Raw genomic sequence first — 285,381 nt, 5'->3', positions numbered from 1 at the left:
ACCATGAAGATCAAGGTGAGCTGACTTGCCTTCTAGTGGCATTCATAAGGGTTCAGTTAATGCGCTTTTTAAAAATTATTAAGCATCCCAATGACACTCTGCCTCATTGTCCTGCAGATCATCGCCCCACCTGAGCGTAAATACTCCGTCTGGATCGGAGGCTCCATCCTGGCCTCCCTGTCCACCTTCCAGCAGATGTGGATCAGCAAGCAGGAGTACGATGAGTCCGGCCCCTCCATCGTCCACCGCAAATGCTTCTAAACAGACTGTTCCTTCTCCCCTTCCCCAACCAAACGCCCAACAACTTCAGCTCTGTGCAAAACAACCACACACCACACATTTCTCATACACAACTCAGGCGCAGAGAATAGATGACCAACTCATTGGCATGGCTTCAGTTATTTTTGGCGCTTGACTCAGGATTTAAAAAAAACTGGAACGATGAAGGAGACAGTAATGTTTTTGGCTAGGTTTTAAAAAAGACACCCCAGGGTTCTGCAGTCTCATCTGGGGCTTAAAAAAAATGTACATTTTGTTTTTCTTTAGGTCATTCCAAATGTTTGTTAACTGCATTGTTCAGACACATGATTCCAAATGTTAACTTGCATTGTTCAGATACGTATTTGCCTCTGTGAAGGCTGCCCAGTGGTTGGCGCATACTTAACATGGTTGTAGTATCGCTTGTATGTAAGTTATGTCTGGGTTTTTTGTACTTTCAGCCTTAAACGAAAATCTTGGTCCTGTTTAATTTTTGTTTTTGTTATGCAAACCCTCATCCTGACCTCACTTCTTCTCCCCCCATGTTGGAGGTTTCATCCCTGGGGTGGTGGGGCAAGGGGGTGTCTCGGAATGATGGGGTAAACATGGGGTGCCAGACCGGTGGGGCCAACCTGTACACTGACTAAACAATCCCAATAAAGTGCACATGTGTTCCGAAGTGATGTCTGACTTTTGTGTTTTTTATGACTTTAACATTTCTACAGCTTAGTCGTCTTTTAGTAATGCTGAAATTATTACAGTGAGTGTTAAAGTAGACTTAAAATGCCAGTTATACAGCAGTAAAAACCAGACCAATGCTTTATTCATGGAGCAAAGTCATGCTAGTGTGCAGCTCTATTATAGCTCATTTGCTCATAGTTTTTGGTCTTTGAGCTGGTATCTGTAAAAGCTTAAAGCTAAAATGGCAAACAAACTGAATGTAGATCTACATTTTGATACACTTAAAGGCAAAGCTGAAACATCCTGTCTTAAACGCAAGCAGTTTCCAGCGCTCTCTGTGCTCAGCCCTTGGGCCTTTTCGAGCTGTTACAGCAGTGATGTATTTTCTTGCCAGAGCTAAAACTAGAAATTTAATCACCAATGGGTTCAATTAACTCCCTTTTAAACAAGCTGTGCTTGCAAGTGTAGGATAACTTCATAACTGCTATAATAGCAATGCACCTCTAAGCAGCTTTTGCTGGTCTGCATTTTTATGAAGTAGTGCTCCTGTTAAAGCCAAGTTGCTAGATGGCAGATAAATCAATTACCACTTACCATTTATTGTGAGTGATTCATTAACATGAAGCTTTAAAGTGCCATAAGTGCTATTTGTATATATTAGGTTAGAGGGTGGGTGCACCGTGGCTTCTCCCATTAAAAGCGCCTTTCCAGTAATTCCCTTCCATTTGACTGTTGCTGAGAACCGGCGAAGCCTCGATCTCATTTAATGTTAGAAGATTCTGAAAATACTGCCCGAGTTAAACTTAATGCACAGTACATGCAGACTGTAACAGGATGCTTTTGCGTCTCGGAGTATGTTTAAATGCATCAGTATCTCTGCTTTTTGGTGCTTCAGGGGTTTACGCTTACCTGTTTTTGTTTTTAGTATTACGTGAGCTCACTGTGTGTAAAGTAACGTGACTAAAGTTCAGTCAGTCTCTAAATGTCACATGAAAGGGTCTTTTCGCTGCCCTTGTGTGTTTCTTAATGACTTCACTTCTTTCCTCATGATGAGCTGTTTATTGGCTATAAAAAGCTTTGACAGTAATCTTTTTGTTTTTAGACTTTGGTTTTATGATGTGAGTGACAAGAGGTTAAATCTCTCCATAAAAGAAAAAAGATTCTTTCAGGCAGTTGCGTTGTTTAGACAGCAGGTGGCGACAGAGGCTGATTTATCACAAACTAAGGCGTGACTCTCCTGCCTGTTCTCACGTTGTCGTTTTTCTCTGCACAAATGCACGGTTGACCAGGTGCTTTGAGTCACTGCATGTGCAAGGTATACATATGTATTTTTTCATATATATATATATATATATATATATATATATATATATATATATATACAATACTGTGCAAAAGCTTTATGCAGGTGAGGAAAAAATGCTGTAAACAAAGAATGCTTTCAAAAATGGAAGTATTAGTCATTTATTTTCATCAATCAACAAAATGCAATGAATGAACAAAAGAGAAATTTAACTCAAATCAATATTTAGTGTGACCACCCTTTGCCTTCAAAACAACATCAATTCTTCTTGGTACACTTGCACACAGTTTTTGAGTGAACTCAGCTGGTAGGTTGTTCCAAACATCATCTGTGGTTATCATGTAATCCCAGACACACTTGATGATGTTGACATCAGGGCTCCGTGGGGGCCATACCATCACTTCCAGTACTTCTTGATCTTCTTTACGCTGGTTCTCAGTGACTTTGGCTGTATGTTTGGGGCTGTTGTCCTGCTGCAGAATACATTTGGGGCCAATAAACAATAATTTATATTTATGAAAGCATTCTTTGTTTACAGCATTTTTTGACACCTGCGTAAAACTTTTGCACGCTACTGTATATATATTAGAACCCAAAGGGTTTGGGGAGAAACTGTGAGACAGCAGTTAAAAGCTGCCATTGAAGCTGTGGTTTCATGCCAGCTTTCCTAGAATGGTGGGAAAATAAGATCCCGTGCTGATACAGGCCCATTTCCTGTGCACTTCTAAAAGCGGATCTTCCACATTTGTATATCAGAGAGATGAAAGAGGATAAGATGGATAGACCAGCCCCACCCTCAAGTTCAATGCATCATATCCTGTTTCTGTGTGTGCGTGCGTGTGTGAGAGAGAGAGGGACAGCACAGATCTAGTGCGGCCCAAAGTCATGATGCTCCCATTAATCAGGCTGCCCTAGATTCATGCTGTATCCTGAGCTGAATGCAGGCCTGTTAGAGAGGACATGCAGGTCCGTGCATATGCATAAAGACGTGTGCACTTGCCCTGATAGAAATTCATATATGCATGCTTCTAGAAAGGCTACGCACACACACACGCCGAGGATCGAGTGTGTTTGGTATTGAAAATGTATTCCATCTCACTGCAGCTCCCGCCCCAGCGCACCCCTGTGATTCTGCTGAGACTGCTTCCCTCTGATATCCTTTTACTGCCACGCCAGCAAAACACGCACTGCCAGAGAAACAGCGCTTAGTGTGTGTGTTTGTAGTGTACTACATTTTATTTTCCCGGTCTTTGTCAGGGTTGTGTGTGTGTGTTGTCTGTGGACTGCAGGTGTTTGTGAATGAAGCACTCCTAGATCAAAAGTGTCTGTGAGAAACGACACAGTGGGGTGGGGGGTGAGGCGTTTTCTCATTTTTAAAAAAAGAGACTTAGTGTCTCCTTCCTTTTTTCTTCTTCTTTCTTTTTCTACTACAGGCGTGAGGCTCTAGAGCAAGCAAATCCACTGGTCAGGGACCTTTTTCACCTGCAGTTTTCACCTCTCTCCAACAGGTGGGGCTGCTGCACTACATGAGTCTTCTTCGACCTGTGAACTGGGTGAAAGGCAAACACGAGAAAGAGAGGGCTACAACTGCTGACAGGAGGAGGCCAGAGGAGAATAATCAACTCAAATACATTAGATCCTCCATTTGCAGGGCTTGGAGTGATTTCAATGCTACAGTGGATGACATGCTCACAGGGTTAATACATCTCTGCATCGCCCGCCCCCCCATCCTTCAAAGGACATTACAGTATCTTGTCTGATTGACTGACAGCAGCTTTAAAGTGATGTTTTGTGTCTGTTTCACACACTCTGCAGTGCAGACCATCCCTCTGTTCTACAGTAACCGAATAAAGACGCATGATCGGTAGCAGCGTTTGCAGCAGCAGGAGCAGCAAGCCTTCGGAGGACTCAGTGACCCTGACACATCACCACTGAGCATTTACTCAGCAGGATATATGAGTCTGTTGCATCACTGTTTCCTTACATTTGTGGAAAGCCTGTGGATGTGCTGTTTGTTTTTTTTTTAATTTCTAGAGAAAAGAAAAAATTTCTCAGAGATCTGACCACACAAGTCAGGAAGAGGAACAAGTACCAAAAATATACAACCCTGCAAGCTGCAAGCTTGCTTGAGCACTGTACAGAGCACAGCTGACAGACACAACCACTGCCTCCTCATTTGCCATCCCCCACGTTGGTTTAAAGCAGGAGGGGCAGATGGAAATTTCTGTGCTGTGACCGCTCTGTGCATGTCTTTGTCATGGTGCTATTTCCAGGAGCAAAAAGAAAGAAGTTTAAAGATTAAGACAAAAAAGCAACACCACAAGCTTTTGGCCATCTCAGTTATGGTAGACTGACTTATTTAGCACCTTCACATCTGATTACAAGCTCAGACTATAAGTCAGACAGGGTTTGGTAGAAGACTGTCGCCTGTTTTCTTTCTTTATAAAAAATCCAAATAACGCGTTTGGTGCCCTATTAGTCACCTGATGTATGCTTAAGCTGACTAATTTGCCTGCTGGCTCATGTCATGGTGTACACCCTGACATTACATTTACCTACAACTAAGGACAATCAAAAGCAAATTTGTCCCTCATTGCATACAGCAGACCGACAACCAAATGTGCTGTATCCCATAGCATATCTGGGTCACATCATCAGGAATGATCGCTGTGGTCACCCAGGCAAATAAACCAGAATGCAAACTGCACAATGTGCACAGACGATGTCAAAACAGTACCTTTCACAAGCTACTGTACTTCAATGCATGCAGCACATTTGTAAAGGAAAAACAAACACACACATAGAAAAAAAAAAAGCTTCAGGTGGCACATGATAACACATTCAGGATTTTGCTCAAGCTTCCAACTTACACAAGCTCAAGCCAAATGTTTGCAGCTAGTATTGTTCCCACCTTTCACGCTGTGAGTGTAAAAATGGAGTTATGCTGATCTCAACTAAGCGTGCTCTAAGTGACGCAAAATATTCCTCATCTTTCTGGGAGCACTGGAACAAATGCCAATGCTTGTTTTGATATTTACTGCTTCCTTTTTTTCTTTGTGTATTGAGATGTGTTGGATGTAAAAGTATCTCCTCGCACCATCTCATGTACTTCTTCCAGCTGGTGTGTTGTATGTGTGTGTTGTTTTTGCTGTGTGCATTTGGCTATTTCCTAAACCTGAACACACCGCCCCCCCAAGAAAGGAAGAAAAACGCAACGAGAGACAAACCAGAAATCACTTTACACATTCTGGAAATTGGTGGACCTACTTTTTCCTCTGTCTTGTGCACACATGTCTTCTGATGTGAAGTAAGTGGCCAGCTGTGCGTTCTCAAGTGGCCCAATCAAATCAAAAACAAAACAAAAACCCTTCAAGGCTCTGTCTGATGATTGGCAGTTACCCCATGAGAGCTCTGGGTCTGTATGGGCCTACAGCTCTGAAGTGGAGGGGGGGTTGGTCTGTGTTTGTGTGTGTGGTGTCAGTCATCTAAGCCTCGGTGGCATTTTTATTGCATGCGTGTGTGCGTTGCCTGTGCGTGTACATTTGCTTCGCTCCAGCAGGAAACATGACACTGCTATTAGGTTTCTTCATTAACATATTTCTGCATGTATCTTGCTGCAGTGCAGTAGCACCAGCTTCAGTAACAATACAGAGCTTGTGTCGAGCATGAGATGCAGTTTGATGAATGATTTAGCCCTCTGGGCATGCAGGCTCACTGCTCTGTGTGTGAGGGAGGGGTGTTAGTATTTCTTTGGACTTATTGTTTTGTTTTATGGAATACAGTAGAAAATATACTTAACTGAGAATACAACCATGGCTCATGGTTTTATTAGCCCATTACTGTGTGTGTTTTATGGTTATGCAGGAGGACATGCTTCTGTATTTATGTAGGGCTATGCGTCTCCTCTCCACAGAGGTGTGAACCCCTAGCTGAATGAATCAATGCCGCCTCCTCACTCTGTCCCCCGTGGGTTAATGTAGCCACAGGCCTTGGAGAAAATCAGATAGTCTGTCCAGCAAATCAAATCATTTACCTGATCCTTCAGCTGATAGGACAGAATTAACCCAAGCCTTAGAAAAGATAGTATTTGGACAGCCACACAGCTAGAGGTTGATGTGAGATAGGGCGCTGAGGGGGGAAGATAAGGGGCGAACAAGAAGAAGAAAAACACTAGCAGCCTGGATGAGAGTCAAGGATAACAAATGTTCTCCCTCTATAATATCTGCTGGGTGGAATAAAAAAAAACCCAACAACGACAACAACACAAAAAAAACAGCGTTAGTAAGATAAAAAAAATGACTGTGGTATTATATTGACTCAGCAGCGTTTTTAGGTCATAAATCATGGTTTTCAGTACTTTTTCCAAAAGCCTGGAACATACAGTTGGATCATCCTCAAAGAACACAGTTGGTGTATATGCTATAAAAAAACAAAAAAACATAATCTACCAAATGGTCCCATCTGTTCCTATCCATGTGACAAGCCTAACCTAGAAATAAACAGATATGTCTCTGAACCTGGACACATTGTTCTGCACATTAGCTGCTTGTTGTGCTGTAGTTGGAGAGTGCAATGAGGAATGCTGAATTAGCCTTTATTGGGTTATTTGGCTGAACTGGAGGGTTTCATTACATAGAAATTCAGTGTGATGTTTGTATAAAAATAAGTCACCTTATTATTATCATTTTATTACAGTGAATAAACACACATTATGTTATGGATGTGGATTAAACCCGTGTGTAAAAAACTAAAAAAAAAACCCCAAACAAACAAAAAACAGGCGTAAAATGCTGCAAGTAATAAGCTGTGCTCTTGATTATGCTGTTTGGTAAATTTGCTACGAATCATCCATACCCACCTCAAAGTGGGGATAACTCCCACGGAAGCCACGGTGTTATTGACAAGACAAACCCAACACAGTGAAGGTGAACCCTGCCTCTCGCTCGCAGGTTGAAAAGAGGGCAACAACAGGACACTAATTAGAAAGAATTGTCTGAATTCCCAGTCGGGAGCGATTTGGAGAACAAAGGACCGACTCGGTCCCCTCGGACAGTCCGGGACATGACTCTGATCTCCGCCTGGTAATTCCCTCCCCGAGTCCCGTCAGGGATGGCAGGCGCATCGTAGCAGCGAGGTCAGCGGGGTGAGATCCGCCGCTGAGCAGCCTGGTGTTTTTGCTCAGCTCGCTAGCGGTGTGGTGGTCCGATTGGACAAAAACAAAGAAGCCACCGAGCCGTGACCACCGGGAAAGTCGGGCACCGAGTGTCCCCACGAGCGGGTACATAACGTCCACGTCTGCTGTTCAGATGAGCCCTTGCTGCTCTCCTTCTTCTCCTTTGGCGATTCGGTCTGTTGAAGCGCTCGCTGTGCCCCTACACCGAAGGGTCGCCTTGAAACCGGCGCAGTGAGGAGGGAGGGGCTGGAGGAATGGAGGAAGGAGGGGGGCACGGGCAGTTTGAAACCGCCTCTAATTTTTTTAATCAACATTTTTGCAACTGTGTAAAGCGGGGCGGTGTACTTCAAAGGAAACTTATGGATAATAAAAACCCGCCAGGGTCCGACAGTGCTGTCCGCACGGAAGAACAGGGGGGGTCACATCGGGGATGAGGAAGGGGAGGCGTGTGTGTGTCTGTGCGTGGGGAGGGACTTTACACCAAAGGTCGATTGCCCCCACTCCCCCTTTATGAGTCTTAACACAATGGTACTAAATTAGTACGCCACTTTTTCTCCCCCTTTTAATGCAAATGTGTGTGTCCCTCCTCCTGTTCAGTCTGTAGAGATTATGCACAAGCAGACACCCCAGTCTTGTTTTCACCTACGGCCCGATTTGCATACCGAAAGCGGTGAATTCCAGTCGCAGCCCTTATGATGCCTTTATGCCCTTATGATACAAGTCCTCAGTGGGTCTTCAGGAGGTCTCTGACCAGTGAAATAGTGCTGTAGATCACAGCGCCCAGTCGATTGTAGACCACAGATATGGCCTATCGTGGCCCAATGATGCTGTCTTAAACAATGCTTTTGATGGCTCCCATATCGTCAGTTGCCAGGCCTAAACCATAAACTAGTCTGTGTTTCTGGCTTGTGACACGTTTCCCATTTCCACTCATGTGTTTTCACAAACCATATACCTGATCTACTGTTTCTAAAGCCCTAGCCCAAATGAAACGAATTAATTGCTATCGCGAGTTTTTATGCTCGAATTCTCGGTTTTACTCCCCTTTGTAGCAAATAGTGGAGAGTGGGATTTTTCTGTGACTTAATTGGGCTTATTCGCTGCTTCCTGGTGAGAAAAAAAGTAAACGTGAGTACCACACTACCTAAAAAAAAACACAAACACAAAACGCCTCCAAACGCCTGGGATACTTGATTTTTTTAGCGTCTATTATAATCAGCGTGGAAACTGGTGGGTTGGTGAGTAAGTGGGGGGCATCGCTTTGACCCCCTTCCTCTCTCTCTCTTTCTCGAGCACACATGGTGGGGGAAAAAAGAGAAAGCCCACTGCTTGTTTTGATCACTCGGTCTTGATGGAAGAGGGGACCTTGAAACTGCTCAACCTTTCCTCGCTCCATAATTGGTTTTATAGTGCTGGCGAGAGGCCACGGTGTGTGTTTTTTTAATACACTCGGGAGCTTTGATTGACATTCTTAACAGCCAATCAGAGAGGAGCAGTGTGCAAAGTCCTGGGTTGGATGGTGGTAAAGGAGGTGGGTGGGGCTTACAAAACAATGCTGTGTTTCATTGCTAGACGCGTCATGGGCTTTCTCTCTCCCCCCGAGTTATTCCCCAGTTTACCTTCGGACGAGCCTGTAATGGACTACTCCAGTTCTCCCAGCAACCTGGACGGATTTTAAGAAGCGCTGGCATTTTTTTAAGCCCCCTTCAAGACATTTTACCCTTTCAAGTAAGCGCTAGGCATGTTTTCCCCCGTCTTCTCTACGTACCATGGCCCTTTCTTAATAAAATAGTCGTATTTTTGTTGTTTTAAAAGCTATTTTGGTCCGCGAGTGCGATTTGAAAAGGGCGCGGAGGTTAGTGCACGCGACGTGTTGTTAATTTTTTTTTATCGGGATGAAAAAGCAACTTTCGAGACGTTTCTTCCGACAGAGTTTTGCGTGGCTTTTAGTGGAACCGTGAAAAAGTTTGAAACGTGGCTGAAATGCCGAGCCTCCTGCGCTGCCGTGCCGCATGGGTCACACCGAGAGGGGGAAAAGCTTTCGGTCTAGCTTATCTTCTAATTTAACTGTCCTGAACTCATTTTATTAATAAGGAAAAAATACAGGTACTTTCTCTTTGGCTCCCGTGTTTCTCTAAAGTGGTATAAGGGCGTTATTGTAATTTCTAAGCGAGCCCTTCTTTTCAGAGCCCGCCCGCTTGGATATCACGAGTCATTGCTGTGATGTGTTTGTTTGCAGCCTTTGAAGGTGAACTCGGCTTTAGCCTTTTTCTTTTTAAGAAAAAATCATGACTAATAATGTGAGCCGTATTTAATTTGGGGGGCAATCTGTAAATAAATAAAAATAGTATATTGAAGCTACAAGCTACCGTGTTTATACCGTCTTGGATGCCGTTTGTAAAAGTCGCATTTGCTTGTTATTTTCCCCTAAACTTTTGTTCTGTATCTCTTTGGAATTTAAACATAACACCGATATCTGCGAGGTTTTAATAAAGAGCTGCTCTAAATTCATTTCAATCGACCTTATTTATCTCTTCTCTTCTTGTCCAGAATCAAGACGCATACTTTACTGGCTATGCGTCGGTTTATAGTCTGTGCTGTAAAACCCACTATTATGTGTTTAAACGAGTTCAAACTTGCAGCAAAGCGTCGATAAAGTGGATATCATTCTAGGTTTTTACACGGTGTTTGCGGCTTGGGTTCAGATTTCGCTCCTTGGGCAGCACCAACGTCCAGTTGCGAAGTAACCCGGACTAAATCTGCATGTGCAGGCAACAAAACACCGCTCACCCCGCTGATAAATGATGCATGCTTTTGCGAGCTTATTTATTTTTAACCCGTTCGAAATTTATATTTGATGCGCCTCTAGTATTTACTGTGTATTGGTTTACATTGCGACTCGGCCTGAGCCTAGATTGCAAGGTTTACGGATTAGGGGGGCTGTTAATCAAGTGAAGGAAAAAGGTGGGATAGTTTTCTAAAATCCGACGGGTTCTTGGTTTCCAGATCGGGATCGCGAGATGCTTTCACAGTCGGGGGAAGAGCAGCAGCCGCTGGCCGCTCCTCCTGCTCGTTTCCCCGGGAAGCGGAGCGGCTGCCTGCTCGCTGTGCAGCGTGGGTGTAGTATCGCTCAGATGTCACATCATAATATTGTAGATAAGTTAAAATCGTATTAAAATCTTCATTTAGAGCACGACGGCAGTGCCTCACACGGTCTCATCGGCGATTAGCTGCTATTCGAGGTTTAGTTTTTGAAGTGCTTTTCCAAACTGCGTCATTGCACATATGGGCCGCCTGTTCGCTGGAAAGAAGAGAAATCCTAAAACTACCAGTTCCCAACAGTTTGCTCCGACATCGCAGTCTGTTGTAGATTATATGCCAAGCTCTTATTTTATTGTTTTTGTTTTCATTTATTTTAATTTTTCATGTATTTTATAGGTCAGAAGGATGGCTGAAAAGGAGCCCGAATCGCCTGGAAAATTAAAGACATTATTATAGCCAGAACTGGCTTTTTCGGAATAGAGGGCCTATTCGAACGGACTATTTCCTTTCACAACTTTCCCCGCTGTGGATAATGGATGGCAGAGATTTTGGTCCTCCCCGATCCGTCCACGTACCACCTTCGTTGTTGGCGGGGCTCGCGATGGACTCTCACTCCATCCGGCTCGGAGCAGCTGCTGCAGCCGGGAGGATCCCTCCCTCCTCCGGTCACTTGCTGGGGAGTCAGCCGCAGCCTCTCCACTCCGGAAAATTCTTGCCATCGGCCATTAACCTACATCCACACCACAGTAAGTGAGCCACGCTTCATTGCTCAGCTTGATTCTGTAATATGAGTGTCCCCCCACCCAAAAACAACAAGAAGATTAAATATTAACTTGAAATAAAAACTGCGCACGGTTTGTGGCTATCCGTGGCAGCCCGCGCGGTCACCGCCTGGATGTGCGGTGTGATGTGGGCAAAGACAGGCGGCTGTTATAAGGCTGTGACAAGTTTCAGATGTAACAGATCGTGTTCAGGATCCTCGGCCCCTGTAATGTGCAGCGCATTAGCGGAAAATTACTTGGCAGTTTCCGATACACATTTCTTCGGATTGAAAGGACAAACAGGGCTGCGGTGTAGATGTTCATGCAGTAGCTTGGAGGTCAGGGTGCAGCGGTCTAGGATTGCATGCGGACCATTACACTGTCATTGCTGCTCCAGGGCCGATGCAGTGTGTTTATCTGTGTTTGACACGGCGGGGTAGTAAAGTTTTCACCTTAAAGGTATCACAGACCCGTGCTCGACCCGTTTCTGAGCAATAGCTGGAGTGGTTGTGTATTTGGAGTAAAAGTCACTCAGCTGGAGCATTTGGCAAATGGCTGATGTTTTTTTTCTTTCTTTTTTTCATGAATTTGTAGCAGTTCTGTTAAACAGCCCTTGTTCTGCTGCAAGTACACTGGAGAATCTGTGTAATGGAGAGAAACTGTGTGTACTGGAAGCAAACTGCTGGGGTATTACACAACCATTCTCCTACAAGTGAACGCCCATGTGTTTGTTTACATCACATCGTGTGTGTCTGTGCATTATAAGCAGAATCATATATGCAGTATATGTCATTCCCTGTTGAGCTGATGATTTTTTTCCATTTACATTCAGTGCCTGCACAGTAATGTCTTGCGTTTTTTATTGGCATAGAGAGCCTTGAAATAACAAGAAAAGGAGATAACATTGCATGTTTGCATATGGTTTTGTGGTCGGTCACAGAGGAAGTTGGAGTCATCTATGTTCAAACCATATGTTCTGTGTGTGTGTGTGTGTGTGTGTGTGTGTGTGGAAAGGGATGTCTGCTGTTTCTTTCGGGAAAATGGAAAGTCTGACAAATGCTCTCACTGAGTTACTCTGAAGTCATGTAGCTGCAGACAGAGATACAATTACAGGTTTTCTGGTTTCTTTTAACCCCAAAGGTGATAATATTCCCTTTTAGATGTGTTCCCTTGTCCTTATCTGTGAGCGTGAGTTCATTGCAGTACTTAGGGTTCCAGTAAAGTGAGGGCAGGGGCTCCGATGAAGCGTTAATTTGACACCGTGGCAGAACCCACACATTCAACTCTCACACACAAACATGAAAAGGTGTCAGAGATGAAATCAGTGCACAGCAGGGAGTGTTGGCTTGATTGATGGGTGCATTGTGGCAAAGAAATGTACCAGGGCACAGTTTATTGAACCAATTTTGCGACTCCTGACAGTTGTGGGTATTACGACCTTAAATTTCTATCAGCATTATATATATATATATATATATATATATATATATATATATATATATATATATATATATATATATATATATATATATATATATATATATATATATATATATATATATATATATATATATATATGAGGACAATATTTTTATTACCAGCTTACAAAACTAAAGGCATAACCCACTCACAACCCCACCTCTCTTCACACTACTGGAGATGTCAATTAATATATCTTGCAGATTAATAGTAATTAAAAGGATGCGTTCCATGTGTGTTTTGGGAAAGAGTTGTATGTGCGTAGGCTGTGATGGGATTCATGTAAACTCTGTTAGTAAACTGCATTGCTTAAAGAAATAAAGACTATACGAGGATTTGGAGGAAAGTGCTGTTTTTTCATATGTTTTGAAACAAAGTCGCCACACTAATTAAGATCGGCCACATCACAAATCTACCAGCCAGCCTGGGAAATTCCCAACACATCTAAGAGTATTTCTAAATCATGTTTCTTTTAGTTCACTGAAAGTAGCCTGTAGTTAGCCCGTGGGAATGAGGTGGGTTATCGTGTGTTGTTAAATTCTCTGGAGGTGGAGCGGTTTGTCCGCTGCTTGGCAGACTGGTGGTTTGATTCCTGACTGTAAAGTCCACGTATCAAAGTGCCCTTGAGCTGAACTTTACATACCTCGTGTATATGCTAAAGCCACACATTTTTCACTGTCATGGTGGTATTGCAAAAATATATGCTTGTTGACAAAAACATTGTCCCCCCCACCCCTATGTCCTAAATACCATGGAATATTTTCCCTTTGGAGTTAATCGACGTGTGGTTTTTACTAGTTTTTACTCTTCCCAAATACCATTCTGGCTCATTCTTTCCCGGTTATGACGGTTAACTAAAACTAAGTGTGAAAAAACATTAAAGTTAAGTGAAATAAAAGCGGGAAGTAGACAAATTAAAGCAATTTTCTTTGGTTTTGGTTTTAGTTTGGTCAGATTTGTCAACACAAGGAGCCTGTGTTTGTGTCAGGCGACTGTGTGTGAAGTTTTTGCTGTGTGTTGTTTTTCTTTGAGCTTCTTAAAGAATGCCACTCATATCGTAACAGAAACTAATAATAGCTAAACTAAAACAAGACATTTCTGCTCTATAGAAACTGAAGTGAAATGAGCAAACTTTCCCAGGAAACTAAGTGAAACGCAGCTCAACTGAGAGGAAAATTGTTTAACAGTAATAACTTTAGTTAGGATGACGTGACGCCCCTGCATCTCCCCTCCCGTGGCTCAGAAACGAGCCGAAAACTGCTTGTGTGCAGACGGGTTTGTAAACTTGACGTTTAGCCAGAGGGGTTGTGGGACGGGGTGTGGTTGTGTTGTTGTGAAGCAGAATTGACCCAGCTGCTGTCCCAGCCCAGATTGGCAGTTGAAAGGCTCCTTTTAAAACAGGATACATTTTACCCCGACCTTCCAAAACTGTGTGACTCATCTCCCCTGTTGCACACTCTCACAGCCTCTGCCCACCACAGTGCGACACAGGTCATTTAGCTTTATGGCACTCCTCCATATCAAATCCCCACACATTACATTTAACCAACCCCGAATGAGATTGCAGTCCTGTGCTTGTAATAACACTATACAACCCTATTACATAATAATTACCCAGTAATTGTGAATGTTCATAATGTTCCTCTTTAATTGCAATAAACCACATGAATCCAGTTCTCAAGGACCCGCTGTGCAGTCAGAGGAGCCAGGGTCGCCCTGCTACTGTTTCTGTTTACACATGTTTCAAGGAATTCAAAGCTTTTTTTTGCACAGTTGTTTCTGGCTGAGCTCTTGATAGCAGGGTTGACTGTTTATAGCTGCCAGTGCAGCCTTATTTCCCAGGAGTCTGCCTTATTAGTTTTTGTTTAGTTTAGTTTTAATAGGGTTTCCACCTGACTTAATAGAGTAGAGTGTCCTCCCTTATTTTAAGCTGCCAAATGTGGAAGGCAGCTTAACACTTAGTTTGCAATGCATTGTGAAACTGCAAATAGTTTGACATTTGTGCTGCTGGTGCAGCAAAAAGGGCATCTGTAAAGACATAATTTTCCATCAGCCAATCCTTTCTATGCAGCAGCTCCTCTATCAGCCCGCTATTCACCCAGGTTGTATCTAAACAAGATCAGCTTCAGTCACTGTTTATAGATGTAAAATGGCTGTAAAAGGTCCGCAGTCTGCTGGAGGTCTGCCGGTGCCTCCATCACATGATTGAAGCCATCTGTCCTCTCCTTCTACGTCCCTCACTTTTGTGCCTGAGTGCTGCAGAGGCAGGACCTGCTGAAATGTAACTGCACTGAGGAGACAAGCACACCCATACCTTTTATTTCTGCAAACTGTAAAAAGGTTCTAGTGGATGTCATAGGAGAGGTTTAAAGGTAATTTCACTTTGCTTTTAACTAATTACCATCTTACACGTTTGAGATATATTTAGCACACTTGAAAGAATGAACTTGTATCACCAGTAAAACTAAAACTTCCTTTATCTGCTGTAGTTTTGTCGTTATTTCACTAGACGGCAAATCCAGCTTGTTACCTAAGTTATGTGCCCAAGCCTTCCACTTTTGGCCTTGTGGGTAACCTGTGTGTTAGATGGGGCCAACGGGCTTTTGTTGTGGGCACTCTCAGGTGTGTGAGAGAGAAAGAAGTAACGTTGCTGACACGTAGCCACAGCTCATGTTAAGTATGTGCCAAGAAATGGTAGAATACGGCATACTGTATCACTTGATCTTTATTGTTGTTGTTCAGTGTTGTTTTTATTGCAACTTTGTATGCACTCTACATGGAGCTCGGCGCTAGTTTTACTTGCCAGAGTCACTTCTTCATGACTTTTATGCTGTTGCTTATGAAATCATCAAGGCTAAACAGAAGTTCACTCATTTGCAGAAGTAGAACTTGCAGAACTTGTAGAAGAAGAAACTGCAAGGGGAAATGACATACAGGGAAGAAAAAGCAAATGAGACAGTTAATGATTACACGGACACATTATTAAGATTAAAGGGGGATAATGCACAGAGACAGACTATTATGCAATGAATAAAAATGTAATTAGTGGTTTTTGCCTTATTTGGTGTACTCATGCCTGCTGTGTTGTGCTTATTTATTTCTGGGACTGATCGGGTTAATATAATGCAACGCAATGTGTCCAGAAAGACCAAACCTTGAGTTTAACAGTTCGTACAGTCTCTCCTCTTTACTCTTCACTCTGCACAGCAAAGGTTAATTACCAGCTACCGGTAAAGACACTGTGCTTAGCAGCAGAGGTTTCCGTCCACTGCAGGGCTGCAGAGGTAGACTCAGAAATCTATTGCCCTGCAGAATTTGAAGCTGCTGTCACACCTCAAACACAAACACTGTTTACAAGATTGGCAGCTCGTTCCTGCTGCTGGCTGTGATCAACCAGCTCTCCTTTTTTTTTTTCTTGTCATTGTTCATATTCTTTCTATTGTATCACCTGTCATGCCTTTTTTGCATTCATTAAGCTTAAGGTGGATCACCTCTGCACGTGAGCAAAAACCCAGGCTGCACATTCAGTGGTGTGTATCAGGAACTCAGTTATGCAGTTAGTGGTTGAAGTGAAATGTAAACTATTTTTTCTTTCTTTCTTCCTTTTTTAGTGTCACTTTTGGTCCCAAGTTCTTATGTTCCCACAGTAGTACTCAGAGATCACTTGGTGGTCTAACACACTGTGGCATCAGACTTTTTCACTGGATTTTGAGCATTTAACTTCTGTTTTCCTCCTAACAAATAGAACAAAAGTCACAACAGCTCGTCCCCCATCCTTTCCCACATTTTTAACAAAACCAGATGTAGGTTAATATGCTGTGTTGTGATATTTGCTAGCGAATGTCACAAATGCTTGTTTAATGAGATGAAACTGTATTGCTCATTTCGTGAGACTTGAGGTAAAACAGCATTACTTTTCACTTTTAACTGCCTTCGGTACACATATTTCAGCCTCCCCCATTCGGAGAAAGGCCAATAGCTGTTGACACAAACAGCCTGAGATGAATGGAAAAGGAGAACTAAATGAGTGGAAATCGGCATTTTATTTTCAGAGGATAAGAGCTGAGGTTTTGCTGGTTGTGTGTGTGTATTTGAGTGTCTGTGTAGATGAGAGGACTGAAGTCTGGTGTATAAGAATGGGAGCATGTGATTGTGCTTAGTACAGTTGGGGCTGGGGCTTCCCCCTGAGACTCTGCAGAGAGAAGAGATTTATACTGACCACAACACATTCATACACGGTTAGATAAATGTGCTCGCCCTTCAGTTGTTCTGTCTCTTTCAGTCTCGCACACACTCACAGGGCACACGAGTGGAAGGCTAATAATTCATGCGGCTTGCAGGGGCAGGCCAGGGATGTCTTGGCTGATACCAATTTGTCTTCCGCGCCGCTTGGCTAGTGTGTCTGTTTGCACTTAAATTAATGTGGTGTGTGTGTGTGTGTGTGTGTGTGTGTGTGTGTGTGTGTGTGTATAAATATATATTCAAGACACACACACCTAAGTATGTGTGAGAAGATGTGGTTCAGACACATCCCCCTCTCAGATTAATTGAATCCTTCAGGAGAGAAAACGGGCTCCTTAAGAGAAAGCACAAGGCTCTGCTGCCCTGCTACAATAAACCTGTCAGTGGCAGAAAAAACGACACACATATACAGCACTCACACACAGCTGTCAAACATGAGAGTGATAGGTAGGCGTGTGTGTGTGTGTGTGTGTGTGTGTGTGTGTGCGCGTACAAGCGCGTACAAGCGTGCTGTGGCATGTTGAAATACCTAAAACATTAGCTAAGTCGTTCTCTGTGCCAGATCCCTCCCTTTAACACAAACAACAGCCTCCAGCACACAAAGGTCACACACTGTGCTGTGTCTGTCTGTTTGGCTGCGTGTTGAGTCTCTACGTGTCCCATTACATAAGCCTGATAATATTCTTCCCAAGGCACTTAGGTAAAAGCTCAAAATGTGTAACAACACGAAGGAGATGCACACAGCAATTTTGACACGTGAATAGTCAGTTCTAGCTGATTGTTAGTTATGTGGAATATGTTTTAACCAGTGGAGACGCCCATACCTGCAGCATGTTTCATGGTTTGGCTTACATATGCTATTAAAGCTGAGCTAAACCTTTTTATTATTGTATTATTTAGTGTTACTAGTGGTTGTTCCTATTAAACAATCAGTATATGTACTTTTCTGTGATGTCAGTGAGAGATGTTTATGCTCATCTCAAGCACCTGCCTACCGTTTGAATCCTCTGTAAAGGGCAGCCAGTCATACACACAACTATCTTAATATGAAAGGGGCTAAACTGGCTTAATCTATAGAGGAGTTCTTAATTTAGGGGCTCAGTGTAACATAAATAAGGATCATTTTTGAAATGTGACTCATGCCAAGCCACTCTAGTAGAGTGCAAAGATAAAAATATGGAGCTGGAAATCAGCCCTTGAGTTTGCAGTCATCCTTAGATTGACTTAAAGGTACTTGACTGTGCATTAAATGAGAGAGTGTTTCTAAAAATCGGGTTGTTTCCTGTCACTACATATGTGGTTTTGTGATTACACCACTTTGTAGTTTCTGACTTTTTGGTCTGCAGCTGTGAATACAGCTTTGTGGTGTTGCATGATCTTAAACGCATATGTGTGTTTCTGTGCACACACTACCATCCTTGCCATTTCGTCTGCCTGTCTGTGACACATGTTGGACTCACGTTTGCCGATTTTCGAGGTGTGCGTCAAAGTAACACCTGCCATCGTCACAGGAGATTTGAGTGCAACTGCGTGGGACGGTGTGGATGTTGGTGTACTCGATTAATGTTTGCTCAAAGTTTGGTTTTGGTTTTGTTTTTTTGTAAATTTGAGCAACATGGATTAAAACATCAACTTTTTTTAAAAGAAATTGTTTAATCTGGGAGAGTTAATCATCCTGTGTGTGGTTTCAATTGAGATGGCTCAGTCCCACTGGTCTCCCTCTGGTGTTGTGCATACTGGTGACCTTTCACAACTTTGTAATGTCCTTTAACTACTTCCTACTACTGCTATATATATACACTATGTACAACTATATATCCCAAATCGTCATTTTATTCAGCAGGTTTCTGCTTGTTTTAATAGCTTCATATTGTTCCCAACCTTTTCTTAACCCATGAGTGCTAAAATCTAAATTCTTATTATTCATACTGTATTGAATGTACTTTTTAGTGCTAAATAATGCAAAAGTAATCTGCCTTTAATGTCTGATTAAAAGCCATAAACTGGGGTTAAAACCTCAGTAAATAAAGAAAATGTGAACTACAATTTACAATTCACCAAATACAACTGTGCCTAGGGCTGTTCGATATAACGATATATATCGGATGACGATATAAAAACATCTATCGTTTCATTTTACGCTATCGTTTGTTTCGTGGTGTCGCAAAATAAACTGTTTACGGCAATATTTTTTCATCGTTTTGATGGTCACTGTAGTGGCTATATTCATTTCTTAAAGTTCTCTCTTTCTCTTATATGTAATATAACCACACTACGGACGGACAAGCGCCTGTTTTTATGCGTTTTATGCGGGTGCAACAACGACGGTAACGCCATCGCGTGTCCGCTTGTTTATGTTCCACATAAACCTTTCACAATAAAGCTCAAGATCCTGTTGAGAGTTTTTAAAATAATCTGAATCACGTGAAAGAGCAGATTATTTACGGATGAGAAGTAAAAAAGAGCCGCCAGGTGCTAAAAAATAAACCTTAGACTCAAACTCAAAGAATTTACAGAAAATGTTACATTTTTGTGATTTATATCGTTATCAGGACGATAGAATTCTTATATCGGGATATGAGATTTTGGTCATATCGCACAGCCCTAACTGTGCCTTTTTTTTTTTTTTTTTTTTTTTTTGGCATAATGTGGTTTTAAAGTCATTATAAACTAAAATTTAATTCCAACCTATTAAATAAATAATGGAAGTGGAATTGGTCAGTGAATGATGTGTTTTACAACCAAGAACTGCAACAAATCCATTTAATCTATTATCTATTGTTCACAGAGTCCAGATGGCAGCTCAGTTTGGGTCTCCATCTGATTTGACATTTCAGAGCTCATGTAATGTAATTTTCCCTTCATTTTTCTTCCGCTTAGAGATTTTCCTTTAAAAAGAAAAAAAATTACGAGTCTCCATTCTTTTGTTGTGCGTACCACCTCCCACCATTTCCTCCCACTTACTTTTTAAGTTGCCATTAATAATATTTTTTTAATCAAATGTCTGTCTCTTTGGGGTTGCTCATCTGGTACTCACATCCAGTACACCAGAGACACATTAGCCCTCACTGCACACTGCCTGTTTCTTTAAAGTTTCATAAAGACAAAAGGCCCCCAAAATAAAACATAGTGAGATTACGGGTGTTTATCACTATAACACTTTAGAGAAATCACGACAGTACTGTGCAGCTCATCTTGTTTCCTAAAATTTGTTGTAGCACAGGAGTTATTTTCAGATGTGAAATTTTAGCCCAGAATAAATGCATGATCTAAGATAAATAATTAACATTCTGTCTTTCTTTTTCTTCTTCTTCTGCTGTGTGGTAAACAAACTACTCCAACCCTTCCCTGCATGTGTATTCAGAGTATCATCAGATGGAAGGAGAGCTTGAGCAGAGGAAGCAGCTGTGCAAGTGATTCTGTTTGTTTAAAAATGAATTTCTTTTTGCAAACTTATTTCATTTTTCTTTATTCAATCAAACGACAAAGAGAGAAACCAGTCAGATGCCACCTTGTTGCAGTTCGGTTTGCCAAACCGAGAGCTGACGTGTCAGAACTCGAACTTGACATTTTTAATTAAAGTTGAGAAACGGTTTGTATTCAGCTCAGCTGCGCAAACAACACAAACAAAACCTGTTTCCTGTAAACGGCTCCCAGCAGAGGAGAACCAGACATCTCCATTTTGAAATAATTAACACACTTTAAACCGCATGGCTGAATGAATTCAGGGACGCACATGCAAATTCCCGCACATCCCTTGCCTGTGTGTGAGTGTGAATGAGGGTTTCTTACAGTTGGGTTTAATGGTTACCAGTGTGTCAGTTAACTTTGGGATGTATAGCACTGCAGAGTTTTACTGTTTCAGTGTTTTTCTTGCAGGGAATAAAAACCAGAGATCAATAGAGATCTCCCCCAGCTAACCCTGCTCTGAGTGCCACTGATAGATAACAGATAGTGTGTGTGTGTGTGTGTGTGTGTGTGTGTCTCAGGCTTTTATACCAGAGATTTTCTTTCATTTCGTCTTTTTTCCTTTTGCACATTTTCCAGTATTGTTAAATTTTGTGTGTGTGTTTCAGAGAATTTGGATCAATTTGTGATCAACACTGACTTGTTAGTTTCTCTGATTTTTATTTTATATTTTTTCTTTGGATGTGTGCGCCTTTGTGCCAGATTTGCAGTGAGTCTGACAGAATTGATCTCCTTCCTATCTCTGACATCAAGATATATTTCTTATACTGATCTGAAAATGGAGGCTCAGAAACGCGTTGGGAGTCAGAGAGCGTGTTTCTTGGCAACTCGTTTCTCCCAATATGGCAAACTAACTGTCTTGTGAACTGAGAGCCAAATGCTGTGTGTGGTGGGGGGGGGTGGAGTTGTGAAGGGAGAGAGGAAGGAAAAGGTTAAAAGAGGGAGAGGGTGAGAGAGAGACGAAGCTAATGAAAGAGTAATTCCAAAACATTTAAGGAAACATTTCCCTCTCAGCTACCATTTGGATGTTGTTTCTGGAACAAGGACTGCAAATGTTTTTCCTCTTTCGACCCCTCCCACTTTTTCCTGCTTTTGACTGTTCAGGAGGGGCAAAGGGACTTTGGGATTGTATTTTTTTTTCCCTGCTCACTGGCACAAAGCAAAACTGTAGACTGTGTGTACATGTGTGCGTGTGTACTCAGACACATGGAATAAATGGCCTGTAGGCGGCTACAATGCCGAGATTGATCCATACTCCAGTGAGGCATCTGTGCCTCTTGACGTGTCTGTGTATGTGTATTAGAGAGACCCTGGTGTTTGGCCTGAAGAAATGGAAACTGCTGACATCCTACCAGGACTTCAACAACCTTGACAGGTGGTGGTGGTGGTTGGAAATGTAGTGTGTGTGTGTGTGTGTGTGTGTGTGTGTGTGTGTGTGTGTGTGTGTGTGTGTGTGTGTGTGTGTGTGTTCATCGAGGGTGCATCTATGTTTTGCACGTCTTACACATGAGGTAATGATTAAAAAGTGGCTTAAAGGTGAGGATAATTTGTTAAAACAACATGGCTGCCACCTAGTGCGACACACATGGACACTCGCCGATGTGTTTAAAAGTGGCAGTAATTTAAAAAAAAAAAAAAAATAGTGAAAGTGCTAGAAACAATTCGGGCTTTGTGTCAAGAGTTGAACTAATGCCAAATAATTTCATCGAAACAGTGCGGTTATTCCTAAAAAGTAGGAACTGTAAAATGTCCAAGTCAGGAAATGTTGCAAAATATGCTTTATGTTCGTAGATGAGCAACTTTGCCTTTTTTTGATTTACAGTGGTGAATTTAGCAACAGCATTTCAGCTCACCTTTTATGTAAAGTGATTGCAGGAAACATTGCAGCTAACAGTTGTTGTTGTTGTTGTTGTTTGTTTGTTTTTAAATACTGTATCAAACCTTCATTGTGTTACTGCTGATGTAGACCGAGCTTCCTCTTTATATATAAACCGGTCGCAGAGCACTGACTGTGACAATTCATCCAATTTGAGTTTACAAAACAAGACGTGGTCCTTTTTTTATTTTTGTTGTTTTTGTTTTGTTTTATTCTAGCAGATCAGTTTTGAAGTTTGTAGAGGATGAATGGAAGCACCACTGTTTTAGTCAGCTGAAGGACAAAATCGCACTACTATCTTTGAAAACAACATGATCAAGATAAAATGACGCCGCTGGTTTCCATTCCAGGGATTCTCTTTTTTGTCATAAATCAAGGACACACCTTTCCAAGAAAGCAGTGACTTCCCCTCCTTAAAAGCCAAACTCATCCCTTTCTTAAACCGCGGTTTATGATTATTAAGACCTATTTTAAATTGTAAATTATGTTTGATTACATAATTTGTGCTGTTTCCAAAGTCGATGAATAATCATGTTTTAATAATGTTAGTGTTGACCCCAAAATTGGATTTATGCATTTGGTCATAATTGAGTAAACCCAAATCAAATCAATGTCTTGGGTAAAGAGTGTAAAAGTACTCAGCATTATTTACAGCATTTCAGGCCCCTTCTGTTCATGACTTGCTGAATAAAGGCTGTGTTGTTTGAGGGCTTGGCTCCACTTTACACACATGCAGCAGTTGCTCCTCTATTAGTATTTCATAAAAAAGTTGGTGGCATGTTTGCTGTAGTGTTAAACTGCAGTTGCCTTTACCATCAGTTACCATGGGGAGAGCAGGGCTTTAATCGTGAACATCACAACTTCAAGGAAAGAAAGCGCACACCTAAAATATTGTGAATTATAAACACAGTTGAAAGCAGAAGGAAAGTGAGGTTTGTGTTGTTGTTTAATATTGACATCAGTGCATAGATGATACTGCAAAACTGCACAGATGGAAAATTGTGCCATTTTCTGGGTAAAACCTCATTGCTGCTTTTCAGAGTTAACGTGTGTGTATGTGTGGGTGGGTTTGGTGTGCATGTGTGAATTTGTAAATGCAGGTCTACGGCAGTCTTTGTGTGTGTGTGTGTGTGTGTGTGTGTGTGTGTGTGTGTGTGTACAGCTTGTGCAGTGTTTTTGAATCAAAAGCGCATTCACTGCAAACCCACACATAACTGTTTGCACATGTTGGTGATCATACGGCAAAGAGGTGCAGGGACTCTAAGCACACGTGCACACACACGTTTAAATGCGAGTGTTAATAAAAACTGTGTCTAATAAGGCAGAGTGTGGAAGAATCCACCTACACAGTGTTATCACAGTGAGAGAATAAAGGCACAGTGCATTACTTCTGTATGTATTGTGTTTGCATGCACGCCTTTGCGATAGATTGGAAAGCTGCATTTGGTATTGATTTAAAATGGTGTGTGTGTGTGTGTGTGGCTGCTGACGGACTGCAGTTTTAATGTACTGATTTAGATGCAGGGGAAACTCGGCAAGCACAGCATGTCTCTTGGATTCCCACAGGACTAATACAGAAACACACACGTTCATTCCCTCCCCCCTCCTGCCCGTATACAGGCAGCACCCTTTCCCCTACACACATGGTTAGTTTTATCAGGGTAATGGCCGTGGAGTGTGTTCAGTAATGGTTCAGGAGGGGGGGGATCTGGGGGTCCTCGGCTAAACATGAAACCTTTTCCAGCTCTTCAGAAGGTTGCGCTTGGAAGAAGCTGTAATGGTTCAAAGTTTGCCGGTGGACAGATTGCACATGTGATGAGGGTGGAGTCTAATAAAAACGATCGATAACCGTATCGTGTTAAGATATGAAGTGATTTACGGGGATTCGCGCTCTCCATGGAACTGGATGCAGTGGTGTGTAGTGGTTGAATATTACTTATATTGAGGTTTTATTAATAACACCTTTATAAATGTATGGGGAAAACTCTAAACATAAACTGTTATATATTATATTATGCAGCAGGCATTTTTCTGATAAACGCTCCTGTGACCTCTTGATTTATGTCAGAGTCTAATGCACAGTGGCCAGTGCAGGAATAATCTGGTCAGCTAAAAAGTCATCTTCAGCTATTTTATTATGTTATGTCTCATAGTGAAGCGAAGATTTAAAAAAACAAAAAAGGTACACATTATCAGTTTGATTCTTTCCAACATTAGTTTTTGCTGCCTTATCTTTGTAAAGTGAAGCGCTTTCAGTTTTGTGATGACACAAAATGTGACTTGTTACCAGGAACGGTACATCGGGTGCAAAGCTACTGCAAATTTAAAAGAAAATACGTCAAGAAAAACTGAATATGTGCGCTTTTTTTTTCTTCTTCTATATTTGTGTTTCTGAAAACACATTTCAGGTTTCAGTAATCGTCAGCATATTTCTAAAAATATTTCACTGTTGTTATGTGTTACTACCCTTTTTTTTTTTTTAATATTTATAGCATTGTGTAATCAAGCTAACTGTTCATTTCCATGAATCGTTGTTGTGATTAACAGGTTGAGCTCAAGCTGTAACAAACATTTAATGTGTTGGGTATTTTTGCAGTGTGTGTGTGTAATTTATATTACATATACATCTTTGGCCTAATGCTGAAATACATTTGCTTTTAATTATATTTTTTAAATAATGGAAAACATTTTGTCTGTGAGTTGTTTATAAGGTTGAGTACATTTTTACTTGGTCAGATTTGTCTTATAAAAGCTGTCAGCATGTAATCCAGAGCTCTATCTGACAGACAGTTGAGTTTGAGGTAAATCCCTGTCCCACCCTGAACAGAGACGCACTCCTCCTCGTGCCCCACATGGCTGCATTCCTCTTGTGACGATTGTGGCTTTCGGTTGGTGGTTACATTAACTTCCCTCCTTTCTGAGTGAAGTCTGTCTGTGGTCTGTCTTGTTGAAATGGAGTGCATGGCTGCTCAGTAATAATGTGATTACAGCAGACTGCTCGGGCACAGTAGCATCAGCACATATTGATTTAGCTCCCCTCGCCCAAAAACACACACAGGAAGGAATGACATCACGTACAGAATAAAAAAACATTGACTGTTTGTGTTGTTTGGCCTCGCGGTTACAAGGGTGACTGACAGTCTTCGTTCTTTTTCCTATAGGCGATGCCTTCCCGGCAGGCTCCAGCCCCTTCCTGTCAGGCTATCCAGGCCCCTCCTCTCTGACCTCTGACCCTGCATACAGATCCGCAAATCCCAGCAGTCTGCAGATGGCTCAGCTGTGGGCATCGCATGCTCATGATGGTAAATCACCTACATTTGCATTTCTGTTTCTATCCTCCTTTTCTGTCCCAGTACATAATTCAAAGGCAGAGTGGCATTATATTTTCATGGCATTTTTCACAATCCTGTCCTGACCAATGCCCAGGAGGCCTGTTCCTCATTGCTTACTCCGCTGGGATCCTGTTCCATTTCTGTCTCACGGCTGGTAGCTCTGCTGCTGGCTCTGTCCTGAATGTGCCTTGGTTCCTCTGTCCTCGACCAGTCCTTTACTTTCGCCTGTCATCTGTTTCTGTAATCGGTCTTCCTCTCTCTTGTTCTTTTTTGAGCCTTCTGTCCAGTACGCACTTTGTCTCTGTCGGCGTCTCTCTAGTTCTCCTGCCCTACTTTTCATACACCATCCTGCCCCAACACACTTTTAGACACACAGAGGATTGTCTCCTTGGACTCCTCGTTTCCTTAACTTGCCTGTGACTTTCCTCAAGGCTTGTTCATTAAGTGATTGAATCTCGGTCCCCTCCTCATTCCCTTGTGTCCTTTTGCAACTCCTTATCAAATCTCACTGGAGTAGGTCAGATAGGGTAGAAAACAAACCCCACAGTGCATTTCAGCAAGGTAAGAGAAGGACAAATGGATTTCATTTAAGATGCCTTTTAAAAGTGATTGCGTTGCCTTGTGTGACACACGGCTTGCTCAGTGCTTTTCAAACATTGTAAATCAAATTATGTGGTTAGTTTATTTATTTTAAGACTTTAACCCTTTACAGCCGATCGGAGCGGGCACGCTCTGTTTTGCGTAACTATTTTTAAATCCCGGTAGCTCTGCAACCAAGTAAGCTAGCGCAATAATTTTTTTTGCATATGAAACTGGAGGAGTTGTACTTACATCTTATGCCATCAGCTTGTCCTAGGTCACAGTTTCCTTCCACATATAGCTTTGCAAAAACTGCATAAAAATCACTTGCAGCAACAAAAACATGATATTCCAGAAACACGCTTCGCCGATCCATCAGCTGTTTGTAACACTTCCTACGTCCATCAGCGCGAACTATCACATGACCGCATGACCTGCCCGAAACCGGAAGTGACGTCATTTTGCGGAAATGTAGTTTTTTACGATCGGGGCCTTATGAGCTTGTGTTTTACTTGTTATGTGTTTTAAAAAGTTATGTTTGACTTTATGACTTTCTGTGTCGTTTCTGGGATGCTTAAGACTCATATTGCACTGCTGGAAATAGTTTATTTTGATGCATATGCTGTTATTTTGCAAATTTGCACTATAATATTTATTTTCGTTTTTCCTGCAGTATATAAAAATTGGTGTATTTCAAAAATAAAACTATGAAGACACTCAAAATAAATTTCCTGTGGTGGGAAACTAGTTTGTGTAACTTTTTTGTATTAACCAATTTTGAGGGATAAGCCTCTTAAATTTCTCTAACTAGAAATATATGTTAAAAAAACAAAAACGATTTTCAATTTTTTTGTAGTTTATTGCACTTTTTTGCAATTTATGTAATTACTATGCACCTAATGCAGACATATTATTAAAGTTTGGGCTATAATGGTTGTATTGATGTATAGCAACTTGAAATGCTCCCAAAAATGGCTCAACAGCATGTAAAAATATAATATAAGCTCTGGCGAACTTGGTTCTATGGTAGGTCTTAAAGGGTTAAGACTCTGCTTGTTTCCTTCTAATGGTCAAGTGTCATTTCCTATCAAAAACAAATGGGGAAAAAAAGCTGTTTTTACAGTAGACCTCTTGTGCTTTTCCTTTTTCCATATGCTATTACAGTAGTGGATGCTCACATTAAACATGGCCACAGTTTAAAATAATGAGGTTGGTGTATGTGCAAGTAATCCTTGTGGGTCAAAAGCTCAGGCTTTAGACTAAACACTGTATGATGTCAGTGAGAGTGGATATGAGAGCACTAATATAAGTAGTCTTAGAGGTGCCCAGTGTGCAAATGTGAGGTAAAATGGAGCTTGCTGGCTGTATGTGAAACTCTTCCTTCAGGGTTGTGATTAGATCTCCTGTGTGGGAATAGTGCCACTAATTGGTCATTGTAAATGTCTAATTATAAATCTAAATTTAAAAGATGTAACCTGTTTCACTTTATATTCAGCCAGAGAAGGAAATATAAAGGGTGGATAAACTTTGACATTTGACTTAGGTTTGACTGGATTTAAGGTTGAAGTCTCTAAAGCTAAAAAAGCTAAACCCCCTGCTTGGTGAAGAAGACTCCTGAACAGAATCCTTCACGGGCTAAGAGAGATTCCTAATACCTGGTGGCTGGCTTTGATAGCAGCTAAAGTTACTCTAAGCTGGAGACAATTCTGGGCAGCAGCTAAGAGGCAGACTTTGGATATGCCTGGGATGCACCGTACTGCTACAGCTGAACCACAAATCAAAGCTGTTAAAGATCAAGGCTAGCTGTTAACTGTGGTTAAAGGGAGCTTTGCAAGAAACCCATCCTGCATGCTGTTACTCTCATTCCATCATGCCTCTTATATTTCTGTCTCCCAGTGCCTTCTTCTAATGCTGACACCCCTTAACACCCACCTCCTCGGCTTCTCCGTTTCTGCATCTCAGAACGAGGGGAGACCCATTTATACCTCTGCGCTGCCGCCGTTGCTTTTGGGCTGGAATGGCAACTGCGTCTTTAATACTTCTTGGAATGGCTGGAGTGTGAGAACAAGGAATGCCTCACCCTCCTTTTTTTCTTCTTCTTTCTCCTCTGCTTATGGCCTAACGTGGTGACACCAGCCAGCTCAGTCCTAACACAGAAATCCAAACACAAACCTTTGTCTATATTAAGATCTGGTCTCTGAGAGCAGCAGTTGGCTGTCGGGAGACTCTTGCCCAGCAACCCAGGCTGACCCACAAACAGTGATTTGTGACATGAGGTCAGCTGTAAATGTTTTATAAAGAAAAAAAAGAAACTGAGTCACAATTGATAGTGTGGTTAAATCTCTTGGAGCTGAAGTTGATTATTTAATTCAGTGGACAAAAAGAAAACTGATCAGCCACTTAACTGAGTGTCCAAATAAATACACGCACGTGTAGTTGAATTTCACCCTCTCATGTGTACGTTCTGATTTCATTTTCTCTAAAAGTCAGCAGATATTAAAGGAATCACTTTGAAAAGTTGGAGCATTAGAAAACGAAGGTATCTCCAGTCCTTATGTCAGCTGATTACTGATTATAAGTTAAGTGGATAAAATTGTAGAAACTGCTCTCATTACACAGTAACTCAATCATTACAAGTTAAACAAACACCAGTTTAAACAGTCTGAAATGTTTAAACATCAAAGCAAGAGTCATTGAATGCATGACTAAGAGGAAGAAAGAATGATGTAATGATCTGAAATGCCTCCTTGTGATTTCCTCATACATGGTATTGCTTCAGACCAGCTGACTGTAACGTCTCAGAGTCCAGGGCGACAGTCCAAAACCCAAAGGTCTCAGATTTTACAATAAAATGACTGTAACTGTTAACGAATTATCAAACAGTCAAAGACTGATTATCTCCAGGTCAACTAATAGATTCAAAGTTGACTAATCAGAGCAGTCAGCATGTAAGTGTTGAGAAATTTCTACCTGATGGGTTAGAATGAGAATTTGGCCAATCATTGACCCTAAAAATCTTCATTGTAAAGAAGATAAATGCCATTACTGAACATTTAGCCGGTGCAAAGTGGAAGTGACACAACAGATAAATATCAGCATGAGTCAACAGGACTGACGTTCAGAGGATAAGCTAACAAAATTACCTTTTATATTTATACACTAATTAACTGAACTTTTCTGGTGTTTTCAGTATCATTTCTATAACCTGCATTCTGTGTCTTCAGGCTACCCCCCTCTTCCAAGCAGCCTGTACTCCAGCCCTTACCTGGGGCACCTGGGGCACCTTGAGCCTCCCTCGCTCTCCCAGCACCCTCTCTATGATTCTCATAAAGGTCAGTATCTGTCGCCGACAACATTCACAAAGACCAGTTGCCTGAATTTATTGTACATATTCTGCCTTATCCTGTGATACATCAGCAGCAGTAGGTTTTGTGCTAAACCTTTTTATTATAGTGTGAAAGCCTATTTAGTTGTGGGCCCTGGCCAGAAATACAACACCAGATTTAGCCCTGATTCCTTTGTCATTTTCACACTATAATGTATGTCTCTTCTGTCATTCGGCTGTTGCCGATCTACTATAAGCCTGTTGCATTGTTACGTTTTCTTGGCAAGTTGACACATAAATATTTATTATTATTTTTCACCTCTGCTTGAGTGCTGCAGGATGCTGCTGTACTCTGCCTTCATCATCTGTTTCATCATCTGTCAGCATGCTGTGTGGTTGTTTGTGTTGTCTGACTTGTGTGTTATGTTGTGTTTCTAGAGGGATATTACCTGCCATCCTCCCTGAGGCAGTCACCTCTCCACCCCCCGTCTGCTGCCTCCAATACCCCGTCCAGCTCCACACCCCCACAGAGGACATCCCGGGAAGGGGTGAGGGAAAGGTCTTATCGGGGAGAGAGGGATAGAGACAGGGAAAGGGAGCGGGAACGTTCAAGAGAGGAGCAGCGGCCGCAGAGCGTGGTGGACTTGACACAGGACGGGAGAGGTGAGGAGGACCGCAGGGTAGGCAGGGAACGGGAACGAGAGAAGGAAAAGGACCGGGACGCAGAAAGAGACAGAGATGGTTGGTCCTTCCATCTACACCAGCAAAAGTCACACTCCCAGCCTTCCACAGTGGAGCCCAGATCCAGGCTGTCATCTCCACAGACCTCCTTCCCTCCTGGTGGGGGTGGAGGAACAGGCAGGTTTCATGGACCAGAACCAGACAGAGGGAGTCGGGACGAGGATAGCGGCTCTCGACTCCACCATAACTCTAATGCGAATAACTCAAACCCTCATTCAGAGAGACATAGGAGGAATGACTCTGTAGCCACGTCAGCTGGAACCCTCCACATATCCTATGTCCTTCCTCCTGCTCTCCAGTCCTCAGCAGCTGGAGCACCCCACCTTTCCACAACCAGAGAGTCTGTCAGGGAGCAACGCATAAGCGCACCTACGTATGTGCCTTCTGTGGAGGTTTATGATGAGCAGGCGGGGCCGATCCAGATAGCATCACAAGCGCGCGACAACAAACACAGAGACAGAGAACGGGAGCGTGACAGAGACGTGGAGCATGAACGGGACAGAGAGAGGGAGAGCTACAGGTTTCATGAGAAGATCCTCATGGAGCATCCTCGGCTCTCCCACTCAGGCGATTTAAGCAATCAAAGAGAGGAAGGTTCTGTGATTTGTTCCAATGGTTCCGTTGGTAAACGAAGCCAGGACACATCCCTCTCCTCCATCCAATCAAGGTTCAGCCCAGAAACCAGGGACATCTCTAAACACTCAAACAGATTAGGCATAGAGCGATCTGCGGCAGAGCCCAAGTGGAATCCTATCAGTCCGGTGACCAAATACGCTACAAGTCACATGGCTGCTCTGGCAGCCCAACACACGCTTTCTTCTCCCCACAGCCAGCAGACACACACGCGAATGTCACAGTCCCCTCACACATCCCATCGACACAACAGCAACACACAATCGACCCACAGCCATTCCCCCCAAACACACTCCTCCCAGCACGGACACGGGCGTGCAAGCGAAGAGGGTAGTCAGAGACGCTACCTGGACCCATCGGCACTCTACCGACCAGGGGGTTCCAGCGGTGGAGAGCGTGGTGGGGGATTGGGTTCGGATTCTAAAGAGGTTTCGGCCATGCAGAGCCTGATCAAATACAGTGGAAACTTTGCTGCTGAAGGCCCTGGTTCCTCCAGGAACATCACGGACGGCAGAGGGCCCTTTGGTGGATTGGGGAACATTGGGATGGAAATCGAGAGGGAAAAGGAGAGGGAGAAAGAGAGAGAGCGAGAAAGGGAGAGGGATAGGATAGCAGTTGGCTCCGGTGGTTCAGGAGCATTAAGGATGCCTCAGCTGAAGAGAGAACAGGAGCGACCCGACAGTGCCCGCTCCTTTGGTCGGGAAGGTGAGGGCGAGGTGCGCCACCCTCCGGTTGGGATTGCTGTTGCTGTGGCTCGGCAGAGAGACAGCGGGGCCACCAGTAAACAGACGAGTGGGAGCTCAGACACACAGAGACCCCTGCTGCAAACCGCTATTAAAGGTCAGTACTTCTTTGGTCTTCTTCAGCTAAAAACTCCTTTTTTTTTTTTTTCCTGGTGACTGATAGACGTACAAATCTGAGTGCAAATTGCACTCAGTGTGGGTTTTAAAATACTTCCAGGAGTCACATTCACTGAACTGATAACACAATATTTTAAAGTTACTGGCAAGTTAAATCAAGTGTACTTAGAACATTGTTCAAATGTATTTGCTTGTGCTTGTGCTTTCAACTCTCCACTGTGGCTTCTCTCTGAATTGTTCTGCAGGGAACACAGATCCCTTCAGTTAAATGAACCAAGAGCAAATGATTCCTCATTTTGGTTTCTATGAATAATAGACGATTCATTTTCTCCCGCCTCAAAGTCATATTTCCTCAGCCCCCTGTTTGACACTGAGGTGTTCATGCGTGCAACATGATTTGAATGGTTAAAAACAACTCCCCCCCCCCCACAATTTGACTAATTATGTCATAGGGTGTATTTTGTTGAATGGCTCTCTGCTGGCTGCATTGCAATTCCTGCCATATTACACTCCATTCTTGGACGTCAAGGTCATTCAGCTCCAGTGCTCCCGCTCCATCTCCTTGTTTCTGTTTCTTTCTCATCACCGTGTGTCATTGAGCTCTTTCTATCTTCCCACAGCTCGGCCTCACTCTCTCTCTTGCTCTTTTCATTGAGTTGAATATCTCTCTGCCTCCCCACCCTTCTTTCCTTTCAGAAAAGGGTTTTGTAGAGGTACTCCCCCCTTGTCCCACCTCTGGGCCCTCTACTCTTTCTCCACTCGTTCCCCCCCCTCTGCATTAAACATGTCATTACAGAGCGCAGCTAAAAGCTACAAACAAGCCTTGAATTACAATAAGACCATGGCTGCGTTGCTAAGCAATGGATCAGTCTTGAGTGACTGTGTGTATATTAGGAATTGTGTGTATTTATGAGCTACTGTAGATGCACATGCAGTGCATCCCTGTTTGCGATTGGAGGGGGGGGGAGTTAGTCATTTCCTTCCTTGAGCAGATTGATTTGCTAATAGCCTCAGTCCCTCATGCTAGGAGGAGCTCTAAATAAACAGCAGAAGAATTACACTGGAAATAGATGGATGTGTAAATGGAAGGAAGCACGAAGTGGTCTAATGATAGGAGAGACCATCTATCAATAGGTTGATGGACCGGAGGAGAAAAGTGTGTCAGGAAAGTAAGAAGAGTATGAGACAGATGGAAGCACAGCAATGAGGAATGTGGGGGAAGAAGAGGGGGCACGCAGTGTTTATCCCTGATACAGAAAGGATAGCATGTGGGGCCGGCTCCTTGTAACCTTGGTAACAGTGTAGAACCCTTTCCTGTGGAGCATGTCAGGGATTGTTAAAGTCTCTTGTCCTTTTATAGGCTACACACACACACACACACACACACACACACACTCTCTCTCATGACTGAAAGGTTTGGCACACATGTATAAAACCTTCTGCTGCTTGGGGACCCTCAGTCAGCGTTGATGAGATGGAAAAGGGTTAATGGGAGAGAGGAGGAGACCCTCATGTTTATTCTGGGTTGCCCGCTTGAGTGCTGCTCCCCTTCCTCCTCTTTTCTTCCTCCTCAGTCTTTTGCCGTTGGCTCTCATAGTAAGCAGGATGGGTTTAAGGCCCTGTGTATGCAGTAGTAAGGCAGCGATGGCAGGTTCACGTGTCTCCTGCGGCACTAGACTAATAATTGATGCGAGCTGGCAGCTGGAGTGAGAGCCGTCGCTCCATTTCTGTGTGTGTTTGTACAGTTTGTGTGCACACACACTCTGTTTGGAGAATGAAGCTTAACATAATGATTTTTTTGTAGCCTCTCTGCTCATTATGACATGCTGTGCCACCTTTAGTCGCTGTCACCTTGTATTTTTCCCCTTCTGTTCTCTGTTGTCACCCATCGTGCTCAACTTTATAACCTGCCAGAGTTTCCTTTTTCATCCCTACTATAGACCAGAGAGATGTCCAATAGTAGAGTGCACTGTAGCAGGTAGCATAATATGGCTGTTATAGCCCATCATATTTTCTTCTATGGTGTAGTATCGAAGAAAATGTGATGATGAATCCTTTTCTCTCTTCCCGTCTTCCTGAATGTGTAGATGAAGAACGTGGAGAGGACCGTGCTCGCCACCACAATGACAGACTGCTGGCTGGCCGGCTCGAACGTGAGCAGGAGAAAGTGCTCAGGTGGGGAAGTAATTCAGCTATTGATTTTTTTTATTTTATTATTTTTTTTTATTGTTAGTAACCCAGTTACTCATTAGTCATGAATCATGTTTAAACAAGTCTATTGGGCCACCTGCAGGTCTCTTCTTTAAACAATATTAAATTAAAATCGTAGCCTGTATATAAAGGGTGGAAGAATCAACTGTGTCACCTGTTGCTTTGTGACTTAAACTCTGTGGTTTTCACCACTTTGTGAGTTTGGTGCTACATGTGACCATATTTGCAGTGCAGAGTTCAAACTTATGAGCAAGCTCAGCTAACGAGCTGTATCCCGAACAGTCGACACAGACTCCTGCTAATTCCTGTGAAGGAACAAATAAGGGACTAGAATTTTTACTCACCAAAACTGGAGCACAGATTTAATTCCAGTAAAAATGCTAGTGAAGAGGTCCAGTTCAGCCACTCAGATTCGCTGATACAGCACAGAGCAGGTAGCCAGTTTGCATCCACCTGTCTGTCAAAGAAGTCATGTTCCTGTTAATGCAAAATTTTAAGCCTGAACAAAATCAAAATCTTACTGTGTACCGTTGTTATGAACGTGGTTAAAAATGTTTATGTAGCACACTGTAAACTGGTTTCTTTCTGCTGTAAAGTCGAATGCATTATGGGAGTCCACTGGGATTGACTCCTTTGGAGCTGTCCTTGAAACTGAAGTTTTTGGCATTTCCACTCTGCCTTCATTTCTCAGGGGTTGTCCCTTTATTAAACGGATTTTGTTTCCTTTTAGAGAGTCCAAGGAACTTGCAGAGTTTACTCAGATGCACCCTGCCCCACTATCTAGCGGCTTGACACCCAGTATGATGACATCCAGCCTCATGACCCCAAACCTTGTGGTCACTGGAGGGGCCGCTCTGGCAGGGGCAGGACGATGGCCTCCTGACCCCTCAACTTTGACCTCTCACTCGTGGATACCCCGGTCTGGAGCTCCCCCAGTCTGGCTCTCTGGCTCTCCATACAGTATGTAGATGTGCTTTTGTCTCACACTTTAGATTTTTCCTCAAACCCCTCGTAACATCGTTGAGGAACTCAGTTGTGTAACTGGCGATTTTAATAATTTTGTGCTTTATGTCAAGAGAAAAGTCAACAAAAGCTGAAATAATGAATCTTTTATTCAAGCTGCAGAAAATTAATAAAGACACATTGTTGATTGTGCTGCTTTTATTTTGACTGTTGTTTCAACATTTATTTATTTGTTTAGAGTAAACAATTATTTAACGGATTATTTGGAAGTAATCATACAGAAAGCCCTAGTTTACTTATTGTTTGCATTAAAAACAAAGTGGTAAACACATGTTACGTGTGTTACAGTCGCTTTGTTTGATGGAAACCTTACATGTTGGAGTTTTAAATAAGCTCCTTGAGCACTGAAGGAGACACCCAGATGTGGGACAGATAGCACAGCACGCCGTTAAAGGAATTAGCGGTTTTAACTCTGTATGCTTTTGCACTTTCAGAATCATTTCTATCTTACTGTCTGTCAGCGTTATAACACCTGGTGCTAAACGTAGAGCACACATGCTTTGTCTAGCTTTTCACACGTGGCTTTTCCTGATTGGTGTTGTCTGTCCGTCGAGCGGTTCAATCAGCAGCAGCCCCGTTGAGTCAAGTGCCGCAGACATTCCTGGTCTCTCCAGGACATTCCAGACCTTCTTCTTCCAACGCACACTGTCCAGAAATAACAGCACAGAGATGCAAACTCACTCACTCACGTGTATGCTTGCATAAGCATGTAAGGTTTAAAAACATGCAACACTGAGACACATGGTCATGCAAAGCTCCCAAAGGGCCTTCTCTGTCTAGACACGGAGGACAAAAAACCCCCAAAAACAAAATACTCTCTCAAGCAGCTAAATTCAGTGCACGCTCCCACATGTGATTCCATTATGCTTTCACTGCAAGTATAAATACTGAATGAAGAATAGCACTGGGTAAATGTTGGATTCAGTTTGGCTTCTGTTGACTTTCTCTTCTTTTCATCTGACGTTTTTCGCACTTCTGCCTCCATTTTTTTTCACCCTTTTATTCTCCCCCCCTCCTATTCAGGCCTGGGTCCCTCTTCACTCCACCAGACCCTCCCCCCAGGCTACCCACCCTCTCTGCCAGGCTCGATGCCCCCTCCCTACCAGTTTGCCAGAGATCCGCAGTCTGGACAGCTAATCGTCATCCCATCCGAACACCTGCCACACTATGGTAGGAAAGCTGTTGTCTTTGTAAAAGTGTCAGTGCAAGTTGGCTTCCGCCTTGCTCGAGCGAAAACAAAGGAGTACCACTTTTATACAGACAGATGTTACTGTTTGTACTTTCTGTAAACAAATGAAAATGGAAAATCACTCATGTTTCTCTGGCTTCATTTTATAATTTGCCATCAGCTGAGGCTATTCTTTGACCATAAGCCACCCTAAACCCTGTATCTGTGATCCTGTAGCAGTGCATTGTACTTCTTTTCCCCTTGTACATACTCAACTCAGTTTCAGTCGTTTTCCTTTACAGTTGAGTAACACCTAATGTGCATGGGGTAGTTATAGCAATGCAACAAGGCAACAGTTTTTATATTAAAACTACATCAGCTGGTTTCCTCAGTGCCCAAAAGCTACAAAAAGGACGTGGAGTATCACAGTAGTAAACAAACCCAAGTTCCAATAATTCTTTATCAAATTAAGAATATCCAAAAAAATCTTTTTGTAAGTGGGGAAAAAACTGCTTTGTAAAAAGCAGAAACTTTGAATGGACATTTAATTTTACTTTCTCCTCATGGCTCTGGCTGCTGTTCTGCAGGTGGTGATGTACTGGAGCGTGGAGCCCCAGTGTGGTCGGGTGTGTACGGTACAACCAGCACTTTGCAGCATGCGGCCCAGCTGCAGCTCCTCTCTCAGCAGCAAATCCTCCGACAACACGAGCTACTCATGATTCAGCAGCACACAGCGCAGGTCCTGGAGCTACAGAGGAATGCACAGATAGCTGTGAGTGAACTTTGTGCTGTTAAGCACCTTCATGTCAACAAACACCATATTTAAAGACATTTCCATGAATATTACACATTGTACAATCCAGCTGTATGTAGACATAAAGGCATAAACACAGCAAAACAATATTAGATTGGCTTGCAGTAGGGTTTTAGTTCCCTGCTTTGATTGCGCTTCCAAAAAGTAAAGATCAGTAAACAGCCATATCCTGCAGCTGCAAAAGAATACAGCCAGGAAAGTCTAAACAAAGCACATCCCACAATTCATATCCTGAGTCTGTCACATCATACACACACGGTGCGTGCGTCTGTCAGAAATATCTCCTCTCCTGTGTTGTAGGAGCGCCTAAAGGCCAGTGAGCACCGGCCAGAGATGGAAGACAAAGCAGACAAGCGTAACACTGACTCAAAGCCCAGACCCTCCTCAATTTCATCCCCGTCTCCCTCACCGGTGCTGCATCCCCGCAAACCTCCTCCTTCCTCTCGATCTCCAACCCCGTCGACATCGTCCCTAACCCCGCTGCCTCGGCTCCCCTCTCCAGTGACCACACTGAAGTCAGAGGAAGGTGGGCAGAGAGTACTGTCTCCGCCGAAGCCCCTGCCTCACCCGCCTTCACCCCGTTCAGCGTCTCCCCCCCCTTCCTCGCCACGGCGGCCTAAACAAGAGATGTCTGAAGAGGGGGAGGTGGGACAGAGGGAACAGAGAGAGGGGCAGAAACCGACCTCTGCACCCTTTCAAAGCATGTACGCCGGTGAGTCTGGAGCAACCTAACAAGTGTATAATGCAGCCATCTTTGCTTTTCATCATCATGTCAGTTAGAGTGGATACATAAGACTTTTATTTCACGGTAGTCCAAACATAAAGTGTCTTAAGCAATGAATTAATCAGACCTACCTCCTGATATCAGACAAATTTGCAGTTCTAACTTATATTTTTGTTTGCCTTTGTGACAGATCTCCCTCCAGGTTATCCTTACCAGTCCATCACGGCCCCATTTGGCTCACCTTTTCCTCCTTATCACATCCCAACACCCACAGGGGAAAATGCAGAAGCTGTCCCACCCCGTCGTGTCTGCTCTCCTGCTTTAGCTGCCCCTTTGCCCTCAGCCCATCTCCATTCAAGGCTTTTGGACACAGATATCATGCCTCAAAAGCTAGAGCAGTCAAAGTCGGCATCTTTCCTCAAACAGGAACCTGATGTGGAGCAGGGAAAGCTTGACATAACACCAGAGCCACTCGGACCTCTTCAGCAAAGCTGTAGTCCTGCCCAAGTCACCCAGGACAATGAAGACGACAGGGAACCCCCAAAGCCACAGCCTCAACCGTTACCTCTGCATGTCCCTAGTCCTCCACCACAACGAGCCAGAGGGCTGGAAATCAGGGAGGAAGAGAAGGAAGAAGGTCAAATCAAAATAGAAGTTTCAGCTTACTCATGTCTGACAGCATATTCTGAGCCTCCTACACTCACAGAAGCTGAACCTAAATCCAAGGTCATAAAGGATCCAGACCAAACACATTATGCAGAGTGCATCAGCACAGATTCAGACAGACAAGAACTGTCTCAGACATGTGCATCACTAGATCAAACCACCAGCGCTTCATGTGAACAGGAACAGCCAGACAGTCCAGTCATCTTGGATGCTCCGAGTCCAAAAGAAAGTCTGGTTGATCCTCCTCTCTATCCACTTCCTGCCCCTACCTCTCCACTTCCACTTGTCATCAGTTCAGAAGATCCCATGGCAGGGATGCTCGCCTTATTGACAGCTAGTGAGATCGTCCATCCTCTATCCATCACCCCACCTGCCCCAACACTCATACCACAGATTGAAAGCTGCAGCACTGCAGGACCTATGGAGATGGTGGCGCTGGAGGGGATGGCCCTGCTTAGCCAAATGGCTCAGCAAGAGTTAGAAAACAGCCATAAGGAGCAAGGTAAGCAGTTTCTAACAGATGTAATAAACAGCTATTTATATTTATGAACTCCTCTAATTTTAGTTTTTTCTGCATCCCATCCAGATGTGACATTAGAGGGTCTAGACTGTCTTCTTGAAGCAAGCAAACAAATCCTTCTGGAGGCCATAGAGAAACAATCCCACATTGATCTGCCCAGAACGCTGGACCCCAACAAGAAGTACAGCTGGCGGCAGAGGAAAGAGGAGCCGGTAAGATCAAGAAACGTGTGGCCCACAATTGAAAATGAGCCGGTTTAGGAAATGTTTCTCACCTCGTTGCCTCTCTTTGCAGCTGTACAGTAAACTGCCTCTGGATGTGTTGGACACAATGGAAGTGGAACTCCGTGTCCGCTTGGCTGAGCTGCAGAAGACTTATAAAGAGAAGCAGAGAGAGCTCAGCAAGCTCCAGAGACGCAGAGACAAGCGGTAATTTTTTTTTAACACTGCTTGCACACTTGCTGTAAGAGTCACTACTACGCGAAATAATCACAAAAGTGCGAAAAATGCTTCCATGCCTCCGCTCCTGGACTAACACACGCTTAAAATTGTTTTGTTGTGTCAGTGAGCGCCAGCTGCAGGAAGATGAGAGGCGCAGTCTGACCAGACGGGGTAGGGGGCGACCTAGAAAGAGGAAACACTTGGCCACACCTACCAAACTGGACAGCAGGCCTGGAAAGTGAGTGAACCCACAAATGTAATCTGCTGCTGGCTTTTGCCGTTTGTTCTCCTTTATGCATGCTTTTCTATATGCATATTCAGCAAAGGTGGATATTTCTGTCCCAGGGTGGGTAGGGCGGTGCAATACTCGGAGGATTCTGAAGCAGGGGAAGGACAAAGGAAGAAGTTCCGGGTGTCCAGAGAAGAAGAGGAGACAGAGGCAGGAAGTGGAGGCTTGAAAGTGAAAAAGAAGAAAAAGAAGAAGAGCTGGAATGACACGGAGCCATCTACCAGTCATCCGCTGGAGGTAGGCTACCTGGAAGTGTATTTTTTTTGGCAGTAGGGTAATGAGACTGGTCTCGTATAATTAATGATGAGTCTATGGTGATGGTCTTAGGTGCTAAAGGCAAAGCGCGGCCTCCTATGTGAGCAGGAGCAGCTGGCGTCAGACCTCGACAGAGCGCTCTCTCTCTCGCAGCTCGGCTCTCTCGGCGCATCACGCAAATTCACCTCCAGCACGAAATCGGAGAAGTCGAAGAGCAAGTCTGTGGAAAGTCGACTCAAGGAGAGAGGAATCCACTCCTCGGTCAAAGCAGGAAAACACAAGATGGCTTCCGAGGCTTCTGCTTCAGACGCTGCCCGGAAAGTGAAAGGTCAGAAGAAGACAGCTTTGTTCTCTCCCATGAGATCAGAGCTCAGCAGCTGCTCTAACAGTGAGTACCTGGAGACAAAAAGTAGCTTCATGTGTCTTTTCCCCAACTGTCAACACAGCCTGAGTTATAGAGTGACCTACTTTTAGCTAATGCTGATACAGTGTCACTTTTTATATAATTCATGGTTAGACTTGGAAAATTAAAAGTGCAGCACATACTCATGTTTTATGCCACTTACGTCATTTTACATTTGTCAGTCACTGGCTTCAGCACACAGAAAAGTGCTGTAGAGATGGGAGTTGGGTCTGAAGTGGTGGGAATTAGATTTGCATGTGCAAGACTTCCACAGATAAAGTGCATCAGAACCACTGAGAGCAATTTAAAGGTGCACATGTGGATCAGTTTCTGGGTGACCTGCTTGGTCACTCACTAATCTTGTCTTTTTTTGTCTGGCAATGATTTGCTTTCTTGCATTTTCCCCCATTTTCTTGACACATGCTCGTTGGTTAGATGGTGTAGAAAGTTAGATTATCTGCGGCTGACTAGTTCCAGATATGCTGGGCTTTGCTGCATTAGTTTAGAAAATAAAACATTAATCTCTGTGAGGCTGTGATATTGAAACCAAGCGGAAACTCTCTTTGTGTCTGAGTCTTTGTTTCCATCCTCATGACCTCATGAATGATTAACCGCACTCTCTCCACACCAGACTCCGATTCAGAGGAGCACACTTCTGCTCGAGGGGGCTGGCCCCCTCTCTCAGGGACGCGCTCCCACGGCAGCCTGCCCAGGAAGAGGCGGTCTACTTCATCGCCGACATCCCTGCTATCCAGTGAGAAATCTCTGAAGAAGAAACACAAGCACTTATCCCTACTGCTGGAGGAAGCGGGCCTCAGCTCCTCTGACGACTCCTTCGACCAAGGTTACTGACCAAATCTTAGAGCTATTCGCCGCTTGCTGTCGAGTCAGACATCACTGTGTCTTAGAGCTTGTGTCTTAGTTTGGTCTTCACTAAGGCAGCTTTTTTTGGTTTTTTTTTATTAAGACTGTGCTTTTGCTTGACGATCTCTACCTCTCTCGCTGCTGGCCTCTCTGCAGAGTTGCCATATTTTTTTAAAACAAATGTTTACTTATTTCTACGGTGTTTTTTAATGCCTGGATTGCAAACTGTTTTGTAGCATTTGTACATTGAACATTTTGTGAATTGTGAATTTTTCGCCCCCTCATAAAATTGTATTGCAGTTTGACATCTATAAGCTTTATTAAAGGTGTTGATTTGATTGCTACAGAATGCAAAGCGCCGTGGTCCTTGTGTCTGCTTCATCTGTCTGTCCGTCTCTGTCAGTACGTCCAGCTGCCCAAGTGCACCTCACACATCCTTTGAAGTGCTTTGTTCGTCAAATATCCCTGTGGATAGCTGGAAAATGGCTGTTCTGCTTAAGGGTTCACACTTGGAAAGCTAGAAGATGAATTCAGAGCACACAGAGCCCAGTCTGTTTGGACAGATAATTTCCTTGCTGCGCTTTTAAACGGTCATAAAATAGATGTGTAATGCTAGTGTTAGTTGTCGTGCTTCACTTTTGTTTTTAGACTAACGCTTCTTGAGCATGTGGCCTGGTGTTTGACGTTTTTGGGGGAAAAATGACCCAAGAGTGATTTTGGGATATTTGGACAATAGAGCTCCTCCTGTGTGTCTACTAAACCTTCAAATAACCCTTTTCCCTTTACGTTGCTGTCTCCGACACCTTGCTCTGTCCTCTCACCTTTGACCCCCACCCCCATCCCCTTCCTGCCCTACTCATGATGCTTTTAAGTGTCTCAGCCTGTTCCATGTGCTTGTGCTGCTGCTACTGCGACATTACAGAAGCTTGGCGAGGACTAGCGCAGCCTTGAGCCTACACTACCGCGCCATGGCCATTCTGCGCTGTGGCTAAAGCTTTGCTTAAGCTATACTGGGCTAAGGCCAGGCTACGTTACGGCTAGGCTCTCGCCGCTGCGCTGCCCTGCCCCACCCTGTCTGAGGCCACACCCCTGTCACCTGCTCTGTAAGTAGGATGTGCCCCTCCCTCAATTTTATTATTGACTAACATGGACTATGCTGAAATTGAAATGCCTACAGAGAATATTAACTTTTTGGGGGGGAGGGGTTTGTTTTTTTTTTGTTTTGTTTTTTTTATTGTTCACACAATTTGGAGCTCTAGCGGTAGCCATGGTTACCCCCACCTACCAAGTTAATGTCTACTGATGGCTTGTAAAAGTTTAAAGAGACACATTTGGTGTTGGTTTGGAACAGAGGATATAACCATGGATAATTAAACCACATAAGGGGCCTCACAGGGCTGTCCTCTCAGTGCCTGCTTGTCCTAACGTCTGTCTGCTACTGTTAACGCACCGTGGATTCACAGTACAACATGTGCACCAGATTTGGTTCCTAAAAGTAACTGTTAGAGCCTCGAAACAAGTCTTTAAATGTTTTCATTCTTGTCTCGAGCTGCAGTGAAAGTAAACTGTACAATTAATTGGGGTTAAAGCCTAAAAACCCTGCAGTGACCGGCAGGTATGCTCCAGGGAAACCTGACAGCACAGTCACCTCTGATTCTTCTTAGAACTGAGGCTTTGAACACAAAAATCCAGAACCACTTGATTTTCAGCCTAGTGATGAGTTTCCTTTCCCTAACATTTTTTTTATAGTTCTGTGCTTTAGCATCACTTAAATCCCAAAGTTATAGCCTTTTAATAATTTTACAGCTCTTAAATGTACTGTGTATCCACCCTCCATGTTAACACTAACCCCCTCTGTTCATGAACTGCTAACTGCCAGCTACATGCAGCTAACAGCTACTATGCTACACTCTGAGTGTGTGTGTCTCTTTGTGTGCTCTTCTGGCTTGTCAGAGGAGGAGGAGCAGCTTTTATTTTATTTCCATGATGTTTTTGAGTGTTTTTATTTTTCCAATAATAAATAATATCCCAGTCAGCTCACGCGGGTCTTACTGACTTTGTGGGGACCTTAATCTGTTTCACCACTTACATTATGGGGACATAACTACTTAATGGGACCTCATGATGCAATGAATACATTTGAAAGTAAAGTGATGTTTTCAGGATAGGTTTAGGTTGGGATTAGGTTCAGGCAAGCTACAGCTAAGGTTATACGAGATTTCCAGTGTAAGTCAATATAACGTCCTCTGAAATCAGCTGTGGTGTGTGTGTGTGTGTGGGGCTCAGATGCATGTTTATGGTTGATTTTTCTTGCTGTTGCTTTCTCGTGCAGCTTTACATAAAGGCGGGCTGCGGCAGTTCAGACAGTGGATCTCCTCTCTCTCCACTGTTGTTTCTCTCCCGCCTACACGTGTGTGTGTTTATGTGTACTTGTGTAGACACATAGTTAAAGATCCGGGCTGCTGCAATAGCGGTGTTATTTCTTTTGTTAATTAGCCCTCTCTGTGGTGCACTCTCTCTGCAACAGTAGGAAGCGATCTGACCTTTGGTCCAGACCTCCTGCCGTGAACACATTTGTCTCTGAGCTGGAAATCTTTTCTCTGATGCAGAAACCTCCGAGGACGAGGAAGAGTCGGATTCAGACAACGACCCCGGTTGTGAGGAGAGCGGGCTGGGTCTGCTGGCCAGGTTTGCGGCGAGTGCGCTCCCTGTCAGCTCGGCCTCTTTGAGCCTCCACCACGACAGCAAACACTGCAGCAGGCAAAGCACTCTGGGTAAAAGATCTTACACACAAATGAGCTGTGAACTGATGTGCCTTCTCTCTCCTTTTGTTTTAATGCAGACAGACCCGGTTCACTCTGCTTAAACTGATTTCACACATTCCCCCGATGGCCTTTAACTCTATTGTGGTTTTTTTGTGGTTGAGCAGATTCACCACCTGAGCATTCGTTCAGGATTTTCTTATTGATTGAAGGTTAAATTTTAATTCATTTCTAATTGTCACAGCAAGGGTGTGTGTAACGATTCACCCTTGAATTATGTATTAGTTTCAAACTGATCAATACTCCTATTCACAGAGTTATTGATTTCAGGCAATCTACCACTTCAGTTCGTTAATGACTGGATGTTTATGGGAGGAGTCTAGTTTTATGCATGTGCGAGAGATACATAGGAAGAGTTTTTACCATCATATGACCCTCTCCTCACCTCCTACAGGTTCAACAGAGTGCGAGTGGTCAGACTCTGGCTCGGACGTGCGGTTAAGGAAGTTCCCTTCTCTGCTGCACGGAAAACGCTCCGCCCCCGAGCTCCCCCTTTTGCCACCAGCGACCCGCCGCGTTGACCAGAGTAGCCCCACCAAGCGAGACGAGGCGCTGCAAGTCAAACGCAAACCTCTGCCCAAATTACGCCCTACGCCTCGCTCACCCCGGAGATTTAGTTTAGACCTCGCCAGCAGCTCTGGGTTCGGAGGTTTCAGCGAGGATGAGGGCTGGAACCGCCGACGCAGCGAGAGGATTTTTCTCCACGATGCCACGGTTTCAGCCTCCACCCCTTCCACCAGTCAGAGCTCCTCGTCCTCCTCCACCAGCTCAGCCCCACCGCTCACACCGAAGGCCGTCTCCAGACCGAAGCCCACTCAGCCCAGCAGAGACGGGAAAGACGTGGTGAAAGTATGTCAAGAAGTCACTGAGCTGTTACCGGCTCAGACTGAACAGCAAAATCACACCTTTTCCCCCTCTCTTCTCACTCCACATCTTTTCTACTATCTTTTCGCCCCCTTGTTCAGACTCCTGCTCCCTCGCATCCTTTTTTCTATTGCAATGTTTGCTAGTGTGTGTGTTTAGGAGTGTATGTCAGAGCGCCAGCAGGGTTTCCTTTACTTCAGTCATTGCAGCACTCCCCTGCTGTCTGTGGCGTGTTGCTGACAAGAAAGGACGACTGCAGGCGGCTTGGATGCACCCCTCCCCCCCGTGTGTGTGTGTGTGTGTGTGTGTGTGTGTGTGTGTGTGTGTGTGTGTGTGTGTGTGTGTGTGTACACAATGTGATTCTGCCCAACAGAGCCTCGGTGACATAATTTATTCATATGCATGTTTTTAACTGTGTTGTAAAAACAGAAAAAGAAGCTGAAGGACTCTCCTCTGCCTGTGAGCCCGTCCACTCTGTGCAGTCCAGTCACAGACAGCCCTGCACCGCTGAGCCTCAGCCTGGCACGTAAGAGTCAACCAAAACCCAAGACCAAAGCCAGAGAGGTCAGTATGATGATAAATTTGCTGCAAAGATGCAAACTTAATTATGCTGACAAGGACAAAGCCAGATCTTTAAAGTTATTGGACCTAATAGTGCAAAAGGTACTTTGAGGCTTGGCGTGTGTGTGTGTGTGTGTGTGTGTGTGTGTGTGTACAGTATCAAAAGGTCTTCAGAAACAAACTAATAGCTTGTGTTGGATTTAACACTTTTGTTTTGTTACTGAGGGGAAAGAGTAAACCTAATTGTGTGATTTCTGCCAAAGTGTTGTATTTCTCACCATCTGCCGCCAGACAAAACTTGAGTTTGCCTTGGAAAAGGAAGCAGAAGTGTGTGCAGGGCTCTTTGTGCTGGTGGAGATCGTTTATCCGACAGCATAAGTGTTGTAATATGCTACTGTTTGTGTGTGAAAAGTTCATTTGTGGTGTGTCAGCCTGGTGATTTGGTGGAGTGCCACAAGTCAACATTAAGTAGAAAAGCCACTGTGTCGCAGGGGGAATCACTCTTGTTCCACAATAATTTGATTGTAAGGAAAATAACATCATCACGGTTTTTTGGGAATCTAATCAAATCTGCTTGTTTGTGTTGCAGCCTTCCAGGGGTGCGGTGAGCCGGCTGATGGAGAGCATGGCGGCAGACGAAGACTTCGAACACAACCAAGACAGCAGCTTCAGCGAGGACGAACTCCTCCCAGCACGAAGCAGCAGTGTGTCAGAGAGTGCCTCGACTCCCGGTCAGTGCCCGCAGACTCGAACCTCAGATTGTCACACATGCTAAAATGATAGCATGTATATTTATTACTGTTTGGGGTGGTGTTGTGTTCAGCTCCAGTGCAGTGTGTGCTAGATAAGGACTCTCTGGTGGACGGACTCAGAGTATTGATCCCGATGGACGACCAGCTACTGTATGCAGGACATGTGAACACTGTACACTCCCCTGACATGTGAGTACGCATTAGCAGACTTGTAAGTAGAGGGAAAAACATGTGACACGTTTGAACACCTTCTTAGCTTAGCATAAAAGTTTGAAGCGAGCTTTCTCAGTAAAAGTTGTAAACACAAGAAAAGCCTAAAAGTTCATGCTGTCCATCACGTTTTCCAAAGTCGTCCAGTGGCCCGAATTGGGATCTTTACCAGGCCAATTTTTGCCCTCAGGCCTTATGTTTGACAGCCCCTGCTTTAACCACACACATGCATTCACACAAACATGGAAAAAGGAAAACATTAAACATGACATTTCACTGATGAGTTTTTGACCCACTCCCACTGTCGACATGAAATTTCACATCTGTGTTAATTTGGATCCTGTATGGTTATGTTAGACAGATATTTCTGACCCTGTGGTTGTTCTTGCTACAAATAAGTACCACCAAAACCACATTTTGCCACAATGACACTCACACAAAGTGAAAACAATAGTAAAGAGAGTGGGTTCCTCTATCTGCTACACTTCAAGCTCTATCAAGATATGGCCTAAGCTCTGGTTCTGACAAAGAGACCACTCACACTACCAAGAATGCTGCTGTGGCTCAGGAGACTGTCTGACAGTGTTGTTTAAAGCAATGACCCTTGCTCGATGACCCCAAGCTTTTGACCAACTCCCCTTTTCCCACAGATACAGTGTGGTGGTGGAGGGGGAGCGAGGAAACCGACCGCACATCTACTGCTTGGAACAACTACTCCAGGAGGCTGTGAGTATCTATGTGAAATATGTGAGGTGTAAAGAGTAGCAAAAATAAAAGTATTGTGTTCATATGCAAAGGGAAGTATGAAATAGTTTGATGCTTTAGCTTGCCATATAAGAGTTCCTACTTCTGTGTGTACAGATCATTGATGTGAAGCCTCCATCCGTGCGCTATCTCCCTGAGGGCACCCGCATCGCTGCCTACTGGAGCCAGCAGTACCGCTGTCTTTACCCCGGCACTGTTGTCAACGGTGCGACAAGAGCACAAACAGCCACCACTTCAATGATAGGATTCATAAGCAAGTTACATTGTTGCCAGCAGCACAAACAAATGCAAACGATCTTAGCAGAGCTGCACTTTCATTGTAGGGATGTTACTGTCTTGGAGATTGTAAAGGAAACGTAACTGGTCTGGATTCTGTTCTTGACTTCAGATCGAAACATGCTACATCAGCCCTTTTTAATCTAATCTAACCAGATACAATCGTTCCTGCTGACCTGCGCATTTTCGTTTCTTCCAAACAGGAAGTTCAGACATCGATGAGAATGACGATCTCATCACGGTGGAGTTTGACGATGGCGACACGGGCCGCATCCCTCTCTCACACATCAGACTGCTGCCGCCAGACTACAAGATCCACTGTGAGCACGAAATATGCACACAACACAGTGTGAAAGGTTTAGCACCAGAGACACTCAGATTAGTCTTGGAGAATGAGAAGGGGGAGTAAAGGGGAGCAGTGAGAAAAACGGGGACCATGAAGCACATTGCTCCCTAAAAAAACTGAACATATTTAATGATCACTGAGTCCTAATCCCCGTGTTTCTCTTTGGGAACTTGTAATAAGCAAGGTGCTTCCAACACTTCCTGAGGGGATGAAGACAGTAGAGTGTATGCTCATACATAACAGTATCCTAAACATCTTAGCCCAGTTTGCACATTGCAGACAACCAACATGAGCCCCCAGCCCCCTGAAATCTCCTGCATTCATTATTAAAAGTGTGAAAAGCACAAACTTTAAACCCTTGTCTTCTTCTGTAAAGGTGCCGAACCATCCCCGGCTCTGCTCGTGGCCAGCTGTTCCAGGAGGAGGGTCCGCAAATGCAGCAAAGAGGGTAAAGAGGCGGGAGCAAAGCCAGAGGAGACCACACCCAAGATCAAGGGAAAACCTGGTCGCAAACCCAAACCCAAACCAGGTGAGCCAAACAAAGTACTAATACCATCACATTGTCTCGAACTCCTCAACTTTCTGCTTTACTCTGATAGAAAACTTTTATTCCCAAAGCTGAATGTCTCTGCGTACATTTTTACATGCTTGAGACTTTTTGTTTATCAGAGATAATAACAGAAACACTTCTGTGTGGTTTCTTTCTGCATTTATGAGAGAGGCCACTTTCGATGAGTCACGTTTTTAAAACAACAGAACCAGCAAAAATAGCTTGAGGTTCAGAAGTGTCAGACATCTCTAGTTTGACCATGTGTGTCATCTCTGATGTCAGTTTAATGAATTTACTCAAACTGCTGCTGTGCTGTTCTGTGAAGCTCGCAGCCCATAGCTTTAACTGTAATAAAAAGCACACCGCTTGTCCGATTTGCTGACGCTGCCACGTTTTGACTGGGTAAGCAGTTCTTAGATGTAATATTTTCATTTTAGAAACGTTTGCTTGCTGATCTGTCTACTCTGCTCAGCATGACGAGCTGCAGACCACAAAAGTCACGAAGCCACACAATGGAAATGTCAGCAAATGCGGAGTAAAGCAGGAAATAAAATTACATTTGTATTGTTTTTCCTCTTTTCCCCACAGAGAGCTCCATGAACTCAGACGGTCGGGAGAAAGCTGATCCTCCACCTTCCTCCACCCAGCCAGTTGAAAGACCCCAGGCTCCAGCCAAGCCCGCCCAGGAGCGACCCTCCTCTGTCCAGAAACCAGCTCAGGAGAAACCCCGCCCTGCATCCCGGCCAACACTGGGAACCCAAACAAAACCAGGCCGAAAGAGCTCCGCTACATCCCCAACAAGCAGCCCTACGCTTTCTAGTCCAGTGCCCAGGAAGAGCAGTCCGGCGCAGCCTCCAGCTTCTAAAGCAGCTCGTTCTCTCCCTCCCTCGCTCTACCCCTCCACCTACGGTAAGGTCCTGACTGTGGATCTGTACAGCGAGCCAAACCTCAGCTCGTACAACAGCCAGCGCAGAGAGAGGGAGAATAACAGCAATGTCAGTCCTACTGCAAACAGGCCAATGTCTAGGCCCAGTATAACTGCTTCGTCTACTGCATCCAAGCCTGCTGCGTCATCCACACCCAGACCTACTTCTAGTTCCTCGCCTAAAACCAAACCCTCCTCAGACCATCACAGCAGCTCTAGACCCAGCCTAAGCTCGGGACTCATGCCCAGCCCCATTTCTAGGCTGTCAGCAGGCAAAACCAGCTCTTCTCTGACTCCCAGACCTTCATCATCATCTTCAATATCGTCATCCTCGGCTCCCAGACCTAAAATCAAGATGCCGTCCGACCAGCTGTCGTCCAGGCCGAGCTCCATCTCCAGGCCCAAGACCAGCTCTGGGCAGGGTGATGTGAGGCGGAAGTCTCTCTCCGCAGAGCCCCTCGTGAAGCTTGACCACGAAGGAGTCACCTCCCCTAAAACTAAGAAGACGAAGGCTCTGATGTTGCTGGAAGGTCGTGAAGTTAGGCGAGACCACACCCCCATTAGCACAGCCACAGCCAATCAAAAGCTACTAAAGCCTAAAGTGAGAGCTCCGGGTAGTGAGACTGGTGTGCCAGACAAGGACTCAACCTACAAAGCTCCAATGATGGCTAAGGAGAAGGCAGACAGTCGTGGAGGTAGAGGACAGGAGGTGGACACAAGAGAGGAGAAAGGTAAAAAGGAGGAGAAAAAGGAGGTGGAGAAGAGGGAGGGAAGAAAGATGAAAGAGGAATCTCAGAGCAGCAGCAGCTCAGACTCGGAGGAAGAAGGAGAGAAAGGGAAAATCAAGAAGAAGAAGAAGAAATGCACCTCAAGCTGCTCTTCATCGTCTTCATCCTGCTCTGGTTCTTCCTCATCTTCTTCCTCATCGTCATCTTCATCATCATCTTCGTCGACTGACGACTCCTCCTGCAGCTCAGATGAAGAGAGGACTCCTACACCTCCACCAGCCTCAGTCCAGAAGCCTCCAGAACAAGATAAACCTAAAGAAGAAGCAAAAGAAGAAGAAGAGGAGGAAGAGGAGGTGAAGAAAGAGGTTGAGGTGAAAATGGAGGAGGAAGAACTGTCTCCACCACCGCAGTCTCCCTCCCCTTCAACCTCTCCAACAGCTGCTGCTCCTGCTCCCTCTAAACCGGCTAAGCCAGCCACCGGAAAGGGCTCCGGACAAAGGGGTCGTCCTCCAAAACCAAAGCCCAGTGGAGGAGAGGGGAAAGCGGGGAGGCCAAAGAGGAGAGAGGGGGTCCACCTTCCCACGACTAAGGAGCTGGCTAAACGTCAGAGGCTTCCAAGTGTGGAGAACAGGCCCAAAATTTCAGCTTTCCTTCCTGCACGACAGCTCTGGAAGTGGTTTGGGAAACCCACTCAGGTGAGGAGAAAAATCTTTTTCTATCATGTAGGAAAAAAATTAATGAAATGTAGATATCGCTCTTTTCACTCTGTGACCAACATGTCCTTTGTGGCCCCTCCAGAGACGCGGTATGAAGGGCAAGGCAAAGAAGCTCTTCTACAAAGCCATTGTGCGTGGCAGAGAAATGATCCGCATCGGGGACTGTGCAGTGTTCCTGTCCGCCGGCCGCCCCAACCTGCCCTTCATCGGTCGCATCCAGAGCATGTGGGAGTCCTGGGGCAGCAACATGGTGGTCAGGGTCAACTGGTTCTATCATCCAGAGGAGACGAACCCCGGCAAGAAACTCACAGACAAGAAGGTAGAAGTTTGTGCTCAACACTGATCAAAGGTTTATAAAGAAAGACAGCGTTAATGTACTACACTTTTTTTCTTTTCTTTTTTATATAGAGGTTTATAAAAATGTGTAAGTGTTTGAGGAGCTTCCAGCTTTGTGTCCTAAGTGTAAGATTGCTTCCTCTGCAGAACTGGGATCAGATATGCGGTCAGTCTTTACCAGCAGCTCTGCACTCTTCCATCCAGAGGAAAGACTTTATGGAGGTGAGGAAAAGTTTTATCTCTGAACTTCAGACTTCATATTCTACTGCTGCTTATTCCAGTATGGGCAAACTGACAAAGTGTACTTAAATGGATTCACAACCAGGAAAAATACAACTGAATACAGCCATAAATAATCCTGTTGGTTGGAAAAGGAAAACTTCATACAGTGTTCTTTCTTATTTGTAATAAAATAACTTTCTATAAAAAAAAATTCACTACTATTTGGTCTTGCTACATGTTTTGCATGCCTAGTCTTGAGCCACTGCCGATCTGTATTAGCCAGAACACAATGTTTAACACCAGCTGTAATCCCAAAGCTAGTCCATTTTAGCTAGCATGCTAACACTAACTTTCTTTGCTACCGCACTGTAACTGAGAGATCAATAATAATCGTTTTTTTAGGACAAAATAAAATGGCACTAGAAAGAAAAGACAAGTTATATAATAACTCACCGTCACGGCAGATGGCTCCCCCTCCCTGAGCTGGGTCCTCTAGCAGGCTTCTTCCTGTCAAAAGGGAGTTTCTCCTTCCCGCTGTCACAAAATACTTGCTCAAACGGTCTGATTGTTAAGGTTTTCTCTCTATTATTGTAGAGTCTTAACCCTTAAGTCTAGCATGAGCCACTGCTGAACTCAATAACGGACAAGTATTTGATTCTTGGGCTCTTAGCTGTAGAAGTAGTGGCTCGTTTTCTTCAGTCAGGGTGATGAGCCTTTGTTGTTATTTACCATTTATGTGTTAGTGTTGACTTGTCTGATGAATGTGGGCTACAAAAGCAGTAAACACAGCCTGTGTCTGTCGCAGCGCGCCCTCTACCAGTCGTCTCACAGCGACGAGAACGACGTGCAGACGGTCAGCCACAAGTGCCTGGTGGTGAGCGTGGAGGAGTACGAGCAGATGACCCACACTCGCCGCTACGCCGACAGCGAGGACCTCTACTACTTGGCCGGCACCTACGAACCCACCACGGGGATGATCTTCAACACCGATGGAGTTCCAGTCATCTGCTAAAAAAAAAAGAAAAGAGAAACTCACTACGAGTTGATAAAACCAAATTGTGACCCGGCTTACTTTGGACCTCACTGGGAAGGAGTCAGTACCCAACCTGTCAAATCACTGATTTTCACTGGCGGTGGATCTTTTCACAGACTCCATGAACAGAACTGCTCTGAAACACTTTAAGTAAAACAAAAAAAAGCAAAAAATTAAGAAGACAGTCATGAACAGCTACTACTACAGAAACTGGAGACACTATGTAGACAGTATTAGAAGAAACGCGTCTCTTGAAACATTTGCACACACGAACGTCATGAACACGCTTCTGTTTTCCTTGTTGTGTTCATGGGAAAGCTTTTCGAACACGCATGAACACTTCGGTCTCCTTTTACAAGTAAATGCACCCTGTCTAAAGAGACACACGTACGCTCACACGTGCACAAAAGCAATGTAAATACAGACGCCATGTGACACAGTTATATAGAGGACAATAATGAGTGTTTTTATTTTCATCTAATAGATTTATGTCCGAGTACTTTTTTTCTAAAGAGGTAAACAGTCAAGAAGCTTTAATGAACTGTGAATGAAGATGCAGGAGATGCAGGCCTGTGTCAGTCTGTCCACCCCCAAACCTGCCCCCCACCCACCCACACACGCTCCGGCTAAACGGACAGACGGACCCCGCTGGTGTGATGTTGTGATTATGTTGCTGTGGTGATGTTACAGTCATGTTACAGTTATATAAATGTATCTACAGAACAGCAGGAGCGACAGACAAAGAGAGAAGGAGATGCACAGAGAGAGGTAGACTCCTCCTTACCAGAGAGCACCTAAAAAAAAAAAAACACTTAAAAATCTATCTGTCTTTAATTTAAACGCCCCTCCTCCTTCCACACAATCCCCCTTGACAATCCTAACTTGGGCAGACAAAACTGCCCGTGTGCTTCTAAAAACTTCCTGCTCCCTCAGAGACTCAGGCTAAAGAGAGAGGAAGGATCTTGTACTATTAAAAGCACTTCTCATTTTCATCTTTGAGCTCCTTGTTTTTAAAGAGGGGGGGAGACGAAAAATCCACCCCGAAAACACGCAAACACTAGAAAACAAAAGCAGCTGCTGTGGAAGTGTGCTGCATTTTGTTGTTTGCCCGCTTTGTTTCAACGCTTGGAGAAGTGGACCCCAAAGGAGGCGCAGACATGAGATGTGGTGCCTTAAAGGCCTGTCTGGATATTATTTTTTTTAAATAAAAGCATCCTGGGAAATGTAGGCCACCTCTCTTTTTACTTTACAAACAAAACGGGTAACCAAGAAAAAAATAAACCACAACACTTGATGAAAAAGGAGATCTGTGAATGTACTGCACGATATAAGCTAATGTATCAGCAGTGCAGGATTCCCAATGGGTGGATTTTTTTCCCTCCTCCTCCTTTGTTTTTTTTTGGTTTTGTTTTTTTATTTAGGGTTGTGAGCGCTGCAGCCGGTCTGAGAAGCATCAAGGTCATGCCTCTGATATTCGCCACGGAGCTGCCAGCACTCGTTAGATCAACATAATTCAGTTTTAACACTCCTCTTCCGCAGTCTGCAGCGTTTGCAACCTCCAAATGTCCTGCGCTTGGATGCATCTTATTTTATTTTTTACTTTTGCTTCCGCTGTTTTATGGATGTTCATCGTTTTAGCCTCTTTAATCACATTTTGCCCTCCAAGCAATCATCTTTAACAAGAGTGCACTTTGAATGAGCTCCGCTGCAGAGGAGAGTCTTGTATGTTTTCTTAAAGTATTTACTACCCCCCCCCCCCCCCCCAAAAAAAAAAACTCCCACCGCTGTCACCGTCTCTTCTCTGCACGCCACCGTTCCCCCGTCAGAAACAAGCAGCGACACATTCGTCTTGTTTTGACGTTGTTGTTTTTTTTTGTTGTCAATTCTGTGTGCCTCGTTTCACCGTTTTTTAGTGGGAGACTGTTGAATGTCGTGCTCAGGATTGTGAGCATTTTGAGAGGCCTTACTCTCCCAGGCCTTATGATGATGATGATGATAATTCGCCAAATCTTTTACACCCCCCCCCCCCCTCCCCCCCAAGTCCTGCACCTTCAGGAGGAATAATCAGATATGCTCCCAGTCTGCTGGGAAAACGCCTTCTTTATGATCGTGTTTTGGTTTTGCAACCTATCCAACCGACCCGGAGCTCTTAACAGACTTACTTTGTTGTGTATAATTTGTATTGGATATAACCGTATCTTCTGCATACAGTATATCAGTGTATGTATACATGCAGTGTATGGTAGCTGTATGCTGTATAAACATGTAGGTTTTAAACATGTTGCCCTCTCTGCTTTGCTGCAGAGTTTAAAAATTGTCTTGTTGATATTCAATAGGTTTAATATTTTCTACTCTTGTTGAGCTCTTATGTCTAGATTTGTCTAATTTTTATCGTACCCTATATATCATGTTTTAAGTCACTCTGGAGGACAACCCCACATGTCCCCGTTGTTAATGTGGCAGCAGTGCCAGCACAGTAACAATTCCATATGCATTTATATATATATATATATATATATATATATGTATATATATATATATATATATATATATATATATATATATATATATAATCCAGATGTGATAGCCACAGAGTAAAAGAGAAAGTTTGATAATGTGCTGCTAGTTTATTGGTATTTTAAAAAAAAATGAATCTGGTACAGAGTGAGTCCATGTGCCACTTTCTGAGATTGCTAACATCTTATCTGCTAAAGCCCCACCTGCTCCTGTCGGTTCATTTCAGACTAAAACTCGATGCATTTCCGCAGATAAACGTTTTTAAATGACAGGCAGGCCGAAAGTGTCTCGGCTCGTTGGCGTTTGGATGTGTGGGAGCATCGTGGATACACAGGTCGCACCGGTGTTTGCAGAGTGAACAAGCTCCGTATTAAAGTGCCCGTTATGAATGTTTGTTTACCCCTGGAGCTGCTCAAGCACTTTTTTCTGTGTGTGTGTGTCTGTGTGTGCGTGTGTGTGTGTGTGTGTGTGAAGGACAGAGGTAAGGAGACTGATAAGACATCAAGCTCTTATCTCCTGCTGTCACCACACACACACACTCTTACACACCCTTGTAACCCTTAAAGGTGTGTTTTATTGCCTTCCAATCTCTATTTGCCCCCCCCCCCAAAATCTCCATCCAAAGCCCAGCCTTAGGCCTTCATACAGGGTCCAACACAAACACAGACACACACTTATTCCCCGTTTCGCCTTCAATTTTTCTTTTTGTTTTTATTTTTTTGGTCATACATTTTAAGGGTCTGACTTTGTATATGTTCTGTTTATCATCGTTTGTCTTATTTCAGCTTTGTACTTGATTATTTGCTGTGATTGCTTTTTTGCATCCCCCTCCACACCCCCACACCATTTTTTTTTTTTTTTTTTTTTTTTTTTTTTTTTTTTGCACGTTTCTGTCCCCCCCCGGCTTCCCCTCTCTGAACAATCGTCCACGCCTCTCAAGCAATACTGCTGACTGGCACTGGGAGCTAGCTGCTAGAGAGAGAGAGGAATGGGAGAGAGCGAGCAAAAGAGAGAATGAGAGAGAGAGAGAGAGAGAGAGAGGTGGACTGGAGGCTGGTTCTTCGTCTGCTGTTCCTTCAGTATCGTTATCGTCCTGTTACAGAAAAGATTATTTTGAAAATAAATAGAAAAATCATCTAAGTTTTGTAAATGATCCTTCACTGTCGGGGGGAGAAAAAGCTATCAGAATATACTTTGTACACATGTCTAATCTTGTAAAAAATGCAAAAAGAATACATTTTAGAGAGAAACCTGATATATTCTGTCACCCTATACTGTATGTGTAAGGAACTGTTCTTTTTTTCTCTTTTTTTACAGACAGCAACCACGTTTATCAGTGTTTCTTTGAAATTGTTTTAGTAACTCAATATTTTATAGGCAATCAATAAACAGATGGAACTGTATGTCTCTGACTCTCTGATTTGAAAACAGTGTTTTTCATTTGACTAAAGGTGCAGACGCTCGTGTTCTGGAGCTGTTTAATGTTTTCCGACAAATTGATTCATTTTTAGAAACTTAGTTCATTTACAAAGCATAGCAACAGGCACTGCTTCGTGGAAGCTGCCATGTTGTCCCGCCATCTTGAATACGGTGGCCAAAAGGGACATCACAGTTCAGGTTAGGCTCGAGTGATTTGATTACATTCTCACATCAAGTATTTTTTGCTAACATCCACTTTAAAGAAAGTTTTACTAACAGCGGCATTTACTCACAGAAACATTCAGGATGTCCTCAACAACTCACCTCTGTACCTCTTTCACCACCATCGATACCAGTTCAGTATCAGTATTGGAGTCCTTTCCCATAGTTTTACAGCCTCCTCTGTGGTAAATAGACATGAATGCTTTTTACCTGGCATATTGACACCTGAGGTAAACGGTGGGCTGATGGCCTACCCAGATAGCAAAATAATCCAGGACAGATCTGATGCAGAGTCACGTTTCTCCAGAGTGCACTCCCTACAGATAAACAGTGGCCTGAGTTTTTAATAAAAACTAATAATAAAAATATTTAATTTTTTAAATTTCTGCTTATCTGCTGAGTGCTGATATTATTGAAATACTGTTTTTTTTGTTTTTTGTTTTTTACACAAACAGTAATAGAAACACGACGGCAACCCGTGGTAATTATGCGATACAATCTAAATGTAATATTGTGACTAAACCATGTTTGTCCTACAGTGGCCACCTTAGATAGGATTATGCACTTAAATTAGAGGGGTAAGAAAACAAAACTTAGTTGACTGCAATCTGCAATCTACTGACATCTAGTAGTGAGATTTTATACACTGTACCTTTAACATTTTTTCCCTCTAATTCTGCTGCTTTTTGATTGCACATATTTGGAAACACCACTGAAAACAAAAACAAAAAAAAAAGCAATTCATGTTCCACTTGCTGCCCATCACATGCTGGCAGGTTAGTTAGTTGCCAAGGTTCCCCCATTATGTGTTCCCCACCTATATTCTCCACTTCCATCTCGTTGCTTTTAATCTCTTGCACACACATTGAGACTGAGTAATGCATGAGTTATACTTCTGCAACGAATCCATAGAGCCTACAGTGTAGCCCATGCAAGAGTTTGAGCTCCTTGTTTTTAAAGAGGGGGGGAGACGAAAAATCCACCCCGAAAACACTCAAACACTGGTGCAGTTTGATTGCTCTGTGGAGTTCAAGTGGATCATTTGAAAAAATGGAAGAACTGTCAGAGAATGGATGGATGTAGAGCTCAATTTGGTTGCCAGCCATCTGAATGTCGCAGTAGAAATGGAGACTCAGCCAATCTTCTACTGTCCAACTTTGCTATATGAACTATAGACTCAGTTTGCTGTTCGTGGCTTGCAGGAGCATCATCCGGTGTTGGTTTTCTGCGGTTGTAGTTAATCAGCTTTAGCGTTTGATGTGTTGTGTATTCAGAGATGCTCTTCTGCAAACTGTGGTTGTAACAAATAGTTATTTGAGTTACTGTTCTTTCCTATTGGCTCAAAGCGGTTTGGCTGTTCTCCTTTGATCTCTGACGTCAACCAGAGAATATTTCCTCTTTTTTTTAGACCATCATCTGTAGATCCCAGTAGATCAGCAGTTTCTGAGATACTCAGATAAACTTGTCTGGCGCCAACAACCAGGCCACATTAAAAATCCCAAAACTCACCTTTCTTCCCCATTCTGCTTTGCACTGATTTGCTGCCATGTGACTGGCTGATTAGACATTTGTGTTAACAAGCAGGTGAACAGGTGTAGCTAATAAGTGGCTGGTGACAGTATATATGAGTTCTTTTCTGGTTTTTCAGACTGTAGGTTAAGATAGAAATGGCTGAAGGGCTGCATGTATGCTTAAGTCCTACTCTGCCTTCACCCAATCTGCAGTTGTATGTCAATCAGCAAGGATCTTCAGGCATGCTCTGTTTTCTTTTTTCTTCTTCTCTCTTTTTGTTGTTCTTTTTTCCTGTGCCTGTTTAGTGTGTGTGCGTGTGCACGCTGCTCCTTTAGTCAATAGTGGACTCAATCAGGACTCCATTTTGGCAGCCCAGTAATGAAGCTGTTGGTTGTGATAAAATGGAGGAAAAGTCCAGCTTCCTCCACTGAGCTGCAGAGACGACCACAGGAGACACATTTTCCACCGCTGACCGTTCATGACTGTGCTTTCAAAGAGCTGGTAAAGGTGTGTGTGTGTGTGTTTTGAATTCCTGTGTGTCAGCGTGTAATTAAATCTTTGCTGACATGAAGTGAGTGTGTGTCCCTGCTTCATGGTGAGAGCAGCAGTCAGAGGGGTTCAGACGCCTCTCTGCTTTCCCTTAAGGACCAGCATCAGCATAACACACACACACACATACACACACACACACACACACACACACACACACACACACACACAGGGCAAGACAGAGAGGTACCAGGCATCCTTAAATACACACTGCATTGCCATACACACCTTCCTGTGGGTGTGTCAGCATGTAGCGCTCTGATTGGACAACAGCACACAAATGGAAACATTCTATTGGCCGAGGCTTCATTGCAGCTTGTGCAGGGGGCAGAAGCGTGTGCGTGTATCTGTGTATGTGAGCGTTTTGAACTCATTACTTCTGAACCTGCTCCCTCTCACCCACCTCCCTCAGCTTCAGGCAGCCTTGCATTTATGTGTGTGTGCGCGTGTCGCACAGTTTCCCAGGAGACAGGTATCTGAGTGAGGGGGCGTTCAAATGCACGCTGAGCACAACAGTTTGAAAGGCTTGTTATTCAGACTGGAGTCTGCCCACAGACTTTCAGAACTCTGTGTTTGTCCTTCAGCTCTCTTTGGTGAAAGAGAAAAGGACATTTCTGCCTTCAGTTCCAGCTCTAACAAAGCGCTTCGCCTCCTTACCTCCACCCCTCTCTTAGTTGTGCTTTTTTCCCTTCCATCTCAAAATGTCTTGCGTCTCTGTGCCGTCGTCGCTCTGCTTCATGGCCGCAAACGGAAAAGGAACAGCTTCACTTTTTTTAACACCTGCCACTGAGTTTCTTACATTTGCGTGGCATTAAAGTGGCTACAATAATCATTTTCATCAAGGCAGCGCATTAAATAGCCACACAGGGATGGACCTGTAGAGCGCTATCACGTGCCTGCTTTGGTTCTTCAGCCTCGCTCTCACCGCTTTCAGCTGCAAAAATCTCCCAAGCTCCACTACGTACATTTCAGCTCTGCACAGCTGACAGATACAGTCAGCCAGCTGGTTTTAGCATTTTAAATAAATAAATCTGGTATTAATCTCAGAAGTTGATGGAGACGAAAAACAGAGGAAAGCAGAGTAAACCTCTGACTTCTGTGCAGTCATCAGGTGGCCCCAAACCCTCCTGAATCACAATGTTTCCCTCATATCAGCTCGACGAGTTTACCAAATATGTAACGACTTGATTACACATGTATATATTACTCCCGATCAGATTCATTGTGCTTCAGGTGACTCCGTGTTTCACGCTTTTGCAAAGCTGCAGAGCTCCAACAGCGTGGAAGTCCTGCTGAGCTGCAGGGTGGTGCAGATTTACCTGACATGTCTGTGAGTGCGCATTCTTTGCTTTCTCTGGCGTTTGATCTCCTCTCACTGCGTCTCTCGTTCTTCTCCCTCTTGTGGTAAATCTGAATGTGAAAAGACAAATATTAGTTCAGAGCGCGAAGCCACGTAGCAGAGTGTGTGCGCGCGCGCCGTGCGTGCACGTGCGTGGTCTACTGCATATCAATTAGCTATCTATTATTCATGCTGACAGTGTAATGAATGAAACATCACAGGCTTTGTATTTCAGGCATGTTTACTTGTCTCTCACTCTCTCACACACACGCAGCTGCCGTTGTGCGTATTTATACAGGAGAAGCAGTGTGAGCTCAGTCCCATTGTAGCCGCGAGGGCGAGGTGGCGCCCGCTGATGATGTGACAGCTGAATCCAGCCAAAGACAACCAGCTCCTCGTAATTAGGAGGGAAGGACATCATTTGGAGGGAGAATGAGGGAGGGATGATTTAGTTTGCAGAATCTCTCTCAGCAGCGTCCTCCAAATGGTCCAGGTGCCAAAATCCAGAGAAGAGTTGAGTTCATAAAAATGTCCATGTGCTGGTCTGCCCTCATTTGTTATCGTGGGCTCAAAGCAATCAGAGTGGATGCTGTGGGCGTTTTCCCCCCGGGTTTTGCCTCTTAGGCGACATTCTGTTCAGGCTGCCCTCACCCTCATGATGGGTGGAGGTTGTTAGGGCCCACGTGAGAGATCGTACAGACACAGAAATGGCAGTTTTAAAGGCGGGGGGGGGGGGGGGGGGGGGACTCGACGTGCAGTTTGTTCTTTACGTAGCAAACCATGAGGATGATTTAAACACAAAGAGGCATGACACATTCTTGGCAAGACCAGAAGTTGCCTAACAAAAAAATGCACGTGTGGTTTTGAGTGACATTAATAGTGTATGTTTACTTGGTGTCAAGCTCTTCCTTTTCTTTGTTTGTTTTTATTACCAGGCAACAAAAAGAAGTACACTGTAATTACTCATTTCTAAATAAAGGAGTGTATTTTTCTAGCGAAGGGAGCGTGTTTTGTGTTTTGTGTGTTCATTATTATATTTAATCGTGTAATGACGTGTTCCTTTTTCGCCACGTTTCCCTTGAAAAAATCATTTTAATCTCAACGGACTTCCTTTTTAAATAAAGTTTTAATTAAAATAAAGCAAATAGAAATAATTAACTAAATAGATTTTTTTCCATTAACCCAGTTCAGGGTTGCAGGATCGTTGGTGCCTGTCCCAGCTGCCATAGGGCGAGAGGTGGGGTACCCCCTGGACAAATCTCCAATCTGTCGGAGAGCTCACACAGAGAGCAGACAGCAACTCACACTCACACCTACGGCCAGTTTATTTATAATCATAACAGCAGTCATATATTGAGCAAGCACTTGTCGACAGTGGGTAAGAAGAACTTCCTTTAAAAAGGAAGAAACCTCCAGCAGAACCAGGCTCAGGACAGGACAAAGACACGGCGTGGAAGAGAGACAGAAATTAATATAATTTTTTTTACTATTTGTTATATTATTTTATGTATTTATTATATTATTTTTAATAAAACAATCGAAGAACCACAGTGGTCCTATAGATACACTGAAGCCTGTTAGGATTTTTATTACTGCTATTAATTTAATGTTTATAAACTCTATCTCATCACGTTCAATAACATTGCATTTAGTTTTAAAATAAATGAAATGAATATGTACAAAAAAATCTATTTAGTTAGCTCTCATGTTGAAGCAGCTCTGGTATAACTGTGGCGTAATGCAAAATTACCATTTTTGGAGCAGGATCACAGGAAGGGAGGACTGAAAATGAAAACCATTTTTTCTGGCTTGGTTTGCTCTGTGGACTGTTTAAGGACACGGTGTTAAAAACCAGAGAAAAATTGAACAAGAAGAAAAGATTAGTCAGAAAGAAACCCAGATAGTTTTTCAGTATATCCAACATTTGTCTTCCCTGTTCTGATAATTAAATATCTTTAAACATCTTTAAAGAAAAAGCATTTTTATACACAGCTAAACAAAATCTAGAAGGTTCCAGATGTTTAAGAAGCCCAAGCTAGCTTTGGCTGTAAAATGTAAGGAAAAAAAACATGTTGTGGTCTCAAGAGCTGAATTTGTTTTCAGGATAACTGTGGGCATGACTCACCTACTTAAGCTGTATTTATGGCTCAGTGTTGAGTTGCACTAAAAGATGCTTTAAAAAGATATAGCTTTAGCTTTTGTGGAAAGTACCTTATATTTAAAGCTTGTTTTTTTTTTAGCAAACTAAAAGCATCCCAGTGAATATCACAGTAAATTAGCTATGGACCATGCTGCTGAACTAGCCAGCCCTTGCCAGTGTTGGTCAAGTTACTTGAAAAAAGTAATCAGTAACTAATTACTGATTACTTTCCCAAAAAGTAATCCCGTTACTTTACTGATTACTTATTTTCAAAAGTAATTAATTACTTAGTTACTTTTTAAAAACACGATTTACAACCTGAATAGGTGATAAAGCGATAGATCTTTCAGCCCAATTCTACTTTTTCTACATAATCCATCATACAAAATGTAATCAAATGGAAAAGTCTCTTTTTAAAACTTGTTTTATTAGTTTTAATCTTTTAACTTTATGCATCAAGCAAAAATGTAATTATATGCAACATTCTCTGACTGGAAGAAATTTGTTTATTATTTAAACCTATTTTCTGCACATTCCAGCACATAAAATAATAATTTTTTTGTGTGTTTACACTCACTCTTTCAAATAGATGCAAGTAAAACACAGCAGAAAATAAATAAAATCAAAGACTCAGCGGTCCTGTTGCTCTATTTTCACCTGCAAAGCAGGAGTGGGGTAGGCGGAGGTTTACCCTGGTGCAGGTGTGCCTCAGCGGGCAGTGGAAGAATCCACGAGTTTCTCTGTGAATTTCCCATTACGGCGTAATGCACTCGGTGCTTGCTCAGGGTGCGGTGTTTAGGGGTTTTTTTCACTGTAAAAATAAGTTTTCTTTCCACGCACAACGGACACTAATGTTTTTGTCACTTTTTATGGAATCAAACTCAAAATGAGGTCAGTATTTCCACGCTTTAAACGCTGCACGCTCATACTCTCTCCTGCACTCGATATATGATCCATTGTTGATCTGCACACAGCTGTTGTCACCAATGTCGCACTTGCTTACGTCATTGTCATGAGACATTCTGGCAAAAAAACCCCACGGTTTTAGTAACGCAGTAACGCAGCGTTCCTACGGGAAAGTAACGGTAGGCCTAATCTAATTACGATTTTTGCAATAGTAATCCCTTACTTTACTCGTTACTTGAAAAAAGTAATCAGATTACAGTAGCACGTTACTTGTGACGAGTAACGCGTTACTTGTGACAAGGACCAGAGATGGTCCTTGCTGCCTGATAACTCCCAGCTATGCTCACTCCTCCAAATATAGCCACAAAAAAGGCAAACCAACGGATGGAGAGACATTGGGTGCTTCTATCTTTTATTTACAGTCTATGGTGAGATTATTACATTTTTTATATTAATTCAAAGTTGATTATCGATATCTTAGAGGTTGGTATCTGAATAAAAAACCTACAGGAGAATGTCAGAAAATAATGCTGAAATATCTTAAAGTCCCTTTGGGAATACAATCTCACGCTTGTTTGTTATAAATAACTTGCTTTTTAAGTCTTACAACCTGTTTGGATTCATTCAACTTCATAGTCATGACATTAAATTTGAGTTTTATTATTTAAAGTAGCAGAGGGCTGAAGCGTTCACCAGCTCAATGCTGCCACCGGTAGGCCAGAGCTCACATTCATATCCTGAAAAGTTTACTGTCATATTTCATCTTTTATATGACAGATTTGTATTATTGTTTTCTATCCATCTCAGATATGAGACAATTCAGAGCATTGTGTCTCTTATCAGGAGGCCTCCATCTGTCCCTGTAACCAATCCACCGCCACTCAGCCATCGCCTCTCCTTCCTCCTCCTCATTCCTCCATACCTTCACGCTGTAGCCATTGTTCTTTATCGTGTCTTTCTCTTTTGCTCTCTTCTATTTCTTTCATCTTCATTAAGTCAGAAGTCGTAATGCTACTTTTTCTGCCATTTTTCCTTTGGCTGAACAACAATTTAAAAAAAAAAGACTTGATAGCAAATAGCAGCCTGGCTGCATGGCAATTATTTCGAACCCCTGCTGTCTCTTTATCAGCATAGATAGCACGTATTAGTTTGTGTTTGTCTTCCTTGCTTTAAGCATTGAGTTTGTTTAGTCAAATCTGTGGTCCATTAATAAGCAACCCTAGAATGGAAATGAAGGATGAACCGTAGCATAGAGAAAAAGACGAGTGATCCCTGCTCAGGGAGGCATGGAGATACAGCAGATGTGCAAGGAGGAAGCAAGCGTATGAACGAGCATAGTTTACATGTTCTGATGCTCAGATAGGATGCTGCAGATTGTTACAGATAATTGCATACTCATGGTGCTTATTTCCTACATTCCTCTCATAGCCTCTGATGATGTTCTTGCAACATTTTAAATTTAGCTGTGACCATGAAATGCTGAACTACAACAGAAAGACTAAAAGTAGGACATCGACAGTCACATGCAAATAGCTCGTTAGGTGCATACAGAGACATTATTATCTCTCTGTGTATCTGTTCAGCCAGAAAAACGAGAACAGCCGACTGGAAAAGGTTGATCTGTTATGTCTTCATGTAATGTTTTCTGGAATGCAATTGTTGTACTTTATATACCAGCATCCAGTAATGATGACATGTCTGTAGTACTGTATCAGTTACTGTATTTAATATTTCACATCTCTCTGTCTCATGTTTTTTTTAACCAAAGTTTTAAAAACTGCCTGAACCCTACAACAAGCACACCGTTCAAGCCAAAAGTGAAAAAACGTACGTGTCAGATATCCAAGAGGTTTATGGAGGGAATACAGGATGATCTGATCTATCAGATGCTCTTATGGATGTTTTGTACAGAAAGGATGTGCATCTGGAAAGATCCAAAAGTACACAAGTTCACAGATCTGTCAGGAGTCCATGATGTTTACTGGGGCCCCTTCACGGAGTTCTGATCTTCCACAGATGGTTGTGTTGTATTGTCCTGATGTGATGTGACTGCAATTCATCAGTTAGAATACAAGATTCGTACATCGCAAAGCTCTTATGTCTAGCATAATGGAATCAAAGGGTTTTTCAGGAAACTGCGTACAGTTAATGGAAAGTTACAGAAAGACTAAAAGAGGATGTGACTGTGTCATTTTCACTGCTTTATAAATTGAAGGATTCTGTTGTGCACACATGCACAGTCCTTCATACTGGTTGGTTAGCTGAAATAGAGAAGCCTTACAAATCAAGTGTTCAGTTTGTCATTCAAAATGAACATCAGGTACTGTTTTTGTCTATTTTTCTTTTTTCTTGAACTTTAATCTCATTTTAATGACAAAACTGTAAACACACACGTCTCTTAAACCATCTGCAGTTACTCCAAACTTCCCCAAGTTGTATTCAGTGAAAACCAGGGCTTGCACATGACTCTGGAGTGACAGAGTGACAAACACATTCTGCTGTGACAAATAGTGTGTCTGATGTGATGTCCCTGACTTCAGCCCTAGTTAACTGGTGTTTGGGACGAGGTTAAACAGTCCTCCAGAAATCCTGCTTATCAGCAAATACACTTAACTTTCATACACAGGATGCCCTATAGGCACCACTGGCACCTTATATGGTGTAGTATGTGAATGCACTGGAGTCTCCACTTTTTTGCAGAGTGGTTGGAGATATTACTTATCCGCTGTCTCCATCTATCCTGCATCAGCTGCCATTGCACAAAACCCAGAAGCACGTTTTTGCCGACGTGACAGCTGCTTCAAAGATGGTTTGCTTAATCATCATCAGAGCGAACATTTATCGATGTTGCTTATCACTCTCTTCGTCTATGTTGCTCCATTCCTCTATTTCTGGTTCCTGTGGTTTTGTCATTTGCTTAATCTTTCTCTGTGGTTTTAGTGAATGTGTGACAATTTTTGTTCAAATGGCGATAAAAATGAGATCAAAAAAAAAGAAAAAAGAACAGCATCTAAGCGTGCCAGCTAGTTAGGTTTACACAGATTCCTGGAAGCAGCAGGTTCTCCAGACGGCTCGGTCGACTTATCTACCTCAGCAAAAAACAAAACATCCATCCTCAGGTCCCTGAGAAGTGACTTGGGTACCACCTTGAATCTGCCTTACCTTGGGGACCAATCATCAAGGACTGGTCAGATATTTTGACCACATATGGACAGCTACTGTGAACACATGTTTCTACTGCTTTATTTGACCTAAAGGTGTCCAACAGTAAAGCTTTGAGAACCTGCACACACATCAACAGAAATGAATGAGCCTCACAGACTGGACAGTCTGTACTCCGGCCTCCACTGTGCACTACTGCTAGCGCACTAATGAACCCCTTAAATCTGTCTGTGTCCTCACTGCAGTGATTAATCTTTTCTTGCTGGAACATATGGAGTGTAGACTTCCACCGAGTGGACAGGGGAGCCATCGGGACATTTACTCCTGGAGTTCAGCCAGCAGCCTGTTTGAGTCACCAAGGCTGCTTCAGAGTTCAACATCTTCACAAATCTGCTGTTTCTGTCTCTTGAATACGAAAGCACTTTGAAAGCTTAATGGAAATCCAGATTCCACACCAGCCTGTTGGCTTTCCCTAACCAAGAACAGTCACCTGACCAGGTGTGTGAGACGTGGGGAAAAACCCTGATACAAGGGTCATTATTTAGTCTTTCAACTGCGTATCTGAAAATCTGAAAATACAACACCACAAATAAAATCCATAACTATATTTTAACAGTTTTCCACAGTTAGTTGCTGTGTTATAGGAAACAGACAGACTGACTCCAACTTATTGCAACATTTATGGTAGTCTTTTCTGACCTGTTGGTTTTCTTGACAGTCTCATTGTTAACCCAACGTGGCATGACTTCATCTTATTGGATAAAACAGATGCTGACAAAGTTTAAGTTTGAGGACGTAATTTGCAGTTGACAAAGGTGATAAATTGCGCTATATGTTACTGAAATACTGGGGTAGGGCTTGGTTTCTGTGGACTCACACAGAAACCAACTTCCACAACAGTTTTGTTTTGTATCCTATCAGATTTTATTGTAATTAAAAAACATTATTCTCCTATTCCTCATTTATGTACAACCCTGGCAATAAAAGTGATTCTGATTCTGGTTACAGGGAATAGATGTAAGTTGCACAAAAGTGAGTGGTCAGCTCAGCAGTTTTGCATGTCTAGTGCTGGTTCCTCCTTCTCTGTTTGGGGTTTGATTCACACCACAGAGAGAGTAAAGAAGAACAATTTTTAACGATGCAAAAACAGCGCTTGTTGCAATTTCACATCAGTAAAAATAAAGGATGCAAAAATAAGCGCCCCGTGACACAGAATCACACTCTTTCTTGCAAGTTTCCTGCAACATGTGACGGATGTGATAGATAACGTTTCAAAGGAAGCAGTGGGATGATGATGCACATGTTTAGAGAAACAAATGAGCTGACGCGAGGCTTCTCATTATGTGTTTAACTTCAGACTTTAAATTGCAGCATCCACCCAACAACACTTTCACTCTCTTTCCACCTTTCTGTATCTCCTCCATCTTCCTCCCTCTCCTCCACTCTTCCTCGCTACGGTATGTGGAGCAGAGTGACTAATGATCAGTGACTCTGTCACACACGGGAGACTTGCTTTCCCTGCAGCCACATCCAAAATTAGCACACACAGACACCTATGAGAACACAGGCGTACACAAGTCTGCGTGCAGACGTTTCCAACCAAAAACCAGAAAGGTGCATGCACGCACTTGCAGATGAGCAGCTCCACAAGAGCGCTCTGACCTCTGTAGCACAGCACACAGACGGAGGTGTCATTTGTCTCAGTGAAACATTTCTGTGCCACAAAGAGAACTTTTTCTTTCCTTGCAGAGAATAAGATTGGTTGTTTGGAGCCCCTGATCTGCTGTAGATATTGAAGTCCTGTGAAGTCCCGATACTGCACGGGACTAAATGCTGTGCTCTGATATTGTGCTCTCTCTGCTGGATGGAAGCAGCAAATACAAATCAGCTTTCAAAAGCTGTTTTCTTTTCAGGAGCACTTTAAGAGTATTGCACTTGCTGGAATGAAATGAATAAAACCACAGTTTCTTGTCTCTTCAGTTTCTTTCCTGCAGCAGGCTGCTAACTGACCCCAGATCACACAGCAACCAACCCACACCTGAAGAACAGAGCAGCTCCGGCATCAAACCTCCCTCTAGTGTTTCGTGTTGTGCACAATTCCAGATAATTCGGTGTTCAAACACTCGTAATCGTGGCTGGATTTGTGCGAGCTCAAACGAAAGGAAAAAAAGATTTCGCGAGATTCGAGCTTTTGTGGTGCAGATCGGTGCTGCTCACAGCTGTTTAAACATGAGAAAAAAGGGGGGGAAAGAGCCATATCCTAGCGACTGAATGTGGTTGCAATGTTCTTCCTGTTTTCACAGACACAAATTATCTCTGATCTAAACCATAGCATGCGAAAGAGTCTTATCTCCATTTCCATAACTGCAAAAATAGCAACACAAACAGCAGATGTTTGCTGAGGATATGGGCAGACGGATCCTAAACCAAAAAGAGAACAGTTCATATAAAAGCACTTTTAGTTTAAGCCATTTTATTTTATTTTTTAATTTTTGCACATTTGCTCAGTTCCTACAATAATATCAGTCATGTTTTGACAGGTGAAGTACTACATATCATTTTTAAAGGGTATCCTGTCCTTATTTACTTCAACACCCTATAAATTGTAGTCAGGAGAATGATCTCTGTTGAATCCTTCGCTAATGCAAAAGGATTTTGCATCAAAAAGCTGATTAGAGACCCAAAGCTCACACAATAATTTAGCCAAAAGAAGCTCGCGGCACCTCTTTGCAGAACAGGTCTTTACAGAGGACGTGCAAAGCCCTTAAACTCTTCTTTGTTTCTTCTGTTTCACAAATTAACTGTGAAATATCATCACGTTACAGTGTGTGCGTGCATGTCTGTGTATGCTCCATCCTTTTACACCATCACAGCGTGCAGTCACATGTTGAAGCCTAAAATAGTCAGCGTGACGTAGTTCTAAAATATATCATAGTTCAATAAAAGTGTTATGGAACAGTGTGGCTGAATTTATAAACAGAAACAGGAAGTCACATGCTGGGTGGAAGATATCGGCCCCAATGGGTGAGATAAAATGTAGAATGAAAAGAGTTCCCGTGCTTCTGTTTCTGTTCTAACCAGATCCCTGTTTTCATGATGCTGAAAGTGAAAGTCGTTGCAAAGCTGTGGCGTAACCTTCAAACTCCTTCACTTTCCATCACAGGCACAAACCTCCCCCTTGGGGATCTTTTGCCCACTGCTCCAAGGCTCACTCTAATTGTCATCCAACTATTCCTTCTGCCTCTTTTGCCCCTTTTTATGTGATTTCTTGACACGCTTTCTCTTTGAGGATCTTTCTGCTGTCATGTGTGATTTTGTCAGAGCTCTCTGAAATTTTCAGAGATTCATTTTTTCATGAAGCTCGTTCTTCTGTGAAGCCCATCATGTGTCACTTTGGATAATCCGAGAAAAGTCTATGACATGATGAAAGTCCGACATCACCAGTGGAAAAATTCCCGGAGTGTACATGCAATTCTTCTTGTAGTAGATTATTAATATCAATTTTGCTGGATTCATGTTCTCAGCTGCTCCTATGAGCTGTGACAGCATGGCTGTCTTCATCCTGTTCTGATCCTGGAGACAACTTTTATTTTTCATTTTTTGGCACGTGGCTACAGTTAGGTCTAATTTGTCGGACAAGACACAATATTTCACAATTTGTATAGTGTTGCCTCTTCATACTGCCTCCATGGATTCATTCAGACTGGTATTGCATTAATTGTTTAGGAATATCAGACATGTTTACACAAAATCCTCAAATTTCTAAAAGTTTTGCTTTGGTTTATTGTCCATTTGCACTTTAAATCATTGTCCAGATAGTTTTGGAGCATTTGTCTGAATCTGAGCAGAGACTATAACCCTGTACACTTCACAAGCCATCCTGCTGCTTCTTTGCAGTCACATCATCAGTAAACACTGATGAACTATTATCAGCCACACATCTGCATAACATCCTTCACCATGTTTGACAGATGATGCAGTCCGCTTTAGATCCCGAGCAGTTTCATCAAGGTTATCTTGGTTTCATCAGTCAAATGTTTTTTCCAGAACTGTGCAGGCTCCTTTAGATGCTTTCGTAAAGCTGTTTCGGTCTATTTATTCATTTTTTGTGGTCTTACTGCAGCAGGAATGATCACAAAGTTGCATTCGCTGGTGCAACTGAAATCATTATTAAGAGTTTAGGTGTGGTGTGTGATCGTACACCACATGGTCTCTAAGTATTCACTCTTCCTGAAGTTTAAATATGTACAAGTATGACGTCCTTTGAGGTTGTTTCTTCCACAATGGGCGTCTTGAGGACCATATTTTGCAGTGGTGAGACAGAAAAGAGCGAAATCAACATAAAAAAAACCCCCATCATCCCATCATCAAAGTAAAAATGGGGAGTTGGTTAGTTAGATAGCTGCTAGTTTCTTGTTTACCCTTCTTGAAAACCCTACAGAAAAATAATTTCCATAAAAACCAGACTGCTTTACGAATCCTCACAATGAATGTGCGAGTTCATCGTGAGGAATGGTTAAAAAAAGCATTCCTGGGAAAGTTGGATTCCCCCCTCTCTCAAAATGTCTGCAGGAGAGAAAGAAAGAGAAGGAGAGAGACTTTTCATGTCCTTTAATGACACAATTGACCAAAAATAACTAAAAACACCTTCAAACCCAGCAGCTCGCTGAGAGGCCGCAGGAAGCAGGACATACATACAGTAATGAGGTTAGCTCCCAAATGGCATCCCACCGTATTTCAAACAGTGCCAACATTCTCCATCCAAGCCATCACTTACAGTGGGGCAAAAAAGTATTTAGTCAGCCACCGATTGTGCAAGTTCCCCCACCTAAAATGATGACAGAGGTCAGTAATTTGCACCAGAGGTACACTTCAACTGTGAGAGACAGAATGTGAAAAAAATATCCATGAATTCACATGGTAGGATTTGTAAAGAATTTATTCGTAAATCAGGGTGGAAAATAAGTATTTGGTCACCTCAAACATGGAAAATCTCTGGCTCTCACAGACCTGTAACGTCTTCTGTAAGAAGCTTTTCTGTCCCCCACTCGTTACCTGTATGAATGGCACCTGTTTGAACTCATCATCTGTATAAAAGACACCTGTCCACAGCCTCAAACAGTCAGACTCCAAACTCCGCCATGGCCAAGACCAAAGAGCTTTCGTAGGACACCAGGAAAAGTATTGTAGACCTGCACCAGACTGGGAAGAGTGAATCTACAATAGGCAAGCAGCTTGGTGTGGAAAAAACCAACTGTGTGAGCAATCATCAGAAAATGGAAGACATACAAGACCACTGATAATCTCCCACGATCTGGGGCTCCACGCAAGATCTCATCCCGTGGGGTCAAAATGATCATGAGAACGGTGAGCAAAGATCCCAGAACCACACGGGGGGACCTGGTGAATGACCTGCAGAGAGCTGGGACCAAAGTAACAAAGGTCACCATCAGTAACACACTACAACGGCAGGGAATCAAATCCCGCAGTGCCAGACGTGTTCCGCTGCTGAAGCCAGTGCATGTCCAGGCCCGTCTGAAGTTTGCCAGAGAGCACATGGATGATACAGCAGAGGATTGGGAGAATGTCATGTGGTCAGATGAAACCAAAGTAGAACTTTTTGGTATAAACTCAACTCGTCGTGTTTGGAGGAAGAAGAATACTGAGTTGCATCCCAAGAACACCATACCTACTGTGAAGCATGGGGGTGGAAACATCATGCTATGGGGCTGTTTTTCTGCCAAGGGGACAGGACGACTGATCCGTGTTAAGGACAGAATGAATGGGGCCATGTATCGTGAGATTTTGAGCCAAAACCTCCTTCCATCAGTGAGAACTTTGAAGATGAAACGAGGCTGTGTCTTCCAACATGACAATGATCCAAAACACACCGCCCGGGCAACAAAGGAGTGGCTCCGTAAGAAGCATTTGAAAGTCCTGGAGTGGCCTAGCCAGTCTCCAGACCTCAACCCCATAGAAAATCTGTGGCGGGAGTTGAAAGTCCGTGTTGCTCGGCGACAGCCCCAAAACATCACTGCTCTCGAGAAGATCTGCATGGAGGAATGGGCCAAAATACCAGCTACTGTGTGTGCAAACCTGGTAAAGACCTATAGTAAACGTTTGACCTCTGTTATTGCCAACAAAGGTTATGTTACAAAGTATTGAGTTGTATTTTTGTTATTGACCAAATACTTATTTTCCACCCTGATTTACGAATAAATTCTTTACTAATCCTACCATGTGGATTCATGGATTTTTTTTTTTTCACATTCTGTCTCTCACAGTTGAAGTGTACCTCTGGTGCAAATTACTGACCTCTGTCATCATTTTAGGTGGGGGAACTTGCACAATCGGTGGCTGACTAAATACTTTTTTGCCCCACTGTACATAATGCAGTGCACATTTGCAGCTTTTTACATTGAGGTCTGTTATTTATTTATTTATTTTTAAATATAATATATAAACTGTGAACTCGGCTGCTTCTCTTATCGCTGAAAAATTAATCAAGTCCAACAGGAAACATGAGGGAACGGAGACGCTGCTGTGCGTCAGCTGGAAAAAAGAAAGAGATAAATAAAGGTGGGGATCCAGGGGTCACTTCAACTAAATAAAGCTACAAAAGATATGAATCTGATTCTTTCTACAGGCTTTGCAGTAGTGAAAATAAATGCCTTTCATTGCCTTGAATGCATTTTATTCTATTTACAACTTTACATTCACTTTTTTCTCCCTCCCCCAATCGCATCTGTCATAAACACAGACTGTTTGGCACTAATTATTTTGTCCCCTTATATCCCACATCATCACATAGACATTTAATACAGACACCATTCAAAGGAGGTGCAAAGCATTTCAGATAAACCAACAAAGACTAGCGTGATAGGACTGCAATACCTCCTCTGGTAAATAAATACTTTTTTCAGCCATCAGGGGGCGCAAGAAGTGACGTGAAATCTCTCCTTTTACACGATTTCTTTCTTTCTTTCTTTTTTTACCCTACAGCTGGTATTGTTTGTGTGTCATGATGACAATTGCGTGGTCCTGGAGACCCTCTGCTGTAGTAGGAAATACCACACCGACAGGTTCGAGTACTTTGTGGACAGATTCTTTCAACACAGTTTCACAAACATGCAAGATGCAGTCACAAAATGTTACAAGTGTTTAGAGATTGAAAAAAAAAAAGAAAGAAGGTGAGTTTAGAGAGGAGCGTGGTCCGCTCACGTGAAACCAAGCGGTCACCCCGAGGTTGAGGGTGTTGTCTGCTCCAAGGTACGAAGCAATCAGACTGATGGGTGAATTTTTGCTGATAATCATTGTTTAGTTGACTTTATAAATGGAGACAGATCATCAACATGTTGCACTCAGTCTATAGTAGTCTGCATCGAAGAGTACAACTTGTCTGCAAAGTGTCTCGTTGTAGTAAGGGGTTTGGATCAACTGGTTGCAAACTATTATTCTCCTGTTAGAATGCAAGGTTGTTGAGCAATCCTGCAGCAACTACGTCACTATTGAAACAGAGGGAGTTCTCTTTCAAATCTGTGAGGTTCTGGATGGATTCCGAATTTGAAGTAGTTCTTGTGAATTTCAGTGCTTGTTATCACAAACAGACTGCCAACTTGACTCCATTTAGTCTTTTTGTTCCTTTATCGTCATCTCGATGCAACAAATTCGCTTTGAAGACAACGACTGACTGCAAGTTGTTGCAGATCCGATTTACGTTGTCAAAGCAACCATTTCAAAGGCAATGACATTAAAATTTAATTGCACACAGTTGCAATAATTGCCTCCAACCATTATTTCCCCCAGTCTGGTTGCAGCATTAGATATCTAACACAGTGCTCTCAGGGTCAAAAAAATGTCTTTGAGTCTTAGGCAGAAAAGACACTGATTGTTTAACCCTTGTGAGGTCTGAGTTGTTATTGGTAACAGCTCATAGCCCCAAGCCCTAACCCAAGATGTAAGTTTTTTTCAGTTAGAATGATTATTTGTTTGAAAAATGACTTATTCTGATAGCACAGGGTTAGGGTCATCCTCAATGAGGGCTGAGATCTCATAAGGTTAAACTGGTTTTAATAACAGGGTCCGAATAAAATGAGCATTTACGGAACTCATCGTCTAAAAACGCTGATCATATTTTTCCGTGAGTCTGAACACCATCTCGCTTCTATGATGGGCGACAGCTCTGAGAATTCATAAAACATAACATCAAATATAATGCAAGGTCTCCTCTAAAACCACAAGCCATTAGCTCCCCGCAACAAAATATCACTTGACTTTGCACTGTACAAATGTCAGATGATGTGTTCGCACATATGCAGACAGTAATTTCACTGTGTGATACTCTGAGGGTTAATGTCTGCCTGCTGGCAGACGCACAGCTCCACTTCTCTTCCTCCGGGGAAGTTCATCGGAGCAGATGCTTGAAGGTCAGTGGATCACCGGGAGATGAGCGAGTGGAGAAATCTGCACTTTTTTCACTTAATCCCTTTCAACACTAAAAGCCACTGCTTGTCTTTTCTTTTGTTATTGTTGAGTTATTCTGCAGCTGGAGTGTAGTACATCAGTTTATGCTGCTGAAAGGGCAAACGTCCTGTCCTTACGCAGCATGTGTGTACATGTAAATGTATACAGATGGATGAGTGAGTGCGTGTCAAACCTACGGACATTCAATACACGGTAGTGTTGGCAGGTGTGTGTATGTTGAGCGTGGAGGAGTGTATTCCTGTTGGTGGAGCAGTGAAGCTATAAGCTGCATACGCTACAGCGGAGCCAACCATCAGGCCTGTCATGTAGGAGACAGTCATAGTATTCCCTGGCGAGAGAGAGCAGAGAGTAACTGTAGAGCTGATCATACTGCCTAATCCGGGGGGAATGCCATTTTTAAATAAAGAATACTGCTCGGCGTGAACAAGTAAGCAAGAAACATGTTAGATAGTGAGTAACAAGTCTAAGAAAGTACATCTTTGCTATCCACTCTTTGATGTTGTTGCATGTTAGCATCTGCAGGGATAGCATGTGCCATTATAACCATCCTAATTTAGCATGCTAATTTAGCAAGCTAACATTAATAGGAGCGCAAGACACCAAGCACAGGTCACTCAGAGGAAAATTATAATAAAATCTATAATTATAATCTAAATGTAACTTTAGTATTTCTTCACAAAATCCCAGCCTGAAAACAATGTCAGACTGCTAGCTAAAAAAAACTCTTGAAATATGCACTACTTTTGAGTGTTAAAGATAAAATTTAAAAAGCATCTCACAGGTAATAATGTTTAATATTATAGCGCACATAACAGTGTTGAGTTTGTTTGATATCTTATATGTAATCCTTCTCTGAAGGCTTAAGCTAACATAAAATTACATCTAATATAGGCTATATTTGCCTTGTTGCTACTAGCTAAGCTAAGCTAGCTGTCAGGCCAAAAAAAACCTCATTCATTCTAAAGAAAGGCAACTTTATTAAGTTGATAAAATAATTAAGTTACAGTTACAGTGCTAAGGTCAGTGTTATGCTGCTAAGAAGAATATAATGATCTAATTTACAACCATTTAATGGTATTCTTATGACATACAACAACTTATATAGCTAAAATTAAGCTAATTGGGTCTAATCAACTGGCTTCAGTTCAATTATTGATGCTTTTTATTTAACAATAAATCAGACAAAAGAAGTCAAAAATCACCTGCAAGCTCCCGCTGTTCAGGCGGCACTTTGCCCGCAGCCTGGATCATCGGTACAGACCCAAAATATCCGTTGGTGACTCCCATGAGGAGAGAAAAGAGACAGGGCCAGGCAGGATGGGATAGGGTGGGTTCATTGGCCGGATACACACACATGACAAACAGAGGGATGAAGACCACCCTCAGGCAAGAGAAGAAGAGCAGACGACCCCCAGACCAGTCATATGGCAGCGCTGCCAGGATCTGAGGGGACAGCAGGAGTGTTTCAGTCAGGCTGTGTATTACACTTTGGAAAAACAAGGAAAAATATTCCAATAATATATGAAATATATGAGCATTTGCAGTTTTGAACTTAAGACCGTTATGTTCAGTAATTCTCCATTGCTTGGAACAATTTCTAAGGAAAGCACTTGTCAGGGAAAATAAATAAGAACAATAACAGTATTAGTGCAAAACAAAGTGAACCGTGAGAGAAATGCAAAAGAAAAATCCTCTTTACACTTTTCCAGTCTCTTATCGTGACATTTTTCTTTCTCTCTCTCTTTTTTATACCTCTAAGCTACCTTAATTTTTCCTTTTTCAATTTAATTCCTCGTCTAATCTCTTTCCCTTTTCATTTGAAGAAAAAACTCAATTTGCCGCGAGGACAAAGCCAAAGCCTACATAACAACTTTCACTAAACCAATGTTGGTGCCTTCAAAGTCAAAATTATGACCCAAGGAAACCAGATAAGTTTCAGAGTGTTCGGATGAAGCCTCCGAGCTATAGTAAGTGCAATTATCCCACAATACACCAGACGTTTTACCAGCCTTACGTTAAATTAATGGGTCGACGACTTTAATGGTTTCAAGAGGTTAACTCTGCCTTTCTGTCTTTCTTGTTCCTTTAATGCCAAGATGCCTGTAAATGGAAATTTAAATCCCAAAATCTCAGTAAGTGTAGCGTGAGAAGGGCAATAGCATTTAATATTGATGTTAAACCAGTGAATTTTATACATTGGCAGTAAGTTAATACAGGCCCAGTTCCAAAAATGATGGGATTCACAACAGAACAAACCTAAAACTTAATTTAAAAAGAGCATCTTAGAGAGGCAGACTTTCAGCAATCTGCAAAAAAACTGCATTTTTGGAACAATTTCAGTAATATTCCTCATCATCTGTTATACATATAGATCAAAAGATTCTGATAATTTTGGAGAAATCTCTGTGCACAAGGGACAAGGCTGAAAGACACATCAGACAGCACTGCATTAAAAACTACGGAAGCCTGTTTCCGCCACAAAAAAAAGTATCCATAACTTGAAATTTTGAATTATTTTCTTGATATTTCGACTTATTAACTCGACATATTGCGTTAGCGCTGCCAATCAGTAATCTACGTGAATGAAGTCATTTCCTTGTTACCCGGAAGCTGAAGCCCTCAGCTACAAATGCTACAGCTAAACTAACAGTATTATAGCCAGTCATGAACGCACAAATTGCTGATTATTTTCTTCACAAATGATGAAATCCTTGTGTTATTAGCTGAATCATGTGGCGTTACTATCAGCAAACGTACTATAAAAAGCGCCAATTTGTTGCGATCCGGTTTTGAGTGCGTATTTCTCTGTGCCGTATCCTTCCAGGTTGCAAGAAAATGACGCCATTCATGTAGATTACTGATTGGCAGAGCTAAATCGAAATGTCGAGTTATTAACTCGAAATTCTGAGAAAAGTAAATTGAAATTTCAAGTTAATAAGTCAAAATTTTGAGCTATATCATATGGATACCCTTTTTTTTGTGGTGGAAACAGGCTTCCATAAAAAACAGACATGACTCTGTCATAGAAATCACTGTGGGCTCAGGAGTGCCTCCAAAAATCACTGTGTGTGACCACACTGTGCTATCCACATATGAAGATACAGCTCCATCGTGCAAAGAAGAAACCATATTCATCCAAAGAACATGGATCATGTTCTTTGGATGAATAAAGAACATGGATCAGCCAAAGGAAAGGCTTTGGATTTTCTTTTTTCATTCACATTTTACACGGTGTCACAAAAGTTTTGGAACTGGGGTTGTTCTCTTCCAAGTTCTCTCCAAAAACTTAAATCCCTGGAATCAAAGGTTAAAAGTCACCACCGTGAAATATATGAATATATGATTCTAATCTCTCCGATTTTATAAAAAGTATCATGTGTGAAGTATTCATGTAAAAGTCACCACCCACAATGTTTAAATTCAAACTTGTGAAGTTAATATATGGCTCACCTTGCCAACAAAGTCCGACATGTTGAAGGTGGCCATGATGAGGATGGGGAGCCATTCACCTAAGGTGGAGTTTCGTATCTCTGACTCCAGCCCGGGAAACAGACAGAGAGTGATGCTGTAGGTCACAGCTATTGACAGCATGTAGGCCCAGATCACGCGGGACACCACGTAACGATGCAAGATCATGTCTGGTTTGAGAACACACACACATGACCGTATTAAAAATTCAAATGATTCACTCGAGCAGTCATTTCATTGAGATCGCTCCTCTACCTAAATAAAAATCACCAGGGGATGCATTTAAATTTCAGATCCATCTGTTGGAGTCAGAGGGTAATTGAGAAGTGATTAGACAAGATTTTGAAAGAGACTACCTCGGAGCCCGGGCCAGCTCCTTCTCATCTTGGCTTTTGGGGCATCAAATCGAACATAGGTACCGCCCGCAATGTCCTCGACGCCTTCCTCCACAGAAGACGCTCCTGTACCACCGTTTCCCTGAAGAGAGACAGACGAGATGTTTACTGTAATCTTCTAAACTGAATAGACACACGAGACTTTATGTTAATGCTTTCAAATCTTAATTGTAACATATCTCTCTCTCTATATATATTGATAGACATATATGAATGAAATGAAAAGAATGTAAAATAGTCAGATATATCAAATCATTCAGACATTTATTTCTCTTTACACGTAGTGGGTGTGCAACAGAAAACACGAACATTTAATATCAATGTGCTGAACGACCCTAGCTTCAGGAACTCATCTGTGTTGGATCCAATGACGTATTTAAAAATAATCCGAAGGTTAATCCTTCAACACTGTGGGAAAGATGTCCTAAGGGAGAATTTTCTAGTCAGAACATACTTGTAAAAACTACAAGATTAAGATTGTTATTAAAGATCACTACATTACAACCCCAATGTGAAAAAATCAACACGAAATAGACCCGATAATGACAATGAGTGAAGATGTGGAAAAAAATAAGAGTCACAAAGCAAGAACATTATGTCGCGGGCCCTAAAGCGACAAACTTGTTAGTTTGCAGACTGTGAAAACAACAATCAGAAAGCACTTTTCATGAGATCAGAGCTCCAGCTACTCATATAATTACTTACAGTTTGGGTGGTATCCAAAAAAACTGATTAGAGGGAGAGAGGAAGAAAAAGACTGCTTTCTCTCTAAGTGATCATTTTAGATCTTAGCCGCTGCTTTAAACTTATATTCACGATCGTTTCAAGATTTTTAGAGGTGAGTGAAAACGGTCTTGTAAGTTAATGGGCTACATTTCCCTGTTTCACACTCTCATCTCTGTGTGATGGCAGAAACAAATATGTAAATGAGAACAGCGTTTTGAGGATATTTGCTGTACCACAGAATAAATACAGGGAGTGCAGAATTATTAGGCAAATGAGTATTTTGTCCACATCATCCTCTTCATGCATGTTGTCTTACTCCAAGCTGTATAGGCTTGAAAGCCTACTACCAATTAAGCATATTAGGTGATGTGCATCTCTGTAATGAGAAGGGGTGTGGTCTAATGACATCAACACCCTATATCAGGTGTGCATAATTATTAGGCAACTTCCTTTCCTTTGGCAAAATGGGTCAAAAGAAGGACTTGACAGGCTCAGAAAAGTCAAAAATAGTGAGATATCTTGCAGAGGGATGCAGCAGTCTCAAAATTGCAAAGCTTCTGAAGCGTGATCATCGAACAATCAAGCGTTTCATTCAAAATAGTCAACAGGGTCGCAAGAAGCGTGTGGAAAAACCAAGGCGCAAAATAACTGCCCATGAACTGAGAAAAGTCAAGCGTGCAGCTGCCAAGATGCCACTTGCCACCAGTTTGGCCATATTTCAGAGCTGCAACATCACTGGAGTGCCCAAAAGCACAAGGTGTGCAATACTCAGAGACATGGCCAAGGTAAGAAAGGCTGAAAGACGACCACCACTGAACAAGACACACAAGCTGAAACGTCAAGACTGGGCCAAGAAATATCTCAAGACTGGTTTTTCCAAGGTTTTATGGACTGATGAAATGAGAGTGAGTCTTGATGGGCCAGATGGATGGGCCCGTGGCTGGATTGGTAAAGGGCAGAGAGCTCCAGTCCGACTCAGACGCCAGCAAGGTGGAGGTGGAGTACTGGTTTGGGCTGGTATCATCAAAGATGAGCTTGTGGGGCCTTTTCGGGTTGAGGATGGAGTCAAGCTCAACTCCCAGTCCTACTGCCAGTTTCTGGAAGACACCTTCTTCAAGCAGTGGTACAGGAAGAAGTCTGCATCCTTCAAGAAAAACATGATTTTCATGCAGGACAATGCTCCATCACATGCGTCCAAGTACTCCACAGCGTGGCTGGCAAGAAAGGGTATAAAAGAAGAAAAACTAATGACATGGCCTCCTTGTTCACCTGATCTGAACCCCATTGAGAACCTGTGGTCCATCATCAAATGTGAGATTTACAAGGAGGGAAAACAGTACACCTCTCTGAACAGTGTCTGGGAGGCTGTGGTTGCTGCTGCACGCAATGTTGATGGTGAACAGATCAAAACACTGACAGAATCCATGGATGGCAGGCTTTTGAGTGTCCTTGCAAAGAAAGGTGGCTATATTGGTCGCTGATTTGTTTTTGTTTTGTTTTTGAATGTCAGAAATGTATATTTGTGAATGTGGAGATGTTATATTGGTTTCACTGGTAAAAATAAATAATTGAAATGGGTATATATTTGTTTTTTGTTAAGTTGCCTAATAATTCTGCACAGTAATAGTCACCTGCACACACAGATATCCCCCTAAAATAGCTAAAACTAAAAACAAACTAAAAACTACTTCCAAAAACATTCAGCTTTGATATTAATGAGTTTTTTGGGTTCATTCAGAACATGGTTGTTGTTCAATAATAAAATTATTCCTCAAAAATACAACTTGCCTAATAATTCTGCACTCCCTGTATATTACATAAGTGTACAGAAATTAGGCGAGCAGCATAGAGGTGGTGATGTTAGCTGCATTAGCTGCAAGATGCAAACTTTGTTTTGGAGGTTTTGGAGTTTTATGTTTGCAGGTGATATAGTTTTGGAGTTAAAGTAAGCAAACGGTGACTCCACAAAAGAGCAAAAACCCAGCTGGTTATTATATTAGGAATGCAGATCCATTCTGCAGGTGTGGGCAGTACTTATCATCTTTTGAAGTCACAGCCTCCCTCGTATACTCATCCTTATCTTTGGGATAAAAAAAAAGGGTCCTTTGTCCTCAAAAACACTAAAACATGTGATTCTGTCCCCTTTTAATTCCCTATGCTAGAAAATACTGAACTGTATTCATTTTTAAACATAGTTCTGAGTGGGAAAATTAAGACTTTGTTGCTCATTTCTGAAAACTTTTTTAAAGCATTTGAAGGTTCTTTAAGGAAACACTAGAGGTAGCCATCACACAATAAATAAACACATTCACTTTTACTGCTTTGACCTTTACATGTTTTAGTTTCTTTCATTAGTAATGGCTTCTGGGATACATGACATCCCCTTTTTATGACAGTGACTATTAGAGAGGATGGCTGTGACCGGCTGAAGGTTGACTTAATGATGTCCACCACCACCACACACAGACATCTTTTTGGGGTATGGGCACATCCCTTTATGCTGAGGTCTTTCCAAATACACACTAATTCACTGAGCCAGGTGACTGCACGTACACACACACACACACACACACACACACACACACACACACACACACAGATAGATCCATTAGTTGATTAGAGGGGCTGCCGGGCCAGAAGGCACTCCTATTCTTGATTATCGCATAATAGGAAGAGCTGCATTCATTTCCCATGGCAACCAGAACAAAGAACTGCCAGAATCAACCCCAGACACACACATGTGCACATACACACACTCACACGTGCACACACACACACAGAGCTGTAAAACACCGCGGGACGTCCATCACACACTTGTATGTAATGGCGCACATACAAATATGAACATGCACACATTAAGCGATGATAGCCTCAGGTGCAGTTTCTTCCTTTGAAGGCTCTGAATGCACACACAGACACACACACAGACACACACACAGACACACACACAGACACACACACAGAGCAGGATGAGCAGTACTAGCTTCATGTCTTCAGGCTACAAAATGCTGCTCAAAGCACAGCTACAAAGTGGGTTTCAATTCAAAGTCGTTTTCTTTCCCTCTTTTCCTCTCGTTGTCATGGCCGGTGTCCTGCTCTCTTTCCCTTCTCTTCCTTTAATTTGTTTTGTCTTATGTTTTCTCTACAATTTTTATGAGCTCTTCCCCACTCTCTGCACTGCCTCTCTCACTTGTCTCGCATTAGTAGCTTCCCGTAAACTTTTTTTTCTCTCTCAGCATCGTGACTCTCTTTCTCTCTGGGTTCAAAGGAGGCGTCGTCAACTCTCCGTCTTTCTCCTGCACCACTCCCTATATTCCTCAACCCTAAAGAACAACTTCCAATATCTTTTGCTCTTCCTCTCTTTTAGCATCTTTCTGACCAGCAGCCAAGAAACAGCTCATAGCTACTAAGTGATTGCATTTTTAAGCACAACCAGCCCTCAATACTTGTGTGCGTGCTCGCTCTGGATGACATTACAGTTTAGAGGCCTGGCATTTCCTCCCTGTCTGAGTCCAGAAACTATTTGTCATTACAATATTTATAAATGATTTAATGAATAAAACATGTAGCGGAAGCTTTAATGAGGGAGCCTGTTGGTCTGTGTAGAGTCAGTATCCTAATCTAACTTGAAAAGCAACGTGAGAAAAATATCAAAGACGCTGAAGATACAACGCTGACTGCAAAATATCAAGTCCAAGCACTTTAGCAGTTCACTGTATAGTGTATGGCATATTTATGACTTTTGGTACCAAATGCACTACAGGAGATATGCATAGCTTTCTTGTCATTTCTTCAAGTAGTCTTCAGGAATAGTTCTCCAGGCTTTCATTCAAAGCTCTTCTTTGGATGTTTGCTGCCTTTTATTCTGTTCTCTGTCAAGATGATCCCACACTGCTTCAATAATGCTGAAGTCTGGGCTCTGGAGAGGCCAATCCATGACCGAAGTTCCACTGTGTGTCCTTCTAGCCAGCTATGCTTTTACTGCATTGGCAGTGTGTTTGGGATCATGCTGAAAAATGAAGCCAATCAGATGCTTTTCAGTTGTTACTGCATATCGAATTAAAATCTGATGGTATTTTTCTGCATTCATAATTCCATCAGTTTTAAAAACACCAACAACACTGACTGAAATGCAGCTCCAAGCCATGACAGAGCCTCCACCGTGTTTTACAGATGGCTGTAGACACTGTTGTACCTCTCCTGACCTTTTCCAAACATACTGATGAACAGTTAAACCAGAAATGTCAAAACTGGATTCATCACTCCATCAGACATGTTCCCGCCTATTTTCAGTACAGTACAGTCTTTCTTCTTTCCCTTCTTGAGAGCCATCCTTCCACCATCTTTAGTGAACAGTAGATGGATCGACTAAAGGGCCAGATACATCTCTCTGATCGTATGTCAGGTCTTTGCTGGATTTCTTTTTCTTATTTCTTAAGACCATGACTTTCAAATACTCTTCATCTGCTGTAGATACTTGTTTAGTTCTTTTGTTTGCTACTTACAATTTCATTCATTTTTTAAGAATATGCTGCACAGCATGCTGAGATATAAGTTTTCTACTGATAGTGCTTTGGGAACGTTAGTGTAAAACATTTTCTGCCTGTTAAACTCTGTTATCTTTGACACTTTTCATAGATTTAGCTCAAGAAATGGGAAGAAATTTTGTGTCTTTGTCACAGCTGTTAACGGTACACCTAAGACAACACTGATCCATCTGCTAAGTTAGCTTATTAATGTTTGAATGATTCATAGGTTAGTGTTAATGGCATAATAAACAAAAAACACTCCTTTGAAATGATCGGCTACTAGGACTGTAATATAAAAGAGTGAAAACCAGCCAATATCTAAAGGCAATAGTTTAAGAGCACTTTAAACACTTTAAAGAAAGCCTGGCTCTTTGCGATATATAGTATATATGTTAAGATGTGTGTTCTGTGCCAGAGTAATTGAGCCTGCTGCTGGCATGGCTAACAATACTTAGTATTCGCAGTGAACAGACATAAAACACATGTGAGTCAATAAGCTGTCCATAAACTTACAAATCTTACTTCCTCTGCAGTGACATCGTGGTGAACCCTGTACCCGGTCCCGTTGTCTCTCGGATCGTGACATTTGCCCGGACCTTTACCCTGGGCGTGGCTGGTGTAATACCGGACAAATCGTGAGCGGCGGACCAGCAGGTGAAGCAGGAAGCACAGCATTTCCATGCTGATGGAGACGAGGAAGAAGATCAGCGTGTTCTTCTTGTCATCTTTGATCAGCAGCTTGGTGAAGATGCGGGACAGCGAGATGATCACCCCCGCCGTACCTGAGGAGGGTACGTAAATGATGAAGGAGATGAAGAAGGTGAGGAGGATGACAAAGTCTGGCAGCAAGAGCTAACGAAAACGTGTGTGCTAATCGTTGAGTGTACTTACTCTCTCCAGTCATTACCCCCTGTGTGTACCTCTTGGGCAGCATCCCCATGTAACCATAGAAACTGGACTGCTGCACTGAAGAGGGAGGAGGGAGGCAGTTATCAGTGTAAATAGAGGCCCAACAGTCAACATTGTAACAACACGATTTATTTAGAGGGGAACTTAATGAACCACCACACACCACTTGAGAGAAGCTGCTCTGACCCTCAGACCTCCACTAATTAAACTGATATTACAGCAGGCAGAAACTGAGTTCTCACTGACAAACACAGAGGAAAACGACTCTATGTATTAAAGTCGGCAGCACCTGAAGACCAAAACCTCTATTGGGTTTGTGTTTATCCCAACAGGGGGAGCTCTGACACATATTTAGTTATAATTTATTATCCTTTTAATAAAAGCAATTGTCCTCATAGCTCTATATTGTTTTCCACAAACTCATGAGGGAACTGTCTGGTTATTAAGGAGCTAAATGTTCCACTTTTTCTGCCTTCTTTTACAGGCTGAATCGGTGATGTACAGGCTTTAGCAGAGTGTTGTTGTCTGCTAGCTGCCTGCAGACAAAACTGTACATTGTCTGTAAGCTTTTTGCTACGAGCCACACTTTTCACATAGTCATATACAACCAGCAGCTCCAGGACTAAACCCAATGCAGGTCCTCTAATCTCCACTTGAGGCACAATTGAGACAATTTCAGAGTCCCTGAAATCAACCTCATTAAGGTGATTGTGTTGTTAGCGCCTTTTGGAGGGTTTTTTTAATGGAATTATCAGGCAGCCCTCCAAATACGTTTGTGCAACAGTTATGGCGATTCAAATTCTAGTATTTGAATTGCTTTAGGTAACAGTAGTCTGTTACCTAAAGCTATTATTACACATGTGTTTGTGTTGCATCGGTATATTTCAAAAATGTAGCTTGCTAACCAAGCTAATTTGTGCCATCTGATATCTGAGCTGTGCACCCTTCATCCACAAATGGTCTTTAATGGTTAAAAAAACTCACATGAGAGCCATCATTTACATACAGCCTGGACAGTAAAACTAGCTAACATCTCTATAGCCTGGGACAGAAAAAGAGAGTATTTGTCTCGAAAGCTCATTTCTCCCTTCATTAAAAAAATCTGCAGCGGTGAATTTTTAAACATTTTTCAAAGATGTTAAGCCTTAAAGCTTATAAGCATTGTTACTGCGTTGATTTACACGGGAGACAAGACACAGGTGGCTGTAATAGCGGCTAATGATTGCTAGGCTTTTGAAAGGCTAGCAAACATTTCTCAAAGGCTGCTAGTTTCAGTTAAGTCCGAAATTACATGCAACCTGTTTGTGGCAATTGTGTGTGATAAACTGATAAACTGGCATGTAGATGGAAAATTTTTTGCCATCTACATACATAGAAATTCATATTAAGTGCTCATTGCACAGCCAGAACCCAATGGATATGAAACTGAAATTCTGAAATTTCTCCACAAAAAGTGACATAATTGCTGCGTCTCTGTAATTTAACTGCAAAATGCAAGAAGTGCTTGACCACCTCGATTTTATATAGACTACAACCAGAATGCAACCAGGTGCCAGGTAGCTGAGCCGAGTTCCCTACTGCAAAGAGCCACATCGCAGACAAGTTGCGCTAATTGGTGCAGATGGACTGATTGTAACATGTTGGCAATCTGTCTTTCTAGCCTTTCATCCAATTATAGTTCATCTAGTTCCAAAAAGTCAAGGCTGCAAGGATGTAGTCAAGAGTGGCTCTTCTGCCTTTTAACTGTAGTCTGTCATTCAGTTCGTTTAACCATTATTAGGGTAAAAGAACATCAAAGTACCTGTACATCCAAAGGCCACCACTCCCACTGATACCAGGTTGATGACATAAGCCTGCTTGGTGGTGAACTTTTCCAGCCAAACATCGAACACGCTGACAAAGATCAGGGGCCCCAAAGCTAAGATGTAACCTGCAGAGAGAGTGACAGGCTGAGTCAGTGATCCAGGTAATGTTGTGACTGCAGGACTGAACACATATTTGATAAGAGTGAGGAAACTATATGTGAGGCAGTTCATTAACTCTTTAACCTGGGGATATGCTCTCAAGCTGACGTCAAACTTCAAAAGACCTTTAACCAAAAATACAAGCACAGCTATTTTAAGCAGCAGAGGCTATTGCGGTGAAACCCCGTTCTGAAATTTAGCATGTATGTGCAGTGATCTCAAACTTCCGGGGAACATGCATATTTAAAGAACTTTTTATCATGATTTTTTTTAAGGGTGAGCTTGAAGGGCTTTAATATTTCTAGGTTCATCTCCAATATCACAGTTTGAGAATAATTTCTGCAAAGATTAATATTTTCGGCCACATCTCTCCAGTATCTCCAGCTAAGACTTTAACAAACATGATTTTAAATCAGCCTCTATGTGCTCGCCTGTTACCGAACAGCTTATTCAAAGAGCATAGCAAATCACCTTTAATGATGTTTTTGAAATATGAAAGCAATCTGAGGAAGATGCAGATGAATCCTGAAACCGCTTCTTGTCAATTCAGTTTTCGGCAAAAGCCAAAAACGGATCTCCTGTGGTGTTTATGAATAAAGACCACAAGAGATCCATGGAAAAGTGGATTTTTATTTATCTTTATAACATTTTCCCATTTTTGCACACTCTGATAAGCTTTGAGCTTCCTGCTGTTTTTTGACAGTTGTTACTACTGCTGGAAGTAGTGCACCGTTTTATGTGTCCACACGTGAAGGACAGCTTGTAAGGTTAGGCTTAAGAATTAAAAATACAACTGATTTTAACCAGCAGTGAAGTTTTTGGCTTTATGCTTCATGTGTGTGGGAGTAAAATATGATTTTTGACTCATTAAAATGAAATATAAATCTTGGCATATCTTGATCAGCACTTCACTTTCAGCATGCTATAAGGCAGAAATTATACACCAAAGCCATTAAGACAACATGAAGAAGCTTAACTAGGATTACAAAATGATCAAAGACCATAATAAGAGTTATGCTCCATTACCAACCACAAGCCAAGTCTTGTGTCATTCTTGTGCAAATTCTCCACAAGGTCAGACGTGCAACGCTCAGAGAAACTTCATCTTGGACTCTACAGGCCTCAGCCAGCACGTCAAATGTTAATGTTCATCACAGTACAGTGTATGGCTCTTTCAAAAGGTTTGAAGTGAAAGCCTCGTCTCTCTAAAAGAAACATGACAGCACAGATTTGCAAAGATAGAACTGAAAAAAAAAAAGACTTCTGGAACAATGGTCTTCTCAGTCCAAAGGACAGAGTGAAGATGTTTGGCTATAAAACACTATTTGTCAAAAACCAAACACAGCACATCAGCGCAAACAGCTCATACCAACTTCCAAGCACGGTGGGGGACGTTGGATGATTTGGGCCCTGCAGCCACTGAGTTGACCATGAAATCCTCAGCTCATTCTCACTCCGGAGGCATAACATCCTGATGATTTGTTACATCTGGCAGCGTTCCTGAGGAACGTGGAAGGCGACCTTCGGCGTTCTTAAGGTAGCGCCGGGTTATGGGTGAAATACAGTAGAATGACGATCCCGTGGCAAAACATGTTCCAGCCATGTATTCCAGCCTTAACCATAACCTTATACCTAACCTTAACCAGCACTTTAATGACGTGAAATAGTGTTTTCCAAAGTGATTTGAGGAAAATGAACGAATATGTGTGGATTAATTCCAAACAGTTCTCATATTTCCTTATTTTTCCGATCTCGTCATTTAGGAACGTGTTGGGTGCCCGGAAGCGTAACATGTTGACGATTTGTCACCTAAAATATTGAGCCTCGGGAGAGAGAACGTGTTTAAATTCTCCAGAGTATTCTAGAGTCATATGTGAGGCCATCTGTCTGACAGCTTGGCCCAGGCTGGTCTTTCAACAGGACCATGATTGCAAGAACATCAGCAAACCTACAACAGAATGGCTGAAAAAGAAAAAAATCAAAGTGTTGCAATAGCCCAGGCTCAACCTGACTGAAATGCTGTGCATAAACAAATGCCCACAAGGTGCACTGACATTTTTGCAATACGATAATGTGAGAGACTGAAGTCATACAGAAAACAGCTTCTTCAATTATTGCTATCAAATGTGGTTCTCCAAGCTGCTGAATCATAGGGTGCACACACTCTACCGTTCATTTTGCCTTAGTGTTTGTAAAATAAAGTGGCATGGTGTAAAAATATATCTGAGGTTATATTTAAATAGTCTGAAGGCCAAGATGATTTTTTTACACCCTGATCTGTGAAAGAATTGAAAGGGAATGTGCTTTCTTTTTCATGACTGTAGTTCTCAGTGAAGCTCCCCTGTGGGTAGATCTCTTCGGGACTGTGTGGTCCCAAAGTATTTAATAAGTAACAGGGTAAGTTTTAATGGAACAGTTTTTAATTTTCCACTCGATCTGTGCTCTTGGCGCCTCTCTGACTTACCCACAGTGATCCTGGTGTGCATGCTGAGTCGCTCCACCAGCACATTGTTGAGGATGACGGCCAACAAAGCCACTAAGATGTACGTCAGACTCATGTCAAACACTATCGATGTCCCTGAAACACAAGGGAGAGATGTGACAGCGTAGCCTCGAGCCGTAACCGCAAACGTGACTTTGTGCACACTCATCCATATTTATACCTTTAAACTTCTGATGCAGGTAATCCACATCTGTGATGAAGCTGTTGTAGGGAAGCAGGAAACCCACTCCAGCCAGTAGCATTGCAAAGTAGATGCCATGGTAACGGTCGTCAGGGATCGGTTCCTCAAAGTCTGAGCAGCAAAATGGGAGTCATAGGTTAGAGAATTAAAGCAGCATGAAATCAGACGGCGGGATATGATTAACATCTGAATTAGTACTGAAGCCAGAACACTCTGTCTTCAGAGAAGCTAATCAGGAGGAAGAAAGGTGCAGCGGCAGCAGGAACGCCTCTGTTCCACTTGATGGAGCAGCTGATGGTGGAGCAGACTGTTGCGCTTGTGTTAGTGAAAGATTAATCATGGGGATCTCAGATCATGGTCTAGCTGTCGAAATAGCTTCAGTTAAAACTCGTACATTTCTGTTTTGCAGCCGGATCGGTTACATGGAGAAAGTGTGATGTGCAGGTTTTTTATATAACTGTTCTTAATCCTTTCCTAATCCCGTAAGCCTAATATTAATGGCCCAAATCATTCATCATGAGAATTTAGGCTTTACTGCAGACTGAGTGGGAAAATGTCCTTCTCACTGACTCATGTCACTACTTTATTACTATAGAAACAAAATTTTTTTTTACTGATACATCTGTTGATACAAATGGATTTTCACCCTTTTAGAATTAATTTGGCCGCTGAAAATAAAAATCAGTGTACACCTTCATAAAACCTGTTGTCCTCTGCTCAGAAACACAGTTGTTGTGCAGCTGCAGAACTGAAATAGCATCTTAAGGTTAACTCATTCTCGGAGGCTGCTTTGCCACATCTCCATCTTTTATTTTCTTCTAGGAGAAGGCAGACTCTGTGGAGATTGCATCCCCTGTCTGTTTTGTTGCATACTGAAATATGAAGACTGGCAGCTTCAGGAAAGAAAGGGAAGCAGGAAAAAAGAGCAAAATATAAATAAGAAACACATGAAGAGAGCAGGGAAAAAGGCTTCTGCCTGCAAGGCCGTCATTATGCGTCACTGGTCACTTATGACCTGATTAACATGGCCTTTGTGTAACCCGTGTAACCAGGCAACACAGCAGTTTTTTGTTATCAAGACCACCGTCTGTGTCTAACATGCACTGCCCATACAAATCTTCAAGACGGTTATTAAATCCATTCTGACTTATTATTTACAAAAATCTAAGGGCCCTTTGATGGACTGGCAACCTGTCCAGGGTGCACCTCACCTCCTGCCCAAACACAGCTGGGAAAACCAATCGGTTTTCTACATTTGGAAGAACTTATCCAGAGGTTAAGTGGGCTGGAATAATCTAGCAGCACGACCATGTTTAACCTTTGATTTAAAAAATCTGATGTCACTTTCAACATTGTTCATTTTTGAAATAAAGTTTGCATATTAGTTATCTGTTGTGGTAGCTGTTGGTATAGAAGCTTAGCTGAAGTTTGATAGTCTCATTGTTAGAAATGGTAAAAAGGGGAGGGGGAAGAGACTTAAAGCTTAATATAACTAAAAATTTTATTTCAGATTTTTTAAAACATTTTTTTTCTGGTTAGCTGCTGTTGTAAAGTGTATTTGACAATAAATCAAATGACAATACAGCGCTGTGAAAAAGTCTTGAGCCACTTCTCAATTCTGCTTCTAAAGAGCCAGACTTTCTAGAAAGTTCTTCAGACTTTCTGAAGAACTTTAATAGTTTTGTCTCTCTCTCTTTTTTTTTCTTTTTCTTTGTTTTACATTGGCTACCTTTTTACTCACTTTCAGTCCGGTATTGGCTCTTTTCAGAGGAACATTCAAATATAAAAAGGCACCTAACTTAAGGGACGAACCACTGTAGTGTAATCCACGTAACAGACAAAGAAGAAGAACAGCAAAGAATCAACTTTAAATTGTATCTTCAGCCACTTTGTTGCAAAAACCTTTGTTAAAATTCCTTTAGTATAATCTATAAAAAATCCCACAGACAACACAGTTTGACAGGAATAACTTAGTATTTTTGTACCATTGAGGTGATTCCCAAAAAGGTGTTAACTGAAAACGGCTCATTAGTATGTAGAGATGAGGTCATTAGAGAAGTACAACAGTGGGTGTGTACAGCCATCTGTAAAACATGGTGGAGGCTCTGTCATGGTTTGGGGCTGAATTTCAGCCAATGTTGTTGGAGATCTTGTCAAAATTGATGGAATTATGAACACAGGAAAGTATCATCACAGTTAGATACACCGAGCAATACATCGGGCAACAGCTTCATTTTTCAGCTTGACAATGATCCCAAACACACTGCCAAACAGCAAAAGCATACCTAGATAGAAAAACACACAGTGGAACACTATTAGTCATGGATTGGCCTCCCCAGAACCCAGACCTCAACATTATTGAAGCAGTGTGGGATCATCTTGACAGAGAACAGAACAAAAGGCAGCAACATCCAAAGAAGAGTTTGTGTCCTTCAAGAAGCCTGGAGAACTATTCCTGAAGACTACTTAAAGAAATGACAAGAAAGCTGCCTAAGAGAGATCAGACTGTGCTGAAGAATAAAGGTGGTCGTACCAAATCTTGACTTTCAAGCTGATTAGAATTATACAAACTCTGTTTTGTATTATATACTGTATTTACATGTATGTTTGCACATGTTTCAATAAATCTCTGCACCCATTTTCCTAATTAAATATAAAGAAATTATGAGTGACTCAAGGCTTCTGCACAGTGTTGTGTTTTGTTGTTAAACAAACAACAATAAAAAACACTGCAGTTTAAACCAGAACAAAGTTGATTTGGATAGATGCAGTGAAGGTGAGTTATCCACACTCACTGACAGCTCGGGTTCGCAGTCATGCAGTTTGAGTCTCTCCACCTCTCTCTTGTCAAATCCCACATAATGTTGTGGCGTATGTGCTTGTTTCAGGTCAAATCAACACGGGTGAGCAGATTACAGCCCGTCCATACAGATACAATTTCAGCAGGTCTTAAAAGATAAGACAGTTTGGGTAGTTAATCTGCGGTATCAGTAGCAGTGTTATAAAAGATCTTGGGATTCTTCGATCTATACAACTGTGCAAACTCTGAAAACTTCCAGCTGAAAAACCTATAACCTATAAGCATCTTTTTCACTGCTTCTTACAATCTCAAATATATTTTAAAAACATCCAGAGCAGAGGTTTACTGCCCTCTGAATACATATCTAACAGTTAATCAGTAAATATGTAAACAGCACATGTAAATGCTATTCTGTCTAAATTCTTTATATATAGAATATAATGTGAAAGTGTGGTAAACAATGAAGAAGGTGCATTTTAAATTTTCTGGTGGAAAATCATTGGCAAACACTTTTCTCTCTGTCCACGTATCTAAACACTTTGTTCCTGGTGTTTAGGAGTAGAAGGATATTAATGTGCCTTTTTTCACTTTGACAAATTGCTGTTTGTTGGTACACCTACCCCTTTCCTTCCTTCCATGTTCCTCGCCTCTCTCTTTATAAATAGTAGATTACACACACTCATGCACAGATAGAACAAAAACTCCCTCACCGGGCTCGGACAAAGCCAGCACTCCTCGCTCCGGGGCGTCTTTACTGATCTCCTCCTCCTCCAGCTGGTATGAATCGAAGCTGTAGCTCTGCACAATGCCGCTCTCTCTTCCCTCTCTCCAGCCCTCTCTCCAAACAGATCTTCCTCCATCCCTCCACACGTCCCTCTCCTCGGGTGTCTGGGCCGGCGTGGGCCTGCGGCGCTCCGCGCCCACCGAACCCATTCCTGCACTTGACGTACGCTCGCGAAGAAACACGCACTGTGGTTGATTAGACAAGCTGTGCGCTCTCGTGAGCGTGCATGCTAGACGCAATCACAGAGGCACGCCCTGGAAGAGATGCAGGAGACCTTCCGATGATGGAGGATCTGCAGGGCATGAAAGAACAGGAAACAGAAATAAATATAAGAAAAGACAGAAGAAGACTAGAAAAAACGCAAGCTGTGCTTTCCGGAAAATAACAAAACTCAAGGTTAGACAGCAAAAGAAATGTGGCCCCCCTGTTTGTGTATGTGTGTCGGTGTGAGAAGCATATTAACAGAGAGAAACAGAATGACAAAGGATGCATGAATGAGTGACAGACAAGGTGAGCATAAATGCATCTCTGCATTCAGTAAAGAGGCGCCGAGAGAGCTGAAGCTGTGCAGTGTAGAAGAGAGGAAGAGGTCCAAGTGGAAATCAATTAGCTGACTAACAGAAATATCCGTCATCTACAATTCAAGTCATTGATTACTAGTTTGCATTTTTGCAGCTTTACAATTCAACAGAGAAGCCCACTGTATTCTTTCACCTGTTGAATCGTTTTCTCTACAAAGATCAGAAAACAGAGCACGATGCTCATCACAGTTGCAGCATGCAATACCAAAAACACCTCAACACTCGCTTGGAATCTCTTGTTGTCACCACTACCCTGATTTTTATTTGTAGCCAACAGTCCAAATCTAGTCAGTTTGCAGGCTTATAAATGAGATAAGCACTGACCTTTGCTACCGAGCAATTATTGAGAAACTTGATTAGCAGTCAGAACACACGCCAATAAATTCTCTGCACTATGACTGAAAGTGTAGCCTGCTGAGGAGCGGAGGAACCCCTGCTCACTTTTAAATGTAAGTTAGTCCCTTCTGTCATCAGAGCAGCTGAGCTGCGGTTCAATACGTGTTTGCATTTACTTCAGTCAACATTGTTACAAGCTGGATCAATATTAATGGCCGCTGATGTTGTTCCATACTGGCGTAGAAAGAGAGCACAAAAGCGCTTCTATTCTGCGCACCTGGCTGGATTGTGCAAACACAAGGAGGACATGCAAAGAGGAGGCAACAATTCAACCCTGCGGCCTCGCTGCCAGTCTCCCTGCTCACCTCTGGTGCCCTGCAAGTGCTATTTCACTCCAGGCCAACAGCACGAAGCTCCCGAGTGCGGAACAAGCCGGCTTTATTTCTTTTTATGTTCTATTTTAATCCTCTGCTGTCTGGAAACTGGTAGGATCGGATGATGTAAGAAGGTTATCATCTGTGTAACATCACGGGCCCCGGTGGCCCCCTCAGAGGAACAGGTGATTATTAAATACAAAGCAGTGACAGCTCTGTTTATGAAGTAAAGCCGGGCTGCTGTTCTAGATCAGATATGATCCCAGTTTACGCTCTGTACAGATTCCACGTCCAGACTTCGGGCGGCGCTCGCAGCCCTTCTCCTTTTAAATCAAAAGGCTCCAGCCAGCTGCTGTAATTGAATTGCAGTCTGATGTGCTGCAGTTTCTATTGTTGACTTAAATGAGCAAAGAAAATTATAAAAGAAAGGAAAGAAAAGGAATAAATAAAACTAACATCTCGTTTTACGCCTTCTGAAGAGCGTACGCCTGCAGAAATGGCAAATGAACACATTAACTCACAATCATTTGCTTTTGATAGAAAACGCGTGATTTTCATAAAATCTAATGAAAAAATAAATACATACATAGAAAATAAACATGAGCAGGACGTTAGAGCGGAGGGCGAAACAGAGATAATAATGCCAGTTCCTCTTTTAGAAATCCAGCCCAGTCAGTCCAGCACGGCTAACGTGTCGCTCTCACGTCGCTCATTCGGCTCTCCTCTTTATGAACGACAAACAAAAACACACCAACAACAGGTTATTAACGGCCCGTTACCTCCCGAGTCTCTCCTCTCGCTCCTCTCCCCCTCTCTCTCGCCTTCCTACAGCAGCAGCGAAGTCCTTCCTGCAGGATCCTCGAGGTGGTCTCCGCCGACCGGACTCGCTCCTTTCCTCAGCGCCGTCTCCATCAGACAGAGGGGGAAAGCTCCGGGTTTCCTCCTCCGTGGGGTCCTAAAAACGCACCATCCAGCGGCAGAGGCAGAGGGAAGCGCGGATGGATGGATGAGGAAAGCGAAGGGGGGAGGAGGGAGGAGGAGGAGGAGGGAGGAGGAGGAGGGGGGCACCCGCCTGTGGCTGTTCATCTTTTGCAATCAGCCTTTTGAAAGGCACCGATAGAGCAGAGAATTCATCCCAGTGCGTCTCCAACAACTTTCCAGTTTAATCACCTGCTTTATATATTTGAAAGTGCTGCTTTGTTTTTTAATGATTTATAAGCCATGGTGTAAGTCATCAAACTACAACTAAAAATTATATTTCAGTGGAAGAAAGGGGAGAAAATGCAGACATTATGCACTTACTTCACACACCACAGTCCTCTGTGCGTCACAGGCCCATATATAAATGTGTTTAACAGTCCCTCCATCCCCCCCCACTTGTTTTCAACATTTACTGGCCTGATGTGATAACCTGCATACACATGTGTCGCCAGAGCACGTGGATGAGACACACGGTGGTAGGAAATGGGGATAAATTGTGCACACCTCCACAGTAACCACAATGCTGGCAGTGGGGCCTCCAAGTGATTGACAAGTTTATCAGTTCAGTTCAATATGCTAATGCTTTATTACTGGCAAGCTCTCCGTCATGCTGCACACCCCCACTGCTGCCATAAAGGAGCCAAGCCAGGCGGGAATTAACTAAATGGGATAGCAGCCTTGTTAGGTGTGGGCCTGCTGTCAGTGTCACAGCAACAGCCTCAGGAGCTGCTGCTGCTGCTGTTATTGTTTCTGCTGCTGTTGCAGTGCATGATGTGAGGTCCTTGGTTTGAATGCCACTCTGAAGCTTGCTAGTTTAAGTGTTGATTTCACTCGTGCAGAGTTCAGCTCACTCATCTCCAAGCTTAAAATCACTGGTCACAGAAAAGCTCCAATGCTGTAAAGCATCAAACAAAAAGTTGATCTAATTCGAATGCTGAATTTGTCCTTTGGTGAATTTTATTAATCGCCACGTTTGCACATAGCTGTTTGCTGATCTCTTAAAGATTATGTGCAGAGAGCAAACCTTTGATAGTCTGGATTTCTATTTCTGATTTCTTCCTGGCACACGCTGTGTATGGCAGACTAATTCAGAGAAGACACGCAAATTAAAAAGACGCAGGGCGAGAACACAAGTAGAAATATTTTTTTTTAAAGTGAAGCAGCGGGAGCTGTGCTAAAGCATGTTTTACAGAAAAGAAAATCACAGCTGCATAGCAAGTACTTTTTGATGCTGCTGATTTCGTATGTCTGTCTTTTTCATAATGGCATCACTCAGACCTTTACTTTATACCTGAAATGAGTCCAAATTACAGCCCTGTGCTACATCATCAGTGCAAAGAGTGCATTCGCTGACTCACAGCACAGCAAGGTGTATTTTTTGTTTTTTTAAACCGATTTCTGAGAAATGAACAATTTGAAGTCATGAAAAAGACAAGTGCACCCATCATTGTGTGTCTCCACACCAGTGTTACTCTGCATGTACAAAAAAGAAAAGCATTAAAATATCCCAAAGAAGATGCACTTGTCATTAAATTTCAAGCTTCGGTGTTCTCTGTACATTTAATTCTTTTCAAAGCAAAGCTGCACAGTGCTAGAAAAATTGCACACACTTTATACACAGACCTGTGTGTTGACAGGGGATTATGAGCAAAACGAATCACACTGTGGGTGTAATTTTGGAGCCATAATTACAGTATGTACGCTTTACTGTAGATGCCCCACAGCAGAACATATGTCTGACAGATGTAAAGGACTGGCCTTTACATCTGGGACTTATTGGTTTTCTTGCAGAGTTAGATTAAAAGATCAATACCTCTGTCACAGCTGTGCCTAAAAATGCAAAGCTCACTAACAACACATTTTCCCTTGTATCTTTAAACCATTCAAAGAAGAAAAACAAAATCAAAAAACAGAGCTGGCTGCTCCAGTTTGGCACTCTTTCCCCTCACTGACAGCTTTTTTCTCATTGGCTGCCCCTCCTAAAGAAAAAGCTGGTGCTGCAGATTGATAGGGCAGCTGTGTTTACAGCCTGAGCCGCCTGTCCTGTTTGATGTCATAAAGAGCCAGGAGCAGAGAAGAAGTTTGAAACGGAAAAATGCAGTGCAGTCTGTACCATTTGTAACAGTATGTACTGTATCTGACACAAACGTAAGGGAAAAGACAACAGGTTCACTTTAAGAGGGGCTCTTAGGAGGCTTTTATCCCCTGTGGACCCATCCAGGCAACTTTTTTCTTAACTTCATGCCAAACTAATTATAAAAAATGTTGGGTTTCCCTGATTGCATCCTTTACTGCTTGGAGAATTTAAAAAGCTGAACTTTCATCTCTGAATTCCTTTCAGTTCTTAGGTTGCTACTCAGAGAAAGGAAAGAAAGTCAGTGGTTACAGCTACAGGGGAAGACGGAGACATGCAAAAAGATCTTGTGGCCGAGGTGCAGGCATTCTGACGGTGGTCCAGAAACGCTTCCTTAAGATGAATTTAATCTGTGTGAAATACCCTGGATCTGGTGCCTGCTTTATCTCTTTAGCTGGCTGTTTTGTTTGTGCACCTGTCTTCCTCTCACCCGTCTGCCTGTCTGCCTGGGTTATAACTGAGTCTCCAGCCTGCCCGTCTCACCGGCTCTCTCGTTTTGGCTGCGCGCCTGCCTCCCTCTGCTCAGCTCGTAGGAAGGCTCACATCTCTGGATTTATGCTGCATGTTGAATAGTAATGGCTCGCCGTGTTGTTTTAGCCCACAGCAATATGTCCAAAAAAAAAGACTTCCTGTAGATTTGTTGGCATCCACGTCTCACTTATGTTGTGGAAGACCTAAATGTGTTTGCACAGTTACATTATGACTTCCCTCTTCTTGCTATAAATCTTTAAATTTGAAAGCTAATAGCTTTTTTTGTTAAAAGAAAGTTGTGGTGGGGGTTCAGGTGAGACTAGATCTCCAGGAAGTAAATGTCAGTGTGATATCCTCCGAAATCATGGATGCAACACTTTGTGAGTGAGTGTGTGTGTCCCGTAAATATTTTCCTCAGTAGCTCTCTGTCATGAATGTGTAAAAAGGTCAGAGTATGTTATGCCTCCTTTGCTCAGATGGAGTTAGTTTTCTTCCCAACAATAGCCCGAGGTGCTGCACTGACAGTAGCATCTATGTGTGGTACTAGTTTATTATCTGTATCCAATATTTATCCTGCTCTTTACCACACTGCCTTAGAGCAATGTGTGTGTGTGTGTGTGTGTGTGTGTGTGTGTGTGTGTGTGTGTGTGTGTGTGTGTGTGTGTGTGTGTGTGTGTGTGTGTGTGTCCCTCCATCCGCTCATCCATCCCTCCTTCCAGCCTGGTACAGATGCTGAGCCTCTGCTGTGTCTATATTTAGCTCCTGGTTCAATCAATGACGGCAGAGCCACAGCGCCATGACTCTGCATGCTGATAGTACTCCTGCCTATCACCACCTCCGCTCACCTCCGAAGAACGAGATGGAGAAAGGCAGCAGGCGGAACGGAGGGAGACAAAAGCAGGAGGATCAGCGAATGAGAGAAAACGATGACAAGAAGATGAGAGCAAAACAGGCAAAAAGACCCAAAAAAACCCACAATCAAAGACAGATGGAGGCCTTCATCCTATCACACGGGAAAGAGTACGAGAAATATGAAGAAAAGGAGGTGACGGCGACATGCGAGGCAGGCAGGTGAAGGAGAGAGATGAAAGGAGAGAGCAGGTGTGGAAGCAAAAAAAAAAGAGGCAGAGGCATCGGGAGATGGAGACAGATGGAGCGAGGAGGGGGAAAAGAGAGAGCTGAAGCGGGAAGAGGAGGTGGGGAGTTCACACGAGCAGAGATGAAGACACACGAATCGAAGGGTGAGAGAGCAGGGGAGAATAGCTGTTGTGTCTGAGGAAGGAGAGAGCGTGGAAGAGGGAGTGAAAAGTAAAGGATAGTTCAATCAAAAATAAAAGTGCATGTACAGGAAGTGGAGGCTACAGGCTTTTCTGTAGCAAACAGAGGAGAGGCGCTCAGTTGATGTGAGTTTGGAGGGAAAATGAAAAGTAGCGAGGCAGGAACAGGTGCAGGAGGGAGAAAGAGGCAGAGGGAGTGTATTGACTCTGCAGAGGCTCCAGTGAGATCTGACAAAGAGAGAAAAGAGAGGAAAATTGAAGGATTTTCAACAGACATCATGCATCATGGACTAGAGAGAGAGAGAGAGAGTGAGGTCGGCACTGACTCACTGCTCGCTCCTGGTAATACCAAATTCAGAAGCTGTGACCTGATTAGGAATTTTAACTTCACAACACCGCTCTTTTTTTTCATGTTAATTATCTAAAGCTTCACGGCCAAAGCTAGCCACCCAAATCTGTAGAAAGTGTGAGAAACTGGAAGGAAATCAAAGCACTGCAGGTGAGTTCAGCTGAACAGCCTCACAGAACAGGCTCAGTGCAACCCAGCCTGACATCTGTACAGACCATGTGTTGATTCCTTGGACGATCACAGACTGTGTAAATGCTCCAACAGTCGAATGTGTGTGAATAATGCCAGATAAATATTTGCTTTGCTTGTGGGCGCTGAGGCCGGGGGGTAAATTTGCCGGGAACTTAACACTTGCTCCAGAACATCTGCTTTTATAGAGGTGCTCATACTTCCTGGTGATCAATCAGTCAAGTGCATTTGGTTATCAGCGCCTGCTGCTATTTATCCTCTTAATTCCAATGGAAGCAGTGAGGTCTTTACAGGACTGTGAAAATGTTTGAATCACACAGTTCCTAACTACCAAGCTTTTGTTTCACCTGGGAACGTAAACAGAATGTCATACATAGATTCCTACGACATTTATCAGCAGGAATCATTTGCTGCACAGGCTGTCCTTCAGTCCTTCAGTATGAGAAGACGATGTCTTTGTGTAAGAGCAAGAACTTCACTGTACAACACTCAAAGTTATTTTAACAGTGGTCACTTTGTCCACAGGAGTATTTTGTGCATATGATCCTGAGCACAAGAATATCATATTTGTGTCCGAGATGACATGTTTTAGAAGTGCCTGCTACTTTCAACCACACTTTAGAATTTAATGTTTCAGGATTAAAAAAGACTTAAAAATGGCTATGAATGAAAATTAAAAGTTGGTGCCAGATTTTTTTTTTTTGATTATCAAAACACAACAAAACAACAGGCGCACCATAACAAGGCTGTAATAAAAAGAGGAGCTTCAGCAAATATTTTCTGCACGCAGAGACGCTCACACAGTGAAAAACCCACTATGGTTAATGAGAAGAACATGATTCAGGCCTTCAGCGTAAAATAAAACGGTTTCCTGTATGTTGTAGGAATCAAATGTTGTCTCAGGAGCCTGGTTGTGGCTATTGCACATACACACCTAAGAAACGGAAACATGAGCTCCTAATCTTTACTGTTCTCACACATGCAAACATTATCTCAGTGTCTTTATTGTCTCGCGGGGCATATACAAGGAAAACACATTCAGACAGAATACACACACACACACACTCTAGGAAGCTGTGAAGACTGGAGAGTGCCTTGAGCACTTGGAAAGCACTTGCTGTAAATCCACACTATTGTTATGTTTGGCAGTGATCAGTGCTGGGACGGAATTACACGACAACACAGGCAAATCCCAGCAAGTCTCTGCTTTCCTTCTTTTTTTCCTTTATGTAACACAAAAATGCACACAAACACACAGACACAATGCATAAGCATTCAAATTACACACACACACACACACACTGATTTAACCTTCTTAGTGTGTGTGTGTGTGTGTGTGTGAACATGCAAACATCGTGCTCTGTATCGCTGACACTGGGAGGGTCAGAGTTCAGCACTGCCTCCCTCTTGTGTGTATTAAAGGCTGATATGTAACGAGGAGCTTCTTCACCACTTCCCTTACTTTGCTCGCGGCTTTAACACATCATGCGTGTTTTATTGTGTGCCTTTCAATGTGTGGCTTGTGGTTTTATGTTTCTTTGCCCCCCGCTGCAGTATTTTACGGCCAAACAATTGGACCAATCTGTGTTTAATCTCCGGCACAGGGCGGCCATGGTTCTCTGATACTCTGTTGTTTCAGCTCTCATAAGATGGTTTTCAGACACAGTCTGTAGTTGATCTCAGTGAAAAGCTCTATCAATACTTGCTCAGCGTCAAACGACACACAGACAAAGTTAGCGACTGAGCACTTCCTGCTAACAGAGGATTTCTGTCAGGAGGTAGTGAAGATGAAAACAGGTCTAAAAGCTGGAATTGTTATGGTCCCTGTGTCTGCCCAGCTATGCATCGCCTGGGCGGAGCTCGTTGCGGGCTCCCCGGCCCTGGCCCTCACACCTGTAAGTTATAATGCACCTGTGATTCATTACCTCACCAGCATCCACTACTTAAGGCAGTGGCTGAGAACATCTCACCTCTGGACTATTGAGTTCCCTCGTTAGTAAAGCCACTCGTTCGCATGTTTCTAGTTTTCTCTTCGTGTTTCACTGGATTAACCTCTTGTTCTTGTGCATAGGTCTCCCGCTCCTTGGAGCTCTGGGCGAGCAAAGTGACTTGTGTGTGGCGTTTGTTTTCTGTGAGTGGAGCTGTGTGAAGACCCCTTGTTCCTGGACTTCCCCTGTGCCCGCCTCTGGATTCCCCTCTCTCACCTGTACAAGCACCTGGTGTTGTGTGTTAATAAAAGGAACTGAATTGTGCTTTTCAGTCTGCGCTTGAGTCCATCCTGCCTCGTGACAGGAATAGTGGACGTACATTAAACAGATAAATGTGAGTCCAGTCCAAAATACCCACAGTGGCATGTAAAGTCTAAATAAAACAGAATGCAATGATTTACAAATCTCATACACAGTGAGGCACAGAATACATATCAGGTGTTTAGAACTTGATGGAGCCATCATGTTTCAAAAAAGGTTGGCACTATGGCATCAAAAGCCAGGAAACATTTTGCAACTACTTGTGTTAACTGGTAACAGGTCAGTAACATGACTGAATACTTAATATAAAAGAGCACCTCAGAGAGGTAGAGGTTCACCAATCTACATAAAACTTTATCCACAAAGTTGGAAAGAAATGTAAATGAAAACTGTGAAATTGTGAAGCCTTGAATATCTCGTTATCTACAGTAAAAAGCATCAAAATATTCAGAGAATCTGGAGAAACCTCTGTGTACAGGAGTCAGGGCGCTTCACCGTACCATCTACAAATGCACGTGAGAACAGGCCATATGTTAACATGATCCAGAAACACAACTGTTTACTTTGAGTCAAAGCTCATTTTAAATGGGCCGACGCAAAGTGCAAAACTGCTCCGTGGTCATTTTTTGTCATTCTTTTTGGAAAACATGGACATTGTGTCCTCTGGACCAGCGGTCCCCAACCTTTTTTGCACCACGGACCGGTTTATGCCCAACAATTTTTTCATGGACCGGCCTTTAAGGTGTCGCGGATAAATGCAACAATACAAATAAAACTAGTACCGATACCGAAAAAAAGAAAATTTATTCATAACACACGTGAAAAGACCCAGGAAAACCGAGTAAACGATAAAAACGATAACAAAATAACGCTGAAAACCGATAAAAACCCTGAAAACTATACATTTCACACCTGAGCCTCAACTCTCACGGACCGTACCGGTCCGAGGCCCGGGGGTTGGGGGCCACTGCTCTGGACTAAAGAGGAGAGAAAACATCCAGCTTGTTACCAGCGCTCGGTTTAAAAGTCTCTGATGGTACGGGGGTCCATCAGTGCCTGCAGAATTGGCAGTTTGCACATCTGGAAAGGCACCATAACTGGTATATTCAGGTTTTAGTGCAATATACAGGGAGTGCAGAATTATTAGGCAAATGAGTATTTTGTCCACATCATCCTCTTCATGCATGTTGTCTTACTCCAAGCTGTATAGGCTTGAAAGCCTACTACCAATTAAGCATATTAGGTGATGTGCATCTCTGTAATGAGAAGGGGTGTGGTCTAATGACATCAACACCCTATATCAGGTGTGCATAATTATTAGGCAACGTCCTTTCCTTTGGCAAAATGGGTCAAAAGAAGGACTTGACAGGCTCAGAAAAGTCAAAAATAGTGAGATATCTTGCAGAGGGATGCAGCAGTCTCAAAATTGCAAAGCTTCTGAAGCGTGATCATCGAACAATCAAGCGTTTCATTCAAAATAGTCAACAGGGTCGCAAGAAGCGTGTGGAAAAACCAAGGTGCAAAATAACTGCCCATGAACTGAGAAAAGTCAAGCGTGCAGCTGCCAAGATGCCACTTGCCACCAGTTTGGCCATATTTCAGAGCTGCAACATCACTGGAGTGCCCAAAAGCACAAGGTGTGCAATACTCAGAGACATGGCCAAGGTAAGAAAGGCTGAAAGACGACCACCACTGAACAAGACACACAAGCTGAAACGTCAAGACTGGGCCAAGAAATATCTTGAGACTGATTTTTCTAAGGTTTTATGGACTGATGAAATGAGAGTGAGTCTTGATGGGCCAGATGGATGGGCCCGTGGCTGGATTGGTAAAGGGCAGAGAGCTCCAGTCCGACTCAGACGCCAGCAAGGTGGAGGTGGAGTACTGGTTTGGGCTGGTATCATCAAAGATGAGCTTGTGGGGCCTTTTCGGGTTGAGGATGGAGTCAAGCTCAACTCCCAGTCCTACTGCCAGTTTCTGGAAGACACCTTCTTCAAGCAGTGGTACAGGAAGAAGTCTGCATCCTTCAAGAAAAACATGATTTTCATGCAGGACAATGCTCCATCACACGTGTCCAAGTACTCCACAGCGTGGCTGGCAAGAAAGGGTATAAAAGAAGAAAATCTAATGACATGGCCTCCTTGTTCACCTGATCTGAACCCCATTGAGAACCTGTGGTCCATCATCAAATGTGAGATTTACAAGGAGGGAAAACAGTACACCTCTCTGAACAGTGTCTGGGAGGCTGTGGTTGCTGCTGCACGCAATGTTGATGGTGAACAGATCAAAACACTGACAGAATCCATGGATGGCAGGCTTTTGAGTGTCCTTGCAAAGAAAGGTGGCTATATTGGTCGCTGATTTGTTTTTGTTTTGTTTTTGAATGTCAGAAATGTATATTTGTGAATGTGGAGATGTTATATTGGTTTCACTGGTAAAAATAAATGATTGAAATGGGTATATATTTGTTTTTTGTTAAGTTGCCTAATAATTATGCACAGTAATAGTCACCTGCACACACAGATATCCCCCTAAAATAACTAAAACTAAAAACAAACTAAAAACTACTTCCAAAAACATTCAGCTTTGATATTAATGAGTTTTTTGGGTTCATTGAGAACATGGTTGTTGTTCAATAATAAAATTATTCCTCAAAAATACAACTTGCCTAATAATTCTGCACTCCCTGTACATCCAGATGAAGTCTTCTTCATTTTACAGCAAGATAGTGCTAAACTGCATCTATTACAGTGGCGTAGCTTCTTGTAGAAGACTGAACTAGGAGGTATATATCTCCCAAATGAGACTGGACTGTTCCCAGATGTTTACTGACTGTTGATGCTACACAGTGGTAAACTGCCATCACATTCACAATTTCATTTCATCGCCTCGCTTTACAACATTTGATATGTTTTCCATGTTCTATCGTGAATAAAATGTGGATTCAAATCACTGCTTTCTGTCTTTATTTCCATTTTACACAGCACAACAACTTTACTGGAATTCGAGTTGTAAGTAAAAATGCATTTCTTTCTTATCAGTTCAGGATATCAAACTAAGTATGATAGAGATTGTAATATTACTGCAAAGTTTGCAGCAGAACGATGCAGTTGAACATGGTTCCGGTACAGAGAGTCAAACTGATCTTATAGCTTTTGTTAATTCCCAGCCCTTGAGACTAGCCGCGTGTTTACATCCACAACACACAAAATGCAATTTTACAGGGTTCAGTCACATAAAGCACAGCAAACCACAGATACAAGCCTAAATAAACAGTAACTGTGGAGAAAAACATGGACGCAGAATAAAATATATACTGAATTGTTTCTCGACTAAACATAGATTGTGATGAAATTCAGAGGCGTCGTGCTTTCCAACCATGAATTATTCTTCAAGGTTAAATGAGCAGTCAGCTGGGTGCTGTCCTAAATAAATGAAAACAAGCAATGCTGACAAGCATTCGGGATCCACGTTGTAAATAAAGCAGCCAATTAATTTGACAGTAAACTGAAAGCCGGTTTTTAGCTCTCTTAAAAAATGTATAACATGCTCATCTGTGATCGAGGTCATCCACAAGTGTGCCTTTGATTAGTCCGCTTTCCATTAGCACCTCTTACAATTAAGGTTGTGATTGGATTTGAATGAGAAAGTTTGATTTAGGGGATGAAGCCATTATCACTGCAATGAATAATATATTCCCTGTGGAGCATTTCTGTGCATGTAGCATCCATCCCCCCCCCCACCCTGCTGGCTCACCTACTCTCTAACGCACGCACACACCCACCAGTTTCCTGTGGGACCTTCATCAGGCTTGTGATCTCCTTTTAGTTTCTCCCCTGATGATCTACATATCTCTAATGACACTACTGTAGTAACAGAAAATCTTTTAAATCTATTGCTCACTAACCGTCCCACCTTTGTTGCATTTCAGGGCGTCCGGAAGGGGAAAAAAAGCATCCGGGTCACCGGAAGCAGGAGAACGATGAGAAAAGGACATCTGTAACAATGTGGAGAAGAACAGGTCGATGTGAAAAGACAAGAAAGAGAGGAAATGAGCAAAAAAGTGAGTGACACTTACAAATGGGGGAAGGGAGGAAATTTCTTGCAAGGCCGAGAGGAGGAAAAAAAGTGGCAGTTTTAAGTAAAACATGGATAAAAGTCTGAAAAAACCTAAAAGGATGTGCCCGGTGAGGGATGGATGAACAGGCAGAGAGTGGCAGCGTGGCTGTTTAAAGGTCATGTGTATTACAGAGCCGTGTGCAGAGACACGGGGCTCCATCCTCTCCTCTTTTCTCTTTTTTATCCTTCATCTCCCTCCATCATTTTCTTTCTGCTGCCAGTTTCTCCTTTTGTAATATCTCTGTTCTAGCCCCTCGTCCTCGCTCGCTCCTGTCTGCCTGCCTACTCTTCACCCTCACACAAACCAGCCCCCCTCCCTCCATCTCCCATTCTTTCTCCCTCTATCTCCCTCCATCAGCTTCAAAGAGCTGTCTCTGTGGCAGACCTCGAGGGCACCTGCCTCTTGAGGTGGAATTAAATCATACGTCCCCTAGCGCCTGTGTGTGTGTGTGTGTGTGTGTGTGTGTGTGTGTGTGTGTGTGTGTGTGTGTGTGTGTGTGTGTGTGTGTGTGTAGCTAGTGCAGACTCCTCTGAAGTGCACTGAGGCCGCTGGGCAGCAGCGCTGCACCAAACAAGCAAAACTAATAAACAAGCAGGTGAAGCTCGGCCGCGGGGTCACTTCTGCCTCTGGGTTCATTCTCTAAATGAGATTACGTTACAGTTTCGCTGGTAACCCTCAGAGCCCAAATGAAATTTGAGTGCAATAGACATGTGGGTTTGTGCTGCACCGTTGCTCAGTGTGCCAGTCTGCCATTGTACATATGCGTGAATCAGTGTGTGTGTGTGTGTGTGTAGGCGTTTTGATGACAGCATTTGGGAAAATGCCACTCTGGAGGTTGGTGCCGGCTTCTCGGTGACAAAGGATGACATTGGATTAGAGGTTCTGGCCCACACTGTGTGTGAAACGCACACAGGTGTTGGTTCCACAGAGTGTGTGACTGAATCTGACCTTCATTCGGAGAAGAGAAGAGCAACGTGGATAGACTGAGCCGTTTTCTGCAGGCTTACATCACAGGTAATTGACTTTTTGTGTAGTATAGTAGACACATTTAATTAAAGTAGACGCTCAATTCTATTTTATTTATATAGCAATAGATCAAAACAGCGGCATTTATATTGTAAGACAAAGAGCCTACAATAACCCAAATTGTAGAAACTTTACCAAAACAATGTCCTTTAACTGTCACATTAATCCACTGTCTAGTTCCAAAAGCTCACAGGGACTTGGGACTAGAAAAATCCATCATATTGCTCCTGTTTTAGCTTGTCTTTATTGACTCAAAGGCCTGAACGATCAGGCCTCATCATATCTTTCTGACTTATTTGTCATTCCTAGACTTTCTATAAAGTTTCTACAGGTCGTATGGGAGCCTTCAGCTCTCAGGCCACTCTCCTGTGGAACCAGCTCCCAGTTTGGATTCAGGAGACAGCATATTTCCGTTACTGACTACCTCCACCAAGACGGTGGCAGCGTTTTTGGCAGCGTGTGCATGTGTCATCATTCTGTCTATAAACACAATAGCTCAAAACTTTCTGAATCAATTGTGATGAAACTTTGTAGAGGTGTGGAGTGGGGTCAGGTTAACAATAAGCAAAAACCTCGTGACTGAGAAACTATGATTCTCATATGTGCGGTGTGTATTGTCAACATATTGAAAGTATCATATAAAGATTTAAAATATCATCCCACTTTTGAACACCGACTTCTCTTTCAAGATCAACAGACCAATCTGAAGGTCATTGATGATAATTCTACACAGAGCTATTTAAATCTTTCTTACTTCAGTTGTTTGTATCGACAACATATAGGCATACAGGGAACAATAAATAGGGATGTAAGTTACTCTAACCTCTTCAAGCTCAGATAAGGTCAAAATCTCAAAAAAAGTCTTATCTTTAAAACAATGCATCAATTTCTGCTGCCTTTTTGTCCTGACATCATTTATTTTATTAAGACTTTTTTTTGTACAGAATAGTAACAGGTTATAACTGTTTAAATACATGCACAATGTTCATGAATACTTTTTTATACAAAATATGAAGTGATCTCAAAAACTCTTTACACTTGATATTTATTTCTACACATTTAAATTTTAATAAACAAAGAAATCAGTGCTACACATGTACTAAATCCACACAATTGTTTTAAAGTGATTGTACTCAAAATTATGTTAAGTATATTAAAATTGGTTCAACAGGGTAAATAACAAAAGGCTCCACTTTGTATGTTACGTCCCCACATGAAAGCTAGGCGAAGAGTGTGGGGGACAGTAACAGTTGGATCCAGGTTGAAATGAAAAGAACGCCAGGCAGAGATATTTAACACAAAATATATCTTTATTATAATCAATTAACTCAATATTCATATACACAGTGTTATGATATTTTGATACCATAGTAGCATTTACAGGATATTGTTTTATACAGGAAAACTGTTACTCAATAAGGCCGATCTACTAGTTGTTTTTCTCTTTCTCTGTGACCCAAGAATTAATGTGTAAGACTCACAAGCTGGTACCTGAAGGTCGAAAACACCACAGAGATGAGACCACTTCCTTACTCCCATCCTCCCTTTTTCTTTATCTCCTGGAAAAGGCTCGTTAAAGGCTAGGTGGTTTGTTTCAGAATTCACTGATGAAAGAACTCTGTATTCTATGTCTAGGAGTGTATTTTGCTGGGATGATCATAAATTGTAGCTGAACTGATAAACTACACACAGGATACTTCTTGGCTCACAAGGCAGGAAGACGTTTCCTTATTTGGTCTGTACCGGTTTGAACTGGGAAAGCTGACACACGAACCTTTTTTCATCTATATAAACTGCTGTGTATCAAATAAACCTTTGAGTCGATTGGGAAGGCAACCTAAAGCAGTCTCTGTTTTCTTGTTCTCCCAAGCTGCTCCCGAGCTCGTACTAACACGCTGAATGGCATACCTGAGTGTTACTTTAAATAATTAGGAATCTTAGAAGGAAAGGACAGAACTCTGCTTATCGCTCACGCCACGGAGGAAACCCGGGAAGGCAATTTCCTTCAATTTTGGTGTCAGAAGTGGGATGCTGACAGAAGGTAAATATGCGTCTTTCATATTTATATAAAGACCTATTATACCTCTCTCAGTGATCGATCCATAAAAAAACGGGATATGCTGACGAAGTTTCACTTAGTGATCCAGAGAGATACACTGACTGACTTCCTCAGTCCCCGAATAAAGTAAATTAACCCTTGTGTGGTGTTGGTGGACACAGGAAGTTGCCTGTTGTCTTGAATATTTTAATTTTGTTTAAGTTGCTCACTCAGAAAGAGTGACACAGGAAGTTGCCTGTTGTCTTAAATACTTCTCGTTAAGTGAGAAGTTGCTCACCAAAGAGTGACACAGGAAGTTGCCTGTTGTCTTAAATACTTCTCGTTAAGTGAGAAGTTGCTCACCAAAGAGTGACACAGGGAGAAGTTGAACGGGTCTCACAGACCCGATTACCATACAAGGGTTAAAAGCAGTAAATTAAAAGCAGAAAGACACAGGAAGTTGCCTGTTGTTTTACGAGAAGTTGCTCGTTAAGCGAGAAGTTGCTCGCTAAGTGAGAGTTGCTCACACAAACAAAAAATTGCTAGCAATAAATTTAAAGTGACCTCAGCTGTGCCGCAGCGAAAATACTAACCTAAATCCTCCTAGCGTGTAAACCCCTCTGGAAATCACTGAACATGGGTCAGAATTATTCAAAGACCACAGACAGGTCCGATAAAAAATCTAAAGTACCTGTAAAACCAAAAATTAATAAAATACAAAATAAAGTCTCAAATAACGGCTCAGTACAACTCCCATTTCCGGTTACGTGTAACCTACGTCCGCGAATCGGTGAAGACGTCCATGATCACGTATCCAGAACATGCGGAAGTGCTTATGTGACTGACTTTGTTTACAACTTAAGAAGTTCAATGCATTCTAATTTCTTTTCGGAGCCTTATCCCGAACGATTATCGCCAGAAAACAGGTCAGTAGAAATGTTGAATATCATTTGTGATAAGAAAAGTAGTCTGCTTAAAAAGTCCTGTAGAAAATATATGATAGAATGCCGCGACGTGATACATCAAATGTTACCACTATGGAAAAAGGGACCGGAACCAGGTGTAGATGCTTTAACATCAAATAAAACTAGTGCAGGCTCTAGCAAAGAAAATAAATCTACTGCGGGAAAAGCTAGTCTTCCATGCTCAGCCATTCAGCCCACAGCCCCGCCGCCTTACGAAGATGAGACCGAATTAATAGTTGCTGCAGCAGCTGCACGCAAACAATGTCAGCATTCTGATCCAACCAGCTTAAAAGACAGTGACAAAAAATCTGAATCACATGCAACGGATCTTAGCCATCTCTTTAAACAAGATCAGGAAAAACAATATATACGCCGCGAGGAAGAATTAGCAGAACATAAAAAAAAAAGAGAAAAACTTTTGAAAGAAGAATGTGAGGAACTTATGAAAAACAATTTAGACGACTATGAAGAAAAACTTTTGCATCAGGCAGTGTCCACAATAGACACCCACATGACAAAGTCGCCGATTTCTTTAAGAATCTAAAGAAATTCCTGCTAACAATGTCCAGAGACAAAATTGACTTAAATGCAGTAACTATGTGTAAACAGAAGCCTGATGAATCTATCCTAGTATTCATAAAACGCTTTATGCACTGTTGGACAAGCTAGAGGTGCAAATTTAGCTCAGTTTTCCAGCAGCCGCAGACACCCAAAGCAAAAATGAATTTGTGTATTTCATTTAACATAAAGGGTGAAATGTTTGCTGACACTGATAACAGCTTATGTTTTCTCTGCCCTATGTACCGACATGATGGAGAAGGAACATCCTCTGTGTCAGCTGGACCCTCAGCAGAGAATGAACTCAACTTCCTTTTTGTCCGGTACTCTATGTCACACACTGTGCCAAAAAAAAAAAAAACGTGTACAGACGCCACTAACAGGTAATCCCATGACTGGGAGCCACACTTTTGTTTCTCTCACACTGTTCAACAACATGATAACTGCTCACACAAGTGAAGGTCAAACAGTGATTTTGTCACATAACTCAGACATAGTTTATGACATAACTACACCATGTCGTCACATAGATCTAACCTACCCTATCCACTGTACTATTTCTGCAGTTACATTGCCAGCTGAATACCAGAATATGACATTGTGGTCTAAAAGTGAGAATGATATAGGATTTATTGACTGTACACTTTATCACGTACACCTATTAAAACACAACAAGCCAGTATATGTCAGGCAACATCCCATTTCTGCCGAAAAAGCCGCAGCCCTAGATGTCATGATAGGAGATTTATTGACTACAGGAGTAATAAAGCCCACACTCCTGTCAATCCTGTGCCAAAGCCTAACAAACCTGGCGTATGGCGTTTCATACAAGACTTAAGGCAAATTAATGCAGTCAACATTCCTCTGCCACCTCTCGTTTCAGATGTTCACAGCATATTGACATGCATTGCATACACATTTTACCGTGGTGGATTTATGCTCCGCTCCTTTTTCTCAGTACCTGTGACACACAGCCGTTATTTGCATTCACACATAGAAATAAGCAGTACACTTGGACTCGTTTGCCCCAAGGCATGATAGACGGCTCTGCTGCTTTCTCAATGGTGCTTCACTCCTCCAGGGCTGCACCCTGATCCACATGTGGATGACCTCCTCCTCTGTGCTGAAAGTGAAAAACTATGTCGAACTGCTACACACATGCTTCTCCAGCACCTCCAAAAGACTGGCCACAAAGCATATGCAAAGAAAATGCAGTACTGTCAGACTTCTGTTCAATATTTGGGATTCACACTGTCTCACGGAAAACGTTCCATGACTGCAGACAGGGTCAAAGCTGTGACCTCCGTCCCTCGTCCCACTAAACAGAAGGAAATGTTGTCCTTCCTGAGCATGGTGAACTATTGCAGACAGTGGATACCAGACTGTTCTTTTCATGACCACATTCTGCGTGACTGTTGTAAAAAAGACAAGCCTCCTCGAATACTGTGGTCCACAGAAATGACTGCCTCTTTCAATGCATTACAGGGAGTGCTGACCTCCGCCACTCAAAGGTGCTGCCTGAATTGTTCGGGAATGCCGGCCTGCCTGAGGGCAGTAGCAGCTTGCTCTATCATGATAAGGGACTGCGGGAAGCTCACACTCTCACATGACACTATTCTACACACCAATCACCAGGTCACGACCATTGTAGCAAACATAACTAAACAACATATGCAAATCTCACTATAAAAGCGAGCAGCACACCTGATTCGCCAGCACATTTATTGATCCTATGCTGTGTTCTTCTGACCGACAGGATGGCTCAGACAGGCTTGACCTTCATGACTGCATGACACGTATACAGGAATCCACAGCACCACGTCCAGATTTAGAGCAAACACCTATCCCAGACTCAGCCACGGTTTATGTGGACGGGTCCTGTTCAAGGCCGAATGACAACTCATTTCTTTGTGGCTATTCAGTGGTAACAGTGCCTGACATCATACTAGAGGCTCACTCATTACCATTTCACTCAGCACAAAAAGCAGAGCTCATGGCTTTAATACGCGCCTGTGAGCTACATTTGGATAAGCATGTGACGATTTACGCACACAGCCGCTATGCATTTGGCGTTGTGCATGACTTTGGCACATTGTGGAGACAGAGAGGATTTAGATCTGCTGATGGAAAATAAATTGCTAAATTGTGATTTTGTTCAAAGACTTTTTCAGGCTATACAGCTACCATCGGCCGTTGCAGTTGTAAAAACGAAAGGACACAGTACAGCTGACACAGACGAAGCAACAGGTAATGCCTTAGCAGACGTGACAGCCAAGGCTGCAGCTGCATCACAGCTCCCACCGCCGCAGGAAGTATTATCTGTGCCCCTACAGCTGCCACTTGTTACACTCCCAGACTATTTAGACACAAATGTTGATTTAAAATTCATACAAGAGCAAGCCTCTGCATAGAATAATGACTGTACCTTAGATGACAGAGATGGCTTATACAAAATCTTAAGGGTTTGATTGCCCTCCCATATTCCCTGATGCCAGTCCTTGCCCGACATTTTCACTGTGTGAGTCATGTCGGACAAAGAGGGGTAATAGGGGCAATAAAATCAAGATTTGTAATTGAGAAAACATCACATGCAGTAAAAAGCATATTAGCAACCTGTCTAACATGTGCGCGAACTAATGTAGGTAGCTCAAAAGCAAAACATCAGCATTTACCACAACCAGATTTTCCATTTCATACATTACAAATTGATTTTACACATATGCCAGCACAAGGAAGCATCAAGTACTTACTGGTAATAGTGGATCAATTTAGTAAATGAGTAGAAGCTTATCCAACCTCAAAAGAAACTGCAGAAGTAGTCTGTCAAAAGTTGAGCAATGAAATAATACCCAGATTCGGAATACCTCACCAAATTAACAGTGATAGAGGACCTTCATTCACATGAGAAGTAATTAAAAAATGTGCTAAAACTTTAATGACCTGGGTCAAATTACTTACTCAAGTCCTCTGTGAGATTGGAATGACTCAATCTGCAGTAACCAAATTATCTCCATTTGAAATAAGACCATTTCCAAGACCATGGTCAGCTTCCAGAGGGGCACCGCTAGTAGAAGGTGATGTATATTGCATTGTCCACTGATGTTCACAACCTGGTAGAAAAACTGAATAATAACTATCAGAAAGTTTGTCTCTCTCAGCTTTTCCCCTCCACAGTTCCACCAGTGGAGACAAGGAGACGCATGTTGGAGAAGCCACTAAAACCAAGGACACTCTGGGAGGCCGCGTGTTCCAGCCCCCAGGCTTTACTGGCAGTGACGAAGAACCAGCATCCTGACAGACGGACAACCTCAGTGGATTCATGCCAGCAGGGTTAAGACCAGCCCAATCGGACCATCTCAGGCGTCGGATCAAGCAGACGACATCTCCGGCGAGCCAGCGCCCGGAACTAGAGCAAATAAACACACACGGGTAGATGACATCTCAGGCGAGCCAGCGCCCGGATCCAAAAGTTACATACACACACACAATCACTGATTAACACACAACGTCTGAAAGAACAACGACAAGGTACTCAAACATCCAGCAGGAACAGAAAGCCAAAAGTACCACATGATGTCTAACCTGATAAAGCCAGACTCATTCCATCCTGATAATGGAGAAAATGAAATGCCCATTGTCATCATACGACGCTTATTCAATGTCTCTCGAACCTGGGACCAGGCCAGGAGACGACTGAAGAACTGTTTTTCTTATATACTTTCTTATATATTTAGGTTATTTATCATATCTATCGCATTAACCTTAGGATTTCTCTTTGCTATTTTGTATTGTAAACTGCAACCATGTTCACATTTCTGCAGGTCATATTTTGCTGACTATACCTCATGCTCCATTTTGCAAGACACCTACTTAATGCACTCCTCACGCTCCCTAAAATCAGTAAATGGCAACATAGACGCCACTAATAAACCATTTTATGCACCCCATAGAGCAGGAGCTAACGCCTGGTATGAAAATGCCAGAACAGCCGCTCGTGATTTAGGAAACAGTAACTGTTATGTCTGTTCAAAGGCTAATCCAGAACAGGTAATAGTAGGATACCCCATATCCGGTTTCCCCCTAACTGAGGGACTAGAGAAAATCAGCGGAGATAATGCTCTCTTTAAAGACGCTTTACAGTTGACTCTGAGCCCTCTCGACTGCTTACTTAGACACACACACACACACCAACTAACCCTGAGACTCCATTAGGCGAATTATTGAAGTTATCTAATGACACCGCAGGGACCTGCGCCCCAATGAAACGCCCTAAGAATAGGTTGAAGCCCTCACTGCCCTTAGGACAGATCCCTCTCCATTTTAATACTAGTATGATATGTCTGCGCAGACTAAAGTTAACTGGCCCAGACACACACATAGATTATACAAAGGATAACTACACATTCTTCTCTGACTCCCCAGGTGCACGCTGTAATGAGACATGGCTAGCTGTCTCTGTGGCTGAAGTTGTATCATATCTGGAGGAACACACACACAGTTCAAGTTCGAGCAGAGAATCGATCATTGTTCCCCCAGACGGTGTATTAAATGACACTGACTGGGGGGAGTTAGTTAAATCACACATGGTCACGCGCCTAACTAGACCAATCCCACGTGCTTATTGGTTGTGCAATAATACCCTTAGATTAGCTTTACCTGTTAATTGGACCGGTACCTGTGGTCTAGTAACCGTTGATGTATGCTGTACTTTCATTCCCAATAACACCGCTCTTAACGGTTCATTCACACAAGCTATGAATAGACTTGAAGCATTGCAGATAGAACTAATTGCCAATACAGGTCACGGTCAGTGGCTACATAAGTGGCTACAGGACACGTTTGGGAGATGGAAGGAACTAATTGTAGCCTTTGTAACCGTTGCAGCATGTTTTTGATGATTATTGTCTGTTGTGTGATACCATGTATACGCTCTCGGAATTTTTGATATTAAGCTTGCTCGAAGGACCAGTTACATTTATGATTTGTTTCACATTTATGATTTGTTTCACATTTATGATTTATCTTTATATTATGTTATTACATTCTGTCTTTATACTATGTTATCATTACATGATAAAAGGGGAGAACTGTTATGATATTTTGATACCATAGTAGCATTTACAGGATATTGTTTTATACAGGAAAACTGTTACTCAATAAGGCCGATCTACTAGTTGTTTTTCTCTTTCTCTGTGACCCAAGAATTAATGTGTAAGACTCACAAGCTGGTACCTGAAGGTCGAAAACACCACAGAGATGAGACCACTTCCTTACTCCCATCCTCCCTTTTTCTTTATCTCCTGGAAAAGGCTCGTTAAAGGCTAGGTGGTTTGTTTCAGAATTCACTGATGAAAGAACTCTGTATTCTATGTCTAGGAGTGTATTTTGCTGGGATGATCATAAATTGTAGCTGAACTGATAAACTACACACAGGATACTTCTTGGCTCACAAGGCAGGAAGACGTTTCCTTATTTGGTCTGTACCGGTTTGAACTGGGAAAGCTGACACACGAACCTTTTTTCATCTATATAAACTGCTGTGTATCAAATAAACCTTTGAGTCGATTGGGAAGGCAACCTAAAGCAGTCTCTGTTTTCTTGTTCTCCCAAGCTGCTCCCGAGCTCGTACTAACACGCTGAATGGCATACCTGAGTGTTACTTTAAATAATTAGGAATCTTAGAAGGAAAGGACAGAACTCTGCTTATCGCTCACGCCACGGAGGAAACCCGGGAAGGCAATTTCCTTCACACAGTAACAACAAAAAGAGACAGCAACGCTACTTTAATGATAAATCAGACAGGCCAACCCAAAAAGATGGTGACCACTTCAACAAAGAAAACAACATTAAGGCTTCAACAGAAAAAGACAGCAACGCTGCTTTTAGCAATAACCAGGCAGGCCAAAACAAATAATGGAGGCTGCCGTCACTTAGGCAAAACCACTGCTCAGTTAAGAGCTACTCACAAAGAGCCACGCACGGTGGGGCTGGTCACACACACAGCAGGCCTTTTCCACACCTAGACCAGACTCACACACTGACCAGCACAGAGGAACTCCACCAGAAGCCTCTTCCACTGCTCACATCGCAGGCCAATCGCAGGCCAATCGCAGGCCAATCGCAGGCCAATCGCAGGCCAATCGCAGGCCAATCGCAGGCCAATCGCAGGCCAATCGCAGGCCAATCGCAGGCCAATCGCAGGCCAATCGCAGGCCAATCGCAGGCCAATCGCAGGCCAATCGCAGGCCAATCGCAGGCCAATCGCAGGCCAATCGCAGGCCAATCGCTCAAAGCGGCTACACCAGAGAAAGCCACCCTCCCACATCCAGCCCATCCCCAGGTTATATAACCTCAGAGAGGTGATTGCTGACTGGGCCCAGGTGGTAAACGAGGCCAATGAGCAGCAGCTGTGTCCTGGGGAGAGAGAAGAGCAAGAGAGAGACAGAGGGGTGGAGCAAGAGAGGAGGAGGAGGAGAAAAATACCACGCCCACACAAGGGCAGTATCAGGAGGCCCAGCTAGGGCTGTAACACCCCCTCCCATAAATACAAACCAGTGGTTTGTCACAGAACGTCCTACCCAACTTTTAAACATATCACCTACCATGCACCATAATAACGGTTAGGCATACCCTGCCAAATCTGCCAAGACCTTTTTGATGGGTTGAAAACACTGCACGGGGTTGGCTCAAGTCCCTCAACATAGTGTCCCAAGTGACAGCCAGATGTTTTTTGAGCCATCACATATGGAGAACCCAGCGAATAGCTAGAAGGCCTTTCCGAAACACTTTTCAGACGCTTCTTCGCTAGGTCATGGCGACAGGTATGCTGGTTAGCCAGAGGTGCAGGTTTGAATGTTTGTGTCGTACACAATGTGTCACACTGCAGGTCTTCTGGACCTAAAAGACGGTCAACAGGTGGCGGACCACAATTAGTCGATCTCTGACAGTGACCAAATGACACCACCGAGCAATTATGCTCCAACTGTCGCCTAGGACTGGCAACTTTGTCCGTTTGTGAACCACAGTTCACTCTTTTGAAAGCAGATCGATTTTGCTTTGAGTTGTCTTTTGAACAGTGAGCAATCAGGTGGCCAGGTTTGTGGCAGAAGAAACAGAGCTTTGCTCTGGATCTTGAAACCATGCCTGCATTAGCATTGTTAGCTGGCACACTCCTAGCCCTTGAGACCGACTGTTTCTGTTTGTAGGCCTCACAATTTGCAATTAAATGGTCAGGCTTAAAACAGAAAAAACACTTTTGTTTTGCCTTGGAATGGGACACAAGTACCTCACTCTTTGGGTACTGTGCAGCTGGCACATCACTAACCTTCACTGAGGCGACGTGTTGTACTTTGTACATTGTACTTTCACTTTTACTTCAAACTACTTAATAGATGTTTAAAAAGAACCTGGATACAAACCACAATGCCTTTGTTTTAAATCCTGTCCAGAGAGTGAGCTGGCTTGGCGGAGGTTTGCATTCACTGAGTGCTTCTTGTTACTGGTAATTTTAGGTGCTCGTTGGCACACACCTCCACATTCATATGAAGTCTTCATAATGAAAATAATAAAGTCCAAGCACCAGACGTGAGCCGTGAACACAGTACGTACTCAGCATCATCATTAGTCAGCATACTGAGCAATCCAGTGGATACAGAGCAATAGTATGATAAAAGTGTAGTGTTAAAGTGGTGTGTGGGTTCGGTAAATAATTGCAATACTCACAATGTAACTGTGTTTTGGTCATGAGGCGAGCATGGTTTAGTGCTCCTCTGTTATTTCTGTGCCCAGGTAATGCAGGGAGCTCTTTAAAATTTCATTATGAAGAATTGTATAAGGTACTTTCTGCTGCTCCCCTACTTCCAAAGGTACCACAGCAGCTGGTCCCTCATGTTTAATTTGGTGCAGATTTTATACTTAATGCCCTTCCTGAAGCAACCTTCTTTATGGGGACTTTGAAGCCTGCACGAGGCGTGCATTAGTTCATAACTCCTTGGACTGGGGTTGCGTCTGCCCCTAGGTCTCAAACTGGAAATCTTTTTCATGTAAGGTGAAGGTGCTAACCACTCCATCATGGAGGATCATCATAAGGAATTTGATGCTGTGGGATGCTAAGGATAGTGGGTGCTGGACATGCCTGCGAGTCGTCCATCTAATAAAAGTCATTAGAGAGAAGCAGGAAAATCAGTCTAATAAAGGAAAGAGGTTGGTGCTGAGTCTTGAGTCTTGGATGAAGGCCAGAGACATAATTTAGTTAGTGGTATGTGTGTGTGCATAGGGGTGGGGTTGATACACAGGGGTGTATTGATTGGTGGGTGTGTTTAACAGGGACCTGAAGCACCACAGCACCTCCTCCCCCACTAACACAAACCCCTCTCTGAATGAGACTGTATCTTCAGGTACATTATGTATAAGTGCTACAAGCTGTTGTTGTGCTGCTCATCGATCGCCTCCTTTTCTGAAACCAAAATAAAAAGGACCTGTCTGATAGCGTGTCGGGACACATCAATAGTAAACCCTTCAGGTCAGTATTTCAGAATTCATGAGCACCGATCCTTTAAAAAAGAGAGAAAGAAAATGTGAGAAAACGTGGAGAGCAGCCAGCACAAGAACCATACACAGGTTATCCTGGATAAATAAGTCTGCAGATTTCCCATTCAAATTCTGCACAGGTTACAATAGCACTACTGATCAGCCACAACATGGTCTGTGCTCTGACTCCAGCAGGGCCTGCTGTGATTTGACCCGGTGGGTGTGTTCTGTTCTTTCTCCAGGTGTAGCTGCTTCCCTTTTGTACGTCTGACTTGACTCAGCAATAAAGCCAGAGTACTTAATGCCAGAGAGAGGAGCACGCTGGTGCCAGAGAGCCGTTTTGATTTGCACTTTATGAGCTGTGTGTCTTCTGGTGATTTACCCTTCGTAACTTACTCTTTTGTTTGGTGGCCAACTTCTGGACTCTGTTATGTTTGTTTCTCTCTTTTTTTCAAGGTCGTAGCAGAATTCGCATCTTTTACATTTTTATTATTAATAAAACCCTTTACTTGGATTATTTTGCCTTTTAGGTTACTTTCCCACTTCCCCAGTTTAGGCAGGCAACACAGTGACCCAAGGTTTCCCAGCACAGCATTTCAGTGTAAGAAGAATGGGCCTTATTTACTTCACCTTGCCATGTGTGCTGTGGAAAATCAGGGTTTGTAGTCCTGACATTTTAAAATGTATTATGAAGTCCTTTTAAATAAGTAAGAGGCTCTTTTATAATGGAAGTCCCGCTCAGTTCAGCTCTTTGTGTTGCTCCATGTGGATGCTTGAGCGTCGCTGTGCAGCACTGATGGAAGTCCTGCTCTTTCATCTGCTGCAGGGGGAAAGCTGTGAGCTCACCCTAAACTGTACGTTACAAAGGTAACTCTGCTTCTGTGAATCACAGATCTTTCACAAACGGGACAACAAAATCCCACGTGGTAACCTACAACCGGCCTCTCAAAATCCTTATGCCCTGAAAGATTCACAGAGACCAGTGCGGCTGTTTTGTTCCCTCGCAACTTAACAAGGTTGATGACTCATCCCAGCCAACGATCTTACAAAAACACAATTCCCACTCGCTGATCACCTTGTACTGGCTAATGACAGAACATCCAGAGCTAGCACAGACCCAGAGGCCACGCTGAGCAATTAACCTTAGAAAATGTTTAAGGTGCCTTGAGAAATACTCTGTGAGCTGCATTGACCTAAAGGATGAAAAACTGTTATAAGCTCACATCAGCAGCCTTCAGGTTTCTTTCAGGGACTCCAGTGACCTTCAAGTGGCTTGATCAATGATATAAACACTGCTCCAGTGGTGTCCATCTGAATGAGCCTTTCAGAACAGATAAGAGGTGCTTCATTGCCGAGGAGACTGTTTGAGACGTGTGCTGTTTTTCCCTCCAATGGTTTCCAAACTCACTGGACTGACCTCTTCTGTCATATCAGCCCTTCATCTGTGAGGTGAGGCATCTTTTTGATCACCACATGGACAAACTATGCAACAGAACCGCCAGGCATGAGTAAGGCACTTGTGTTCTAAAGTTAATGGGGGAAGCCTCTGACCCATCTTCAGTCTCCACATACACTCGGAAAAGACAGCTCAGGGGAAGGACCCTGCATGGGGCTCAATGCACCTTTGCTGGCATGAAACTGAGACATTAGGTCATGCTCTGTCTTAGTCCAAAACACAAATGGCCACTTTGACAGTTGCTACGGTCCTTCCGTGTCCTGCCTCTTGTGCTTCTCCTACTATTTGTTTGAAACACAGCTTCCATTAGTTACACAGATGGTGGAAATCCAACTCCAGTGTGCAGGTGTTCTATCAAATGCGGCATTTCCTCTCTTTGAGGCAGACAAAATCTTTATCTGATATACAAAGCAGACCAGGTTTCCCTGAGGTGATGCACACTTGAAAAATTAACTCACAACAGCGGCCAAGCTAAGAACTCCCATCCAGAGCTGTGACCAGGCCACTGAGCACAAATCAGTACCTCCAGGAGGCGCATACAACTATTTGCATCTGCAGTGCCAATTTCACACATGTGGGGCAAAACTGTAATCCTAACAAGGTACTAGCAGCACAGGTGCTGTAGCCAAAGTCAGGAAGGAAAGCTGGCAACAAAAGTAGGCTTCTGCAAGTGTGCAAGTTAATCTTTTAAGTCTTTACTCAATCAATAAGTTATAAAGGGCAGATCTCACTCTAATTAAATTTGTGCACACCATTTCACAAAAGTGTTGATTCAATTATGGTGTGCCTGACAAGTTTGTTCCTATTTTTTTAACACATGTAGAGACGTAAACAGACAACCGGGAGTAACATTAAAAATATCTGAATAATGATTCATTCTAGATTTTTAAAAGTGAGGGAGGGTGAACAGATACAAATTTACACCAAAATAAATAAAAAATTAAGATGTTAATAAACATGAACGTATTATTCAGAGCAGATTACGATAAAATAGAAGAAATTAATTTATTTAGGAAATAATAATAATAATAATAATAATAATAATAATAATAATAATAATAATAATAATAATAATAATAATAATAATAATAATAATAATAATAATGTTTGTTGTTTGGTTTTATTGCTTTTGCCGCTCTCTAGTGGATTCACTTTAAAACTACATGACCTCCCATAATGCACTTTCTCCTTTTATTCCCATCATTCCTTGCAGCAAACCTTCTGCACCGGTCAAGATGGCGGACAGAGCAGGTACCGTAATGTGCCTTCTCCCAAAAAAATATTGTCCTGTTTTTGTTTTATATGTCATCATCTTGGCATATAACGAGGCTTTTGGGGACTGAGGGGTGTTTTCTATCAGACAAGCCGTGAATTCGTCACTTGAAGGTCTTTTTCGGACTGAAGGCCTCGCTAAACCCTTTGAGTCACGTCAAGGACTTTGCGTGTCATTGGCGGATTTACTGTGAAAATAAATCTGCAGGCCGCTTTTTTACATTTAACTGCACCTTTCAGAGTGACCTACAGCTTGGATGAAGCTCTAATAATCGTGCTGTTGATAAACGTGTCGATTATATAACGGTTTCTTTAGCTAGCTTGCTCGGTAGCACGCAAACACGGTGCGATTAGCACAAACTAGGATGGTCTCTTTGACCAACTTTAATTGTAAAAAAAACATAAAGAAGAACTTGGGTGCCTTGTTGTGTGCTTTATGGTGTTTTTGAAAAGCGGTCCAGCAAACTTTCATTCATTATGTCATCACAATCGGCTACACACACCTGGTAAATTTCAAACTAGCTCCTAGCGAGTCGGCTGCTGTGTTTTGAGTGTAATTGAATTACTGCGACGACTGAAAACATGTTAACAAGTTGTTAATTATTTTGCAGAATTAAGAGCTTCGGTTTTTAATTAGTCTCCGTAACTCTTAGCCTGATAATTATTTGAAAGGTTAATAGTTTATTGGATTTTTTTTTTTAAAAAGTCAGAAAATATGTAGGGAAATTACAATTTTGTATCCTCGGTACACGATGTTGCCACTTTTTGTCTTCTTAGACAAGCGGTTTAAACGTGTTTTTAGATTGCTAATGTTTGTAATTCAGTGGCATGTTTTTATTCTTTGTTGACAGTGTGCATTTTCAGTGATGACGCTCTTTTTACGTGTTTTTAGTTTCCTTAGCTGAGAAGCGGCTGATGGACGTGAAACTCAACGAGCTGGGAGCCTGGCTTGGAGGTCGAGACTTTACTCCCAATGGCATCCTCTCAGCCATTCGCAGGGGTGAGTACATCTTGCTCCGACTACTTCTGGTGGGCAGGAAAAACGTTTTTCTTTTCTTTTTTTTTATCTACTGGAACTTGGTTTTTAAACACTGACTGATTATTTATATACATTTTTTTCAGCTTGCACTGTCGGTTGCTTTGGATCTTTGACCCCCACATATTTAAACTAGAGCTGGGCGATATGAGATTTTTTCATATCACGATATGTTTTTTTCATTTCAGGCGATAACGATATCTATCACGATATAAGCCAAATAACTATATTTGTAAGATTTAAATGTGCCGTTGCTCACAAGTAAAATGTGAAATAATCAGCAGCTTGTTTTTATTTAAATATTTATTTCCCATAATAAGTTCAACAGGGGAGATGTACTTAAGGAACATGAGACTTTTTCAGATAAATAAAGGCAAATATTGCAAACTACACAAAAGGCAGCCGCTAAAGCGTTTAAGTTTCAAAATAGAACAAACGAAACAGACTAAATTGTCAATTCCACTTAGAAACAAAATATTAATTCTAAAAATAAATCTTAGTTTGTTTTACAGAAGAACAGACAAAACTGACTAACTTTTGTCAATATCAAATAAACTGAGAACTAAAAGGAAATTCTCAATCTCTCCTTGTTGTATAGCTGAGCTTTTCAAACAGTTTTAACAGTTACTTTAGTCTGACAAAAGCCGAATGACGAATTAGCGCTTCCAGTCAGAGACTGAGGCTACGTCCACACGTACACGGGTATTTTTGAAAACGGAGATTTTCCGTTTTCGTTTTAAAAAATAATCCCGTCCGCACATAAAGAGAGAAATCAAGGAAAACGCTGCTATGAACATGCCAAAGCAGCAGGTGGCGCTAGATTCCTAACCGTGCAGAAATATTGGCCAATCAGAAGTCTAGAAGCCTCGGTGGAAAAAAGTAAACAAAGCTGCGGCATAGAAGCAGAACCGAGTCGTATGTGTGGAGGGACAGTAACTGTGTGTATATGTAAGCATTTAAACACTGCAGAGAGTAGAATTAACAGTAACAGTATTGTGCGGCTTGGCACTAGTTCTGTACGTAACAAGTCACGCGACGTGACGCTGCGGCTGTGATTGGTTCGGCTCTGCGCTACTTAATTTGGATTGGCTGACCTTTTTTTTTTTTTTTTTTTTAAAGAGGACAAGAGCGGCGAGGTCTATCGCGATAGCTTAATTTCTCTATCGAGTAAAAGTTATATCGCGATACATATCGTTATCGTTCTATCGCCCAGCTCTAATTTAAACCCATCCACATTAACTACTTCAGCTTATTGCATCTTTATGGTTTCACCTGTAACGCATCTGTTATGTAAGGAATGTTATTTATGAGGGCTCAGCTCTGCCTTTGGCTAGGCGCTTCCTTAGTACACGGGTCCTGAACCTCTCCAGTGACTTTATCAGAAAATGGATATGTATATAAAAATAAACAATGGCTTTGTGTGTGAATATTTCAGTTTTTGGCATTGATCAGATGTCCAACTCCAGGCCTGGGGGGGGGCAGTGAGGCTAAATTACCTCCTCAACATGTCTTGAAGCTCTCAAGAGGCCTGCCAATGAACTAATCATTTCATTCAGTGGTGTTGACCCAGGGTGTTATCTAAACTCAGCAGGACACCGGCATGGAGTTCGACACCCCTGATCTAAAACACTCTTTACATTTACCAGCAGTACAATTGTGTCCTTAAACACAGATTCTTAAAAAAATATTTTACGATGTGCATCATAGCTCATGTTTATCGCCTTGATTTTTGCTGAACCTCAGTAAAAATGGTCAGCATGGCTGTGTAGTTTTAACTCCCAGTTGGTATGGATTCCAGATCTAAAAACAAAAAAGTGTGAGGGGAAAATGGAATGATTTCTTCACTTTCACCACCAAGTATTTTTAATCTAAAGCTGGACTTTAGTTAAAATTATGTTGAAAATTGACTGTTTTAAAGTTTTTAGATTTCACTTTGATATATTTTCTGATTGGGGCCCCTTAAGATTGATTTGCACAGAAACCTGGGTTGAAAATTATACCTGCTCTGTCTCAAAGTGGATTTAAAAATGCTAGTTTAACTCCACTTCTCTTTTGTTAGTAATAAGTATAAAATAAAGTGAAAATCCAGAATTGAAGTACAAAATAATCAGAAATGGCCCACTGGAGAGTAAGAATCTACTCATTTAGGCTACTTTACACTTAATCTTAGTATCCTTCTTTACATGAGGCTCGTGCTTTGTGGTCTTTTATTTTTTTGAATCACAAATTGCTGAAAAATGTCTCTTGACAGTAAAGGTTGCTGACCCCTGTGCTAGTAGCTTTACTTATACTTGGGACACTAATTTGAGAATTTGGCCTCAGTAGTAATTAAGGTCACAGAATGAGTGCTCCTCTTGCATGTATTGAATACTAAACAGGACACTTGACCATGCTGTTTTCTCTTCTAGGCCATGACAGATACTACAACAAGTACATCAATGTGAAGAAGGGGGGCATCGGTGGTGTAGCTATGCTGCTCGTGGGCTACGTGGCCATCAGCTACTTATGGGAATACGACCACATCAGTAAGAAACACACTCGCTTACAGAGCCTCTTTTCTTTCTTTGCACTCCTGTCACAGTTAACCTCACTGGTTAAAAAAAAAAAGCTAATATGTTAAACGACTTCTGCTTCTTTTCTTGTAGAACACGATCGCTGGAGGAAGTACCACTGAGCCCCTTCAGGAACGCGTCAGCTCTTTCTATCCTCGGCTCTGTTCATATGTGATTGTTGTGACCAATAAAAAATAAGGATAAGGATTTACTGTTGTGAGTGTACTGTGTAAATCTCAGAAGTGGCTATGAGAAGATCAGAAGTGAGGGGTAAAAAAAATTAATAAAATCTGAAACAAGAACATTTATTTGTACAGACAGAATATGTTCAGACTGTCAACAAAGCGTCTCTTCCAGCTGCTCTGCACTACCGTACCTGCCACACACGGCTGCTAAACAGAGGCTGAAATGTCCAGAATGAGACCGTTGTAGCTAGTGTGGATTTGGGCACTGAGTACAAGCTAAATTACATTCCTAAGATGTTTATCACATTTGTTCAATTTTTATTTTTTTTTTCCCACGGTCAGACTTGGAACATAGCAGTGGCAGTTGCAGTCACATGACCTGAGGAACAACAGCACCTGTATTGGTGTTTGCAGCAGTCTGGACCCTGGGAGTGACTCTTCAAAGTCACCTGTACTGTACAAACCCAGCAAATCAGGCCGGATGACCTTTTTTCTTGTCACTTTCATGTGTCCACAGGCCCCCCTCCCACTGTCCGTGTCTGTCGGGCAGCAGTTAGTCTTTAAGAAACACCAGCATGTAGAGCAGTCTTCCCCAGTCTCTCTTCTGCTCACATCAGGGGTGGTGCGCTACAGCACTGAGGTGTTCGGCTGAAGGTTACTGACCACTCAGGAAGGCGAGATGGCCTTTAGTGCATTTGTTGGCATAGTGGCCCTTCTCGCCACACTGCAGACAAGAGGAAGACGGAAATGAAGCAATTAACGACATTTACTGCATGTTCCAGTTGTTCCCAGTAGCGAGGGAAAAAAAAAAAATCCTCTAATTTTAAAGGAGATTGTTTTAGGGGTGTTTTCCCTTCATTATTTACAGTCATATGTGCTGTGAGATTGGTGGCTCTGTTAAAAGTGTACAAGGTTTAAATAATGATATCAGTGAATGTCCAAGTAAATCCTATAACCCAAAACCCCAGGCTGTTGGAACAGCTGCTCCACCCACATTCATACATGTTCAGCATACAATTTGCAAGAGACAGCCAATCAGAAAAAAGTGGGAAGCAAACTTAAAACTGATGATTCCAGATTGTGTTTGAACTGAGGAGCCAGACTCTTGTGCACATTTTTCATCCCAAAGAGATTTGTGTCACTGCCTTTTGCTTTTAGGCAAATGTGTAAAGTACTACACTGTGGAGAGCCAAGAAATTCAGAAAATTGTTCCCCTTTAAGAAGCTGGATAAATTCACAAGAGCACAAGTGATCCATCTTATTCAAGGCTCACTGCAACCACGCAGAGGAAACCAGTATTATAGGTAAAACCTTACAAGTGCATCTAAACTTGAGAAAAGTCTGGTTTTAATGATCTAAATGTATGGCCGGTGCATGCTTTGGCAATATAACCAACCACAGTTTGATTAATGATTGCAATTACGACCAAAGCGAGAGACTGGCATAGCTTTAATCACACAGATGTACAGCCGACTCACCTTGTAGCAGGTGACTTGGTCCAGCGGACGAGGCCCTCTGTTGGCATTTAGATTGTTCTGCTGAGACACAGTAGTCGTGTTGTTCTGCTGCCGCTGGGCTGGGATGGAGTTGGTGAGCTGGATTAAGGAGAGCGACGAGCGACCAATGGTAGGCACGGGCTGCGGCAGGAGGCAAGCAGAGAGACTGTTTTCACTGTGCACCTCAGCAACAGGAACCAACAGTTAAATAGAAGCACCGAGAGTCATGCTGATTCATCCTGTGAGATGGATCCACGCCGGCATCGGGATGCATCATTCGAGTGTTTGTGTGCATTCTTACCTTTGCCTGGTTCTGGTTTTGCTGTGGGAGAGGAGGCTGTTCAGAAGCGCCCATAGGCAGCTCAAATCGGGGGCTGTGGAGGAACATCAACGTATAATTTACGTTACTGCAGGGTGAAGTCTCAAAAAACTTAATCCAGCTATCCATCATTATAAAATCAAACAAAGACCATTTATACTGGAGTGTAATGTAATGAAATTCCTGCACAATTGCTTGGCAGATTTAACCAACTTAATGTGGAGCAGCGGTCCTATCAGGAATCATACCTGTTGTGTAGGAAGTAAATGTAAAAGGACTACTTACTGCATAAATTTACAGGACTTTCCTTCTGGACAGAAGCCCACCAAGTAGTTCACACAGATCACCCTTCTGGTATGTCGGTGTCGGCAGTCAGGACCTGAGGTAAGAAGACGGAGACACAGATGAGGACAAATAATAAGACGTATTATGTTTTTCTCCATTTAAACCACAGAACAGACAGGCTACGTCTATAAGCAGTGGGTTTGTGGTATTAGTACCAGAATTTGACCTTACCGTGTTTGCAGAAGCCTCGGTCATACCAGGGACAGTCTTTGATCTTGGACTCTGGATCTATGTGTAGGAAAGGACACTCCTTGTTGCTGCATTCACCTGTGAGGGTCGCAGAACAAAACATTAATCAGTACGGCATTCATCTGACAAGATCTGTGCAAAGTTTAACCAAATAAATGCACTCATGATGTCAACTCACCGAACTTTGAGTAGAAGTAGCATTCAGGCATCTTGGTCATGTCGTATTCGTGGAGAAACTCGCACTGGTCTCCCTTCTTACACAGACCTCTGAGCCAGTGCTTACACACCACTGTCTTCTCTCCACTGATGTGACGGAACGGACACATCCCACCTGTGAGACACAGTGCGCTTTGTGACCTTCTCCTCATTAAGACACACATGGCTCTCAGTGTCATGCTGATCACTTAAAACACAATTTAGTACTTTAAATTTGGACATTTTGAGATCAGCAGAGACTGGCCTAATGGCAGGGATTGAAATGGTTACAAAAGTGATTAATAAAGATGGGGGGGAAAGGTCATTTCCCTTGAAGCTATTAGAGGAGTAATATAATTCACAACATTATGAAAATGGGCTATTCTTGGAAATCAGTGAGGTGCAGGCTACTGTAGCAGTGCGTAAACAGTATATCTAAGGCTGTATTTAGACATGAGAGGTCGAGCTTGCTTAAAAAAAGGTCAACCAGCACCGATCTGTGCGTTTGAGTGGCGTGAAGTGTCTAAACTTTAACTTTACGGAAGTTAAAGAGTTCATTGTTGGGGCCGTTCACGCTGCAGTGACATCACCACAGAGTTGAGACCATGTTGTGATTTTACCTTTCTGACACGCAGCTCTCATGAAGAACTCACACACAGCAGACCCGGACTCTGCAGAGACACACACGATCACAGGGTCAATGAACATAAGTAGTCAGTGGCGGTCAACTCTCCCCTCGTCAATTTTACCGTTAATTCCGCTTAAGGTTAACCCGCAGCGGGCTTAGTACCAGCTAGCATCCCAGCACTTACTATCCATGCCGGGGAAAGGCAGCGGCTGGGCTCCCAGCTGCTGCTCCACGGCAATCTCCAGGTCAAACTTGATGTGGTCCACGTTGGCCAGTAAATCCTGCATGTCCCCTGCAGTCTATTCACTCCTCCGATCAGATAAATGTCCGTTTCGGTTAAGCTAGCTCGAAGTCTAGCTACTAGCTACCAAGTTCCCTCTCAGCCTGCTAAGGCGGCTAGCCAAGCTAACTGATAAGTTAGCACCAAACTCCAAACTCCGATACCGAGAATACAACAGATGCCGTAGTTTGTAGGTCTAATGTCGGTTTTAAAGACAAGCCATGGACACGACCGGCCCGTAAATGTTTGTATGTCCCCGAACTACTCCTTGTTCTGTGTGGATGATGGGAGGCGCGCAGGCTGACCTCCGACCTGACAAAATCAGACAAGACTAAACGATCGCAGAGCGCTTCGTTAAATCCACAACTCAACAGTAAGTTTCAGTTTTTCCACATGATGAAGAAATGCTGCTTTAGTAGAATCTGTCAGCATTTCTCTTTGGGCTTAAACTGTAAGAAATGAGAAAAATTACAGGAAAAAACCGTGGAGCCAAAACAGAAATTTCTATAGTATAGTATAGTGACAAAACAAATTTCCCACGTGTGGGACTAATAAAGGTTATCTTATCTTATCTTAGTAGATCATTTGTAATCTGAATGTAAGAGCATTGAAATCAGAAATTACTGTAGTGTAGCATGAATAGCCAGGGGGGAGCTGGAAGGAAAAGATGTAAAACTGATTACATTTGGATTCTGGTGCCCCTTTATGTCTGACACCATTGGTACAAAACATATTTTATATCAGTCTGTGTGGTTCAGAGGCCCGACAAGGTTTTATTCAGCTTCACTGAAGTGTTTTTTTTTTCTTTATAAAATCCATCGCTGTTGCTTTCGTGCATTTATTATGATTATTATAGAGCTTCTCAGTGGGAAAGCTGAGGGTACTGGGATGTGTTATTTTGATCTTCAATGATTGATTGATTGAATCTTTATTTTGAACATGTTGAAAAAGTACAACAAAATAGAATTAAAAGAGACAAATGAACAAAGCAAAACAAAAGGAAAACGAGCAACCACAACTCCAATTAACGTTCATGTTCAAAAAGGAGCAGGAAGAAGCATAAGCTTATTTAATCCCACCCCTTTTCCACTATCTAGTATCAATAGACTACAGAAATACCTCATTGCAATTACATTATATGTTATGTGTAATTTTTTTTTTTATATATACATATATGTTTCTATCTATCCATACATACGTATATACACACATATACACATCATGTTGAGCAAAACCTGATTTTGGCTCATTTGAACCCAAACACTAATCAACACTTCTCAAACCGAGCTTGTCTGTTGATGGAGTTCAAGTTCAACTTTTATTCGCCACATGCAGTGGCAGGTTGCCCTGCAGTGGAATGCAGGGCAACCTGCACGTGACGAGCAACAGGGTTGGGTAGGGGAAAGGAGTAATCCCAGGCAACACAGCAGCCATCCTGCCCCTCGCCGTCTCTCCAGTGCGGGTCCAGACCCGCCTCGTGTTCCCAAGGAGGCAACAAGCATCGAAGGCATTGGAAGGGGAGGGGGGATGTGTGAGTGCTTATCAGTGTAAGTGTATGTGTGTCCGTGTCCATAGTTCAGCTGAGACAGTTTCCTTCGCCCTACCAGGCTAAGTGAACAGTCTATCAGTCCCTCCAGGGCACTTGGGCTCACCCGAGCCCAGACTTCTCCTTGAGAAAAGGGTGTCAATAGCATTCAGAGACCAGTTGATCAAATCCATAATTCTCTTTTAGGTTTTAGAGAACAGACTGTGAGAGAGTGTTCCAGGGAAAGTAATACACACGAGACAAGACAAGGACACAAGAGGCTAAGCAGGGAAGATAAGGGGAAGGAGGAGAGGAGAAAAGTGCGACTGCAAACAAGATTCTAATCTAAAATAATCAAATGTATAGATTAAGAAAAATTTAAAACCCCCAAACCAGAAACATATCAGATTCTTGTTTCCAATAAAATTGGGACACCACGTAAAATGTAAATAAGGTTGTTTGTTTAATTTAAAATTGGTACAAAAGCAACATATGAAAGGTAGAAAATTAGATATTCTTTTTTTTAAATTGGATGCCAGCAGCATGCTATGCTGTTTCAGTGTTTTCTAATGTCCTGTATCACCTGATCTTTCAGGATTACTGACCGTTTTTCCTGAAAGAGACTATGTTATAGCATATACAGATTCATACAGCAGTATCCAGTTTGAGTGAAAATCCAAGTCCAGGATATCTCTTCACTGAGAATTGTACTAGGAAGAAAACTTATTTTCACCCTTTGAAACCAACGTCCAGGTTTCACAGGAACACAGGCTCTGGATATTCGACTCTCTGTGGACTCGTTCTCATCAAGGTGATTTGAATTTTAATGACCCCTTAACTTTTATTCTACCAGAATTTTCATTTGTCCAGTGCTCTTGTAATGACATTCCAGCCAGCATCAGCTGTTTTTCTATTGCTGCTAAATCAAGATTATTAAACCACTGTAAGCTTCCAATATCTACTTTACTTAATCAGAGTCCAGAGCACTGATGTACTTAGACTGGGGGAAAAAATAAAGCAAAACAAAACATAACAGCTGAGGTTTCGTTCATTCTTAGTTTATTCAGAATGTAATTATTTTATTTTCAAAGTTGTACTTACGATACTATATACTGAAAATGTGGTAGTTTGCTACAAAACCTCTGAAGTGTAACCTTAATAAAGATGAAAGTGAGATTTCTGATGAGCTCAAAGCTTAAATATGATTGTAACACCCGACCATGAAGCTAAATGGAAAACACGTAAAAATGGGAAAGGCTCAGTAACAACACAGAATAATTCGATGGTTATTAAATCTGTTTGAACAGAAATCGTGTCTATCCATGCGAACTGTGAGTCGACAGTCAAAATAAAGGAAAAACAAAAACCCAGCATCATATGCCTTCGTACTAATCTTCTTGAATCATCCGTTCAGCTGCATTTAGAGTCTGAACTGCGCTCTACAGCTCGGGTAGACCTGGCATTGGGAATTGTCCGGCGAAAGCCTCCACCTCAACCCTAATCTCCGCTACCCGCTGCTGGAACTTCTCTCCCTGGGATAATGCCTGAACAAACGCCTTCAGAGTGGCTTTGGGATCCAGACTTTTCTGCACCTCCACAGTCAGTTCAATGCCTGCGGAAGAATGGAAAGCATGGGTTATTTACATTTTGTTTGTGAGAAATCTTTTTACACCAATTCCTCCTTTAAAGAAATAAATTACCTCTGTGGATGAACTCAGCCACTTTCCTGAAGTCATTCTCCACCAAGCCTCTGGAGGTAAGAGCCGGCGAGCCGAACCTCAGGCCGCTAGGTCGCAAAGCACTTTTATCTCCTACAAAGATGTACGAGAAAAACTAAGAATGGGACTTTGCAGAGACACCAATCAAGCAAAAATGGGATCTATCTACTTAAAAAAAAAAAAAATCTTATTGTACATCTTTAAATTTCACTTAACTTACATTTTAACTACTGATTTTATCTACTGTTCTGAGTTTATCTACTGTTTTTTTTAATCAATTTTAAATCATGCTTTATTGTTTTTGTTTTTTAATTTCTGTGTAAAGCACTTTGAATCACCTTGTTGTTGAATTGTGCTATATAAATAAACTTGCCTTATTCCTCTGCTTCTGAGCATGTTTATGACAAAAGAATTTCCCTCAGGATAAATAAAGTTCTTATCCCATCTTAAATATGAAATGTTCCTTACTTGCCATACTCGTGTATGGAAAACTACTTTGCCTTACACACACACACACACACACACTCACTAACTACCTGGACAGGTGTTTTTATTACAAGCAATGGCACATGCTTCCAGGACCTTCTCTGCTCGTCCTCCATCGGTTCCCTTGCTGCGCAGGTCCAGCAGGATCAGATGGTTGTCAGAGCCACCTGCACATTAAGAGATTACAAAAAGGAACATTAGATGAGCATGAAGCTACAAATCATCCATCCACCTTTTTAACCCCACTGAGATAGTGGAGCGCTACACACTGGGCAGGCTACTCCATCACAGAGAGATGATCAATCATTCAGGCTCACTCAGGCTCAGGATCATCAGTTAAGTCAATGACCATATAAGGCTGATGCTGTAATTCAATTTTAATGAATTGATATTTTCCCCCTTTGCACCTACACGCTGCTGCACTCTCGTCTTCCAATCAAAGCAGTGCAGCAGATCTTTCATTAGGCATTTCAAAAGCTATCGTTTTCTTCTTCTGAAAAAGACTCAAAATCAGTTCTTTTGAGAGCAGATCCAATTTTAGGGAAAAGAAAGTCACATGGTGCAAGATCAGGCAAATACAGAGTGTGGTGTGGACCAAAGAACCTTTCAGAGAGAGCAGTGTGGGTCCTGATGAAAGAGGGAACCATTTTCCAACAGTTGTAGCCTCTTTTTCTTCACCCTTAGATAAAAATGTTCAAGAACCCATTTATAATAGAGTTTTGGTTCAATCCCTTTTGTTAATTCCTCTAGAACCCCGTCCTCTAATCCATAATTATGCTCTTAATGTCAAAGAAAACCGTTAACACAGCCTTGAACTTGAATTCTTTCATCCTTGGCAACCCAGGTGATGTCCAACCTTCTCCAGATATAAATACTCCGGATTTGCTTCAATTTGTTTCACGAGTTTATCCCAACCGTGGGATAAACTTTGCCTAAATGTCCTTCATGTTGTGCAAAGATTTCCCTAAGTCTCTTTGTTGATGGACACATTGCTGCAATCATTCTGACGCCTTCATTTGATTTGTTTTCGAACACTCGTTCTTGGGCATCCATGGTGTTCCCCGTCCTCGGCATCCTCCGAAACATTCACAGGATCTTTACTGCCACGCAAACACACATGAACATGCTGGCCTTCTGAAATTTATAAACAACCCTCTCTTTTGAACTATATATAAGGGAGGCTTTATAAAGCATCGCATGCACCATGTCTCATGTTCACATAGGACATCAATCAAATAAGATTGAGCAGGGATGGATGGTCAAGTTATTGCGGGATTGGAAACTTCAAGCCTCTTTTACTCTGAAGAATGAAAAAATAAAAAGTAAAGGGGCTTAGTTATACTTTTTGCATCCATGTTGATTGCTCTTCTCCCACTCAGTGTATTTTCAGCTGGCTGTCATGGCAATTTTCTCTTCCACTTGTCTATTATGGTGCTCTGCAGTACTTACCGGTGACAATCTTGTAGCCATGGTCAATAAGAGCGCTGGATAGAGCCCTGCAGTTAGCGAGAACCTGCAATTGATAGGCCTTGAACTCTGGTGTCATGGCTTGCTTCAGAGCTACAGCAACACCTGCCATTTGTAGGAAAAGAAACAAACAAAACATGAGCCCAGTGAGAGACATGAAAATTAGTAAAAAGCGAAAGTGGAAGAAAATGATGACCTGCGATGGCGTGGTTGTGCGGTCCTCCCTGCAGTCCGGGAAACACGGCCTGGTTAATCAACGACTCCAAGTTGTACAGAGTCTCTTTTCCTTTGGCATCCACATTCTGCACTCCTGAAGAGATGGAGTGAAGACGAGAAAGAGGAGAAGGTCAAATAAAAATAGTGAATTCACAGATATCAGTGTGGGGAAGAGCAGATTTACAACAAGACAAAGGGAGAAAAAGCTTCAGGTCCGTTTTATACCTTTTCTGTAAAAAATAAGCCCAGCACGGCAGCCACGCAGTGTTTTGTGCGTCGTCGTGGTAACAATGTCACAATGCTCAAAGGGTGAGGGCACCACTCCGGCAGCCACTAATCCACTTATGTGAGCCATGTCTCCCATCAGATAGGCACCGTTCTCATTAGCAATCTGCTTCAAGCGGGCATAGTCAAGGTTGCGAGAATAGCAGCTTGTTCCTGAGAAAGACAAAAAAAAGACAAAGTGTAGAGATTTTCTTTTCTTCCCCCGACAAATACCCTCAGATTTAAAGTTCCCAGTCACTGCTCACTGATGCATAAAAGTAAAAAGATAAAAACATAGGAGGGATGAACTACCTGCGATGATGAGTTTAGGGTGGAAGAGTCGTGCATTTTCCTGCAGCCTGTCGTAGTCGATGTAGCCAGTCTCTGGATGGACCTGGACAGAGAAGCAGCAGACCACATCATAACCAGGAGAATAACCTCCTCCTAAACATCAGCAAGACTAAGGAGCTGATCGTGGACTTCACTACAAAGCAGGCGAGGAATTACAAACCCCTCATCATCAGTGGCACGCCAGTGGAGAGAGTGGACAGTTTCCGATACCTGGGTGTCCACATCACTCAGGACCTGTCATGGTCCTGTCACATCAACACCCTGGTTAAGAAAGCCCGTCAGCGTCTCTTCTTCCTCAGAAGACTTAGAGACTTCCATCTGCCACTGAAGGTGCTCAAGAACTTCTACTCCTGCACCATCGAGAGCGTCCTGACGGCAAACATCTGCACCTGGTTTGGGAACAGCACCAAGCAGGACAGACGAGATCTGCAAAGAGTGGTGCGCTCGGCCGAACGCATCATTCAATCAGAGCTCCCTGACCTGCTGTCCATCTACACCAAGCGGTGCAAGTCCAAAGCTAGGAAGATTATGATGGACCTCTCCCATCGCAACAATGGACTCTTCTCACTGTTGAGGTCTGGGAAGCGCTTCCGCTCCCTTAAGGCCAAAACAGAGAGAATGAGGAGGAGCTTCTTCCCCCAGGCTATTCAGGGCCTGAACCAGGTGTAGGACTGGACTCTCCCACACACGTCACTATAAGACTGGACTCTCACACACGTCACCACACGCACCACCACACATTTCCTATAATCCTATAATTTATAATCCTTATAATCTTTATAATCTCTTCTGCTATTTGCACATTCTTTACTGTAAATTCCTAAGTTAATTTGTAAATTCTGTAGGAAACTGTAAATTGTAAATATTGTAAAACTTTCTTCTGTCATTTAATGGTCGGGCATTGTACAGCTACAAGCATTTCACCCCCATGTCATACTGTGTATGGTTGTGTGTGACAAATAAAATTTGAATTTGAAACCAAAATATAACACCTGCTATACACAAGATGAGGACAACACCACATAGTTGGACTTTGGATAAAACTTGAACCAAAGTGAAATCAGTTGTTTTGATTTTGCCCACATTTACAAACATAGACAGCCACAGCAGATACTGGTCAATTTTAATGAATCTGACGATATTTTTTTTTCAGCATGAATGGCATCACAACCCGTGGGAGATTCAGTCAAACTTCACAGATGTGTAGTTCATTGAGTCTGAAGTACTCACTGGTGTTACAGATGGTGTGCTCCCACCACGAGGTGATTTCTAGTGCTCACTTTTGTTTCCAAAAATCTTATCTTTGACCTTATACACCACCTTAAACAGCAATATCTAGTCAGCCGATTTTATGACTTTAATTGAATGAATTTAAGTATGTAGACATGATCAGCGCGACATGCTGAAGTTCATATTGAGCATTAGAATGGGGACAAAAAGATGTTTTAAGTGACTTTTAATGTGGTATGATTGTTGGTCTGAGTGTTTCAGAAACTGCTGAGTGAGTGGCAGTTCTCTGATGAAAAAGCTCTGTCACTGTCAGAGAAGAATGGCCAAACTGCTTTGACCTGATAGGAAGGGAACAGTAACTCAAATAACCGCCTTGATTCTGTGATTTGTCCCAGCTGTCGTGAGGAAATACCAGAGCACATCGCATCTTTGAGAAATTTGTTCCCAACTCCGACAGAGCCTTTTGGTTCCCGACCATACGTGCACATACATACCTTGTATGGCATGGACTCAAAGAAGATTGAGGTTGCCGAGATTTTTTTCTTCTCAGTCATGAAGCCGTGTGTCAGGTGACCTCCATCTGGAAGATCCAGCCCCATGATCCTGCCGTGGGGCTCCACAACAGCCGTGTAGACGGCGAAGTTTGCAGGTGACCCTTACAGAGAAGCACAAACGGTATGACAGTAAGTGACAGGAGCACGGCAGATGTTGCATGCCAACGGGTGTAGTCAGACTCAGATTTAAATGCATCCATATTTGATACCCGAGTATGGCTGAACGTTGACACCCCATTTCTCCGAGTCCAGACTGTAGGCCTCCAGTGCTCTCTTCTGACAAAGTCTTTCTAGCTCATCGATATGCTCCGTACCACCGTAGTACCTGTACACATGAATCATGCTCACCATTACAAATAATGTTCATAATGTTAATGCCACACTAATGAGATTGAGCCAGTTGGGATTTTAACTAGATTGTACCTCTGGCCAGGATAGCCCTCGGAGTATTTGTTGTTCATACAGGAACCCAGCGCTTCAAGAACAGCTCTGCTGGCAAAGTTCTCAGATGCTATCAGCTCCAAACCGTACGTCTGCCTGTGCTTCTCTTTTTTAATAATGGAGAACACCTGAACACACACACACACACACACACACACACACACACACACACACACACACACACACACACACACACACACACACCTGTTAGGTGGGAACTCTCAAAGGCCCATTATTAGGTACACGTTTATTAGGTAATTTGATGTTTTACCTCCACTAAACACAAACCTCTGAGTCGTTGACTGCCAGCGGCTCCAGCAGCATCTTGTTGTGCGATTCCCATTCTTCTTTGCTTATATGATGGGCGTTAGATAAAGACATGATTGCTGTTTTTTTCTTGGTCTCACAAAGTGGAAATCTAAAAGATGACACTTTTACACAGACATAAAAACAAAAACAATATCAATTTGAAAGAAATGAACATCTGTGTGTGATGACACAGCATGCAGACAGCGCTGCTGACAAACTGGCCCTACAGATGCTCCATTATTGCAGCACAAAGCCTCAGACAAAGAGTGAATATGCAGCAGCACACCACCCCTGCTACAGTATTATAGTGATAAGGCTAAACTTTGAACCATAGCACTGCCCAAAAAGGTCACTGAACTACACAATAAGCCGCATCACTGGTTATTTTGTAACCCAGATAACAAGCTCACTGCTCCATGAAATCCACAGCTGCCAGATCTTTATCAGACTGTCTCTCCTCATGACAGTCATGCATCTGTGCAGCGCATGCTTCTCATTACATCTCCTGACTGACCCAGAAAGACAGCAACAGCTGTTCAGTGCACACGCTGGCTAAACCTGAACTGAGAGGACCCCTGAACACATCATCAAGTTTAAAAAACACAAAACGTGAAAACTTCTACCTGCAGAGCTAATCTGCTTTAACGAAGGTTAAAGTGCAAAACACATTTACTTCTCCACATATTTTCTCCCTGCTCGCATTAACATTACCGTCCTCTGTGTGTGAAACTTTAACCAGCTCACCGTCTGTGGAGACTCCCGCGCTGTCAGCCGTACACTGAGCTGAAGTTCGAGCCCCTGAGCGCCAACAGTAATATCTGCTTCACAGCGGAGGGTAAAGTCCGCCAAACTTCCCACCAATCAGCGCATCGCTTCTTCTTCGTTTGCTTTTTATCCTGCGTGCTACATTCTTTACTGCCACCTTGTGCTACGGGCACAGACATGAAGACGACTGTGAGGAAAAATGGAGATCAGCTCACCGGACACATTATTAGGCACACTTATTAGCATGCTCATTAACTAAAAAAAATCTAATCAGCCAATCACATGACAGCTCATCTCCATCTCTAGATCAGGTTCAAAGTAACAATCAGCACGGAGAAGAAAGGTGATTTAAATGTCTATTCTGAGGATTTGCTGTGATATTCCCACACAAACATATGTAGTTTACAGAGAATGATCTGAAAAGGGGAAAATATCCAGTGAGCAGCAGTTCAGCTAACCCCCTTCCACCGTAGGAATCTTACAGTGGACTGAAAGCAGGAGACATTGCATTGGAAAACTTTGCAAAGAATTTTATTTCTTGTAAATGTAGTCATTAATAATAGGAGGGGTTGTGGGTTGTTTTTTTTTTACTTACCTCACATTGGCCATGTTTAGTAGCTGCTTTTCTGGATTTTTAATGTACAATTTTATATTCAGTTAAAACAAACATTACTTTTGTCCTTGTGCCTTACTCCTCAGTCCCTCACATAGACCAGTGTCTGTGGAAGAATCCCAGCAGATCAGCAGTTTCTGAAATATTCAGGCCAGCATGTTTGGCACCAACAATGATGCCACATTGAGTCACTTAAGTCACCTTTCTATCCCATTTTGATGTAATTCAAAATCAACAAATCAGTGCATTCCCAAAAGCACTGATTTGCTGCCAAGTGATTGGCTGATTAGATAGTTGAAGTTAATGAGCACCTAAAAAGATGTACCCAATGAAGTGGCCAGTGAGAGTATATCTATGCATACCATGATGAAGAACAGCTGTAAAATAGCACTTCTCATATCTAACTTTGGACTGTTGGTGCCACCACAAACACACGTCTAACAGAAATCACATTAATTGCATATTAAATCGTCCACAGTTAAGATCAAAGGATAGATAAATGTGATTAATAGCTTCAGTCATTTCAGTTCATTATAAATGTATAACTCCCAAAGAAATAAATTATATTTTCATTGATGCATCTTCTCATGTGTATTTAAACGCAATTCTGTATTTTTCTACAGTTTTGCATCTGTGGTTTGACTGAAGCTTGTAAAATGTTATTTGACTTTTGTGCGTCTTTATCAGTCTCTCACATCATTGTGGTGGAATTTGTGTGGGCCCACTTCTTAACTCGTGAATGACCTTTCTTACTGCAGCATGACAGACTTCAAATTGTTTAGAAATGACCTTATAATGCTCCCAGATTAATGTACAACAACAATTCCTCCTCTGAGATCAGTGCTGAGGTCTTTCCTATTTGTGTTAACATACACACAGCCCAGCAAACTGACAAAACCTCTGTTTTTATGGAGGTGGCCACACTGACTGATGATCAGTTTATCAAGTTCATTTGATTAGCAGAACTTGCCGCTACTTACTGTTTCTAACAGAATTAAGAGGGTAAGGGTGGACTTAGTTTTTCATGTGAGTCAAATTTAGGTTGATAGGATGAATGGTTTCTTTATCTGAGACTATTTGTGTGCAAGTTAATTTATTGTAATAAACATAATTTGATAGCAAAAAGTGTTGGAGTAAAACTTTAATTTATAATACATGCACTGAACCCATCGTGCCATGAGCTTTTTCATGTCATAGAATGAGTGTGGCATCTGGGACACCGGTCAAATCTTGATTTAAATGCTCCTAATTATTGGGTTGCAGGTAATGCTTCCATGCATTATACCAATGACTACCACAAAGCCATATTTTACTCATTTTAATTTATCAGTTACATTAACTGATAACTATTTGGTTTTTTAAATCTACCTAACGAATGCTGTCTAAACCTGCAGTGAATCGGCAGACTCCATAAAGTAAATATCAGCTGACTTCCATATCAGCGGACCCAGATGTGGACTCTTGCACCTGAAGTTACAAAAGTCTCCTCTACACCAGGACATTCCGGTAAAGAAGCAAATAAATGAACAGACACATTTCACTGGTTCATCTTATTAATCTGAAATATTTTCATGAGTCAGTTATATACAATGTAAGTCCCCCCCCCCCCAAAAAAAAAAAAAAACCCAAACAAAAAAAGAGTGGCAAAGCTCAGTTAGGAAAGTTGAAATTGTACAATGATGAGTTTACCATGTTCAATATCGAGGGGTTCATCCCAATGTACGTGAATTTGATTTCAATTGTAGCTTTACTTCCTGGAAGGAACGAGGCCGTTATTCCCACGCCAAAATATACATAACCCCTCTTCACTGGTGTCTCCTCCGACGGTCACACGTTACAGTAAATATCAAATACTCTTCATAGATCTTCCTTTAAAAATAGTCAAAGATATATTGCCTCAGTCCATGCGCAAGTGAAAACGCTTCGGATACTGTGCATCATTTGAGAGATAGGGAGTTTATTCCTCTAGCTGCTGCTGCCGCCGTCGCCGCCGCTTCTTTTGCTGCAAAGAGAAAATTCAAGATGAAAACAGTCAGTTGTTGTAGTGGACCTAGGCTTGATTAACTACTAATCCACGACTACTGCAAATGCTGGGATTGTGTCAATACATTTCTGGAATCAGACTAGACATCATTACATGCTTAATAGACCATCTCAGAGCAGGAAATTAGTCACATGAATCACAATTTTTTTCGAGTGGACTAAGCAGGATTAAGTACTTTGTCAGCTTTCTTAATTTAATTCTGAACTTCAGTGTGCATGACTCAAGTCACAGCCTGACCTGACTATCAGAAATGTATCTACACATGGCAACAACTGGGTATTATTGTCAAAGGTCTGTTTGACAGCAATAAGTGAGTATATTGTTAGCACAAGGATGCGACAAAATGTAATAAGCTTCAACTGTGTTTTGTGTTCTGCCAGTGTAAACAAGTGCTGGGTTTTTTTGTTGTTTTTTTTACTCAGAGGAGACTTCTTTCACACAGAAATACATGCACTCACTGTACAGGACAAGAGAGATTTATCAACACTAACAAGTTTATTAAAGTACACCTAATATGCTCTTTCTGACTTTTGTATCAACTGTGGACACTCATGTTATCAAGGTCAACGGTACAAAAAAAAAAAAGTTCAGGCTTCAAACTGCTCCAAACACTCAGTGTCAGACAGGTGTTTTTTTTCTACTGCAGAGATCCTGAACATAGTCATTTCAGGAAGATGGCTCTGGCGTGAACACAGAAGCCTCGCCCACCTGATGTTTCAAGCCTGCTGGTTGGGCGGGACAGCCAATCAAGAGAAAGGTTTGTCTTAAAGGAGGAGACACTAAAACAGCCTATTGCAGACAAAGGACATACCAAAATGCTCAACCAAAGACTAGTATGAGAAATATGGATTATTTTTGAAATGGGAATCATTCAAAGCTATTCTAAAGGAGTGGAACTGAAAACAAGCGTAACAGATCAATGCCAGGAGATACAAGTATGGCAAACATCAATTACAATACTGCCATAACTTTGACAATCTGGCTTTGTAACACCAATAATAACACTTTGACCATTGCTGCAACTCCTCAGGAAAAGTGCAGAGTAATCGTGCTTGCCCTCCACTTGGTATAAGACACAAGAAAAACAAATATGAGCTAATGGGAAAGAAGTGGGACATCTAGCACTTGCAAAATAAGGCAGGGGCACTAATTCAGGTTTTGTACGGTGTAACAGGACAGTGATTTGTCCCTCAACTAAGTCTTATCACCACTTTAAACTGTAAGACATATATTGTTATGTTGTATGACTGCCATTGAGTATTGCATTAGAAAAACAAGGTTTTAGGTAAATTATTTTAATTGATTTAGTAAACATAAAAAACACTTTATTGTAAGAGCCTCTCCTTGCTGAAAGTCAGTGAGGAAAGTAACTTATTTATTACTAACTGAAAACTGGAGATAAGATGAGTAAAAACATCATAAAACAAGTTCGGAGGTAACAGAAAGTGGACTGGTACTCCTATAGCACCTTTCCATTTTTAAACAGCCGTCTACAATCACACACAATAAATTAGTGCTTTTATCTAACCCTAAGCACCTTTTAATATGTAATATTGTAAACTAAACCTGTTACAATAATAAATATATAATACATACTGTATACTATTAAAAATAGTATGCATTTTCACTCCTCCAGCTGCCCTTAAGATATCATCGAAAAGAATGCTGAACACTAAAAAAAGTAATAGGGTGTAAGGTGTGCCAATAACAGTGCAGTTTTTCTGAAAATAAATGCAAAGAATTCACTTTCATTGCCAGTTTTCCTCACAGGAAACTCAACATTTACCACCTGGTGTTTAATTCAGTCTGTGCTGTTAAATAACCACTTATGAAATGCCTGCACAGCTGAGGTACTTACCTTTTTTCTCCTCTTCTTTCTTTCTTGCCGCATCCTCTCTCTGTTTTCTAATGATGGCGAGGCGAGCGAGGTCAGCTTTGGCCTGGTCTGTCTTGCCGGCCAAGTGCATCTTCATGTAACGCTCCTTGGCCTTCTGCTTCTCGATCTCTTCTCTGTGCAGAAGAACATGTTTCAAGGTTAGAGGAATGACAGGAGTTCAGTTTTCCTGTAATGTTCTACACACAAAAAGCCTTTATGACACATAGTCACCTCAGATTAGATTTGTGTGTACCAAGCAGCTTTTTCTCAAACTGTTAACAATTTGCGCTTCAGGTTCATAATCCACAATAGTCCAAATCTCATAAGCTCATTGGAAAGGTTTCATTTAATACTATACTTTCAAGTAAAGTCCCCTATTGGTACTAATACAAGGTGACAGGCTGATGACACACACCTCTCTCTCCTTGACAATTGCCGGGGCTCTTCCAGCTCAATCTGCGTCACCTTCTTGGACTTCTGAGCCACTCTGTTGGGGTTCTCAATTTCTATCAATCCCTCGACACCGGCTCTCCTCCTCTGCAGACAAACACCAACATCTCATACAGTGCAAGCCAAACACTAACCACATATTGAGATCATAAGAAGTGCTTTAAGTGTGCACATTAAATAACACATTGGCCTTTATGTACATGATGGAAAAGCTGTGGCAGTACCTGGGAATCTTCATCATCGCTGTCCTCTGATCCAGAACCTGGTAGCTTCTCCTCTGCTGTGTCATTCTGAGCTGCACCTTCCTGCTCCTGCTCTTCTTGCTCTTGCTACAATACATAAATGACTGTTATTTTTTACATAATACATAATAAAGATGTTTAACTAATCATCTAATCGCTGAGATACTTTAAGAAAAAGAAGTGCAATTTCAACAATACATCTCAATTTCTCTACATGATATATTTTTGTAAAATGGCATAACCCCCTCCCTTTTTTTGGTAGCTCATTAAATAAAAAGGTTCTATAGCAGATGGTGAAAACTGTAACTTTTCAGTCATTTACTTGTTTAGCTGTTACTTAATCACTTTGGTTCAGTATGAGTTGTTATGGGGGGGGGGGGGGGGGGGACGACGACGACTGGCTTTTCTTTTTCAATAAGAAAACCTATGAAAAAAGTGGGTCGGACTGGATTCTTTGCTGGACCGATTCTAGCCCCCTTGCCTTATGTTCGACATCTCTGACGTAACAAGGATAACTTTCAATCAGGAGTGTCTAACAAAAATGTATCCGGCTATGTTTTATTCTTTTCAGCTGTTTTCGCGTTGCATTGTGGGAAGTGTAGTCTCCAGCCGGTCTACTTGTGTGGGACATGACTGAGTGTACACTCCACCAACCTTTCTCCTCTCCTTTTCTGCCTTCATCTGGGCATCTATCTCTTCGGGGCTGGTGTACGTCCGCATCCGACCCTTGTGGCCACCTTTCTTACCTGGAAGGACGACGAAAAACACAGATGTGATCGCATTTTGTACAGAGCACGAAAGAAAGAGCGGACAGACAGGCATCAGATGAATCTGAGCAGTTTATAGACATGCTGGCACAGGCCTGCTTAATGCTGAAACATCATTCAGAGCGTAGTTATGCGAGTTAGAATGCCGCCCCAGCGGTACATGTCCATCGGGTGGCTAACAGCGGACAAACAAACATACAAAAATGATTTCAGTCCATTCAAACAACTTTTAGAGTCACTCTCACCTCCTTTTGGCATTTTAACAAACGAAGTCTTTACTATAAAGTCCCTAACCAGTGAACACTGACAGAAAACATAAATGTGACGGCAGCGACACAAACTGACAGCTGGCTAAACTCACAGTTGCAATAAGGAGCAGTATATTTTGCGTTGTCCAAGGATATGCCGGTTCATAAATAGTGAACACACGGGGTTTTTTTGGTAAGCCCGTATGCCGCTATGAACCACACATAAAATATTCCAAGAAACGTGTTAGTTATTTTTCCAAATAACATTGGCTATCGTAGTGTAGAAATCTAAATAATGCCCTTAAATGTAAGGCAATTTGTAAGACTGCTAAAGTGATGCAATAGACCAGGCCCGACAGTAAAACATACTTAACCGTACGAAATAAGTATTTTAGGGGAACTTGCATAGTTTATTAGGCTGAGACAAGTTTTAAGAAGTTACTTAACGCCTTTATAAAGAGGTTATCTTAAGTTTCGCGCAATGACGTCGTTCGAGAGACGGAAGGCCTTTTAATCACCCCCCGCATGTGACGTCATATATACGCGCCTGAGAGGGGCTCGTAAGACAAACAGGAAAATACTTACAGCGTTTTGTTGCATTTTTAGCTAAACAGAGACAAAATGCCAAAAGTAAAGAGGAGTCGAAAGCCTCCCCCAGACGGCTGGGAGCTCATTGAGCCCACTTTGGACGAGCTGGATCAGAAAATGAGAGAAGGTAGGCCAGGGAAGTTTCTCGGGGTGATCGGCCGTGGGGCTGTATGCGCAAAGTGAGTCCTGTGTATGACACTGTGAAGCAGCATGGTCTCCCCACACTGATGGATTCGGGTTATTCAGTTTCAGTACATGTTTATATTTGAAACACAAGTTGGCTCTCACCTGAGTTATGTGATGTACCCACAGTAAAAAAAATTGGGGTGAGGTGGGGTGGGGGCGCGGGCAGTGGTTTTCCTGGATTTCCTGTTCACATCAGCTACATCCGGTAACTGGGAAGAAATGGGAAGCTCACCTGGCCCATCATATTTCTGCTTACAGGTGCCAAAATCCTGTGCGGGTTCACCACATTAATACATTGCATTGTATCAGTTCCCCAAGGCAGGTAGTCCTTGTGATGTCATGCTCCTGGTATCAAAGCTAACCATCCTGAATCTTGTTCTGTGTTCTAGCTGAAACTGAGCCGCACGAGGGGAAGCGAAAGGTGGAGTCCCTCTGGCCCATTTTCAGGCTGCATCATCAGCGGAGTCGATACATCTATGACCTATTCTACAAAAGGAAAGCCATCAGTAGAGGTGGGCACAGCCAGCTGAAGTGTTTCCATTACACAGGTTGTGTTTAGGGCAGCTATGGACCACTGCTAGCACTTTCATCTCCTTGGAGGACCACTTTAGTCTTCAAGTATTACAAAAAAACCCTAACAAACAAACAAGAAAACGCCCACAAAATACTTAAAAAAATGTAGTTTTGTTGTTGTTGTTTTTAAATTTCAGATATTGTATAACAAAACAAAACTGCACAAGTAAACACAATTTTTTTTCTAACTTCCAAATGAAGCCTTTTATTAAACTACCAAATAAAAAAATTGGCACTCTTTCTGGCCAGACACGTGACAGCACTTCTGCTAATATTTTGTTTGTATTTAACACAATAAAATATAGACATAAGTGTACACAATAGTTTTTGAGTGCTAGTGAAAATGGTTTTCTTTACAAATAATTCTCTCACTGAAACACTCACAGCCAATCCCTCAACATGTTTATACTCTGCTCATTTTGCCTTCGTATTAAATAATTTTTTGCTTTTTAAAGAACTTGTTTTAACATTGCACTCAACAACAAACAAATCCTCCCTAACAAAAAAGGAATTTCAAGGGCCAAATTGCATTATATTTCTTCACGTCAATATACAGGCTGAAAGTGGCCCCTGGGCTGTGAGTTTGAGATCCCTGGTCTAGGTATACGCATTCATAGTGCACTTACTCGGACTATACATGTGGAAAATGCATCTATGAAAAGCCATCAGTGTCTTCATTTGGTCCGGAGACTCGTGGCATTGGTGGCTGGGAAGAAACTCTTATGTCATGGCATCAGCAGCTTGTTTTGAAATGCAGTAAAGGCTAAAGCTGAAAATGTTTTTAAATAACATTAAAACGTTAGGGGGAAAAAAACACTGAAACAATAACCCTCTCTCCCCGAGGTAATTTGTACATTGACGAACTCTGGTAGGAGGTACAGGATTCCCTCATGTAAGCCTAACCACTATACTCATTTGTTCTTCTGTTAGTTAAACCGATTAATGAACATGACAGAGAAGTGTTTTTTGAGGTGAATATTTCAAATGATAATTATTAATTGTTATTCATTTATTCATTCAAGTGTGTATGCCTGCTTAGGGTGTTTGTCTTGATTTGTGTTGATGTCTAATTATTGATGCAACAGTTTCCTGATCCAGGACGAGTTTCTTCTATGGGAGATGGTAAAGGTATCTTATCTTAACATTTCCTGTTCTGGAATGTACAAGATATCAAACCTGTACTGTGTTTCTTCCTTGCAGAGCTATACGAGTACTGTATAAAGGAAGGCTACGCAGACAAGAACCTCATTGCCAAGTGGAAGAAGCAGGGCTATGAGAACCTGTGCTGCCTGCGTTGCATCCAAACACGAGACACCAACTTTGGAACCAACTGCATCTGCAGAGTCCCCAAGAGCAAGCTGGAAGTTGTAAGTCTGGCAGTATTTTAGCATTTCTTGCTAGAATCATCTTTTCAAACAGTTTCCAAGGAAACAACAGATTGAGCTTGTTTCTGTTTAGACAGAATTTGTGTGTTTGTATGAAGAAAACACAAAAAGGAAACAGAAAAGGAGACTAGAAAGCTGAAAACGTGACTGTCAAATTGAAGAAAATATGAGCTTATTTTCTTGATCAGGCAAACACGTTCAATGTACAGTAGCTTGCAAAAGTATTCAGCCCCTTGACCTTTTCCACATTTTGTCACATTACAGCCACAAACATGAATCAATTTTATTGGAATTCCACGTGAAAGACCATAGATGGACAGCGTTTGTGAACAGCAGTTTTCAGATCTTGCCACAGATTCTCGATTGGATTTAGATCTGGACTTTGACTGGGCCATTCTAACACATGGATATGTTTTGTTTTAAACCATTCCATTGCTGCCCTGGCTTTATGTTTAGGGTCGTTGTCCTGCTGGAAGGTGAACCTCTGCCCCAGTCTCAAGTCTTTTGCAGACTCCAAGAGGTTTTCTTCCAGGATTGCCCTGTATTTGGCTCCATCCATCTTCCCATCAACTCTGACCAGCTTCCCTGTCCCTGCTGAAGAGAAGCACCCCCAGAGCATGATGCTGCCACCACCATCTTTGACAGTGGGGATGGTGTGTTCAGAGTGATGTGCAGTGTTAGTTTTCCGCCACACTTAGCGTTTTGCTTTTTGGCCAAAAGGTTCCATTTTGGTCTTATCTGACCAGAGCCCCTTCTTCCACATGTTTGCTGTGTCCCCCACATGGCTTGTGGCAAACTGCAAACGGGACTTCTTATGGTTTTCTGTTAACAATGGCTTTCTTCTTGCCACTCTTCCATAAAGGCCAACTTTGTGCAATGCACAACTAATAGTTGTCCTATGGACAGATTCCCCCACCTGAGCTGTAGATCTCTGCAGCTCGTCCAGAGTCACCATGGGCCTCTTGGCTGCATTTCTGATCAGCGCTCTCCTTGTTCGGCCTGTGAGTTTAGGTGGACGGCCTTGTCTTGGTAGGTTTACAGTTGTGCCATACTCCTTCCATTTCTGAATGATCGCTTGAACAGTGCTCCGTGGGATATTCAAGGCTTGGGAAATCTTTTTGTAGCCTAAGCCTGCTTTAAATTTCTCAATAACTTTATCCCTGACCTGTCTGGTGTCTAAATCCAATCGGGAATCTGTGGCAAGATCTGAAAACTGCTGTTCACAAACGCTGTCCATCTAATCTGACTGAGCTGGAGCTATTTTGCAAAGAAGAATGGGCAAGGATTTCAGTCTCTAGATGTGCAAAGCTGGTAGAGACATACCCTAAAAGACTGGCAGCTGTAATTGCAGCAAAAGGTGGTTCTACAAAATATTGACTCAGGGGGCTGAATAATTACGCACACCCCACTTTGCAGTTATTTATTTGTAAAAAATGTTTGGAATCATGTATGATTTTTGTTCTACTTCTCACGTGTGCACCGCTTTGTGTTGGTATTTCACATAGAATTCCAATAAAATTGATTCATGCTTGTGGCTGTAATGTGACAAAATGTGGGAAAGTTCAAGGGGGCCGAATACTTTTGCAAGCCACTGTATATAAAATAGCCAGTATGAAAAGATGCTGAAAGGATGATCCTCTCGTTTTTCTTTCATTTGTGACAGAAAGAAGTAGCTTATGATCTGTTTCTATTAAACGTTTTTGTTTAGTTTTACAGAAAATTACACAAAAAACAAGTTATGGGAATATATTGTGCAAGATGTTTGAACCAATATAAAAGCCCAGATAAATATCCTACTTGACTCCATCTTTTTTTGTGAGGTGTAGTCTTTATGTAAATCTTTAAAATAAAAAAAGATATGTCAGGAGACTTGATGATGTTTATGTATTTTAATAAGCAAGAATTTGGAGTTATAAATACCTGTCTGACCTCTGCTGTGTCTTTTTTCCCTGCAGGGAAGGATCATTGAATGCACCCACTGTGGATGTAGAGGATGTTCTGGCTAACCCTTACTTGTATTTTTGGACTTATGATTTTTCTGTCAGAACCTTGAAGCAACATTATCTTTTTGGAGTCGCCTTCATGTAAAATAATCTGTCATTTTCCCATCCATCACCCTGAGTTGCCATTATAGGGGAGAAAAACAGTGGAAAAATGATAATACACCAAGAGGGGCTGTGTTGAGTATATAAATTTTCTGTTGCATTGTTTTTTTTGTTTTTGTCTTTTTTTAAATATCTCGCTAAAGCTTGCAACTCTAAAAGAACCAAATTAAGACCGGTCATTCCAGCAAGACACAGCCACTGTGGCGGTCATTTCTAATGTGCTTGTTTCATTTAAAGCGCAGTGTTTAAATTTAAATTTAAAGAGTCATCACTGTTATAGTGCAGTTTTAAATAAAGTGTTTCAGATTGTCTTGCTGTCTTGTTTTGCTTTTTTGTTGTTGTTGGAGGGGGAGTTGTGTGGGGGTTTTTTTTTTTTGTTGTTGTTTTTTTCAATCAAATAGACTCTAGACTTTAACAGTCTTCATCTGAAGTTCTGATTCTGTTTGTCGTGTTAAAATAAATCACTGAAAGGCTGAAGGTTTCAAAGATTCGTGTGTAATCATAAAAAAAAGATTTGGATACTTGAGGATGGGTACTTTGCATTTGCATGTTCTAAGTATAAAATATTGATGTAATATTTTGTATGTGTTTAATCGCTACAATGGCGCAAACCTCCACAAGCATGTAGCTTTAAAAGTTATGGAAGTGAAGATTTGCAAATTAAATCAAGACCTCAGTTATATCAGTGAACTTTTAATAATTCAAAATGCCAGGCTGTGTCTCGACTTCAGATTAATAATCTATAGCAAACATATTATGATTATGCATTATATACACCCACATACACATGAACAACAATAACTGTGGTCCAGTAATGAAGTCACTATTAGGGCGTCATATAGTGGGCACATTATAGTGGAAATATAGCTCATGTAACATATGACACAATCTTACACAATCTTTTTCATCTTATCAGAGGTCCCTCATGTACGGAGATCATTTATGTATAAAAAATATTTACTCCAACAGTGACACAGAAATTACAGAAAAAAAACTGCTGAGAATTCAGGATCACAAGTGGCTCATAAAATTAATCATTTTTAAATGTCACAGCTTTCTTACTTACTTTTCTTTTTTAAATGCATTTTTAAACTGAATTACAAATGCAAAACTTTTCACTTGCAATACCAGATACACCCACCAGGGGGAGGTGCACCTTCTTTTGTCCATATATCTTTATGGACAACAATTTGTCCATTAAAATGAGGTAAGTAAGTTGATGTTTTATATAATAGTGGTGCCACATTTTACTTGCTTTATTCATTTTGATGTTTGAAAACAGGGTTAAAATAAGTGTATTTGTAGATTTGATCTAATGTATTTGTCTGTTTGACTCCTGGCTTATTAAAAGAGCCAAGTTAATGTTCCTGTATTCTTACAGCCCACTTAAAAATAAATAAATAAATCCAGTTGTAGTCCTACCTTTTCATGAAGGAGCTCTTGCACAAGGAAAGACCTAATTTTGAGATTTAGGCATAATTTTCCTGTACACAGACATAAACAGATACACTGGTAGCACAATACAGGAAGAAATGCAAGATTCCAACAGAAGCCTACAGTACTGTGCAAAAATCTTGAGCCACCCCACATTTGTTTTTATTTAGAATAACTTTATTATCCACAATTTATTATCAATGGACAATTCTCTTTGGTTCACCAAGTTATAAATCAAGTGACTTCATATCAACCCACATATACATGTACAAAAAATGTCATTACAAAACTTCAATACAATGATAACATATCAGAGCATCTAATTATTCAGTATACTAATTGCTCTGAGCACAAATGTATGTTTGGCTGTTTCAGTAAATAACTGCATCCATTTCCAATTTTTCTAGAAAATTCCAAAGAAATAAGGAGTGACTGACACTATAACATTTTGTAACTTGGGTTTTTCCTGTTGAATTTAAAGATGGATATTACATGCAGACTTTAACAAAGGAAACACAAAGCAGTGACTCAATGCCATCTTTATAATTTTGCTCTTTACATTGCAAAGATCAAAAAGTTTTGAACTTGGTGATTAAAAAACTGCAGATGATTTCCACTGTTTTCTTTAACAAAATCAAGTTTAATGAGAGGAGAATCGGCATTATGAAATAACATCAGTTCATGTTCAATTTCACGAACAAAAGAAAGTGATTTCAGAAGCACAAGTGTGACCACACAGAGCACACCTGAGCACAAAACAGACATGCTACCACACAATGCCTTCATAAGCAATATCATCTGATTTGCTGCTAAAACTCTACAGACATCTATGAAAAGTCAAGTCATCAGTGAAAGTGAAGAAATGTAGTTTTAAAAAGCAAAATCACAGATAATATTTATCCATACTTTATAATATTGATAGATCTTAATTTTCAGGTGTTTTCATTTGGTAGTTTTTAACCATCAGAATAAAACACAAATGTATGGACAGTGCGGTGACCCTCCTCGGCTTGTATTTGTAGGTCACATAACTATTGGGCGGAGGTGAAGAAGTCTAGCTGCCTAGTTGTCGTCAAGGGGCAACTGTGGCTTTGAGGACATAAGGAGCTGGCCTGACTCTAATGCATACTAACTCATCCAAGCATGCATCACACAGCTGATTCACTCACTTTCCTTGTTGTGCTTAATGCTTCACATCCTTGTGTGGACTCACACTTCAAAGAAAAGCTAGAACAGGGTGCTTTTATTTTAGATGAGCTTTAGATCATTTGAACAAGACTAAATGTTAAGAAAATTGATTGATTGATTGATTGATTGATTGATTGATTGATTGATTGATTGATTGGTAATTTATTTCAACATGTGAACAATATACAAGTACATTTAGAAAAGAAATAAGAGAGAAAAAAAATACTATACAAATTACATACAAAAAAACATTCTGATTAATTTACATGTTGAAAGGGAGTGGGAAGAAGTATACACTTATTTAATCCCACCCCTTTGCCATAAATTATCAGTGAATATTTAGTCAGCTTCCTTACTGATATAATTTGTAATAAAAATAGTGAACAGATTTCTGATATACTATACTATAATATCACATCATAAATTTTTTGTTTGTTTGTTTGTTTCTAAATAGAGACATTCACTTAATTTAAATATTTTCCTTTTCTTTATAGATCGAGAAGATCATATTTTTATAACTCTTTTTGAACAGTTTTATGTTTGGACATTGCTTTAATTCCATATTCAGTTTGTTCCATAGTTTCACTCCATGAACAGAAACACAAAAGCCTTTTCTTGTAGTACGTACCTTCATTGTTTTGAAGTTACAAAAACCCCTTAAATTATAACTTCCTTCTTTCAAAAAAAACATACTCTGAATATTACCTGGCAGTTCTTTATTTTTTGCTTTGAATAGAATTTGTGCTGTTTGGAATTTCACTATATCGTCAATTTTCAATATTTCAGACTGCAAAAATAGTGAGTTTGTATGTTCCCTATAACCTGCATTGTGGATGATTCGAATTGCTTTCTTTTGAAGAGTAAAAAGTGAATGTAATGTGGTTTTATAGTTATTGCCCCAGACCTCTGCACAATAGCTTAAGTATGGTGAAACCAGTGAACAGTAGAGAATATGAAGTGATGTTCTGTCGAATACCTGTTTTGCCTTGTTTAGTACTGCAATGCTTCGTGATACTTTGGAATGAATATATCTTACGTGAGCTCTCCAGTTAAGTTTTTCATCTATTATTACCCCCAGAAATTTATTTTCACTGACTCTTTCAATATCAACACCATTTATTTGAATCTTTGCACTTGTATTTAAACTACTATTTCCAAATAACATCAGTTTAGATTTATTCAAATTTAATGATAATTTGTTTTTATCAAGCCAGAACTTCACTTTACTTATTTCATTAGTCATATCCTCCAATAAATTCTGCAGATCATCACCAGAGCAAAAAATGTTTGTATCGTCAGCAAAGAGAACCCTTTTTAATACTTTGGACACTTTACAGATGTCGTTAATGTACAAGTTGAAGAATTTTGGACCCAAAACTGACCCTTGGGGTACACCACAAGCAATGTCCATACATAAGGAGCAACCACCATTTATTTTCACAAACTGCTTTCTGTCACTTAAATAACTCCGGACCCAATCTAAAGCTACCTCTCTGACACCATAATGTTCCAGTTTTCTTATTAATATATCATGATCTATAGTGTCAAATGCCTTTGTCAAGTCTATGAATAACCCAGCCACATATTGCTTTTTGTCTATGGAATTTGTGATGTATTCTATTGAATCTAATAGTGCCGATGATGTTGATCTGCTTGATCTGAATCTGTACTGACTCTCAGTGAGTAGTTTATGTTTATCTATAAATTTTTCCAGTCTGTTTTTAAACAGTTTTTCAAGAACTTTTGAGAATTGAGGTAGTAAAGAGACAGGCCTGTACAATAGACAAACGAGCCCCTTTTTACTGTAAAAACCAAGCAGCAAGTTAACGGCTCTCATTTAGACAGGCAGCATTCAGCATGTCACTTTTATATCACTCCTTCTTTTATTCATATGCATCTAAAAGTGAGTATTAGTGAGTGGTATTACAAGTTGCGGATCAACGGTGTATTCACACCGAACGCGATGGACACGAATAGAGCGTCAGGTTTACATGTAATGTCAATGGAAAGGCGCGATGACGCGCGACTGCGGGTCCCGCGAAAATTCGGAAGCAGATTTGCATCGCGAAAACGCCAAAACGCGTGAAACGCGCGTCAGTGTAGCGCGTCTGGCGCGTTTGACGCGCGAATAAAACCACGCGCGTCAGTTTTTGTGTTGCATTTTGTGCATACGCGCGTTTCGCGTCTACTGCTCGAGTTGGAAAAATCTGAACTCCAGCGTCAAATCGCACCGCGACAACCAATCAGGAGCCTGGTGACGTGGCTGTTACCTAGGTCAAAGGGGCAGGTCCAGCCAAAGCCTTTCATACTTCAATGGAGGGGAAGGCTAATCAATGCTGTAGCAAACAACTCGGAGCTGTACGACACCAGCTGCTTTCAGTACCGAGACAGGAATATAAAGGACCGAGCTTGGAGGAAGATATGTGAAGAGATCGGGCAACCTGGTAAGTTCATTCATTTCTCTTAAGTTTTCTCTAAAGTTTTCACTGACCCGGGGAAGCCGCACAAAAGCTAGCAAGCCACCGCTATTTTCCCACTGACGTACAAATACCGTTCTGCTTTTATGCATGTTGTCATTTAGGAATATATTTTATTGTTTATTAATAAACAGCACACAGTGGTCCCGCTGTTCATCCGTCACTGCTTTGCTTTTTCGCTGATTTTTTATTGCACAGTACAGCATTGCATTCTGCAGCCTGATTGACAAATCTGCTCCGTGCCGTGTCTCCTGCGCTTGCCAAATTTATCACGTTTGGTTTTGATAACCATCACGTCCAATAGAAAAAACAGCACAAAAACACCCATAACTATGAGCCTCATTCGGAAATAGACACCTGCACCGCGAGGGAAAAAGGCGCACGAAAGTGGCAGGCAGATGAAGACAAACCGCGGCATAATAATACTTTTACGTTTTGCAATCTACAAAGGTTTGCACTTTGAGAATCAATTGTGAGAACTGTGACCAATGTTCATGTGTGTGTGTGTGTGTGGAAAAAAGTGTATAAAGTGCGTGACCAGGGGCTAGTTATTCTGAGAACCCCTGCTGCAATAAATGAGGGACCAAGATAATAATAATGAATAATGTATTGATCCCCGAGGGAAAATCCCTCTCTGCATTTAACCCATTCACTCAGAGAAGGAGTGGGAAGCCACTGGGCACCCAAAGAGCAGTGCGTAGAGACAGCACCTTGCTCAGGGGTACCTCGGGGGAGCCGTTCAGTGGATTCGAACCCCCAACCTTCCAATCATAGGACCACCACTGTACCTACTGAGCTATCCTTGCCCATAACTCTAGAGTATTCACATTTCTCTGTGTAAAGGCGGCTGATCTGACAGTGTCCACGACTCATAAATAATTTCTAAAACTCATCAATAGCCTGAGATGTCTTCAGAAAAATAAAACATCTCCATCTCTACAAACTACAAAGAAACGCTGCAGTAAAAATGAAAGAAAACCATCAGCATGGCTCCTCAGGCTCACAGTCTATGATGGGGCAGGCAATTAATTCTCCCAAGGGCCCACATAAGAAACTGGGACTGGGAAGTTCTGGCAGATCACGGTCACATATTCTAGTCTTGTATCTCTATTCAAACTTTTTGGAATGAAGTTTAAGTAATAAGTTACTTAAGTGGCAGGTAATTTCAGACTGACATAAGTCATTTCAGTCTGCATGCATCAAAACCCTTCAGATTCATACAATTTTGTTTTTAACGTTTTCTGTAATAATTATTTTATTATTTGATTTTGATCATTTAGTTGATAATTATCCCATGATCTCTTGGGAGTGAGGCTCACCTCGTGCTCTGACATCTCCACACCTGTCTGCGTGGCCAGGTCCCAGTGGCTCTTCTGGCTGAAGTTGAGGGCCAGGCTTGGGTCCGGGTGGATGTCCACCAGCAGCTCAGCAGGCGAATCTGAAAACAGACACTGACGGCCAAACTCGCAGCGGTGCTTGGAGTAAGCATAAGTGTTTTCCATGCTGCCATGAAAACACAGAAGAGCCTGCTCTGTACTTGATTCTCTTAAGTACAGAGGTGGGAAGTGACGCAATACAAATATTTTGTTACTGCTGCATTATGTGGTGTGAAATTGTGCCTATAAATCAATTTCCAGTAGACAAAAACCTGTTGATGAAAGTCAGAGAAAGTGGTTGGCAATCTATGAGATTCAAAGTCAAAGCGTACTTAAAAGTCTATTCCTCCAGAATTTAAAAATATTACATGAGGCATAATGAACCAGAATGACTGTTTGCTATAAGGAAAGGACTTTACCCATTTAAGCTTTAAAACACCATGACACCAAAATAACTTGTTAGTTGTATAAAGTGCTTTGAGTGCTCAGATACAGTAAAAAACAAAAAGCGCTATATGAGAACTGGACAATTTACCATAGATGAGCCCAGACAAACAGCACATCCTTGTCTTATCCCCTTTTTGATTTCAAATATCGGACATGCTCCATGACATAAAGCTACTGAGCTCTTGATACTGTTATATAGCATCCCAATTACCTGGTTTTAAGGAACGTGTGAATAAATCACTGTCGTCAAGCAGATGAGAGGCTTTTTATTAATCTGTACGGATCAGGTAATACCGCTCTTCTTCTCAGCTTCTGTCCCCACACACCTAACTTCCTTTCAGAATTCCTCCACCAATCACAGGGCAGGGAACAGAACGCTACCAGGTGCTACTCCGTACATGAATAGGTGTATTTTTTTTCCATTACTGACTTTGTTTGCCAGATCTGTGCATCCTTCAAGTTTCCAAAAGCAGCTGTTAGATCAGCTTAGTACAATTCAATATGAGTCCTTAACTACTGCACTGCTGGTTCACAGAATGCAGGTGGTCGCCCTCTGGTGGACTATGTGGTAACTGTATATTGTAATTAGATTAACAAGAAAGACGCAAAGGAATAAAGCCACGAGGTTTAAAATGTTGATGTTAATCTTCCTTTTCTGACTTGTTTTTGATCCTGAACTTATATCTCATCTTAGCTGAAAAGAACTAAAATGGACCAGTGCCTGTGACATGCAAGAAGTAAAGCTGTTACTGGAGAATCATCCTTAACAAGAAAATCATCAGTGGAACAAAAAGAAAACAGACAGAAGCAAATCCTTCATCTTTATCTGCTGTGATGATCAATATCTGAGCTACACAAACATAACAGCCACACAAGTAGGATGTTTGGGTGCTTTTTATTTAAAAACTGCGATACAAATTTTTCATGTCATGAATTTGATCTTTTCTATTAATTCAGTAGTCAAAACATAATAATGATTAAACACATGGTAAAATATAATCAGCATTTTGATTGTAGCATTGCAATTAAGTATGTATAAGTAGTATAGTAGCATAGTATAAGTATGTCATTAGCAGTGTTGGGAAGGTTACTTTTAAAATGTATTCCATTACAGAATACAGATTACATGCCCCAAAATGTATTCTGTAACGTATTCCGTTACGCTACTCAATGACAGGAACGTATTCTGAATACTTTGGATTACTTAATATATTATCATGCTTTTTACAACTACGTGAATGTACTATTGCTGTGTGATTTATTACTGTTACTGAAGGTCCGAACCGTAGTAAAGGGACCTCTGACTAATACGTCGGGTTCCGTGTAGGGCTGTAGCTGAAAAAGTTGCTTTACTTTGTTGTCTGGGTCAAGTTTGCTAGCGAGAGACAGAGAGAGGCGTTGAAAGGCTGCTCCAACGGAACTTATTGTTTCGGAGGAAAACACGAACACGTTGTACAGTCGAGTCTTAATAGCTTACTTACAACTGGGCTCGTCAGGCACTCTTCTTGGCTGAAGTGGTTATTATTATATTTACATGCTTCCAGCTCCCGTTTCTGCTCAATGACAACTCTACTTTTCCACTCGCCTTTTTCTCCCTCCTCGCGCTCACAGACACATAACACATAACCACAGTTGCCATGCTACCGCCTGGAACAACAGAGCATAGCTGTCAAACAAAACCCAAACAGTCCTGACCCGCAACAAAATGAAACAGGAAAGTATCGCAGTGTAATCCATTTATTTCAACAAAGTAACTGTATTCTGAATACCACCTTTTTAAACGGTAACTGTAACGGAATACAGTTACTCATATTTTGTATTTTAAATACGTAACGGTGGTACATCTATTCCGTTACTCCCCAAATCTGGTCATTAGCATTATCAGCTTTAACAGCACCAACATAATTCTGAAAGTCACCATTTTTATTGCTTGGAATCTTTTTAAAGTCATGTTTACAAATACAGACAAACTCTCCACAAACAAACTTACTCAACAAAAAAACCAACAACAAAGTAAGGCAAAAATAAAAAGAGAATCTGATCAAGAATGTGTTCAAGTTAAAATACAATCACAGCAGTTTAACAGCTTTGAGCGGCTTCTGGCTCATACAAATTGAGCAGCTGAGCTGTAAGAACGAAAAGCAGCTGATTTTGTCTCCACCTTTTAAAGCTTTTTAAATTATGTACAGTCTGGTTCTCTTGGATGAAGACTCATAAGCTGCCTTTGAGTGTTACAGGTTCACGTTCTGCTGATTTTAAGGCACTGTGTGGTGAATCCACAGCCCAAAGTCTCTCATGGTTTACTGTTTTCTGTCTGTGGTTTGAGTACCTGAGCTTTTGGAGTTTAACACTTGGAGATGATCACAAACCAGGTGAGACCCACAGTAGTTCACTGTGAGAGTGTCCATTGCTGCTTTACTGACTGACCCCAACCGGTCGCAGCAGATGGCCCCGCCCCTCCCTCAGCCTGGTTCTGCTGGAGGTTTCTTCCTGTTAAAAGAGAGTTTTTCCTTCCCACTGTCGCCAAAGTGCTTGCTCATAGGGGGTCATATTGTAGGATCTACTGTACAATATAAAGCGCCTTGAGGCGACTGTTGTTGTGATTTGGCGCTATATAAATAAAATTGAATTGAATTGCATGTTAAGCCCATCACCCACCCACTGACCTGCCCCTGGTGCTGATGGGACACAGCATTAGTGATCATACAGCAGGACGATAAGATGGTCAGAGTGTGGAGACAATCGCTCAGCACTAACATCACCTTAAATGTCTTCTTGTACCTCTGCGGCAAATAGATAACTCAGAGTTTTTTGGGTTTTTTTTAAAGAATCACTCTTTCTCTTTTTAGCTTGACAAATTAGATAAATATGCCTAGAAATACCTGCTGTAAAAAAACTGCAGCCAATCCAGAGCATTATGATGATTAAACCAAAAGATTCATCCATAAAATACTGAGAATTTTACACCTCACACATACTGTATGTCAAAATTAATGCTGAATATGAAATCCATCATTATTCTCACCTCTCTGCCATCTTCTAATGTACTTTATAACTAAAAACAGAACTGCAGTACTCAGAGCTCCACCACAAAATGCTGCTACAACCACAGCCACTCCACAGCAGGACTTCAGCTCAGCTGTTTTCTCTGAAACACATTAAACAAAAAGTTAATACAGCACAGAACAGTAGACAGAACTACTGTTAAACAGCGTCTATTTAAAACCTGAAAATTCCACCAAGAATGAGAACAGAAGAAGAAATCTTACCACAGTGAGGCACGTAGATCTCATCATCAGTCACTTGGCTGATCTCCTGCTGTGTGGCTACACAGCGGAAGACGTTGGTGTCTGTCTTGGTCACAGCGATGAGGAGGGTGACGTAGTAGCGGTCTCCTCTGTACGACACCTGCGGCTCCTCAGCGGGAAGGATGTTTCCATCGCTGTCCTTCCACTCCACCAAAGGCTTTGGAAAAGCACCTGGAACCTCACACTTCAGCAGCGCCCCGTCCTCCGTGATGTTCAGGATCCCAACAAAAGGCTTTGGAGCTGCACCTGTGAGCACAGCATGACGCTACAGCTGCAGCACAAGGTCACGGAGACTAATATACTGTTATATTATATACTCTGTAATGTTATTGTTATTGAAAATGACATTTTCCTTAAATTAATCACCATAAAAAACTATCCAAAGTAAATTAAACAACAGTACTACAGTACAGTGAGTGCAGAATTATTAGGCAAGTTGTATTTTTGAGGAATAATTCTATTATTGAACAACAACCATGTTCTCAATGAACCCAAAACACTCATTAATATCAAAGCTGAATGTTTTTGGAAGTAGTTTTTAGTTAGTTTTTAGTTTTAGCTATTTTAGGGGGATATCTGTGTGTGCAGGTGACTATTACTGTGCATAATTAGGCAACTTAACAAAAAACAAATATATACCCATTTCAATTATTTATTTTTACCAGTGAAACCAATATAACATCTCCACATTCACAAATATACATTTCTGACATTCAAAAACAAAACAAAAACAAATCAGCGACCAATATAGCCACCTTTCTTTGCAAGGACACTCAAAAGCCTGCCATCCATGGATCCTGTCAGTGTTTTGATCTGTTCACCATCAACATTGCATGCAGCAGCAACCACAGCCTCCCAGACACTGTTCAGAGAGGTGTACTGTTTCCCCTCCTTGTAAATCTCACATTTGATGATGGACCACAGGTTCTCAATGGGGTTCAGATCAGGTGAACAAGGAGGCCATGTCATTAGTTTTTCTTCTTTTATACCCTTTCTTGCCAGCCACGCTGTGGAGTACTTGGACGTGTGTGATGGAGCATTGTCCTGCATGAAAATCATGTTTTTCTTGAAGGATGCAGACTTCTTCCTGTACCACTGCTTGAAGAAGGTGTCTTCCAGAAACTGGCAGTAGGACTGGGAGTTGAGCTTGACTCCATCCTCAACCCGAAAAGGCCCCACAAGCTCATCTTTGATGATACCAGCCCAAACCAGTACTCCACCTTCACCTTGCTGGCGTCTGAGTCGGACTGGAGCTCTCTGCCATTTACCAATCCAGCCACGGGCCCATCCATCTGGCCCATCAAGACTCACTCTCATTTCATCAGTCCATAAAACCTTAGAAAAACCAGTCTTGAGATATTTCTTGGCCCAGTCTTGACGTTTCAGCTTGTGTGTCTTGTTCAGTGGTGGTCGTCTTTCAGCCTTTCTTACCTTGGCCATGTCTCTGAGTATTGCACACCTTGTGCTTTTGGGCACTCCAGTGATGTTGCAGCTCTGAAATATGGCCAAACTGGTGGCAAGTGGCATCTTGGCAGCTGCACGCTTGACTTTTCTCAGTTCATGGGCAGTTATTTTGCGCCTTGGTTTTTCCACACGCTTCTTGCGACCCTGTTGACTATTTTGAATGAAACGCTTGATTGTTCGATGATCAGGCTTCAAAGCTTTGCAATTTTGAGACTGCTGCATCCCTCTGCAAGATATCTCACTATTTTTGACTTTTCTGAGCCTGTCAAGTCCTTCTTTTGACCCATTTTGCCAAAGGAAAGGACGTTGCCTAATAATTATGCACACCTGATATAGGGTGTTGATGTCATTAGACCACACCCCTTCTCATTACAGAGATGCACATCACCTAATATGCTTAATTGGTAGTAGGCTTTCGAGCCTATACAGCTTGGAGTAGGACAACATGCCTGAAGAGGATGATGTGGACAAAATACTCATTTGCCTAATAATTCTGCACTCCCTGTATACTGCAGTTACAGTACTGTTACAGGTGAGTGTTATCACATGACCGTAACCCACAGTGTCTCAGACTAAAGACAGATCTGGAGAAATCAACAGGCTGACGATGTCACTGATGTTTACATCTGCACTGTGTGCTACAACTCTGCACCCAGAGGCTGTGCACCATTCACTCATTTACACACAGAACTCTGAATAAAGCTTCAAATTCATGTGTCACAGAGAGACAAGGCCACACAACAACCTGTTCAGATTCTTCATGTTGCTGCTAACTGTGAGCTGTTCTGATTTGCAGATCTCACAAATCCATATTTCATTCCCAGCAGAACCCAGATTTGATCATTTTGAATTTGATGGCAGTTCCAGAAAATCTGAAGAAATCTCTGTGGGCAAGGGACTTCAATATTGTCCAGTCACAGGCCTCTTATACTGTACTTCCCCAAGATCATGCTAAACTGCACACTGGATCTATTAAAAGAAACATGGCTTCATAGTGGCAGAGTCTGAATACTGAACTTGGCAACATGCGGTGCAGATGTTTCACCATCATGCCTGTCACAAAGTCCAGCACATGCTCTCCTCAGCTCCCAGATGTTTATGGACCGCTGTTAAAAGAAGAGAGAATGCTGCACAAGGTGAACCTAACGCTGTACTTCCATTTTGGAGACATGTTGCTGCCATCAAATTAAAAAAGACCCCTTTTTCTTTTCCTAAAATATAATTTTTTGTCAGTTTAAACATCTGATATATTTTCTATGTTCTATTCTGAATGAAATATCATTTAATGAGACCTGAAAGTCGTGGTATTTTATTTTTATTCACATTTTACACACATTGGGGTTATAGATCAAAAACAGGGTTCAACACTGTTTCTCCTGATCTGTGCTTAAATGCAGAGCATCACAGACTCTGATTTACTGAACTGTTTATGCTGTTCAGTATCAACACTTCTCAAATGATGCTCAGGCCTGCAGAGCTGCAGCACACGTTGCGGATATTAATGACATCATCACTCACCTGTGACGTCACCTGATCGGTCCTTAAAGACACGTTCTGAAAGGCAACAACAACACGTTTTCACTCTGCATCATCAGCTTATCTCCTGCTGTTTGCTTCGTGGTTACATCTGTACAATCTAACAGTGAGAGCCACCTCAGCATAAATGCAGAACTCTGTTATTACATTATTGGAGTGAGTAAAGCAGCGATCTTAGTTGTGTTTTCAGGATGTTTTCAAATATGAAAAACTCACCAACGATGAGTTTAATGTTGAAACGTTGTTGCTTTGGGTGAAGATGTGGAATAATACAGGAGTATTCTCCACTGTCGACCAGCTTGGTGTTTCTGATGACTATGGAGGCGTTACCAAGCTTCAACTCTTCTGAGAAATGTGAGACCCGACCTTTGAACTGCTCATCTTGTCCCGGACGTCCGTTATTGTATTCGTCGCCAGCAGAGTACAGGAACACCTCCTTCTGACCATCTTTCTTCCAGTCAAAGACCTCATGTTGAAGGCTCAGCTTGGTGCTGAGGGAGCAGGGTAAGATGGCATCTCTTCCTTCTGGGACCAAAACTGTGACAACTCCCCGCCCTGAAGGATGAAGCATATTTTAATTCTTATGTTTCAATAAGTCAAAAGTCCTAAAACACATGTACGTAACCTCCAATGTCTAAAAGACGTTTTTCAAAAGTAAAAAAGTAGATCCAAGTTAATCCCAGTTTTAACATAAAACAATATTTAAAAAAACGATTCAATTTGTCATCACAAATTAAATCTACTCTTGAAGAGCAGCAGAGTTAGTCCTTAAAAAGATGCTTTTTGCGTTTTTCAGTTTGATGTAATTTCACTTTTTTTTCTCTCAGTCACCTGGTTACCCAGCATGCCTCAGTGGTATAAATTTGCAATATGACATTTGTGTCTGTGGTTCTCCCTCATTCAGGACACAGCAGACTTGAGTGTAGAGGGCTTGTTTGTTTGTTTGTTTGTTTGTTTGTTTGTTTGTTTGTTTGTTTGTTTGTTTGTTTGTTTGTTTGTTTGTTTGTTTGTTTGTTTGTTTGTTTGTTTCCGCTGGCCAAGGGACGCGTTTAATCCTTCCTCTGACAGAAAGTATTTTTCTATAGTGGAAATACACAGGACTGATACAGTAAACTCATTAATTCACAGTTAAATTGTCCGGTTGTATATACTTTTGTTATTACTACTACCAATACTACAACAACTAATAATAATAATATTATTAATAATAATAATAATAATAATAGTGATAATAATAAAAGTAAGAAGAACCACTGTCCTCTCTTTTCTCCCTAAAACACTAAAGAGAGCTGAGAAACGTTGGAAACTATAAAATCAAACATATTTAAAGTTGTGGTTGATTAGCTGTTATAGTTTGTTCCTACCTATGCTGCCTTTTCTGACGTACAGTTTTCATTGTGGTTGAAAAGAAATGTTAAACCATGAATTTAAGTAGTACAGACTTTACTTCGTTTTGGTCCACAGAAGTACCACCACCCGTAGGTTGGAAAGGCAAAAACTTCCTCTTTCACTCCAGAAAGAGGTCGTATCCAATAATCTGAGTAATCCAGTATGTATCTTTTATATTCTGGATTTATAAATTTTAAAATTACACATTTGTAACATAGATTAACAGCACTGTATAAATTTAGCTGAAAATAAAATTTATGATTTTTATTTTGGCCAGCACAGGTGTCACTTTTGGCTTCCAACCAAATCGTCTGAGATTTTCCCTGGTGCGGAACATCTTGTATTTTTTAATAATACTTTGTACTGTAGCCACTGGAACTTGAAAACATTTAGATATGGCCTTGTAGCCCTTTCCTGACTTGTGAGCAGCCACAATGCACAGCTGCAGGTCCTCAGTGAGAGCTGAGAAATGTTTTTTTCCACAATAATACGTCTTGTACATTGTCTTATTTTCTTTCGGCAGACACCTATGTCATTTCCAGTCAAAACAAAACTTGCTGGTTGAATAAAAGTAACTTTAAGTAAAAATTTGCCATGGGTATGAATAATTATGGGCTTGACTGTTGTGTGTTTAATCATCATGTTTGAAGTACAGAGTTTCTTCAGTTCTGGTCAAGAGAAATAGGAGAAATAGCGCCCCCAATAGGTGTCCATTGCTTGTGGGAAGTGCTTTGCATCCGGTGTGTGTGTGAGATGAACTCACACACGTCGGAAAGAAGACTCAATGCAAAAATCCGACCCAATAGGCTTATGTTATGTACTTATGTGCCCTCTTGGAAATTAGATTTTTATTCTCAATTAGTTTTTTACCTAGATAAATAAAGGACTAATAAAACAAACAAACAAAAACTGTCTTTTGAGTAATCCAGATACCACATTTTCCTCTACGATCTTTTATATTCTGAATTAAAATGACACATTTAAAACATTCAAATTTACTCCACTGTACCCCAACCTTTGTTCTCTCTCAGTACAGATTGAGTACGACAGTTCTGCAGCCGGGCAAAGATGTTTGGAAGAGTGAGACCTCTTTCTTTTAATATCACTATCTTAACGTCAACTCCGAGAGCAAATTCTCTGCACTCCAAGCCCGTGTTGGGTGTGGGTGACACACGCGCGCGCGCACACAAAACTTGTTGGTATGTTTGAAGCTGGAGCGTGATGTCACGGGGGTGGGCGTGGAAAGGATTTTGTCCCGATCCCAACCTGGAAGCAACATGAGGCAGCTCGTGTATCGATGTTAGCAAACGAAGGCGTCTAGCCTGGATAGCAGCTGTGAGACGAGCTGATATCCAGTTCTCTTCCATCTCCAGATATCTGTTGGTGCTCCAGACATTTTCATTCCGGTAACTTCTAAATATGTTCATATCACTCTTTATAGCCTATTAGTTTTATTTTCTATGCACTCTGAGCTCATAGCAAATTAGAACAAACATCCTACTGAGTGATTTTGCAGAACTACCTTCTATTTATAGAGTTGCTAATTATTTGGCATTATTGCAGCAAACCAGCCCATGAAATGGATGAAACATCGTGACTGGGTTCCAGCGCTACACAAGGGACCTGCTTCAAACATACCAGCATGCCAATCAGATTACTTCTTCCATGTGAGGGTGAAGAGGTGACCCTCCTGGATAAGATGGTGTTTACTGCGTTTGGTGAACAGTGTGATAATAAAACCAGGGAAAATGAAACCTGCTCCTGTTAAATATTCTTAAGTCTTTTGCTGTATAAATACCGTTATGTTTTTCAAAAGATACAGTAAATAAAGTAATGTTAGTAGTGGGTGATATCATGTAAACACTGTCATGATTTTATGTAAACATTTTGTCATTTGTAAACTATAAATGACATGGATTCTACACTGTAACTGATGTGATGTTCTATAAAGTGGTTTTAATAAAAATATAAAAAAAAGGCAAAAATTAGTTTGTTTCTTTATTCAACAGTGGTACTCAGTCAGTACATATTCAGTAAATGCAAATTATTTACACGGCAGTGCACTACAGGCATAAATCTAGACCCCTAGATAAAACATTATGGCATTATAGCAGTGACAACTCCTCCACAGTAGCAGGTGGGATTTTTCTGTTTTGAGGACGGCTCCTTTTACCTTTCAATACGGATGGTCTGTTTATGTTTTGATCAAGAGCCTTTTTTTGGGCAGCTGAAGAGGAGAAGTCTATCTTATAGCCAACCACTGACTGTATCTTGGTCATATTACCCAGCAAAACCTAGTATGCAGGTTCATCTGTAACAGTCCTTGTGCCACGGATCAACACTGTTGCTTCTACATTAAACAGAAGAGCAGTGACGTGGGTGCAGGTCTCTGCGACTCCGGCCATACAGGTGCAGTGGGCGGCTTCAACCTCCCCTGTGATGCTCACAGTGACCCATGGCTGCAATGCTGGTTCATTCAGTCTTTGAGAGTGCAGGACCTGAAACACACACAGACAAAGTTCATTTAAAGACAAGAACTATGAGCCAAGGCCAACACAAATGTGTTTTATCTACTTTATCATAAATGTAACAAAGTGTTTAGAATGTTAGCACATACATGTAATTTTTCATTTCTTTATGTGTCCATCTATAGAACGCTGCATGTTATAGTGTAAATCTGCCTGTTCTGTCAGAAACCTGCCTGCAGAAAATGAACCCAAAGTATGTAATGTGTAATGTAATCACTTTAGAGATGGAGAAAGCATAAAGTGACAATTATGAATCACTTAATATGATAAGGAGATTCTGCAGGTCAATATATAAAATTAAAATAAAATGTATTTTTAGTGACACAAGATACAAACATGGAAGCAAGATGTATAATTAGAATTATTTATAATAAACATTAATAAATTAGTGCAATTTCTTTAACCATAAAGAATAACTAAATCCTTCAGGACAATGTCACATCAACCTAACAGCGTCCACATGTTCTCACTGTAATTTCCCCTCATGAATGAATTTATGCTGCACTAATGTGAATGTTTGCAGGGAAATCAAACGCATTTTACTCGCAGTACTCGAGCTGACTTACCTTTGTTTGAATGACGACTTGTACGCGCTGACTCCAAAGACAAGGTACGAGAATATGTCAGGCTACGTCAATAGCGGTTGGTCTTCAGAGTTTCTACTCCACGGCCGTATGTCATACGGGTCCACATTTCCAATGCACGCTATTTTCTGCAAGTACAGCTGCTTCGCCTCTGGACGCAATCGGTCTCTATACATTTCATTCTCTTTTGAGCTGCTTTTAAGCATCTTGTAATCGTCGTTCCAACACAGTGTGTTTGTTTTGATTCGTAGACCCCGAAAATGGTGCCGCGCTCCCACAATGCATTGCGGCGTGACGTCAACTCCAAAGCCCTGTACATTAACATATTTTATTGTGAAAACTGTTGTTGGAACCATACTGAATTTAACCAGATAAATGTTTTATATAGTGAGAGAGAGAGTATGCAAATTGCTAACAAACAGTCATTAGAATTCATCATACATTGAGAATAGCAGACAAAATCAACAATACAGCGCTTCCAATTTATAATAATAATTAATATTGTGCTGAACGCAGAACAAAACATTAAATAAGCCACACCAGTGTCTACTGTCTGTCTACTGTTTACTATCAAAGCCAAGTGGCTAATAAAGGTAAACAGAAGTTTTCTTGTTAGTTTATCTTATTTCAGGATACATGTCATATATCCACTTCTGTGAGGACAGCATTGTGCCATCACGCACCAGGGTGAGTTATAACAATGACAAACCCTGGTTTACTCCTAAACTCAAAAAGCTGTGGCTGGAAAAGAGAAAGGCGTTCAGAAGCGGAGACAGGGACTGCTACAGAGAGGCCAAGTACAGGTTCACTAAAGAAGTGGACGCAGCAGCAGATCTCAGAGAATGACTCGGCCTCTGCGTGGAAAGGTTTTAGGAATATCACAAACTACAAGCCTAAAACCCCCCACTCCACTGATGACTTGCTCTTGGCCAACACCCTCAACGACTTTTACTGCCGTTTTGACGAGCCATCAGGCAGCCTTCACACCTCCAACGGCCCCAACAATAGAGGCACTTTGGACACTCATTCCCCCACCTCTCCCCCCTCCATAGAGCCATCACCACCTTCAAACACTTCACCTACAACACCCCCCTCCTCACCCCACACAAAAGAGGATTTCACACCACCTCCTCCCACCACAACTCTTCATATTCATGAAGCAGATGTGAGGAAGCAGTTTAAGAGTCTGAATGCTCGAAAAGCTCCCGGCCCAGACGGTGTGTCTCCTGCCACCCTCAGACACTGTGCAAACGAGCTGGCCCCAGTGTTTTCTGGCATTTTCAACTCCTCACTGCAGGCATGTCATGTGCCTGCCTGCTTCAAGTCCTCCACCATAATCCCTGTCCCCAAGAAACCTAGGATCACTGGACTAAATGACTACAGACCCGTGGCTCTGACATCTGTGGTCATGAAGTCATTTGAGCACCTAGTTCTCTCCCATCTCAAGACCCTCACGGCCCCCCTCCTGGACCCCCTGCAGTTTGCATATAGAGCCAACAGATCTGTAGATGACGCCATCAACATGGCCCTACACAGGAACCTACGCCAGGATCCTGTTTGTGGACTTCAGCTCTGCCTTCAACACCATCCTTCCAGACCATCTCCGAGGCAAGCTTTCCCAGATGAATGTGCCTGATCCCATCTGCCGGTGGATCACTGACTTCCTGACGGACAGGAAGCAGCATGTGAGGCTGGGAAAGAATGTCTCGGACTCCCGGACCATCAGCACCGGCTCCCCTCAGGGCTGTGTTCTTTCTCCTCTGCTCTTCTCCCTGTACACCAACTGCTGCACCTCCACCCACCAGTCTGTCAAGCTAATCAAGTTTGCAGATGACACCACCGTTATTGGACTCATCTCGGACGGGGATGAGTCTGCCTACAGGAGGGAGGTTGAACGTCTGGTGTCTTGGTGCAGCCACAACAACCTGGTGCTGAATGCCCAGAAGACAGTGGAGATTATTGTGGACTTCAGGAAGCACACAGCCCCACTCCCCCCCATCATCCTGACTGACACCCCCATCACCTCTGTGGACTCATTCCGCTTCCTGGGTACCACCATCACCCAGGACCTGAAGTGGGAGCCCACCATCACCTCCGTCATCACGAAAGCCCAGCAGAGGATGTACTTCCTGAGGCAGCTGAAGAAATTCAACCTGCCAACACGGACAATGATGCAGTTCTACACCGCAATCATTGAGTCCATCCTCACCTCCTCCATCACCGTGTGGTACGCTGGAGCCACTATCAGGGACAAACAGAGACTGCAGCATGTTGTGCGCTCTGCTGAGAAGGTGATTGGCTGCAGACTCCCATCTCTGCAGGACCTGTACACGTCCAGGACACTGGGGCGTGCAGCTCGGATCTCAGCTGACCCTTCTCACCCTGGACACAGTCTGTTTGACCTGCTCCCCTCAGGCAGGAGGCTCCGGTCCATTCGCACCAGAACCTCTCGCCATAAGAACAGTTTCTTCCCCTCTGCTGTTGGACACATGAACAATAAACGTACGACTGTTCCCACCACTAACACATGACCCTACGCTGTGTTCACTGCATCATTCCATGTTTGGCACTGATCACCACCTGCACTCATGTATATATCATGTATATATCTTTCTATGTAGCACTTTTAATTCTTATTCTTACTTTTATTTTTTCATGTCTATTTAAGCGCAATTTATGACAGTATGTTTGCACTGAAGCACCGCAGCAATTTCCTAATGTTGTAAACCTGCTCAACATTTGGCAATAAAACCCTTTCTGATTCTGATGTCATACATAATACTTGCCATTATCCAAAGACACACCTGCTTACCTGTATAAAAGGCCCCTAAGTTCGGATAATTCTATTTGAGTTCTGATACAGGTGTTTGTAAGTTTATATAAGTTAATATACTGTTCATTTAATATTCAACCTTCTATTATTTTGAGCCAGCCCACCATCTTGTGACATCATCCAGTCAGTAAGGTGGGCAGTTTAATGTCAGATGAGTGATGTGAGTCTGGTGGGGATGATTCTTGTGGGATGTGATGTGTGCATGAATGATAAGTGAGTATTAATCTGTGTTGCAGTCTCCGTTCCTAAATAAAGAAATTACCTATTTTTGAAGTATCTTTATGACTTTGGGTGATTGTACTTATATTGTTATCAGTCCAGTTCTTTTTGGTCACTTCAAGTAAGTTCATAGAAGTGTGAGGTTATTTATTTATTTATTTTACAATTTCTGCTGCCCTCTTGGCTAGATCGATCTTGAAAAACACTTTTAAATGTTAATGACACTTTTTACCCAGATAAATAAATGATATGTAAAAGTCACTTGTCATTTCTGGCTCTACATTACTTGATATTCTTCGTGATATATGGTATAGCTATTTTTTGACAGATTTGAGGTCAACAAGTCATTTATAACAGCTTAAATTTCTGCAGTAATTTTTTGGAAAATACCGGGAATCACAGGTCGCACACTGGCACGGATAAGCAGCAGCGGTGCGTCTATTTGTTTTTATAGAAAATTTTTATTCAACATACATTTTCCAGCAAAAAGGCAATATACAGGAATAGTTGTCGTACACTGCTGCTACACTGAGGATTTTAAAGTGGAAAAGATCAAATTAAGGTGTGATTCTGCAGGTCATCTCTGTACTGCACTTCTTAACAAGACAAACCAATGCAGTTAGTTTTTAAAAGAAAAACAATCCAAATGTAACAGAGGGGGAAAAACCTGTCAATGGTACATCAGGAACGCAAAACAAACGAACAAAAAAGAAACCTACACACAAGAAATATGAACACCTGGCTCCTTCTGTACCCAACAACAAAGGCGTGTGTTTCTCTTAAATTTTACACGTTCATATTTTTAAATATACAATTCTTAAATGTTGTCTGTACAGAGCCAGCTATGCGCTATTAGGGGTGCATTCCATCTGTGCTTTAAAAGAAAGAAGAAAACAAAACCTGAAATTAACAAAGGAAAAAAGAAATTCATAGGGCTTAAAGTGTTTCTTACAATGCTGGTTTTTTGTCTCCAAACAATCCTCAAACCAGTGGGGCTCTAAGTGTCTGCAGCTCCCTACCAAGCACAGCGCAGTTACTGCTCCCAACCACCAGGGGGCGACAGATTCAATCAAGAAAGAAGAGAGGTTGCAGCTTGCGTATGTGTGTGTGTGTTTTACAAGAGGAATGACTGAGAGGAGGGGGGGGGGGAACCTTTAGCAACCCCCCAAAAAACTAAAAAGGAAGTCATCAGGGAGGTAACACATATCTGTGCGTGTCTGTGTGTGCGTGAATGTTACCTAGCAACTCACAATCAGGAAAAAAAAAACAACTACTTTTGCCAGACCTGAGAAACTTCTAAGGTTAATTTCCAACGTTCAAGAGGAAATACAGACAAATCGTATTTTTCCCCATTTATTTTAAACAGATTCTGTTTTGCAGATTTTTTTGTTTTTAATAATACAAGGTTTGCAGAAAGAGACAAAAAAAATTTATTTTTTCCTCCAACCAAACTAAGTGGAAAAGAGAACTTGAGCGTAAACTTGGAAATACTGATTTTTGTTGCTCTGTAGGGATGGGAGCAGAAAATATAAGGAAACCTCATCATAAGAGCAAACCAGAGAACTTCAGGGTGGACGCCAGCCCGCAGCTGCTTTTGCAAAAATTATTAATAATTTTAAAACGACTGCATGTCTCCATCATTTCTGCAAGTCAGTCCTCCAAACAGCACACTCATTGACCTCTCCGCACAGCAGTGTGACGCCCCTTTGAACAACTTTATTTAAAAACAACCCCCCAAAAATTGTGAAGGGGGAAAAAAAAAAAAGCTGTAAATGAGGTGGAAGTGAAAACTAAGCCTAGAAGTTCATATTTATATATGAAAATATTTATATATAGCATACATATTATATATGCTATACTGTGTCGTGATTCCTCCTAATTTTTTTTTTTAAACCATAAAATCCAATTACACGTCTCCCATTTCTGAACAGGCAACAAAAAGCAGTCAACAGGCAGACAAGCCAGAAAAAATAACCGAACAGCCTCAAACGTGGAGGGAGACGATTTTTAAAAAAGGGGGGGGGAAAGGGAAAAGAAATAAAATGTACAACAAAATAAACAGTCAGTGGTTGGTGCGGTTTATTTTGTGGTTGAATAATCCATCAGCTGCAGCAAGATCCCAATCACTGAAGACATAGTGCCGGTGTAGAGCTGTAGAGGTGTCCAGGCGGGGTGAAGTGATGAACACACACACTCTCTCAGTCTTTCTCACGCACAATCACACACACACACACGGTTGTTGGTTACAGTCTGTGGTTATGGTTTGTTAAAGTAGGTAGGGATGAAGGCGGAGCAGGAGAGGATGAGGAGGACCAGGGGAGAAGGTGGGGGTGGGGGCTGCTTTAGTTGTGGATCTTGATTGCTTTCTCCAGGTAGGTGTAGCGACCTCTCTTTGGAGCTTTGTTGAAATGATCCAACCCTAGCCAGGGGCGCGGGTGGGACATGTTACCTACACAGGAGGACACATCAGAGAGGCCATTAGGAGAAGTGACAGCGCCACCTGCAGTACAGAAATCACATGAACAGTAACAGGAGCAGTGGGAGTATTTCTGTAGCCCGCGTGACATCGACATTAATCTCGGGTGTCGCTGACACACCGGCCAATATTAGGAACGTGAAGAAAATAAAGTCCAGTTTTAATGATTCTGGTGACTGGGTTGGGCTACACACCTCAAAACTATCGACTGCAGGGGAGCTTTTGGCCATTTTGATGCAGTTACATTACAAATAAGAACCAATCACTGCTGCAGTGAACAAAACACCAGAGGTGCCGTGTCACACTTGTAAAGGAATCACTAGAAAGGCAGTGTGGTAAATACTAGAAATACACATGCCAGCCGCTTTGTTAGGTACACCTGTGTAACTGTTTGTTCTCACACACGCACGCACGCACGCACGCACACAGATCTAATCAGTCAATCACATGACAGCAACTCAGTGCATTTTGCCATGCAGACATGATGAAGGTGACCTGCTGAGGTTCAAATTCAAAATCAGGGAAGAAAATGTAGCATGGTTGTTGGTTTCAGACTGAGTGCTTCAGAAACTGTTGATTTGGTGGGATTTTCCCACACAACCATCACTGGGGTTTACAGAGGACGGTCCGAAAAAGTAAACAGGGAAGCAGTTCTCTCTCAAATAAGCACTCGTTACATCCAAGGTTACAGAAGAGCATCTCTGATTGTCATAGCCTGAAACAGATGGGCTACAGCAGCAGAAGACCAGCCCAGATGGCACTCCTGTCAGCTAAGAACAGGAAACTGAGACTACAATTTGTAAAGGTTTGCAAAATTTGGACCACAAAAGATCAAACCGTCTTGTCTGAAGTTGATTTCTGCTGTGACATTCAGATGGTATAATGTGGCAAAAACAGAATGAAAGCATGGATCCATTCTGCCTTTTATCTACACTTCAGGCTGTTGGTGGGGGTTTAGTGGTGTGGGGGATATTAGTACCAAATTAACATCATTTAAACACCACAGCCTCGCCAAGTATTGCTGCCGACCATGTTTATAACCATGCACTCGTCTTCTAATGGCTACTTCCAGCAGGACAGCAAATTATGTCACAAAACTCAAATCACCTCGAACTACTTTATTGAATGTGACGATGAGTTCACTTTACTCAAATAACTCCCACAGTCACCAGATCTCAGTCCAGTAGAGCACCTTTGGGATGTGGTGGAACGGGAGATTCACATCACGGATGTGCAGCCCATAAATCTGCAGCAGCTGTGTGAAGCTGTCATGTCAATGTATCTGAGGAATATCTCTAGCACCTTGTTGAATCTGTGCCATAAAGAATGACGACAACTCTGATGGCAAAAGCAGATCCGACCCAGTACTAACACAAGGTGTACCTAACAAGGTGGCCAGTGAGTGTACATAAAAGGTCTTTAAAGTTCATTATTAGGTGGATAAACTTGTATAAATATGAGCAGCCGTGACATTGAAGTGGTGCATGACGAGGCACTGTCACAGTTTCATGCTTTTGTTTTATTTTTGTGTTTGGCTCTAGCCTGGTGTCGTTCAATCGGCGCAGTATCAGTATCAGCAGCAGTTACACTGGTATCGCTCCCAGTAGCGCCGCAGGCAGTAAATACCTGGCTGTGGTTCAAAGTCCTTCAGGTTGACCTCGTACTCATCCTCATTGATGTACTGATGCCGACCCATCATCACAATTGCAAACTTGAACTGAAAACACACAGAGACAGACATCTGGTGGTTAACTACCCCCCTTGTTAACACTTTAATTATTTCAGCATCAGGAGAACGCTGTTTAAGAAGAAGCAAACCAACGACGACCTACCTTCTCAAACTCTTTCTCCTGGATGTCCAGCATGGTCTGGATCCTCCTCATCACCTCCCGAAACGACTCACCCTGCACAAAGGAGAATAGGATGGCAGTGAGTCAAGAAGAAATAAAATAAATAATAATCCCCACATTATGTGGTACAAGTAAACAAAAAAAACACACCTGTCTGATCTTGAGCAAGAAGGGAATCCCAAAGGTGCCAAAGACCTCCTTATGGAAGTGAGCAACAGGGATTAGCATTTCAGTGTCCTTATCCAAGTCCACCTGGTCCAAAGGAATCTCCTGAAAAAGCCAAGCAGCACAAGAGAGATGAAGGAAGAAAATAAGCTCAGATCAAACCACTGACTATAAAATGTAAAAATAAACACACTGTTTTTACCGACACCTGGTGGTCAAAGTTTTTAACGCGCTGTAATGACGCAAGAGCTACAGAGAAAACTGAGCCAGAAGCTTGGTATTTAACCTTTAACAAGCATGAAGTAATACTTCTACTGCTAACTGACTGGCTGTGAGGGCAAAAATACAGTGTCGGCCTGACGGCGTGTTAAGTGGAAGTTAAGCGGCTAACATAAAATAAACGACACAGTGAAACGCGCTGCACAGGCAACGCCTCGCATAAACACTCACCTCTATTCTGAAGGTGCGGCTGGCAGCAGGAGATAAACATTCTAGCAGCTCGTCCTCCTGGTGAACTCCGATGATTTTATAGCTTACTATCTCTAACAGCCTGCAGAGGGAGAACGAGGGAGGAGGCATTAACGCTCTGCAGGAGCTTCTCAAATGCAGCAAAATCTGATTCTGACATCACACCAGGGAAAACAAGAAATTCAACCAAACTAAAGGGAAAGGTGCCAGTGCAGTCACAGAGAGCAGGTTTACAGAATGAAATGGGGCTGTGCAGGCCGCGGTTGCTGTGAGGGTTGTAATTGTCAGACTATAATTTTGTGAAAAGTGTTTAAAAAAAAGGAGAAGCAGCACACATTTCGCACGTGGTTAGGATTAGATTAAAAAAACAAATCAAAGGGGTTAAACAAAAGCCAAAATGTTACCTGGATCAAGATGAGTGGAAAACTAAAGTGATAAACTTCACTACAGACAGTCTAGGCCACAACAACAAGCACTCAATCTCTAGTGATTTGCCCAGTGTCAAAGATAATGTTCAAAAAGCTAAAACGGACCATAGTGTGCTCGATTTTTTAATTTTAACTCAGTTTACCATCAGATGCAAACTCCCCGTACGGCAGAACAGCTGGAGCAGCTGTCAAAAAGTTCTGATTGCAACCACTGAGAGGAAGACAAGCAAGCCAAACACAGATGGATACCTGAGCTTCTCAGAGCCATTTTCAGACAGCTCCACAGCCTTTTTACATTCTTCCAAAAGGTCCCGCACACAGCCGTGCTTGTCAGGGTAAAGAGTAATCTCCTGCAACACAAGAAACAGTTTCATGTCTATGGTTGAATCACAGAAACATTTTTCCTTATGTAAAGGTTTTTGGGGTTTTTTGAGTGTCGTACCTCCTCTCTGAACTGGCTGTTGAGCCATATGGATTTAAAACTCCTCCTGTTCTCAAAGTCTGTTATCTTCATCTTTAACTGAGAATACATAATAGAGAAAAAGAGAGAGATAAAAACAAAGTTACTCCTTTTGTGGACTCGTAGGATGTGGCCTTCGATTTTCTTCTGCTAATCTGGGGCCGGGTCACTGGGCCAGCAGCCTAAGCAGAGAAACCAAGACCTCCCTCTCCCCCAGCCACCTCCTCCAGCTCATCCAGGGGAACTCAAAAGCATTCCCAGGCCAGTTGAGAAATGTGGTCTCCCCCGTGTGTCGTGCGTCTACCATGGGGCCAGGGTAACATGAACACCTCAACCAGCAGACATCACAGTCAGATGCCTGAACCACCTCAACTAGCTCCTTTCAACATGGAGGAGCAGCGGCTCTATACCCGGTCCCTTTCAAATAGCTGAACCCCTCACCCTTTCTCTCAGGGAGAAATTAGCCAACCTTCAGAGAAAGCAAATTCTGCCTTTTGTATCTATGATCTAATTCTTTTGGTCACTACCCAAAGCTCGTGACGTAGGTGAGAGTAGGGACGTAGATCAAGATACAAATCCCTGTCGCTCATGAACAAGACACTGAGATAAGTCATCCACCTGAGGATGTAACTCGTTCCTGGTTTGCAGGAAAGATTTGAAATAAATAAAAACTTTCTCACAACCGTTTGTGTGTTAAAAGTTCAGGTAGTCAGAAAACATTTTTACCCCAATGACTTTGTTTTCTATCAGACAGCATTTTATATTTTATAACGGAGGAAAGACAAAAAGACATTTAAGATTACCAGAATTATTACCGGCACTATGAAACACTGAGCTCCTTTTCAGGGGAAACACCAGTTATCTTACTCGAAAGAGAGAACAAAGACAAACTTGAAATCCTGACACAGAAAAAGTAGACAAACCAGTCCTACCTGCTGGTAGTAGAGTTTCTTGGGCTGCCGAGGCTTGAAGAATTGCAGCAGGTCCCGCAGCGTTCCCTCATAGTTGTGTCTGAGAGGATTCCCTGGACCGTCCCTGTACCTGGCCACCACACCACCAGGCAGGGGGGGAGGACAACAAAGGGGAGGGAAGAAGGGTGGAAGGAGAAGAGAAAGAAAAGTGGGAGGAAAAGAAGCAAAGAAGCAGAGGTGGAGGTGAACAGCAGAGCAAGACGAAAAAAAAGAAGCACAGAGGGAGAGGGAAGAGTAGGAGGAAAAACAACAGAAGACAGGTGGAGGGGGGACAGGTTATGCAACATTTCTACTGACAACTGCAAGTAATCAAATCAAAGGCAAACCTGACAAAAGCTACGAGTCACAACACTATTCAAACGCGGTCTACACGCTCCTTTCTACATGTCAAACAGAATTACAGGATTTTGAGTTATTTAGGAAAAAACAGCCTTGAAACAACACTGCATTATTCATTAAACTACAGGCCGTCTTTAGCAGATTTTCCTGGCTCCAAATGAGCCTTCTGGGCAATGACTACGCACGTCGGCGAGATCGATCTATGTACAGTGAAGGTGATGAGTCAGTTATTTGGCCCAAATCCATGTGGTTTCCTATTTTTTCTGACCATCAGATTAAGAAGCAACATAACACGCTTCAGTAAATAAAACACCAAAAATAACGAAACCGGTCAGAAACATTTTGTCACAGTCCCTCTATGCAGGAAAAGCCTTTGTTTAGTATAACCTTTTTTTTGTCAAAACCACAAAAAAGGGATAATTACGCTACAGCAAAAGCATAATTACTCAGTTATGTGCAAAGCAAGAACTAAAGTGCTCTCCCTTGTAGTTGACTTCATGTTCAGTGTTGTTTCAAAGCCCTTAACTGCATTTTTCCTGACTATAAAGGCCATATTTTGGCTTACAGTGAGAACAACGGCTTAAGAAGAAAAAAGAAAGAATGACAATCACTATTATGCACTGTTATTGTTACTACATTTACGAAGAATGCAGTGTGTGTGTGTGTGTGTGTGGATGAGACAAGCCTCCTACCCCTGTGACTTGAAGAACTGCAGTAGCATGGGATCTGTGTTCAACCTCTGCGCTACAGTCTTAGCCACCTGACAAACACAAAAACAGACAGTTCATGACGGGCCTGTCAGATTTCACCTGTCAATCAAATTTAATGCTAGCAGGTGGAGGGGGTGGGGGGCAGCAGAAATCCACTCCCGGATTAACAGTAGCAGCAAAAAATAAAAATCAGTCTTCGTATAATGACTCGGCAGCTTCACATGAGTATTTTTTAAAAATAATAAGAGTTAATCAATATTCATCCAAAGAACCTCAACCGATCGTACCTGAAAATAGTTCATGCGGTTCGACAGTGTGACCACAAAGCCGGGGTCGTTGTGGATGGTCTTGTCGCAGAAAATGACGTCCACCCGGTGGTAGAGATCCCGGAAGTAGTCCTTGGCCGTAGGCAGCTCGCTGCTGTCGTTCTCTGGGTCGTCCCTGTGGTGTTGGAGAAAGGTTGGAAAGACAGTTTGAGGTACGGGTTGTGTTGTAATGACGGGAAAACAGAGATCAGTGTGACAGAGGGAAGTGTGAGTGAAGTGAAGGTAGAGGTCAAGGACAGAAAGCGCAGGTCAAGAAGTAAATGAGGGCACAGACATAACAAGTAAAGCTAACAAGTTCTGCAACAATTTCTCAACCAGAGCGTCATCAAAGAGAGACATTTTAAACGAAGGCAACTTGAAGCGTGTCGACCTTGGGAAGATATCAATTTGGTAGATTTCTCAAAGCACAAGTGCCAAAACCCCCCAAAACAACTTACTTCTGGAAGACAATGATGTCCCCGTCCATGAGCTCGTCCAGGGCCTTGTCCAGAGAGACATCATAGTCCTGTATCCGCTCTGTTAGATTGGGCTTTACTTCCTGTAACACACCAAGCATCGGGGGTTATGCAGTCAATTTATCTGCTAAGTGCAAGATAGTATTTATTTTTGTGGCAGATGTATGTATGTACCAAGGCCTACATATGACAGAATGTGAGAGTGTGAGGGAGCAAGTGAGAAAAAGACAGGAGTGTGTCAGCGACTGGGCGTCACAGAATAGATCACCTCATAGAGGATAAGGCTAGTTTCCTGCTGAAATCCTGCTCTCTCACACATGACTGGCAGCAGGTCTCCTGGTTAGAGGGAAAAAAGAGAAGCAGAGAAAAATCTCAAAATCTTTACGTTCACTGCAGACGAAGAATTCACACACTGCACCTTATGACAGGGTACTGAGGTTATAACAGAGTCACGCTTACTTATTTTGCAGGATATAGGTGTGTAGATATGTCCACAATAATTTAAGCTTCTGGTTTTGGGGTCATACATCTTCAAGAACAACATGACATCATCTAGAAGAGAAAAACAAAACAGGGCAAGGTGAAATCAGCAGCTATACAACACGCCTGCCAAAGAAGTGGTTGAGGAGCAGTATAGCTTCAATTTGCATAAATATTGTTCAACTGAAACACTAAACAAAGCACAAAACGCCACTTATGGTTCTGCATTTGTGTCTGTTGGTGCAGTTCTCCAGCTATGCAAAGGGAAAGATTGAGCGAACTGAGAAATAAAGAGATACGTCCAAGCGTTTGCAGCCTTCGGGTTCACTTAGTTCCACTATGAAAGTTGTTTTTCACAAACCACAAGGATCACCAACACCACGTAAACTACATGTCTCGCATGTCTCTGACGTTGACCCCAAGTGGCAGCAGGCAGCTACAACATCGCACTACAAACAGTAGCATGCCAGAGCCTTTAATCAGCAGCTAAACACAGTGTTAATAATCATAAACACTCAGAACAAACCCATCAACATTCAAACCGATCAGTAACTATGTTACTGAGTAACTAGTACTCTACGTTTATGACTGTGACCTCTAAGGCATTGTGTCGATTATTCTTATCTACACGGTACCAACACAGGCAGCTATGTAAGTGGAATCAAAGACTGACACCTGAAGAACATGTTTTCTACAAAAATGATATTTTAAAAGTTTAGAGAAAAGAAAGTGCTAAGACTCAAAGTCTGATGATGAGCGCCGATGGATGGAGAACTTACGGTCTTTATCAAACTTGGGTAACGTGGCCCCACTGGCTGCCATCTCTGGATCTACAGTCTCCAAAAATATTGTCCAGGGGTTCTCATTGTCACTCAAGTCGATCATCTGAAACACAAAAATGTTCCAATCTTTAAAAAAAGTTTCTTATGTTACATTTAACTGAGTCATAAACTCAGGAGTGGTCCCAGGAATTAAAGTGACATAAAACTGTTGCATTATACGGAAAACTTGTAAAGAAAAAAAAGACTTGTAAACAAACTGAGGATTTTTTTATTTTATTTATTTTTTTAAAAAGAGAGATTTGACAGGTGATTCTATACATGGAGTAGTTATCCAGGGATTCAAATTAAACTCAATTTAGATAATGATTCATAAAAAAAATAATTCAGGGAGTGATAGTTCCTTCTAGAACCCGTGCTCTAAATCCTGCATATTTTTGAACTGATCTTAGCACAGTTGTTCTGGTTCACTGGCAGCTTTCTTTCATTATTTTAATGCAAAAAAAACTGGCTAAAGCATACAGGAATTTTTGAAGATGTGTGCCACAGGTGCAAACACCTACCGACTTGTTGCAATCGGCCTCGTAGTCGAGCATGGCAGGTCGCTTGGTTCCGTTGCTACGGGCCTGCATGGGCCAGAGCCTCATCTGGTCCTGTGGAAAACCCTGCGGCACATCAATACAGTTTCAATTTGCGTATAAGATGTGGGAAAAGCAGAAACGTGTTGAGAAAAAGACATCAAGACTAAAATTTCCAACTGGTATTTACTGATCAACCGCAGGGAGCCAGAATTTAAGCAAGTGTGTGTACATGTGTGCTCCGCACTGTTGACAAGCTAACAAGCCCTCTCTTTCAGCCTGGGGTCCGAGCGTGAACCTGAGACACAGCATGTGCGTGAATGCGGTTTCTTTCACAAATATTAAACTTCCACCGAGCACAAGTTACTTTGATGAAAGATAAGTTTACTGACTAAACATTTCATGCATCTTGAAATCTACAAACTAAAACTCTTCGCAGTTAATCTTAAATGGTTTATTTTATTCTTTAATTTAAAAAAAAAAGTTAGAAATTTCATCCAAATATCCATCACCATCAAAGAGCATACAGTCCCACAGATGCCTCACCATGGTCTGGGAGAGGTTCTGGACAAACTCTTGCAGCGTGGAGCTCTTCAGGACCTTGAAGACCGTGTACTTCACTTTCTCCTCGTCGTACATGTCGTTGCCCTGATGACCGCAAAACTGGTCCTCGGTCACCATCTGCCCAGAGAAGGAAGATGAACAGCATTAGTATAACTGGACCAAGAACCAAAGTGTGAAAAATAAGAGACTAAAGACTTCATGCAATGAAAACTCACTCCCCCACACCCAAGTTATCTCTAGATCTCGACAAAGCAAGAGCTTCATTCTTTGTATCCACACTGGTGGTGACATTTCACTGCAGCAGTCAGTAGCGCGCACGCACACGCACACGCACACGCACACGCACACACACACACACACACACACACACACGAAATCATAATTATGTAGAGCTTTCTGTTTAGAGGGGTGCTCCACTGCTAAGACTTTCAATGAGGTGTCAGTTCTGATGGCTTACAGGCAAAGTGCAAAGCAAAGTTTCACACAGCCTCATTACAGCCTTTAAATGTTACGCTTATCACCTCTTCAGAGGAAAATAATGAGCGTAATTAGCCTTTGTGCTGCCTTAATACTCGAACAAGTAAGTAAGTCAGTGCTGAAAAGGGTAAACCTTTATCATTTAACAAGCCATTTCCTCATTATCACTGACTGCTCTTCTCCCCATCTCAACCACACAGAGACCGCCAAACCAGAGCGAGAAGACCTGCAGTTGTGCGTGCCACTTGTAGGTTACACCGAGTCCAACAAAACACTCGAACACTTTGCTTGACAGAAAGAAGAAGCTTCCGTTTTCCAGCCCGTCGTTAGCCCGACGATCCGATCCAACATAAATGTCTAAACGTCATCTACTCTTTTTCAAAAAGGCAAAACAGTTCATTCTTATCGCACTGAAATCCAGCATTCATCCACCTATGAAACATATCTGCCCCGTCTAAAGGTGCACGATGTTATACTTTGCATAGCTTCTCACGAACTAAGCTGTTTCTGTCAGGCCTCTTATGGAGGTCGACTTTATTGGGTTCAAGTTCGAGCTTCAACAGAACAAATATACTGATTAATATGAATAAATAATCCGAGAAGTACCGTACGAAGTCCTGCACCTTTACACACTTTAAGCAATAAACACCAAACCATCCAGATTACAGTATGATGGCGTAAAACGGCACAAGCTGCTAGGTGTGGTGTTTCGACACAAATGTGGCTCTACCTGAAATCCACAAACACAGCTTCAATTTTCTCCTGTACTTCCTACACTGTAGGTTTCTCATGTGCTGTATACTAAATTATTCAGCCACCCAAGTATTTTGATCGCAAAGTATCAAAGCACCACAGAGCGCTTAAATAACCTCCGATTCCCTACCTGGACCTGCATGTAGAGGTGAGCCTCTTGGCGTTCCTTCCTCTTCTGTGCCTCCACCCTCTTCTCCTCCTGCAGACGCTCCACCAGTTGCTGGGGGATGTCCACGTCGGTCATCGGCTGGAGCACCTCGCCTGAGTGTGGGTAAAACGGCAGAAGTGATAATTTAGTACAACAGTATTATTCACTACAGTCACCTCCATGTGAAACAGGAATTTTATTTGCACTCATCAGCTCAGAGGATACCTCCATGTGTTGCTGGGAAAGTTTCTCATACCGATGTTTTTTAAATGACGAGTGAAGAAGGACGGATGTTTACTTACTGAGCTTGGACTCACGGATGTAGACCAACATGTACGCGTTGGTGCAGTGGCGGACGGAGAGGTCATCGTCGTGTCCGCCGTAGTTGTGTTCTATGGCCTCCTCCTTGGTGCATCGTGACACTACGTCATCATCAAACTTGCACCACTGCAGAAAGAGACAGAATGATAGACGGAGACAGATGGTGATTGCAGGATGGGGTCCCAGCCAGAGGAAGCCAGAGGAGGATGAGGAGCAGAGGCGAGATAGGGGTGGGGCAACCACCAAGGATTGGAGTGGAAAAAAGAGAAAAACCAGAGAGCACTTAAGACAATCATTGTCACACAAACCTAAATGCAGAATTAATGTAACATCACACTGATGTGTTTATATCAGAGGGGTTTACTCGATGAGTATGAGATTAAGAGTCTGAGCTGAGAGCTCGTGTTTACATCCGACTCTTTACACTAACACATCTTTTCTGACAGCGTTTATTCCACTAAACATCTAAATTGTGAAACATCCCTTTTCTTACATTAGGTGATATCGTCTCACCTGTCAGGAAGCTTGTGTGTTCTGTCATTTTCAGTATAATAATCACTGCAGACCTGGGAGGCACTTATTCTGACTCTCAACCCTTGGATCTTAATGCATGCAGCTGTATGTAATTAATAAACACTTAAGGTCAAGAGGTAAGATAACATAGCTCTGAATTCCTCCACAACATAAACTCCTTTTTGTTTTTTTGTAAATTTGAGCATTTTTGGTGAAAAGTGCAGAAAAAAAATTGTTCTCACTATTGGATCCTTGACACTCACTTTGCCGTCTCCTTTGGGGTTAAGATAGACGACGTAGTGACCGCCATGGTTGTCCCCGCTGTGGACTAGCACAGCGTGGAGGATGTAGTTGGCTGGGTCCTTTGAGTCTGGCTTCTGGAGGAACTCGTCCAGAGGTAACTGGTCTGGAAACTCAAATCTAATGAGCACAGAAAGATGGCGAGGCGTTAGAGACAAAGAAATTGAGAAGGAAAAAAAAAAAAAAAAGGATGAGGTAAGCAGCAGTATTTAAAAAAATGGAAAGGTAGAAATAAAAAACAAATAATGTGAAAAAACAATGTGTAGATTAATACAAAAAGGGTCAAATATCAGCCAAAAAGTAGCATAAAAATGGAAGAAATCAAGAGTAAACTTGAGCATATTCAAAACTACTGTCATTCCACACCCACACCCGTGTCTCCATGTACGTATACAAAGCCCTCAGGATGCCAGTTGGCTGTAGCATCATCACAAGGATGAGTCAGAGCTCATCGAAATGGCACAGCAGAAAGTTAGCACTTCTAAATGGTAGCGTTTGCTACAAGTGTCACATTATTTCTGCTGGATTCTATTTTTAACACCATTAACTGTACACAGATTGATGGCACAGAAAACAATCTTGGTTCCTTTCTCACCGTCTGAATAAGCGAGGTCAGGGCAAGCTTTTCACGAGTGTAAAGCTCAAGTGACATTCCTCCTTTAACCTATGCTACAATGGAGCAGACCTTCTCTAAAATTACATTCGAGCAGCACAGTTACCGTCTCATTGTGTGACGGGGAGTTATCAGGGTGCGTTCTGCACAGTAATTCACAAGTAACCTTACTTCAAAAACTATTTTTAAAGCATCAGCTTGTTTTTTTTCCTTACCTGTCATTGATCTTGATGTTTTGGTCGGTCTGTGGGTCGTACATGAACCTCATCAGCTGCAGATGGAGGATCGGAGGGAAGGTGAGGAACTTCACTCCCTTTTCTGCTTCCTGCGACGCAAAACAAAAATGAGTCAGTCATCTGGTGAGGACATCCCATTGACATTAATCCTGCCATTATAAACCCTTTCAGCTTTAGGCTGCTCATTTAAACCATATCAAAACAAGGCAGGTAAACAAGCTCCAGATCTTATTTTTAGAGCTACATATTTCTGTAGCTTGGCAAGAAAAACCGGAAACCTACTGATCCATTTGAACACGTCTAATTTTTGGAACACCAAATATTTTTTCACAATGACATAAAAACTAAAATTTTAGTCCACTTTGCTTCAATACCAACAGCATGAAAGCAACAAGAGCCAACAAATTGCAGAAATACTTCACCTGCAGCCCGTGTTCTCCTGCGTCATATTTGTTGTCTCCATCTAACTGCTCGGTTGCCACATAATCTTTGAATGACTCAAAGACTGGAAAGAAGCAAAGATTATATTTAGAAAATCGCCGCTTTGATATGTGTGTGAAAATCATGATCATGCAGGACAAATGTGCCACTGATCAATAAAACACCACATTTATGCTACTCACTGTTCTTCTTTCCTTTTATGCTAAGCTGGATGTCATAGTAGTCCTCTATCCGCTCAGACCTGTAGTCCACATGCTTACACTGGATATATGACTGCAGAGTGACACACACACACACGCAGAGTCAGACTATACGATATGAGAGGCGAGTCAGAAACATTATTTCTCATCGGGTCACGTCTTGATTTACCCTCAGTCTATTCTTAAACTGGCCTTGTTCCAGGCTACATCCTGTGCTGTGTTAGCCTACATCATGTCGCTGTGTTTACAGAATCTACTGTGCGAGACGTGCTGCAGAGACATTACTGAGCAAAATAAACACTATAAATTTCCCCTCATAAGAACAATATTGTACAAAAGATATGCAAAATATGACCATAACTAAAAGGGCGAGTCAGCTAAGAGGAGGAAGAGACGGAGAAAGAGAGATGACATACCACCATCTTTCCTCTGAAGAGCTTTGGGATTGTTCCCTCAACACAAGTGCCTTTCATTTTGTTCTCTACGTTGTCCAGGAGCTGCAGTGCGCGCGCGCGCACACACACACACACAGACACACACAAACAGTAAATACTGTCAGCTGTTGTTCACCGTGCATACAGGACCTTTTTAAACGTGTATAGGAAACTCACCACTCTGCACAGCTCCTGCACATCATGTTGCATGAAGCTATCTAGTGTTTCCCACCTGCACGTAAAAACACAAACACCAAGTGAGAGAATACAACCAACCGTCACAACGCTTATTGTGAAATTCTGATGGTTGACCCACATGTCAAGCATGCAAGGATCTAATAGTTTTGCTTACAACACATATAATATTCTAAGCAAGTCCTAACTTACCCAAAGGACTTCGTGAGCTTCTTGGTGCCAACCGGTTTGTCGCTGTGTTGCAGCTCGTAGAAAACCCTCTGCAGTGCCAGGGGGACGCTCTTAGAGGAGTCATCTCCTTCTGTGGGCATCATGTAGACCGCCTGGGAAGGATAAGGATGCTCCAGGATTACAACTTTTATATAAAACTAATCATCTTAGGCTGACTGGACTATTTTTGTGAAAACATTTACTATATTTAAACTCCAGATATGCTACTGGAAAATTTCAAAAAGCACTTTGATCGTAGAATTAAAAGAGCCAGCATGGGAGCAATGAAACAAAAGCAGCAACTATAGTAGAACGTTACAAATAAATAAATATGCATGTCATAAAAATATATATATTTTTCAATATGTAGACGATGATATTTGAAACTGTTTCAATGCTCATTTCCACCAGGGTCATTCGCCCTGGGTCAGTAGCATTTTCTTGGCAGTAGAAAGTTGGCACGTGCAGAGCTTAACAACTGAGCTTGTTGGCTAAAGAAAACAGCAGTCGTGTCTATTGGAAATATTTCGCATTTGGGGGAAATAAACACAAGAAAGCCGATATACAAGATCCACTCATTTAACCAAGCACCTGAAAGGTGGAACTACTATATCAAGAATTAAGAGCTTTGTGTGCCTCATGTCACATTACAACCTGCTTATTCTTACTTGGATGAAAAATTAAAAGCTTTATGACCGTATTGAAAGTGGTGCTGAGAATCAGGGGGTTTAAAGGTATTTTAAATAATCAAATCTATTATGTTAAGAACCCTATAACAGATAAGAAAAACAGCCACAGCCACACACAGTCATTAGAAGCCACAAAACAAAACCTTACCCGTCGTAGCTGGTTGGTGAAGAAGAGTGTCTGTAGCAGGCTGTTCATGTAGCAGGTCGCTCCTTGGTTCTTAAGTCCAACATAGCCTGTGTGTTTCTTTGAATCCCAGCTGGTTACAGAGACCAAAAACTTCAGTTAGTTATAAGTCATAAACCCTGAACAGAACAGAGAAAATGCACATGGGAAATAGTTTATAAAGACAAAAATAAACGACTCAAATAGAACACAACATACGCCACTCCGTGTGGGGCATCCGCCTGGACGTAGACTTCGAATGTAACTTTGTCGTCGTCGATGAAGCCCCTCTCTGGATCGGTCACATCCTGAAATGCATCATTGCAAAACAGTTAATCTTTTTAAGAATAGCAATTTGTAGTAATGAAAGAATACAACCAGGCCCAAACAAAAGGTTAACAAAGTGGTAACTGCTGAGCGAGAAGAAAAAAAGAACCCCACCAACACTCACAGCAAAAATATTCCACTGTTTCTTTGACAAAAGTAACAGTACATTAATTTCTGACAGGTTTGTGTACTTACACTCCAGGACATAAAGTTGGAGAAACCCCAATCGTTCTCTTTGTGGAAGAACAGGTGACTGATCCTGCGGCTGAATGACTTCTCGTCGTCTTTGTGGTTAATGATCTTTAGCATGGCCTGTGCGTGGCAAGACCATGACCTGAAACACCAAAGACACGACACCTGAATACTAAAGAACTGTTTAAAAGTTGTATTATTTCCTCAGGAACATTTTGGCGGCACTGAAATCGGCACATTTAGAAGACTGCGTAGGCTACGACGTTAAAACATAGGAGAGCAGGACCAGCAACCTGTGCAAACTTATGAGCCAAGTAAGCCATCCAACACTGTTCCACTTCAGCTACTGAAAAACATAAAACAGTGTTGTGCACGGTAACAGGATAAAGCATCAGATGCTAATTTTACATCCTTCCACACCATTAACCAAGATATACCCAAATCACCAACAGCATCTATGCATCTCTCAGAGTGGCATTACAAACTGAATCAATCTATAAGCCTCACATTTACATCTGTGCCCTCCCAAAGCTTTCAGTTTACACACCAAAGATATATTAAGAAGAGAAAATATAAACCCAAACACACAAGGGTATTTAAAAACCAACAACCCCCACCAGGGAAATAGGGCTGACAGCACATTTTCTAAATGAAGTTATGCAGCTGAGTTGCACAAAAAAAAAGAAAGAAAAGGGCAAAAAAAAAGTGACATTCGATTGTGAAAAATGACATTTCATTGTGGGAACTGGCAGCTGTTTGTCTCAAGAGAGGCACAGAAAACAAAAGCTGGGTTGCCACCAGAGCAGTGGTTAAAACCAGCAGCTGTGACCCCGTTAATGCAGCAATACCCAACCGCAACACAGGACGGCTGGGCTGTAATGTCGGAGCACGAAAGCTGTGCAGGTTTCAACTCCTGCTACTTCACACAGGGAGCGACGGGAAAGTGGTGAAGGCTTTAGCCTGCCACGATCAGCGAATATGAATCGTCTCGACGACTCGATAACAATAATTCAACAACCACTGTGTGGCAATGATGAAAGAAGGTTCCCAATCCAACTGTGCTCCAGTAATCAAAGCAAGCCCCCCTTTACATCAATGCACCTACAGGAGCAGTTATGATTGCGCCATGTTGTTTGGAATTTTGCAGCTATAACACAGACAGTGAAATGGAGCAAAACCTGCGTCTTTTTCTTGAGGAATAATTTGCTCTGATGTTTTAAAGTATTTTGACAACACCAGTAAAAAAAACAACAAAGATGTCATAGGTGTAAACCTTCAAACAGCAGGCTGCCTGCTGCTCTGGCAGGTATCCTACTGTATAGGACATGAGTGAAGAAAAAGAGCAGAGTATTTAAAATTGGTCTAATTGTGTAGTTAAGTTAACATTAAATACCAGAGCTTTGCTAGTCCCAGCTATTAAGCAAACTGGGAAAGAGAAAGATGCCGCTGAAAAACTATGGAAGAAGCTTTGACTGTCTAATAGGACGTCGAAAAGCACAGAAACGATGCAGCAGGATTGCCTCTTTACCTTTCACTAAATTAAAAACATAAATCCAGTTCTAATCTAATTTCACCGGCTCCAAACTTGACTGTGTGCAGTCTTAACAAATATGTTTTCCCATTAGCAGCTGCATTTTACAAAATAGCAATAAAAAGCATTTCCACTGCAGTCTCACAGTATGGGATAACTGCGCCGAGCTGCTGCGGTCCTGCCAGGTACCAGAGACGACCACAACCACTGTGCGTCAGGCCTCCTGGCTACACACTAAAACCTCACTTTCACTTCATTCACTCAGAACATCATATATCACATGAGATACTTGAGAGTTTTTACTGCAGCTTTGGCACATTTCAATTCGGGGCTCTAGGTAAACTACATCCCTCGAAGCGGTGTAGTGGATAAAACATCTGCAGGAAGTTCTTCACAGCACCACTGATCCCGACTTACAGTAGAAAAACCTACTGGAACTTTCAAAGCAGCAGAATTTCCAAGAGAGCATAAAGTGAGTTGATAATCACAGCTTATATCAAAAGGCCCACATCCCAAACCCCTCTTACGTACGTGGAATCTGACTCTGCATTACACTGCAGGAAGAAGCCCACGCTCTTCTGGTGTGGTCGGTCAGGATAGAAGCGCGGCATCACCATTATCTTCCAGGGAAGGTTCCGGACAAAGCAGGACGGGCTGAGCACTGACTCGCTCAGGCGGCTGAAGCGCTCCACCACGAACCGGAAGGTCGCCTCCGACCGCCAGCTAGTGTCTGTGAGAAGACGGGAGGGTGACGCGTTAAGAGGGGGAGGAGAAGATTTGGTGTGTAACAGATTCCCTCTGATTCACTGAGAACTTTTAATTCGATACAGCACTTCTGCTTTATTTGCCCAGTGATCCAAATAATTGGGGTCAGAACTGTCATTATTCCTGGACACCTGCAATCTGACAACAGAAATACGAGACAGAGTTCCACATGTTTTGGCAGTAGACGGTTGCTGCAGTCGAGCAGGGGTTAGCCTAAACTGCCCACTATGATGCAACAGTGGTGCAGCACAGTGCTGCGGCACCATTTGATTTTTATTAACCTCATAAGTTATGTTTAACTCACGCTAAAGAACGTAAAAGACATAATTACAAGTTACTTCAAACAACTTCTGAAAACTGGCAGAAGTAAGAGAGCTTACAATTACATTAAGTTAGAGAAAATACCGTTTAAATTTAATTCATACACTGCCAATAAATAACATGGACAAGAGTCTTTATGTTTTCCCACTGACAAGCTGTCAGCATTTGAGTTACTACATATAAAGACATTAACTTCAGGTGTAATTTCAACCAGACGACCTACAGTTTCTTCTACTCGAAAAGCTTCAAAGAAACTAAAGCGTTTGCAGAGCTGCACATAATCCTCACCATCCTCCATGTCCTCCTCTGTATTGTTGTGTCCGTCTGCCATGGCCACGTTACCATTGATCACTGGGTTGGCGGGGATTCTTGGAGGATCATCTGTATCCCCAGCTACACAGGGAGAGATAAGCAACATAATAAGACTGCATGGATATGGCGTTCCTGGATAGATTAACATGTTAGACACCCCCTTTTTTTCCTCTTTACTTGGGGTAAATGTGGCTGAAAACTGCATTCCCAACTTGCAGGTGTCAAAAGGTCAGGAACGTGCAATCGAAAATCCCTCTAGGATTAATAAAGCGTGGCAAGTACTTTTATATGTTCATTTTGTAATTTTAAACCAAAATAACAAATCTGGACAATGTGAGTAGACAGAGAAGTACAGCTTAAGCATCCTCTTATTCTCCCATTAATGCCATTTTTAGTTTCACGTTTGGGTCACACAACTGATATATAAAAATTTTTTTTAATTTTATATATATATATATATCTATATATCTATATCTATCTATATATATATATCTATATCTATCTATATATATATATCTATATCTATCTATATATCTATATCTATATATCTATATATATCTATATCTATATCTATATATCTATATATACATATCTATATCTATATCTATATATATATATGTTAGGGGTGCAACGATATTCGTGTATATATATATATATATATATATATATATATATATATATATATATATGTTAGGGGTGCAACGATATTCGTATCGATATTGAACCGTTCGATACAGTGCTTTCGGTTCGGTACGCATATGTATCGAACAATACAACATTTGTAATTTATTTTATCAACTCTCCTTCTGACGATGCTGTCTGTGTTGAGCGCTCAGTGAATCTGCGTTCGACTACTCCGCCTAGGCTGCACTGTCGAGTGCAGATCCACTGAGTGCTCAACACAGACAGCATCGTCAGAAGGAAGAGCGCAGGGCAAGCTAGCAAGACAGAAGCTAAGCTCTCCAGATCTGGCGTTTGGAATTATTTTGGTTTTCATGTGACGTATGACCCTGAAGGTAAGCGAGTCATGGACTAAAGTAAAACAGTATGTTGGATGTGCCGTGCAATGCTCAATTACATGGGTGGGAACTAGTGTTTTAGCGCAGTTAGCTCGTTAACGTGTTGGCCGTCTAGCCCCATGCACGGGGCGATCGGCGGTAGCTCGTTAACAGAGATTTGCCGTGTTGTGGCGTTAAGGTCATTTCAACGAGATTAACCTGAAAGCACTAGTGGGAACACAACGAATATGACTGCACATTTACGCCGACAGCATCCTAGTGCAAAGACAAAAACAACAAGCATGCTACTAACTTTAGCCGAGTCATTTAGACAGCTGTTAGCACATGATTCTCCTTATGCTGCTGAGAATATAGCCCAGAAGAAGCGGATAGTATAGCTTTTATTTTGGAAAGAGACATTTCTCTGTAATAAACTCTCTTTTCCAAAGATGAGTGATTCCTCAATCAGATACAGGGCTCGCAATATCGCTAGCCCGACGTCCCGGGGCTAGCGATTTTTTTCAGTCGGGCTACCAAAATCTATCTCTTCCCTGCCCGTCGGGCTATTGTAGGAAGAAAAATATATGTCAATGCTTTTGCATTCTTTCAGAAATGTAGCTGGGTAATTATGTCATTGGCATCGGTGAGCCACTGTCAATATGTGACATATTGCAATCGCGTTTGAATTTGCGCTTGTTTTTTTGCTTTCACTTTGCAATCGCGCCAACTGTGTATAGAGAGCGACAGCACTGATCTGTGAGTGATGAAAATTTGTGCACCAATTCCTCTGACATCGTCTTATTAATCGTTAGCTTACTATGCAAACATGACAAGTGAAATCTCCCGCAGCTTAAACATGTGAGAGGTTGATCGCGCAGAGAATCGCTGAGCTTATGTGAGTGCGTGTGTAAAAGCAGCAGGATATATATTTCATTTCTTCTGAGCCAAATAAGACAGGTCAGGGTGAAGAAGTGACAGCCAAAGAAAAGCTTACCACAAAACGGAAAAGTTATGACAAATCAGACTATAAGGCAAAAAGAAAGTGCAGCTTTATGGTTTCATGGACAAAAGAATTTCTGTGGCTGCGATATGACGAGCTAAATAACCAGGGCTGCACATAAGTGGTCCGCAGGTGCGCATTCGCTGTCAAAATAAAAAACGCGCACAAGGGTTAGGGTTAAATTTAAAAACTGTACTTTTGAGTTAAAATATATATTTATAATTTTAATAAATGACAAATTAAAAAGGCATGAACATTTTTTTTGTATCGAAAAAATATCGAACCGTGACACCAAAGTATCGAACCGAACCGTGAATTTTGTGTATCGTTGCACCCCTAATATATATATATATATATATATATATATATATATATATGTAGTGGGGGATCCTTCTTTTACTTTTTTCTTCACTTTAATGGGAAAACCCCGCTGACACGGGATTTTAAGCCTCCTTTCTCAGTCTGTGTATGACAGAGTGAGAGCAACAGAGAGCGAATGTGTGAGTGTGTATACGTGTGTATGAGCATAACAAAGGCCCAGCGACACCAACAGTAGGCTGGGTAATTACGGATACAATGCAGGATTAAGCAGCAAGTCATCATTCAGACAAAACACACGCGTACAGGGGACAATAATTATCCCAGCTCGGCAGCTCGACGCACAGTCTAATTTACCAAAACACGCCGATGAGGGAATCAGATGCGCGCTGAATCGACTTCAAGGAGTGAGTGAAATCTGGCCGGATCCTGTGATGTCCCAAAATGGGTTGCTTTGTCACCTCGTCTCTCGCGCAAAGTTTTGCGTGTGGCACTCCTCTGTGTCGGTCTACAGGTAACGCTGCTGACCGAATCCTCCAGGAGACTGACCTCATTTACCCAAGCAGATTACACCATGCTATTGGGCTCCGTCAGTCAGCTCCATGACAACCTTTTGTCCCGCCCACTGTGTCAACCTATGCTGAAATGTATTTATTAACGGATCTGTCACCAAAAACTGCAACAGTAAGAGCTGGGTGTTTTACTTATGGGACAAAAATCCACAAAGAGCAAGACTGCAGAGCTTACCCCGACTGGCTTAAACTATAAAGAGAATAAAAATGAACCCCTGTGATTTAGCTTAAGTCTCACTATAGCTGCAGTAACCCTCAAGTGAAAAGTTTTTAGAGAAAAAAAAATGCTAATCTTTTCTAATCTTATGAAGCTGAAATCCTTTGGACTAAAAGCAGCAAATGAAAGTTTGTCAATAATCACACTCAATCTTCTCCTCTAATATACAAACTTTATGCTGAGCAAATGGAAAAAACACTCCAGATGTGTGGTTAACCCACACCAAAAAGGTTATAACTGCATGGTTGATCTTGTTACAGTGACTTGGCACTAGGAGGCTACAATGCAGTTTGCTGCATCAGGCCACACTAAGCTGTGTTCCTGTACTTTGAGCAAACTGGCCCTAAATGCCCATAAACAATACTAAGTCCTCACCAAGGTGCCAATTGTACCCCTTAGTCTTGTATTTCTTAGAACCTTTTGAATATAAAGGCATTAAGATTGTTCAATATTAATTTTTAGAGGGACCCATATAAAAGCTTGGCCAGCTATGTGACAGCAACAGCCCTGCTTTTAAATTAGAGTGCGGAGACACACAAAAAAACAAAAACACAAAAAGAGGCAAAATGATTTAGCTTTGCCAAATGAGTGATGGTGGGGCTGCAACTGCATGGCGCCTCATACCATATCGGAAATGGAGTGTGGGAGTGTGTGTGTGTGTGTGTTGCTTCTGAGAGAAGTCAGAAGCACCAGAAAAAGTGAGCAGTTTGTTATGTCAACTTGTCTTCACTGTCCTTGTAAGGCTTCAGTGCACCTAAGGATAAGGTATGATAGGAGAGGGGGTGGGGAAGTCCGCTAAATGCACCTGCTACTAGTGATTAGTGTTACAATGAATCATCAAACAATGCAAATGTTGTGCCTGGTCATTTCTTTATTTACTCCACAGCATGCATGTAACTGCTTAAGGTCAAATAACAAGCAAAAGCGTGTGAAAACATAGTAAAACTAAAAGGTATGAATGACGCAGTGAAAGTGCCCACTGGTCCATACTCAGCCCCAAGTTGACATCATTGTAAACTTAATAAAAATGCTGGTAGTGCTGGTGTTGTGTGTGCAGACTGCTTAAATGACCGCCTCGGACTCCAAACTGAACCCCAAAAACGAAAAAAAAAGAACAAGAAAAAAAAAACAGATCATTAAAAATGGCGAGCTCCATGCCTTTTGGTCTTCCATACAATGAAGCAGCAAATCCCCGCGCTGCCTCTGTGCGGGCCTGGCTTACCGCAGCGGCAACTACCGTTACTTGCCAGCGTTGCTCCACGTTTCACGTAACGACACTAAATACCAGGATATAAATTAACATAAAACGGGATAATGTACGCTTGGTGTTCCACATTGTTATAATTTCAGCAGGGATAGCTAAAAATGTAGTGTGTTAGCTAACACAGGATTGACGCATCTGCGTTCCCGTTAGCCACCTTAGCAAACACTAGCCACAGATTCACCTCAAGGCCTTTATTAGCCAACATTAGCTGGAGTCAAGAAGTACCAGCTATTGATGTAGATTTACTGTTAGAGGAATCGTTTTACCCTCAGCTGCTAAATTATAACCGTGAGATAAAATTTAGACACAAGCTAAAAGCTCGGAGAAAAAAATGCAAGGCCCGGCTCTCGGGCAAAAGGCAAAATCTTAACGATGCAAAATACAAGCCACCATTTTGGAACGCCACACACCCCCTCCGTGCACTAGTTGGCTAGCTAGCTAGCATGCTAGCTAGAGAAAGAACGTAACGAGGTGCGCCTTGGAGCTAATTAACTAGCTCAATATTAGCAGCCGCGCTAGCACCGTTCTTCGCGTTTTACAAGGCGTAACGCGCAAAGTGGATGTTAGTGAAGCAGATACTCTGTTACAATATGGTAACATGTCAAACTTTGGAGACACACCTAACATATTTTTACCCAAATGGTCAACCGATCTCTTTAGCCATTTAGAAACCAGCATTTAATGTACGAGCAATCACACGATGCTAACGCACACGTTCTCACTGTTAGAGGCTGAACCAACGTCACTTGTCGAACAACAACTAACAGACTAAAGTTTAACGTTATCAGTAAAAAAATAAAAACATATATATCACTACTTTATTCGCGGGAGAAGTGATGAACGCAGCTAGCGATAGCTGTCAAAATCACCCCAAAAGCCCACACAGCCAAGTCAGAGCAGAGAGATTAATTTACCTTAGCGTTGGATCCGTGTTAATTTCAACACTAAGCAGACTGTTTACAAACACTTGGGCCACCAACAAGCATCGGGCCCGGAATTCTGTGAGTGCAAGCGGATTCTAGACGGCGGTGATTTGGCAATCTCGAAGCAACAAGCCGATGAACTGTTTATTTGGAGATACGGTTGCCGATCAGAATGAATGATTTATGCGGCTAATCTGCGACAATGTGCGGGGAAAATGCCACCGGTTCTGGATAAACCTGCAAACAGCTGAATATCGCAAGCAAACGAAGATCGTTAAGGACTCGGTTTGCTTGTAACGCAAAATGAGGTCAGCTGAATACAAGTATGCTGCATCGGACGCACAATCAGCAAAAAAAAAAAACCAACCGGCTATCTCTGCTAGCTGCAGGCCTCCGTGTTTACCGAGATGTTGGGCTCAGTTAATGCGGATAAAATTCCGTGCATTTCTCGTGCAAATGTTAACGTATGGCACAAACCTGGTTAAAAAAAAAAGATTAATAAAAAGTCCGTTCACTTTACTCGGGGCCATTACTTACCTTCCATCTCCATGTCCTCCGGTTCACTGAGCTGCTGCTCGCCGGCTTTCTGTTGCTGCTGCTGCTGCGTGTGGTGATGGTGGTTCATGTTGGCAGGTGGCGGTGTTGTTGTTGTAGGTGTGATGCGGTGTTCCCTGTTTTCTCTGTTGCCCTCGACCTTGTCCAGGGTCGACTCGGTGGGGAACCGGGTTCTGGACTGCTGGTGAGGTGTAGTGGGATGCGGAGGTGGGGACAGGTCGAGCCTTGGCGGCCGGGCCTGCTCTGTTGCAAACTCGGCCTTGTCCGCTGTCAGCGCCGGGGAGTGAGGAGGGGAGGTCGGCGGGGGAGCGGGTAGAGAAACGCGGACGTATTTGCTCGCTATTCGCCCAATCTCGGCGCCTTTGGTGGGTGCGAGTCGCTGGTTGACGGCAGGGGTTGCGATGGATGTAATTAGGGGAGGGCGGGGGGACTCCGAAATCGGAGGCCCGCTGAAATTAGCTAAATCAATCCGGGTCTACCCCGGGAAATGTGGGGCAATAAGAGAACTCTGAGCACGACCTGCACCGTCAGGTACAAATACCCTGTTTCAAGCTAGCGCTAAGCTACCTGACACTAGGCAGCCAAATGGTATTAAAGGTACGACAATGAAAACAAAGGCTCATTTGCTATACACACACACATTCAACAACTTTGCCTGCGATATCCCCAGTCTGTGTGCTCCTCCGATTGTCCCTCGTCTGGGGGAGAGCGGAGGAAAAAGCTATCCATTCAAACCAGCTTCCCAATACGGAATAGCACTGATGTTAACGTTAATTTAGAAGTTCACGGAGACGAGAGTTTGCGCGGCCCGACATAAACCAAAATCCTCCAAACCGCCCTAACACGACAGACGACGAAACGCTGCAGCAGCTCGTTGCATTTCTAGCTATTCCCCTCGCTTCTCGTGAAGAATGTGCCCGGTCATACAACGCTAGCCTGAGCTGTGCGGCTCCCTCAACCCGCTCCTCCCGTTTGGTTTGTGATGTCTGAGGTAAATCTCAAAATGGCGGTCGCGCTTTTCTCTGAAATGTCACATCCGCATGGAGATCCAAACACGGGCCCATCCCCGAGCCAGCTTCTCCATCCACGCGAAATCACACAGGCCGGGTCGTGTGTGTATTAAAGGGAGAGGAAATATAAGAGCTAACGACAATTATTACACGAGTGGGATTGGTTTAATGGCTGTACGTGGCGTGACATTGATTTGAATGGGAGAAATCGCTGAGCTGTGGGGCTAAACTGTGTAAATACGTGGTAATAGCGCGTGTGTGACGTTTTACCCAACAAGGTGACAAAACCAAAAGTTTTCATTGAGCAGTTCTGAACAGATTTACTTAAAAAAAAAACCCGTGCTTTCAGAAACATTGTATGGAAACACAACATGATTCAGCCAATAAAACTGTAAAACCACGTGGTTTCCACTGGCATTAAAGACAGGAACCCATTTACACAAGCGGGACTTTTATTTTACAGTGAACACGAATATTTATTTTCCAACTATTGTGCCTGCACAGCTGTGTTAAATTAACTTTTAATATCACACCATGGACAGCTCGAGTCATTGCCAGTTATTTTATTTATTCAATTTTGTATTTTAATGTGTGTTTACCTGGTTATCAGTTTCATTCAACATGTGTGTTAACTTTATGGACTTGGGTTTTCGAGAACTTGCGTGCACTTTCATGCTTGGATGCACTATATTACTCGAGATTTAACTAAAACAGGACAATTAAAAAAAACTGAAATGGAAAAACAACAACTGCGCAATGTATTTAGAATATAATATCATATCCACCAAATAAAATCTACTGCCTTCAAAGGTTATTATAATAAGAAGTCCAAAGTAAACTCGATTCCAGTGACAGTTAACTAAAAGTATAAAATAAACTTTTGAAAAAAAGTAACTAAAATCAAATTTTAAAAAATGAGGTTTAATTTATAGTTTGATTATAACAACAACAACAATACTACTACTACTAATAATAAAGACTCTTTGTTTATTCAGACTCTTGATGCCTGCAACAGTGGGTCAAATGAGTCAGATTTTCCTAGGTTGTGCCTGGCAGTTGCCCTTCATGCAATAGTAATGAAAAAAGACTAAAACTAACACTGAAACTAGTAAAAACTAAACTACAACGTAACATTTTCAAACAATAAAAAATTAACTGAAACAGGAAAATCAGCCGACGTGAACTAAATTGAATTTAAAAGAAAAGTCAAAAACTAATTGGAAAATACAATACTATAGTAAAACTGCTGCCCTCCTGCTCTAAGACCGTGTTATTTACTTAAGAGCTGATCGCCTGCCTGGTCAGGAACGCGTTAATAAAGTAAATCATCATCATCATCATCATCAACTTTATTTATAAAGCACTTTAAAAACAACCACATTTTGTGGTTGTTTTTTGTGCATTTTAAATGCACATTTTGGATTAATTTCCAGATTTTACTATTAACAAGTATCTTTTTCTTCTTCTTCTTTTGGCTGCTTGCTTTAGGGGGCTCCATCTCACCTGTAACCCCCATCATTCTCCTCCACCCATCTTCCGTTGTGACAGATATGATATGCACCAACCTTCTGCATATCATCCTTCACAACATCCACAAATCTTCTCTGAGGTTTTTTCTCTTTTCCTCCAACATCTTCTATCCAAGGCATCCCAAACCCCCTCAGCCTTGGCTCTTTAACTTTGTCTTCTGTCGTCAATCGTGTCCTCCTGATGTACTCAACCAACATATATTACAAACTATTACATTGTCAAGAACATTGTCAAAAAGCAACAATACTTTTAATGCATATATAACTGTGTGGGACAATACGGGTTCCACTAATCGTACATTCTTTTTTTTTCATGTAGCTGGTTCTTCTCAGAGCAGCAGGTCTGAAGAAGAGTTTCATGACATGGCGCCATCTAGTGGACATATGTCAGTCCTACACTCGGCTTCGTCTAATGAACTTGAACGCTCATGGGTTTAGAAAAGTCTATTTTTTGTTGTTGACGTATATATTTTTAATATACTTACAATGCAGCAGTTCATATATTATAAGTCTGTAAGTTATGCCTAGATTAATAGGTGATAATTCGCTATATCTAATGCTATAGAAATGATATAATATAATATAATATAATATAATATAATATAATATAATATAATATAATATAATATAATATAATATAATATAATATAATATAATATAATGTGTTTGCTCTCTGAGCTCCGTGTCTCTTGCTAGCTTAATAAATTTGCCAGCGAGCACTTAAAGTGAATTTTCACTGAGCTTCTTTTGTGTCAGCGGTGTGAGGGACGTGTCTGAAAGCCAATTAAACTGCGTGCACAGACCCAGAGCCCACCCTGCAGCGTTCATGTGGCCATTTGTCGCTGACATGTAGAGTAATGGGGCGGGAGGAAGTGCATAACAGGATAGTCTGTGGTGCATATATCCCGACGTCGGCAACTAGGAAAAATAGTTAGCTAGGTTTATGATGGCAGGAGTAGGTGGCGACGCAGTATCGTAGTACGAAATAGAAAAGAAGAAAAAAATAACAAAAACATAAAAGTACTCATGATTTCCCCTCATATAACTCTTTAGACGGCGTCGAAACGGCCATCTTTTCAAGCTAAAAATCGAATTTCCCTCGAGTTTTTGGCGTATTAAATGGAGGAGAAGAAGGAAGACGGCGACTCGGAGATACAGGAACACGGACCCGAGCACTGGTTCTCAAAATGGGAGCGACAGTGTTTGGCCGAAGCGGAGCAGAGGGAGCCGAGCGAGGAGGACGTCGACAACGAGCAGGATAAACTGTGGCATCTCTTCCAGAACTCCGCCACTGCCGTGGCACAGTTATACAAAGGTCCAGCCCAGCGCTCTCCTTTTTGCTTGTCCGTCTAACGGTGCCTGCATCCCCCCTTGGCTTGTTTGTTAGCAGCCTGACTGTACACCGAGCCCTATAAACTAACATTAACGGCAGTGTAGCTAGCTCTTTAGGAAACTCCTCGTCTAGCCGGGTACTGGGGAAACTATCGTTTACAGGTGAATTTTGCAATGCTACATTTTTTTTCTAGCTAGTCCGGGCTAGCTGGTGACAAAGAATTGTGAGATATAACCTGGCGTTGTGTAGTTACGCCGAGCACCAAATAGCAGTGGCCACATCGACGAAGCGATGAGGTAGTTCGAGTTAACGCGAATACTTTGACACTAAAGTTTGACAGCCGCTATCGTCAGGTTAGCCAGGCTAGTTACAAAATGGCGATGGCAACAACAATCGTAGCTACGCGACATTCCCAGATGACAGTCTGCTGTGTGCTGTCAGTGTTAACATCTGCTACACCGGTATCGATTGGTTGCAGACGTTGTCCCCCCAAACGCATTGAAATAAGAGCCCGCACATACGTGTCCACTGGCTTTGTTTTGTTTTTTAAACAGCCGACTAGCTGGCGAGTTGAGCCGATGCGAAACGTTATAATCACAAGATGGCGAGGATAATATTGGTTTGTCTACAATCTGCTGTAGCTTGGCTCTTATCGGTCGGGATAAATCCCCGGCACGTAGAAACAGGAGTTTGGCTTAAGTCTTTACCAGTGTGTGTGTTTGACTGGGCTCTGCAACTTAACTGCTGAGAGGGCAGTTAAGTTCGTGTGTCGGCACTCTCCTGCTAAACAAGCTGCTGCCAAGCTGGCCATCTAGCGCTGACTGCCAGTTATTTTTATGCCAAACCCTGTCCCCCTTGCAGTTGTAGATGCAAGACAAAATGGCGAATGAAAATGATCCTCAACTTCAACCCCTTTGCTGTCATTTGACCACCACTAGTATGGCACCATGGTATTTGCTTTAAATTACAAGTGTTTTTTTTTTCATTTTTATTATTCCTCTCTCACCTTCAGACAGAGTATGCCATCAGCAGGGCCTGTCATTGTGGGTGCCATTTCAGAACGCTGCTACAGCAGTCACCAACCTTTACAAAGGTAACCAAGCACATCCTCCTCCATCCTTGTTCCTTGACTACCAGGTTCTACACTTCCTGTTGTGTCTGTGCGTTAAGCCAGCGGTGTAGACTCTGGCTGTAACTTTGTTAGTTTTGGGAAAAGTTTTTGATCTGTCCCCCCACATGAAAAGGTAAACAGAAGTGGTTATTATCGCTGATCAACTCCGTGTTAATCAGCTTGTCACATGGTTTCAGGGACCAAAAACACACAGCACAATGTCAGATATTCACTAGTGAAACAAAGCCTGTCTCTTAGTAGAGCATCTCCACTTCTAAATACGTAATAAATAGCGTACAACATGAGAAATGTTAAATAGAGGTCCATATTTGGTTGGCTTTGTTATATATAATCGTGAACAGCTGTTGTTGTCTTTCACTCTCACAGAGAGTGTCGAGGCCCATCAGAGAAGCTTCGATCGGGGCATCCAGATAGGACACCAACGTCGTAATAAGGTGGGTCTTGTTCCTCTGCTTGTGACTAATTGTGACTTTACAGTTTCCTGTCATAGACTGTCGTTTAGGAAACAAAAATTAGCTATGCACGACAGGGTCAATGAAGGATATTACAAAAAAAAAAAAAGACTGGATCGGTGTTTGTTGATAACAGATGCCTGACTGTAGAGCCTGTGACGCAGCCTTCCCTACTCTGAGTGACCAACGTCTTTGCTGACATTTATGCTTTTACTGGTGCATTATGTGTTAATTACCATGCGGTTTACTGCCAGTGTTTTTGCAGTGGCACACATGATAGAGAGAAATTAAAATGTTGGGACTTTAACCCTCCTGGGTCCCTTTTCATTGTTAAACAAAGAGTAAACATTTGTCCCTGTATTTTTTTCCACTTCTTTGTTGAAACTGTTGGAGTAGACCTGAGGGAATTGATTATCTCCCTCCAGGAATTTACAGACATTTGTGAGTCCTTATATTGATGCTGTGATTAATATTCCTTATGTTGAGATGAGTGTTATTCTTACTGATAAGTTCAAAAACGCAATGGAAAAAGTAGCTGGAAATGTAACCGTACTGAACAATCTCAACAGTCGCCGCCTGCTTCAACCTGCCGTGTAGTTAAATTTCTCGGGAGATGTGCGTCAGGTTGTGCTGTAGGGTTTCAGTATATGCTTCCTTTTGAAGCATAAATTCTCAGATTTTTATAATGTGCATTGGATTACAGGACATGTTGGCCTGGGTGAAAAAGCGCCGGAGAACCATCCGCAGGGAGGATCTGATCAGCTTTTTATGCGGCAAAGCACCACCGCACAGAAGTAGCAGGGCCAACCCTCGGCTGGCCATGGTGGCCCCCAGCCGCGCTAACTCACCAGCAGAGACTGGCTCATCTGTAGAAGCGGACCTCCAGCCCTTCAGGGAGGCCATAGCACTGCATGGTGAGGACATTTAAGTGCAAGGCTGACTCGAATGCCAACTCCATACTAAAGAATCAGAATTGACTTACACCCCCTCAGTGGTAGCTACAATGTTAAATAACTTGTGTGTGTTATTTATGCTCGTAAACGTATGTGTGTGACCTCCTGGTTCCTAAGTTTGATAGATAAATGGTTAATGTTCCACAGTGACTGTGAGATGAGGACTTTCATAAGAGACCTTTTAAACAGGTCTGTCATGTCTGAGCATTACAGTGCTGTGTTTAAGGCCTCTCATGTGTTCATGAGAGGCCTTCTGTGTTTACGCCTGTGAGAGATTGGAGGCTTGTCCTTCTGCTACATGTGGCTCAGAGATAAGGGTATTTTTGTGAAAGCACTCTTTTTTTTCTCTTCCTTTTTTTTTTTTTTTTTCCAGGTCAATTCCTGTCATTTGTGTTTGCAAGACACTATTTGACTAATCGAAAGACAGATTGTTTCCTATTACTCACCTTTCTATAATTAAGTTCCATTTGAATATGCTGGTAGTTTTTGCTGTGCTGTACCACAAATAAATACTCAGAACTTGACGAGCGTCACATTGTGGGTGCATCTGAGGTCAGACTGGGTCAGATTACAGAAACGGAAGTCTGACATTTCAGTTCATCACAGTTTGTCACCTGTTTGTATTTTGCTGTGATCATCAGGCCTGATAGATTAACTTTAACTTGGTTGAAATTAGGGAAATGGTGATTAACTGCAAGCCTTCTCTTTTTGTATATCTCTGTCAGATTGGATCATGCGCTATTGGTGGGTTTTTTTTTAACATGAACAATGTGCGGAGTGTTTCATTCCTTTTTAAATAGATGAATTCAGCCTGAAATTATTTCATTTGTTGCATTGGAAATGAGAAAATGGCAATATTACTCAGTGCTGTCACTTTCTCCTGAAATAGCTGCGTAATCAGGAGCTGATAGTTAGAGCTTTCTTTTGACGGGAACAGATGCTGATGGTTTTGTTTTTTTTTGGCTTTTATGAAAAATGAGTTTGTCCATCAACCATTTAAAAGATAAACAAAGTTGAATTTTTAAAAAAAATATATTATTATCATTTTTTTTAATGGCCTAATGGAAGCTTTCTTCTTATCAGAGGCTGTAAATGAGATGTAGACGTCTACCTGCTGCTAAACTTCCTGTTCTTTCGTCTCCTTCTTCAGGTCTGAGTGGTGCCATGGCGAGCATCAGCGTCCGCTCCGGTGCTCCGGGTTCTCCTACGCATGTCAGTGGGAGTAGCAGCAACGGAGGTGGTGCGAGCGGAGGTGCTTCTTCCGGCTCTGGGCCGGTGTGCCGCAGCAGGCGTAACGGGCTCCAAGACGTCGACCTAAACACTTTCATCTCAGAGGAGATGGCGCTGCATCTGGACTCTACTGGCGCCGCCTCTGCCGGAGGGGGGGGAGGAACCAGGAAACGAAACTCCACCCAATGTAGTGATGTCATCACAGACTCCCCAACGCACAAACGCAACAGGATGATTTGATCTGCCCCTGCCTACATGCGAGGCGAGGGGATGGTGGGTGGGTTAGCCTTCAAAGCCAAGGCTAGGAGAGGGGGCGGGGGGATGGATGGGCTCGTGTGGGACATGTGCAGATGTACAGTCACGCGCACTCGGATGCTTCGGCTGAAGATGAAAACGAGGACTGAAAGCTCTCGAATTCTAGTCCTTGTCTCCTTTCCCAGCTCGTATACTACAAATCATCGATCTACAATCAAGAACACTTAACGAGTGGGCGTGAGTGTGTGCACGTGACCAGGAAGCCACTTCGCACATTCCTCAAACACCGCCCTGGAAAGGAGACAACGAAGAAAGTTCCCGACTTATCCTGGGATCCACACAGTTCTTGAGAGGGGCAATAACGCTCCGTGCTGCTCGACAAGTAAAAGCCACTTTGATCTTTGACACATTTGTGCCCTTCCCTCCCTTAACCTCACTCATCCTCACCCGCCACCTTAATAAGGAAGTGAGGGCCATGATCAAATCGCTTCACTCAGTGGATTGTGTCGCTCGCCAAACGTTGGACCCGAGTCACCCCTGCGTTAACCTCACCCCCCTTTTTGTTACTTCATCATTGCAGCTCTTAGTTGGCGTAGCCTGTCAGTGGTGGAGCTAAATCGCCTAGTAGGAGTACGGGTGTGTGTTTGTGGCATCATGCTGCCACTTTGTAAGCAGTTCAGTTTGTCTGGCTACTAGGTTGACGGCGTCTAACTACAACAGCAGCAGGCTGTCAGTGTTTGGACATCCATTCAGACTTTATTCTCTGCTAAGTGCTCTGCTTCTACGGTGGCTCGATTTGTACTTCAGGCCGTCACCTTTTCTTTGTTTGTAGTTTTTCAACCACCAGTGTTAAAATTCTAGGTTTGTTGCCACTGTTTGCAGCAGCTATAGCCAAGTTAATTTTCCGTTCTTTTTCCACTTTTTTTCCTGTTGTTGTTGCTGTTGAGGATAATGGAAAAGGAATTGTATTCTCTTTGTTTATGCAGCTTCTCCAACAGCCCCTTACCCCCTCTGCTCTGGTCTTATTATGAAAGCAGCTGCTGTTTTCCCGTCGTCGTGGGATGATTCTGATGAGTTGCAATAAGGATTTTTTTGCACTTAGTTTTCACTTCTGACTCATGCAAATAAATCGGCTCTTCCATTTTTATTCCAGCTGTACCTTTGTCCGGCCCTAAACGTGCACACTTATGAGTTGTCCACACACTACATTCACCTCTTTTCTACAAATAGCGGCGCTGATGTAATCATGCATTTCAGCCAGGCGCCACAGCACCGCTCATCAAAATTAGAACCACTCATGCTGATGGCAGTCGTCAGATTCAGTGTCCACCGTGCTTTTCAAGATGCTCGATAACATTTAGCCCTCTAACTTGATTAAAAACGTGGGCAGTTTCCCAGGAAAAACTGGCTCGGCGCCGCTTTTGTGGAATAGAGGTTTAAGTGTGGGGATGCTTAGAAATAAAACAGGAGCTCTCGCACTCACTTGATTTTTGTCACTTCTTCAAAATTATTTGAACACGTCGCAGAGACTGTTTGACATATGGTGTAAGATATTGGAAGAAAAAGCCGAACTTAATTTTTTAGGCTTTAGAAGTGGTGGCACGCTCAAAAACAACCACCAAACATGCCACCCGGCGCACACGAGGTAACTGGGCCAGCGTGTCGGATGGGAAGATGGATGCTGTCTGTATTTTGTGAAAGGGGTGTGTGCATTAATAAAATGTGGATGGGTTCGTTTTTTTGTTTTGTTTTTTTAAACTTGGTACAGAACGAAGTAACATGGGGTTGAGTTTCATTCCTACAATGGTTGTTTACTTCCAACATTCAGTGAGGGAGCAGAGCAGGAGACATTAATGGCACATGAGTCAATAAACGGGGTAAAACAAAGCAATAGGAATCGGTTTGTTTTAGGATGTTAACGTGATGTTATCAGAGCTAAACCTGAGCATGTTTGTGGGTGTAAATGATTAAAGAAATCTTGAGTTGTCTCAGTATTACAGCGCGCTGTTCTACCTGTATTACGCACAGGAAGTGACCAGTGTGGTGTTAATGTTTCCTGCTTTCTTCTCCGTTTGTTCCTCATGTTGACTCCAGTTCTCTCCCTTTCACATTTTATGGCCTGTGAAGTGGCCTTTATTTAGTTGTATAAAGCATGCCAGTTTGGTTTTTTATTTTGTTTTTTTTAACTTAAATTCTGGTCACCGATTTCATTTTGCGTTTTCTTTTTTGTGCTCTAGGTTGCCTTTTATGTTCCTATGATTTCAGGCTTTTCAGTAGGAAAAAGAACCCGGGTGATGTTTGGCGATCTGTCAAAGTCCTGGATCTGTGAAACCGCTGAGACTCAAAATGTAAGCTTGGTATTGAACACCTCAGCTTTGCCTGCAGAGGGCGGAGGGGAGGTGGGGTTTAAGTGTCTGGTAAGCTGAGCTGCTTCAGCCATCACTGATTCAGTGAATAATCTTAACAGAGGACCCAACCTTGATTCTTAAACAGACAAATGTGCCGTAAAGTCACATTTCAGGTCGTGTGCAGTTAAACCTCTGAGTTTCAACTTTGGCAAACAAAAAAAAGTATTTAAATTTATTTTGTTTTAGGTGGTGTAGCTCCTGAGGACTGACTGGTCTGCTTGCCCACACGCTCTTCATTAAAGCAGAGGAATGCATTTCAAAATGTTCTAGTTTTCTTCTCTTAGACGCTTTGGCTCGCTGTTCTGTGTCTAACACTTCGGCAGTATTGTTTCTGAAACGAAACGAGGTGTTCGGCTACAAACTAGTAGCTTCACCCGCCTGCTGTTTCTGTTCCACGTCATGTCAGTTACAGGGAAGTGTGTGTGCTGACAGGAAAAGCACTTAAAGATTGAGCCTATCAAAGGATGTCTTCTTCCCAAAGGTTTGATTGAAGAGTTTGATAAGAGCAGGATTGTGCCGTCTTTGCAGTCCCACTGTTAAACCTGCGGAGTTGACCCCCGCTCCCCCTCCTCAGATCAGCTTGGGGTCACCCTGTTTTCTGTTTCTTCCCTGAGCCAGTCGCAGCCTTCATCCGCATTGTTTCATCAGGGTGACTCATGCCACAAAGTCTCTGGAGCCAACACTATCATCAGCTGTTTCTTATTTGTTTAAAAAGGTAATAAATGGCTAATCTATATACTGAACATTTAATTGTTGGTATGATATATGTGGTTCACATTGTAAAGGAAATAAAACCATTGAATCGCAATCGGATCGGCTGTTTCATTTTAAAAATAAGGACAGCGTTTTCAGAAAGAAGATGCTGTAAAATGGGAATAAAGACAAAATATAACCGTTAAAAACAGGCAGTAAGGCCTCTTGGTGCTATTTCCTGTTCTAAACAGTGTGTTCTGTTTTAGTCACGTTTCACAGCAGCACAGCTCTTCTGCTTCAGATGATCTTCACGTCTACATTTCCCTGTCAGTTTGCAGTTCTTTAACTTCGTCAGTAAATAAGCAAAGTATCGAAACTGTTTTTTTCTTCTCAAGCATAAATGAGGAGCAGGTTAACAGTATTAACAGTTTGGAGACTTAGAAATGTTTCTGTTAACAAAGCTGCTGACATTTGACTAACTTGTCATTTAGCTCACCAGGTTGAGCAGATGACTTGCATGTTGTGAGAAATATGCAGCTACCGGGGTTAAAGTCCACGCTGGGTCATTTCCTGATTCTCTTCCTGCTTTCTTGTTTTAATAAAGCAATAATGACCAGAGGCGTCCCTGAAACTTCACACCTAAAAAGCCACTGGATGCAAACCACTACGGGCAGCCAGAGGACAGCGGTAGAACAAACATTTCTACTAGATCAGTGACATCAAATAAATGATTACGTCATATAGAGACAACTTTGATCCTGAGTGAGCTAAACTAGTGAAAACCTAAAAACTTCACATTTAATTTGTGAGATATCTTAATATAAGAAAAATAAGGCAATATTCAACAGTGTGTCTCAGTTTTCATACATGACAAAAAAGGCCTTTTTTAAATGTAAAACTAAAAAAAAAAGTTTTTATATTATAAACTGAAAAAGAGGAACTTGTCTGTAATGTAACCATTTATTAATTATGTTGTTGTAATATGAAAGAAAGCTGTAAAACTGATAAAAAAAAAAAAATACAGTGTAAAATGTATGCTCTCCTTTGCATTTCCAAAGCAGTCAAGTGGGCCAGATTAGAGTGTTTGCTGGGCCAATCCTGGCACCCAGGCCTTAAGTTTGACACCCCTGTTAATAGATGATCAGCAGGAAACCTTTGCAGATTCTAAATCAGCAGATTGCACATTCTCAGGAACATCAGTAAATAAATAACATTACTGTGGTAAAAAACTATCATCGTATAATCCAAAGTAAATGATCCCAGATAAAGTTAACACCTTTGAGACGTTTGTAGGGTTTTCAGTCATTTACATTTATTCATATGCTTCACTATTTCTGACTTTGTCTCACAGAAAACAGCAGAAGCGGAGCAATGAGGGCCATCCCCCAAACATAAAAACAATATTAAATACTTGAACAGTTTACAATGTCCAGCAAGGGACAAAAAAAAGCAAACAATGAAGAAAATTACAGCCATAGTAAAATTAATGTGTCTTCTGCTGATATGAGTGATACGCACATTCAGCCTACATCCTCAAAGGACTAGTGTTGCTACGGTTTGGTCCGTGGGTGTTCAATATTAAAAGCCATGTTCTTGCATCCTTCGTAGCTCCTCCACCTCTTCATCCTCATCTGCAGCTGCTCTCAGAGAGCCATCGGGTAAAGACGGCAACGATCAGAGGCCACACAGGGGGTCCACGAGTTTTTCTCCGTGATGCAGTGGACAGGGCAAAGCATCAGAATGACATCTAACGGGATTTCATTTTATTTCTCAGAAATTTGGAGATGCCAACACATGGTAGCTTTGTGCAACTGAATCTGACTTTAACACGTGATGTTTTTTTTCTTGGGAAATTAAACTCAAGGCCTCGGGTCGATGACAGATAAAAGGTGAGCTCTTAAGAGTCTGATGAGAGCCCCCAACGTGCGGCTGGCTGAACAAAGGAAGAGGTCCTGGCTGAGAGTTTAAGAGTGCGACTCATATCTGGCTGAGGGGCATGAACTTCTGGTAGTAACTCTTGGTTACATCAATCATGAGGTCCTGTGTACACTCTGGGAGCTCTCCTGAAAACAGACCTGAGAGAGAGCGAGACAAACGCAGGTAAAGACCAGACATTGAGGAGAACGAAGACAGAAAAGTAGAAAGATACTGGTCTATTGATTAGTTGTGTGCGTTTTGCTCACCTGGGCATCCAGAGAAAACGGTGAAAGGTGGCACCACTGTCTCAGGAGGAAGCACGGTGTTGTCTAAGATCTTGCAGCAATCCTTTAGCACACAACGGCGACCCTGCACACATAATGGGAAAAAGAAATTGAAACATCATCAAACATCACAAAGTCATGCACTTTCATATATATACATATATGTATATGTGTGTATATATACACACACACACACACACACATACATATATATACACATAATGACTAATTTGTGATTAAGTGAAGTCCCCATTTCTGTGATCCAAATCAACAGTTTGGAAAAAAAAATGCCAGCTTGTGTTTTTTTGTTTATTAATTCAGCCCTCGACTGCCAGCAGAAGGTTGCATGACTGCCATGTGACTGGTTCACCACAGGCAATAAAGACATGCTTTCTGTCTATACCCCCCGCCCCACCCCTTCACAGCAATGTCCTTTCACTGCCGAGGAGCTAGCTGTGTGCGTGTGTGAGATTTTATTTCACTCACTATGACACAGTTCTTCCCAATGTGGACGTAGGAACCAATCTGTGCTGCATTGACCACGCAGTCTTCCTCAATGAAGACGTGGTCTCCAATGTGCAGCGGGAAGAAAGCCACCCTGCAGAGGGGGACAGGGCAGTGATGAGACAATATGCTTTTCTACTTAGCATATTCTCTCCTTTATTCATTTGTACAGTGACTTTAAATATATTTTGAGTGACAATAACTAAAAACAATCTCAAAGCATCTTTATCTAGAACACAAAAGCACATGGCTGGCCTGAACGTGTGTCAAAGATACTTTACCCTTTGCTGAACTTTTTGAAAGGTGGTCGAATAACACTCCGGCTTTTCACCACGCAGTGTCTGCCCACCCTGACGTTAGCCAGGTCCCCCCTGATGATGCAGTCATTCATAACAATAGTCTGCAAGAGAGAACATCCAAAGCTTTAGCACAGCTGGACACTTTCTATTCACAGTGTCGTTTCCAGGTGTGTGTTTTCCTTACTTTGCCGTTCAAGACTATGTTTTGACTCCCACATAGTACCGACTGTCTGCTCACTTTGTTGCCAGAAGCCTGAAATAAAACAACAACCACTGTTTATAATCGTGTGAACGATCGTGTCTGTGTCTGTCCACATAAATGAGTACAAACAACCGTCTCTGCTATCCGCCCAACGCCCCGTTCACTTTCTGCTTGGACAGATAGCAGGCTACGTTAGCTTAAGCAGCGGTGATTAAAATTCCACACAGTACCGTCTCAATGTACTCCGCTTTGTTGTACAGTATTTCAGACAACTCCATGGCTGGAAACCCGCTGAACTATCAAACGGCGTTTATTATTCTGCGATACGATCTAAAGCATCGATACGGATTTTCTCTATGGGAAGCTCCTTCTCCTTCTTCTTGTCTTCTGCGCAAGCCCGGACGTGACGCCATCAAATAACTTTATTTAAAATATCAGATATCGAACAAAAAACAGACATAATAAATGTGCGCGTGTAAAGCTAAAAAAATAAAAAATAAAAAATAAAAAAGAAATTATTATTAATAATAATAATAATAATAATAATAATAATAATAATAATAATAATAATAATAATAATAATAATAATAATAATAAGTAAAGCTTTTATAAACCCTGGAATAATTGTCTGTATATTTTGTGATAGTGTCAGGGATTTTCTTTTTTTTTTTTGCTGTTATTCTTTTTTTAATGATATGGACTAATCTTGTCTGACATTTTTAAAAATAGGGAGCCACATATTGGTTCTTTGTCAAAAAAAAAAACAACTTACAAAATGTATTATTATTTTATCATAGATATACATATCCATATGTAACTTTTGTTGTGTTTTTTGTTTAATGAACCCTGAGACAAACAGTAAGACGGCTCCTCTGTGAAACAGCTCCACGCCGTGGAGGATTGTGATAAAGACTCTGGAGTATCTCCAATGAGACTAAAGACACTGAGAGGGTTGAGCTGGGTTTAACTGAGGTGGTCGCATGAAAAGCTACCTGCGCTGTGCAGCACTGATGGGCAAAGTTAAAAACAAGAGTTTTTTTAAGCAGCTGGAACCTTTAGAGAGAGGAAGAGCACTTTGGTGTGATTGTGGACACTCGAGGGTTTTTTCAGAGGATATGTTATTCAGGCAGGTGGGACGGATGCAGAAGAAACAGGAGGATGAAAAAGACTGTCGCTCTTACTAACTGAAGTGTAATCTGCCTGAAACCCTGGAGACATTACTGCTACCTGGATCTAGCAATCAAGCAGTCAAAGCTACCAGAGGAGGCAGAGAAAAAGGGAAAAACACAGCTTAATCCAGAGAAACTGAGAATAAAAGTTTGTCTTTGTCCATTTTTATTGTCTAATTTGTGTAGACTTTATAACTTCATTTTAACAGTAGCTCTTATTGTACACCTAAAGAGCTGAAAGCAACATCTTCTATACTTGTTTTTGTTTCATATGCACAATCAACGTCTTGTTTTATGAATGTGAAAGTTCATTTTTACTTTCCAGTTAAATCAAAGTCATTGGCAGTTTCTCAATGCCCATGTGCTCGTGGTGAGAAATGTTTAAACAGTTTTTAAAAAGCGCAGATAAAGCGACAAATTAGAAATAAACACAAGGTTTGCACTGTGCGCATGCGCAACACGGAGCCCTTGACCCGCTTTTCTTCTTCTTCGCCTCGCACGCTGGCAGCTTTCAGTAACTGCTTTCCGTCATGGCGGCTCGTGTCCTGCAGCAGTGTGTCCGCTCCTTTGCTCGGCCCTCGTTGAGGCTTTGCTCCAGTAACCTCGCATTAAGAGTCACTGCCGTCCAGGCGGTGGCCGTCCACCGACCTCTCTCCTTCGCAGCAGACAGCCGGAGGACGCGGTGGCTCGTCCAGAGCCGGGTGAGTCTCCGGTAACATTGAACCATCGCGGCCTAGCCGCTGTGACCTACCGATGTCTTTCAGACCTGCGGAGCCAGCCTAGCCCGCTGAGAGTTCACGGTGTCACACGAGCAGCTTACTTCGCTTTGAACGACTCTGTGTTGTTGTGGCAGAGAAACACGAAACACGGAGGCGTTTGATTTTAAAAACGGGACAGCCATGTTTGCCCTGTTAGTTAGCTAGCTAGTTAGCAAAGTCGGTGATTTCATTGACAGACTTCATTCTTTATCTTGGCATTGCACGGCTGATTCTGGCTAAACATCGGGTACTAATGTGCAGAAAGGTAAAAGACTGTTGTAGTGCGGATGTTATTGTGTATTACGATAAGTGTGTTTGTATAACACAGAAAAAATGTTACAGGTGTTTTAGCGAGCTGTGTGCAGAGTTGTAAGTGAACACTAATGCGCTGATAAATGCGTTTAATTGCAAATTTAGTCAAATGAAACCATAACGCAGTAATTACAGACGAGATAATAAAATCAGCCACACATTAAAAGCTTCAGGACCAGCACAGATTTCTTCTTGGTCAAAGTTCCGTAAGATTTAAGTTTTATTTTGAAACTTGGATAAACCTTTTCCAGCCTTTACATCTGTACTGTTGCAGTGTACTGGAAGATATTGCATCTTTTCACACTGTATGTAATACACACTCACTTAAGGCAAGCTAATGTACAGGCTGCATGATCACAACCCCCCACTCCCTTCTGCACTAAAACTCTTCCTTCTTCTTCTTCCTTAGATCCCCTCGGTGGGTGTGCTGTGCCGACAGTACGGAGACCTGCCCCCCCTCACTCTAGAAACCATCAAAGAACGAGTCATGTATGTACTCAAGCTCTACGACAAGATCAACCCAGAGAAGGTGAGAACAACAAGAGACCTTCAGTGAATTCTAGCTGAAACATGTATGAATAGAATACATTCGCAGGCATCTGTGAGGTGAAATTAGGCAATCGTGACTCATCCCTGTCCAGAATGGCTCATGGAAATTGTTTTTGAAAAGTTTACTGATTTTAATGTATTGAATTTAATAACAATTAGATTTTTAACTTGGAAAAACAATCTAAAATTAATACTATCATTCCTCATGTAGATTTGGTTTTGTTTTTATTTTAAAGCACCCTGAAATGCCTGTAGTGTTTGTAAGTTTCTGTATAAGTAAGCTTGAATTTCTAACCCTCGGGTTGGTTTCTGTTCCACAGCTGCAGACGAGCTCTCACTTCATGAAAGATTTGGGTTTGGACAGCTTGGACCAGGTGGAGATCATCATGGCCATGGAAGATGAGTTTGGTGAGAGCAAACCTCTTTATACTGCATAGAAAACTATTCCAAACTGTGGCTTTAGGCATTAAGTCAGCAAAAGAGATGTTTCTGACTCCTACGATGCCTAAAGTGCAGATGCTGTTGTACAGCCACAGTGGGAGTATGTGGATATGAAACATCAGTCTTGCAGTCTTCCTGCCTGTTGAGCGTCTGCAGTGTCAAAGTGCTGTCAAGTTTGTCTTCAGAGGGTAAATGCGACACTCTGTGTGGACGTCCCACATAAAGCAGGATATGCTCCGATTATATCCTGTGGTAGAAACACTGTAGTACACCTCATTCTACAGTATTTATTGGATTTATCTTGAAAATTGATTGAGAAGGTTAATGAAGGTTGCAGTTTGTTGCTTTTTACTTTTTGACTTGTAATAATTCAGCTGATTTATATAATCTGTTTGGGAGGTAAATTTTAAACAGGGGTGGCTGTGGATCAGGAGATGGAGCAGGCATTCTGCTAATTAGTAGGTTGGTGGTTTGATCCGAAGCATCTTTGGGCACGATACTGAACCCGAAACTTCAGTGTGTTTGTTGGAGTGTGAATGAGGCGTGCTGTTAGTGCTTTGAGAGAGAAGAATTAAATCAGAATCAGGACTTTTTCTTATTTTGATCAGTGAAGATAATAGACTAACAGCTTTTAATATGTGTGACCTACAGTTGAGGACGTAGTACCAGCGAGATGTTTGTGACCATCTGTGCAGAAAGCTGCTTATTCGTCCAGCATTATCGATGCATGTCACATGGCTTCTTTAGCACACGCCGTAACCAGTAACTTGTTTGTGCCGCAGGCTTTGAGATCCCAGATGCAGAAGCAGAGAAGTTGATGACTCCTGAGGAGATCGTACAGTACATCGCAGACAAGAAAGACGTTTATGAGTAATATGCTCTGTAGCACACCAGAGGCAAGTCACCATCAGGCCCCGTTTTCTGTCTTTGGTCACACGTTGTGTCGGTGCTCAATTTATATTCCTTTGTGCCCAGATAGGGTCACCTCCACCCACCCAACAGGAAGTTCTCGTGAAGCAGATGAGCACCAAACAGTTTCCTACTTCAACTCTTGTGTCCATTATGGCGACGTTGGCTTCAGCTGTCTCGTGTTTGACTGTATTTAAATGAACATGTTCAGGAGAGCTTGGAGATAAAAAAAAATTAATATTAAACAAGATTATATCACTGGTTTGCTTTGTTCTCATTTCAGCTCCGCCCTGTGGTCCCATGTACAATTTGTCATTAATAGATCAATAAAGACACATTGTACACTTTCGTGTCTGCTGTTACTCCGCTTTGGGTCCAGTAAAAAGGACCCAGATTCAGCTGCACTTCTTTTAGTTTGTTTCCACTGGCTGGGATTTGCTATAACTATCCATCTATTTTCATTTCTCATCTACTTTGGGTTGGAGGTAGACCGAAGCTTGATGCTGGGAGGTTCACACACCACCTGCATCCACTACTGACCTGTCAAAGGAAAAAAGCTCCCAAAAATACAGCTTAAGCATATAAGCCTGTGGTTTCTAGACTGTATATAAAGCTAAACTAGCTCCACATCATTAATCAGTAAATACTTTAAACATACAAAGAGCTTTCATCTGCAGAACCAGAAGATTAACTTCAGCTCCATCCACCAGCAGCTCAGATAAATCTGTTTTCTCCAGGCCAGGGGTCTCCAACTCCAGTCCTCGAGAGCTACTGTCTGCACACCTGAATAAAATAACTGGCTTGTTATCAAACCCGATGACATGCTGAAAATGTTAATCAACCATTTGATTCAGCTGCATTGGAGTACGGATGCATTTAAAAACTGCAGGACAGTAGCTGTTGAGGACTGGAGTTGGAGACCCCTGTTCTATGCAATAACCCTGTTAGTGCACTGATTTAAAGGTAAGCTTCATGTTCCCTCACTCTTTACCTCGTAAGATGAGGACAAAACTACAATAAAGACAGTTCTTGAGTTTTAATCTTGTGTCCACACATGAAGAATGAGGTGCCATTGTTGCAGGATGTTCACACAGCTGGGACTGAAGTATTTTCATTTCAGTACCCGACCTAAATGCACCTTTACAAAAAAAAATAAAATGTAACCCTTTAAACCTGGCCAATTAAATAATTGCGAGAAAATTCTATTGTGTGCTTTGTGAACCTCCCGATGAAAAATTAATAAAATATGAAGTAAAAAAAATATGCAATTTTATCATATTTGTTACATCAGGTATGTTTTTGTGGTGCAACTTTTTTTTTTTAAAGGGAAAAAAATAAATGTAGAAGTCTCAAAAACTTGCGTATAAAATATGATACTTTGGTTTAAAGGGTCAAAAATAAACTCACAACTAACACATTTACACAATAATAAAATTAGCAAACCCAGCGTGGGAGTTTACCGAAACTGAGTTCTTTCAATTTAAGACAGATTTCTATAAACCAGACCAAATTAAAAGCTTTTCTTTGAGTAACCAAAGCATTCAGAGGGCTTTAAAATCCTGATGTCACAGGAAACATCACCTTGTCTTGAGAGATTGTCCAAGCAAACAAAAGCAGCAGCTACTTTCAGCTGCTCCCTCATTTACAGCAGCATGCCTGTGTCTTCTGAAGCCAGAGATGCTGTTGGGAGCACGAAGCAGAAGTTTTCAGTCACACGGAGAGAAATAAAGACTCTGGGAGGCGGCCGCTGTGTATTAGTCTTTTATTGAGGGTTGTACCCAAGTTATACAGCTTTGTATGCTGGCTGCAGAAGCCAGCGGGTTACAAACAGTAATTCAGTATACGAGTACAGCCAACAGAAGACCTACTACTCACTACTCTACACCTTAGTACAGATTCTCTTAAGAGCAGTAAAATCCAGAAAGAAATAAAGAGGAAAAAAATACAGAACAAACCAAGCAACAAAAGGAAGGAGAATAAAAGGATTAAAATGAAACCAAACAAGTAGACAGCATCAGAGGAGACATTCATTATTAGAGCACACTGGAGTTGGTTTTTTATACCATTAATATCAGGCGACTTCGTTTATTTTGTCAATTTTTATACCCATACAAATAAAGATTGTCCTTCAAAAAGTGCAGATTCCACCGAAGTTTAAAGATAAAATCCTTTGATGACCCGAGGAAGACATTTGAAAATAAAAAGGTACTTCCTGTTTTTGTTTGCAAGAGAGGAAGACGCCCCCCTCGTTGATTATAGACACTGTACGATTATATTCTCATATATATATTTTATATATAGTTTCAACAGTCTCCCAAAGCGATGTGCATAATAGGTTTACAGGTGATCCAACTACACACTGGATTGATAGAATCTCTATAAAAAGAAAAAAAAGCACTGTAGTCGTGTAAAATTTGCAGTTTCACCGGCCTCGCTCGAGCTGCGAGAAAAATCGACAAAAATGGACTTTTGCAAATCTTAACCTGTCCTCCTCCTGCTACAACTGGCCCGCCGTTTGCTAGGTAATAAAGGTTTTTCAGTTTGTATTGTTATTATTAGTAGCTGTACTAGCTGTACAATTTAACGATGGCACGACACGTTTGAGGAATATTAGTGGGAATCCCATTTCAGCGGTTTTTACTCATTTTTTTGGGAATTTTTTTTGTTTTTGTTTTATTTAAAGACAGGGGAAAAAAAGAAGAAGAAAAACCCAAGGTGGACATGTAAGCCTGGGTTCAAACACTCCACTGCATAGTCTCTCTGAGCGACACCCACCCTTTCCCCGATAAACCCACCCTTCCCTCCCCACCCGCCCACATCTTTGTGCTGGTTAGACTAAAGCTTTTCAGGGTTTGTTTATGTGTTCATACTAAATGTAAAACGACAAAAAAAAAAAAAAGACAGCAGATTCTCACAGTTTTTGTATTTTTTCTTTTTTGTTTGTTTTTTTGTTTGTTTTTTTTCTGTTTTTCCTGTCAAAAAAATAAGCCTTAGCGCTTTTTGATCGACTGTAGGAGCCGTCAGGTGTGTTATGATATAATATAGCATTTACTCACAGGATATTTAAGTCAAGAGAAACACAAAAAAAGTCACATTTTTTTTTCTTAAACATTAAAAAGTAGTAGAGTATCACCAGCCAGCTTCCCTCCTGCCCGCTACTTCCTTTTCCTTTCCTTCCCCTCGTCTGGCCCTGTCAGGAAGCTGCTTGGCAGCCCTGGGGATTGTACATTGCTCGTGGTGGTTTTCACTTTACTAAAAAGGTTTTCCTCACATCATCCTTTTGCAAATGACTTTTTAAATTTTTTATTTTTTATAATCTTCAAGCATTTAATATTGTCCAGCTTTTTAAGTACACGTATGCACACGTACACAACTACAACCAAACAACAACAAAAAAGGATTTATCCCTTTCCTTCCCTCCCTCGATTTGGCATGATGATGTATTCACTCACTCACACACACACAAACAGTCTCACGCAGGCTGACAGTAGATACAAACACGATTATGGAACCAAAACAGTAACGACATTATTGAGAGGCGTTTTCCAGACGTTGCTTGTCCCTTCTCTAACAGCACAGCAATGCTGCCACCTGAGCTGCTGATCTGGGGTCAGCCTTTGTCCCGGTAATAGTTAAAAGAAAAAAGGATACTGAGGATGGACAAAGCTGCTCTCAAATCAGCGCCAGGAACGACAGCGCTGCCAAAAATCAGAATGAACAAAGTGTAAAGTAATGTCATTGAGCAGTAAGGGAATATAGACAGTTGAGAGCCCACCCTCCCCTCCCCCCCGCCTCAGACCTCCTGTCAGTTATGAGTCTCCTCTCCCTGTAGTTAAGCTTAGGAGTTGGAGAGGAGGAGCTGATCCTGGATAAGCCGGCGAGGAGGCAAAAGTGCAACCCTTTATCCCTGAAAAGCCAGGAAGAAGCAGCCAATCGCGAGTCCCGTCCCCTCCTAGCCTCGTTTCAGTCAAGCGACACCACGGCAACAGTGACTGCTGCTCAATTTCTCAAAAAAAAAAAAAAAATTTACAAATTTTTTTTGTTGCCCCTCATGCACGTTTGAGGCTGCGCTGTCTTTTATACTTTTACAAACCGTTTCAGCTACATTCAGGCCCAGCTCAGAGCCGGAGGTGCACCAACCAAGGGAGACCAATAAAGCACCATCTTCTCAAATCACAGTACACACACACACACACACGCGTGCGTGCGCACGCACACACTCTACCCTGTCGAATACTCACAGGCGCACCTTCTCCATCAGAGAGACCTGAAAATCTAAAAATCTGTCTCAGCTTTGCTTTCGGCCTTTTTCCTCTAGAATCCACCCAAGTGCAAAATCCAAGTCTCCTCAGTTCAACGTGTCAGACTAAAACTAACAACAACAACAAAAAAAAGCTCAGATGTTCCACTTGATAACAACTGTTCAACACAACGACAACAAATACAAATAAGAGATATATGTAAGTATGTATTTATATATATTTATAAGCAAAGAGATCTGGAATTAAGTAAACTAATTTTTTTGTATGATTGAATTATTTGGTAGAGAGCGGTTCAATACTGGCACACATCACTGTCAAGTCTGGCTAATACTCAAGGTTCTGTCTCACTGCGTTTGCTTTGAAGTTGTTAAATATTCACGGGCTAAGCTTAAAAAATAAAAACCTAAAGCTTCTAGTACTTCTGAAATAAAAACCTACATGAGAGAGGAGAACTGGGGGAGGGGGGGGGGACGACACGCACAAACACGATGAAGAAAAGATAATTAAGGTCCATGGCTTCGCTAATGCTGACTCGTCGTTCATGCACCCCTCTGACACTTCTCTCCCCCCATGACCCTAACAAACAAATTGTGCATCAAAGTAACTAAACAATCACTGGTAGATAAATCTGTTATTCTCTTGTTGTGAAGAAAAACGCCACTGGTGGATTTTACATTCACGCTGTTCTCACACAAAACCTCCACAATTCACATTCACTCACACTCACACACACACGTCAGGAACTTCAGATGAGTACCCCACCTTCCCCCCCTTTGCCCCAAAGGAAAGAAAATAAAAGAGTACAATACAATCATATTCATTTTGTAAACAGGTAGAAGCCACTTGACTTGTTGTTGCATCTTCGGACACAATTAGGATCAAGGCAATGAAATGTGGACGACTTTTTTTACTGTTAAAATATTTTCTTCAACCAAAACGAGAGTTTTGTTTTTTTTTTCTGATTTTTGTTTTTCTCTTCGTTCCATTTTTCTTTTTTCAAAACACCATTTGTGGCAATGAGAGAAATTTAAAAAAAAAAAAAAAAAAAAGGAAAAGCGAGTAATGTTTGTTAAACAGCTAAAACATTGTGACACATGGTCGAAGAGGGAGAAAAAAAATAAACGCCTCTCAGTAGGCCATGTGAATGCGAGAGGCTACAGTATGCATAGATACAGAGTCGCCTTTCTCTTGGTTTATAAGTCTGACGAGACACGACGATTTCCCCGCTCACAGTCACGCGCTCACGCATTAAACGATCCCCACTCTTGATTTTTTTTTTTTTTTTTAAACATCAGTGGAGTGGAGGAGGAGGAAGAGTAGGAGGAGAAGGAATGCCGGGAGTGTCCTCGACCTCCCCCTCCCCGCACACCTCACCTCCCTCCCTCAAAAGACAGCATATTGAAAGCAGTGTGTTGAGCTTCTCCAGCTTAAAGCAGTTATTTGGCAGAGAGAGAGAGAACAAAAACGAAAACTTACAGACCTTTACATAGTTTTCAGTGCTAGAAGTTGTATTTTCCTTTCCTACAAGGAGTAGTAGTTTTTTTCTTTAATTCAAACTACAAGGGGGGAAAACTGGCTTGATTTCCTGAGAACCATTGCTGGTTATTTAGCAGACAAAAAGAGGAATAGTTCAAAATAACCAACGCCATGGCCAAAAAACACTGATCCGAATTCCCAGAGTTACAAAGCATCGTCTTCATCCTCAGTAAGAGTTGTTTTTGTTTGTTTTTTTAACTTTTTCTGTTTTTAAAATTTTTTATCTTTTTTTTTTTTTTAAAGCGTTTTGAAATTTTTTTTGTGCATTTTTTTTTAAAAATTTTATTCCATCTTCTCTTTAAAATGAAGAATGAACACACTTTCTGCCTCCCAAGTCTTGTAAACAAGAGGTTGCAGTGTGGCACCTCCAAAACATTGAAAGCCTATTCTGAAAGTGCTGTTCCCCCCCTCCCCCCCACTAAAACCTGCCTGCCAGGGGGCTAATGAGAAAGGGGGGGGAGGGGCTTGCTAGATAGCCCCCGCCTCCCTATATTAGGATGGGCGGGGCTTACTAGTCCCAGCTGCGGCTACAGTCCTTTGCACTGCAGAGCTCAACTTTCTTTAGTTTTAAAACAAAATTGGTGCAATACTTTTAATGTCACTTGAACTATCACCAGATAATCATCCTAAGTCAGGTTTAATTCTTTAACTATCTGTTGATCTTGAACTCCACGACAACGCAGTAAGGTAGGCGTGCCAAGGCAGAGAGGAGCGCACACGTACTCATTCACAGCTCGCGCGCACACACACAGTAATTCTCACAAACACACACAGTAAGGACCTCAATGAGTAAACAGCTACACTGGAAAAAACTGGCTGCTCCCTCTATATTGCAGATTATACTGAGAAAAAAACAACACATTCAGTGCAAAGTTAAAAAAAAGCTCATACTCCAACATTGTCAGCAAACAAATGCAAAAAAAAAAAAAAAGTAAAACAAAAATAAAATGTTAAAAAGAATTGGAATTCAAATAAACATGACGAAAGAAACAAAAAATACATATAATAATAATAATGAGCTCGATTGAAGCTTTTTTTCGGTCTGAAAGAGCACTACCTGGAGGCAAATATCCATCCGTTCACATTATAGAATTGGCCTGCATGATTCAAGTATTCCGACTGATATGTTTTTGGGCTAAAACAAAGTGGACATATGTGCAGAGAGAGAAACGTAACTTGTTTTCCACAGGGGAGACCCCGTTTTGTTGAATATCTTGTAAATGAGAAGGAGTCCAACTAGTGCCATTGCATTTATAGAACTACATTTGTGTCTCTATTCTGCTGATTATTGATAATTCTCTACTGACCCTTCCCCGAGCCCGTTTCACTGGCGGGCAGCTCACATGGAGTCCCCGCCCCCTGTCAGGTGATCCACTGGGAGGAAGGAGGTGATTGGAGAAGGGCTGCTGATCCTCCCTGCCTCGGTGCCACTGGGAGTCCCCCACAGGCTACTGGAATAGTTGGGCCCACCCCAGAGGGAGGAGCTGTGAAGGTCGCTGCTGTTCCACTGGTTGGGTTCAGAAGCGCGGCTTGGAAAGGGGTGAGACTGATCCATTCTGCTCTGAGAGGAGCCGAGGGTCTGCCAGCCAGAGGAGGGAGTGGCCATTGACTGCCCTTGTGCAAAGAAACGGCTGATTTCCTCCTCGCTGGCAAACTCAGCCAGAATAGTAGTGTTCCCCAAAACACACCTGTAGAAACAGAGCAGGTTAGACAAGAGTGAGACTTTTTTTTGGGGGGGGGGGGGGTGTTATATGCCTGGAAGAATGCATGTGTTATCTGTAAAGGGGACATCTGACTGAGTGTCAAACAAATCTGTGATTAATCTGTCTATGACAAGTTAATTTGGCATCAACAGCCTGTTTTTATTCAAGGTCATCTGCTCTAAGAGAAGCTGAATAAATAAAAGTAAGAAGTGCCCATATTTGCGTGTGATGGTCTTACATGTGCAGGCTCTTCTGGGCCTTAGCGGCCTCATCCTTGGAGCTGTAGCATACCACAGCGTTACCATGTGGCAGGTTGAGGTGGAATGTGATCAGAGGGCCGTGCTGCATACACAGAGTCCTCAATGTAGAGCCGTCAATCTGGAAGAAGGGGAAAGAAAAGTTGAGTTAAACACGGGAAGTGATAAGAGGTGAAAAATATGTGAAAAAACATGGAAGTAATGATTGTGATAACGTTAACAGAATGAAAGTACAACTACCTGAGGTGTGAGATTTTTCAGAACGAGCCACTGGGTTCTCCCTGAGCTGCTGCTGTCACCCCAACTGGAACCTGTCAATACATACACCATAGAGTCAATCATCAGCTGGGATAGGATGCTAAAGCTGGTTTTGAGGTCAAGTTGAGGCTGCACAGGAGAGGAGCCGTGCATTTTAAAATTTATCGCAAGCTTCTCTATACAGTCTTGAAATCTTTTGAAAACAAAACAAACAAAAAAAACAACAACCCCAAAGTCTGTTCTGCTCATTTTGCAGCATGGAATTAAGGTTAAAGGGTGTGCTTCTCTTACCAGGTGTGTATCTGGACTCAGCGGTGCTCCAGCCCCCCAGCCTCAGGGCAGAGCCATCCCAGCCAGAGGAGGCAGGGCTGGGCTTCTGGCTGGTGAGGCCAGGCGGTGGTCTGGAGGGGGCCGCCACAGACAGCGCCTTGGGAGGCAGGGGGACCTTCCAAAGCTCATGAGCTAGGGAGGAGTTTGACACACTGCTGCCGGGAGACCACTTTGACTCACTGGGTCTGGCTGCAAGGCGAGAGCAGAAAAACAAAACCCGTTTAACAAAGATTTTCAAGTTTACAATAAATAAATAAATAAGGTAAAGAAAACATTTAAACTTCACTAAAGCAGAGCCAAACTACACACCTGAAGTGCTTTGTGCTGTACTGGTGAGGGAACCGCTGTGGCTGGAGGCACGAATGGATGACCAGGCACTGTTAGAAGGCATCGTGGTGTTCAGTGATGAGGATGGCCCTGGAAACATCAGCAGGAGGGGTCAGTGTGGGTCTGTGCTACCATTACAGTTATTGGGAGGGATCTGGCATGTGCGTGGCCTACCGTTGTTCCTGTCCCTGAGGTGGTCTGTGTCGCGGACGGTGTTGATGGAGAGGTTGTTGATGACACTGCCGGGGGTCACATATGGGTCAGTCTCAGGGTCAATGTTGGGGTAACCTTTCCAAGGCTCCCCGGGCCGGAACTCTGAGAACAAAAAACACAGGCAGACATCAGCAGGGTTCAACGCAAACACTTCGGGGATTCTGGTGGATTTAAAGGCGTCTGTACCTGGGGGCCAGGTGACAGTGTTTCCATGGGGCGGGGGGGAGTTGGCACGAGGTGGCCAGCCATCGCCCACCGAGCCCATTGATTGGCCGGGAGGACTCAGGGGAGAGGGGCCAGGAGAAATTAAGTCATAGAAGGAGGAGTCCTCCAGACGCAGCCCAGACGACATAGCACCTGTGGGACAAACACAAACATATAAACCATTAAAGCCAGAGTTTAAAGTATGCAGTGAGAAAAAGTGTGGGGATGCTTTAGTCACTTTAAAGACCAATATTTTTTCACTGTTTACATAGTAAACACCTCATGGATACCTCCCCCAGAAAGCCAAACAATACCACAGCATGCAGTGTGACAAACTAAATGCTTTGTCTGTACCAGGTTTGCTGGTCTGCTCCGGAGGGTCGGTAGCCCAAAGTTTCTTCAGTCTGGACTGGGGTGGCTCTTTATAGCTCACTCCACCACCACTACCACCACCAACACCCATGTCCAGGGGTACATTCAGGTTAGAATTCAAGTCTGAGAAACAGGACAGAAGAGTACATGTCAACAGATAATCAAGAACTCTCTGCATATTTTAAAAGGTAAAACTAAAATGTAATCCCCAAGATCTATCCTGCTCATGATCATCTTCTTACAAATCTGAGGTCTTAAGTGTCAAATAAAAAGTATCACCTCACTTCTCCACCCAGTCAAACTAGTTTATGATTAGGGTGCCTAATCTGTAATAACAGCAGTAGCAGTTGACTTACTTAAAGGGAAGTTGCTGAAGGATCCAAGAGTGGCAGCATCCTTCAGCATCTCAGGGGTGCTGTGGGACATGTAGTTATCCAGGTACGGCTTGAGGGGCGCGGCCGGCTTCAGCAGCGAGGGGTCCATGTGTCGTGGTGGCTGCATCGGTGATGGAGAGGAACCAATTGGACGTGTCTAAGGACACAAGGTGCACGGTTAGAGAAAGCAACCAAGGAGCTAAGACCACTGGGACAACGAGTGCAATTTAGTAGCACCCAGACACACACCTGTTCAGTCTGACGTCCCATAGGCATGGGTCTCTGGCTTTGAACCTTCTGCTGTTGCTGCTGGAGGAGAAGACGCTGCAGAGAAATAGAATAATGTAAACCCATCGTGTTGTTAATGTTACAGTTAGGAATTATGGCTCCATTTCTGTCATGTTGTTTTCATGTAAAAACTAGAAATAAAAATCTAAAGCTATACACTTCTTTTCCGCCGGTATTCACCTGTAATTGGTTGATCTGGTTGATCTGGTTTAGCTGTGACAGCTGGTTGAGAACAGCCATCTGCTGAGGGCCAAACAGAGGGTTCAGACCGCCATTGCCTCCCGGGTACTTCAACAGGGATGAAGGAACCTGAACAACAACAACAATTTGGGACTGAGTGTTGGAAAACAATCAGGAGTAACAGAGACAAGAACTCACTCTGAGTGTGACCTTTTGTGCGTTTTATTTTTATGTGGGGTACCTGAGCAGGCAGGATGGGTGGAGGCACTTGATTACGAAGACTGGGTTGAGGAGGGGGCTGGGACTGGGGGCCACCTCGGCCCTGTGCTACGGTGTTGCCGCCCAACATTGGGTTTACATTCTAATCGGGGGGGGGGGGGGGGGGGGAGACAAAACAACAAAGAAGAAAAATGTAAAACAGTGTAGAAACAACCCTGACAAACAATGAGAATGAACCACACAAGGTTAGACGCTTGTGTGCAGTCAAAACTTGCCATAAGAAAGAAAACAAACAAAAAACCTCCACCACCATTTGAATATCCCATGACGTCCACTAGAGGGCACACCATTACAAAAAGAGAGCTATTTTTATGGATGAGGCTCAGAGCCAACATCAGTTTCTCTGGAGCAGAGTTAAAGTGGGAATTCTCCACCACTATTACCACGGTTGTTGAATTATTCCAGGCATAAATAGAGCCCATGCTGTGGATAAACATAATTTCTGAACAGGCTAATATCGTTAAAGTTACTAATAAAGCAGCCTGCTGTCGGCATTTTCTTAACCATAACTGCCTGAAAAAGTTTGATCACCTCCCAATCATCTCTCTCTCTCTGATGTCTTAGGTTAGGACTTCATCACACAGCTGTCCCACACCATAAGCAGTACTGCGGGAGAACAGAGCATCATTAACCCCCCAGCAGTGCTCTGTGTACACTTTTCTGGTGGAAACACAGCTTTGTATTCTTTGCTGCTCAAAGGGAAGACTGCCACCGGTAGTCTTGCCCCTACCTAAAAATAATGGCAAAGCTTTGGTATTACCCATGTGAGCAGGGGAAAAATCACTGATTTAATTCTTTCTTCGCATCAAGTGAAAAATCTTCATATCAAACAGGGAATTTCTAACGTCTCAAGACAACTCTCTCTTCATTCTTCTCCACTCACCTGCCCAGCAGCCCCAGAACTAGAGTGGGAAGCAGACGGCCCAGAATTGAGACAAGAGACAGACTGAGCAGAATTGGAGGGGGAAAGGCTCATGCTTTGATTGGAGGAGAGTTCATCAGAAGCTGGGATATCGTAAGCAGAGGGTGAAAGCTGCAGAAGCAAGGCCAGGTGCACAGCAGATGGACGGTAAGCACACAGGGACAGGAAGCACACCAGCAGCAAAAGAAGCACAGAGAGGGAAGAAAAAGAAGAAAGTTAATTTTTTTTTTTCAAAACCAAAGACAAGTTGAAGGTCGAGGAAAGAATCAAATGTGTGGAAATGAAGGAAATAATTGCAGGGAGTGGACAGTGTGGGGAGCAAAAGAGGTACGAGAAGAATGAGAAGCTAAAAATAAGGACGTGATGGTAGAAACGAGATAGCAGGATGAAATAAGAGTTAATAAGAAGGAGCACACTGTGCTAAAGGAAACGCAGCAAGCCAAACTGAGCCGGAACAGTTTGTACTGACATGTGCTTGCTTCTAGTGATAATGATACAACATGATGAGGAAAGAGTGAAATAAAACACTAGTTTTAGACCAGCAAGCTGCACTGCATTAAAACCCCCACTGTGAGGCACTGTACAGCCAGAGGCACACTTCATTCTACACCTACCCCACCATAACAGCAGACTAAGACATTGCCCTTTATGAGAACCAGTTATTTACCTCAAGCCTGCATATACAGCACAGCTCCGGAAAGAATACACCTTGTACATGTAACTCCGCTCATGCTTCTCCATACCTTGTCATAGTAAGAACTGCGATCCATGGTGGAGTCCTTGTGGAGGTGGTGCCGAGACCCAGAATTCTTCCCCATAACTCCATTGAAGTCCCCAATACTGCCCATGTCCATACGCTTGTCCTGCACCATCCCTGCTCCAGTCTTAATGGAGTCATCAGGGGAGTCCCTCTGCAAGAACGAAGCCAAGAAAATGTGATTACGGAGACGGAACAGCATAAATCTTGCATTCTTTGAATCAGGGCTTATTACATTTGAAAAACCAAACACTTCAGCATGCTTTAACGTAGACATGAGTCATCTGTAGGGCTGTTCGATGTAACGATATATATCGGATGACGATATAAAAGCGTCTATTGTTTCATTTTACGCTATCGTTTGTTTCGTGGTGTCGCAAAATAAACTGTTTAGGGCAATATTTTTTCATCGTTTTGATGGTCACTGTAGTGGCTCTATTCATTTAAGTTCTCTCTTTCTCTGTATTTTATATAACCACACTACGGACGGACAAGCGCCTGTTTTTATGCGTTGTGGTTAGCAACAACAACGGTAACAGCATCGCGTGTCCGCTTGTTTATGTTCCACATAAATCTTTCACAATAAAGCTCAAGATCCTGTTGAGACTTTTCAAAATAAACTGAATCATGTGAAAGAGCAGATTATTTATGGATGAGAATTAAAAAAAAGAGCCGCCAGGTGCTAAAAAATAAACCTTAAACTCAAACGTTAGAACAGGCTGTGTAATAAATAATCACAAAGAAAACAGCGGCCTTTACAACTTATGTCTAAAAATGTATAGTTTCATGCATCGGTTAAAACACTCGACTCCAGCTACATGACGCCCAGCTGGAAACACTTCCCACAAGTCGAGCTGCCCGAGATTCACAGAATTTACAGAAAATGTTACATTTTTGTGATTTATATCGTTATCGGGACGATAGAATTCTTATATCGGGATATGAGATTTTGGTCATATCGCACAGCCCTAGTCATCTGGTGGAAAACTAACTTAACGAGTGTCTCATAGTGAATAGAAAGCTTTCCTCTGTACTTACAGCTTCTGTTTTTGCTTCCGAAACACTACTTTCATTAAGAAAGTTATCAATAGCTCCGTGTGTGCTAGAGGGACACAAACACAGGGAATATTTAACTGAATGATTAATAATATTTACAGAGAAGTTCATGCTGCTGAACTGGCCGATGAAGGGTTTCATCCAGGGATCATCCTGTTTGTTGACTGGTTTGTTCATCTGAAACAGAGTGGACAGAGGGGAGCACTGTTAGGACGGCTTTAAAAACTTCTAATAAATAAAGAAGACTCCATCCCTTTATTAAATGGCCTCATTTCAAATAGAAAAAAGTGCAAAGATGAGATAAATGTACCTTAGTAGAGCTTTTATGCTTGTAGTTCCAGGTGACTTGGTCATGGGATCTGCTGTCCTGTTGATTGTTGCTCCACATGCCGATCTCCACTTCCTCTTCCTGGTCCCAGCTATTTCCCATCTCGTCACTACACCATGTGTCCATGCGCTTGGGACCTGGAGCTATCATGAAGGGAGGGAGATGTAGAAATAGATTACTAGCAAGTAAATTCACCTCTTTTCTGCCACACTTTAGTCACACCAGACTGCTTATTATCTACAGATGTTGCAATCAGATGTTTGTAGGGTTTGCTTTGTGCACATACCAGACTTATGCTGACTGCCCCATCCTGACCCAGACTCCCTGCTATCCCTGCCGTCACCCCAACTGTAGCTCTTGTCATTGGGCTTTCCCCAGGCAGACGTCCCGTTGTCCACAGTCACAGGCGGAGCAGCACTAGGCTCCCCCCATGATGCGGATTCCTTCTGTTGGGGGTATGGCTCACCCCAACCTGAAGGAACAAATGAGATGATCACTATGACGGTACAGTTTCTGTGGTTCAATCTACTTGATGTACTTAAACACTATTTAACATTTGTACAATTCCAATGTTAGGCCAGTGGGAAAGTGGGCTGCATCACATTAAAGGTGGCAAGACCCAACCTGTTTTCCAAATGTACGATAATGTTGCAATTCATATAGATTTCTCCCCACTTAGCTGAAACTGGAGACCAGAGCTTAGAGCAACACTCCCTGGGGAACCCTATATCCACTCACTTATGTAAGCAGTGTTTTTCTTCCACGCTTGTGGATATGCACGTGTCATTGCAGGACATTATACCCTTTGAAATGTAACAGAATGCATGCTCAAGAAAGGGCACGTATGAGTTCAAAAGGCTCTTGTTACAGCCGACCACCCAGGCCCGTTACTTTCTCCCTGCACAGGAGACGTTTGGGGAGATGCCAGGGATACCTCCCTGTAAAAATAGGACAGATCATGGGGTGGCCTCTGGCACTGATGTCCTGCATCTGACTTGGCTTGTTCATCACATATGCACGTATACACACACAAGAGGACAGACTGACACAAACAGGTAGATACATGTAGCCACAAACAAGCACATCACACAAATACACACAAACTGCCAATCAATAACCCCCAATCTATCACTCCATCCCTGTCCACTTGAGTGCATCAGCTGATACAAGGACTCAGAGGAAATTTTAACCAGTGTGTGTTTGCAAGTGTGTATGAATAAGCCTGAGCATCTGTTTTTGTTTGATTACACGTACATTTTGCAACACCATGAAAGTCTAATTTAGCTACATTTATTGATCATTTCCTTTAAGTGACCCAGACTTTTTACTTCACTAGGTAATAACTGAAATTAAGATGAATCAAGACCCATAAATTAATTTTCTCAATGCAGTAGCTAGGGAGAGGGTCCCACCCTTTCCAGACATCCACTTAGCGCCTCCAGTTAGCTCACTAAACCAGAAACCTTGAATAACCCTAAACAGCCCCCTCCTTTTCTCCTCCTCCGGCCCCTTCCATAGAATAGCTCTCCTACTCGTTTTAGTTTTCCCATCTCACATTGGAACCTGTCCTATTTCCAAGTCAGCAGACCATCTCCTGTGCTACTCACGGTCTCTCTAACTCTCTTTTCCTGAAACCCATCAAAAGCCTGCGTTTCTATAGCAAGCACAATTGGCGGGTGAACAAGAAGAGGAGGAGGGGGGAGGGAAGGGAAAAAAAAAGGCGAATGAGAGAAGAGAAAAATCGATGCTCTTAGCATTCCAAAGGGATGACTCAACTGGCTTTTCAAAAAGCCTTCAACACAGACAACACTGTAGGGAAAATGGGAGGGAATGACTGTACGTGTTTGGTCTCCAGCCATGCTTCTGTGTAAATTGGTGTATGCCTTTGTATATATTTGTGAGCGCGTGTATTTACACTGGCTTTGCTTGCACTTTCTCAACCCTTTTAGGACTTCTTCTATCCATCTTAATGAGAGTCTGGGTTAGCCTTGTTCCTCTCTTACAGACTCCATGACGAGGTTTGCACTTCTACCATTTTAAATACTGCCCCAGGCTCCTGACGTAGGTGTTAAATCACATTAATATATTTTTTTAAAAACTCAAAGACAATCTGTGCAAGAATTTGCACATTTTGATGATAAGTTTCCACTCTGGCTAAAATAAAGTGGAATATGTGATTAATAATATATGCTGTAACCTGGCAAACCACATTTTTGTGTGAATAGACGACACAATGAAAAAGTGCGAGTCTGTGGTGTACCGATGTTTCCACCTGTTTTAATGTTGTCTGGGCACGTGCATGCATTCTTCTATGCACAGTCCTTTCCTGTTCTCACAGTCAGGAATGTAAAAGCCACAACTGTGCGTGAGTATTCATATGGTGTGCAAACATTATCCAACCTACCAGAACCGGAGCTTTTGTCCTGGTTAACATGCTGCATTGACATGTGGGTTGGGTGGGACTGGTGCTGAGGGGAGGGGCCCACAGCTTCCTGGTCTGGTTGACCAGTCCTGTTCCACATGTTGACAGACCCACCGCTGTATTTGCCTAGGAGGGAAAATAAATACAATTTTATCAGCTGCATTTATTATTTTATTTTTTTAAGTGGAAACAAAGCTAAAGTCTCCGTTTCAACTTGTGTCAAAAGTGCAGACTTGAAACTATAAATCAGTTTAAATTGTGCTGACAGACCAAGTAAAACCAGACTTGCGGCAAATAATTCCCATGGCAACAACATGGCATTTGGTTGTTTAGGAAGAAGAGAAAGGTGTGGGAGCAAAAGAGCCATATCGATTTCGAGTGTTGAAATGTGAGATTTGTGACATTTTGAGTGTTTGCAGTGTACAGTTAGTGTGCATGTTCTGTGCTTGGTGTGTAGTCTACTTGTTTGATTTTGTTGTGCGTCAACAAAATCGACTACTAAATGTCACAGATGCTTGCCAAAAAGCCACCAAAGGCAGATTGAACATAAGACACACCCTGGAACTGGATGGGAAATGTTTCTTTTGGAGTGGCACAAATAACTTGTGTGGCATGTTTTTTTGACACCTGGTTGTTTTGTAAATAGTTGTACACAACAACAAATGCCTGAGACACTGCCTGCAATTTAATGCAAATAGTTGCATTGAATTTTGTTATTTGCAAAATTTGTACACAAGTTGTTGAAATTTACTGTTTATATTTGAATTTCAAGTCATAAAAACAGATAAACATGCTTATGGTTATTACAGTAAAAAACAAACAAACAACTTTCTTACTTGGATTTTGTGTTTTTACTTGAGCTTTTAGGTCCAGGTTAGGATAGTGTCAAAAACAGAAAAACTACAGTTAGATGTGAGGTTTGATGAAAAGACTGATCACAAACAAGAGAAGTTAAACACTTTTAAAAGGTGAAATATAAATCTAAAAATCAAAAGTAATTAGTCATCAATTATAGCCTTGAACCCAGCGGGTTGGGCAAACTTGCTGTAAAGTGAGTGTCTACCTGGGTCTCCCCAAGCTGCAGTTCCATCATCGATCTCCATTTTTCGGCGGATGGACTCTGGAGAAGGCTCTTCCCACCCAGTCGACACTTCCTCCTTCTGACCTACTGTGGGCATGGGGCCTCCCAGCCAGCCTGTGATACGAATAAATGAGTGAGTAATCAACTTCTGGTCCTCCCACTGAAAAGTCTTTTCTAAACAGCGTCAAGTCTCTTCCAAAGTTAGCATTAGATGCGATAACTACCTGTGGGCTTGTTTTGACCTTGACTGCCTCTGGACATGTTGGATTCAGGACCTTTTCCCCACTCGTTAGAGGGCTTAGGATTGGGCTCACCCCAGTTCTGGGCTCCAGTGTTGTTCTTCGATGGCTCAGCCCAGCCCTGAGTGGTACTCTGAGGTTTGGGTTTGAGGACTGGCTCTCCCCAGGTGGAGCCTGGATTTGGAGTGCTCACGTCTGGAGTATTTGATCCACCGCTCCCCACCCAGGTGTTACTGCTGCTGGTGTTGGTACGGCTCGGCTCGCTCCAACATCCAGAACCAGACCGGTCACTGTCGCTATCCCAACCTACTGAGCCTGCGCCTTTTTGGGGCTCTCCCCAGTGGCTGTTGGAGCTTGGTCTGGTGGTTTCTCCACTGGCACCCCAGGTGTCACTTACATTTGCACTGCTGGAACCCCAGCCCTGCTGTGGTTTGGAGGTATTACTCCAGGTACTGGATCTAAAACAAAAACATGGGTTTACCTGAAGCCTTTAAAAATATGCCAAGCTTTGAAGCTCCCTTGCTCTCTTTCTTGTATATTTATTTAATTTGATCAATTACCTGTCATCTTTGTTAATGTTGTTGCTCCAGGTGTTGCTGCTGCTGTTATTACCCTTGCAGCTGGCTCCATCATCCCAGCCGCTATGCCCAGCTCCTCCATTCAGTGGGCTTTTGCTGTCCCAGCCAGAAGTTGGTTTCTGCTCTCCCCAGCCAGAACTTCCTGTATCTATGCCTGAGCTGCCTGGCCCACCACCCCAGCCTGCAAATACAGGAAAGATGCATCACTTTCTGTCCTTGTATTATCTAATTTTATTCTTAATAAGATTTATTTATTTATTTTTATTTTAAAAATTCATGCAAATTACCTCCAGATGTCTGGGAGGGAGCTGCCGGTGTCGTTTTGCCCCAGCCGGAGCTTCCACTGCTAAGCTTTCTTTCATCTCCCCTGGTGCCCTGGTTCTGATTGTTATTTGGAGAATTGACATCCCAGGCAGTGTTCTGCCGTATGGGCGTCTGTCCCCATCCAGTGTTGGACAGGACCCTCGGGTCCACTTCAGCCCGGACCAGAAGTGATAGTACTGATGCAGGATTGGGACTTTTTCTGCTCCTTCCCCCCTTTGTCTGGATGCTCTCTCTGTCTGAGCTAGAACGGCCTCCGGAGCTCTCACCGCTTCCCTCGCTTCCCCCAGAGCGACCCCAGCCTCCTGTGACACTCCCCAAGCCATGGCTTCCACTGCCTCCCACTGCTCCTCCCATTCCCATGGCGTCATCCTCCAGGCTTTTCCAGCCATTGTTAGAAGAGCTTCCTTTGTGACTTCCAGCATCTGAAGGGTTGTTACTAGGCGTTGTGGAAGACGACGATGAGGACAAGGACGCACTGCTCCCCCAGGGGCGAGGTATTGCTGCTGGGGGCCCCATCGTCGTTTGGTTTCCATTTCCTGCTGTTTGGCCTGTAGAGCCAAGGATTTGATTTGAGCCAATGCCACAGGACAAGTTGCTCTGAGGCTGGTTTGGGGTGTTGGAGGGCCCCTGGTCCCAGCGTGGGGCCCCAGTGTTATTGTGGTTATTATTACTCTTATAAGCAGCAGTAGAGGGGATTTGGGGGTTCACAGTGTCTGCATTTGGGGGGCCCTTGTCTACAGGGTAGTTAGCTGCGCCCCAAGGCGTACCGAATGCCCCACTGCCCCCCAGTTCTCCTTGGGGGTGCTGGGGTGCTGACGAGGGGTTTCCATTGGCCAGCGGACCCCCGGTCCCTCCTCCAATGGAACCCCAAGAACAATCCCCGCTGAGTTGGGGTGAGGCGGTAGAGTTTGGTGGACTAGAGGTCATTGTGGCATTAGTAGTAGTAGTAGTAGTATTCATTGTGATAGTGTTATTTGGTCCATTGGATTCAGTGTTAAGGTTGGTAGGCTTTAGGCCACCATTTCCACTGTTGCTGCTTAATGTACCATTATTCACCTCGGTGTCTTGCATCATACTGCTGTTGTCTGGAGCTGCCATGCCGCCCCAGCCCAGCAAGGGGGCCTGCTGGGGAGCCATACCTAGTTTGGAACCTATCCCCTGAGCCTGTGGAGGCCGTTGGCCCTGGGATGCTGGATTTGGGATTGAATTTTGTGGCCAGGCACCATGGTTGGCATTTGGGTTTAAAGTGTTTGGGTTTAACCCTCCATTGATGCAGGGGGTGCTTCCGCCAGTGGGGATCACATTGCTGCCTGAAGGGGTGCCCCATACACCACCGTTATTGACAAGCTTGTTGTTGTGGTTGCTCATGTTATTGCTGCCAATACTGTTGGACCCAGCCATGGAGTACTGTGAGGGCTCAGACATGTTATTTCCATTATTTGCACTGCTGATGGTTTCCATACCTGCGCCAACCACCTGATGACTGTTGCCATTGCCATCTCCGTTCATTGAAACGCTGACCATCATGGCAGCATTCCCCAAAGAAGAGGTGGGGGAAGAAGTTGCAGATGACGAAGAAGCATTTGCTGACATCATCATCACTGTTGTAGCAGCAAGATTCCTCTCTGAGCCGATTGAGGAACTAGAGTCTGCGTCCATGCATTCTGATGCCGACTCGGGGTCTGATCCTGATCCACAGCCAGAAGAGGAAGAAGAGGATGAGCAAGAAAAAGATGAGGGAGGCCAGACGGAAGAGCTGGTTGAAGAAGGGTTATTGGGGGTGTCGGTGCTTCCGTCTACTAGGGCTTTGCCCCAGTTGCTGTTGCCGTCACTGCTGCAGGGAGAGCCAGACGACCAGGGGGGAGGCTCATACTGCGAATCCAAGCCAGGATGATCCAGACCTGGTGAGAGATTGGAAACAGAAGATATTGTTTGAACACGGAAAAAATAAAGTTACAACATAAAACACAACATTAGTAACATTTACCAAATTTAAAAAACTGAGGATAATTAAATCCCTCAAAGTTGCCTATATATATATATATATTTTATTTATTTTAATTTCCCTCCAAGCTTCAGCTGCCCTACTGTTCTGGATGTGCTCACTGCCAGGGCTGAGCTTGGACACAGCTGCCACCATTTTGTAACCACAGCAGGACCCAAAAGCGTGCCAAAGCAATAAAACTTGGATTCAGTGAGGTGGAGGATGAGCATCAGCAGGAGAGAAGTGATGGAGGGAATAGGGGAGACGGCAACAAAGTGTGAAAAAAGGAAATATGGAGGAAGAAAGAGGGGAGCAGTTGGCAAAGGAAATGAAGTGGTGGCAACTTAAATTATTCAGACTTTTAAACCCTTTTCTCACCCAAAATATAATAAAAAAATAAAATTAGACCTGGCATGTTTCTAAAATTAGACTGCATAGAACAATGCGATACAGGTTTCTGTACAAACACCCATTGAGTCTCAGATGTGAGTGGAAAAGCAACAGAAAGTAACTTTACTGTGCAAAGAAGTATCAAAGGAAAATTTTATTTAGACAGCCACAACCAGGCTACCACAGACTACGGCTACGTACCAGGCTACGGCATCGGCTCAACAAGGCATCGTTTTACAATCTGAATCAGAGCTTACAACATTCTTCATTTAAAACAGCAGCTGCCCTTTTCTAGCCATGTTTCTTCACCAGATGCCTGAACCTAACCTGGTAACGTGCGAGTCTCTTTAACCAAACGGCTGCCCACTTGGTCCCAACTTAAAAGTCTCTCACACATAAAATGGTTGCCAGCTCTCGCTGCTTATCGCATTTGCTTGCCAAGTCTTCTTTTCCACCCTTTGACACCCACTTTCTCTCTCATTCATCTCTCTCTGTCTCTCGTATGTCAGAAATAAAATTATCAGCCAAGGTCAAGTCAGACTGAGTCTAACTCATCTGATGACTGCTCAGAGACTAAAGAAGGTACTTGAAGGAGGACTGAATTGCAGAAGACAGAGTATCAAAGAAGACCATGTGTAGTCACCTGTTTGATTAGGGGAGTGGCTGACGGAATCCCGAATGGGAGCCATGCCTGGAAACAGAGGAAAGACTGTCAAAAAGGCTGAGGGGCAGAAAACAGAGCAGAGAAAATGTTAGAAACAGTCATGGCAAAAAAAGGAAAAAAAGAAAAGAGACAAGCAAAGACAAAAGAAAACGAGAGCGTGAAAGTAAGAGCTTAAAGTAAGACAAGTGCAGAGGGTTTAGTGGTGAGATGCTGTTTTCTGAATCTAAGTTAGCAGGTAAAGGTGGTTATCCAGCTCAAAGGAATTAAAAACCCAATTAAAACTCCCCATTCGGCATCTTAACAAAGATAAGCAATTTTTTTTTATAAAATAATACTCAGGATCTTTTCCTTTTAGCGCTGGTAACAGAATGACTGCCGACCTCTAAGTAGCAACAAATAATCTTATAACATACATTTTTGTTGGATTATAACCATTTTTTAGAAATGAACCATCATTTTGGATGCAGATGAGGACAGCTGCCACTGTGAATCAATTATAGCCTCATACAAATTTCACAAATCCTCACTTTGGCAGAACAAGAGCTAAGACATCAGGAGCTATGAGCGAGAACATACCTACATGTTAATGTTCAGTGCCATTTAAATATAACAGCATAATCGTTTTCTTGCTTTATTTAAAAGACAATGTTCTTGTGTGTTAAGCAAGTGACATCTGTTCCCTTTTCCTTCTCTTCACAGGTTACCTATAAGTGCCGCTGGTGGCTGTGACACCTGGCTGGGCAGGAGGGCGTCCCCGGGCTGACTGGAGAACAGGTGACCTCTGGATCCCAGGTCGAAACAGGGGAGGTCAAACGTCAGAGCTCAGAGAGCACAGCCTCAAGGGTCTGAGGTGAAGAGGCAGGGCTTGTCAGAGCGGGCAGCAGGCTGATCAGCCCCCCTTGGCATCGCTGAGGACTGTACGTGTGCGTGTATGCTATGTGTGGGGAGGGGAAAAGGGGGGAGGTTGAGTAGAATAAGGACTCTGTCTTGACTTGGTATGCTCTGGCACTGCAGGAACAGAAAGAGAGAAGAGGAGAGAGAAAAATGTGTGAATGCTACAGGATATATCCATTTTAAATCATTTCAAAAAGACTGTCAGCAACTGGTAGGGATGGGAACCGATTATCAATATATTGATATGATAAATTAGTCATTCAGATTTTATATCGATATCTATTTTTGATTGCCATTGGATTCTCATTGGCTCTTTTTTGAGAGTAACCACCATTGCAAAGCAGCAATAAAGAAATTCATGCACGTTATTTGCATGTTGTGGGTCAAATGTTTGTGCATGTTTGTTGAGCTACTTCTTTTTGTGATCAGTGATGGAGTCATTACTCAAAAGTAATTTTTACACATATTACACAGAACACTTTTCTTGAAAGTAAAAAGTTTTTTTTATTTATTTACTCCCAGACAAAAGCAATTAGTTACACTACTCGTTACATTACTTTCACGTTACTCTGTAAAATTACTGAAACACATCATCTCATATTCACCATTTAACAATATAAACCTGAGGCTCCAACCCCCCACATACACCAACAAAAATCCTTGAAGACACATCTCTAAGGCTACGTTCACACTGCAGGCGAAAGCGCATCAAATCCGATTTTTTTGACCCTATGCGACCCATATCCGATCATGCTATGACAGTGTGAACGGCGCAAATCCGATATTTTCAAATCCGATCTGGGTCACTTTCGTATGTGGTACTGAATCCGATACATATCCGATGTTTTAGAAAGCGACTGCTGTTTGAACGGTCAAGTCGCATTAAATCCGCCTTTTACGTCACCGACACAAGACTGAAGCCAATTATCAGCGCCCGAGAAGACATCGCGAACGCTTCCTAGCCATCCAGTGTAGATGTCAGTGAAACTGTTGGGAAGACAACGTAAACATTTCATTTGTACTGTATAATCTGCAGATTCTGACAGAAATCTGCAGCTATCCTTTGAAGCACCGCTCCTCTCTTAAACAGCAATAAGGATCATTATTAGGTTATTTACATTATTATGTAAATAACAAAATAACTTAAAGCAAAAATTGGGAAACGTAAAGTCCGAAGTCTTTATATTAACGGCCATCAGTCAAACAATACTGTTTGTTCTTGGTCTAAACAGAGCGCGCTGTGTGTGACATCTTCTTTTGCGCATGCGGGCCGCTTTGAGCGTTCACACTAGAGCGCGTTTGCTGTCGCATTTTATTTGTAGTGTGAACGAGGAGACAAAAAAATCGGATTTGATCAAAAAATCGGAATTGAGCATTAAGACCTGCAGTGTGAACGTAGCCTAAGACCTTTCTCTGGGTTTTTGGCTAGCTTAGTGTTAGCATGCTTGGCAGATGCTTACAAAGAACTAAACTTGTGTTAGCAGCATAATGCGGTCGTTTCTGTCCGGGATGCAGTTTTCCACTCCATCATTTATCTTGTACTGTTGTGCAATAAAATAAGTGTCCGTATCTCTAGACTGCATCGCTATTTTCTGGGAACCGGTTTTCTACAAGAACCTGTTCTCGATTCCCATGCCTACCAACCACTAAACCACAACATGCTTAAGGCACATGATAACTACCAGAAATCCACTGCTCCTACAGTCAAAGCCTCAAGAGGTATCGTTTTGGTCAAGCACAGCTGTAAAGGAAACATGGTGGCTACCACTTTCCCTGAGCCACTGTATTTACTTAAGGGATTGAATGAAGACTACTTTGTTTGGATTCTGTGTCACTAACATATGAAGATGGCATTATCCTTTCTCCTGTCGAGAGACTATGGAGCAGGTGGAGTCAGCCAGGTTAGTCAGAAATCCACTAGCAATAAGCAGACACAGACACACACACACACACCTTCTCTTGGTGAAGGGCGGGGTAGGGTGAACATCTACAGGGAAGACTAGATTAGGGTTATACAACGAGCTTAAAGCAGCTCTGCACTAGGACACCAAGGCAAGGAAAACCTCTTACCTCGAGCAAAGCAAAAGGACGAGTAAAGGGACAAATGCAACACTATACATTGAGATATGGGGATACAAATAAAGCCACAAATCAACAAAGGGGAGAGTGACATAGGCAACCTTCATTGAAAAAGGCCCAGTGCATTTGACAGGAATAAGTAAAGTGTTTGTGCGAGTCTCCTGACCTTTTTCTTGGTGCAGGATAGAGTGCGTTAGCTTTCTGCCTGCTGCAAGCAGTATACAGGTCTATTTATAAATCTCCAGTTCAAATAGCAACCAGTCTGTTCACAAGCCAACATGATAAAAGAACAAACAAACCCATGTGTGCACACGAGCAAATGCGCTGGCAAAATTGAAGCAATGGAAATACGTTTTTACAATTTAAGTATTCACTGGCAGCTGGGGTGCTTTTTGTGGCGAGAATAACTTCAAATAAGATGCATCCTACAGCAATTCACACCAGGAAAAAGATTCAACCAGACCAGCAACCAGTGTTCTGAGACAACACGCTGACCAGAAACACTTAGAGGCTTAATCCCACCTTTATTAACTCTCAGCTCACTAGTTTAAACTGGGCACACAGCCAGCATCTAGACATACACCCTGCCAGAAGCTGCTTAAGCACCCTCTGGAACCAATCAAAAACACATACAACAATGATATCATGATTACTAAAACTCTTTCCCTTCTCCTTTCCCAGGAAAGTGACACAAAAATATTTTAAAGAGAGAGCGCTATCCAAAAGAGAGAACAAAGTTAAACAAAACAAGACAGAGCAGAAATACAGAGCCTTTACTGTGGAATAGACCTGCTCCCTCCGGCAGCCACGGCACTCAAAGTGCAAGATCCTTCCAGCAAACTGAGCTGTTTACTTCCCAGAGTCTTGGCTCAACCTTCCTACATGGAAAGACCTCTGTCAACTCCGAAGCATCTGCTTCAAAGCAGGTATGCAGGGAAAACCGCTTATATCCTTATAAGGCAGTGAAATCCAAATTAATGACATTGAACATCACTAACTGAGCTACTAGAACAATATTTTATCTATTTATCCATTTATAAATATATTTATATATAAATTACTCAACTTTTCATCAGATTATCCACAGTGTTGTTCATGTGTGCCAACATGTGCCCAGCTTTTGGTGTCCACACACGCTTAGATATACTCTGACAAAGCCTACCTACTTATCTGTGTAAGGTATGAAAGCACTTTGTGTTTTTCTGAAATGCACCTCGCCATTTTCTTTGAGACAGCTCACACAGTTTTGAAATCAGCTACATTGTTGAGGCGAATAGCTGCAATGACTAATGTTGTATAAATTCTCAAGATAACATAATGTAACCAGATGAATGTATAAAAGACGCCCGAAGCTTCCACATGTGAAAAGCGGCTCAACCTTTCATTCTTTTTTAAGGTCACCAGGGGGCGATGCCAGAGATTGCAAAATAACTCCCAGCGCTATAGAAGTTTATAGAAGAAACAAGGTTTCTAATGCCTGAATTATCCTTCAGCGGAAAATCTACTTCATAATCCGGAATTTAACCGGAAGCATCTTAACCCTCCACATAAAATCATAAGGACTTCCCGAGAAATGCAACTGTACTTCAGGTCAGCGCAGTTCGCAACGACCGATTGGTGTGGAAATTTACAGCTTAAGATTGAGAGGGGTGTCCAGATACATCATATATCACAGCGTCGATTTCCTACTAAAGCATAATTCAGGCATAACTCTACCTATATAAAAACTGTTCTATAGTATTTTTACAGGAAGGAGGATTACCTGGTGTATGTTTGTGAATCCGCACGCTGACCTGCTAATTTAGCAGTTAAACTTAGTTGGTTCCAGTTACAAATAATTACTGGGAGAAACTGGTGAGGCGCCTTTACTATTGTGTAATACTTTCTGACTTTACATCTAAAAGATCTGTAGATGAATATATGCATGCCTCTAAATCCAAACCCTTTAATGCCAAGTAATTTTCTAAACTTGCAGTTTTCACTTATTAAAATGGCCTTTTCCCAATGTACCCAGTTTTATTTTTACTGGAAAAAACAAAACGTCAGCATCACCAAGGTGTATAAGCTTTGTTACTGCTGCTGCTCAGAACATCAAGTACAGTTTGTTCCTATTTGCTTCCATTTGAGTAAGGCTTTTGTAGGGGCCCCTGGAGTTGGCATCAACTTAAGTGCTGCTATCACCTTACAGACAGAAAGTTAAGAGGGGAGGAGAGTTTAGGGACAAGATACAGGATTAGAAGGAACTGAATAATACAATGAAAACCTTTTTTTCCCCTCAACGGTAAGGAGGAGAAAACAAAAGACAAGAGAAGTGAAATTTGAGAGGCAGAGACCTGTCACTGAGGCTGATGGGCCAGGAATGCAGCTGCAGCTTCTAACATGTATAAGTAACTTCCTCAATTCAGCAGCACATGAATCGAGCACAGTGAACACATTTGCTGCTTCACAGACAGAGTCAAATTAAACAATGTGAAAGAGACAATGAGGCCTTGAATGGAGAAGATCAGCAAAATTTACCAATTAATGCAAATACATTTAAAACATGAAGGAGAAGGGGATTAAAGCCAAGGGACATCTGAATATTTAAAAGCCTGCTTTTGTTCTTTTTTTTTTCCCTTTAAAAAAAAAAAAAAAAAAAAAAAAAAAAAAAAAAAAAGCAACACATGGTAATGAATCTGATGCTATTCGAAAGTCTTCTGTTTAATCCCAAATTGTTAAACTGCAGATGGGATAGTATAAATCTAAAACTAATAAAAAAAGTTTTCCTGTAACATGTAAAACGTTTAACTGGTTGTGAAATTCTGGAAGACCTAAACGTTAAGTCACCGCCAAAGTTCTGCATTTTCTGACATGTTAGAGACGTTTATTAGCCTGAACGCATAGTTTTTTTAGATGACTGCTCTGCGTTTAATTTGACTCTTGAGCGACTGTCAGCTCAACATTTCTTTTAACTAAAGGCCCTCTTCATGTGTCCTGCTGTTGCTATGCAACTGCAAATCTATTTGAAGCATGGTGCTTTGCTGCCAAAAGCGGACACATTTTTTAAACATCATCTGTATCCCAGTAAAGCACAACAGGCCCTCAGAAATAAAAGATATTAATAGTTGCACTAAGAGGGTGGCGGGAGATATACACACAGGTAGATATACATTGCAGGATGGATTCAACTATATAGCTTTGTCTAGTGTTAATAACTTGAGATGCACTAAAGGCTTTACTTAAGCAATTCTGCCAGTGTATATCATTAGCTCATTAGGGCTGCCACGATTAGTCGACTAGTCACGATTATGTCGACTATTAAAATCGTCGACGACTAATTTAATAGTCGACGCATCGTTTGAAGCTTTGTAAGATCACAAAGGACGCAGGAATGAGTAGCAGGATTTAAGAGTGTAATAACGGACTGAAACAGAAGATGGCAGCACTGCATGTACAAGGATGCCAACTGCCGTTAAACCCCGAAGAAGAAGAAGCTGTGTCCCAGAATTCATAGCGCAGCCCAGCGCAGTTGTCAACAATGGCGGCAGCTAGTAGTTTTAACTTTACTCTTATTATTCTTTCTGGGTCACAAAATAAACGTTTAACATATTTTCAGGCGAGAATGTAGCTGTGTAAACCTCAAATATCTGCTCAGTTTATCAAGACACCGCATATTTTCAAAAGCGCTCCGACGTTTTCGGAGACGTCTGTTACCCACTAGCTCGTTAGCTAGGCGGGGGCAAGGCTAACTAGAGCCGTGAGAACACCGGACTCCCGGCAAATCGTTTTCAAACCCACCGCCGTCTTTCGCTAGTCAGGTTAAACATATATATAAGTCACTTAGATAACTTAAAAATGTTATTGTTTGGCTTTCTTTAGTATTTTATTTGTTCCTGAGTAAATCGGTTTGGCTGAGATTAAAGTTATAGTTTTTGCACAGCTAAAACTGTCAAGCAGACAGCTGATTATCAGAAGTGTGAGACGCTGGAGAATATACTCCGGTGTCCTGTTATATTTTAGAAAGCAAGGAGTTTATTAAACTTCACCGAAACAATCTGCAAATTTCATTAAAAATTAATAAACTACCATCTTGTCTTTATTTTTAGTTAGCACAAACACTTCAAGCTGTAAGCTAATGATAGTTATATAAGACCAGATGCTGCTGGTGCAATAAGCTGTACGCTGTACGTCCAATGGATGATGATCTGATTAGTCGACTAATCGCAAAAATAATCGGTGACTAGTCGACTATCAAAATAATCGTTTGTGGCAGCCCTATAGCTCATTTGATATTTGCTTTTATCAAACATGACAGACTAGCAGCTATCTGAGCTGTGACATCATCTGTGACCTCGCTGATGGGCATGCATCTCTCCAGCAGATATTTTTCTTTGGAAGCAACAACCCCTTGAGACCGTGCATCCTCATGTGGGGACATGACATTCTGGATTTTCTGCATCTTATACATTATTAAGCAATGCTGACCTTATTGTTTTCTTCTAAAATAAAGCAATTGTCCCCCCATACGAGGACATACTTTTAAGTGTCCAACAACTACATACCAAAACAAAGACTACCTACTTAAAGATATAGTAGTTTATATATTTGCGGTCCAACCAATCACAAATATGCAATAGAGATGAAAATGCAAACCAAACAAGTGCTCGGGTCACGAGAGGTTAAGATATGAGCACAAGTCTCTTTCACTCTTTAGAATTAGTATGGCTGAAAAGGGTCGATAGAGATCATTACTCCTGAGCTTTGAGTGGTGTTCAGTGTCCCAGGCATGCTCTGCATTATCAGATACAACGAGCTGAGATTTGATTACAGAACGATAATTTCATTCATCTTCTTGTTTAACAGCAGATGTAACATAAACACTACAAAGTGCATTATTACAGCCTGGAAAATTATTTTCCATTTGAAATCTGTGTTCAAGGATTATTTTCAGGTGAAATCCTCCCAAATTTCCTGGAGCTCAAAACTCTTCTGTTAGGGAAGACCCTGTTGTCGTGGCAACATTCTTCAAAACACTCCCAATTCCTCTGGGCTTGTCCAAGCAAGATGACGCCAGTGCTGGGAGCACATGCCCTTGTCTCTCAACTCCCAACAGCCCTTTGTTAATAAATAGCCTAGAGACCCAGCAAATGCAAGCGAGCGATCTGCATCTTTCCTGCTTCAATTCTCCCATTTGGCGTAAGGTAAGCATGACAGATGTGAGGTGAGCATGAGAAGGACTGAGCAAATAAGTGCAGATGTGACTGAGTCGTGTTCGTCCATCTCTTTTTCAAAACAACATGTGTGTGAGATTGCCATGTGCAGCAGGAGTGTGTGCAGAAGCAGATAAGGACAGTCGTCACAATCCACCACTAGTACTTCAACTTTGGGAGGAGTTTGGAGGGGCACCCACTCTCATCAAGGTCAGACCAACAGCCAACTAAAAGCAACAGCTTCAGGTTTTGCATATGACTCAGTCATTTTGTCCATAATTTAGTCATCCAATTGATTTTACTCTAACATATCCACCCACACCCAGGTTTTATCTACACTACAAACAGCATAAAATTAGTCAACAGTGTTTGATTTTCCCTTTCAAGCTTGTGTTTGAACCTCGGCAGCGAGGAGACTTTCTTCAGTCTTCTGGAAGCTCGGCATGATTTGCTTTGTCATCTTGTGCCAAGTTGTGTCTCAAAACTAAACTCCTGCAGTGTTCTGAAACTGTAGGATCTTTGTCCATCTGGTGCAACAGCAGCCATTGTGATATACCAAAGAGCAATCATGGGCTTAATCATACCAATTACAATACTGCACTAGCATCTGGTTACATTTTCATGTCGATTACTACACAGGGTTTTTCCAGAGTTAAAACGGGCCTTTGGGAGCCACCAGACATGCAAACACGACTAGTTCATATTTAGTTAATTTAAAAACAAAAAACTGTTAGCCTGTTTGGGGGGGGGGGGGGGGGAACCAAAAACCACTGTTGTGGATGGCATACTTAAAAAAAAAAAGAAAGAAAATCTATATATGCAGTAAAAAGCCTGCCATGAGAACTGGAAAGTGCTTAAGGTACGCAGTCAAACCACTAAACACAGGGTTACACACAATTAGCCCAAGCAACATGAGCACATGGCTAATTAGCATAACATTACATAAAGGCACTACCCAAGCTATTTTCCCCTAACCATTACAAAATAGTACAATCTATATTTAGCTTCACAACACACATACACAGAACTATAACACAAGACCTTGTCATTTATATTGTCATTTCAGCGAAGTTACACCCCTGATATTTGGTGATTAACCTGGCGAGTCAGGGCCAGTTCTCCTACAGACTCCAGTTACAGCAAGGCAATGTCCCCCCTCTCTGTGTCATCAACGCATGGCCTTTATTTAGGAACAACAAGTGGCGGCACTTTTACAGAGCATGTCATTACAGAGCTTAAATTCTGAACTAGATTATTTAGTACTGCATCTACTATACCAAGAAACAGAGGGAACTACATATCCAGGATGGCAGAGGGGAGTGAAAACTAATAGAGAGAGACGCACTGAAAGACATAGTCAAGGTCAGAGACTGACACTATCAAACTTCCTGCCTACAGTAGCCATGACAGTAGTTTTACTTGTAACAGTAGTAGAACCGTGCTAACAGGAGTCAGTGGAAACTAAAAGCAATTCAAATGGAAAACACACCGACGTCACAAGTCAAAGTACACCAGCACTGTCACTGGAGTAAAGCACTACACAGCAAGGACAGAAAAACCTTTAGAACCCAAAGCAGGCAGGGAAATGTAGGGGAAATAAGGCTGAAATTTAATTATTAACTTTGAAACAATTTTAGAAATGAACAACAAGTGGGTTAGATCTTGTCTAAGCTGATATTTGCTTATTTCTATTATCTCCTGACAGGAGACAACCACAACCACACAGAACTGCAGCACTCGGGGTTGTGAAACTATTAAGTTTATGGTGAACCTTTTCTACTACCTGAAGTAGAATTCTGTTGATATGCAATATCAATCATACTACGCATAATTGCATTGGGTGCTTAGGAAAAATTTGCCTATTGAGCACAGAGAGCTTGCTTCTTTTTAATGGCACATTGCTCAATACAGAGAAATGGCTCTATGCGAGCTTTCAGAAGAAGCAGGCACTGATAAATCACACATGGGCTCCTAACAGAGAACGTACTTCTGCAATATCAAATCAACACAAATTGGCCCGGCAGTGGGAAACTGCAATACTTTCAGTGGAAGTGTCTCGTAATTTTACAGATATCCTTTATACAAATGAATGTAAATAAATTATAAGCTGGTTTTGGTTATTTTTATTTTGAAATCAATTTTTTTAAAAAAAGGAAAGAATTCCTGACACCACGCCTCACCTTTTGTCCAGTCCTGTACCTTATCCTCCTTCCTTTTCACACTCTCCGTCTCTCTCTCTCTTCCATCCACTGTTCTTCCCTCTGTGGGTGTGTTCCCTGTGGACAACAAAAGACATTGTTTCTCTGTCAATGATTTATTTAACACAAAAAAGGGTTATTTTATTACACAAAAACCTATAATCCCAGGTTCCCAAATGTACAAATAACAAAACTGTCATCCTTAGTTTTATATCACTTCAAAAGAATCATCAAAAATAGAAACCCTGATGTTGGAACATCTTTTAATTAGTATAGTTTGTGTTGTAGTTTTGTAGTCATCCTGGTTTCCTGCTCAGAGAGTGTTAAGTTAAGCAGCACTGGCCCTGGTGGGTGTGCCATTTAGGCCGCAGGAGAAAGCTACAGGCTTCAGTCTAATCCAATAATGAGATTAGCGCACAGCACTTACCTCCACTTTACACAGACGGGCACACACAAACAAGACAGATGCATTGATATACAATATAGTTTGGCACCTCGTTTCCGATTTAATCGCAAATTTAAAAAAAAAAGTGAAATCTGTAAAATAATTTAAAAAAGCATTAAATCACCAGGTTTACTAAAAAACAAACAAACATTTAAAATGGTAGATTTTCAGTTAAAGTATGTCACATTTACAGTGAAGCCAAGCCGATAGATAGATAGATCGATAGATATGATAGTTCAGTGACTGCTAACCAGCCACCACCACCTTCCAGTCTTGTGTCCCATGGTTGGACGTATTCCAATGCCATGGTCTTACACTGCAGTTGCTGACTGTAGCGTCCTACTGGGAGCCTGGGCCGCTCTAACCAGAAGCTGCAGCAGAAACTGGTACTGCTCTGCTGTAGCTTTCTGAGACTGCAAACCAAACTGTCTACCTTCCCCAGATGCGGTCCAACACGTTGGCGCTGGAGCTTTTCCATACGACGACACACTCATTGGAGATGTGACTGGTTCCTTCTCCTTTATTTACTCTTGCCACGTATAGGCTATATGGTGTTATTTAATGTATGAAAGTGTGGGCGCACATGCACCCAGCCGCGCTACTACTGAGACCGATTCTGTGGCAAACACTGCTACTGCTGGGAGCAGAATCTGATCTGTATAACATCTTCATGACATGCACACAGTGTTGAGTGTTTTAGAGGCTGGTGTGGAATTACACTAGTCTGAACGGCATGTATTACTCTTGTACATGACAACTTCAAATCCTAAATGTGAGACTTCTCCTGAACTTTTCTTTTCAGCACATTTAAATGAAATCAATTGTCTACTCTAACCTTTTCTAATCAAGTTAACTGACTTATGGATTTTGAGGGGGGTTTTGTGTTTGCTCCCATCTTCACCCACAACCCCTTCCTCTCTGCTCCCACACTCCCCCCCCCCTCCTTCCTTCACTTATTTCTAACCATCAAGTGCTTCAGCAGATGGCTCTAGGTTCAATAACAACAGCAGCAGCGGCGGGGCATGGTGGGGGCCCTCCTGGAGAGCACACATAGACCCTACAGACAGCATCTGTTTATGAATGGGCCAACAATTGCCCATCCCCCCCGACGGCTACAGCTGACAGAGGGAGGAGGCGCGACAAGTCACCGAATCAGAAGGAGATAAAGAAGAACAGGCAGTCAGAAGAAGAGGGAAAGAAAAAGGCAAAAAGTTTGAACAAGATGTTTTATTAACATAGCAAAGACAACACAGACTGCATTCAAAGACTGACACATTACCACAGAAACATTTCCTAAATGTTGTTCATTTTATTTGACCAATAGTCTAGAAACACACGAGCCAAGTGAGGATTTAACAAAAAAAGAAAAACAAACATCTTATTTCTGACTTTAACAAAACTGCAGCATTCTTCAGTTAGATCAGTCTTCCACAACAACTGCTGAGAAAATACCCTAATGTGTCATAAATTGCACCTCTTCCTTACTTCAGCACACTGACCACGTGCTTTCAGTTTCCTTTAATGAGTCTGTTAATGTAAAACTGTAATAAATCAGGACAGTTACAGGAGAACCATCCTCCCGTGTTAGTCAGAAAGTCACGTGTTGTTTTTGTCATTGCTCCATCTTTATAAAGTTAAGCATATGCAAACTACAACTGGAATGATTTTAGGTGTTTGAAGAATTTATTAAACTTTGTTTAATAAAGAAATTACTGGAAGGCTGTGAATAAGCCAGTCCGACTCGTTCTGACTTGAAGGACTTCATACGCTATAATAAAACCACAATGTCAGGATTCTTTTGAGTCTGAAAAGATCAACATTTACTTTGTTTTGTCCACAAGATACACTTTAGAGCTATTTTCATTCTGTGCCACAAACAATTTCAGACAGAAAAAGCTGTAATTTTTACTGTAACGTACACGTCAGCCGACTGCTGAAGCAAGACTGCTCTCCCAAAATATCTGACCTCTAAATATGGTCTTTTTTTGGTTTTTTTCCCTTCAAGTGGATAAGATAAGCTGGAGAGCTCATTCCATTAATAAGCACACACTTCATTTTTTCCATATTGAGAAAAACAAAGGGAGGAAGCCAAGAGATTAAAAAGTAGCAGTCAGATGAAAAGATGTACCAAAGTGCAATAGCTGTAATTCAGTAACTAAAACAGATACACGTTTTATTTAACTACGGAAATGTACACAAGACAGTGGAAGTGTTTTGTTTTTTTTGTTTTTTTTACTACATGTCCTTATTCAACCTCCATTTCATGAATTTCTCTGTTAACCATAAGAGGAAGTGCTACATTGAGTTGTTTTCAAAGGATGAAAGCCACTTTTACTCCTGTGAGCTTCACAGTAAAGCACAAATTTTGCTGCCACCCACTTGCCCTCACAGTGAACTCCTTCACGCCTGCTATCAAATAAAGCTGTAACACTAAAAATAATCAAACTATATCTGGGTTTTTGAGGAGGAAGAGATCAAAAATTGGATTTTAGCTTTAGACTACTGCATCCTAATATATGGTAGTCGTCATGCAGTGAAGCTGGAGTAGACAGTATTGAGTGCATGTGTAGCCTTAAAACAACAGAGATGAATACGAGCACACACCCACACCCACTTCTGTCCCTTAAGAACAAAAGCCAGAAGGTGGTCGCGTGGCTAATTTACATGGACATCATTTGCATCAATTTGCATTAGTATGTTCTCACAGAGGCTCGACACTGGAGGCTCCCTGCAGGAAAACCATCACTCAATTAGGGAATGAAAATGAGCAAGTCTCCATCACAAACAGACCAACTGCAGAGGCTTTGTGAGGGGGGACGGTGTGGCACTTCCAGCCGAGCTGATTTAAATCTGTAGTTTCATGCAGTCAAAATGAGGCCGGGTTCATTTCAGGTCACGGTAACTTGAGAGGAATATGATATTAAATCAAGCTGCTGGTAACGGGAGGGCGAGTTTCAATTTAAGGGTTGTTTTTCATTGTAATCAGGCAAATATTTAAGTTTAAAATGAGAAAAACTGAATTATTGCCTTTTTTGGAAAAAGGTGAAATCAGTAAAACTGATCATTTCTAACTAACATATTAAGTTAAGGAATTTGGTTAGGAAGTTTTAAAAGCTCAAAGTGAGTCTAAAAATAAAACGAGACCTGCGGTTTTATAAAAACACTGTCTCGTTTCTAATAACCTACAATGCAAGTTATACTAGTGTGACTCAAACTTCACTGATGCAGCTCAACAGCTTGTTTATGTAAAACTGGCTTTGCCACCCTGTCTGAGCCTGCACGCGTCAAATTCATGAAATGCTCCGTTTCGGTCCTTTCGCTCATGACCATTTACAGGTGTGGCTTTATTGCTCAGAGGTCCAATGGTCAACTACCTGAGCTTCCACCACTACAGCAACAATGTAGCAATGTCGCAACCTCATGGGACTTCATAGCTCTGCCATATTAAATTCCAAACATGACAGTCTAAACTTGGCCATTTCAGCAGTGACTCATTTTGAGCGCTCCCGCTTTAACACTTCTTAAACCGCTTGTGAAACTCTTTTAGACAACAGTGAAACATATTTATAGAATAATTTGGATAAGGGACCCAGACAGTCAAAAATAAAGAGAAGCGAGACAGCAGATCCAAAGGAAATAACACTGCTCACAACCAATTACACATTGTGTTAAGATTACAAATACAAAAAAGGATAAATGCAGTGAGGTGGACTTATAAATATCCCAGACTTGTATGGGATGTCCATGTATACAAACTCTCTCAGTCAAGTTATGCTCATACATAACTAAGGGGCTCTAAAGTGAAAGTGCTTCACAGTCTTTATTCAGTCCTTCCTTGAGGGATGTAATCCCCACCGGAGCCTCAAAACTATCAACTGTTCATACTCCTCCTTTCCTTTCTAGAAAGAAAAATCCAACACCAGCTGTAAACTTGATGCTATCGTTCAGGACATCGAAGCAAAACTGCCTTGACAAACCTCAGTTGTCAAGTTAAAAGTTGACACCATTTTAAAGACGCTTAACAGGATCTTCGGTCCATGTAGATTCATTCAAATGAGTTTATATTTAAGTGGATGAATTATTTCCACTTCCATGCCTTCAGTAGGAGTCACTCCCACATACACAGCTGGAAAATATGCTTCACTGCTGGGAAAATGTGAAACATCATCAACGAGCTTTAGCAACCATCTCCAAACAATCCACCTAACAAAGCTATGAGACCATTGTGGAGGGTGGAGAATTTACAGTGTAAATGTAAAACAAGATGCACCCAATCAAGACTTCAACCTAAAAAAAACCAGAAAACATGAAGCACGGCCACTGGGACGCATTGATAAACCAGTTGTGGTCCACAGCTCTATTGTGTGTCTGCATGTAGACCAGCACAATGAGCTGCACAAACACCTCTCCACACACAAAACATCGGGACTCTGGCTTCTCGTTTAGTGATTTTAAAACAGCAAAGCTTACTCAGCACAATGTGGCCTAGACCAACCCAGACCCACCAATTCAATTCAAACGGAACTGCATGTGCTTGCATAAGCAGGAGCTGCCAATCCAGTGTCCCCCTGACCCACCCACCCATGCACAACCCGCTAATATCCCACCACACAGAGGTAGGACCTGTGTCATCCAAAGAGAAGTGCCTAGAAAGCCGACTAACCGTCACTCTTGCATTTGTACACTGAAACGCTGCTTTCTAAAAAGGAAAAAAAATAATGAAAAAGCTAAAAGCACTTGTGTGATGGTCAGTGAACAGAGAGGCATTTACACTCACTTGCTGTGATTCTGTTGACATTATACAAGACTTCGGGCCAGCAGTCTGAACAGACAATGTCTGTTTAGATATACAGGTCCTTTATTTAGTGTCAAGAAACATGCAGGGATGCACGGATGCACTGCAACCGTGAAAACAGCCCAATTCCCGCAATAAGTACACTTAAGAGGCCACACCTCCTAATCTAGTGTCCAGCAGGTGGCAAAAGATCTTACAGCTGCTTTAGCATTAATGCATAGCTGGCTGGAGGACTCATGCCTAATGTTGAACACCTCAAAAACTGTCTGTATGTATTTTTCCAAAACGCCCCTTAAACTTGAAGCAGTCAAACATATTCCTGGATGGAGTAGAGCTTGAATTAGCTCCAGAACTTAAATATCTTGGGGTCATTCTAGACCCAACATTATTTATGTGACTCTTGAAGAATAAAGTGTCCCAGGTACTTAAATTTAATAATCGAAATTTTAATCATATACGTAATAATTTTAATATGAATGTTGCAAAAACTTATTTTTACTCAATGATCATCTCTCATATGGACTATTGTTTGACGTCCTGGTCACTTGCTTATCCAACAACACTTAAAACTATTGAAAACATTTATAAAAGAAGTTTAAAACTACTTGACAAAAAACCGACTTCCCACCACCACTGTCATGTGTTAAAAAATTATAAATTACTGAACTTCAATAACTTAGTGAAACTTAAAAGAGTGAGTTTAATATATAAAGTCTTACACTCCCTTGCTCCACCACCACTAAAGCAGTTCATTAGGCATAAAGAAAGCTCAGGCAGGACCAGTCGAGCTACAATCCGAGGAGACTTGTTTATACCCCACAGACGGACAGCATTTGGGCAGAACGTCCTCTCTGTTAAGGGAGGCCATCTGTGGAGTAGTCTTCCTCAACCCATTAGAGAATGCTCGACTTTCAATTTGTTTAAGGCAAAGGTTAAAAACTGGTTATGGACAAATCAAGTGTGTGATCATGTATGAGTTGTATAGTTTTAATGTTTTATTTGGGAACAGAATGGTGTGTATGTGTAAGTTTGGTGATGGAGTTTTTATTATGAATGAATGATGAATTTTTATGAATTATGTCTATTTTTTTATGTTTAAGGACAACAGGGCAGGGATAGCTCAGTAGGTAGAGTGGTTGCCCCATGATCGGAAGGTCGGGGGTTCGATTCCCCTTAACAGCTACCCTGGGGTACCCCTGAGCAAGGTACCGTCCCTACACACTGCTCCCCGGGCGCCCAATGGCTGCCCACTGCTTCACTGAGTGAATGGGTTAAATGCAGAGAGCAATTTCCCCACGGGGCTCAATAAAGTACAATAAAGTACAATAAAGTACACAAACAGATGGAAATTAGCCTTTGGCTATAATCTGGCATGTTTACATTCATGTAATTTTTTTTTTTTACATTTATGTTCATTAACATGCACTGTCCTAAATAAATAAATAAATAAATCTTGGAATCCAGATGTTTCAGTCTCATTTCAACAGGCACATAAAAATCACGCACCTAGCTAGGGCTGTGCGATATGACCAAAATCTCATTTCCCGATAAAAAACATCTATCGTCCGATAACGATATAAATCACAAGTAATTTTATATTTTCTGTAAATTCTGTGAATCTCAGGTAGGTGAAGTGTTTCCAGCTGGGCGCCGTGTACCTGGAGTCGAGTGTTTTAACAGATGCATGACACTACGCATTTTTAGACATAAGTTGTAACGATCGCCATTTTCTTTGTGAGTATTTATTACACAGCGTGCTGCGGGGAAAAGCCTAACGTTTGAGTCTAAGGTTTATTTTTAAGCACCTGATGGCTCTTTTTTTTTTGCTTCTCATTCGTCAATAATACTTTTTCCATGCGATTCAGTTTATTTTGAAAAGTCTCAACAGGATCTTGAGCTTTATTGTGAAAGGTTTATGTGGAAAATAAACAAGCGGACATGCGATGGTTTTACCGTTGTTGTTGCTAACGACAACCCATAAAAACAGGCGCTTGTCCGTCCGTAGTGTGGTTATATTAAATATAAGAGAAAGAGAGAACTTTAAGAAATGAATATAGTCACTACAGCGACCATCAAAACCATGAAAAAAAATATTGCCGTAAACAGTTTATTTTGCGACACCACGAAACAAACGATAGCGTAAAATGAAACGATAGACGTTTTTATATCGTCATCCGATATATATCGTTATACAGGGTACAACCTTCATGAAAGTAGCATTTAAAGCTGCCACCAAATCTAGTTTGAGATTATGTTTTTGAGGGATTTTTTTGGCATTTTGTGTGTACATCTAATGGTAAAGGTAGACTAATAGGATACATTAGCTATGGCTGTAGCATTTGTAATCTGGTGCTTGGGCCTAGCACAACTGCTTCAGTTTTGCACCTTTGATCCAGGAGGACGATATTTCGTCCCACTGTATATTGATGAGTTGGCTATAAAACTACATTCGACCTTTAGGGAACATGTCATGTCTCATGTTCCCTAAAAAGAGGTTTTGGATAGTAAGGCACTGATTATGGTTCCCATTTGCAAGTTCACACTGACTGATGTCAATTTTGTCATCAGACGGCAACTATGAGGGTCTGTGAGTATGCCTGAAGATTTTTATTACTATTATTTATTTATTTTATTTTTAAACAGACCACATAGAGTTGTTTTTGAAGTATACATGACAATACAGCAACTGCACATGCACTCAGACAGTGGACTTTAACTAACATAACAGAGAAGACCACTCAAATGTTGTCTCTCATTGTTGTCGGGGAGACGGCATAAGTTTACACTGTGTCTGTTTTCACAGTTATTTTACTGCTGATTTACAGATTTTGGTAAGATGAGGTTTTCAGGGGGAAAATAAATAAATAAGAATTTCTTGCTTTCAAATTTCACCACTTCGCCTGCTATACCAGTGCTGGTGTGAAGATTTCGCCTGAGTGGTGACACCTACAGTTCAGCAAAATACTGCTGCAGGTAGTCACCCCATCTACATTGGTGTAAAAGGTACGAAGCTGTGGCAATGTCGCAGTTTGTGTGCAAATGCGACCAACACAACAACCATAAATGGGCATTTCTACTTCAGCTTCTTTCATGAGTTAACCTTGAGCACTCCACATGTTTAATGGGCAAATAAATGGCAGACCTGAACAGGATCAAAAATTCTCCTGTTAAGCTTTTGAACTGTCCTCATTTTCAGGCCCTGTTTCGAGACACCCATTAATGTGTTTATATAGGGTATAAACGGTATTACACACAACATAAAACCATTCAACAGCACCATAAACTGAGAAAACACATTCAAAGAACACCCGTTTATTTTCCATGCTTTCAAAATCCAAAGATCTTGCTGATGTAGTATTTATTGCAGGGCTATTATAATATACTTTACTGCAATTGAATATGAAATGTGTGTCTAAAGGTGCCACACTGACCTGTTAAGATGCTTCAGTTTCTTTGGTGGCAACAGCTTCCAATTCCGAATCTATGAAAGAGAGAGGAGAGATAAGAAAAGCCTAATCACTTGCACGCCATAGCCATAAAATAAAACCCCCAGCGACTGATAAAAATCTAACCTGGATTTGTGTGCTGTGTGTGTTACAATTTGTTTATTATCAGTAAAGCAACAGCTTGTAAAGACAACATTAGGACGCTACCACAACAGGTCTGCGTCATCCCTGAAAATGCAAGCATTATTCAATTAAAGCCACAAACTTCAAACGACTATTTGGCACTAATCATATGAAAAGCATTTCAACTAGCTGATGTGGAAATGCAGGTCGAGCTGCATAACAAGGCGATGCATGGCCAGCCCCCCTCCCTCCGCGAAGCTGTGGCCCCACTGGAGAACGTGTGAAAAAAGACAAACACACAAATTGTGTGTGGGTGTGCGCGCGCCTGTAGGTCAAAGTTGCACCTCGGGTCCTGATCGGCCATTATCTCAGCTGTTGCCCGACTTGCAGCTTAACCAACATGGCTTCTCTCGAGCCTGGTATTTTTCCAGTGCAACTCAAAACAACATCCCCGGCAGGGCATCAGATCACAGTCGATTCAGTTAAATCATAAAATGCTACTGTGCTGTTTGCAGTCTCGTCGTCGCAGTTGTAAAGCAAGGGGAATACGACTGCAAAACCAGCAGAGCTCAGGTCTACACTGGATTAGCTAACCAGCTGCTTTTGTCTGTCCACCGACAGAGGGGGTTAAAGGTTCCGATTGTAGCACAACTTTGCAGGTTTACCATTCCCCCCCACAATGTCAAATCAAAATTATTTCTAACCATCCCGTTTCGGTTAATTTAGGTCACGGAGAAACCTGTACAGAATATGCAAGTTCCTAAAATGTAAAACAACCCGTCCCGGTTACCGACGAGTAACCTGCGTCGTCAGATTAGCTCAGGTGCTAAAGCTAACGCTACGAAGCGGCTGGTTAACTTACACGGTCGTATTTCACATGCAGCAATTATGGAAAAGCTTTTGTAACAAACAGAAATAGTTCAGAAGCAATACCACAGAACCAAATGCTTACGCACAGCTGGCAAACTAGGGTTAATAAGTGCTACTAGTAGTTAGCGTTAGCACAAGGTTAAGCCGCCTACAAAGGCAATTTTTTTCCTGAAAGACTCTACGAAATGTTTTAGCCATCTACAGGCAAACATCAGCATTTATTTTTTTCCGTCGACGTTTTTACAAATTCAGCAAAATCGAGTCCCAAACGCCAGGAGTTAGAAAAGCTACCCCAGCTTAATCATTGCTAACTAAACAACAGCGTTTGCTCAACTTATCTCCACCAGCCGCCGTCGCTCTCCTCACTACCTACGCTAGCTCGACACAAACAAACGGTCGTCTGAGCACGAAAACAGCACAAAAACATCCATACCTCATTGAAGTATAAAGTGCAACAGAGTGGAAAAGAAAGCCGACTGTAAGGCTAAAGAAATTCAACGCGTTTGCAGCATCTACGAGGGGAGGCATTCATCCTGCGTGATCGCCATTTTCTTCACTCGCCGCTGGCTGGCTAACCTTCTTTCGCTCGGCTCTCTGGTTTCCCCGTCGCTCTCTCACTCGCTCCCTCTCTCTCTCTGCGCACACACATCTCACCGTGTGTGTGTGTGTTTCTGGAGGAGGGGCAGGAAACCCATTCACCACTTCCTCTGACTGAGAAGCCAAAACACAGTCAGATTGAGCTGATACAAAAAGAAACTCCGGTGTAAAAAGTATGCAAATGGTAACCAGGCCACGATAAGCGATGAATTCCCCGCAAATAAAACATCCAGCGAGAAATCTAGGCACACGCACCACAGATGCAAAGTGTAAAGTGTAGGATTTATTTTGCTTGACTGATTAATTTATTCTAAATTTAGGATTCATGGAGATATACATGTGATTATAAAGACACCAACTATTATCCAGACAGGGAACAAAAAAAAAGAAGAAAAAAATCAAAGTCTAGCAGTAAAATTTTGAAACTATACGGAAGGCACAGCAGATTCCTGGCTACTACTTGCTTGCATTTCGTGACATTTAAACTATTAAATGTCACGAAATGCTACTTTTGAAAGGTTCAAATTATGTTTTAAAGATTTTGAGGAAGATTTCTGACACCTTTGCTTGTTTTTGCCCCAAAGTTATCACGTTATTTCTTTGTTAATTTCTCGCACTGACCCTTAATTTCTTTTAGTAGATAATCATCTGGAATCGGAGCATCTTTGGCACTCATATAATAAATGGCTTAATTATTAATATGCGCATTAGCCTAACATCATCTTTTTAAGATATGCGACAAGCTGCGTTTTGTTTTAATGTAACGCCAGACCAAAACCTGTAATTCCACGAAAGCTCACACAAGATAGGCCAGCTTAGAAACATAATGCTCTACGTGTTTCCTTGTAGCTGTAAGCAGAATAGAAAGTGAAAATACCTATCGACCAGACAAAATAAAGAATGTGGAGAATCTCAGTATCTCTTTCTCTCTCCGTGTTTTCTCTTTGGTATTCAAGAAAACAACAAAGAAACAGGAAGAATTTTTTTTTAAAGGGGGGGGGGGGGGCGGAAAGAATGGAGAGAGATGGCCAAACTGCAGAGAAACAAATACAGTGTGGAATCTGCCAACGCTTCACCATGAAACAAAAGCGGCCGCTGCACGCGAGAAACCAGCAGCGCGTGCGTGCAAAGCAATGACCATTGACCCACCGATGGCAAAAACAAGCCCCAGCCTTGTGCACAGATTACTGCCCTTATCTGTGTGTGTTTCACTCCGAGGCAGAGTGAGAGGCAGAGTTCGCCTACCGCCAAGTAATGATTTTATCAAAGACAACAAGATTAGATTATACTGCATTTAAACACTGGGTAAGGTCTGAACACTGGGCTGTGGGCTGTTGCCAAAGAACTACCCAAGCCTGGGCTATTCGATGAATTCCTGCTACTGATGCTGTAGTACTACTGTAATTCTACTGCTACTGACTGTCTGTAGAACTATTAAACATCTTACAAAATACCACTCACTTTCACAGTTGTTTAATCTCTAATTTGTAGTTGAAGATTTCAGAAAACATTTTTTAACCACGAGTTCCTTTAAACTTCACGTGTTTCGTTTTGTTTTTTGTCCTGCCTTCTTCTCCTCACCTCCAACTGATCACAGAAAATTGGCTAGAGGGTTCTTCCTGTTAAAAGGGAGTTTTTCCTTCCTGCTGTTGCCAAATGCTTGCTCAGAGAGGGTCGTTTGATTGCTGCTGCTGCTGCTATTTGATGCTATATAAACACAACTGAATTCAAGTGAATTAACAAGTTTTCACAGAGCAAATGCAAGCTTGATAGCGTGTTTCTATTTTAGTAGCTGGAAATTTGGGAGACTACAGGATGTAGTGACATTAAAGCTGGGGCATTTTGACTCATGCATGCAAACAAAGCACAGAAATCACAGGCCTATCAGGCCCTGTAATGTCATGCTTTTTTTCTTTATTTTAAGCAAATACAGTCATATTGAAAGTTTTGGCAGTGAACAGCAACAGTGAAACTGCGCCTAAAACTGTATGTCAGCGTTTGGTGAGGAAAACTTCTTTCTTGTTTTCCTTCATAAACGCCTCTGTTTCTAACCTTCAAATTAGGCCGAACGTGGCCGAGCCAGTTAAAAGAAACTAGGTCAGACTAATGTTTGGGACAAACATTCATGACATTAAGCTGGTAAGCCAGGGAGAGTCATAAGATGAACAAAGCGAGATTTAACAAAAAAAGCAAATAAAGACTGAATAAAATAACGTAACTCGATGTTGATCAGATATGTGTCAGTGAAAAGGGTTGTGTTAATGAATGATGACGCTATAATTTTAACACGCAGCTAAGGGTGTGCTTGTGTGTTTGAACAGTTTCAAAGAGGCATTGAAGTCACCTTGACAGACAGAGCAGTGTATACAGAGAGGCCGAGGTTTAATCATTCACACACACAAGTTCAAATGCAGGAAACAGACCCTATTGGCTTGGGTAAACAACGGCAGCTTTGATAAAGTTATGCAATTCTGTACAACTATATGCAATCCTCAAAATCTGCTCATATACATGGATACGTTATACGTTTTTGGGGGGGCATGGGGGTTATAACAGATTCTAAGTTGCTCAGTTTGCCTTTTTAGGGGATTTAACTCGGCCACATCCAGACTGAGCGCACACGCACACCAGTCAGAGTGATCAATTGCAGCTGCAGGAGTGAGGGAGCTTGCACAAACGGGGAGACCATTGTTCTGTAGAGAAAGGATGGGGCAAAGAAAATTGGACTGAAATGTGAATGTGTGGGAGGAAGAGGGAAAGTGAGCAGGGAGAAGCAGGGGGACGTAAAGTTCGCGAGGAGAGGAGGGAGAGATTATGTGGTGGGGGTGAGAGTGCGTGCGAGAGAGCCAGACTGACAGACAGAAGAAGGTCAGAAAAGAGATTTGCATGTCAAGTAGTAATAGGCTTGTCCCGAGTACAGCCGTGTATACTGCTAAGCTGCAGTGCTCATAGTGCTATAGTGTGTGCATGTAGACATGCAGGAGATTATTACTATAGCCTAAACTAGCTGTCACTATTACAATCACATTTGTATTTCAGTCTGACGATCCTGTTTCTGAAACTTGTGTTTGTTTTATTGTTTATATATATATATATATATATATATATATATATATATATATATATATATATATATATATATATATATATATATATATATATATATATATATATATATATATATATATTTTACTGGAAACTGTGTTTTCACTCGGAGGGCAGCAGAAGTTGAAACTACAGTAGCTACAATGTGAATGATGACAGAAAACCACCTTGACATCTTTGACATATTGCACTGACACTTTTCTTTTATTATTATTATTTTTTTTTAATTAGAATTATCTAAGCTGAAATAAATCCAAAGTAAAATACTGGAGTGACTGGAAGAACTGAATACAGATTTTAAAAAAAGAAGAAGTCCAGTTTCAAAACTTTTAAGTCTGGCGTGGGACCTTTGATTCATGTCCTTACAGGCCTCTCTCTTTCTAGCTTGATCTCTGAACTGTGAGCTGATTGCATAGAGCTGCCAGAACAAAGTGTTCAAAAAAATCTGATTTTTGCTTCATCCAATGTAAGGCTTTCTGTCTATTACTCATCGCTCTCTGTCTCGGCTCTCCTGCAGGGTACCAGCTCTGAAATGGATTTGTTGAGGCTAAAATTACACCTGGTCTTCAACCAATTACCTGAACATTCATCCTCCCCTTCAAGCTCTCAGAGCGCTCACACACACACACACACACACACACACACACACACACACACACACACACACACACACACACACACACACACACACACACACACACACACACACACACAACACAACGATCTGAATACCAACCTAATCCATCAACTGTTTTGCCGCTTCACACAGATGACTTTCATTTACCCTTGCAGACTTTTGCATCCACAACACACAAGACACAGATTATTGTGCAATATATAAAAGCAGGTACTTCTACATTATTTCCAGCCGATCTTTCCATTTTCCATTTTTCCCAACAATCCATCACCAGGCCCTAAATATGCAGATAGTCCTGATAAGTGTGCTGGATGACAGCATAAAACATTCAAATGTATCCCATTTATTTAAATTCCCCCTCATTTATATTCATATCACTGATCCAAAGCTGGCCTCTGTCCTTTACTGCCGCAGGAACTCATGCAGATCAGTGGTCACAGGAAATAGTGATTGACTCGTCTTATTGTCATTCATCTGGTGTACATGCTTCCTGTGCAGAGAGAGGGGACACAGGACCGAGATACAAACACTGTTGTAAACTTTGCCATATACATCTGCACACACATACAAAGTCCAGGGCTCTTGAACTTTGTGGACCTTTTATACGCACACAAAAAAACTTAAAAAACAGACTGAAAGCAAGGGAAACACAAAAGCATTGTATGGCCTGTTTACTGTTTACAACCTGCCCTATGTCTATAAATCACTCAATCCCACTCAAGTAGATAAAGACAAAGACACCACTACACTGTATTTACCTGTTAATGAGGTTAAGTGTCATTTTATAAGTCATGTCACAGCTGAGCTGAATAAAAGGTTAATCATTTTTGTATTTCGTTAAAAATAAGTGTTCCCCAAATGGTTGCCAAGTAGTTGCAGGCTTGTCATCTTCTATGCAAACTACAGAGAACTCCAGCATCCCATATTTAATTTATAATTTCAGCATACTTTAAAACAGCATAATGTCTAACTATCAATATTAAGTCAGTAATGCTTTACAAAATTTACACTGTAGTAAAACTGATGCAGAAAGTGAAGCTGGTGCGTGCTTTACATACCTGGATGTTTTGCAAAATTTATGAGAGCCTTGTTCCTCTTAAAATGAATTCTATAATCTCCTTACTTTAGCAGTTACTTCTAAAATTAGGGACGTTCCCATTGTCCTTAGGCTTCAGTCAACAGGCCCAGGCTCAGTCAGCAGGAACTAGTAGAAAACTCCTGGTTAGCGACTGTAAGGCAACCACTGGTTGCTAGAGAAAAATAAGTGTTCCCCAAATGGTTGCCAAGTGGTTGCAGGCTGTCATCTTCTATGCAGACTACAGAGAACTCCGGCATCCCGATAGTGAGCAAAGCAATCATAACGAGGTTTCTGGTGCTCCAGTCACTCTTGTGAGAGAGTTCAAAGAGTGACAGCCTGCAACCTCTTGCAACCTCTTGCCAGTTGATCAGCCAATGCACATGGAAGCTGTCAGGGGGTTGCCAACCAGTCCCTAAGCTTATGCGACTGAGGTCTTAGATGTTTAATGCCAATTATGACATGGTATCATGGAATCAGACCAAACTAGGATAATTATGGTTTATTTTCAGGTTTAAGAAAGCTTATTGGGAATGTGATAGCACCGATGTTGTGAACATGCAGCTTAAACCACTGATGTGCTCACAAGGTTCACAGAGAATACATGCTTAGATCAATATCTAAAATTTGTATTAGAGTTCTTGAAAGTACAGAACTTATAGATTTAAACTACAGATACAAACCTATGAGTTCCTACTAACCCCATCATTCTGCTACTCTTACAGAACATCAAAGGACGATCGTAGAGATTCACTCATTCACAAACACATTCACTTTAACCATCATCTATCACGCACTGAGCTCAGTATCTCACCCAAGCGCATTTTGACATTGATTGGTAGATGACCCGCTCCAACTCCCGAGCCACAACTGCATGAAAACAAAGGTGCAGTGAAATGAATGTCAACGGCTGAGATATATTATGTTATTAATGAACAGTCAATTCTCCTAGTGAACACCTTGTATAGAGGAGAAACTGGCTGGTGTCAAGAGCTGAGCAGCTTTGATGAAACCTCGATGTGAATGATGAGTGTGGTGCTCCTGGTCAGCAATGGTGAACGCTTATCCTGCATTTTAGATACCTCAGAAGTTGGATGTCGGAACTGAGGAGTAATGTCACTCCCAAGTTTGATGTGTTGTAATAGTAAGTGAGAAAAGCTAGAAAAATCAGGATTTGTTTTGTTTCTTAGCAAAGATTAGCTTGCTGTATGACTAGCAATACAGCATAACTGGGGGGTGGGTTTGCTACAGCACATTCATAGATACAGCCTGGTCAGTCCTCTGCATTTGGCTTATTTAGTGAGTTACAAATACCCAAAAGTGGCAGTACAGACTAAAAGGTTTACAGTTTTACTACTGTTTACCTTCAGTGCCACCATCTTAGATTTTTAACTTGATAGAGCTGCTCCCACAAACCAAGGAAATCCGAGCTGAGGGAACATTCCACATTTAAATTCTGATTGAGAAATTCCAACTTCCGTCTTAATCTGGAAACTGCCAGTATTCCTTTCATGCCTAGTACAAAACTCCTCCTTTAACACCCCCTTGCTTCTCTGCTGTAGTAGTTGTAGTTGTCGACTTTAACACTGAAAATTTAACAATTTTTGTTTTTACAGAAAAGGAAACAAAGGAACTTTTAATCAATTGCTAAAAAGAGTTGGATGGGTTAAATGCAAGGAGTTGGCTAGTCATGTAAAGTCATTGTTTAGTTCCTCTATTAGGGCACGATTCAGTGTGTGGCATGCAGGTTAAGCTGAAAACCATTGTCACGGATAGAGTCACTGCTGGTCTTTTGTTAATGCTGACAGAGAGAAAACGAGTCTGTGAAACTGCACTTCAAAGTGTGAATGACAAAGAGGAGAATGATGTGATGGGAGGGGGGGAAGTGACAGACGTAGTAGATAAAGGCGAGGGGGGGGACAAGAGAGTTGCAAAGAGCTCATTATGAGAGTAAATGATTTTAACTCTTTGAACACTGTTAGAGAAAGCTAATCCAACTCTGCTCTTTATTATGCACTGCTCTGTTGGAGAATGTAACCTCGTGGACCCTACAAAACCATAAAGCCCTCAACAACGATTTTTTAAGCTCTAAAAGTCCCCAGAATAAAGAAATGTTTTCACTGTGATGATTGGCATCTACGCACACTCCTCCAACCCCCATTCAGGGCCAGTCCAAGCAGTCCGAAGTGTGTGTGTGTGTGTGTGTGTGTGTGTGTGTGTGTGTGGGCTCAGAATATTCCAGCGCATGGTGAGGGAGGGAGGGGGAGGGGTCTGTGTGCACACTGTCCTGGCACGCTGCCAGTCTCTCGGTCTCTCATTACCACTGTGCGTATGTGTGTGTGTGTATAAGTGCGTATGTGTGTGTTTAAGTGTGCAACGGGAGCCTGTCAGCGTGACGGGCATTACCATGGCAACACCAGAGCAGGTTCCAGATGCAGTGCATCATATTTCTGCAGGACGGTGCACAAACATACGCACACGCGCACTCCCATTAAATTGGCAGACCTTTGGTTAGCCATGCAGATTAGTTTTATCGTGATGGACCAACTCATTTAAATATTCATTCCTCCTTTTATTCTCTTCGCTCTGAGGCGGATGGTCGGCCGCCAGGATCCGGTGATCAGCACTGACCCACACAGACGCACAGTGCAGGTGATCTTTTACTTAGAAACCCTTGTCTTGTGGGAACGCCAGTTTTTATATCCTCTACGACCCAAATTCCACCCAAAAAGTTGGGATGCTGCTTAAAATGTAAATTGAGCTGAGATATTGTAACATTTTAAGAAAAAAAAAATCAGCTCAGTTTGAAATTGATGGCTGGAACATGCATGTCTTAAAAAAATTGTTTTCCACTGTGTAGCATCCTCTACTCTTAACAATAGCCTGTAAACATCTGGGAACTGAGGAGACCAGCTGCTGGACTTTTCAGAGGATTGTTGTCCCATCTTTGTCTGCATGATGCTCCAAATGTTTTCTGTTGGTAAGGTCTGGAGTGCTGGCAGGCCAGTTCAGCACCTGGACTCTTCCACTGCAAAGCCATGCTGCTGTTATAGCTGCCGTCTACAGTTTAGCATCATCTTGCTGAAATATGCAAGATGCCATCTTGATGGAAGCATATGTTGCTCTAAAACCTGTATAAACCTTTCAGCGTCCATCTGCCGGTTGCCTGGTCCAAAGGCACTAATGTACCCCCAAACCATCAGAGATGAAGGCTTTTAAACTGAGTGACTCAGATTGATGTTTTTTTATCCAAAAATAATTTCTAATTTCTATTCCTCTGACCACAGAACAGTTTTCCACTTTGGCTCAGTGCATTTTAAATGAGCTTTGGCTCATTTAAAATGAGCCACGATGAGCACACGATGACGGATCGTGTTCACATATGGCTTCTTCTTCTTTGCATGATAGAGCTGTAAACTGCATTTGTGTCTGGCACAGTGAACTGTGTTCACAGACAATGATTTCTGGAAGTGATTTCCATGTTTTTTTTAATGCAGTACTGTCTGTGGGCTCAAAGACAGAGGATTTTGGCTTTGTCCCTTGCACACAGAGATTTCTCCAGATTCTCTGAATCTTTTATCTTGTAATGTTGATAATGAGATATTCATAGTCTTCACTTTTTTTTGTCTTGAGGAACATTATTCAGAAATTATTCCACAATTTGTATACACTGTTTTTTCCAGATTGGTGAACCTCCACCTCTCTAAGATGCTCTTTGGTACACCCAGTCACGTTACTGATCTGTTGCCAATGAACTCCTCCAGCTTTTCCTTTAAGTATCAGCCTTTTGTTACCCCCGATCCAACTTTTTTAGACCATTTAAAAAAAAGATCATACTTCTCATGAAATAGTAAAATATCTCAGTTCAAATATCTGATCTGTTCAGTGTGTTCCATCACAACTGAGTTTGTATTTTCATGTCAGCTTAGCAGTTTGGCAGCTGTTTATTATTTGCTTACTGGCAAAGCGTTAGAGGAGAGGAAAGACAAAGCTTATAGCTGCCTGTTAAACATGAAGTTGCCAGCGGTCTAAGCAAAAAGAACTAAACTGGACTGAAGATTAAACAAAGTATTAGCAGCTGAACTTCAGAGCTTCTGTTAGATATACTTTTTACTCCAGAGAGAGCAGGCCAGTTATTTCCCCTTACCAACTCCTGGCCACAGCTTCTTATTTATTGTACCGACACGGTATTGACCTTTTTCCTCAAACTCTCAGAAAAAATAATGTCCTTCATGAATCACTCTATGGAGGATTGTTATTTTAAACTTAACCGAGAAGAGGCTTGTGGGTTTACTGGTTTGAAAGTGAAATGACTCATCCATGAGAAACTGCTTTGATTAAGTAAAATAAATAAATAAATACAGTGTGGTTGTAATGAACAATATCTCCCATTTCATTCCAGCCTTTTCTTTTCATTCTTCGTCAGTTCACCTCGTCCTATTTTACCCCCTTTCCTCCATCTTGAGTAGCCTTACAAGAAAACCTCATTATTCACATTATTAATCCTCCACACTGTGAAGGCCCCTGTGTGTGTGTGTGTGTGTGTGTGTGTGTGTGTGTGTGTGTGTGTGTGTGTGTGTGTGACAATAAAAGTTTGTGTGTAGAAGAGGAGGGAGGATATGTAGAAGTTTGAATCATTGAGTGTGTGTGTGTGTGTGTGTGTGTGTGTGTGTGTGTGTGTGTGTGTGTGTGTGTGTGTGTGACCTGACAGTAATTCTATGCCACTATGAATAAGTCATGCAGACAGAAACTCTACACACACACACACACACTCAAAGTGAGAAAGATCTCTGATGAAGATTTACAGGCATTTTTTCTGGGTGTTGTTTATCTTCTCAAAATGACTAATTAAAAGACTTATTAGTATCTATATTTAGATCATTGTTGGTCTGACAGTTGAAATGATTAGCCCTGTGAGTGTACAGGTAAAACATGATTCTAAGCAATTAGAAAAAGACAGAGGAAACAGACTAACGCAGACACAGCAAATATACTTTGTGCATAAGGCTTGTGGATATACAGGGTTTTCTATAATCTAATGTCAGATCTAACATAATTGTTACAAATCATTTTGAAATAATTTGGCTTAAAAAAGAAAAAAGACAAAAAAGGCTACATTGTAATAATGTAACCATGATTAACGTTCTCAGGTTTTGAAATGAAGAATGGATTAATTCTCAGCACAAACAACGTGTATCCACGTTCTGAAACAACGCTCCAGAAGCACAACACTGAACTAGTGCAGTATCTTCTAAACGTGTAAGATCACCTAAACAAGCAAGCAGTTCACTGAAATAGTTTCATCCTCCATAAATTTACTCTTTAGTCTTGCTGCAAGTAGGGATGGGTACTGACATAAACGGTAGTAACCAGATCGAAAAGCAGCTTTTTTTTTTTCCTGAGATGTCATACACATTGGATTCTAGCCAATCATTTTACCTTTGCAAGCGTAGTAGGCGGGCCCAGGTACGTACGTTCTTTTAGAGCAGAGCTACAGATTAAAAATGCCCAAGGTGAAGCAGTCAAAAGTCTGGCTGTACTTCACAGCAAAAGATGCAAACTCAGCAGCCTGCAACAAGTGCTTTAAGGTGATACTGTGATACTGTCAAAGGAGGTAACACCTCAAATCTGATTAAAAACACCTGGTGACCTCACACCGAGCACATCTACTGCGGGTGTGGTGCCTGTTATCGGTCCCGGAGTTAGCAACATGAACCCAAAGATTAGAGTCCTGGCCCCTAGCCCTGCCAGTGTAGCAGAAATGATGACGGATGATGATGGCAGCAGCCGTTCTTCTCTGCGTGAGTAGCTTAATGTTGCTCGTGTGTAATTTACGTTGAGTAGGCTAACCACGTTATTACATTAATGCATGTAAGGTGAACTAGCAAACACTGTCGTAGTTACATGCGGCTGTCTTCTTGTTTGATGGCAGATACTCCCTTCACCCTGGCCAAAAAGGCTAAAATGACCAAAGAAAAAGTGGGAAACAGCTAAACATGAGAGGTTTTTGGACAAAGTTGGTGTGTTTTTTCCATTGTTTAAGCACTGCTTCCAGCCAAGAGTGATACCATATATGCCCTATAGCTGCAGAAAAGGCTAACATTGTTATCTTTTTACAAAAAACAGCTAAACATGAGAGGTTTTTGGACAAAGTTTGTGTTCTTGATTCTTTAAGCACAGGTTCGAGCACCGTTTAAGCACCGTTTCAAAAGTACCGGTTTGGTACTGGTATCAGATAAAACCTAAACGATACCCATCCCTAGCTGTAAGAAGGAAACATCGCAGCACATGGTGAGCAGTATCTAAAATGCACCCACTTTATTAGGTACAGATCGTTAGTACTGAACCCATTTTTTCCTTCAGAACTGCATTAATTCTTTGTCTCATAGCGTTCCTCTGAGATTTTGATGATCGCATCGCACAACTGCTAGATTTGTTGGCTGCACATCCATGATTTAAATCTCCTGCTCCTCCACATCCCAAAGGTGCTCTATTGGATTGAGTTTTGGCGACTGTCGAGGCCACTCGTACAGATCACTTACCGTCACTCTGTATGTTTAACATGTTTGTGACGTGCTGTGCTATCCTGTTAGAAGCAGCTATTAGAAGATGGGTACACTGTAGTCATAAAGTCATAATCATACATTTGAACTCACTCACTTGCTACTAAGGGACCCAAAGTGTGCCAAGAAAATATTCCCCACACCACTACACCGATAGATCCATGCTGACCATATCGTCTTAACGTCACAGCAGAAATTGAGACTCATCAGACCAGGTGAAATTTTTCTAACCTTCTATTGTCCAATTTTGATGACCCCATGCAAACAGTTTTCACTTTCTGTGTGGTCTTCTGCTGCTGTAGCCGGTCGGTTGTGTGTTCAGAGATGCTCTTCTACCTTGATTGTAATAAGTGATTATTTGAGTTGCTTTTGTTTTCCTCTGACCTCTGCAAACACTACAAACACTAATTTTAACCTCATGTCGTCTGTTAGCAGGGTCACGCACAGGCTTGGGCTCAGTTTGAGCCCGAAGAATCTACAGTCACGACCCCCCAATTTATGATTAACTGTAATGCTGATGAAGAACCGAAGCGAGCAGAGAGCGTGCTTTAATGACTTCCATGAATTTTGGTCTGACACATTTGTGTGCTTGTTTATTATTATTTTTAAATATAAAAAGCACATGAAGATGAGAACTTCCACAGTAAGCTAAAATTAGTCACCAGGTTGACGACAGAGAGGTTTCTGTCAGTCAGGCTCAAGATGGAGCGTTCCCGAGGTGCTGACTGAGGCCTCCACCTGACTGGTTGGTAAAGAAACTGTGTAGGAGGTGTTGTGACACTGAACCTGAGACCTGTCAGAGATTTGTGTTTATTTATGATTCAGTAAACATTTCTGTGAATGTGAACCCTGAGCTGTGAGAATCGGAATTTATAATAGGACATTATATTAAAGGTATTCATGCTTTACACGAATAATGTTGATATAAACCGAGACCTGACTGGCAGATATGTACATTGAATAAAAAGCTTTCTGACGTGTGTGCGTCTATGTGTGTTTCTTTTTCCATCTTGGCAGCTTTCTGGCTTGATGCCAAACGGCAGTTGGTAATTTCACCAGAAACAAAAGACCAGAAATGACAGTTGAGAGTGAGACAGAGGCAAAAAAGAAAAAACAGTGCATGAGGAAGGGAGAATAACAGGGGGAAGGGACTGTGCGGGTTTCACATCTCAGTGAGCACAGAGGACAAAATGAGTGCAGATTAGAAATGGAGACTGAAAGCGACAGAAAATAAGACACGGAGGAGAGAGGGTGAGATGAAGGTGAGGGTTTGTTAAGTTTACAATTTAAGCTGCTGAACTGAAAGAGGAGAAGAAGAGGGAGTTATTCATTTTCACTTGCGCTTGGAAATGCTACAAAAAGCACACTGATTCATGTAAGATTAATGAGCTGTTAAATTTCAGCATCGCTTTGAGGTAGCTGTGTTTGCTATAAAGAAAAAAAAGAAATGGCCCTGACCATGGTGCCCACTCAAGTGCTACATGATTCTGAGCAAAATATCCTGAACTGGCATAAAAGAGGTGTGGGTGTGACCGTTGTAGTCGTCTGTCGCTTTGTGAAGGAGTGTCGACCTGTTCAGGGTGCCTCTCGCTCATCATCTGCGAGGAAAGGCTGGAACGGTAAACAACATAAAGGCCTCAAATACAGTGACAGCCCAGAGCGGCCCATCATCTGTATATACTAAAACATCAGACACAGATCAATGTACTAATCGACTAATCACGGCATGTGGCCTGAACACTGGATCCTTGTGAAAACCTCATTCGCAAAGTGGACACGTCCCTTTGGATGTGTCACTTCTCACGTCTGTATATTTTGCTTCCAAGGATCCAGAAATTCTTGTGATTGTTTTTAAGGCTTTCTGAAGGTCTTTTAAAGGTTTTCGTTGGACATTGACTGCTCCTTGTACTTGACCATTTTCAGAGGCTTTTGTTTCTTAGGTTGCTCAACACGGACCTATGACTCATTCGGGCATGAAAAAGGCACCTAACTCAGAGGCTGCACCAGTGCTGTGTTTACACATAACAGATAACTTGGCAAAGAAACAATTCTGAATTGTATTTTAAATTGTAAAATTGTAATTTATGCACTTTGTTACTGGCAGCCTGTTGTGAAATCATATAATTGGTTCCCATATTTGTAGTTGAATTATTTTTAAAAACCCAAAGATGACAGTTTGACAGGCATAAAAATTGCATTTTTGCACCAACAAAGTGAATCCCATACAGCTGTTAGCCGAACATTTGGTCACTCCGGAGGTCAACATCCAGAAAGCAGAAGATCTATGGAGGAGAGGCACACTTGAGTTGAATTGAGCCGACCCGAGTAGCTACTAGTGAAAAAGGCCAATAGTGTCAGCAAAGACTAACCTCAACCATGAACTGCTCCTTGCATGGTATGATCTTCGCTTCAAGGTCATACAAGGTCAACAGTGGCATGGTGCTGGGCTTATGGTCTGCGCATTGGTTATGCTGTACACCAACTCTGACCGAGTTGCCCTGACAGCTTAGTTTAAGGTAGATTAATGCACATTAGATATGCGCTGCCTCCCAGTGTTATTCCAGCCAAGGACAAAAAAGGTCAGGAAAATAGTATAAACTGGTATATTTTATTATAAAAGAAAATATTCCTGTTGAATACAAACACACCAAAAATGTTTAATAAAAAAACAATGTCCTCTGTGCATGTGTGTGTGTGTGAGAGAGACAAAGCACGATTGTGTGTGTGTGTGTGAGAGAGAGAGAGAAAGCACATGATTGTGTGTGTCATAATGTTTTTGGACCATCTTTATTCTGATGACAAGACGGCACGCCAATTTACATAATTCCCACAACCTCCCTACTTCATCCCCTCCGCAAGATAATGAGGTGTTGCCATGGACATACAAATTAAACAGAGTGCTGCACACTCACCCAATCAGGAGTACAGAGGAATGTACACATCAAACATACACACACACACACACACAGACAGACACAAACTAGCACCTAAAAATGGATGACAAGGGAGAACTCACAACACAAACTTCAGAGACTAGCCTGAATCTCTTCTATCTCTCTAAAATCAGGAAGGAGGACACGTTGTACCTCAAAACTTGTGTATGTGGGAAAGAGCAGCCTGAGCAAAGAGTTGTGCTCTGTAAGAGCGCACACTGCCCCTCTCTCACTCTCTCACACTCACACAAAACCATAAATAAGGTGTCTAGACAGCACAGTTGTCAGTCTGCCCTCTGGTGTGTTGAACATACAAATCAACAAAGTGACAAAAGACGGGGGGGTTAATACATATGCATGATGTGTGCACTCCTTCAGGAAAGACTGATTCATCCGATTACCTCGCCTTGCTGGGCCTTACACACACACACACACACACCTAAAGGTATTTAAACAGTCACCTACTATTTTCAACTCTCTTCCTCTTCCTTTCACGTGCATTTTTCAAATCATATTCTGCCTTTAGAAGAGTGCAAGCAGCGATCAACATCGGTGGCTATTCTAAACTTTTAGGTCAATATGCTCAAGAAGTTGTTCCTGTGTGCTCGGAAAAAGAAATGTACATTTAAGCATTCAATAAAAGCTCCAAAGCAACTGATATCTTAACCATGAGGAGATATCATTTTGCATTAACTTTTTGATTCCTCCACTGAGCATCTACTGGTTCTAGTTTGTTATAATAAAACAAATTCAGCATTTCCACTCGTCATCACTGAGCTGTGAATATTCGAAGGCATCCTGAGAGCAAAACAGAAGCATTTTCATTAATTAAACCACGATATTCAATCATTTTTAAAGCAGCTTCAGTAACTCTGCATATCTGGGCTCAGTTTTCTGCATTTCTGTTTATATCAAAGCCCATGAACACATGACGTTAAGTAGCATTAACACAACAGGGGTGGGAAAATAGTTCCAGTTTGCAAGTGTACCATGAATAAAAAAGCTCTTTCACAAAGCAAACTTGTGCAACTTTGAAAAACTTCAGCAGGTATTTATTACTGATGGGATGAAGCATGCAAAACAACATGTATTCTACATGCACTGCTCACATAATCACACACTCTTGAATCAAAAGTGAGACCTTTGCACTGAAGAGGTGGGATTTAAATCTCTTATTTAACTCAACCGGGCAACACCAGCTCTCGGCCAAGAAACAAACACACACACACACACACACACACACACACACACACACACACACACACACACACACACACACAGTCTGGGTAGCCTGAGACTCTCATTGTTATTCTGCACACAGCTCTGGTCACAGATGGGGCCAGGCAGGAACGCAGACACACAAACACACACAAACACTTGCGCAAGCACAGCGAGGCACAGGACACATTATAAATGACAAATAGCATACAGGCTTTACTCACAGAAATGTGCATGTACGCATAATTGCACACAGTGTTACGCACAAATGCATTCCCCTACTGACGGCAAAATATCTGCCTTCATTAAACAGACAGAGGAAGGCACGACTAACCGCTAAAAATAGAAAGTACAGACACATCAATTGAGAACTTTTAATGAACCGCCCTGACAGCCACATGTGTATTTTTGATTTATGCTTAACCTTTCACCACCATAAATCCACGTGAAGGACAAGAGGGTCATCTAAGTGATAGTTGTTTTGGGGGTTTTTAAGCTGCAACTCTCCACTAGAGGCTGTCAAACATGATGCCAGCGACTGGAAAAAGCACAGCTTCACCGACAGGAAAGTCCTGTAATAGCTGAAAGAAACCCTCTGTGCTCCTATCTTCTGGAGGCCAGTTGATCAGCGGCAAACTGTGAGGAGTCAAAGGGCCCACTCACTGTCTGTGTGTGTGTTTGTGTGATAATGAGCCTGAGTCCTTGTGCAAAGGCACAGAATTGCTGACAGTTTTTTGGAGCAGCTGACCAACCTCTCACCCCCCAGATATCATCGGTGTTTCCTCCACAATGCTCCACTTATTCCTTTCTTTCTCGTACAAAGTTCACTTAACAGCAAACCGATTATGAATGATGTGCTTTCTTCTTGATTACGTGATCACGCACAGTAGATTAGAGCAGCTTGAGAGTTTCTGCTACTTTAAACACAGTACCATAATGCTTTGGTTTTGTTGTTTTCCTTTACTCTGGAAGGGACTAACAGACTGTATGATTGATATAAACAACATACATATTTATCTCTGCCAGACTTTTCAGATTAGATCCTGCACTATATTGTCAAAAATATCAGCCTTTACAAACATATGACCTTGAGTGAGATCACATTCTTAATCTATAGAGTTTATTATGATGTCGCCACAGCGGATGCAGATATGAGTTCCACAAGGTTTAAGAGTGTTTATGGGAATTTTTGACCAGAAGCACATTTGTGAGGTCAGACACTGATGTTGGATAAGAAACCCTGGGTCTCCAGGCTAATTCATCCCAAAGATGTTCTGTTGGGTTGAGGTCAGGAGTCTGTGCAAGCCAGTCAAGTTCTTCCACACCAAACTTGCTCATTCATGTCTTTATGGACTGTGCAGGAAGGGACCATCCCCAAACTGTTTACACAAAGTTGGGACCATGAAATTGTCTAGAATGTCTTGGTATGCTAAATGGTAAATGGCCTGTATTTGTATAGCGCTTTTACTAGTCCCTAAGGACCCCAAAGCGCTTTATACAACCAGTCATCCACCCATTCGTGATGGCAAGCTACATTGTAGCCACAGCCACCCTGGGGCGCACTGACAGAAGCGAGGCTGCCGGACACTGGCGCCACCGGGCCCTCTGACCACCACCAGTAGGCAACGGGTGAAGTGTCTTGCCCAAGGACACAACGACCAAGACTGTCTAAGCCGGGGCTCGAACCGGCAACCTTCTGATTAAAAGGCGAACTCCCAACTCTTGAGCCGTGATCGCCCCACGGCTGAGGCAAGACCAAAGTTCGTCGAGACCAAGACAAGACCACGTAAACGTGGTCTCGAGACCAAGACCGTTCTCGAGACATCCAACTCTAACACCATAATCGTCCCTCCACCAAACCTTACACTTGGTGGAGTACCGTTCTCCTGGCAAACCCTGACTCGTCCATCAGATTGCCAGATGGAGAAGTGCGATTCTTCAATTCAGAGAACACGTCTCCACTGCTCTACAGTCCAGTGGCAGCATGCTTTACATCACTGCATCCAATGCAAAGTATCCGATGCTTTGCATTGCCCTTGATGATGTAAGGCTTGGATGCAGCTGCTCAACCATGGAAACCCATTCCATGAAGCTCTCTACATACTTTTCTTGAGCTAATTTGAAGGTCACATGAAGTGTGAGGGCACTATGCCTCAGGCGAGGCACATAGTGCTAAGCATCCGATGACCTCGCTACATGGCCTACCTGTCACAGTCTGCGCTGGCAGACCGTGTGGAAAGAGGAGGAAAAATATAATTTAACAAAAGGCGAGCCGTTTATTTTTGGCTGGGAAACATGCACAAAACAAAAGGCAGATGCACACTAAGGCAAAGCTAACTAGAACTAAACTGGGAGAAACTAAATCCTAAACACATGAGACAAAGAACATAAAACCTTGAACATGATAAAACCTGAACATAAAAAACCTTGAAACATGGAGGCATGGAAACATAACATGAACTCAAAAGACAAACTGACAAAGAATAAATGAAAACTCACAGACTATATACAGACAAGAGGTGATCAGGGGAAGTGTAAACACACAGGGAAATAGCTGATACAAATGAAGATGACGCCACAGGGAAGCAAAATTAAACACAATAAACATGGAACATGACTGTCAAAATAAAACAGGAAGGTCGAGGACTAAGACACACAGACTTGACATGGTGATAGTTAAGGAGAGGATGAGACGGGAACACGGAAGAGAGGGAGCGAGAACAAGAGGGACACGATGGGAAAGAAAGGGAGACAAAGAAATCACTGAGACACACAAAGGGCGAGAGAGACTTAAACACAGGGGACTTGACAGACTCGCACACTGAAGACACGACACCCTAACCCACGTAATGGGGAAGACACAGACGTGGGAGGAACCTAGACAGACAAGAACTAAATAAGGAAACAGAACTCAATATCAACAGAACTCACTGAAGCCTAAACTATACAAACAACACAAAGAACATCATAATACAAAAAGGCATGAAACTCAAAATGCTGGGTCAAAAGACTCAGTCCATGACACTACCACTTCAAAGCCCTTCCACTTTGTTATAGAGCTCCTGAGAGCGACCCATTCATTCACTGACGTTTGCAGAAGCAGTCTGCATGCCTAGGTGCATGAGTTTATACACCTGTAGCCATGGAAGTGGTTTGAACACCTGAATTCAATTATTTGGATAGATGAACAAATACTTTCGGCATTATAGTTTATAAAACCTATACGTTTATGCATTGTCCTACAGGGTGACAACAATAGCCCATCATCCATTTACAGCTGAGAGGTAAAAAAAAACACTTATTTGTATGAGCCGCTTGCCTGTATCAGGAATATCCCACACTCTTACTCCGTGTTTGCCCCATCCAACCTTGAAAGATAGGAAACTTGCTTCCTCACGCCTTAAAAAACCCCCATCTGTAGGTCAACATGATGTCCTTGTTGTCTTACCAAAGTGCACAAAATATTTATAATCTGTGTACCACTTCTGTATAAGATACATGCCATGTATTTATTAAATAAAAGTCACTTTTTTTTAAGTTAAAACTGACCTTATTCCTCATTTTTAGTCACATATAGACGAGTTCAGTGACAATGTTCAAATTAAACATGGCAAGTGTTTCAAATAATGACGAATCCCACAGGTCTTTTCTACTTGGAGGTATCCTTGAAGTTAATGACTTATATTTCTAATATGATCCACAAAGACACACAGCATGAAGCAAAGGAGTCAGTTTTGTCTGTAGGCTTGATTAACTGTCTGTGTGCTGCAGTAATGATGTTTAATTCAAAATTTATGTTAAATAAATGTTGTGTTATCGGGCCACAAGTTGTACTGAAAGGAGGCGTTTTGTTGTTTAGGAGTGTGGTTTGTTTTATGTTTCTTATGATGTTGTAAGCTACTTTTGCTCGTGTTTGGTCTGTTGTTGACCCCTTGGTTCAGCCTCTGCTGTAGAGAACAAAGAAGTTATGCATTCAAAGTTGCAGTGATGCGTAAAAAACAATTTTTTTTTACATCTTTGATTATTTTTTGGTGCGTCTTCCTCTTTGCGCCGAACTCCACTGAAGTTCCCTTTTCTGCTTAAGCTGACATTTCAACCAATAAGCATTCTTCCTGCACAGCGTCGTCGCTGTGGGTCTACACACTGTTAGTTTTTTGGATTCTTCGAAATCTCTCTGCAAAGATGAAGACTTATCCAAAGTCTGTTTTAAAGGTAGGGTGGCTATAAAAGCTTGGTTTCCCACATGTAAAGGACCTATGATGGAAGTTATGGAGTTGCAAATGAGCACAACTTAGCAGGGATACATTCAGAGATGTATCCTTTCTAGTTGGCACAGTAGCTGCAATTTTGTGTTACTGCCTTCCATAAATATAGAGATTATTTATGAGGCTTAAAACGATATTAAAACTAAAATAAAACTCGACAAAGACACTGAACATTTTTCTTGGCAGTTCATTTAAAACAGCAAATTCCAGGAAAATCCTCACACTGCAGAGGCAATGAAGTATTACAAGATTTATAACATCACGCTGACTGCAAAGAGTGAATGTTTCACTTTTTTGCTTCATCTTCGATTCGCTTTGTTTCTAAAAACTATTTATTTGCATTTCTCTGCTTAGTAAAGACTCGGTCTTAATTACAAGTGAAGGCTGGCAGTGGGTTCTCTGCTCAATAGGCACATCCGTGTAACGCCACAAACAAGTGTTTACAGCTGCCGATGAACCAAAACAAGCCAATCTGTATACACCAACACACACACGGGTACGCACAGCCTGGTCTTCATCCGGCAGTGCTGGCACAGCGCCCTGAGACGTCGGCACTCATCGCGGGCACAAAGGAGGGCAGGAAGCGCAGACGAAAGACAGAAAGAAACAAAGAAAAACAGCCAAAACAAAAAGAAAAGAAGCGCAGTAGACGGCGGGACGACAGAGAACTCAAGACTGCTGAGAAATAAATGTGAAAAAAAAAAGAGTACCTCGGCTCTGATCCACGCCACGCTGGGAGAGGAGGAGCAGGATATTGCTCTTGATTGCTACAGGGTCCACCTGTCTGTCTGTCTGTCCGTCCTTCTGCCTGCCTGGAGCGTTGTCTGTGTGTCTGCCTGGCATCAGCACCTCTCTGTGTGTCTGATGTCTCATTTTTTATAAGCCTTTATGCGCCGGTCACTTTCCTTTTTTCCTTACATCTTAGTCTGCCACCCACTTTTTTGCTGCGTCTGTGTGAATCCTTGTGCGTCTGTCTTTTTGTCTCTCTCACCATGCTGCTCTGTTTTTGTCTTTCTCACTGTCTGATGTGTCTCTCTGTGCATATGTCAGTGCGTCTGCTTTCTTCATGCACAGATGCAGTCTCACACCCCCCATTTTTGCAGACAAACGTGCACATTTTATATTTGGCGGTTGAAAAAAAAGATGCAGTGAAGTTTGACGGTTAATAAATGCAAACGCAGATGTTGCACACATGACAGCAGCCACCTTGGAGGTCATGCAGCGGCACACAACAAGCCAACAGAAGAGGACGTCTTCTCTTATGAAAGTATTTCAGATTATCGACCGTCCTCGGTGTCCTTGCATCCCTCCATCAGAAGCTTGGACTCAAGCCAAGTCGGGCACCCCCCACCCACACCCACACGATCTCCACTGTTCAATCCCAGCATGCCTTGGCACAACACTGGGTGATTACTCTCACAGCGGTAAAACAGAAGAGATGGAAAGAAAGACAGAGAGCCTGGATCTCTGCCATGTCTTTCCTTGTAGTGAGCTAATGAAGCAAGAAATGCTTGGATAGACTTCAACCATCAACACACACACATACGGTGAGCACAACAGCCCTCGCCAGCATAGACATCATGCATATTGAGCATGTCTTTCATATTTGTTCTAACAAGAAAACCCAACATGGCGGACAACCACCAACCTGTCCAAACAGCGACTTCGTTAGCATGCCTTTGTTCTCCATAAAACTGTGTTTGGCTCCTGCTTTGATTCAAGTGCTTTTTAAAGGGAGGGTTGTTGTGCAACTAGGAAGTAAAGTTGGGGGGGGAAATAGCATTTGTTGTGTTCAGTGTGAGCATCTTTACCTGGTAATGTAGGCAAAGTAGACCAATGAGTGGAGGGGAAGCAAGTCTCTGGTCAGCTGGCTGAGAGGTTGGCTACTTGGAACTGGAGCGGGGAGAAGACAACATGTAACGGTGCAAAGACAAAGAGAGTGTCCTGTTCCAGGGATAATTCAATCCACATTTCAGAGCAAATGATCATTCATTGTGACAGCCTTGATAAATGTTTTCAGAACTCTGCTGAAGTCCTGTGTCACGCTTCAAATGAACAGTAGGTTTAGTGATTTATTAAAACGTGCAGAAATCACATTTAAATATAGTATATAAGAAAAAAACAGAGTTTGGTACGACCACTTTTATTCTTCAACACAACCTGAGCTCTCTTAGTCAACCTTCTTCTAATTTTTTAAAGTAGTCTTCAGGAATTTATGTTAAATAAATGAGTGAAAAATGAGCCATTGTCCAAAGAAAAACTTTCAGAAAGCTGGAGAACTATTGCTCAAGACTGCACTTAAAAAATAAGAAAGTCTGGCTCCTTAGAAACTAAATATAAGGAAATAAGAGGTGGCTGAAGCGTTCTGCACAGTAATGCACAAGTGCAGAGCAACTATTTGATTTTCAGATAACGTTACAAGCACTAGAACATTCGGACAGAGGTGCCAGGTTGCACACCAAAGAGAAAGACATCTGGAAAACATGTTACACTCACATTTACAGAACTGTTTGAAGGACATGCACAAATGCTTTACTTAACCAGGAGGAGTCGCTCTTGAGAAGACTGTCCTGGACGGAGACCAGCAGTGCAATTTTTTTTCCTGCGTTTTAACAACTTGCTTGTGACTTTTCATTTTCTGCATAAGTATTGCAGATAATGCTCCACACAACGGTCAGCAATTAGCACAAATCTTTCTGACCTAAATGCACATTGGCCAACCTTTCTTAGACTGTAGCTCAGGGGTGTCAAATATACAGCCTGTGGGCCCTCCAAAATCCTGGAGGGCCCAGATATCCCAAGTTGCTGTGCGTTACTCATGGGCATAATATATGCTCTCGATCTGAGCTATTGCAAGGAACTGAAATATACTTTCGAAGTCTTTCAGAAGCTGTTGCTTGATCTTGATGGACTGAGAGCCAGTGCAAAAGTAACAAGTCTCAAGAACAGTATGTTCTAAAGATGTCACTTGTTTTGAGCACTAAGAAATTTTATTCAGATTGTGTTGCTTTGTATTTGGAAGTCCACTGGGAAAAAATGATAGTGTGGATAAAAAATGGAAGACACAAATTTTTTTCTATCTAGTTATTTTTAGATGTTATATTCAAGAAATGTGTCTTGACAGTTGTTGTACTACCCTGTCCTTAACACTTATCCTGCATTTAATCCTCAAAGAGATGTGCTGATGAATGAACCAGCATTATGTTAAACATGTTGACTCTGTTTCAAAAATTGTTAACCATTTTGAGTCCTGTATGTGTAAAATTAATCCTAAATGTGTTTACTGCATGAAAGTTTGAACACTGAAAGTTAACATTTACTGAACACTTAGTACAAATGTTTTCTAAGTGGATTTCTGGTTTATTTTCACTGTTTAAATATAAGGTGTTGAATTGCCTAAAGTAAAATATAAATTGTACAAACTGTACAAACAATAAAAAAAGTTAATTGCTTAAAAATGTTGAATTCATTCAATTCTTAAAAGCTAGTACAATAATAAAAACAAGAAAAAGCTAAAATTATGATGATAATGAAGAAAATCAGCTACTTAATATTTTAAATGATGAACTTAAAAAAAATGTTTTCGTAACTACTATCATTAATTACATAACACTTAAAAAACAGTTTTGAATAATATGGAAAAAAGTTGGAGAAACATAAATTTTTTGAGTAAACAAAAACATGTTTTTAAGTTACCAATTATTAAGTATATGGTAATTAAAATTACCTTTACTTATAGAGGAAAAGTTCATTCCTCTAACTCAATGTAGTTTGTTGGTTCAACGTAATTTCTACACAAGTTATCTTAACGCAAAAAGATTAATGGAAACTGTTGCGTTAATTTTTTTTGTTAAGCTTAAACAATAGTTTTTAGAGTGTGGGAGCCGGAACATGCCCAACGATTTGTCTAACCCGACCCATGTGACCCATTTAGAGCTGGGCGATATGAGATTTTTTCATATCACGATATGTTTTTTTCATTTCAGGCGATAACGATATCTATCACGATATAAGCCAAATAACTATATTTGTAAGATTTAAATGTGCCGTTGCTCACAAGTAAAATGTGAAATAATCAGCAGCTTGTTTTTAAATATTTATTTCCCATAATAAGTTCAACAGGGTAGATGTACTTAAGGAACATGAGACTTTTTCAGATAAATAAAGGCAAATATTGCAAACTACACAAAAGGCAGCCGCTAAAGCGTTTAAGTTTCAAAATAGAACAAATGAAACAGACTAAATTGTCAATTCCACTTAGAAACAAAGTATTAATTCTAAAAATAAATCTTAGTTTGTTTTACAGAAGAACAGACAAAACTGACTAACTTTTGTCAATATCAAATAAACTGAGAACTAAAAGGAAATTCTCAATCTCTCCTTGTTGTATAGCTGAGCTTTTCAAACAGTTTTAACAGTTACTTTAGTCTGACAAAAGCCGAATGACGAATTAGCGCTTCCAGTCAGAGACTGAGGCTACGTCCACACGTACACGGGTATTTTTGAAAACGGAGATTTTCCGTTTTCGTTTTAAAAAATAATCCTGTCCGCACATAAAGGGAGAAATGAAGGAAAACGCTGCTATGAACATGCCAAAGCAGCAGGTGGCGCTAGATTCCTAACCGTGCAGAAATGTTGGCCAATCAGAAGTCTAGAAGCCTCGGTGGGAAAAAGTAAACAAAGCTGCGGCATAGAAGCAGAACCGAGTCGTATGTGTGGAGGGACAGTAACTGTGTGTATGTGTAAGCATTTAAACACTGCAGAGAGTAGAATTAACAGTAACAGTATTGTAGAAATTCATTTCACCGAAACAATAACGTGGCGCAGTGTGACGCATGCACCAGTTTATTGTATTTCCAGACTTGCTTTCGGCACAATTTACAGTGCATGCTACTCTGTTTTTTGTCAGACTTGAAATAGCCGAAATACCTTCAAACTACGGAACTTCTATGGCTCTTCCGTTCGACAATCTCTCCGGCATTGGAACCATCATCTGTTTTCTCTTCGGTCACGCTCGGTTGATTTTTCTAGTCGGCACACTCATTTCCTCCATTATGCGCTGGCTCCATTACCCGCTGGCTGCTTCCCAAACAAACACACTTGTGCTGTACGTAACAAGTGACGCGACGTGACACTGCGGCTGTGATTGGTTCGGCTCTGCGCTACTTTATTTGGATTGGCTGACCTTTTTAAAAAAAAAAAAAAAAAAAAAAAAAGAGGACAAGAGCGGCGAGGTCTATCGCGATAGCTTAATTTCTCTATCGAGTAAAAGTTATATCGCGATACATATCGTTATCGTTCTATCGCCCAGCTCTAGACCCATTGTAATGTATGAAACATTTCAACATGAGGGGAAATGTCTGAGCATTTCTAACTGAGACTAGTTGTTTGAATCATTAAGACATGAAATACCAGATGTTTAGTTTCAAAAGATCTACATGTGAAATGTTTGTACCTTTCAAATGTGGTTTGATGGTCAATTAATTCAATTCATTTAGATTTTTAAAAAAGTTGATTCAAAATTTACTTGAAATATATCCACCACCTGTTTTCTTACTCGATCGCTGAACAAGAAATAATGCTTTTGTTTGTCTGGCAAATTTTTAAGGTAATAGGAGACGGGATTGTGTTTTTTTTTATTTTGCAGAAGTTGATACAACCCCCTTTAAACATTATTACTTGTACAAAATAGGTTGTATGTGGCCCAAGAACTAAAACAATGTTTTCCACCCCTGAGCTAGAGAAAACAAACAAGTCACCTTAATATCTCTACAACTTAATGAGTTGCATAAATATGAGCCTTTAAATTTCATTTGTGTTGAAAAGAGCCACCATGCTCCACTGGTTTCTAGTTTTGCAACAGTCTAAGCCCTGGATCTGACAGTGGTAGTGCTACACTGACTGATATGACTGATAGGACAGACCAACTTCCCTCAAACTCCTAACTAAAAACGGAAGAAAACAGAGTCTCCTGTACTGGTAGATAATTAAAGAGAAACATGGCTGTCTACATAAAGCTGTTCTTAAGGCTCCGATGTGACCGACTCACTTTTAAACAGCTAAACAATCTCCAAGCAAAAATAACAGACCACCAAAGCTCTTTACAGATTCTTTACTTTGACAGATTCACTAAGTTAATTCACAGGGACTGTTTAAGCGGAGAATTTAAACCATAAATCAACCTACCTGCCCTGTGCTCCAGCCTTAAGTCACCTGACCGCCTTTAGCGGCTGAAATAATGGATGCTCAACATACACAGCTCGCCAGAGGTAATAAAAGGAATAATAATAATATATTAAATAGACACGTTTGACTGTGATGGAAGAGAAAACTTTATTTAGAATATTTTAAAGTAAGGACGAGTAATATCAGTTTGGCTATTTTAGCATGCTAGCGTGCTCACAGTGATAACAGCCTAGCATCTTGTGTTAGCAGCCAAGGCCGCAGGGTGGAAACGTTAACTAGGACTGAGTATATTAGAGAACTGGGGATACAATACAGATAGTTAAACAAATACAATATACTTTTCATGTTTGAACAATATAATTACGTACATTGTACTAACATGATAGTATATTGTACAAACATATAAAGTATATGAAAGTTAGTATGAAAGTTAGAACAATAAACTTTTCACGTTATAACGTGATATACTTCTATTTTTCTTTTGCCTGGGTGGCAGCTCTGCGCTTGCGTAAAATATTGATATAGAAGTGCAGTATGTACTAAATTGTGTTGATTGGCATGTCTGGTTTAAAAAAAAAAAAAAAAAAAAAAAGCCTATGCACATTTAAACGACAGAAGTTGACCCAAAGTGCACAATAACACTCCAGGTCTCCGACAAATCTATTTTCAAAATACACGAAAAGCTGAAAAGTGTGTTTTGTTGTATTATTAATTTTATTGTTGTGGAAAGTATAAATCACAATCATTTCATGGTCATTAAAACGTGTTCAGAAGTGATGACTATTCATCATCTCATAAATCATGACACACTGCTCTTCCCTTCATAAGCTGCCTTTATGGGTTAAAAGAAACAATATTGGCCTTATATTTAATTGGTATGTGATCAATGCCAAAACGTAAGCAAGATTATTGAGGGACATTGGCCTGCAGTGTTTTCAGAATAGTACATAAATAGCTGCTGCTTATTATATGTTGCTTGGTAGCTTGATCTATTATAATAGAATTTATCTGCAAAAATAATAAAGCTTTAAGGTAAAGATGCAATAGAAAGTCAAATCCAAAGTGCAGTGAAGTAGATGTACTGTATGTTAAGCCTGGAGTTACCACTTGTGCTCACTAGTAGTACCAGCAGACATCCAGACAGAAACCCAAGATTTTAGATTTTTTTAAATTATTATTTATTTCCCTCAAAACAGGAAAAACTAAACTTGCCTCTACTAAATCATTCATCTATCCAGCAGTTTTTAGATTAAACATAAAAGAAATAATAAATAAACAAAATGCAACACAGAGGTTAAATCCTAAATATTCACAGTAGGCTGTGCATTTTAAATGATCACAATCTTTTTCTCAGTAATCCAAACGCACCCCTGTGCGAGGCAAGGCAAATTATTGACTGACTATTCAAAATGTAAGATTTCCATCCATAGCAGATTCATGTGAATCGTAACTGCTGGCAGTCCTGAGCAAGTTGTAAACAAGTGCAAAAATCCTTCAAGTCAAAATAATTCAAGAGCGTTAAGGTTCACCGTGTGATTTCAGTCACATTCATTTTTTTGATTTTGTATAAAGTGCCATTTCTTCACAATTTTATACGAGGATTGCGAATGCTATAAATGAATTATGAAGATCTTAACGTGATACAAAACGTATCCTGGAGCAAAAATTTAACAAAAGTAACAACAACAACAACAAAAAACAAAATCCAGGCACCTGTTGGTCAGAGAAAATAAAACATCATTCAAGTAAATTTAACTTCATTTTTAGAGTCGAGGTGACACATCCGAGTGGAGATCAGTGGTTTTCCTTTCGTTTCCACCTGTCGGCCCCCTCTCCTCCGCTCTCTTCTGCGCCATCTGTTCTTTTCTTGGACTTCTTGTGTTTGTGTTTCTTCAGCTCTCCGTCCTGCGGCTGCTCCGGGGTCGCCTGCCTTTTCTCTTTTTTCTGCCTTTTTTGTTTCCTCTCCTTCTCTGTCCTCTTGTCGTCTTTGCTGTTCCCCTGGCTCGCTGACGAGCCGACGCTGCTGCTTCGGCTGCTGAGCATCTCCCCTTCCTCCAGATCCTTCCCTCCACCGAACCAGTTTTCTACTCCATCCACTTTATAATCAGCCTCATGCTCCCACCAGGCACTTCCTCCCTGCACAGCCATCATCCCTCGATTTTCTCTCCCCTCTTTGCCTTCTTTGACGAATTTCTCAGCCTTGTTTGGTTTACGCTCTTCTTTTCCAGCTTTGCTCTGCATTAACCCCAAATGAGGGGAATATCTTTGAGAGTATCCAGGAGATTCAAAGGGGAGCAGGTCTCTGCCTTTACCCCGGCTGTGGGAGTGGTGTGTCCCTGGAGCTCTGTCTTTATTTCGATCACTCCCTGATGAATCTTGGTGGTTACTGTGGTAGTGGCTGTAGTTTTTATCTTTGTATCTGAGATTCAATGATGGGTCTCTGTGTGTTTTCTGTGCATCTTTTTCAGGCAGGTTGGGTTCCCTGCTTATTGTGTTGCTTTCCCTGTTTCTGGCACTGGTGAATTTCTTGCTGGGACAGGATGAACTCTTGTTGCTAGCCTGGCTGCCCCCGTATTGCAGATCTGTCCTATCTGCATTGTGTGATGTTGAGAAGGAGTAAAACTGAGAGGAGGTGGGGAGAGAGGCAGTGCGTTTTTGCTCTTTGTCCCCGTCTCTCCCGCTTCCTTCCTCTCTTGTTTGTTCTTTTGACCTTTTCCTCTCTTGTTGCCTCTCCCTCTCTCTGTTCCTCTGCCTGTCCATCTCTCTCCTCGTATCCCTGCCTGCATCTGCAGACGTGGTGCTTACAGCTCTGTCTTTGCCACTAGAGGGAGCCACACTTCTGTGTGACCAGGAGCAAGCAGAGTCTCTCTCTTTCTCCCTGCCCCTCTCTCCCTGCTGTTCCTCGTCACCCTCGGCTTTGTTGGTCACTGACGGTTGAGGCAGAGTCAAAGAAACACGGTCAGTGTGAACTCTGACTTTTCCTTCATCCTCCTCATCA

General features: G+C 42.1%; 15 protein-coding genes and 3 long non-coding RNA genes across 34 annotated transcripts in view; 8 read left to right on the top strand and 10 right to left on the bottom strand.

Moving 5' to 3' along the window:
* actb2 (actin, beta 2) overlaps positions 1-937 on the top strand; it is a 4,192-nt gene extending 3,255 nt beyond the window's left edge. The window contains exons 5-6 of the mRNA XM_026165516.2: positions 1-15; positions 118-937. The exon at positions 1-15 is cut by the window's left edge and continues 167 nt beyond it. Of these exons, the coding sequence (XP_026021301.1) occupies positions 1-15; positions 118-261 (159 nt within the window). The 3' untranslated portion in view covers positions 262-937. The remainder of the gene's footprint in view (positions 16-117) is intronic.
* Positions 938-2,389: 1,452 nt separating this feature from the next.
* On the bottom strand, positions 2,390-7,648 carry LOC145428318 (uncharacterized). Its single transcript, XR_013908601.1, has 2 exons — positions 7,101-7,648; positions 2,390-2,715 (listed from the first exon to the last, which is right to left on the bottom strand). It is a non-coding gene; the product is annotated as an uncharacterized LOC145428318 (long non-coding RNA).
* A 1,319-nt stretch (positions 7,649-8,967) lies between these two features.
* On the top strand, positions 8,968-52,409 carry tnrc18 (trinucleotide repeat containing 18). 2 transcript variants are annotated; one of them, XM_026165514.2, is made up of 30 exons: positions 8,968-9,143; positions 10,854-11,203; positions 25,445-25,585; positions 29,419-29,526; positions 29,958-31,733; positions 33,841-33,928; positions 34,695-34,924; positions 36,011-36,157; positions 36,743-36,927; positions 37,270-37,681; positions 37,884-38,861; positions 38,946-39,091; positions 39,174-39,307; positions 39,444-39,557; positions 39,665-39,845; positions 39,936-40,251; positions 40,898-41,110; positions 43,740-43,904; positions 44,347-44,801; positions 45,246-45,380; positions 45,967-46,108; positions 46,201-46,318; positions 46,990-47,065; positions 47,201-47,309; positions 47,584-47,700; positions 48,103-48,255; positions 48,865-50,624; positions 50,728-50,964; positions 51,129-51,203; positions 52,009-52,409. In XM_026165514.2, the coding sequence occupies exons 2-30, from the start codon at positions 10,990-10,992 to the stop codon at positions 52,213-52,215; spliced, it is 9,132 nt and encodes a 3,043-aa protein (XP_026021299.2). In that variant the 5' UTR covers positions 8,968-9,143; positions 10,854-10,989; the 3' UTR covers positions 52,216-52,409. The 2 variants fall into 2 exon arrangements, with proteins under 2 accessions (XP_026021299.2, XP_026021298.2); XM_026165513.2 differs by having other exon boundaries at positions 47,201-47,357.
* Positions 52,410-70,598: 18,189 nt separating this feature from the next.
* On the bottom strand, positions 70,599-94,969 carry slc29a4a (solute carrier family 29 member 4a). Of its 2 annotated transcripts, XR_013908600.1 has the most exons (12): positions 94,816-94,969; positions 92,672-93,037; positions 89,141-89,272; positions 88,942-89,055; positions 86,315-86,443; positions 84,496-84,570; positions 84,118-84,386; positions 78,311-78,431; positions 77,937-78,124; positions 75,689-75,929; positions 72,385-74,814; positions 70,599-70,774 (listed from the first exon to the last, which is right to left on the bottom strand). XR_013908600.1 is itself a non-coding variant. In XM_026165511.2 (10 exons), exons 1-10 carry the CDS (start codon positions 92,892-92,894, stop codon positions 74,669-74,671), a joined length of 1,629 nt encoding a protein of 542 aa, XP_026021296.1. In that variant the 5' UTR covers positions 92,895-93,031; the 3' UTR covers positions 74,528-74,668. The 2 variants fall into 2 exon arrangements, 1 of the variants encoding a protein (XP_026021296.1); XM_026165511.2 differs by lacking the exons at positions 70,599-70,774; positions 94,816-94,969 and having other exon boundaries at positions 74,528-74,814; positions 84,127-84,386; positions 92,672-93,031.
* A 3,553-nt stretch (positions 94,970-98,522) lies between these two features.
* LOC145428317 (uncharacterized) lies at positions 98,523-101,689 on the top strand. Its single transcript, XR_013908599.1, has 2 exons — positions 98,523-98,863; positions 101,509-101,689. It is a non-coding gene; the product is annotated as an uncharacterized LOC145428317 (long non-coding RNA).
* A 19,810-nt stretch (positions 101,690-121,499) lies between these two features.
* On the top strand, positions 121,500-125,445 carry atp5mf (ATP synthase membrane subunit f). The gene is made up of 4 exons (XM_026165506.2): positions 121,500-121,629; positions 122,543-122,650; positions 125,095-125,211; positions 125,332-125,445. The coding sequence occupies exons 1-4, from the start codon at positions 121,542-121,544 to the stop codon at positions 125,358-125,360; spliced, it is 342 nt and encodes a 113-aa protein (XP_026021291.2). The 5' UTR covers positions 121,500-121,541; the 3' UTR covers positions 125,361-125,445.
* Positions 125,446-125,522: 77 nt separating this feature from the next.
* On the bottom strand, positions 125,523-129,212 carry cpsf4 (cleavage and polyadenylation specific factor 4). The gene is made up of 8 exons (XM_026165505.2): positions 128,780-129,212; positions 128,588-128,638; positions 127,951-128,103; positions 127,755-127,850; positions 127,524-127,617; positions 127,221-127,293; positions 126,902-127,060; positions 125,523-126,147 (listed from the first exon to the last, which is right to left on the bottom strand). Exons 1-8 carry the CDS (start codon positions 128,880-128,882, stop codon positions 126,079-126,081), a joined length of 798 nt encoding a protein of 265 aa, XP_026021290.1. The 5' UTR covers positions 128,883-129,212; the 3' UTR covers positions 125,523-126,078.
* Positions 129,213-131,442: 2,230 nt separating this feature from the next.
* On the bottom strand, positions 131,443-138,320 carry shmt1 (serine hydroxymethyltransferase 1 (soluble)). Its single transcript, XM_026165501.2, has 12 exons — positions 138,181-138,320; positions 137,416-137,558; positions 137,110-137,255; positions 136,896-137,011; positions 136,627-136,787; positions 134,864-134,945; positions 134,513-134,725; positions 134,268-134,381; positions 134,054-134,176; positions 132,655-132,771; positions 132,101-132,211; positions 131,443-132,012 (listed from the first exon to the last, which is right to left on the bottom strand). Exons 2-12 carry the CDS (start codon positions 137,506-137,508, stop codon positions 131,840-131,842), a joined length of 1,449 nt encoding a protein of 482 aa, XP_026021286.2. The 5' UTR covers positions 137,509-137,558; positions 138,181-138,320; the 3' UTR covers positions 131,443-131,839.
* Positions 138,321-140,349: 2,029 nt separating this feature from the next.
* Positions 140,350-145,404, bottom strand: pdap1b (pdgfa associated protein 1b). Of its 2 annotated transcripts, none has more exons than XM_026165503.2 (6): positions 145,318-145,404; positions 144,081-144,172; positions 143,409-143,513; positions 143,150-143,271; positions 142,717-142,868; positions 140,350-140,816 (listed from the first exon to the last, which is right to left on the bottom strand). In XM_026165503.2, exons 2-6 carry the CDS (start codon positions 144,144-144,146, stop codon positions 140,752-140,754), a joined length of 510 nt encoding a protein of 169 aa, XP_026021288.2. In that variant the 5' UTR covers positions 144,147-144,172; positions 145,318-145,404; the 3' UTR covers positions 140,350-140,751. The 2 variants fall into 2 exon arrangements, with proteins under 2 accessions (XP_026021288.2, XP_026021287.2); XM_026165502.2 differs by lacking the exon at positions 145,318-145,404 and adding an exon at positions 144,439-144,595.
* Positions 144,752-149,589, top strand: bud31 (BUD31 spliceosome associated protein). Its single transcript, XM_026165504.2, has 4 exons — positions 144,752-145,156; positions 145,605-145,727; positions 146,989-147,155; positions 149,129-149,589. Exons 1-4 carry the CDS (start codon positions 145,063-145,065, stop codon positions 149,177-149,179), a joined length of 435 nt encoding a protein of 144 aa, XP_026021289.1. The 5' UTR covers positions 144,752-145,062; the 3' UTR covers positions 149,180-149,589.
* Positions 149,590-157,079: 7,490 nt separating this feature from the next.
* Positions 157,080-163,079, bottom strand: LOC113020051 (V-set domain-containing T-cell activation inhibitor 1-like). The gene is made up of 4 exons (XM_026163717.2): positions 162,725-163,079; positions 162,491-162,526; positions 159,470-159,754; positions 157,080-159,348 (listed from the first exon to the last, which is right to left on the bottom strand). Exons 1-4 carry the CDS (start codon positions 163,077-163,079, stop codon positions 159,191-159,193), a joined length of 834 nt encoding a protein of 277 aa, XP_026019502.2. The 3' UTR covers positions 157,080-159,190.
* Positions 163,080-165,050: 1,971 nt separating this feature from the next.
* LOC145428316 (uncharacterized) lies at positions 165,051-165,882 on the top strand. Its single transcript, XR_013908597.1, has 2 exons — positions 165,051-165,303; positions 165,461-165,882. It is a non-coding gene; the product is annotated as an uncharacterized LOC145428316 (long non-coding RNA).
* Positions 165,883-170,502: 4,620 nt separating this feature from the next.
* usp7 (ubiquitin specific peptidase 7 (herpes virus-associated)) lies at positions 170,503-197,138 on the bottom strand. 4 transcript variants are annotated; one of them, XM_026165500.2, is made up of 31 exons: positions 196,081-197,138; positions 190,228-190,332; positions 189,385-189,583; positions 187,326-187,464; positions 187,023-187,111; positions 186,789-186,897; positions 185,934-186,064; positions 185,724-185,778; positions 185,529-185,609; positions 185,095-185,185; positions 184,894-184,976; positions 184,451-184,560; positions 183,565-183,742; positions 182,791-182,935; positions 182,471-182,601; positions 181,093-181,227; positions 180,532-180,633; positions 179,969-180,074; positions 179,169-179,261; positions 178,978-179,045; positions 178,692-178,792; positions 178,216-178,369; positions 177,911-177,978; positions 176,841-176,949; positions 175,891-175,968; positions 175,698-175,798; positions 175,003-175,102; positions 174,538-174,657; positions 174,370-174,441; positions 174,164-174,254; positions 170,503-172,510 (listed from the first exon to the last, which is right to left on the bottom strand). In XM_026165500.2, the coding sequence occupies exons 1-31, from the start codon at positions 196,166-196,168 to the stop codon at positions 172,404-172,406; spliced, it is 3,339 nt and encodes a 1,112-aa protein (XP_026021285.1). In that variant the 5' UTR covers positions 196,169-197,138; the 3' UTR covers positions 170,503-172,403. The 4 variants fall into 4 exon arrangements, with proteins under 4 accessions (XP_026021285.1, XP_026021281.1, XP_026021283.1 ...); XM_026165496.2 differs by having other exon boundaries at positions 176,841-176,943; XM_026165498.2 differs by having other exon boundaries at positions 183,586-183,742.
* A 2,419-nt stretch (positions 197,139-199,557) lies between these two features.
* Positions 199,558-205,139, top strand: hapstr1a (HUWE1 associated protein modifying stress responses a). Its single transcript, XM_026165495.2, has 5 exons — positions 199,558-199,952; positions 200,983-201,063; positions 201,469-201,536; positions 202,258-202,468; positions 203,658-205,139. The coding sequence occupies exons 1-5, from the start codon at positions 199,757-199,759 to the stop codon at positions 203,975-203,977; spliced, it is 876 nt and encodes a 291-aa protein (XP_026021280.1). The 5' UTR covers positions 199,558-199,756; the 3' UTR covers positions 203,978-205,139.
* Positions 205,140-208,379: 3,240 nt separating this feature from the next.
* Positions 208,380-210,712, bottom strand: dctn5 (dynactin 5). The gene is made up of 6 exons (XM_026163716.2): positions 210,530-210,712; positions 210,282-210,350; positions 210,080-210,198; positions 209,781-209,892; positions 209,277-209,379; positions 208,380-209,168 (listed from the first exon to the last, which is right to left on the bottom strand). The coding sequence occupies exons 1-6, from the start codon at positions 210,575-210,577 to the stop codon at positions 209,071-209,073; spliced, it is 549 nt and encodes a 182-aa protein (XP_026019501.1). The 5' UTR covers positions 210,578-210,712; the 3' UTR covers positions 208,380-209,070.
* Positions 210,713-211,903: 1,191 nt separating this feature from the next.
* LOC113021069 (acyl carrier protein, mitochondrial) lies at positions 211,904-214,781 on the top strand. Of its 3 annotated transcripts, none has more exons than XM_026165494.2 (5): positions 211,904-212,169; positions 212,948-213,067; positions 213,408-213,495; positions 214,311-214,424; positions 214,508-214,781. In XM_026165494.2, the coding sequence occupies exons 1-4, from the start codon at positions 211,999-212,001 to the stop codon at positions 214,400-214,402; spliced, it is 471 nt and encodes a 156-aa protein (XP_026021279.2). In that variant the 5' UTR covers positions 211,904-211,998; the 3' UTR covers positions 214,403-214,424; positions 214,508-214,781. The 3 variants fall into 3 exon arrangements, with proteins under 3 accessions (XP_026021279.2, XP_026021278.2, XP_080156539.1); XM_026165493.2 differs by having other exon boundaries at positions 211,906-212,169; positions 214,504-214,781; XM_080300413.1 differs by having other exon boundaries at positions 211,907-212,169; positions 214,311-214,428.
* Positions 214,782-220,411: 5,630 nt separating this feature from the next.
* On the bottom strand, positions 220,412-256,469 carry LOC113021066 (trinucleotide repeat containing adaptor 6A). Of its 8 annotated transcripts, none has more exons than XM_080300407.1 (28): positions 256,238-256,469; positions 254,797-254,846; positions 246,108-246,203; positions 236,470-236,773; positions 235,745-235,792; positions 232,691-234,628; positions 232,386-232,584; positions 231,811-232,283; positions 231,569-231,700; positions 231,342-231,365; positions 230,488-230,631; positions 228,370-228,555; positions 228,066-228,226; positions 227,738-227,932; positions 226,686-226,853; positions 225,904-226,053; positions 224,983-225,102; positions 224,742-224,870; positions 224,523-224,597; positions 224,256-224,430; positions 223,882-224,022; positions 223,510-223,680; positions 223,285-223,425; positions 223,093-223,200; positions 222,745-222,972; positions 222,436-222,506; positions 222,177-222,316; positions 220,412-221,923 (listed from the first exon to the last, which is right to left on the bottom strand). In XM_080300407.1, exons 5-28 carry the CDS (start codon positions 235,788-235,790, stop codon positions 221,575-221,577), a joined length of 5,664 nt encoding a protein of 1,887 aa, XP_080156533.1. In that variant the 5' UTR covers positions 235,791-235,792; positions 236,470-236,773; positions 246,108-246,203; positions 254,797-254,846; positions 256,238-256,469; the 3' UTR covers positions 220,412-221,574. The 8 variants fall into 8 exon arrangements, with proteins under 8 accessions (XP_080156533.1, XP_026021274.2, XP_080156534.1 ...); XM_026165489.2 differs by having other exon boundaries at positions 227,855-227,932; XM_080300408.1 differs by having other exon boundaries at positions 256,381-256,450.
* Positions 256,470-283,537: 27,068 nt separating this feature from the next.
* The window catches only part of LOC113021065 (uncharacterized), a 21,135-nt gene continuing 19,291 nt past the window's right edge, over positions 283,538-285,381 (bottom strand). For both annotated transcript variants that reach the window (XM_026165487.2, XM_026165488.2), the window contains exon 19: positions 283,538-285,381. This exon is cut by the window's right edge and continues 26 nt beyond it. In XM_026165487.2, the coding sequence (XP_026021272.2) occupies positions 284,178-285,381 (1,204 nt within the window). In that variant the 3' untranslated portion in view covers positions 283,538-284,177.

This window comes from Astatotilapia calliptera, chromosome 4 (genome assembly GCF_964374335.1).
Source record: "Astatotilapia calliptera chromosome 4, fAstCal68.1, whole genome shotgun sequence".
Classification (NCBI taxonomy): domain Eukaryota; kingdom Metazoa; phylum Chordata; class Actinopteri; order Cichliformes; family Cichlidae; genus Astatotilapia; species Astatotilapia calliptera.
This window is presented reverse-complemented; position numbering and strand designations above follow the sequence as displayed.

Excerpts from the sequence above, each read along its gene's own strand:
- tnrc18 (XM_026165513.2), top strand. The coding sequence starts at position 10,990 with ATGGATGGCAGAGATTTTGGTCCTCCCCGATCCGTCCACGTACCACCT. Across the intron at positions 40,252-40,897 it reads GCTCAGCAGCTGCTCTAACA|ACTCCGATTCAGAGGAGCAC; the intron begins GTGAGTACCTGG and ends TCTCCACACCAG. Across the intron at positions 46,319-46,989 it reads ACTGTACACTCCCCTGACAT|ATACAGTGTGGTGGTGGAGG; the intron begins GTGAGTACGCAT and ends CTTTTCCCACAG.
- slc29a4a (XM_026165511.2), bottom strand. The coding sequence starts at position 92,894 with ATGGGTTCGGTGGGCGCGGAGCGCCGCAGGCCCACGCCGGCCCAGACA. Across the intron at positions 78,432-84,126 it reads ACGATGTCACTGCAGAGGAA|GGAAACGGTGGTACAGGAGC; the intron begins GTAAGATTTGTA and ends GTCTCTCTTCAG. Across the intron at positions 75,930-77,936 it reads TGTCGGACTTTGTTGGCAAG|ATCCTGGCAGCGCTGCCATA; the intron begins GTGAGCCATATA and ends CTGTCCCCTCAG.
- atp5mf (XM_026165506.2), top strand. The coding sequence starts at position 121,542 with ATGACCTCCCATAATGCACTTTCTCCTTTTATTCCCATCATTCCTTGC. Across the intron at positions 121,630-122,542 it reads CAAGATGGCGGACAGAGCAG|TTTCCTTAGCTGAGAAGCGG; the intron begins GTACCGTAATGT and ends ACGTGTTTTTAG. Across the intron at positions 125,212-125,331 it reads ATGGGAATACGACCACATCA|AACACGATCGCTGGAGGAAG; the intron begins GTAAGAAACACA and ends CTTTTCTTGTAG.
- cpsf4 (XM_026165505.2), bottom strand. The coding sequence starts at position 128,882 with ATGCAGGATTTACTGGCCAACGTGGACCACATCAAGTTTGACCTGGAG. Across the intron at positions 127,294-127,523 it reads AAGTCCTGTAAATTTATGCA|CCCCCGATTTGAGCTGCCTA; the intron begins GTAAGTAGTCCT and ends GTTCCTCCACAG. Across the intron at positions 127,061-127,220 it reads AAAACCAGAACCAGGCAAAG|CCCGTGCCTACCATTGGTCG; the intron begins GTAAGAATGCAC and ends CTCCTGCCGCAG.
- shmt1 (XM_026165501.2), bottom strand. The coding sequence starts at position 137,508 with ATGTCTTTATCTAACGCCCATCATATAAGCAAAGAAGAATGGGAATCG. Across the intron at positions 134,946-136,626 it reads TTGAGTCCATGCCATACAAG|GTCCATCCAGAGACTGGCTA; the intron begins GTATGTATGTGC and ends TTCTCTGTCCAG. Across the intron at positions 132,013-132,100 it reads GGCTGAGTTCATCCACAGAG|GCATTGAACTGACTGTGGAG; the intron begins GTAATTTATTTC and ends ATTCTTCCGCAG.
- pdap1b (XM_026165502.2), bottom strand. Across the intron at positions 143,272-143,408 it reads GCGATGATGAAGATTCCCAG|AGGAGGAGAGCCGGTGTCGA; the intron begins GTACTGCCACAG and ends GTTTGTCTGCAG. Across the intron at positions 142,869-143,149 it reads CAATTGTCAAGGAGAGAGAG|AGAAGAGATCGAGAAGCAGA; the intron begins GTGTGTGTCATC and ends TCTTCTGCACAG.
- bud31 (XM_026165504.2), top strand. The coding sequence starts at position 145,063 with ATGCCAAAAGTAAAGAGGAGTCGAAAGCCTCCCCCAGACGGCTGGGAG. Across the intron at positions 145,728-146,988 it reads AAGGAAAGCCATCAGTAGAG|AGCTATACGAGTACTGTATA; the intron begins GTGGGCACAGCC and ends TCTTCCTTGCAG. Across the intron at positions 147,156-149,128 it reads CCAAGAGCAAGCTGGAAGTT|GGAAGGATCATTGAATGCAC; the intron begins GTAAGTCTGGCA and ends TTTTCCCTGCAG.
- LOC113020051 (XM_026163717.2), bottom strand. The coding sequence starts at position 163,079 with ATGCTTCATCCTTCAGGGCGGGGAGTTGTCACAGTTTTGGTCCCAGAA. Across the intron at positions 159,755-162,490 it reads CCGATCAGGTGACGTCACAG|GTGCAGCTCCAAAGCCTTTT; the intron begins GTGAGTGATGAT and ends CTGTGCTCACAG. Across the intron at positions 159,349-159,469 it reads GATCTACGTGCCTCACTGTG|AGAAAACAGCTGAGCTGAAG; the intron begins GTAAGATTTCTT and ends AATGTGTTTCAG.
- usp7 (XM_026165500.2), bottom strand. The coding sequence starts at position 196,168 with ATGAACCACCATCACCACACGCAGCAGCAGCAGCAACAGAAAGCCGGC. Across the intron at positions 182,602-182,790 it reads CATCCGTGAGTCCAAGCTCA|GCGAGGTGCTCCAGCCGATG; the intron begins GTAAGTAAACAT and ends ACCCACACTCAG. Across the intron at positions 180,075-180,531 it reads AGGCCGATTGCAACAAGTCG|ATGATCGACTTGAGTGACAA; the intron begins GTAGGTGTTTGC and ends TTTGTGTTTCAG.
- hapstr1a (XM_026165495.2), top strand. The coding sequence starts at position 199,757 with ATGGAGGAGAAGAAGGAAGACGGCGACTCGGAGATACAGGAACACGGA. Across the intron at positions 201,064-201,468 it reads AGTCACCAACCTTTACAAAG|AGAGTGTCGAGGCCCATCAG; the intron begins GTAACCAAGCAC and ends TCACTCTCACAG. Across the intron at positions 202,469-203,657 it reads GGAGGCCATAGCACTGCATG|GTCTGAGTGGTGCCATGGCG; the intron begins GTGAGGACATTT and ends CTCCTTCTTCAG.
- dctn5 (XM_026163716.2), bottom strand. The coding sequence starts at position 210,577 with ATGGAGTTGTCTGAAATACTGTACAACAAAGCGGAGTACATTGAGACG. Across the intron at positions 210,199-210,281 it reads ACATAGTCTTGAACGGCAAA|ACTATTGTTATGAATGACTG; the intron begins GTAAGGAAAACA and ends TCTCTCTTGCAG. Across the intron at positions 209,893-210,079 it reads TTCAAAAAGTTCAGCAAAGG|GGTGGCTTTCTTCCCGCTGC; the intron begins GTAAAGTATCTT and ends CCCCCTCTGCAG.
- LOC113021069 (XM_026165494.2), top strand. The coding sequence starts at position 211,999 with ATGGCGGCTCGTGTCCTGCAGCAGTGTGTCCGCTCCTTTGCTCGGCCC. Across the intron at positions 212,170-212,947 it reads GGTGGCTCGTCCAGAGCCGG|ATCCCCTCGGTGGGTGTGCT; the intron begins GTGAGTCTCCGG and ends CTTCTTCCTTAG. Across the intron at positions 213,496-214,310 it reads GGCCATGGAAGATGAGTTTG|GCTTTGAGATCCCAGATGCA; the intron begins GTGAGAGCAAAC and ends TTTGTGCCGCAG.
- LOC113021066 (XM_080300407.1), bottom strand. The coding sequence starts at position 235,790 with ATGGCTCCCATTCGGGATTCCGTCAGCCACTCCCCTAATCAAACAG. Across the intron at positions 227,933-228,065 it reads AGCATAAAAGCTCTACTAAG|ATGAACAAACCAGTCAACAA; the intron begins GTACATTTATCT and ends ACTCTGTTTCAG. Across the intron at positions 222,317-222,435 it reads TGAAAAATCTCACACCTCAG|ATTGACGGCTCTACATTGAG; the intron begins GTAGTTGTACTT and ends CCCTTCTTCCAG.